Genomic DNA, 281,277 nt, shown 5'->3' with positions numbered 1-281,277 from the left:
CTTGCCTCATAAAATGGCGTTAGTTATGCTAACCCCATTACCAGGGGTCGGGAGCAGGGGGTACTGGTCACAAATGCTGAAATGACCGAACATGCCAAAGCTAGTGTAAAACATGTTGGATGTTACGTTGGCATTTCCTGAAAAGTTGTGGGGAGGAGAGATACGAGCTCCCAGCTAGCACTGTGGTGTCTTTCTCCCTCCCCTGCTGCCTCAAAACCCTGTGTGCCCAGCTTCTGTAGTTCTTTCTCCATATGTAGCCCTTCCCTCCCCACACCCCATTTGAGAACCTACCCACAGCCTGAAGTTCCTACTGGAACCACCAAGAATGGTTGTGGATGGGTGTAAACCTCCATCTGAGTCCTTAAAGCCTTCATTTTCTTCCCAGTGACTTCGTTTCTTACCCCAGGTAAGCAACCTGGTTTGCTGTACTGTTTGTACTTACTGTGTCTGGAAAGTCCTACCTGTTTGTTGCCTGTGACAAGCTAAGTTGCTAGGATCTGCTCAAAGTCTGCACTGTTTAGTTTGGCTGCAATGTCTTGAATTTCCTTTCCCTTAGCCAGCTTCCACTAGCAACTCTGATGGAAACTAGGAAACGAAGGTTTAGCTGTTAACAAGAATAAGAGGGCAAAAGCCTGCATGGGAGAAGAGAAGGAGGCAGCAGAAGGAGGCAGTCTGGCCCCACCGTGGGACAGGAGAAGTTCTGCCACTCCTGGTTCTGGAAGTGTAATTACCTGTCCAAGGTTTGCAAGACAAAAGTCTAATATGGAGGACGTTGGTGGAAACGGAGAAAGGTTAAGAACCAATTCAAGCAAGCTGTTAAGGTTGAACCGAAAGTGTCTTTGAAAAACACTTTACTGAAATTATTAGTCAAGAAATACATCAAAAGAAATACAATTTTTGGTCATGTCTTTGTTAAAGAGGTAAAGAGCATTAGGATGCTAAGAAACACCAATGGGTGATCAGCCTATTAGGGAAAAATATTGCCCTTTCTAAAATGCTATGTTGTGAGGAAGTGGAAATCTTTTTGCACCTGCAGCTGGGATCTTAGCCTGACTGTGAGTCCAGTGCCAGCCTTCCCTCTTTTAGTCTCTGATCACTCATATAAAACTTCATTGTTACAAATGTGGTATTCAGGTAAACTGTCCTGCTATCTTCAGAAAAATAGGTTCAACCCCAAGCTTGATTTTTGTACCCTGTGGTTACCTAAACCAGTCTGATTTTGTTCTGTGGTCAGTTATAGATGGGGAGGAAAGTTTGTTCCTTTTGCTACCTCTCATCTGTAACCATTTCCTTTGATTCTTTCTGTCTTTATTTCTTTTTTTGGCCTGATTTATAAACCCTAAAATTGGTAAAGCCCTGACCTACAAAGCTTTGTGATTATACAAATAGCCTAAAATGGGCTTGCAAAGTAGGCAGAGCAGAACAGGCCCTTATGGCTGAGGGGAAGGTAGAAGAAGCAGAAGTTACAAAGATTTACTGTTGATAAATTAGCAGCTGGGAAACTCCATAGCTTGCAAAAAATAGGCATAAAATAGTCACCAGAGAATCACTCTGAAGTTGTCCTTCCCAGTTCTGACAGGGAGCAGAGAAGCTCCAACCTACACTACAGGCCACAATTCCCACTCATCCTCTCACCTCTATCCTTCAGCCATCCAACATTGTGCACAACACACAAAGTTAAGAAGACTCTGGTCTGGAAACGGGTCGGATTCAAGCCTGGCAGAGGTAGTGTAGAGAGCTGCCCACTCACGTAATGAGTTGGTTGTGGATTGCCTGGAGCACCTGAAATAAGAAGGTGGGAGGAAGGCACATGAGATGCTGGGTGAAGCTGGTGGTTTGGTAACTGGAGCCAGGTCATGAATGCAACTCATTGTAGAACCATCCAAAACCCCAAATTCGGTTATGCTTGTTTGCAGCTTTTGTGAATATGCAGCTTCCATTAATGATACCTGCACCACTGCAGCACTTTCATGGATATATCCTAAAAGCACCACATAGCACTAAAAAGAAACTCACTATAGGCATAAACACACAGCATATAATGACAGCTTTCCTTTCTTGCAGATTCTTCTGCCTCTTGCGCTATTCCAACTCTTAAGTTTTATTCATCAATAAATTAATTCAAAGAAGAAAGTGGGTAATTGCATTGCTGCAGAAAAAAACTTCAACAGATTTTCATAGCCATAAAGGGGGCAATGTAGATTATAAACTAGCTATCAGAAATTATGTGTGATGTTTCTGTGGCAACTACATTGAAGTTAGAGGGGAAGACTATCCATGAATTGACTTTTTAAGAAGACATGAACTGTGGGCTCTATTTCCAGTCTAGTCTTCTGGGGGCTGGATTCAAAGGGTTTCTTTTTCCTGCTTATCTCCAAATCTATGAGAATTTTGTTTTCATTTATTTTTATTACCAAACAAAATGAGCTATGCATAAATAACTGATGGAACCGAGTTGTCTGGAAGATTTCCAATAAAGATTAGTTTGTCATTAAATAAACCAAATGTTAAGGATTTTTTACTGGTGCTCCAACAGAGGACAGCTTGGATGGAAGAACTACACATCAGCTGCTATATGAACATGTTCATTTTTACCAAACTGAAGTTCTTCACACTTCCAGAATGGATTATTGGTTCACCTATTGCAGTTCCTCTGCAATAATAACTGAACACTTGACAGGAAGATGTAAAATACGCAGAATACTTAAAAAATATACCAAAGGAAGCATAATCATGGCAAGGCCTGTACAGTTGGATTAGTCCCCTTGAGTTCAATGAAGCTACCTATTTGTATACAGTTAAGTACCCTGCTGCCTATCAAAGTTTCAGTGAAATTCTAGATCCACTAAAATTCTTGGGAATTTTGCTATGGACTGGGATAAAGTGTTTTTTCCTTTAGACCAGACAGAGAAATAATTTGAGAATGTTGTAGAAGAAAAAGCAGTATTATTTGATCATGATCTGTGGCTACAGAGAGAAAAAAATGTAAAATGGAGCAAATTTCAGCCCTGAGACACTGAGAAGTGAGTAGAGCTCCAAAAGCAACAGTAAAGAGTAAAGAGAGCTGCTATAGAAGGGAAGAAAAAGATACCAGTACTGACTGTGTTAATTTCTTTTCAGTCAATAGCAATTCATGATTTCCAGCTTTGCCGTCGTGCACTTGGAAAACAGTAGGCACAGTACCAGTACGGGCCTAAGAGTTCAGGTGAAGTCCTGCTTTGCACTTGCAGCACAAGAAGCAGAAAAAAATGGCTACGGTGGCTTGCTTGCCTGGTACTCTTCCCCTGCATATGCTCTTCCTGGACCCTAATGCAAGGGTACTCCCTTGAAATATACTGCCTCTGTGATCTGGTTAACTCCAGCAAGCCCTACTCATGTTTAAATTATAGCAGTTACCAGCCTGGCTCTTAAAAATTGTGGCTATTTGTGCTGCATGAATAAAAATGCTATGTCTCATTTTATATCTCCTACCTCACAAGTCCATTGATTATCTCCTAATTCTTATGTTTGAGTAAAACATAATAATGATTCCCTAATCGGGGTTCACAATTCCCATAGGTTTTAGAGGAAGTTAGGGTTTCTATTGTAGAGTCAGACCCCACAATTATCTGAATTAGTGAATCATGTTACAAAACCTAGAACCTGTTGGTCTGTCTAATTTATCTTTTCAGAGCACATGCGTTTTACTTCTGGGATACTTTGATTTATTTGTTATCAGCTCCATTCATACAAATATTTGTACCAAAATACTAAATATTGATAGATCAAAGGACATATTCATGGCCAGTGGGTTAAATTTTGAAGAAACTTTGCATATTAACCAAGAATTGCATGAGTAAATATTTAGAACTTGGCTTGATCTTGACCTTGTGTTTTCCTATGAAATCAGTAAGTCCTTCAGTTGTACAGCTGGATTGCCAAAATATTCAAAGCAATATCTGCATGTAGGGAACACGGAATCTCCTGAGTTCAAAAGAAGACCCTTAGGTGTCGTCACTTACAAGCACATGGCTTGCTTTGTTGTATGACATTGCCATTTTAGTGTCTGAATGTTATAGAGACACAATTAACCAAAGTTCTGTGGAGTACGGTATGATATGTACTTCATTGCCTAATTTTCTTGTAAGGAAATTATGATAAATTACTTGAACAAGACAGAAAGATTCACCAACTTGGAAAAGAATTTACAGCTTGGGTTTGGCTCATTGCAAACTCAGGTGCTTTAATGTGGAAAATAGTGGCAAAACATGTAATTCTGACATGTAAGAGTGACTGGGAAGTGCTAGTTCTGCCAACTAGGATAAAGAATTAGCATGTCCTCCCTGGAGAGAGAGATCGAGAGCAGACAGGGGAGACAGCAGAAAAAGTCTTAGACATTATCAAACTTCAGAAGAAAAGTTAAAATGCAGATCACAGGATATGTTGTTGATAAGTAGCCAACCAAATCACATCCAAAGCAGATAGCAGTTTGAACAGTACATGTGTGTACTTTGCTCAAACCAACCTAAGACCTTTCCTAACTTACATTGACACTCTGTTAATGTAATTCTGATATATATGGTTGCAATTCTGTCATACTGGCATTGTTTAAGAGATATGAGTTGAAGCCTAACTCTGTAACTCTCACATCTGAAGTAGCATTTATTCACACTAGTGCTTGCACAGAAGACGATGTGTTAAATGCTGTTCCAAGTAATGGTTCAAGAGATGAGCTTTCTATGCAAGTCAATTAAATAAACATAGTATGCTTAATTTAAATTCATGAGAATTCATTTAATTAAAAATGCAAGCTACAGTTTTTCTATTATGGGCCATGCATTCAATTATTCTCAGCAATTTAGTGAGAATCTGCAAGATTACCTTAGTCGACTCTTGATGAATTTAAGTCCAACTTAAGCTTAGCTGTAAAGCTGAGTTTAAGATTAAATTTGTTTTGACTGGAGTGCAAGAACGGAGGATCAATTGTTGATAGTTCACCAATTCTTGAAAAGCAGGATTAAAAGATAGGAGTTTGATTTGAATCAATTCTGTCAGCTTATTTTCAAATGTCTGGATTTTTATTTTTTTTTCTCACTACAATGAAAGTAATTACATTCAATCGAGGAAATTTCATTCTAGATTAAGTACAAAAACAATCAGGTTCACCACTGCCAATCATGCTGACAGTTTCCATGATCTGGGCACACTGCATTACAACACCACCACTGTGATTATATTAGAAAACAATTAAATATCCCTGAAATTTCTGCACCCAGACCTGGAAAGCGGGGTCTGTAAAAGTAATCATAAAGGGAACACAGTTTGGATCAGACACAAACATAAATATTTGTTATTGGGGAATATATAAAGGGAAAAAAATCAGCCAATGTACCCAATTGTACCTAGGGAATAAGTGAAATTGCTACAGCTCAAGGACCCCTTAATGCTGTATTACAGGCCATAACATTTCCTTTAGAGTGTTTCAGGACTTGTATCAAGAAAATGTGAAGCTGTGGAAGTGATGGGTATGGAATTAATTACATTTTTTTGGCTAGCTTCGTAGGCTTAAAAACAAAAATTAAATTTTCCCTTTAACCATAATGAGTCATAACTTTCTCACTACAGAAAGAGATGGTCAGAAGTTGATTGCCTCACAATTCCCCTTTTTTCATTTTTTTCAAAGCATTGCACTATGCTTTCTATCACAAACTGTATCATCATTTACTTTTTTCCTCTTTCAAATGCCTGCAGGGTATATCTGGAGCTTTACTTAAAGCCATACTGTTTTACTCTGCAGGAAAGAGTCAGGACTCTGTTCACCAACAACACATCTCCCATTCATTTTGAAGAGAGTAAGCCTCAGTCCATTGTCCTTCATCTAATAGTTCTCTCTTTTTCCTAGTATTTCTCATAATAGTGACCAAAGAACCAGGCAGTAAAAGATTAAAGTTGGAAGAAGAATTTAAATTCGTGAACAGAGCTGCTTCCTTAAAGATACTTGTGTGTGTCTGTGTCTGTGAGTGTGTGTGTATGTTCACAGAACACAGTCTTTCTATTTTGCCACTTTGATGAAGCCTGGGATTCAGCAATCCCAGCATGTCATAAAAAGAAATTATGCATTTTTAACAACAAGAAAAAAAATCCTAATGACAAAATCCTTCCTAGATATACCAGATGAGTTCAGTTATGCCGTATTTCACACTGATTTTACAATGAAAATCCAATTCCGGCCCTGCAGAGGTAATTACCACACCTGGCATCTGCCAAATATCCTATGTAGAATATCAGACATGCTTTTCTTGTACATGTGTTGTCTTCCCTACACACCTGCTTTGCCACTGTCAGAGACAGTGCTGGGTTAAACAGACTTTTGATCGGAGACCGAAAGACTGCAATCACTCTTTCATTCTTACGTTATAACATAGCCATAAAAATACAATATGCTGCTTCCTTCAATCTACTGGCTTATTTTTAACTGTGTAATATTTTTATCGAGAATAATCGTGGTTAGTTCTTCTTAAAACTAGCTCTTCCTCCTCTTGAACAGCTGCAACTGAAGTATTTAAACCATGTGCAGGAGATGGAGGACTGGGGACAGAAGGTCATTGTATGCCTAGGCAGCTGCATGTTACAATCCAGGGTGTAGTTACCTCTGCAGATGGCAATAGTTACTTGCTATGAATAAGTCAACAATGATTTCAGGTGGCTTTTGGTGGAAGCTTTCTTGGTTTGTATCTGGTATTGCTTAAAAAGAGCTTTGTTCATGATCATCCTTTTGGTGTTGTCTTTTTTTAACTCAGCAAGTGTACTCTGACATTATATAAAGCTGTTCTAGAAGCAAATCTAAACTCTGATGAGTTCTCTAAGCTTATTATTTACCACTGTCAAAAAAATTACACAGCTGAGGGGAATTTCCACCTTAAAAAAAACCAAAACACCTTTATGAGAAAGTATAGCGTGGAAATGCAAGAGAACAGGCTCAGAACTGTGGAATAATATTTGACAAGCTGTAGGAAAGATTCAAGTTAAATGTTGGATGTTAATGTTGTTAAATTTCCTCCTTCGGCCCCATCAATCATTCATACATAGCATGTCTGACAAGTGTTCTTTGTGAACACTCCATGATCACATCACGCAATTTGCACCATTTGCAAAAATGTATACTCTCAGAGCAGAACCCTCTCCAGCAGCAATAGTGAAGGGTTCCAGAATTTTAAAGTTATTCTGAGTGTTATTTTTATGAATAACTAATAAGAAACACATTTGAAAACTATAAGCCCTTTAAGAAAACAACTTCAAAAATATTAGACCTTCTCCCAAATGAAAAACATACTTCCTTTCAAAGTCCTAAATCTCAAAAACATCTTGTCAAATTAATTTCCAACCTTTCTTGGGGAAATGCATGTTGGGTCAGAGACTGCACATGAGAAACAAGAACAAGGGAGTTTTTAAAAGGTTGTGTAGTCAACATCAGGCTTGTCATGAAAAATAATTACTAATCTCCACTAGGAGGTTGACTACAGAATTTTCAGTCCAGCTGTGGATGCCATGAAGCTGTGCTTCCCTTCAGTTCTATGGCTTTGTAAGTGGCTAATTTTAATCATAATTTATTTTTTAAAAAACAAAGGCAGAGCCATAGAGACGCAAACTGGCAATGAAGACTGGAAGTTTTTTGTCGTGGATTTTCCTGTGGTGTCCAAAGGCTCTTTCTGATTCCTGTGCTGCTGCCGAAGGGGACACTCGCAGCACACAGGGACTTGTAGCAGTGGAGAATTGCCGGAGGCAATGTGCATGCCTGCCACCAGCTTCTCCCTGAAGGACTGTGCAGAGCAGGACAAGCTCCTCTGCTAAGAGGCCTACATGGGAACAGCTGATTAGACTGAAAAGCAATTTTCTCAAGCCAAGTGACCAGTGGAGACTACAATGGGAGGGTCTGAAGTTACACGCCTACAAAGTGACTTGATTTGTAAAGGCAATGAACACATACCATCCTTCTTCACTTCATTAAAAACTATGTTTTTTTCTGTCTTTGAAAACTGGTGCACATCTTGACCCAGTTGTGCCTGATGAAGGATTTAAGATCCTGATTCTGATTAACAATTGGGCTCTTCATGTATTTCTAAAGCAGATTTGACTGACACTTACTTCAAGGTCTATTTACACTGCCAGAGAGGAAAACTGTTATCTTGCATATGGTTACTTGATATAGTTTTTTGACTGATACTACAAGTTTGGCTGATAAAGCCAATAAAGTTGATGCCATGACTTCTGTTTGGCATTTGACTTGGCACTCATAATGTTTTGATTAAAAAGTGAGAGAAATTCAAAATCCCCATGGCCTGGATGAAGCCCCAGCTAACTGCTAGCAATCAAAATGTAATTGTGCATGAATAAATGGGTATGTACTGAAAGGTGATGTGGCTGTGGCCTTTCACTGCTTAACATAGATCAGAGATTTCCTATCTAGAACTAGAAGAGCTATTAAAATTTGCAGGGAATGGTACATAATGCAGGGGAAGCATCAGCCAAGCAGAGTGATTAGTGCTGCACCTCCTCATTCCCCAGTGTTATATCTCTAGCTGACAAAGAGGTACAGGATTAAGCCACTTTGATGACAGTTACTGCTCTGTCTAAACCTTTGTCAGGAGAGTCTCAAGGAAGATGCTGGCATCCAAGCAGCTGGAGGGTATTCGTTTTAAATATTAGTGTGGGTTCATGTAAGACACTTCACCTCAGAGGACTCAGCTACCAACAGACCTAGGTTACACAGACAAGGTCACCATCCACTCTTACAATGCCTGTTGGAAGCAGAAAACTCGCAGGACAGCTGACCAAGGTGGTGTTGGTGGGATTGCCAAATTTACCATGCCTACCAGAACACAGCAAGTGCTGAAGGAAAGAGAAGGCAGCTTTCCACTAGGCTGTCCTGTCACGTGGATGAGAGGAAATGCAAGGAAACCTGGAGGAGTGGGGGAAGAAGCACTGCTTACCTCTCCTTATGCGACTGGTAAGGCCACTCTCCCTTACAGCAGAACGGCTAACCAAACCCAGTCCCAGCATCTGATGTGCAAGTTGCTATAGTACAGGAGTCTAGTTATGGATGTAAATGTGGCACTAATTCAGTCAAGTCCTATAACCTGTGTAATATAAGGGGTTCAGATGGTTGATCATTATAGTTTTCTTTCTGCTGCTATTATATTTCTGTCTTTTAAACCAATCTTTGTATCATTTTTCTTTTGTCCCTAGGGCACCAACTGATGCTGCATTAGGAGGAGTGTTGCCGGCAGGTCAAGGGAGGTGATCCTTCCCCTCTACTCAGCACTGCTGAGGCCACACCTGGAGTGCTGGGTCCAGTGCTGGGCTCCCCAGTACAAGAAAGACATGGACATACTGGAGAGAGTCCAGCCAAGGGCCACCAAGGGGATGAAGGGACTGGAGCACCTCTCCTAGGAGGAAAGGCTGAGTGAGCTGGGACTGTTCAGCCTGGAGAAGAGAAGGCTCAGGGGGATCTCATTGATGTATATAAATACCTGCAGGGAGGGTGCAAAAAGGACAGAGCCAGGGTCTTTTCGGTGGTGCCCAGTGACAGGACCAGAGCCAATGGGACAGGACCAGAGGAGGTTCCCTCTGAACATCAGGAAACACTCTTTCACTGTGAGGGTGACTGAGCCCTGGCACAGGTTGCCCAAAGAGGTTGTGGGGTCTCCATCCTTGGAGATATTCCTCTGTGATTCTGTGATATATTGCACTAAGACAAGATAAAAGATGATAATGAAGAGCTCCTACTGAATGTTGTGAGTTATTTCAGTACCTTTTATATGATTAAAGTGTTCTATGTTAATTTAATTGGATATTTTTCTATCTCACCTGAAAACTGGTGTAGATACTGACTGCATTTATCTACGTGATATCTGGCACTTTTGTTTTGCTACACATCTGCAAATCAGTATAGATTAATAAGAATGTACAAGTCTCCCTTTGCTTGACCTATGAGAAGTCAACTGTTCATCTGCATTTGGTCATGTTTGTATCTAAGGCTAAAGTGTCACATTTTAAAGGAAATTTTGCGCTCCTGGGAGAAAAGAGGAAATCCGAAAGGCAAGGAGGGTGAAGAGAGAAAAGGAAGAAAAAATCAACCGAGCAGTGAAGTCCAGTATTTAACCATATGGAGGTCTTCAGTAGATTACTCTTCTTGAATCTAGCCAGACTGTCATCTGATACTGGGTTAACAATTGTGTGTGAAAGACTTGGTGTATCAGCTTAGTTCCTAATTGATATTGTTTCACTCAATCCTCGCAATCAGGAATAACTGACATTCTCATTTCCTGACACAGTAGGAAGGTGGTGGACTAAAAAACAATGCAGACAAATTGAGAAAGTCCCTTCAGGTCAGTGCTGTGACACTCTGTCAGCAGTATGGAGGGACACGTAACCACGTGCCTTTTTGTCTTGTCTTTCATAGTGGATCCTGACTGTCTCATTGTCCTCTTCTGTTACTCCATTATGTATCATGAAATGTTGTGTTATCACAACAAAGACATTGTTTCCAAACTTTGAATTAAACAGAGTATACATACTGTTGTATATTTTCCTTTCACTTCACAAAATATTTGTTTTTAAATATGTGGTTTCCATCACTGTTCAGATTCTGCTGCTTGATCCTATGGTGAAGTCATGATCCTGAATTTACATCATCGCAGTCTGTTGCCCTGGAAATGGCTAATGGCGAAGTTCAGACTTTGTACTCCCACACAACAGCAATTTAAAGACAGATTGTATAGATTAAAATCTCATTTTGTGTTTTTAACAACTATGCTTTCTCTGCTAAACACCTTTAGGATGACCAAGAAAAATAGTGTGTTAAGTCAGATGTATAAGGAGTATTCAGACTTCAAGCCTATCACAATTTTAAGATTATCATTGAATTACTTTAGATCCTAAGTTAAAAGTGAGTTGCAATTTTTCTAAGGTCAGCTTGAAAGTAGTAACACTATAGTTACATTTTTTTGAGAGTCAGGTTCTTTCCAGGATTGCTTACAGGTTCTGGGTAATATTTTTCAAAGTTGCTTGGGAAAAATGTATTTGAAAAAAAAAAAAACATCCATTTTGATTTGAAACATTCTGCACCTAAGGAAATAAAGTGTGAAAAAAGAAATAGTAAAGAATATCTTAATACTTTTATTTTTAAACAAACTGAACTCTTAGCTTTTCCATCTGATTTTTCTCCTTACAGGTTGTAACCGTATGAGGTAACACCTCGCAAGAGCATGTTTTTTCCAAAATACATCACAGTTCCTACTGATTAAGTACAGGCTGATTTGTCACAGATGCTCCCCTCATATTCCTCATTTAATCTGGATTTAAATATATGGCTGGGGGAAAACTACTGGGTGGTTTGGCCTACAGTACTTTCAGTATGGTGACACTCTTGTCTGGCAGCTTGATTCAGCATCAGCTGAACTCAGTGGGGCTTTCAGTCAAGCCCTTAGTCTCCTCTTCAGCAAAACAACTCAAGGTGTCTGGTTTCCAACTGCCTGAGAATGACAGCTGCTCAGCTGCAAGCTGCTTAGCTCAAATTCACCCCATATAAAATGGAAGTCATGCAACCTGATCGGTAGAGTGATGTGTATCTGCCCAACTAATGAAGGGCTCATTATTCTTATCTCAGAGCGGTTTGCAGACCCAGGATTTTACTGGAGTAATAACTATAGCTTGAATTTGAAGGTAACCATGGTGACTTTAAATGCTTCACTGTATTTATGAGCAAGAGACTGCCTTATCCAGAAATGGTCACCTTAGTGCACTTCTGCAGCTCTGTCTCATTGGACCGCAATGTATTTTGCCATTAATTAGGTTTTGAAAAGAACTGAAGGCTTCAGACAGTGTTTACCCCAGCAGCTCTCCTCTTGCCTGGAGTGGACTTCTGGGTTTCTCTACTTCTTAGATTCAGTGGCCTGTATTTCCTCCTCCACGTTATAATTCACAAGTCTGAATTTCTGCAAGATCTCAATTTCTACAAGTTTTGATTCCTTCAGAAACTTTTCCTTACCTATGTGCTTCTTGCCTGTAGAATGATGACCGATATGTGTTTGCTCTTTTCTCCTAGAAGAGAGACTGTATGCATGTTCACAACAGAATGATCATGCCATGCAAACTGCTTTACTTCATATCTGGACAGCACTTCCATAATGTGTCCATCAGGGCACTAATTAAACACTTATCTTACCAGCCTGGCAGAGAGAGGGTATCTGTTTGCTGGTAGCAGGTGATTCTTTCATAGCTGTGAAATTGTGGCAACCTCTGTGGTTATCACATAATTGCAAAATAATTCAGGTTGGAAGGAACCTCACGAGGTCTCTAGTCCATCTTCCTGCTCAAAGCAGGATCAGCATCTGAGGTCAGACAGGGTCGCTCAGGGCTTGAAACTCTCCAAGGACAGGCACTGCACAACCTCTCTGGGCAAGCTCTGCCACTGCTTGGCTGTCCTGATGGGGAAAAAGTTTTTTCTTAAATCCAGTGTGAACCACTCATTTCAACTCATGCCCATTGTCTCTCCTTTTCCCATGCACCACTGGGAAGTACCTGGCTCCACCTTCTTATCTGATTGTTTACTCAGCCCTAAGACTTCATATATATTTTACAAGGCATGAAGGAAACCAGCGGTGTCAGAATCATAATTCCAGTGTGGCAGCAGCAGGAGAACTCACTCTTCTATCAGCTGATAAATGAAAAAATATTTTGTCAAGCGATATTACAGCACATGCCACAAATTTTACTACTGAGCTCATACTAATGCGTTTATTGCATACCATTGCTGGCAGTAGTATTGATGTTGGGATAAACCAGCCACTACCATAGGAATACTCAGGAACTACGGGGCCTTCCTCAGGTGTACACATAAAGGTAGTCAGTAAAACTGTGGACTTCTCCAGTTAGTGAATCATTTATGTTTCATCTTGGACCTAATCTGAAACTCATTTAAGCTGGCCAGATTCTTGTTGACTTCAATAACTTGGGATGAGACTTTTAGCAATCATTACATTTTACATACCTGAGAGACCTCTTCTTTTCTCTTAGAGAACTGCAGGCAAAATAAACTAATTTCCAAAATAGGTTATCCAAGCGGATGCAAAACCTACCTGAAAATAGTGTAGGTTGGGGAAAATAATGATTCCTTTATCAATAATATTATTGAAGAAAGACTTCGTAGGAACGTTGTAGAAATTATGTAGAAACTTTTGTAATTGTATTATGAAAGTCTAATCAAAATGTATTGCTTCTATTTTCACTTCTGCTGAGGAAAGACTCAAATCAATTTAGAAAATTTAGGCTGTAATAAATTAGAATCTGAATCCTAGAAGCCAAGGAAGGATCATTTAAAAGACTATAAATTCTAGTGAACGTAAGTCAAACACACTGACAAATCAGAAGCACTTTGGTAAATGCATGTATACTGAGAAATATACATATAAATATATTGACCAACCAAAGTGTGCCTAAAATACTACTGTGTCAAAAATTGTTCAAATTTAGTAACATTCTGAAATCAGGGGCATGCATAAGGACCTAGTAATTTTTGAGTTTGGAAAATTGTTAGCCCAGGTAAAAATTGAGGACTTTACATAGATGTTGTTTCTCATTTTGCATAAAATCAGCTTATGAGCAGCTTCAAAAATCATGGAGTCTTTGGGGCCTTGAAAATAAGGTTTTGATATATACTGTAAATACATAATCCAGAAGTTGTCGTGTCCCCCCCGCCTCCCGGTTCACTATCCATAATGATGGAGCTAATCCTTGAACAGGGGTATTTATTGGAAATAATAGTGGTAGATACTGCAGTGTTTAAGAAGCAGAGTATTCTTGCAGAATAGATGGATACATCCTCAGTAACAGCAAAATGCCCACATACGTTATGAAGTTACTCACCTGAGTATTTATAGTTCAGTAGGAACACTGACAAAAATTTATTTAACATACTCCTGAGGAAAACGTCCTTAACTTCCCAGTTTGCCTAACCTTGTAGCAGAGTATCTGAGGAGGAGTGCCAAGTCTCAGTTCTCTCTGGTATATGTCCATTTTTGAGATGCGGGCCACACCAGCAAGTTTTAGCCACGTAACTATGTTGGCAAGGAGCCAGGAAAGCATACATACCTCATCCACAGTGCTGTAAAAGATTTTACCGATTCAGTTACCCTGTCACAAAAGTTTTTTCAGTGATACAAGTTGTATCACTTAGGGACCTGGTTTAGGGTATACTGGCAAAAATACTACCTTTGCTGCATTCAGCTATAGTACTTTGTACACTTCTCACTCTACCTACAAGCATTCTTAAATGTACACCAAAAATAGCAAACTTTTGACCCTGGTCAAAAGTTAACATGAGAAATGGGTGGAAACAGTAATCTCTAAGAGTACGCATTTTATCCCAGTCAGCAAACAAACATTAATAAAATTAGATTTGTGGTTGGGAAAACATTGTTATTTTATCCATATGTACTAATAAGCATCTTCACTACTTTTGCTAATTTTTAGTTATAAAACATTTGTAAATATAATTACGACTGAATGGTCTAGCCCAATCTATCTAAATTGTCAGTCTGTTCCCTGGAATTTTCAGGTGATTTATAACCCTTATGGTTCCTCTTTTGAAGTGAAACTTCCAGAAACGGTCAGCTTATTCACCTCTCTTTGAAGTAAACAAGCAGCATTGAGGTCAAGCATACATGTCAGTAAGAGGAGTTTAAGACATCTGGGCTTCTATGTGTATTTTTGCTCCTGAAATCTGTGAGCCCACATCTGCCGTCTCTGAAACAGAGAAAAGTTCCACTTTATATATGAAAAATTTGGGACTAAGACTAAATATGGTAATTTAATATTTGTTTCAACTTGCTCTAGTAGGAGAATATTTTCTCCATGTCTTACAGCTCACAGGCTGATGTGCATTAACATAGACATTAAAATATCCTGCAGAGCTACATCTAACAGTCTGATATAAAAATTATGCATAAGGGATAAAGAGAAAAGGAACTCATAAACATGCCATAATATCATCTGAAATGCTACTTCCTGCTTTATTACGTCCGAGCACAATTATGTTGTAATGTTTTTCTCTTCAATGAAGCATATTTCAGGAATTTCAGCTGAAAATAAAAACAATTTGTATAGGAAACATGCCATGTGAACGTCATGCTTGGCTTCCTTTACAACCAAAAAGGGTTTATAACGGACCCCATGCCACCATGTGTGGGGCAAGAGGCGGGTGTGAGCCATGGAGGGGCTGCAGGGGTGCCGTGTCCCAGGCACCAGCGCGGCGGGGGCAGCTGGGGAGCGAGAGCTGGCGTGACGTGCTGCTGCTTCAAGGCTGCTTTCCCTTCCCCTTGGCAGCCCGCAAACGGATTGCTGTAGCTTAACTTCTTCCATAAGAAATGAGAGGTGTTTTTGTCTTTGTATTACGCAATATAGTGAAACGGAGAAAGATTTTTCACTTGAATCTTTGTTGCAGTGAGAAAAATCTCGTGGTTTCTCTTGGAGCCTAACCCAGCAATTCCCTGGCACTGCTGTTTCAGTCAGAAATGGCGTGAAAATTGGAAAGGGCTTTCTAGGCCCCTCTAACAGTGAAAAACTACCACCTGTTAAGCCAAAACTTCAGCATAAGCTTCAAATCTTAAAGTAAAAGCAGCATATGATATAAGGTTATGCTTTATACCAAACAGAAACTGAAATACTGCAAACTTCGTCGTCATCTTTGCATTCAGGAGCAGTTTTGAGGTTGTTATTTCAAAACTCAGGTTTTTCACCTTCGTTGTGAAATAGAAAGGTCTAGTCCTTAACCAACTATATCACTTTCTATTTATGGCTCTTCTGCTAATAATTAACACAGAGTTGCTGTTTCTCATACTGTAAATTCACTCTGACATCGCCATTGTATTGTGAAGAAAGTATGAATCTCCTGCTACCTCGTTTTCAGCTGCAAGACCTTATTTGTTCATCACTATGGCAACTGCTGCCCCAGCCCAGCTTAATAGGGTGCTTGTCTAGACAGCATTAAACATATCTGCACTTATGTGTGTCTGGTTTTAACAGCCAGGTGTGCAACAGAAAAGGAACGAGTAAAAGAAGAGTGAAAGCATTTCAGAAGTCACCACACTTTACATGAGACTTTTTAATTCTAGAGGCCTTTCCTGGGATGCAGTGTTAAAATGTGCTCCTCACTCAGGACACACAGATTTATAGATGTGCATGGAAGAATGCCAAATGGATTTCTAATAGACCTGGGTAAGGGCCACCACTGTCTGTGGACTCCTCTGGAAGCAGAAGTATCTCTCAGGGGCAGAAGTCCATTTCACGGTTCCTGTGGAGAAGCGTGATGTGTCTGGGACTGATCAAAGTCAGCAGGTCCTAGCAAGGACCCGAGGAAGGTCTTAGTCCTGATTCAGATCTGCTGGTTGGATCTTGGGGAAAACAGAATAAAGCACCCCAGCACTGTTCACCTCCCTGTCATGGGAGGCCCCTGTGGAAGGGGACGGTGTCCTCGCAGGCAGTGGAGCAACTGAGCCTATGTAGACCAAGAGAGCTCCACAACTTCAGCTGGGTGCAGTCCATGTAAGCAGAGTTTATTCACCAAAATATGGCACCTCAGTCACCCTGAAACTTCTCTGAATATGTGCCCATCTCAGAAAGTACTTTCCACGCAATAAAAGAAACCCATATTTTCAGCGTTGACATCACAGTGAAAGAGGGTACAGCCTGATGGTAAGTTAGGATATGGGAGACACAGATTTGATTTTCTGGTCTTCCCCCTCCCAGAAAATGTCTCAAACAGCTATACCATGCTTGGGGATGCTGAACTGTCAGTGTGTATTTTTTGGAACTGTCCTTGCTTCAGTAAGTAAACACAGACTAGAGCAGGTCCAGCTGACATCGAGACATTGACCAACCTAAGCCTCCCCCCAACCAACATCTAAGCAGGCATCTTTCCACCTCTCCTGTTCCCACTGTGCATGATACAAGAAAATACTCACTGAGCCATAACAAATGAATATTGAGATGTTCTTCTGGAAGACAGAGGGTAAAATACCCCTGACAGAAGTCAGACTTGAAGTAGGTTTCCCACTACTGAAAGTGGGAAGCTACAGTATGAATCTAACCCTTCATTCCTATGTATTATTTTCTGTAAGAGGCTGAAAAACATAACACTTATTTCCAATCTAAACCAGGCAAATGTATTAGGCGGCAAGAATAGTGAGAAGGCAGGGGAGAAGAGCAATAAAAATTAAGTGGGAGGAGTCAGTCTGAATTTTTGCTGAACTAAAAAGCATCTAATTATTCATACTGCTTAGCCAATGACCCTTGTACTCCTAGGTGGACAAGATATAATTTTGTTGCTGACATATGATAAATACCATGCATGCATACCTATGATGAATACCCAAAAAATGAAAGGTGTATGGCACCAGGAGTTGCGTGTAACACTTAGCATCATCCTTGGAAATACTCTGTGAAGTGAAGCACAGTTTCCAGGTAGAGGTGTCTGCGGGACTAAACACCTGGATAGGTTCATTATCTGTTAACTAGGGATTTTTTTTAATATTTAACCCCTAATTATGCCCTTATTGTAAGTTAAAGATAGCAGGAAAGTACATACAAACCAGGCCAACACATAAAGTCTGGATTGCAGCCACAGTTAATGAGCATACCAGCAGATAAAAACTGCTATCTCTGATACTTACATTTTCTTTTTTTTTTACTAAGAGAAAAGTCGTTGTGTTGTATGTTGGCAGGCATCAACCTTCCAGCTGGCACTAGGTGACAGAGAAATACAGAAGTGTCCAGAATCAATTCAGTGATGATACCTGCTGGCAACAGGCTCATCACAGGAAAAGCCCAGAGATGGGTGTTGCAGCTACCTGTGATACCAACATATTCCTTGTGTATTGTGGGGCTGATTGGTTTCCAGAACTGTTCAAAAAGCGAGCATCTCCCTTTGAAGAGAAGACTGTTAAGATTGTTGGTAGAGATACATATTCAGCACATTCCCAATGCCACCTCGTCTAGACAGACTGTTACTGAATCCGTGAGAAAATACTCTCCTAGTGGAAACACTAGGCACTAGCTCCCGCCACTGAGTCCTCCTTATTTGACACACTCTCTGTACAGGACAAGGAGATGCAGTTTGCACTTTCTGAAACACATTGGGTAGGTTGACAGCAAAGATGAAAGGGCCAGTTTTTAACAAAAACAGCATTAGGCGATCATGTGTCCAGTTATCTGGCTAGGTCCACTGCAACATAGCCATTCACTCCTTTTACAGCTATCCCAAACTAATGCTTACAAGATCATATCGTGTTCACATGTTGCATGCCAGTATCCCATCCTAACATCTGCAGAGTTATGCTATACCCTTCCATGTGCTTGGCTCAGCATCATTCACATTGAAGCATTTGATCATTCCAAAAAGGGATATTCTTGTAACACGTTCGCTTCTTCCATAAATATGAGGAAATTGTAAGCAAAACACCTACACATTATATTTTATAGTTCAAAAGTATCACTACAGTCTCTCTTGCTAAATATGCTATCATCTTGAACAACAAGTCCTTTTCATGTGAATTCACTACACTACGGCGTGCAACATGGCATGATTTTTACTGATGTGTATAATTACGTTATATTGACCTCTCCTACCCAAAAGATCCCCATTATTTTTACATCGCAACAGCACTATGCCAGCCTAGGTGTCACTGTGGGGTGGGCATTGACCATCTGTTTATCGTACAATACTAATAAATCTAATGGCTTGGTGTTAGGAAAATCTCTTATCTACTTAATGCTCTACCAAAGCCTTAAAATAAGAGTGTCCACCTGGTATAAGTCACTCTAATGCAGCCAAATTAATTACCTGTAGCTGTTTGAAAATGCTTGAATTCTCTGAAACCCAATGTTATTTTGCTTTGGGGTTGCAATTAAGCCCATGACAAGCTTAATGAGAGCAGTAGCATATACGGGGGTACTGTTGCTAGGCATCTGTGTGCAAGGTCCTATCAACTTCGTCCCAGCAGTTACCACAGAGAATTGGCACAATATATTCTGCTTAAACTTCTTGAGTTTCCTTTGTTTAAACACTCTTGGGAGAACAAAATAGCTTCCCGAGACGTCAAGTGCCTAAGCTGAAGCATTACTTGTAAGAGCTTAATATTCTCTGTCAGGAAGCCAGACTGCCAATGAATGCCAATAATTGATATAATGTAGAAGGGATTGTATATGAGTAAGGATTTAATCCCAGTGCCCCTAGGAAAATTGCCATCTGTGTTTAATAAAGGGTGTAACTCACTGATGGAATATGATTTTTGTGTGAATGAAGCCTCATGTTTAATGCTCAGCATCACTTCCATTTCTGAGGCAAACTGAACTATCAAGATACTTCCCACTCTTTGGCAAAAGTGCATATGAAGAGGCATAGTTCAAATACCAGAAGAATGATGTCTATTATACGTACAGATGCTCCAGAAAGTTTATTGTTTTTCTAACCAGAAATGATGTCCAGATGTCAAAAGGTGACTTTTGGCCTACTGTCAGCTACTTCTCTCATGGGGCTGCCAGACATGCAGAAGAGCTGCCTGTGGGTGATGGTGCCTATACTCTGACACCAATGCCTCTATGCACTGTAAGTACTGGATTCATACTGGATTTAAGCATTTGCTTTAGAATATTAGGGGCACGTAATGCTGAACTGGACTGATAAAGGAGTGTTTGTATTTAATACATAATAATATTTGTATTTAATATTAATAAATTTAATATTTAATTAATAAATATCTTTTTGTTTCATATAATGTGAAATGTAAATTTAAATAGCTGCTGTTCTTCATGAGGCTTAATACAGCTACCACTGTATTATGCATTTGATTGCATAGTAAGGTAAATGCAATTACAATTACTGCACTCTTTAAAAAGGACATTACATTTGCTGAAAAGATATAAGCAGGCAAATAATTTACAGATTATAACAGGAAAAACAAACTCCTGTTAAAAATTTCTTATTAGAAATCATGGAAATCAAACACATCGCAAAAGTTCTACAGCAAGCAGAACTTTTTTTCCTTGATTCACTGTTGTAATTGCCAAAAAAGTCAATGTCCTCAAAACTTTACAACTTACCAACATTAAAAAAACATTAAAAAAAAAAACCCAAACCACTCTACTTTAACTCTTCTGTCTATAAAAAGGTGATAATTTCTAATTTTGCAGTAATCATTTCCATTTTGTGGTCCTCGCTTGAGTGGACACAGTTTTGTAATACTTGCAAAGAATTTTCAAGCTAGCATCTTATTTGGCTTTGCAGCTTTTCTGGTATACTCTTGTATACATTTGCTATTTTTATTCTTCTTGGTGCACTTATTTCTGCTTTCATCTTGCCAAACCCTATCTAGGAAGAATCACTAAAATGGCAGCTAGGCTAAGTTGCCTAATGGAAGGAAGAAGGGAGTTCTGGATGCCTTGAAAATTTCTCTGGTGTATAGTTTTATCAAGTAAATATTGATAAAGCTGTCCTGATAAAAGTCACAGGCAACACTACTTTTTACCAGCATAATGGGAGTTTATTTCAGTGGGACAAGGATTTGGCCCATCTGTATGTTTTTACTGACAATCTTGAGCATATGCACAAAGCATTTAAAGTAGTTTTTGGAGACTGACATCTTATTTCTGTAAACTTTTTACAGTTGCTCATCCATGCTTCTGTTGTGCTTAGCTTGAAAAAACAATTCTCAATTGGAAACTGGTCAGACAAACTGCAAAAACATAAAATGTCATGCATTTGCCAGCCAAAATAGTAAAACAGTACTTGGTATAGATGCTACTTGATTATAACTAAGAAATAACAGAAATATTATCTATTTCTGCTCTAACATAGAGAGCTGCAAATCTTCCACAGTGCAGATCTTGGAATCAGATTCTTGTTCCACCTGTAGCCTGACAAATCCTGGGAAAGAGAAGAAGTGCTGTGCAAGTGTAATTGAAAGCAGAAACCAGGTTTTGCTCATTATTTAGCTACAGCTGTCACTGTAGTACGTTATGGATTTGCATGGTGAACTTTATCTTAACACATACGCAACAACACAGGGCTGTAGCTGTCTATACGTAGTCTGAGGGCTGCCAAGGGCTGTGACAAACACACTTCCAGGCTGTGTTACAATGCCAAAGACATCGCATGCCGGAATTGGAATGCATGGTGTTTTTACCTGTGAGCCAAATTCTGATTCAGTCTTAATTGTACTAAATAAAATACATGAAACATACATACAGAAGAAAATCTGCTCCATGTAGGCCAACGGCCACATAAGCCATCTGCAGTCTTCAACCTCCACGGACACTGTGGTCTGTGGGAAAGCCAAAATAGGCCTTCCCATTCTGCTATCTTCTCACGGTTCTAGTGCAATCTCCTCTGGAGAAGAAGGTGCTGAAGTTTAAATATTCCTCCAGCAGCAGAACATATAGGCTGAACAACCCTTCTAGCGTGTTGCTTGCCAGGGTAGGCTGAGGACACAGGGTAGAATCTGGCTTTTATACTTCGGTTTTAGTTTCAGCAGCAACATTAATAAAGCATGGCAGCTTGCCCTCATTCCAGTTCAGTGGCAGTCTTATACAATGTACTTTGATGTACAGTAGTCTTTATTTGCTATCAGGTTGGGAGACAAAATCATATTGTAACACAGAATCTGATCATTTATCTCACTCTGACTTAGAAGCATGAAGGTTGCTGCTAAAATGTGGAATTTGGTCATTACATACTGGACTTTTTACAGTAAAAACTTGGGGTTTTTTAACTGGTATTTGAAATCTGGTGTGATAGGTCTCTTTGTAATTGTGCGGGTTTGTCTCTGCAGCGTCAGTAGCAATTTGGCCTTTCAGCACAGTATTTATGGAAAGAAGGGGAAAGTGCCAGAGGGAAGAAACACTGAACCCTGAGTACAGATGGAGTAAAACATTGAGTAATGGCTGCTGGATTTGACTGGCTTTCAGAAATGGAATCATAAGCATTCCCAGTTTCTCCTGGGTCAGTGCCGTTACAGAGTAGCATTTTATTTTCTGTTTTAACTGAGAAATTCAAGACATTGCCTGAGAAAGATGAAGATTGAGGTCCTGGTTCACTGAGCTAACTTTCCTTGGGGGAAAATTAAGTATCTTTAAAAACAAAACCGATGAAAATATGTTCCTGAGGAGTAAGATCTAATCAATAGAGTTATTGAAGACCATCAAGTAATTAACCCCAAACTGGCTTTACTTTTAATATAGAAATATCTTACTCTTTAGCCTTTCTGTCTAGGAAGGGATTTGAGTATCTTTGTCAAATTAGATCCTTAATAAGTGACCACAAAACATTGTATATCAAAATTCAGACAGATTTATAATTTCAAGAACATCTAAAACCATTGTAATCGGAAGAAATTAAGATAGCAGAGACCTCCTTTCTCTACTGTATTAGCAGAACCAGTCAGAGATGCAACCAACAGGATCTCAGTGTTCCCAAAAGGATTAATACCAATAGAATGAAACCACCTTCAGATTTGCATGAAAAAGAATTGTGCAAAGTAAATGCCTTGCCCAAGTATGATTCAGAGAGAGTTCTAAGAATTAAAATGCACTTTTCCTTATTAAGCTGCCCTGAGGGCGCAGACAATGTGGTTTATCCATTAGGTTCGTTCATGTGCTCTTGTCACAGAATCACAGAATTGTTTGGGTTGGAAGGGACCTTTAGAGATCATCTAGTCCAACCACCCTGCTATGGGCATGGACTTCACTAGATCAGGTTGCTCAAAGCCCCGTCCAACCTGGCCTTGGACACCTCCAGGGATGGGGCATCCACAACTTCTCTGGGCAACCTGTTCCACTGCCTCACCACCCTCATTGTAAAACATTTCTTCCTTATTTCTAACCTAAGTCTACCCTCTTTCAGTTTAAAACTGTCATCGCTTGTCCTATCATTACAGACCCTGGTAAAATGTCTCTTTCCATCTTTCTTATAAGCCCCCTTAAAGTATTCAAAGGACACAATAAAGTGTCCCCAGAGCCTACTCTTCTCCGGGCTGAACAACCCCAACTCCCTCAGCCTTCTGATCATCTTAGTGGCCCTCCTCTGGAACCGCTCCAACAGGTCCATGTCTTTCTTGTACTGGGGACCCCAGAGCTGGATGCAGTACTCCAGGTGGGGTCTCACAAGAGTGGAGTAGCGGGGGAGAAATGTTACTAAGAGAAATGCTGCTCCATAGCACACCACCACGCCGCACCCCTAATAACACCACTTCATCAGCATTTAGGCCTGATTGATTGCAGATTTTTGTATATTAGTGAAAGCCCCTGGTGCAAAGGTTGCAGTTAAACACATGGGGAATCCTGAATATGTGACTGTAGGGAGTGGGGGAGAACAGACGAGCTGGGAAAGGAGGGTCCCCATGCAAGGCTGGGCAGGCAGTATCCCACTTTCCTAGCCCATTCTCCCTCTGCTGCAAAAGGCTTCTGTGCATTTGATTTCCAGAAAGGGCATATGCCAAATTTCACTGACCTTTTGGTAAGGAGGAAACAGCGGATGAAATGAATACAACACAACAGTGCATGCTGACGAGTGTTTGCACCTTATTTGCTCATGTAAAAGAAACAACTGGATTCATGAATCAAATCAAACAAACGCTCAAAGAGCTAGGCTACCATAAGCAGGCAGCCATGTTGGCAGCTGTGATGGCAGCTGAGATCTCCGTCTCTGCCCTGGAAGCAGCAGTCTCTTTCACCTCCCCAGCAAGAAATGTTAGTCCTGAAACTCCACAGACAGATTTGCACAGCCTGAGGGAAGTGTGCCTATAGATGAGGTCCTGCATGCCTTTTTCAAAAGAGCAATTGCAGGGCTTCATGCAGCCAAAATTGCTATTGGAACAGTTTTGCTCACCTGAAACCTTAGCTGAGTGTTAATTCACTCATTGGAAGTCTGCCCTCTGAAGTCTAGCAGACAGGGGATCAGATTGTCTGTGGCGTCTAGCTCCCACTGTCTTTTGGCAGAGTGGGGTGGCTGACAGGGAGTTAATAACAGCACCTTCAATCTCCTTCTAGTTGAGGGCCCAAATGTGGGTTAGACCACAGGAGACACCTGCCAGCTGCTGCATTGGGAAGTAAATCTCACTTTGTCTGCTCCTCTCCCTGCACTTTTTGTTTGGGAGGGAAAAATCATACTAGATCTATGACCTCTGGACGTGCTGGGACTCTTTCCAACACAGAAATGTATCCAGGTAGAGTCCCCATCTTTACTGAAATACTTGGATGTCTAAGAAAATATACAAAGATTACTTCCACCCGGTCAGAAGACTTCTAGGTGTCTTCAGGGACACTTTGCTGACACATCCAATACTGTGAAACCACCTGCAAATTTCGGGCAGTGGGTTTTAACTGGAAAACTATATTCTGGTGATAGATGGCAATGAAAAGTCCTAAAAATGAACAATATGACACAGAGGAAAATGCTTTTGATCTTGTTAGACCTAGGCTAGACCCTCACACAAGACCTGAGTGTGAGGCTTATACATAGCACGATCAAGACCTACGTTACACCAGTCTGTTCAAATCTTCTCTGTGGTGCAGAGATTATTTCTTTGAATAAGGGTCAAATAAACACACTTTTTCCATTGATTTGTCTTCCAGCAGATACAAATACATCATTTACTATTCTGTATGCAGCAGTTGTGCTGGGGATTTGTCTCATTGTGCTTTACCAACACTTGCTGCAAGTAAGAGCTTAGCAGAGTGGTTCCCTGCCGCCAGGACCCTTGTTCCTCTCCTTATTTCATTACTATACATGACTCCCCTGAAATAGCAGAAGGTGACAAGAGGTCATCTAACTTTCAAAGACCATTGTTTGTCCAAGAGCTGTTGTCAAATACCTACTTATACACATGGCACCATACATTAAGCTGTATAAGTAGTCAGACTGAGGAGTGCAACACCAATTATTTGCTTGAACTATCCTAGTGAAGTTGGTAGGGGTTTTTTTCTCACAGTTCATAAAAGGTATCAGAGGAGAAAGGGAGCAGTGGTCTGTAAAATGTATTGCCAGTTCATGCTCTTATCTGCAATACTAACATGGTATTGCCTGATCCAGTATTGAGTGGAAAACAATCTCTCTGCAGAGAGTGTTAGATTGCAGTGGGATTGCTGCCAGAGCGGAATGTCAGCTTAGGCAACAGAGCCTTGAATCCAGTGTGGCTGTCATGAATCCTTCCGGGAGGATGCCCCATTAGACTTTAAATTTTGAGGCACTGCAGAACTGCCAACTCTTTCTTACTCACCTTCAGTGAGATTCAATCATTCATTATTTTGTATGTCGCGCTTCTTTGATCATGGATCTCAGTAAAAAATTTATGAGCAACTCCACACATCCATAGGAAAGTCCCTCACATTCTCCTCTTGAAGCTAATTTTATAACCCTGCGTAAAAGAAGCTGGCAATGAGACCTTCTATAAAGGAGTTCTGGATCATTTCATTATTACTGGAAATATAGTCAAGGGAAGAAGAGCCCATCTGGAGTATAGTTTTGCCAACCTTCCATCGTATGGTGACACACAATTGCCGACATCTACATTCTTGCTTAAATTCTGATATTTCTTTACTTCTTTCCCTCCATTAAATTACATCCCAAGCAAGAATTGATGTCTGAACTTCTGTGGAACAGTTATATTTAACATCAGCTTGTGATTCCATAACAATTGGGGTTTTTTTTCCCTTTGGATCTTAAGAAACAATGTAGCTTTGAGGAGCACAAGACTGGTGAGAAGTGGTGAAGGTAGGAACGCTTACCACTGGTTTTGCTAAACAAAAACCAGCCTTCACTCTCTCAGACCAGGTCAGAAAGCTAGACTTATTAGAAGCCATGCATTTTGAAGACAGCTTTTTATCAAAAGCTTGTCCTAATAAAGTTATCTGTAGAGGGAACTTTGTGTCTTGGTTAGTTGGCAAAGAGAGGTCAGAACCTGTCAGTTCAGCCGGTGGTTCAGATACAGCCTAGGTAATCAAAAGTGCATGTTGGTCAAGAAAAAGAAGTGACTGGAGCGTGGTGGTCTCAGCTTGGTTTAAATTTAACAGAAATGGGGCCTAGCTAGCCCAAATATTTTTAAACAGGTAAATGTAGGGAATATGAAACATACTGGCTTTTAGCTACCTCCTCATAAAGGGCGGTGTACCTCTCATTCCCCAGGGAGAAACACAAATCAGCAGCTTCCACATCAATAGACTTTAGCTCTGATTTAGCAAAACCATTCCCAGGTGTTCAGTTTTCATTATATTACTACTGATACTGTCAACAAGACTCTCAGTTACTGCCAAATCTTTGTTTAGTGTCAACCAGACTTGCTTGGTCCAAGGGGAGTCCAGGGTTCCTAAGGGAATCCTAGGTGTGACAGGATACAGCCTTAGGGAACAATTTTGATTAATCTTTAAAAGGAAAATAATTGCATTCAGGGAATTCAGATGCTGTTAGGAAGTCCTGTGTTGAGTCCTGCCCAAACACAGATGTCCAAGAACACAACAGCTGCAGATAATGAATCACAGTCATCTCCAGTGATACCCGTATGATTTTTTTTCCTCTCAGATTTGTTATGTGAAGCTCAGGATCAAAGTTGGGAAACTTACAAAGAAAGTGTTGAGGATTTGAGGCGAATATGAAGAAAAAGCCCTTTCTAAAAGTCCAGCAACTCAAAGGCAATTATGGAAGATTGCAGTACCATGTGAATCGTTGCAGCTGTTCACTGGGAGTAAAGCAGATGTACAGAATGTAAGTACGGGCATCGCGTTTCTGTGCTTTCATCTCTGAGATAATCTTCACATTCCCAAATTAATATATACTGTGATCACTGTGCTCTATCATACTGATTCCCCAGACATGCTTAAGAGATGGGAGTGTCAGATAAAGATAGTGTCTTAGTAAATGTTAATGGTTCAAATAGGATCAAAGCTAGAAATTTCTCAAGGACACTTCAGACAGAAAACATGAACTCTAAGTGTATACTGTAAAAAGGACTCCCTTGATAAAGCAGTCATACAGTCCAGGCAAAGGTCACTTCAGTTTCTCCCAGGAGATCCAGGTAAGAGTATGAAGAAAAAGGAGAGTACATGTAAAAGCAGCAAAGTGGGCTAATGGAGCAGTCCCTAGTTCCAGGAATTTTTGTAACTTTTCACCCTAAAGATAATGCTCTGTGATGCCAACGAGTCAGAGTATAGCAGCCTATAAATGTTTTGCTTTTCTCAGTTCCTCACAGAATTATTATCAGCAGAACAAGCAGTAATAGTGTTTAGTCTTGCTCCGTTCCTTTTCACCAGAGAAGATAGTGCAGAGAGAGCCTTGAAAGTATCTTGCTGCAAGGAAAACCAACGGTATTTCTGGAAATCATGCTTTCTGTCTTGCATATGGACATGCATTCCCCTGGGAGGCAGTTCCAAACGATGACGAGATCCTTAACATGATGAACCAGTGTGTTGGGCTCCCTGTCTTCTTGTGGGTCTTGTTGTGGCCATAACTGCGTTAATGCCCACAGCTGAAGTACACAATTGAAACAACTCTTGGTTATCTTCTGTTCTTCTTTGTTTTGTAAAATTTATATAAGCTTCTGCTATAACACCATTGATTGAAACAAAAATGCCGTTGCAAAGTATAAAGCTTTTGCTTTTATGAAGCTTCATGCTATTGTCCATAAAATAAAGGACTCATCAAGACAAGTTTACATGCAATCTTAACTCTTCCATTGTGTATATCTATTATAAAAAGCCAAGCTTTCCAGGAGAGATAGCATCGTTTATTAGCTAGCTGATACAGTTTTTAAAAAGTCAGATAAGCTCACACAGTCCCTTCATCAAGCCAGACAGAAGCACCAAGCTCCATGCCAAACAGATGTTGGAAATGATACGTGCCTACATCACTCTTTCTATTGCCACATGGGCAGTAATATGTCCTGCACTGGATTGTAACTTGCTCCAAATAAAAAGTGATGTTTTATCCCACCATAACTTTTTGGAATAAAGCAGTAAAGTGAAGTGCATTAAGCATTCTCTTCTATATTGTTGGTATCTGCTTCCAAATGTGAAATACCTAAATCACAGACCACATATCAGTCCATGGTTCAGTTTTTCAATACACATACCAAAGAAAAGGTACTATTTAAATGAGAAAAGAACAACCTCTTCAGACTAGCAGGACACAATCTATCCTAGTAGCCACAGAGAGAAGAAGATACTCAGCACTTTGCAGGTAGGATATTAAAAATATTACACTGTGATTTTTCTGGGAAAGGAAGAAAGAGCCTTTCTCAAACTGGAATTAAAACTGTACATAAGTGTGTACTAGATTAAAATATTCTTAAACCCTGTATTAAAAAAAAACTCATGAAAACATGGAGGTATATTCTAGGAATGAAACTGTCTTCCACCCCTCGTAACAGGCAGTATAAAACTATGCAAGAGAAAATCTCCTACTCAGTCTATCATTTCTAAAAGAGTTTTTCAGTATGGATCACATCTCAGCCCCACCAACAGGTTTAACAGATAAAGTGCCTATGCTCCCCTCCTATCCTTACTGAGGAGGCAAGCAGGCAGGCAGGGAATATTGAGGGAGACATGAAAGAAAAGGGGCAATGTTCTACCTAGCATAACCTTGCCCTCGACATGCAGAATCTCCTCTAGCTGGGGAGAGGCTTTGGGAGTGGTTCTTCACCACAAACCATCTGTAAGCAGCTGTTGTGTGCCTAAAGCAGGCGGTTGTTCCTCCAGCTCCTGTTGCAACTTGTGTGAGCTCTCCTGCAGAGCTCATTAAGACACCTGGTTGAGGTGGTAAATTGAAAGAAACTTCCATCGTTTATTGGAAGCCATAATTGTAAACCTGAAATTAAGGGCTTGGAGGGATTATAGAAAATCTTCCAGCTGCTTGAAAAAATCTATTAGTCCATTAGGAAGGGCTGCAAAGATTGCTATTTCAGCTAGTTTTCCTGTATAACTCATAAACATTGCCTGTCAAATCCCAAACTCTTCACCCAGACAAACTCCTGCTGAGCAAATGGAATTTTGCCCGAGGAAGGACTGAATAAGGTCTTCTGCAGTTAACCCTGTGAGCCTGGCACTGAAGGACTTGTTGTTATGATAATGCTACCTATTCCCATTGAATCTGACAAGGTGGAGAGAGCCACAGAGGTTATGCATTTTTACAGGTTGGTCCATGAGCATTTGTTTAGCCTGAGAATTCACTGGTCACCAAATATTTACAATATATACAGTACACTGGCCAAATTTGTGTTTGCCCTCCAGACAGCTATAATTTGTGCATCGTTATTTTCCATCAGTTGTGTGCTAGGTAAGGATAGAAATACAGATGTGGTTTTTTTTCGTAACTGTCAACCTTTTATCAATTTGTGGTTCTCCTAAAAAGAGAACACTATTGACAATAACTTTGTTTTCTTTAACGGCCTTTTATGGATCCCTTAGAGGCATCCCTTAAGAGTTTCTGGATCAGAAAGCTGAAAACCATTGCTAACTTAAATTATTTCCTTTTAAGTACTGAAGTTGTTGACACACGTAGTCCACAGGCTAAGTCATTCTTTAAAATCTGACAACCAAAGGCAGGATTCTGATGTTCTCACTTGCTCTCTGACAGAAAGCTTTTCTGTGGGTCTAGTCCTGCAGTGAAGTACTATAAGATAAATAAGAGTATTATCATGCAACTTCAAATTACTGGTCTTCCTTATCAACACTGTGTGCACAAGACGAGTATCAGCTGTATTGTCTTGGAGCAGTGCAGGACCTTGAAAGTGTCCTGACCTGGATTTTACTGGTACTGGGTAAATTCCCATTATTATTCCTCACAAATGAATCACACAGATTGTGTTTACCCTCTGTCGGAGGCACAGCACTGTGTGTTATTGTTATGTCTAATGCCACCATTTGCTCAGGGCAGAACCAGGCAAAAATAAATTGGCTGAAATTAACCTAGCACACTTCAACTTCACAGGCCCACGTGAGTGCCAGAAGTGGTAAATGATGAAAGAAAGTATATCTAAGAGTTTTGGATGTAGAAAATTCAGCTTAAGTGCTCTGAGAGAACTCAGTTCCCATTTCACCCATATAAGAGGTGTCTTGGTCAGATTCCAATTCAGTTAACTGCATGAAGTCCAATTCTTCCTTAAGACATGAACGAGCAGATACAACTTGGATGATCTAATATCATTGCTATGGGCATAATGTAAAATCCTGAACAGAGTGACCTCTCTGATACCTGAAACCATGCATTGAATCATGACCATGAGGTCTACTTACCTTTTCTGTGCATTTTGAAGGAGTCAGGCTAATTTCTTCACTGATCTAGTGCCACTGAGGACAGCAGTAACACTGCTATGTGTCAGTTAAAACATAGTCACACCATTCTCTTTCAGTGGCACTTAAAAAGAAGTGTGAATATTTCAAAATAGAAGGCCTAAAATTATACTTAGCAACCCGAATGAGTGGTTTGATTTTCAAATGACTTGGACATTTGAAAGTTCTCATTCAGCTGTTGCTATTAAGCATCCTAGAAAAGCTGACAACTGGCATACAACTACACATGCAATATACAGATGAACATTTGTGTATGCATATACCCATCATTCTCTGTTCTTCCTGTTTTCACTCAGCAAAAATGATGTGTCAGAGAAAATGCAAGAGAAAGCATGAACTCAATAAATGGCAGGATGGGAAGGATCAGAATTTATAGCTCCACATAACACAGATGACAGTCTGGATCCCTGGGTACCCCATACTTTATTAGGCTCATGGACAGTAAACAACTAAGTGTATTCTAGTGCAAGCAAATTCCCATTTGCTCATTCCCATGGATCTTGCATATATTGCCTATTCTCTCTCTTTGCAGTGTACATGACAATGAGTCTGAAAAATTCCTCTAGAAGTTGATTTTATAACAGGATCTTCTTACATACATAGCACATACACAAGAGATAACCAGAGTGGGATTCATGTCCCTATTTTTAAATTGATGCACTCATCTGTGAGCTAGGTGTCTATGTACCCATGCCAGTCAATGAAGTCCTGGTCATTCAGTCAGTAGACTGTAGCAAGCAATCAGGCTGACCAAAGACAGGTGTGTGCTTTAAGATCAGATGAATCAATTTCTGGTCTCCATTGACTAGGCAGACACACACAACATGAATATCTAAAATGAAACAAGACATGCATCACCTCCAAGGTTTCCCTACTTGAGTTTAGTCCCGTCTTCATTCAGTTGTCAGAATTCTTTGTGAAAAGTCAACCATCTTCTTCTTCTTGAAATCTTGTTTTCTCTTGACTTTTGTGGCTCTTTCCTCTCCTGTTTCTCTTTGTGAGTCTCTGACATTCTTGCAGTCTGATCCTCTTGCCTGACCTTCCACATTACTCACGAGGCACTGTTGCAGGTCCCAGTCTATTTTCCTTACTACTGTATTTCTCAGTTGTCTTGCTTGCAAATGCAAGCCTAAGAATCATCTGAGCTGTAGACAAATCATAATTTTACCCCCTTAGCTTAAAACCGTCTCATTCTAGCCAAACCAAACGTTCAGCAAGTTTTTCCCAGTGAACATCATCTTCAGTTCAAGCTATCTCTGGGCCCTCACATTCAAGTCCTGATAAATGTCAGGGTTATTCTTTTCTATAGCATACCGTATAACTAGACCCTGACCCGTGATACATATACCTATATAAATAACAGCACTTTTCACTACATATAGCAGCAAGCAGTAAGAACTCAGCCCTGATCCCCTTTTTTTTCAATCTAAAGGACAGGCCAATAAAAATAATAGAAGGGCCAAATTTTCTTATCACGTCTTTGCCAAGATTGAACTTTGTAGGGAGAAATGTTACATTTCCAAATTATTACTGGCTACTCCACAGAAAAATTAGGTAGCCTGCAGAAAAATGCAGAGCATGTAAAAAGACTGCTGCACCCAGCAATGTGCTTTTTGTAAAGCAACAGGTTTTGGATATAGATAACAGAATTCACCCTCATTTTAATATGGTATGCCTCTGGTTTTCTTGTCTCAAGAAGCACTAGGAAGATACCATTTTTCACATTCTTTCTTGGGGGCTTTAGAAAAACTGAATTCATCTCCCACCAGATCTGAATATATTCTTCTCACACTGAGCTCTCCTCTTGAGTCCAGCATGTTTTGAAGGGCTCTTTAACAAAACCAGATTGTTTTACATCTACAACTGAGGGGAAAAAAAGGTGTTAAAATACTTCATTTGGAATGTCCTGTGTCCCTAGCTCTTAATTCTGCTTTCTCTTTAATATTCTCCTTCTAAAGCCTGTTCTCATCAATAATGCTGCTGTGAAATGGCTATGAGCCAAAACTGGGAAACGGTATGTATTTCTCCAAGTCTTTTCCATTTCCTGGCTGCCATTACACTCATGTTCCTGGTATAACTGCTCAGGCCAATGGTGGATGGGGAGGAGAAATGATAAGGTATGTTAGCCTCCTGTTAAAAGTACTCATGCTAATACAGTAGCAGTAACAGCAGCTGTAATTAGGTTATTATACAGGAGGACATACTGGCAAAACCATGTGATCTTTCTTCTCTGGTGTCATATAATGCTTTAAATGTGTACTTTCCATAAGTCTTGCTGCAAGGGTCAAGTTTCTGTACTATTCTTTATAAAATTCCCCTCCAAACAATACCACTCCTCATTTGAAGTTTTACTGGAATCCTCCCAAACACTCTTACAAATGCACCAAATTAAAATATGGCAACTTCAATATGACATGGCAACTTCACTGTGCAACCCACAGATTCTGCAGGGCTTCCCTTTGCTACCACTAGGACTTTGCATCTTTATTACTTAATGTTTCTCAGCCACTTCATTGTCCTTGATGAAAAATGAAAAGCAAAGAACTATTGACCAAGAAGCTTTCCAATGAAGGTTGTTGGAAGAAGGTTTTATTCTATTATCTCTCTGCTAATGATATCCCACATTTTCCATATACCTTGATTACTCATTTGATATATACACGGCCCTAATCATTGCTTTAGTAATTTACTTTATATCTGTATTACAAGTAAAGTAAATTATGTTTGTAGGAATATTGTAAACATACTTATTTTCACTCATGCCTATTTTCACTTCTACTTATTTTCACTTCAGAAATGTTAAACAAGACTGAGTAGTCAATGAGTCTATTTTAAATATCAAAGAAGGTTAATATGTGTAAATCAATTTCTTCGTGCTGGGGACAATGTTTTCCTACAAAAATATTAGTTAATTTAAAAGCAGGGGCAAAATTAATTTCTGATTTAGCTACTTCTGAGGAAAACGACTTAAAACAGCCTCAAAAGCAGTGAAATTCAATGGACATGGAAGTGGAAGGCCTTCAGTGACATGCAGTGATTAACCAATGCTGTGGATCAAACCGTGTCCTTGCTCCAGTCTTGACTACCAGGAAAGGGCAAATGCTGGCAACAGTGCCCAGCGATACAATCAGGCCATCTGCTTACCCACGTCAGGTGCAGGAGGACTGCTGCAAGGCATCTCATTTGCTAGGCAGTGAGGTAACATATGGCGCCCTCACATCAACACCTGTCCAATATGGACCTGCAGCCACACCTCCTGCACCGCCGGGCACGTTTCCTACCCTTTGTTCAGAAGGTGCCGGTGTAGGCATGGGTTTGGGATGTACTAAAGCAGGTGCTTCTCAGGGTTCGCTCCTCCCTGCATCAGTGCCTGCTTTGCCAGGCCAAGCACCACTCCATGAGGTAGCACACAGCTGGGCATCCTCTCCCAGTCCTTAACCAGAGGTGTTAGGAAATACTACAGGCGTAGTGGGATCAGTTGCACGCTATGTTGGGATTATCCAGCAGTCTCTGTTCTTGGTCATATAGAAATATCATGAGCTGAGCTGCAGAGAAAATGGCTAACAGCAATGGGTGGGGACAGCACTTTTTCAGACTCTCCAGATCTCCTGCTTCAGCCACTGGCCCCTTCATACCAGGGGGAAACACAGGAGCGTCATGAGAGCACAAGGAGAGACAGGCAGCACAGAGATTAACGTGCAAAAAAATCTGCAAGTGAGGAGAGTGGAATATCAACTGAAAGAAAATATTGACTTAATGCCTATATAGACATACATCTCTCCCTTCTTTTCAAAACCCTAGGGGAGAGACAAGCAAGTTTGAAACAAATCTCCCTAGCAGCGCGGCTGAGGCCACTGCCCTGGTGTCATTCAAACCCCATCATTGTTAATCATTAGCAGAGATGAAAAGGTTAGCAGGGGAGAGACAGAGAAACAGAGCTCAACCCATAAATAGCACCTGCTTCCAAGAACCACCTAATGACTGCATCTTAGAAATCAGGGAGAGGCTGTCCAAATCCATTAAGGCACTTAGCATACATATGTATAACAGTCCTGTCATTTTGGGTTAGGGAGAAAAGAGAACAAGTCTCCCAACATACTGGGAAAATATATAAAGTTACAGACAGTTTCAGTCAGACTGTGCAGTTCGTGGCCTGTCAGCTTCTCCATTTAACCCCCATTTTCAAGCTGTTATTATTATTCAACGGATAAATTTGCTCTGGGTTAAGTCTTATCACAGAAGATTTTGGAAAAGAGCAAGCAAGCGATCTTTCTTTCATTATTCCTTCCTTCACAAGCATTTGAAAACAATTCTGAAGCCATTTTAAATTTCAGTAGTGCAAGGGGCTACCTATTTTACCGTAATAGGGTAAGGATTAACAAAATTAGGACGTGGACAGCAATATGAAGACCTAAAGAAATGAAGCAGTATGAAATGCAAGTATACATTTAGACTGGAGACTGCAGTTTAACAGCCACAATAGATTTCTGTATATTAACAAGGGTAATGGTGAAGACAATAAAAAAGTGAGCATAGATTAAAAATACCATGCATAAACAGGGAAGTTGGGTTTGATTTTTTTTTCCTGCTTTTTAACACATAAAATAAATTCACTTTTTGTGTAGCTCTTCAGAAAATGCTGGAGCTTCTTCAGAAATTAATTTGGCCATTATGCTGCTAAGCTCGCTCAGATAAACTGTTGTACCTGTGGGCCTATCCTGGGAAGTAATGGAAACTTGAAAAGAGGTCAGTGATTTTTGCTGCACAACTCTGAAACAACTTACAAGTACTTTTTTCAGATTGGTGTGCTAGGAATGGGGAATATCACATCCTGAATGTGATCAAAAATAAGTAGTAACCCCTTTGCATGTGCTACTGAAAATGTGCTCCTTAACTCACAAAATTACTATGGGTATTTTACGATACTACAAGTTTCACTCTCACCTCGGTCGGTAGTGACCAAAGGTTGCTAATATATGGTCACCAGTTAGCAGCCAGTGTAATACACACTACCAGGCTTGGAAAGCAGACCAAAATGAAGTTGCTGTGAAAATGAATTTTCCTTGAAGAACTGCTGGTGCATGTCTATGCTTTTTGAGTGTTATGCCTGCAGGACCCATAGCTCCTCTGGGCAGAAACTAGGGATACTTGATCCTAAATGCATTCCCTTTGTGGATCCTGACTTTACACCCAAGGCTCTCACCTCGCCTGGTTCCACAGACCCATTTTAAAGGATTGTTTAGGTTGATGGGGATTGTAACACAGAGGTTGTCCATGGCTCTCCCCCAGGGGCTGTAGCTCAATGCTGCTCCTGGTGCTGTTTCCAAGAGCAACATAAAACCACAGATACCTCATAAAAGATCATACAAAGGGGTAGGCCCTGTCAAAGAGCAGTGACACATAAATAGTGCTTCTATTCCTATCACCAGTCTTTGGAAAAAAGGGGTGAAACAAACATACTGTGTGACAGCTTCGCTGACGCTGCTCAACTTGAAAAGAAAAGTAACTGCAATTTTTACGTAAGGACACAAAAAACTCTTAGTTTAAGGCATGTATGGTATAAAGCAAGGTTCAGAGAACATTTTTCTCTGCATAATGCTTGGTAGGAAAGACTCAGATTTGGCAAAGTTTGCCTAATGGAAATTTAATGTTGTGCTTGAATGTAAACTGTTACAGCTATTAGTAGAAAACCACTACCACTAACCGTTCCCTAGGGTATACTTTCAGTTTCCTTTTTAGGGTTTGTTGGGGTTCCTCTGCTTTCTGTGTTGTTACTCATTTTTCAAAAGCTACCTATCCCAGCATAATTTTTTCAGTCTTCCTCTATGTTTCTTCAACAAGGTCCCTGGCCAGCCTAGTGTTTGGATCCTTTCATTCTCTCATCTGCTGAGTCTCTCCTTCCCCCTGCTCTCTTTTCCATCCCTTTTCTCTCCACCTAACACATTACATGGAGCTAGAACTGGGCCATCCCTAATGTACCCTGACAGTAGGCAGCCACTGGGTCTCTGAATGGGATGTTATGCATTTTTCATTCCTGGATGATTTTCTTTGCATTGATTTGAAGCCGTTGGTGATCCACAAAAGAGGGCCAGCAGGGTGAAGGTGACTGCAGTTTCTCAGGGACCGCAGTCATTCGTACGGTAGATTAAGTGCTGTACTTTAGCTGCAGCGTGACGGTGAGGATCAAAGGTGCTGGGAGATAGCGATGGAGGTTGACTTCCTGTGTTGTCAAAAGCTTTGTTAGAGACCTGCTATCAAATAATTCCACAAATGTCAAATGGCCTGCACTTACATTTGCTTACCTTTGTGCTCTGTGAGCTCTGTGAAAGCCGAGAGCTCTTTCCTGCAAAGGAAAATTATCATTCTCCACCACAATGTCCTGGTACTGAGAAGTGTCAACAAATGAAACAGAAGTGAGGTGGTCCAGAAACTATTCCACAAATGGTCTGTGTTGACTCTGCTATTTTATGCTGCCAAAAGAAAAGTTGTTTACTCAGCACTTTCTTCCCATGTGCATCTTACAGCTCTCAAGCATCGCTTCTCTGTGTGTCTGTCTGTGATGTAAGAGTGATAAAAGGCAATGTCATCCAAATCTTCTTCCTTAATTTTTTTTTCTGTGATATGCCATCCAGGAATCATACTGTGAGCGAAGTAAATGGGAACAAGTGCATCAAATCAGAGAGCATCTGTAGTATTAATGATCTCTTTTCCTCATAGAGTTCTTGGCTGGTGTGAGTTTGCTAGAAGCAACTCTTGAATTGCAGCAGCAACCAAAGTTTATGATAGCAGATCATACTAATACTGTCTTTTTTCCCAAGGATAAGAATAACTCTTATTTCTGCCTAAAGTCGGCAGTGTTTCTAAACTCTTCAGAAAGCTTGCACTAAAATATTTACAGCAGGTAACAATTACAAGACAAAAGCCCATCGTGCTATGACATATTATAAGAGATTGTGATTTCATGTAGACAGAAACAAATTCCTTAAATCTGTAAAATCACAAGCAGCACTCTTTTAACTGCTATACTGGGTAAAATTACAGCACATCATTTTTCTTTCCAACTGTTAAGTTCAGTTCCCAGAACTCTTCATATCCAGCAGTCTCTGGGTGGGAGCTCAGTCTATAATCTAGCAATTCCACATTTTCAGTCAAGAAAAGAGTGAGATCTCTCTTGCACTGAAAAAATGTAAATAATTTGTGATACATGTTTACTCAGACTGAAGGACTTAGTTCACATCCATAAGTTACATCAAAGCATCATCCACTGGGCACTTCATAACATGGTGCACTCTACCAGGAATTCAGCATTAGACTGGAACAGCATCAGTAATAATAACAACTTCTTCACAGTGGACCCAGAATCATCACCACAGTGCTAGACTGACTGCATGTGCATATCAAGCAGCTGCCTCAAGCTTGACTCAAACAGGCCAGAACTGGTGCTGGCATGAAGAGAAGAAATGTCAGGGAGCTATCCAGGAAACTGAACTGGCCCTTTATCTAGTTTATGTGCCAATAGGAAGCATGTGTATGTTAGGCTAGATACTGCACATGAACACACCAATAGCCACAGTGGTAAGAAATGCCTCCTTCCATCTTTAAGCCAAAAAAACTGTGTCATTTCCTCTTGGACCAGAGCCTTGCTACCATGATTCATGCTCAGCTATGCTTGGTTACTACAACTCACTGCACCTTGAGCTACACAGATACAGAATAAGAAGCTAAAGAACCAGACACATTCATGAGAATCCTGACTGAGGAATGCCTTCCTCTACAAGACCAGAGTGAGACTCATCCTGGTACACTGAGTGTCATTTCAAACAAAGTCTTGGCAATAGCCCAGCCAATTTTTTTTGAGCAGATCATAATGGAACCATGGAAATACTCAGGGGAAAGTCTTTTATGTCAGCGACCAACTCATTCACAGAAGGGGTGAACATATTTAATATTACTCTCATGTTTACATCCATTGTCTAGATATTCCAGTGAGAATAGTGCAGACAGATGAAAGACAGAAGTCTCTTCATCTTATATAGAGAGTTTGCATTGCTTACATAGCCTCTAGAGCTTAAGGTGCACTTTTTTCCCATAAGCAATAAATTCAGTTAAGAAATAGCATTTTGGATTCCGCTCTCTTTGAGTCATCTAGTGGATCTGAGTCGAGTCGACTCTCTCTCCAGACTGGAGAAATCTGAATTTTATCAGCTCCATGAATCACTAGCAGTTTTCCTCACTTGATTCCAGAGTCATCCAATTTCAATTCTTTGGACATGAACCAATTCAGCAACAATGTGAAATAAAGGGTGGAGGGTTTTTCTGATGCAGTGCCTGGCTGTGGAGCAGGGTTAGTCATCTAGAACCTGACAAAAGACTTAACAAGAACGCTGAAGTAATGTCCAATTATTCAAAGGAGAACACTGAGTACAGCCTATTCCAAAACAAGCAATGTCTTCCAGGCAAACTGATCACACTTCCTGTCATTTTCTTGTAGTATCAATGATGTCCATAATTTTAATGAATTGAAATTATGAATCTAGTAACAAAAAGCATTCTTTATAGCATGGGTTTCTAGGATGCATCATTTGGCACAGATGTTTTTTACCTCTAACATTTTTTTATAAATCAGGAGCGTACTCATCTCCAGCTATTGAGATCAGCCACTGGTACACAGTCAATGGAGAGATGTAAGCAAATCTCCCTGCAGAAGTGCACATGGCTTTTCCGTGAGTATACAGAAGATCTAGGCAGGCAGCTTTTCTGACTTAGGCACAGAGTAGAGGCAGGTAATTGTCATAGGTATGTGGGATTGCTCTAGATCCAATTTCTCAACTTGCTAATAAACATTTAAAAGTTTATTTTATTTTCTTTAGTGCCATATCCTCTATAAGAACAGAAAAAGTTCCATTTATAATATGTGATGGAAAACTTGTTTGTATTTTCTGGTAGAGCATCTTTCAAAGATATGGTAACCTGAGGAGGACCTCTGCTTATCAGGCAGAGCCACCCAGTCAAGAACACATCTGAGGCACAGCCATGACCCTTAATGGAAGTTTTCTGGCATTTCCAGGGAAGCCTAGAAAAATGTCCCACCACATTGCCTCGCAAAACTTATCGTGGCTTGAAGCTGCACAAACCAGTATAAATGGACAAATTACCATGGCACCTGCAGCAGTAGCTGATGATGTAAAGTGGATGTATTTCTATGTACATAAGAGATTCAATATCATATCTTTTAAATACATGTTTGCATTCTAATAGGATCTTGCCTAATGTTCTCATGCTAATATCATGCCATGCAGAACCATGCTGTTTGAATGCTGCTCATCAGTGTCAGCCAAATCAGACATAATCAGAATTTAGAATTGCCTTAAAAATATATTTTGCTTTTACTAAGGTCATGCCTAATCAAATAGAATGAAAGAGTAATCCCCATCCAGTACCAGTTCAGATTTATGTGAGACTTAACAAAGGATAGCCATTAAAATGAAGCAATTGGCTTTAATTGCTTCCAGTCATTCAGCACGGAAAGTCTTATCAAAACATCTGACAGTGACTACCTTGACTTAATTTATTTCCTGAAATTAAATATGATTCACACTACTGAAAAATCTGGTGATTTACAAGCAAGGTTGATTTTGTACTAAATCAACTGTTCTACACTGTTCTTAAAAAAAAAAAAAAAAGCCAGCCAAGAAATCTGTATTTAATCAGCTAAGTAGGTTCACATCAAATTGACAAGTTGTACTACTGGCAGACCTAGGGTAAAATCTTCAGGAGTGTTGAGTCCAGATATAGGTTCCCAAATGTCTAGACATTTGAAAAAAGGGGATGTAGGCTCCTAGCTCACTGCACTGATTGTCTAACACCTAATTTGTATGTACTTTCTTTCCCACTCCCCCTTTCCCCTGACCCCAGGGTAAACACCTTGAGATAAATTTACAAAAGGATCAAGCACCTGATCTCAAGCCTCTAATCACCACTTTCTAATTTTAAGCAAAACAGGGTGTATCTTCCAAAGTGCTGCCTCCCTACTACTTATGCAGAAAGATACCTAAATAATAACAGATCTGTGTTGTAAAGTGCCTTTGGTGAGTCTTAAGGAAGAAGCAGCTTCAGCTGTACTGGTGCAACTCAGGGCCAAGACCTAACACAAGGTTTTTCATTCTTCTGACTTCACCATGCCCATTCTTTCCCCCATTCCTGTATCTGCAGCACTCTCGCCCAACGTCCCATTTTCAAACAGCTAATCCTGAGACAAACTTCAGGTCACAAGCTCCAGCACTGCTCTCTGACAGCCCACAGGCTGTACCTGTGGATCAAGGCCAACTGTATTGCTGTTGTAATAACCTTTATGAAGAAAATCAATCTTAATTAAACAGAGAAGCACCATGCCTCCTATACCTTCAGCTCTTGCATTATTTCTTCTTGTCTATCTTTTGGCTAACCTGAATCCTGGGCTTCATTGTATTATCTACCCTGCTCATATTGGCAACCAAGTAGGGGGAACATCAACCATAAAGAACAGAAGTAGTCAAGAGACTCTATGGTCATGGCAAATCCTGGTGCAACTTCACTGTTGCTATGGTGAATCTCTCATTTTTGAAGATGAGTGTGCTGTAGTGACTATGAGCAAGCCACACATAGTGGGTGTAAGATGACCATCCGGGCTATGTACAATAAGAACCTTTGCTTGCATACATTGAGCAATGGTTACTAAACAAGTTAGTTTATTAGCTGGTTAATGTCCTGATACTGAGGCGTCCTTCAGCCTGAGTAGTTTTCAAGCTGTAATTGTTGCTGACCAAAAAAAAAGCTTGTTTTGGCACTTTCTTGCCTTTCCAAGGAACTGTCCAGGCAGCAATATTAAAGCAAGGTATCCACTAGGACATCCTTAATGAGTTTTTTGGGGCAATTGCTATTCCATTCTTCACCTTGGCAAACAAGCTTTTCCTGGGTATTCAGTTATGATCTGTCTGACTCCAGACTCAGTGGCGCCTTCATTGGTGTGTAACACCGTGACTGAAACATAGGGTGTCCATCCTCTATTGCTTCACCACTAGTCAGCTGGTGCACCGGGCACACAGCGCTGCTTTTTCTGCCTGATGGAGGCACCATCTGGACAAAGTCTAAATTTCTCCCCCCTGAAGCAGGCTGGGAAGCAGAGAGCAATGCACATCTTTGATTGGAATTTACACTACTGATGGTGGAAAAAAATCCTATCAATCTAAATATAAAATTAATATTTAGAGACACTCTTAGGATAGGTAAGGAGAGGTAATTAGCTCTTGGCAGACTGTACAGCTGTATGCATGGTAGATTTTTCCCAGAGACTGATCTCTAAAAGAGGAGGCATTCCAGCAAAGTTCCTAAAAAATGTAAGTATTAAAGCTTCTTTACCTTTATTAGTATTCTTACTCCAAAATCCAACATTTAGAGAACTTTCAGATTTTTATTTTGTGGAGAAGACATATATCTCCCACAGACAGGCTTTAGTGTCCTACTGAAAGCAAATGTGTGCCCTAAGAATATCTTTGTTCTGAGTCCCTGGTGCCTAAGGCTTATTTTGCCTTTTCTCTGCAGCTGGAGAAAATAGGAGCTAAAGTTTTACATAAAATGAATATAAAAGAAGGTTTACAAATTACAGTATATGACTACTATGTATCTGGAAAGAATGCTTATATTCCTTCCTTTTTTTCTTTTCCCCTTCTCTTTGCTCAAAAAGCTCCTCAAAAGCAGAGCTAGTCAATAGCATCCATCAAATGATGGGAGCAGGGTGGGTGTTGAGAGAATAGATTGTGCAAATGTTTTAATTTAGTCAACATTTCCTGGAGTTTTTTTATTCCAATTAAACCATAGAAAATGAAAAATTTTGCTCAGGTTTTGTGTGTTGCAAACTGGATTTGGTTTTTTGGCTTTTTGTACTTGAGTTTTAAAACAGAAACATTTCAGCAGAAAATATCTTGCCAACACTAAAATCTTTCAGCTTAACTTTTTGTGGAAAGTCAATTTCTGAGAAAGAATGATGATTTTTTGAGTGGCCATTCTTAGCATTGATCTTCCCCTGACAGTGTAGAACATGTTGTCAGTGAATTATCACACAGAAGAAAATTACTTTCTTTCCTCACTGTTGGTAGTCACTAGGCCAGCTTGTCTCAAGCAATATGAAGGACACCATTTATTTTAGACCCAAATTGATTTAGCCCACAGCAAGGCTGATGAATATACTGTTGACAATAGAAACACTGAAACTGAGCTAAAAAAAGTAGTCTTACACATACTGAAGAAAATAAAGTCTACTGCTGCGTGAAATACGTTCTTTACTTTGAGGTTATGCCATGTGCAACACTGGAAATGTTGGACATTCAAGCCTGAGCAGGTTGAATGAACTGACTTATGGTCACCCATTTAAAATCTGGTTTATGGCTCATAATGAAAAGGAATTACTGCAACTCTGCTCATTTAGTTTCCATCAGTAAAACTGTCATTTTACCATTTCATGGCTCTGTCAGGTCATGTCACAGCCCTCTCACTTCAGTTCTTCCCAGTCAAATTAATATTTTACTGCAGCCCAGCCACTAGCAGTGTTATTGCCCCACCAATCTTATGCACCTAAGCACTAGCCAGCCATTATGTATAATTAAGTAATTAGATACAACTGGACTATTTGCCAACAGAAACAAGAATCGTATTTAAAGCCCTGAATTACTACAGGCTGGGTTAAGGGATCTGAAAAGAAATGTGCACTGTATGCTTATCACTTGTTTCCCCACAAAAGCAGTTGTGTAAGGTCAGGGTAAAACCTTGGCTCTGCCTCCTCAACACACTGAGCAATGCAGCTGAACAGGCACAGTTGGTGTTTTTCTGCTGATTTGTTGCAAAATCAGATGGATCCTGCCGGATAGCAGCATGGAGGGATTTGATTCAGCTTCATAAAGCTCCTAAGGTGCTCTGGGGTCAAGGGAGTAATATGGCACTGTTTACTTCAAACATTCAAGACAGGTAAAAGAAAAACACGTATACCATAGTAACATATTTGTGGCCTTATTCTACAGCATGCTACAGCCATGCAAATAGATTGGAAAAAAAAAAAACACCAAACCACCAAAAACATGGCCATGCATTATTTAGGTAAGAGACAGTAAAGATCTAACCTTCACCGGTGACTGCCTATGATGGGTGATGGGCTCAGACGTGCACACATCTGCCTTTACTGCCAGTAAAATATGCCTGATTGGACATTAGCTGCTACCTTCAGCAGTTTATTTAGAAGTACACTCTAGGCCTGGAAGAGTGGAAGATATTAATAAATGAGAAGCATTAATAAATTGTTGCAATGGGGAGATTCATGTATACATTTTAGCATGAGCTGAAGTTTCTACTCTGAACAGAACTTCTAAGTTCTTCTGGGCCTCCTAATGCCTCTTCTAATGCTGGAGAAGGAAAACAGAAGTTATCTGTACTGGACAGCCAGCATGCTGGTGTGAATACTTCATCCCAACAATAGTCACACAGTAACACAGGAGGAGTTAGCCAAGAGAGGAGCTAAACTACCTTTATCCAATTGCAGTGTTCCAAATATCATGGTCAGCTCCTGCAGAGAGGGTACAGACTCTCACTCCTCTTATAGACCAAAATACCAGTCACAAAGCTTTAACGCAGAGGGCTGGAAATGTCACCTCCTCATGCGTTCCATATTCTGCTCACCCACAGCCCCAACCCTCAGGCCTGGTACGGGTGAAGCTGATTTCCCCTTTACAAAGGAAGGTGGCTTCAACCCTTAGCCAAAGACTGAATGGATACTCTGCAGTGATCCTTCCCTTTTGGTGTTACTGAACCATCTTGGGCTTTGTGTGCTATTTGGACAAAAAAAACCTCACCCAGAGATATGTCTAACATGAGCAAATGTGCCTAAGCTTGAAATAAGGTAAAGTAAGTGCCTTGTGATAATCATTTAATTGATTAATTATTCTAAGCTTTGTTTTTGCTGGCTTGGTGTGGCAGGCAAAATAGTAAAAATGCATGTTTGACTTCTATTAGTCCTCTAATAATCTGCAGCTTAATTATACCATTTGGTTGTTAGCACCCTCTAATAAAAGTTAAATTCAAGAGGAGAGGATACAACAGAGCTAGATGAAGAAGATACAGCTGTGAAAGTTCATAGTACAGGAAGCCATGGAAAGTGAATGGATGCATTTCTGATGGCAGAAGTAGCCTAAACCTCTCCCAGGAAAACATAGTAAGTCAGGCTTAATGCATAACATTTATACTGGAAAGAAAAAATGCAAGAGATTATTAAATAAAAACAGGCAGTGCAGCTTGACAAGAAATAGTTTGAAGTTTAAAGCATGTCTTTGAGATAAGCAAAGTGGTAGGAGCTAATGGACAGAAAGAGACTCACTGACCGCCTGGCCCCATCTCAGAAGACAGTCAAGGCTTGCTTTTTTTCTGGACGTGCTGCAGCAGTTTGAATTCCTGACCCACTTGGATAGAATGATTTGCCAAGAAGACTCTGTCGCACAAGCCATCATCTGTATCCTGTGATTTAGCCAAACAAACCTTCTGTTTTGCCAGAAGCAAGACTCATCCAAGCTGTAGCAGGGGAGTTAGCACAAGCAGTCTGGGGTGGTGCTCTCATTCATCTGCAACGTAGACTAGGACAGAGGGACTTTTCGTCAGCTTACTGCCTGCTTGAAACAGGACAAGGAATGAGCTTACTTAGTCCTGGCCACCATCCTAGGAGGCAAGGTGCTGCAGAGCCATAAAAGTCATACAAATCCAGAAAAATAGGTCTATAGGAGGCACCTCAAGAGATTATCCAATTCACATACTACCCCTAGCACTGCACTGCTTGCTGCCACCAGAGGTGTGGTTCTGAGGAAGCATTCACAGAAGAAAAAAATGTGAACCCAAGTGAGTACATACCCGCTCACGGCAATGGTGAAGGAATGGGAGACTGAATCTCATTTGCTACATATTTATTTTTGCCTTAGACTGTGTAGCTTTTGTAACTCCAGTCTAAAAATAAAATCAGAATGTTGGCTGATATTACAAAGAACTTGATGAAAGGACTACAGAGCACTGTTAAAGAAAGATTGATAAAATGATCCTTTTTTTCCCACTGAGATTTTCACTCTATTCTTAAGTCTGTTTATTTTCCTCTTCTGAAATGTTTTAATTACTTGAGAAGCAGAGCACACTTTTGAGGGAGAAGCTGAAAAATTCCATGTGTTTCCAAAAATTTCAAATTGTACTTCTGTTTTCTGGGCAGTCTGCTTTATATCTGGGTATGGAAACAGCACAGCCTCAGGACAAAGATCCCTCAGAAAATTAATACCTAGGTTTGGTCTTGTTTGTTTCTTTCTTTTTTGCCTGTTTTCTCAAAAGTACTTGTTCCAAATGCAATGTTGTAAACTCTCAATAGTATTTTTATTCAATATTGCAGTATTTTCACAAATGTCTTCAGTTTGAAAAACAAAAAGAATTGTTAGGAAGCAAAGACACAGTGTATCAGAGTATTAAAGCATGCAGACTTCTAAACAAAAGAAAAAGAAACTAGAAATTAATCACTGGTTTCCTAAGAGCTTTAAAGTGACTAAAGAAAGTTTTGTGCATTTGCATCATTTTTCTGGTGTGCGGTTCAAAGCTATGACTGCATTTGTACTTTTGAAGAGGGTTCTTAATGTCTGCATCTGTCGTAATGTGCTAGAGTAGCTGAGGGGGGTGGTTCAAACATATTTGTTTTATTTATGAATTAAACACCCGCTGTTTACTTTTGTTTTCTCTGGAAGCCTCTGTAACACAGGGGCTCATGTCATACATCTTTCAGATGTTTTCTTGTCTGTGCAGAACTGGGCTACTTGAAATGAAAACTTTTTTGTTTGTGAGGAGTTTGCTGCTAGATCTCTTTCAGTTTTTCTCTAAAAATAGATCTTCAAGAGCTGAGTCATGGGTCATACTCTGATGTAAACAGGGACCAAAAGCACAGACTAGCACACAGCATTGCAACAAAAGAAAACGTTTCAGCAACACAGCTTGGAAAAGATGCTCACACTACAGCTTCCATGAGTAGCAAAACTTTCAGGATTACTCCTTTTTGTGCCTTCCAGCACAACAGTCACAATACTGCCACATTCAGTCACTCCTTGCGAGAGCTCTAGGCTGACACCTTTATCAGCTCGGAGCTATTATGCACTAACAAGTCATGGATTTTCCTGCAGCCTGAGCAAAGGGACATTGTTTTGAAACAAGTGGGAAACTATTAGTCTCTTCATCAATGACCTCAAGATGCCTACTATGATCAATATCAGTCAAGAAAACTTTGTGGGAAGGTGTTTTTTTCATCTTAACCCCTGACACAAGAAACATGGATGACTTACTTTTATAGCTGCCGCCCAACCCATCTCAGTTTGGAATCCAACGCCAGTTGCATTAGTCATTGATTAAGTCACTCAACCTTTTCTTTAAAAGGGCAAACTATCATCATTGTCTGACCATATGACTATAGTGCAGAGGGGACCTGATCTGGATTCCCACGAATGATCTGGCCACCCACTGCCCACTCAGACACAGTGGCTGCCAACATGATATGGCAGCTGTGTGCTGTGGTATAGCTTGTAAGGTTGGTCCCCAGGTGTACAGCACAGCCACACCTTCATTTCAGAATGATATAGGTTAATATAATGAATATAACTAGTTCTTTGGAGGCAGAGTGGGAAGAAAATGATACTCTCTAAAGACCTGAGTCTGTGAACAATAGCTGAAAAACGTACATATGAAAAGCTCACTCTGGTCCTTCAGTGCCAAGATGAGCAAATGAGAGAAGTAACAATCTTCCAGATGCCTTTTGTTACCTCTTTCCAAAGCTGGGCAACCCAAATAAGTACATGCTCCCAGCTCGTCACTTTGCGGTTGGAAAGTCAACTGCTAGTGCTAGCAGTGGTGGAGGTCTACCAGGCGGTCAGTTGTGAGGTTTACTCAATAATGGTGAGCATTAGTAACATGGTTGAGATGAAAATTGGTTCAAGAGAATGAGCTTTCTCAGCTGCTGTGGACCACCAGGTGCATTAGGGTGACCAAGAAGGCCAACAGCATCCTGGCCTGTATCAGAAATAGTGTGGCCAGCAGAAGTAGGGAGGTGATCGTGTCCCTGTACTCAGCACTGGTGAGGCCGCACCTCGAATCCTGTGTTCAGTTTTGGGCCCCTCACTTCAAGGACATGGAGGTGCTGGAGCGCATCCAGACGAGGGCAACAAAGCTGGTGAAGGGTCTAGAGCACAAGTCTTATGAGGAGCAGCTGAGGGAACTGGGGTTGTTTAGTCTGGAGAAGAGGAGGCTCAGGGGAGACCTTATCGCTCTCTACAGCTACCTGAAAGGAGGTTGTAGCGAGGTGGGTGTTGGTCTCTTCTCCCAAGTAACTAGCGATAGGACGAGAGGAAATGGCCTCAAGTTTCGCCAGGGGAGGCTTAGATTAGATATTAGGAAAAATTTCTTCACCGAAAGGGTGAAGAACAAATGTGTGTCAAACTTTGCCTTGGACCGAACAGCAAGTTAAAGAATCAGCTATAGCTATGCAGCTGTGCCTGAGAGCAGGAAGTTTTGACAAGCCCATGTTCTTTCAAAATAACTTTTGTCCTAGATCTAGAACACATTAATTACTAGCATTCTCATCAGCCACTTGACCCAGTCCATCAAGGTACTTAATAACATTAAGCCCCTTTTATTCAACACTGTCACCAAGGAAATGTAAATGCACTGGCTAAGTGGCACATTCTGTGTTCACGTGTTAGCCATCCTAATGCAAACTTGTCAAGTGATGGATGAATTGGAATGATTAAACTATTGGGTAAGACTGGTTAAATGGTTAATTTACATTCTGAACTGTTGATTTCAAAATTATATTCTACATTTTTGATGGGACACAGAAAATATGGCTCAATATACAAGGTAGACTTTTTTCCCACCATGAATAATTTTTTGCTGAATTTACATCAAAGCATGTGTACGGTGGTCTCCAATGAATCTTGAAAGCCAGCAGTTGCAAATATACTATTAGAATATAGAAAATGGATTCACAGAGAGATTTTCATAAGGTTGTCTTGAAGTTATAAGAAGAAAAAATACCATACCAAACTTAACTTCTGCTGATTTGTGGTTATGAGTGCTTAGTCATGTACACATGTATAGTTCCAACAACATGTGGCTATGAGTGCATAAAATGGCATTTGCATTGATATCACCAGTTAAGAAAATCAAGTCAACAATTAGGACAAAAATAGATTTTAATTACAAATGAAGGTTATATAAGTGTAAGTGCAGATGGAATAATTAGAACCTTTTTAGTGAAATCCTGAATGCTTATTCATGAAGCCGTAGAGAGTTATAACAACATCTGGTTCAATAAGAGAATAGAATATTCTTTTCATTTATTAAGTACCTGCTAATGTGAAAAGGAAACATGGCTCTGAACTGAATCACATATGAAGTGTACACATTGCAGTGTTCATTTCTGAAAATCATACTAGCATATTGCTTACTGATGCATGAAAGTTTTAAAGTAAGGCACTGATAAGCAGTGCATAAAGTAGTAAATGAATTAATTTAATCTCTTAAACTGTGTCTCATGTTGTCCAGGTGATGCTGTGGCAAAAAAGTGACATCTTGCTGAAAAACAGCAGACAGCACAAACATAGAGATCACCTTTTTACAAGCACTGCACTAAAGAGTGTCCTTTAGAAAAACTGTTCACTTTTTTTTGCTGTCTTTGATATCATTGCAACAAGACATACTGTAATTCCTTTTTAGCCTCTACTTATGACCACAGCAATCTGCCAACAATTTTTTTTTATAAAAAAGGACACTTCAGCTCACAGTTACTGTGATGTTTTAATTACAAGGCAAAATTCTAATGTTACACAGTCTGTAACAAACACATTTATGTGATTTTTGCTGTTAAAGGAAGAAAATGCCTCTAATCAGAAAAATTGTAACACTTGGGGTGTCATTGCACTGACCTGTGCTGCAGAAGTACTTGCTAAATATCTCATAGAAGGAACAAGGAAATATAAACTGCTCTATATTTTTCAATGGTAAAATTAATTTGATGTGTGATTGTTCTTCCTGTGTGAATGAAATACACACAGGAGGTCTAGGAAGAAAAGCTGTCTTTGGAGCTTAGTTTGGTCAAGAGAACTCAAAGAGTTTTCCATTATTCTCTCTAGTTGGTGCTTTCTAAGTCGCTCCCTAAACACAGATAGCAAAGTTTCATTTTGAAACAATAAAAAAAAATGCTGTAGCTCAGTTTTGACTTCTAAATGAAGACTTGGATTCCCTGAGAAAACAAAATTCTATTCCACAGAGTGATCTTTTTCAGGCTGTAAAAACAGACAATTTCTAAACCTCATGTATACACTTCATTTATGCACCCTTCATATCTACTTCCTTAAATGATGCCTTATGAAAAAAATTGACCGCAGCCAGTGGAACCGTAAGGAAAATTCAAAGTATTGTGAGACTAATCTTAAAAATCACAAAAGCTAGCAGGAAAAAACACTCTTTTTCTGGAATACTACTATTCCAAACAGTTTTTTTCATAATCATTTTACGTTCTTTCCCTTCCTTTTTCAGTCTCACTTTTTTTACTTACAAAGTTACTTGAGAGCTATTATTTAATATCTAAATATACTTCTTGCTGCTTTTTTTCTGTAACTCAGAGACCCCAAGAGTTTCTGCAGGTGAAAGTGATGCCACCTAAAGACAGCTAAAGATAATTAGTTTCACACTACTTCATTCTAACTCAGCTTAGTTAAGGAGAGCAGATAGATCCTCCTAAACCTCTGTGCTCCAGGGTTAAATTAAGGCAAAGCCATCACAAGACTTCTCAGCAGTGTAGGTAAAAATGAATGTTTCCAACTGACTGTGGGGCAGAGCAGGACTCCGTCCAGGACACAGGTTGGGAATGGGAGAGCCAAGTACTGTCCCATTGCCTTGGCTTGCCAGGGCAGGGCTGGTGGTCATCACAGGGGCCACAGCATCGCTCCTGCGGGTCAGCAGTGGGCAGCCAACCCTTCCAGAGCCCTGGCACAAACAATGCAGCAGGGACTGGGCATTCAGCTTTCCCATGCAAATTATCTCCTTTTTTGCATATGCCTATCGCTGGCTCTGAAACAGCACTTTCCATGTAAACACAGCGTACCCATCCGCACAGCAGCTTGTTGGATTGATCTGGATAGATGTAAATCCAGAACCAGTTCTAAGTCACAGACAAAATTCGTTCCAGATAGAATTATCTCAGTGCCACTGTAAAAAGATGATGAGGAAGTTGTGAATGGGAGAGATTTTGGGATACGCTTGTCAGACAGAAGAGTTTTGTTTATTTTACTGTTCTGGGACATCGGGTATCATTTCCTTCTGAGCAGCAGGTTACCTGCATTTGGGGACCCATTTGGAAAGATCAAGCTAGAGAAAAGCATCCACATTTTCTTCACGCTGGAGCTCTATTGACTAAAAATGTTTCATGAGTTGCATGCTTCGATTGAAGAGATCAATCTTAGTAAAGGCGTAAAAGTAGCATAACGGCAAGGAAGAGCAAACTGAGATATGATGAGATTAGTCTGATGCTTGGTAACCTTGTTTCAGTGAAGAAAAGAGGCCCCGAGTTTGAATCTGGGATTCTTTGTTCCCTTTATGGGCAGCAATTATTATATTTTATATAGACATAGGTTGACTGCACACACACATACACAAAAATCCAACCAAAAAAAAAAAAAAAAGCAAGCAACAGAAAGAAGACTGAAAAGTTTTTGCAGAAGTGACTCGGGAATTCTCCAAATTTCTATCTAACTGAGTGTAATTGAAGTAGCTGCATTCTCTGGCGTACCTGTTCTGAATGGTTCTAGTTCACTTTAATGACTAACAATGTATTTATTTTTTGCATTACATAAGAACAGATTGACAGTGAAAGGTCCCCTATTACCAATTTCCAGAGCAGAAGAGCTCTTCAAGTGTATCTATTTTTTCTACCTTCTGCCAAATAACAATAGCTGTTTTTATCATCCAGACAATCTAATGTATTTCATTAGATACCTGTTTGTACACCTCCAAAGTACTAAAAATATAAATGACCATAAGAGTCTCTTTCTCAGTCTCTCTCCGGTTTTTCTCAGAATGAGTAAGGATTAGCTCGATTATTTCACTCTGTGCTTACTGTGTTGTCTATGTTTGTCTGAGTTGAGGTTTTGAATCTGAACCATCATTTTAGCGGACAGTTAAATACTTTTACATTTATTTGTATGAGAAAATCTGAGGCATTTTTATTTCAGAAATGAGTAAGGTAGTACACATTCAGCTGCTATAGAAGTTCTGCCTTCATCACTTTTAAGCCTACCCCTATTTTATTGATCAAGCATACTGCAGTTGTTGCAAAGCATCTCTGTCAAGGGCTATTTCTGATTACAAATCCCATGAAACAACTGGAAACACTACCCTACACAACCATTATTTTCAAAAGGAAGTGAATAGAAAATATCAAACAGAAAATAAAAAACCAGCATAAATTAATCACAGTGATTTTTGCTGCGAAGAAAACAGGCTGTTGCATTTCATACTTGCTGGAGCTTTATCAAAGTCCATAACTTTATTACTGGATATAATGGCCAACTGTCTTATCTCTTCCACCAGTTTTGCATTTCTTGCATTATGTTCACTGGAATATACTTCAAATATATTATGGTCTGGGATGACAGCCAGGGTCAATGAGAAGCCATAACTAATTCCCTAGAGATCATAAATATATCTTGTGATAACAGGAGCCAGGTCTGCCACCAAATGAATAGAAGTTGGGCATTGTTTTCATTTTGTATTATTTTTGTTAAGTCATCAGAAGGTAGGTATGACTAATAATGTGAGAAATTATTGGTGCCAGAAATTTAAAAGCACTTTTGATGTTGCTGACACCACTGCCTTTGTTTGGACTGAATTGAATGGAGAGAGTATATTTTATCCTTGCTAGAGCTGCATATTATTTATATTACTATTTTCTTACCTTACCACAGTAGCTCTCCCAGCATATCTGTAGTGACCATGATCTCTGCGACAGAGAAGACTGCATGACTGAGGACTCGGCATTCGGAGTTGAAAGGAAATACCACAGTTTTGCATGTCTATTTACTCTTGCCCCCACTTGAGTGCAAAGACCTATGCTATTCTAGCACTTTCACTGTGTCCCACAGTCTTCTGGAAATGGAGAAGGACTGAGGAACAGGTTTGTCATATGTAAGGGAGACCCAACACAAAGAATGAATACGCTTTCTTTCTTCTATAGAAAGACAAAAATCATCTAAAAGACCTGTTTCTGTGCCTTTGTCTCATTTGAACTCTGGCTGCCAGGGACCCCAGAGATAAGCAGCTATGCAGTAGTGGCAGACGGCTTTTCTTAGCTTCTTGTTAGCTTGCTTACAAAACTCAAAGTGTCATTGCATAGCTTGTATCCATAGTGTTGTTTTAAGTGAGAAGGTGGATTCCCTTAATGACAATGGATTTTTAGTTCCTACAGGGATATTAGATGCTGACTGCTTTTCCTAATAATCTGGAAAGGAAAGTATTTGGGAGTGAAAATATTTGCTATCAGAGCTTTTGTTGTGTCTAGGCCTGCTTCTTGGAAGATGTTTGTTTCACTTCTGGACTCATAGTTAGCTGATTTTACCAGAGGTGCACAATGTTATTTTCCAGTTGAAAACAATTCCTCACAGATTCTTAAGACGGGTTTAGGTTTACAGAAAAATTTCTTGTTTAGAAAAGTTTAAAAGGAAGGTGGAACAACATTACTGAAGTTATAACCACAGCTCACTTCAGACAGCCTTTCCCAGTGCTATGCTAAAATACAGATTAGACTTGTTTGCTGACAAGCCTCTTATCTGTTGCTCAAAGACTTTTATAACAAACTAAATGGTAAGTAATATTTTAATTTATTGTGATCACTTATAGGGTCTCCAATCTTGATAACACTGATAATGAACACACTACATATCTCAATGTTTCATAAAGTTTTGACACCGTTGTGCCATTCTTCTTTAGAAAGATTATTGCGGTTTTGTTCAAAACACAAGGCTGCCAGTTTGAGTTGATATGAGTTTAAATTTATATACGCTATAAAAATCTAAAAATACCTCATGTTACTGATATTAAGAAAAACTCATTCTGGAGCTGTAGCAAGGCAATCTTCTGTTCATGCACTTCATTGATGGTGAATTCTCAGGAAAAAGGAAAGTGTCATTTGTACCTGAGGTTTCAAAAGGCTTCTGAAGTCCCCAAACTGTATTGAACCTTCCACAATTCACATGGCAGGGATGATACAGACATCTATGTGCTGTATTTCATCCCAAAGAATAAGCATGGAAGTTCTGAACGTTGGCTTCACAAACCAACACTGCAATATTCTTTCTTCCAGAACCATGAAAGGCTTTTCCATAATCACAGATAAGTGGAACAGAAAGGAAAAAAATGAAAAGCAATGCAGTTAGAGAGAACGAATTGCTCTGGCTTCCTGTCACATGCCAAGCTTTGCTGTTTGCTTTGATGTAACCATAATACCCCTTTTATCCTCCTCTGACAGTAGTAGAATGATGAAACTTCTTGGAACTTTGTGGAAAATCCTTTTTCTGTGTGTAAGTTACTCTTTTTTCACCTATGGCTGGTTAAAAAGCAGGCTGTCATAAGAAAGTAACGGAAAGCAAATTGTTCTTGTCTTTCATAGAGCAACCTTAGATGTATTTGCCTTCACTACCTTGTTTAAAAGTTTTAGTCTTTCCAGCAGAAGCCGTTTCAGCATCCAGATCTTCTAAGCCATGCTTTCTCTTCTTTTTCTTTTCCCTTCGTGCTTATGCAACTGCTACAGCTTTCTGGCTCAGAGCTATCAGATTTTCAGCACTAAGTGTTACATTCCCCTCTAGCTGACACCAAACTACAAGTTTATCTACACTCAACATCTGTGAACTCTCATTGTCCTGTCACCACTGGTGTCTTAGACGATGGCAGTCACATAAATATAACTACTTCTAAACTGTAATAGCGCACTTTATGCCAGAAGTCATCAGAAATATAATGTGAATGCAAATGAAGGAGCATAGTTACCAATGCAAGTGTTGCCCACACCGATGGTGAAGCTCTTGTCATGAGATAAAATCAGTGTCTCCTGAAATTCTGATGTTGCCTCCAAGACATGCCCAAGAACCCATCTAGTCTGAGTGTTTCGGCTAAGCACTTGTAATAGAAAAAACAAGCTAATTCATATTTTTTGTCAGGTGAGTAAGTGAACTTTGGCACTTTTTCAAGCCACTTAGCTGGAGTTCCTGGAAACCAAGAGCATTCGTATACCAAAGCTTTTTTTTGTTTTTGCCTTTTTTCTTTAAATTAAAAATGTTGCGACAGAAGCAAAGAAACAAACAAAAAAAAGGTAGTTTAGAACATTTTTCATAATCCTCATAGCCAAAAATGATGATGCCTTTCCCCCACTGGATAAGCAGGAAACCCATGGGAATTTTTTTGAAGATGATGAGGAAAAGAAGCTGAAAACAGAACTGGGAGCTTAAACGTATCATTGCTGTAATATCACTGGCACTGCTTCAGCACTATAGTCAAGGAAAAGCCTGAATTCAACAGAAGGAAAATTAATGCACTCCAATACAAGCTTTGTTGAATTATCTTAACAGTGCTGTAATTTATGAGCTGAAAAAAACAGTAACAACCCAACTAAGGAAGCATCATATGCAGCTTGGTCTGAAGACATTAGAAGATACAAATATAAGCAGGAAAGAATTGAATTGAGTTTTGCTTAAGGAATTAATGGATAGTTAGAGCAGGTACAAAAGGGAGGTTTCATTGATCAAAAAGAATGCAACTCTGTGCAGCAAGAACTAAGAAATTAAATACAAGTTTTAAAGGGACAAGTTGATGGTCTTGAGCACAGTTTTCAGGCCAGACCTCCTCACTCAAGGAAATTGGTTGGCAAAATCAAAAGAATGCTGGATACATTTGTAAGACAACTAATCCTTGGAGAAATGAGGCTTGATCAACAGAAACTAAAATAGAAGATTTAATGAAAATGCCACTATAGCAAAATAACTCTTCCGGCAGCTATGAGATACTCATGAAAGCTGTAATGAGTTTGATGAGTAACTTGCTTTTAATCAGCCAGCTTTTGCATGATGACTTTTTAAAATATGCAATTTGGTAATAACAGAAGCAAAATTTTTTAAGTAGCAGCTGGAGAATATGGCAGGAAACCTGAGGTAACAGTGACTTCAAAAATACTACTTTTTTGCATATTAGTCAGTTACTAGGTGGTTTGGTTTATCCATATCTTGATTACATATTAACTGATGTGTTAAATGCCACATTTGTTCAGATCGCCAAAAGAAGCTGATTAGCATTGTGCCAATAATTTAGCACTTTTAACAGAAAGCCTAAGACTCTGCTAGGATGTAGTTCCTCCTGGGTCCAGAGGCACAGTACTCATGACACCAAATGCCTTCTCAGTCTGTTCTTCCTTTGCTGTTAGAGATATCAAGCTCAAAATGAATGTTCTTATGCAGTCACTCGAATTTTAGGCATTTCCAAACAATTTCTCATCAGTGAATGTAACATCTCAATCAAGAAGTGTCCATTTTTGTCTCTGTTCACATTGAATTTTGGGGCAGCTGTGGTTAGAAACTACAGCAGGGCAGCTCTCCTGTACGTTGCTGTCTCCATCTAAGATAATCATGTTTCGGCACTGGTCTGTGCAGGAGAAGTGTGTTCTTAGGCATCCTTGGGAGCAGGATTTCAGGAGGCTTAGGCAGACTGATTCATTCAAAAATCCAAAACCATTGTAGGTACAAGCTGGGCACCATGTTCCTCTGCCCTGACAAATCTGAGGTTCCTGTGGACCTGCAGAGAGGCAAACTGTTAGGAGGGGGAGAACTCCAAGGTGGTAGACTACAGTAGCTACAGCAGCTAGAGACCAACAGAGGAGGGCTTATAGAAGTGCAGTTTTGAACTTGAGTGCCTACATTTTTCCCTAGCTGCCCTACAGTCACCTTATCTTTTGCAGGATTTTTGGACTGAAGAATCATTATTAAAGATTCATTGTAAGTTCTGATGAAAAAAATGAACTGAATAGTCTTGTTACTGTTCCATCTGGTCTTCCCACCAAGCATATCTATCAAGTAACTTTTCTGGTCCCAAGTCTTGGGACCCGAGCAGCTTTCAAGCTTCCTGAGTCTGAACAGATCCTGCGCTGACCTCTCTTGCCTCTCCTGTGAATGCCTCTTAATGATCTTCCAGGGTCTTCTGCTTCCTTTTCTCCAGTCTTGGCTTCTAGACCGACTGTCTTATCCAGGTGATATGACAGGTGATAACTAAACAAGATGTCTTCTCTTAGACCGCACTCCGGAAACCCAGATTTGAAAACTTCTTCCCTTGCATTACAGCCAGCTGAAGGTTCTGTTGCCCTTCCACAGGAATGAGAGATCACCAGGGCTGAAAAGGCATGATGCTATCCCTGCTTAACCCTTAGATGAAACAAGTACTTTTCCTGATGGTTTCTCCTTCCTGTTCAAGAAGAAAGGTGTAGTGACAAAAAGAATTTATTCTGGACAGTCTTAAAGTTTTAGAAGCAAGGGAATACTCACAAAATATAAAGGTATATACAAATCATCAGAGAAGTATGCAGATGTATATTAATCCCTCATTAGTTTGTTAGCGAAATCATATTTTCCAACATAGCAGTTTATAATTCGACCGGTCTCACAGCACATACCCTGCAATCTAATGCATGTTGGAAGCAGCATATTCGTTTGCTAGACTTCTTACATGGAAATTCCTTCCTTTATAATCAATATTCTCTCTTTAGTTTACCGGTAGTATCCCAGTGCTGACCTGCACCCTGAATCAAGACTGAACCATATTGCACTAGATAATGAAATAGTGCAGAGCAGCCAGCAGTCTTTGTCCGAAGGTACTTGTCATGTACTTCAGGCAAGTCACAGGCAGAGAGAACTGGGAGGCAAGACACGAAAGGTGTGGGTAGGATTGTGTGGTTGCAGTGACTCAGCCTATGTAATTAGGATTAGATGGTGGCTTTCATGTCATTACTCTATGTTAAGGGGGAGCGCACAGGAGGAGCAAGGAAAGTTTGCTGCAAGAAGCTGTAGTCTTTCATGGGAATCTTTGTGCCCACAGGAATGAGTAATTCACTCATGCACTCTGCCCAGTTTATTCCTCAGGACAGAGCTTTCAGCACCCTTCCCACAGTACTGACTCAAAGCAAGAAGGGCTGGCACTCCTATGCTACAGAGATTGCTGGGAATTACCAGTCTAAATTCTGGCTCCAAGTAGAAGTCTCTCTTTTATTTATACATACACTCGAATATTAGATTGCTTCAGTAAATGAAAGAGTACAATGTGTGTTGGTGTGCATGTTATAGAGATGAAAATTAACTGCAATATTTCGATGCAGTCAAGGGCAACTACAGGTGAAAAGAATTTATCTGCTTCTAATTTCAGCAAGATCAAGTTTATCTAGTTCTCATATATATAATACAATTAATTAATTCCTTTTTTATTTATTTACTTCTTCAACACTAATATAATGGTATCTAAATAATCTATTGCAATAGCAAAAGAAACTCACAAAGATAGCTGATTGTATAGTAAGGTTTTTGCAAATGTGGTTTTGAAAGTTTAATTTAAAAAATTTTCTGCTTTCAAATAGACACTGAAAAGAAACTATTATTTTGGTGATAATAGTTTTCTTAATATTTTCTTACTAATGAATACATCTTGAACAGAATAATCTCTGATATTGTAAAGGATTCAAGTTATTCCTTAACATCAAATCACTATGCACTTTTTTTAAATGCGAAATTTGTATCTGATGCAATCCCAATTAGCTTAGTGATAGGTCATAATAAATCCTGGCACATTAAATCCTGAAACACAGCTGGTTAAATACAATACTTGCTGCAAAGGAGAGGTCTTCTATTCATTCATTAAAAAGACTTAAAACCCAGGATTGTGTTCAGAAAACAAAAATAAGTCATACCCAAGGAAATATAATAGCTTGGATTTGGGAACTGGGTAACCAGTAGCAACTGGTTTTTCTTTTCTTTTCTTTCAGTGGTGATGTAGCACTTTTGTAGATTTGTTCCTTGAAATGACTACTTGAAATGAATCAAAGAATACAAGTATTGCAAAAGAAATCAAACATAGTAGAATAAAATCTAGGAACTAGATGATAAATCATTAAGAAATCGAAAAACATCAAGTGGATTTCCCTACAAGCCATTCCTACTGCAGTAGCATAAACATCCCCAGTTCAACAATAAAAGGTTTCTTTACAACACAACAGCTGAATGTACAGTGATCTCAGTTCTCAAGTCATGATCTTAAAAAGCAGCTTTAAAACTGACAGCAAAGAGATGAATAAATACAACTTTATATTGTTTTATGACTGGCATTGTAATGTTAAAGGCAGTGAAAGATATTCCAGTATTGTAATTCATAACTTTATCCTTGATACCTGGCAGCCTTTAGCCTCCAAGGAAAATCCCTGGAGACAAAACACCAACATGCTTACCTTCTTTACAAATAGGGCACTACTACAGCAAATTGTATTTTCATTTAAAGCATAATAGCAATGTTCATTTTTGCTTCATCTTACCTAGGTCAAGAGAATTATTTGTTTATATATTTTGATAAAATCTTGATTTTATCAAAACCAGAACTACTATTAAATGTCATACTGAAATGGTCATTGAAATGAGAAGTGTTAGACAATATTTTTTGTTGAGAGATTCTTCATGCTATGTTGATAGTTCTTCAAACAATAGTAGCATGATTCCTATCACTACGTACAAATCAGTCATTCTGGACCTTTCACAGTACCTAATAAAAGAATACAGCCCTAAATTTGTTGACATACACAATTTGTTGCCGTGGAAAGGAAAAGGAATACAAGCTGGGGTGGAGGTAACATAAATGTACAGGTTACAGAGACAGACTGGGAACTAGAAGGGGGAAACAGGGAGTTGCCTTTGGGTGGAAAGATGTTTGGGAGAATATGGGACAGGAGGTGAGAGGTGGGAATGGAGCTACCTAGAAGACAGGCAAATAAAGTCTGAAACTAAAAACTAGGTCTGTAAAACTAGGACTGCAAAATACAGGTGCCCATCTCCATAGCATGCAGAAGAACATGACTTTCTAATGGTTATCGTATGCCAGGTTCTGGAGGGGCCGTATAACATGGAGTTTTGTACTCCTTCCTATGCCTAGCCTACACGGTTTTCCTTGACTGCTCTTATCTCTTCTCCTTCCCAGCTCAGACCTCTCTTTCTCTTCTGGATTATTATTCTTTCTGTCAGTGCATTCCTTCTCCCTGCTTTTGATCACCTTCCCCTGGCCTTTATTCTCCCTTCGCTCCATCGCCCATTTCTTCTTCCTTTCCTCTCCTGCTTTCCTGGTGCCTGCTTCGTGCCAGTGTCAGGCAAGCTCCCCTGTGTCCGCAGGAGGGGTGGGTGCCTGCCTGCCGGAGGGGCTCCGCGGCACACCGCCCGGGCAGACGGCTGGAGCAGCCACTCTCCGCTCGCCACACAGCAGCCCTGGCTGGACGGAGCGTCTTGCATCCCGGAAAGCCAATAGCCAGACTCTGACAAGTCCCCACTGCGCTCCTGACTTCTGTTTTAGATTTATCATTTGTCTAAAATGCATTTTGCAGAGATGGCAAAAGGCACATTTTGGTTGTAAGCACCCACCCTTCCTGCCAAATTTCACAGCCTTGCTTCAAAGCATGGGCGTGCAGAGCTTCCACTGAATGACTGTATTGCTTATATTAACATGGAGGGGAACATGAGTATTTTTGCCTCATACAGTTCTCAGATATGGCTGAACTTTCCAAAATGTTTAAGTCTGAATATAAAAAAAAGATTAAATGATACACTAATGAACACGGGGTTTTATAAGGCAATGTGCCGGGCAAAAATAAAGATAGGCTTCAAGAACTTGCCCTGTTTAAAATACCATGATCTGATAGGAGCAAAGATACAGCTGAAAAGCTTAAATACAAAAGCTGAGAGGAAGTGCTTAAAAGAGATAAGCAAGTCTAATGAAATAAAATTAAGAAATGGAAAATCTATAGCAGGAAAAAATCTTCCCAGCATTGAAATTTGATTAGCCGTAGAATATTGTTCCTTTGGGGATGGTGTAAGCCCCATGACTCATCACCTAGCCTATAAAAATAGGTTAGACAAAATATTAGAAACATATGTCGTGCTGAATAACCCTGTGCTCCCAGAAGGCTGAACCAGATGATCGAATATGACTTTTCCATCTGTAACATCCATGAACCCAAGAGAATTTCTGTAGTACTGTGCTATGGAGTTTAAGACACTGTGGCTAAACAAACCAGACACCTCACTGAAAGACCTGATTCTGTGATCAGTGCTCATGCCAATTAGCACCTTGCTCCACAGCAGCCCTTTCTCCTCTGAATTCCCCTCAAGACTGAATTCCAAGGAAAGAATCTCATGGAAGAGAAGAAAATAAATGTGAAACTCCTTGTGTAGCAATCCAGAAAACGTCTGAATTTCTTCCCTGGACAAAGGGGATGGAAATGTAGAAAAGGGAAGGAAGGAGCAAGCACATGATCTGCTGGAAACCTGGTCTGAAAATTATGGCTAGTCACCCAGGTCAGCACCTCATCCTTCAACACCGCATCTCCTTCCCATGAGCAGTGCTGCTGGCTCAGTGTATATTACTCACTAGCAAATATACACCTCCTCTCTCATCAGTGGAGGAATCTTTGTAAGATGCTTTAACAATGATTCAAGAAGCAGAATTAATTTACAGTTTAAATGGCCACACAAAGTGCCGTCCTTAGAAGCACTCCTAATTGGCATGAGTAACCTGCACTATGAGAAAGGTCAAATACAAAGTTGTTGCAGAGATCTCCCTGCAGCAGCGACAGCAGATTGCTCAGTAAGAAAAAAGGCAAAAGTAAGACAAAACAGAGCGTGATAAGAATTTTCATATTCAGTCATAAAAGTGCAAATGCTATACTTCCTACAAAGTCTCACTGCAATAGAATTGAAACGAGAGAATTTTCAAGGCAATAAACCGCACGGGGTTCAATAAATGGAGTGCAAAAATTTGTGTTGGTTGGTGGGCAGAATGAGGTTTAACAAATGGATCTGTTGCACATGCTGCTTTTATTAAGCATTTGTAGAGCTGGTTATTTGAAACAAATCATGCAGGTGAATTCTAATACTTAACAGGAAAAAATAGATACTTCAGTTGCCTTCTAAGAGTGATCATTTTGGATCATCTGGTTTAAAATTTAGAACCAGCATTATGAGGATTGACTCTTGAAATTACCATTTTAAGGTTACTTTCAAATCACAGGGACTATATGAAAGTCTGGACCTTTGGTCTTCACCAAATCAGGCATAGATACACAAGCCTGTGGTGAAAACATCGTTTCTGGAACACCAATTTCTGTCCGGCCTGATACGCAATCTCCATCATTCAGATTCAGAAGGGACTAAGCAGTGTCTTGTGACTGGGAGCTATGACTGGCTGTTGGATGCTGAGTATGGATGTGCCTCCCAAAAATCTAAACTTTATTTGGTGCTTAAATGGCAGAAGCTGGAACTTCTTGAAAATTGTAGACTATCCAGGTCTTCTAAGTCTCATTGATTTAATGGATACAGGTGTTTGCATTTGACAATATTCAGATATTGCTGATGACCAAAACTGCTGTTTCTCAAAAAATCTTTCCAATTCTATTGGCAATGTCCTGAGTAGAGGAAAATTTCCCTAGCAATGGAGTTGTATTGGTTGGTACTAGCTAGCTGAGGTTCTTCCTGAATCCATAGTTCTCCTTTCGTTCCCCTACAATATAATATTGAATCAGATGCCAGTAACTGACATTTGCATACAATCCTATACATTTGCTTTTAATTTTGCAGAAGTTGCCAACTAATTTTACAGCTTGAGTTTCCACAGTTAATATAGAGTCGAATTTTGCATTTAAAGCAGAAATTCAGCCACTTTTGTTATGCATGAGGAAAGAAGCATAACTGTCATAATTACGACATTCATTCTCTATTTTATGAAATGTAACTAGTAAAGCAACGAACATAAAAGAAAGGTTGGGGAATTTTGTCCTTTCTTTTTTAAGACCAATGAAAAGGAAGAAGTCAGCAGTGGCAAAACACAGACAGAGAGAAGTGGAGATGACCTGAGGATTGGCATGACAAAAATGAGAGGGTGCAGAGGCAGAGGGATATCCACTGTCTCTGTTGGGGTATCTGGCACAAACCGTTATTGTGAGCAGCTTGCCCTGACTAACGTAACAACAAATGATGAGACCCAAGACTTAAATGCAGCTGGAGAGAATAACAGAGTTCAATAGAGATTTGTCATCATGATGGAGCAGAGAATGGGTAGGTAACCCAAGACTGAGAGGTAACTCTTAGAGAAGAGGAGCAGAAGAATCCCTGGCTTAGACGAATTACCTCTGGAAGAATGTAAGGACAGAAAAAAGAGAGGAAGAAAGCTACCAGAGGAAAGATATCATTGAGGAGGAGATTGGCTGCACTAAGGAGGAATAGAAAATAAGAACTATAAAGCAGCTCTTCCCAAAAGAGGGTGGAGAAGAAGAAATTACGAAAATAGGCAAGGGATGAAACAGAAGGTAGCATAAGGATGATAGACAGAAAATCACGAGAAAGAGGGCCACATGCAGAATGATATGCAAACAGAAGGAAGAACATGCAGGGGAGGAATTTCATACTAACAGCAGAAGAAGAAGAAATTGAGAAATTGATGGGCCGTCCCCAAAGCAGATTCAGAGAACGGGAGAGTGGGCTGTCTGCCAGGATCAAAAATGTGGGCATGTTTCTGAGAGGGATCATCACACAAGTAGAAGAGAAGGCAATGGGATGCATGACACTGCCAGACTCCTACTAGAATGACTCGAAGACACTTATACACAACTGGAGAGGACTGGGAAAGAGATAGGGGGACTAAGTCTCCAGTGCAATTCTTCCAGTCCCAGAAGAGACAAAAAGGTGGACAAACTGTCAAAAAAAAGTACACAAAAGTATTCAGAGAGAGGAAAAAAAACACAAACCGCTAAGAATGAATGCTACTTCATGGAAGAAATTTTCCGACTTCTTTCTGTTTCTCCTGTATTCAGAGACACAGAACTTGAATACCTTGTTCTAATAAATAATAATAATAATAAAATAAGTCTCAAAGTATGTAACTTACTGAGGGCATCTTTCTCGCTACTGGCAATCCTCAGGATTCCACCCTCCAACTAAACACCTGGGTTGAAACGGGAACAGCAAGCTAACACGAGCTATGGGAACTACTCAAAAATAGCTTACTCCACTTAGGTAGTTCTCACTGATGAATGCTGCCATGAGTGCAGATAAGATAAAGGTCTACACCTGTTCTTCAGGCCTCTGTCTGAAGTTAACTCTCCCAAGCCTCAGTTTTAAGACAGTCATTCTTCTCAAGTACGATAAATTTTGGTAATGTTTAAAGTAAATAATAAAACTGCCATATTTAAAATATTTATTTTGCCAAAAAAAAAAGCAATCCATGTGTATTTCTATGTTATGTTTTCCAGGTTCTTTCTCCATCTTTAGAAAACACGCGATCTGTTCTCAATGTCCAGAATAGATTGAGAAAATTAAGAACATGGGTCTGATTAATGTTTCTGATTAATTTCTAAATCAGCAAATGAGAAACTTCCTCTTGTGATAAGTTTAATCACTTACCATTTTTAATCACTACTAAATGCCAGTACCAGGCACTAGCATTAAAATATCCACTCTAAACTTACCTTACCTGAGAGGAGTAGAAACTTTTTTTGGAAACTCAGAGAATTTTTATCTGATCCTACACAAAACATGTTAGATTTGGCAGAGGGAGAAAGGGATTGTTTTCAATGCCGATGATAAATGAAGACAACTCATTTATAAAAGAAATGGTTTGTGTGTTGTTGAAATAGAAGTCATCTTCTCAAATAATCTAACAACCAATGCCTTTTGAACCTTTGAAAGCTCTTTGCGAAAATACCATCTCTGCAACAGACCTCAAGTTGAAATCCTAATTATTTTAATGTATATATCTTCCAGCATTCACTTCTCCTGCTCCTGGACAGCCTGCATGGCCCACATTTTAGGAAGCCTAGGTTTTCATGCAGAAATGAAAAGCTTTTGTCCAAAAGATAAGTCATGATCCTCTACATCCCCCTAATTTTAAAAAGTAATTAATATAGATAGCAAAACAAAAAGATAAAGAATTATTCTTTTGACTATCTGACATATTCATAGGCCCTTAGTATTTACTCCACTCAAGCACAAGAGGATTATTAACACTGTTAATACTATTAACTTTCCTCTAAATAAGCCAGCAATTCACTGTAGGTGAAAACATTTCTCAGAATGACAAGATATGTTTGTGTGTTGTTAATATTTCACATGCAGAGAGAGAAACACACACACAGAGATTTCCATTCTGAAATGTTTAGCCTCAGAGACGGACATCTGCTACCATAATGTTTTAGATCTTACTAATTTAAAACAGAAGAGTGACTTACATCTACGTGTAAAGAACACTTCAGACATTCCCTCTTCAGCTGTTCCAGCTCATCTGCAGTTGCTGGTTACCAACATCCAAGGCAGTATCTTGTCAAAGCACAGAACCACCGGGGAAGAATTGTAATATCCTACTAATCCAAGTATATACTTCTCCTTGGACACTGCATTTTGAAATCGTATTATTTGCTGTTTATAAATGTCAGTCATGCTCTTAGACAATTTGAGTTTCCTGTGGTAAAGAATTAAGGATTTGTAGAAGAATTCATAGAGTGTAAACCAAGTCCAAATGTTCATTTCAACTTTCAAACATTATCAGGATCATAAATGTAATTTAAGCAGAAGATTAATTATTTCGGTGCTTCTCCCTTCAATCCTTTGTGACCTCCATCTACAGCAATACATATCAATAAATGAAAATGTCATCTTTCTGAGCTACATTTCATGATTTTACTTTTTTTAAAAAAATATTTGATTTACAAAATGGAATGTATTTACATGGAAGTTTTCGTTATTACATTCAAACTCTACAGCAATTCCTTTCTCATGAAAAAGTACTGAAAACTCCTAGAATATTAGAAAAGGCTGCAATGTTGAGGTACAGTCTCCTAATCCCAATAAAAGCAGCAGGTGCTGGAGATCACTGAAGTCTGCTAGGAGTACCATTAGGAACTAAAATGTGCAAAAGAGTGGAGTGTGTCACGTATAGTCAAAATTTCTTCTCAGCATCACTATTTACCTATCATTACTGAAGGTTTCTGTAGGATGGTTACATGGCTAACAAATCCCACGCCATTAAACAAGACGGAACATCCTTTGCTTTGCTCTCAATAGAATCCAGTGGAAAGGCAGCAGTGTTGCCAATGGACTAGTAATTTCACTTGGTAGGAGCACTCACTCCCTTTTTCTCCCTCTCGTTTCTCCCCTCCCCTTCCATCTTTCTCCCAGCGAGAAGACTAAAATGACCTTTACAATAACGTAAGTCTGTGTCATAACCTCCCACAGTAAACAGTGGATAAAGGAGATAATAGCCCCAGGACACGACAAACAGCCTCTCCTTTCTGATGCTTTTCTTTTGAAGAGTTACTATGGAGCTATGTGAGGAAACCAAACTCCCAAATTCTTTGCATTCTAGAGGTTCGACACAAGGCATTCTGCAATCTGTTCAATTTCTCCTTTCCAGCCATGTTTTCTATAGGGAAAGGAGACAACATAACATGTAATAAGCAGCTTTGCAGACGTACTGTATTGGCTTCCACTAGGTTTTGCAAGGAAAATGCTGAACAAAGCAGCTAGTTCTCAGACCTGCCCCCTTCCTGACAAGACATACACGTGAGATCATAACTGAGACCCATCAGCATGGAGGATGGAACTGGAAAGAGGACAAAGGCACATGGGTGCTGAACTAGTAACTTTTCTACAGTGCAGTATCAGCTTAAAATAATAATTAATCTCTTCAAATAGGTGACCTTACTACTGGAGCAATGAAAGGGTATTTACCTTACAGAAATATTCACGACATGTCATTAGAGTGACTTAAGATCAGGCTGTACATGCTGGGGACAGCATAAACTAAGTTGCATTCTATTGAGCTCTGATTTTGCCATCCATTCAATTGCAAAAGCTGTAGAAAAACAACAGCCACAGTGGGCAAATGTGCCGTTGGAGCTTCATAACTGATAACCTGCATCCTGGGAACAACTAGACTAAACCAGCGTAGTCATGTACAGAGAATTTTCATCATTAAAATAGAAGGGATTATAGAAAATATGAAGACAGGATCATCTCAGATGCGCATTGAGGAGATGAGAGGCAACTGTCACAGCTTGCAGCAAAAGAAATTCTAACTGGATATAAGGAGAAAATGTTCACAGTGGGAGTGATTAAGCACCAGCGCAGGTACCCCAAGAAGATATAGAATCTCCATCCTTGGAAGTGTCATCTTCTCAGCTGGGCCAAGCCCTGAGCCACCTGATCCAACTTGGGTATCCAGTTGGACTAGATGATCTCCAGAGGACCTGCCTAAACTGATTTTTTTTTTATGAAGTTAGCATTTCTTCACAAGGGCTCTCTAATCAAGTTTAAACTCACTTGTCTATGTCACTTTAACATCTATCTCGCGTGTGAGTTGGCCGGGCTCATCGAGAGGGCTTTAAACTAGATTCGAAGGGGGACGGGGATAAAACCAGGCTCTCTAGAGAAGAGCCTAGGGACCGCACGCCATTGTCGGGGGAGAAATCGGCAGCCCAGCTCAAGTGCATCTATACCAATGCACGCAGCATGGGCGGCAAACAGGAGGAGCTGGAAGCCATTGCGCGGCGGGGTAGCTATGACTTAGTCGCCATCACGGAAACCTGGTGGGATGAGTTGCACGATTGGAGTGCTGCAATGGACGGCTATAAGCTCTTCAGAAGGGACAGGCGAGGAAGGAGAGGCGGTGGGGTAGCCCTGTATGTTAGGGAATGCTTTGACTGTCTAGAGCTCGATGGTAGTGATGACGAGGTCGAGTGCTTGTGGGTAAGGATGAGGGGGAAGGCCAACAAGGCAGATATCCTGCTGGGGGTCTGTTATAGACCACCTAGCCAGGAAGAGGAGGCAGACGAAATATTCTACCAGAGGCTGGCAGAAGTCTCCCAGTCGCTAGCCCTTGTTCTCGTGGGGGACTTCAACTTCCCGGATGTCTGCTGGAAATACCACACGGCAGAGAGGAAACAGTCGAGGAGGTTCCTGGAGTGTGTGGAGGATAACTTCCTGACGCAGCTGGTAAGCGAGCCCACCAGGGGAGGTGCCTCGCTTGACCTGCTGCTCACAAACAGAGAAGGACTGGTGGGAGATGTGGTGGTCGGAGGCCGGCTTGGGCTTAGCGACCATGAAATGGTAGAATTTTCGATACTTGGTGAAGTAAGGAGGGGGGCCAGCAAAACCGCTACCATGGACTCCCGGCGGGCGGACTTTGGCCTGCTCAGAACACTGGTCGAGAGGGTCCCTTGGGAGACAGTCCTGAAGGGCAAAGGGGTCCAGGAAGGCTGGACGTTCTTCAAGAAGGAAGTCTTAAAGGCGCAGGAGCGGGCTGTCCCCATGTGCCGCAAGAAGAACGGGCGGGGAAGGCGACCGGCCTGGCTGAACGGGGAGCTCTGGCTGGGACTCAGGGAAAAAAGGAGAGTTTATCACTTGTGGAGGAAGGGTCAGGCAACTCAGGAAGAGTACAGGGATCGCGTTAGGTCGTGCAGAGAGGAAATCAGAAAGGCAAAAGCCCGGCTAGAACTCAACCTGGCCACTGTCGTGAGAGACAACAAAAAATGCTTTTATAAGTATGTTAATGACAAAAGGAGAGCCAAGGAGAATCTCCATCCTCTGTTGGATGCGGGGGGGAACGTTGCCACCAAGGACGAGGAAAAGGCTGAGGTACTCAACGCCTTCTTTGCCTCAGTCTTTAGTCAGAGTGGTTATCCTCAGGGTACTCAGCCCCCTGAGCTGGAAGACAGGGACGACGAGCAGGATAAACCCCCCATAATCCAAGAGGATGAAGTTCATGACCTGCTATGCCACCTGAACGTTCACAAGTCTATGGGGCCGGATGGGATCCACCCGAGGGTACTGAGGGAGCTGGCGGAGGAGCTTGCCGAGCCGCTCTCCATCATTTACCAGCAGTCCTGGTTAACTGGGGAGGTCCCGGACGACTGGAGGCTCACCAATGTGACTCCCATCTACAAGAAGGGCCGGAGGGAGGATCCGGGGAACTACAGACCGGTCAGTCTGACCTCGGTGCCGGGGAAGATCATGGAGCGGTTGGTTTTGAGGGTGCTCACGAGCCATGTCCGGGACAACCAGGGGATCAGGCCCAGCCAGCACGGGTTCATGGAAGGCAGGTCCTGCTTGACCAACCTGATCTCCTTCTATGACCAGGTGACCCGCCTAGTGGATGAGGGAAAGGCAGTGGATGTGGTCTACTTGGACTTCAGTAAGGCCTTTGACACTGTCTCCCACAGCATTCTCCTAGAGAAGCTGGCGGCTCATGGCCTAGACAGGTACACTCTTCACTGGGTAAAAAACTGGCTGGACGGCCGAGCCCAGAGAGTTGTGGTGAACGGAGTTAAATCCAGTTGGTGGCCGGTCACGAGCGGTGTTCCCCAGGGCTCAGTACTGGGGCCGGTCCTGTTCAATATCTTCATCAATGATCTGGACGAGGGGATCGAGTGCTCCCTCAGTAAGTTTGCAGATGACACGAAGTTGGGCAGGAGTGTTGATCTGCTGGAGGGTAGGAAGGCTCTGCAGAGGGACCTGGACAGGCTGGATCGATGGGCCGAGGCCAACTGTATGAGGTTCAACAAGGCCAAGTGCCAGGTCCTGCACTTCGGCCCCAACAACCCCAGGCAACGCTACAGGCTTGGGGAAGAGTGGCTGGAAAGCTGCCCAGAGGAAAAGGACCTGGGGGTGCTGGTCGACAGCCGGCTGAACATGAGCCAGCAGTGTGCCCAGGTGGCCAAGAAGGCCAACAACATCCCCGCCTGTATCAGAAATAGTGTGGCCAGCAGGAGTAGGGAGGTGATCGTGCCCCTGTGCTCGGCACTGGTGAGGCCGCACCTCGAATACTGTGTTCAGTTTTGGGCCCCTCACTACAAGAAGGACATGGAGGTGCTGGAGCGTGTCCAGAGGAGGGCAACGAAGCTGGTGAAGGGTCTGGAGCACAAGCCTTATGAGGAGCGGCTGAGGGAACTGGGGTTGTTTAGCCTGGAGAAGAGGAGGCTGAGGGGAGACCTCATCGCGCTCTACAACTACCTGAAAGGAGGTTGTAGCGAGGTGGGTGTTGGTCTCTTCTCCCAAGTAACTAGCGATAGGACGAGAGGAAATGGCCTCAAGTTGCACCAAGGGAGGTTTAGATTGGACATTAGGAGAAATTTCTTTACTGAAAGAGTGGTCAGGCCTTGGAACAGGCTGCCCAGGGAAGTGGTGGAGTCACCATCCCTGGAGGTATTTAAAAGACGTGTAGATGAGGCCCTTAGGGACATGGTGTAGTGGGCATGGTGGTGTTGGGTTGACGGTTGGACTCGATGATCTTAGAGGTCTTTTCCAACCTGTATGATTCTATGATTCTATGATTCTATGATTCCTCAGGTGAAGCACTGTCTGATCTCCTCAGGAGAGGTGAAACATTACTAGCAAACAGAGTCCTTTAGGCAATAGAAGGTCTTTGCTCCTATCTTCCCTAGGCAAACCTGGTACTGACTACCTCTATACTGCAAATAAATTGGTGCAGAGCTCTTCCTCTCCCTTTGTCCTCCTCCTCTCTTTTAAAAAGGCTGGTCGCAGCCATACTGTGCCCTTGGAACAGTTCCTGGACTGCTCCCAGAAGTTGTCAAGGAAAGCCAACATTTACCGAAGTGAAAGTTGTGTCAAGGAGTCTCCTAACAGTTAGGCAGTCCAGCACTTCGGTCAATGACTTGGGCCTGTTTGCTAGTATAAAAAGAGCTAGCTTGCCTTGGATATATCATTTACCAGAGCCTGGAGTATGATGTGCTCTGCAGAAATCTCCACCTCTCACTTCTACTGTACTTCAGAGGTTTGCCAAAGAGCTCCCAATCTAGTTTCTCCTCACCTGTACCATTCGTGGTGCAGAACTCAGCACACAGGTAAAATTTCACATGTGATGAGATAGACTACTGGAAACAGTTAGCAAAGGATTCATTCTAGCAGGCAATTGTATAGCAACCAATGCAATAGCAAACAAATGATGAATCATATCATATCATGAAATATTGTAGGCAGCTCCTCTTCACAATATGATCTAATCTGTGGCAGGAATCTTCTAGAAAATTTGGAATTAACTAGATGAAAGTACTAAGATGAATCAGCTTAAATGGAGCACTTCAGAAGGCAATCTGAGCCAAAAGGTCATACCCAAGGATCAGACCTTTTATTTGCTAGGAAACTAGGAGGAAGTGCATCCCAGGGAGGTGTGACACAAGCAAATGACCTCCAAGTGCAGATATTGCAAGTAAATATCCAATACTCATCTAGGTTTACACTACAAGGAATTTGCTTCTGAAGAGTATGAAGGTATGAAGAATATGAAGCCCTATCCAACACAGCTATACTGACAAAAGACCTTACAGGAAAAACAACGTTTTTTCTAATGAATAGCTTGTTTCCCCTGGGTGCAGGTGAGTGGGAGACCACAGTGGCTTTGCTATATATATAAATTGCAAATCTTTCCCTTTATAGCCCTAGTGCTAATACACAACACCTATGTCTTTTCATTTCAGTAAAGCACTCCTTATGCAAACACAGGTTAAAGGTTAACATTCTCTTGTAAAATTTTCTAGACTTCCGTGTTTTAAAAAGCACCTTTCAGTGTGCATTTCTCAAGCTGTCATCCAAGCAAAATTCTTTTGGCATGGCCAAGGCATGACCTCTTGAAGGAGGTATTATAGAATAAGTATAATCTCTTTCATTCTCCTTCAAATGCAAGTAGGATATATATTATTTACTGCATAGGAAACACTAACATTAAGCAACCTGACCACGTTGCTTGTTCAGATTGTAAGCTTTGCAGTAAAAATTATAAGAAACCAATCAACCATGTTCTCTGATAGTCAACAAGACTGAGTCACATCTCTTGGTAGAGTTTGATAGTTGCCATATATGTGCATACAAAAATAGCCCCCGTGCTGGCATACCCCTCTACTGGCGGTGTCTGTAACTGCTGCTCCAGCATTTTCCTCTTCTGGTAAGCATTCTAGCCTACCTGCACAGGCCTGCCATTTGAGCTAAAACAAATTAATTTCTTGGGTTCTTGGTCAGGGTACTTTAAGCATGTTATTTAAAATGCAAAAAAAAAATATTTTTTTTGGCTGACTTATTGAAAATGTTCCATATAAAAGATTAGGCTTAACTGGAACAAGATTTATTCTGGCAAAGTTTTTGGCTTGGCATCATGTGGGAGTCTGGGTGACTATTGTCTTATAGGCCCCCTAAATGGTGACCAAGTTTTTCTAACAATTGCCTTCAATCATCTGCCAAATATGAAGCCAGGCAGGAATGTCTTCACAATCTTGAAACAAAACTGGAGGTGAAAGGGTTGAAAGAGGACTGCAATGAGGTAGCAATTAGGCAGAACTGCAAAGGTTGTGCATTTCAGCCAGGCATGTGTTCTTTTATTTATCTGGGTTTATAAGTGAAGATTATAAGAGGAGCCAAATTGTAAAGAACAAATTGTGCATCTTTAGTACTTAAGTTCCACAAATGTAATTCTGGATGTACTAGAAACACTGATCCTGGGCCAAGATAGAGTCAGTTAAGAACACTACAACAAAAAAGGAGAAAAACAAAAAGGAAGTATAAATAATATATTTCCATACCACAAAAGAACTATAGATCATCTTAACCAATTGTGATCACATGGGCTTTTCATATTAGATTCTGATTTCTTCCACTGTATTTCTTAAGGGACAGAAAAAACCTCTACAGGATTTTAAATATCCTTCATGAAGGATATGCTAGTTTCAAATTAAATCCTACCTATATTTATACATCTACATAAAATGCAGCTGTGCAAAAAGCAGACGTGTTTTTCTGTAGCAAAGACCCTTCCCTTCCATCTACAAGCATAAAGGATACATCTGTCTTGCATTTGTGAAGGATGCCCCAAGGCAAGGTTTAAGACCAAATGCACAGTTCATACAGACAGAAGGTACAGCCCCAGCTGCAGCCAGAGGCCACTTTATGAAGCATACCACATGCCCAGGCATGTCCAATACCTTAGTGAGCTACTGGACATCTTAATGTGCACCTTATAGGAGACAGGCTCCCCATGGGCTGCCTGTAGGCAGCCGGTGCAGCAGTTGTGTGGATTAGGAAAAGAAGTCAATCCTAAGAGTGGTGTTCACAGTTTTTTCTGACACCACTTGCAAAGCATGACATAGATAAAGCCATAGGATTCAATTTCCATGTGACTGCAATTCCACTGAGCAAGGAAGAGCAAGTTGTAGAAAGTTCCATCTGTTTCCTTTCACTTTGGCTCCTTTTACCCAAAGCACAAACTAGTTCAGGCAATGGTCTACACAAAGAGTGGGTCTGGCAAATGAATCCAAGCGAGGGAACCCATAAAGATGAAAGGGAGCTACTAGCTAGTGCTCACAGGCATTACCACAGACAGAATACACTACACTGCGATGGGCGTATGAGATAGTGGAAAAAGGAGTCCCTTTCTTTCTGACCAGCCCAGAAGGGCTTTGTGAACATCCTGTCTTGTACAGACTGTGGAAAGTTTGGATATAAGTTTTTTTTCTGTTTTTCCTGTGTCATTCCATCACATGTTTTTTCTAAAATAAGGCACATGCTATAGCCTGATCTGCAGCCCACTGGCTAGGTCTTTGATGTTACACAGCAATTCCAAAATAGTAATGTTCTATGATCTGTGTTTCTCCATGTATATCTTTTACCTATTTGCTTAATTAGGTTCTGCATTACCATTTTCCCTATTAGCACTTGTTCAAAGACAAGTTGAACCATCTCATTGGCTAGTCTGTTTTCTTACCTGAAGATAGGTGTCAAGAAGCATTAGGTTTTCATTCCTAATACTACATTAAGATCAATGACTCATGAATGACATGTTTCCATTTGTGTAAACTTCTGAGTAAACATCACCTCCTAAACAACAACAAAAAAGCCAGCAGAATATGAAGTGGATCAGAAATCTCTGACTAATTTCTCCTTATTCCTTGTTTTAAATGTATAAAATTCTTACCCTTTTTATTATTATTTATTTGATTTGTACTCATGACATTTGATTCATCCTCAGATTCACTAGAAATAGCCTTCTTTCCTTGTTTAACACAGAAGAGACGTTGGTCTTCGCTCACATTTGAAAATGAGTAATGCCACTGCTCAATATCTCAGTCTTGTGAGTTCCCACTTGCTGTGGGTGAAATTCATCTTCATGGGTGGGGAGGAGGGGAGAGGAGGATCTGCCCTGGACCTATGTATCACTTTAGTCCACAGAATAGGGTCTATCGGGAACTAGCATGAAGCCTTCCCATCAGAGACTGACAAGTCATCTACTAGTTTAAAACCATGAATCTAATGATGGCTGTCATCCCAGGCCCTCGTCCCCATAAAGATGCAGCAGTCCGCTCACAGCCTTCATGTTACAGATCCAAGCCTATGACTCAGACCCATAAAAGGATTTAGATTTCTGAAGTAAGGCAGAACCAGAGCTTCAGGCAAAACATGCAAGCCTCATGACCTCTATATAAACAACCTGCTAAGTAAAACTTAGAGACACCTAAGATTTGAGGCAGGCAGTTTAAGCAGTGCTTCTGGTTCAGTTCAGCATCTTTGCAGGCATGACTCAGAAACATCACTGCGGAATTCAGTGCCTGGGCTCCTCCAGTGAGGTCCGTCAAGGCCCTCAGATGCTCCCTACCTCAGTCTCAAGGTGCTGAGTTTAGTAGGCAGGCTCAAATCATGCCCAACACACCCCAAGAGCATCAGGCTCCATAGCAAGCACAAGAGCAACAGTTATGACTGTGTTCAAAACTATGGTCAGCCAAGAGAAACCTAGTGACGGCATGTGTATCTGACAACAGCATACTCATTAGGTGTCTACTGGTGTATTTTGATGGCACTTGCCAAGATTAGGATACACAGCTCCTAAAATGAGTAGTTCACAACACTCTCTTACAATAAACAGAATTATTTTGGTTGGTGCCAGAAGGGGTAAAATGTGCATGGATGCCTTGAGGACTGAGCAGAAGTTTTGTCTTTCAAAATTAAATTCTGAAAGAAATCACAGATCTGGTTCTCCAAAAATTTGGTTTTCTCACCTGTACACTGCCTATTACAACTTCTCACCAGCTGAATCTTTGTTCCTGTCTCTCAAATTTCCATCAGCCATCACAGCTTTTCATGGAAAAGTGTTGTCTTCCCCATAACCCCACGTACAAATTACACATATAAATCAGTGAATTAAAGAGTGAGATGAGGAATATTCACTGATAATCAAGGACAGATTTACAGACAAATATCTCAAAGACACTGGTATAAAGAGCATCAGAAAAAAAGAATCCCATATATGTAGTGATACACTCAACACCTGCTTCAAGGCTAGTAAAGCCTGAAATGTTATTATGTAGAGAATTGTAAAAATTAATTTTATAGGTATTTTACACTGCTTACAATTTAATTTTTACATTAATTTTTACATTAATTACAGTTTTCTTCTAACGATCTCTTGCACATGATAATAATGCTGCCTGACTGATGCAAAAAATAAATGAAATTATTATTTTTAAAAATCTTCAACAAATTTTAAATTGTCTCTCAGTTAAGTATGTGGCATATACAAAATAAATAATGATGGGGTGTATATTACTGGCTGGAGTGACATACTCATGGTGTGATCTTGTTAACTTAGTCTTGAAGCCATCCTAGACAAGTTTACAAGCTAATACAAGTTTACATCATATAGCACGCAATACCATCATACAGCCTGTACGTGAAGTTATCCACATTTCATAGCAACAACAAAGTGATCAGCATTTCAAATATCACAGGAATCATCAATGTAATTAGTCACTAAGGAATGACTAGTACACATAACAGAATGTACTGAATAACTAATGTTCTATGGTGCTAATGAAAAGCAATCTATACCTTATCTCATGATTAATACAACAATTAGTTCAGACCCTGAGCCTTCACTCATACTAAAACCAGGACTGTTAAATCAGAAACTACAGGTCAGTTCTGTTCTCCATCACATCAGCTAATCTGAGGAGCTGTATAATTATAATCAGGAACCACATAATTATAACTCATAATATAATTTCATCCAATGAATCAAAATATTTTTTGTATTCAATTAATTTGTATGGTCCCAAGAAAAGCAGAAAACATGAGATCATCTGCCTGTTACTATTAATCCTTTCCACGAACTCTTGTATCTTTATGTATCAACCTGAGGTCCCCTACTTAGTCACCAATTTCTTACACTACAAGATACGTCTTTTTGCAACAGGATTTCCTTTCTTAACTTCAGTAGCATCCTATATCACATTTGCATTTTAATGGCTATGTATCCTGTGGATTGTAGATTTCATATAAGTAAATTAGTAGTATAATTTAGAATTATTTTTCTCTTTAATGAAATTTGTCCACATTATTTTAATGTTTTGTCATTTCATGAGCATCTTGTGTATTGCTCCACTAAATGAAGTGATTCTCAAATTCAACTACACTTTTAGTGCATCAAGTTTAGATGCATTAAGAATGCCTCAATCTCTAAAAAAATCTCGTTAACTTAACTCCTTATCTAAGGGTGGGCACCCAAAGTTTGAATCCACAACTCAGACTCACGAGTCGCTTTTGGAGAATCAAGTTCTCTTCTTCTTATAACCACGTCTGTTATTTTATTTGATGTTCAATATAATTTAAAATCAATTTCTCTTTCACCGATTTCCCTTGGATGAAAACTGGATGATCTACTAGCATTACCTATCCAGTTCTGTATTTCCAATAGCCAGTAATACCCTCCCCAAGATTTTGCTTTCATGCCAGTCACTAAAGTTGGAGCTTTCAGCTTCTAAGCCCTGTCCCAGTGAAGGTTTCACCAGAATCTTGAAGCTGATCATTCCCTGATACAGAAGAAGTCAGATCACCTTTTTCAACAGAATATTACTGTTCTTTCTTGCAACAAAGAAATGTATACATTTATTGAAAAAAGGCTATTAAACTCAGTTTAAACTAGCATACAGGAGTAGGCACATCCACAACTATCAATTGTTTATATGGATATTTCTGATGTAGCAGTGCAAAATAGATGTCCAAGAGCCTGTCTGATGTTGATTCAAACCAAGCATTCGGGTGCAAAGCACCCTCGCAGGCAGAAAAAAAGACAGTACACCTTATAACTCTTCCAACTCAAAAGTAAAAGTCATCCCATATCTGAACTGTGCAATGTGACCTATCAGGAAACCTTTCCAAAGCTTACAGTTCTAGCGGGAGGTTCTTCCACGTTCACGAGGCTTGATTGGCAGGTCAGGCAAGAGTTCTTCAATTTCTCTGTGTATTGTTAAGAAGATCCATAACCCTCTCATAATTTCATGTTCAATTATGAGCCAAGTTTAAGAATTAAAATAAGGGACAGATATTCAAAACTTCTAAGCTCCCATAATTAGGGCCAGATTTTCAGAAAAAACATGTGTATACCAAGCACAAAGTCCTTGGGAGTCCAGTCATTGGTGTCACAATGGGAACTGCTAAGCAATGAGCATTTAAAAAAAAGAAAAAAGATGGTCTAAACTGGTTATTGCAATAGAAATTGAATGCACTTACATACTTTTCACTTCCTTCAAAAGATGAGGCACACAATAGTCAGGAGTCAACATTTTCTCTTGCTTTAGCAAGGCTTATGATCCTTTGACTCACAATCCTTCAGGTTATAAATCACGAATGGGGTGGAAATGAATTTGTATCAAATTTCGAGATGCAGGATGATGTCTGAATCACTTCCCCAAATCTGTAGAGTTTAGAAGATGGATAGTGTGGAGGAAGAGTATATTTCTGATCAATCCTTTTAAACATTTGCTTGATGTCAATATTCCATTTATTCCAGATTTATTCTACTTAAACAAATCCACAGATGCAGTTACATTCTAAATTATTAGTTGGCTTAAAAATTGTACTTAAAAATGTTATTTTAAAACTGTTTTTCCTCTATAACTTCCAAGTGATCTCTGGGAACTGCTATATACAGTTCTGGCAAGCACTGGCTTCACAGCTGCTATGAGTTATTTATTTATTTATGCACCATCCTACTTGGCACAATGGGTTTGATTTTGTTAAAGGCACAGCGAGTGGGCACAAATCAGGATTTTCAAATGAATTCGTTACTATCAACTGTTAATGTTAGTGGCTGAAAGCCATTGCTCAGACCCAGAAGGGCAAAAGCCACAGAGGTTGCTCATCCTTCCTCTCTCAAATGTAACTTGGTCCTTAAGCTGGAAGGACCATCTCTAGCATCTCAGGCTCTGCGCCAACACATGCCTGACCAGAAAAACCTCACAGAAATGACCTCAGTGGGAATATTTGGATCAGGAAGCATTTTCAGGACCAGAGCCTTAACTTTTGATCTCACATCTATCATTTCCAAGCAGGCAGCTGACAAAGCACTACGGGTGGATCTCACAGCATGAAACACTTCTCACTGGGAAGGGGCTAAACTCAGCTTTCTTCAGATTACCCAGTAGCTGTCAGATTCCATGGGGCTTTCTGTCACTGGTGACTTCAACTGTATTTGAAGCTGTAATGTCAACCCAGTGAAGTAATCTCACAACACGTGTTGGGGCAGATGTGGTATTGTTCAGTGGTCAGCGATGAGGAACTGCGTAAAGCCTCTTGCTGATGCCGTGCAAGGGGGGCACCTCAACAGTGCCTGACGGAGCACATTATGATACCAGCCTCTACTTCGCACTGGTCAGCTGTTTGGCACTTAAGGTCTGTATCAGAAAAAAATTACCCAGCGGATGCCATAACTTTGCAGCCCATCCTGATGGCAAATACTGACTCTGCTTCCGAGGATTCTTGGGAGAAGTGCCTGGAAGGTGAGGCAGGACATTTTCTGCTGGAACTGGCATTTGCTGTGAAAAGCAGGATCAAGTATCCTTCTCTGCATGCTGTAATCAAGCTGGCATGTTGTCCAACACTGATCATCACTACAGTTACAGAGCCTGATCTATTTTGGGTCTAAAATTATAAAGAAACATAGAATTTCATCAATTTGTAGGCTGGCCAGATACAACAGTCATACAAGCATTAAAAATGTGTATGGTAAATCAAGTAACTAAACAGAGGCAGGCACATAGATATGTGGATTTTGAAATGAAACACATTACGCCTATCTGTTTTGGTTGAATGACACATCCTTCAGCACAGGATCTGGCACGCTTATCTGTAAAGCATCATGTGCATTTATGGTCCTGAGTAAGTAATACACTTCAGGCAATAACCACTAACTAACTGAAACAAAGAAAAATCACACAAAAATTATGGCACAAGTACTGTTCTATTTCTTAAAAAAATATTAAAACCTAGGAAATAAAACTTTCTGTATAAACTGTGGAATAACACCTCTCTATATTACTTTGTTATTGTTGTTGTTTGCAGTACTGTTCTATAGTGTACTGACTGGAATTCTTAACAAGTGCAATCAGTCTGGTCACATTAAATGGGAAGGTTCCCGTAAAAACTGTCTTGCCTATGAAACGGAAAGCTATGCTGTTAATAATTTAAATATCATCTACAAATACTGCAGTGTCCCACTGAATAATTCAGAAGGATATTAGGTTCATGTTATGAGATTTCAAAATTAATATTTGCATTTTGCAGCCACCCTTTCTAATCAAGTTTCCATAAACATCCTGATGAAGGTAAATGAATCCCTAATTTGATGTTTTGTGCTGATAAGTAAGTGCAACTAGTTTGCAGGCTTATTTAAAGTCGGGGTTATGTCTAAATAACCACTGCTTCAGTCAAATCTTCTTTTGAATCAGTTGCTCATGTCACACTGCTACTGCAAGCTAAACCATTTTTGAGATCAGAAATGTGGGATCTCTACACAAGCAAAATACTAAGAAAGCTGCCCTAAGCAAGATGATAACGACTGTCATTCCTTAGAGAATCACACTGGTACCCACTTTGGGCTCTTAATTTCCAACAGAGGGACCTGGCAAAGGGGAACAAGCGAGCACAGCTGAAGATTGCTGTCTTCTAGTGATTTTGGATAACAGAATAGTCCTCAAGCAGCCTACCCACCTCACACACCTTCCAGCAGTAGGGACTCAGAAACAGCTGAAAAGACAGTTATCCCTTTTCCCTCCTTGATTTTCCCCACAGCGTCAGACAGGCCAGGATTCTGGTCCACACATCACTCATTCCTAATATCAAAATCAGATCAGTTTAGCCCACATCCTCAAAAGTATTTGCACAAAGCCACACTGTCTTGTTCATAGAAGCACTGCTGAGAGGCTTGCTGATACTCCACTTTTTGGCTGACACCTGTCAGACTCCCAGGGACAGCTACAGACAAGGCAACGCGGATGTCCCTCTGCTCTATCTTGCTCATGAACCTGATGCTCTGCACCTCAGTGACTCACTCATGAGCTACATGCCCAGGCTTCCTACAGGCAGACTGTTTACTGCCTGTTTTCAGTGATTACTCCCCTGTGCTATTGATTCTTCCCCCAGTGATTCAGTGCTTGTTTGGCGTCACTTCTCCACTGTCTCACCATATTTGTGCCACTTTGCCTCCTACTTCTTCCTTCTAATGGCTTGCACTTTTGTCTTCTACCTTTTCCCTCATTCCTCCTCACCTCATGCCTGTTCTAATCCCTTGTTCTCTTTCTCACAGCATTGTGTTTCCACCACCTCTCCTGCTCTCCCTTCCTATTCAAAGCAAGTTTTTCTTGCTTCCTCCTTGCCATTTATCTTGCTTAACCTTGGCATTGCTTCCTACCACATTATCATCTCTGTTCTTCCACGATTTCCCACTGAAGCCTCACATCTATATTCCTTCTTGTCTCCCTCCTGCTCCATCTAACATTTCACCCATTTTCAGAAGTCACCTTTCTAGGTATCTCCTTTGGCCCTAGATCCCTGCAATTAATACAACCACATTTTTATGTTGGCCTTTCCTCTTCCCCTTCACTTGGCCCATTAGTAACAAAAAGCAGCTGGAGCATCGTTCCTCTTTTCCTGTTCACATCACTTCTAGCTGTCCCTTCATGCTCTTATATGTCATATGCAAGTAATGACCTCCTCAAATCTGGCTCTTGTAAGTCAAAAACCTTGTGCTATGCATCTCTCAAACAGTTATTAAAACATTCCTTCTATTAAGACTTTTTCCCGATTCTCTCCCCTGCCCTTTTTACCTCCCATTGGATACATTCAGTGTGAGAAGATTTAATTTGATTGTAAAGTCCTGAGGGTTGTTCCTGACATGCTCTGCTTTTATTTACTGTCTTATGGACTTAGGTGTCCATACTGCTTGGCACTTACATGTACTTCTAAATGACAAAGAATAAATACAAGTAATAAGATTTAGTTCCACTGCAGTCTGCTAGTTTATCTAATGATAATTAGAAATTAAAAGACAAGCTTAACTGTGAATAGTCTGTTCTACTGTTTTTCTTGTTACGACTACCTTTTCCAGTAGCAAGTTTGAGAAATGACAAAAACAGAATGATAGGGAGAATACAAAGACAGAGCTGGGGAATGCCAAATAGGAAGAAATCAATAAATTAAAAAAAAATAAACGCAGGAAGGAAAGCATCTGGTGCACTTGCCAGTTGGGGGCCATATCCAAGATCTTCTGTGATCAAAGACTCATGGTTATTGCATTCATTGAAAAAGTGTTTTGCATATTGCTGAAGCTCAAAGCAAAGCCCTGGGCCCATTACAGTGACTTAAGCTGAGGTGTTGAAACATTAACTGATTTCTGAAAATTCGTCCTCACTGTCAAAAAGACAACATTTGACTCAGTGAGACTGGTGGAAGCCTCTTTTCTAGTTAAACTACAGAACACCTCACAAAAGTTTAAGTCCCCCTGATGGCAATTCACTTCCTGCCCATCTCCTGAGGACTTGAGACAAATGAAAGAAAACTTAAGGACCATTTCTGACTAGCTCTTCATGAATTACAGAAAATGTATCTTATTTTTTCCCCATTATGTGTTAACTGATCTAAGAGAAGGAGTATCTCCCTCCAAAGACATTTTATTTGGTATGAAGGAAAGCAACATATTTGAAAAAATGCTCTAGAAAATTAATGAAGTACCTGGAACTTTCCTTTGACAGGATTTCCTAAAACTTGTGGTCTCCTTACCCCTTTACTGGGCCATAGCAAACAACAATACATCTCCTCTTGGTCTACCTTTTTCTGATTTGCAGTTCACCATTGTACCGGGACTAGAGCATGAGATGCTGTTACGACGTACACTGGCTGTTCTTGAACCTTATTGCATGTAGCTGTGTAAGATGACCTTGCTCGGGGATCATCATTTAGGTAATCAGAATAGCAGAGGACAAAATTTAATCTAGGATGGAAATTAATGTTGTGGAGAGAATACAGGAAGATTTCTCCTATTACTTACCACTGCAGCCAATATAAAATCAGTGGTTTCTACCCTGTCATTTGTGGTTTTGTTGATGCAGCCTAGATTGTCACAGATTATTGCTTCAACAAAGTCTCTAATCTACACCTACATTACTCATTTGTTCTCGCTGGCTGTACAGAGTTTATTTCATGCACTCTTAAAGATGTGGCCAAATGTGCCCCTGCATTACCACTGTAATATCGATCAGAAGGCATTTTGAGCACCACTCAGCATGTACTCCACTAAGTTGGCAGCAGCAATCTGTGCACAAAGTACATCTCACAGCCTACTTTCAACAACCCACTCTTGCCAACAGCTTTCCAAGTGGAGAGTAAACATCTGCAGGCATATTTGTGTACCTATACAACTGTAACCACTGGCACAGATAGGATCTGTCTCTGTCCCCCTCACAAATATAGCTCAAGTTAGTGGAGCTTGGAAACATTGCTGCTCTTAAATTTTTTTTTTTGTTTATGCATCTATTGCCTTGAGACCCTCTACAATCTTTGCTGCAGTCCAGGTGTGGGAACAGGAGTAAGACCATGTTCATGTTTGCGGGCCACTGAAGTATGAGAACAGCCCACACCCTGGCCCCAGGACGATCATACCTGCAACTTTCTATAATGTGCAAAGAATTTTACTAAGGAAAAATGAGTTAATCATTTTGCATTTTTTTCCTCTTCATTGCATCTCAGTTGTTCTTTCAATCTACATTTTATCTGCGGTACCTGCAACACCATTTTGAAAGAGGAAAGGTATTTACCACCAGGGAATGAAATAATTACAGGTTTGGGGCATACTGAAGTATGCAAGGGAGATATGCATGCTTCAGTGTTGCTTGAGATGGAAGCAGTAAGAATTACAGAAACTACAGGTCAAAAAGGCTAGTGTGACCTTTTGAGAACCATGCATAACGTTACACTATCAGGCAGGAATATAATGTTTATAAACAAACAGAAGAAGAATCCTTCCATGGCCTGTTGCTGAGACAGTTGCCAAACAGGCTGAGTAAAGTCTACCCGCAGAAAAGCATGAGATAATGCAGCCATAGCTTAGCCTGAATGACTGTATCACAATTAAATCATCGTTATATGAGGGGCATTACAGCAAAAGCAATATACTAAGAACTGCCTCGGTATAGCACAAGTTTGTTGCTAATACAGATCACATTCCAAATCCACTTCAGTATGTGGCACACAGCCAAGTGGAAGAGTATCTGCCATGAGCTCATCGTCCGGGGGGAACGGGAGTGGGCTGCAGGAAGCAAGCTACACTGAACAGCCAGTGCTGACCGGGTGAGCCGCCTTCTCACTCCACTGGTGGCTCCCAGCGGTTTAAGATCTGCTGCCACCTCCAGTGATTTCTACAGAGAGGTGTTCATGAAAGTGTTTGCAACCACATTCTGCCTCTAGCCTTCTTTCACTCACCTCTTTTTTTCTTTCTGGAATTAACTCTTCTGAGGCTACTCAGTGCTTTCATCGTCCTTCATACTACTGTCTTGCAGCGGCCATGATCATGGGTTGTTTATCAATCTCAGAATATCTGGAATTGATTCTGGGGCACCTAATTCTTAATTGCCCAAGGCTTTTCTCTTTCCACCCTTCTCAGTGCCTTCTAAACTCAAGAAACGTACACCTTTCTGCGCTTCAGCACATACACTCCACTGAGACAAATGAGAGACCTGTTTGTTTGTACTAGTCAGCTGCAAAGGCATCTGTGTACAGCTTCAGTTTTCCATTTGTACAGTTGTGACCTCTTTTCTTCCACCTTTTTCAACTCATCTGTCACTGACTACTTAGGTAATCTCAAACATAACTAATTTCTTTCAGCTTAAACTGAAATCCACTTCACTTTAAAGTCTTTTTTTTTTTTTTTTTGTGATGTGCTGCAGAATATTGCACCACTGCTTACTGCAGTGTTAATCATTCTTGTCCCAAGGCAGCATATCCTGAAAGATCTGTCTCACACCACATGGTTGCTGAGGCAATTGCAGTTATTTCAATGTGCAAAGTTTGGCATCTAGGTTTAGGAGCCTATCCAGAGGGTTAGCTCCCACTGAATCCCCTGGGAGTCCTAAGTAGAACTTTTAAGAGTTGAGACTATGCTGTAAGGGAGGTGATACCTTGTGCTTGAGCTGAAAAGTCTCACACTGTTCCTGTGGGTTTGCATTTTGTGGCTCTCACTAAAACTTTGGGTTTACGCAAGTTCTTATTTTGTCTGCTTTTATGAAAGTAACCATGCCTTCAGCTACTGTCTGAATTTATGTGAATAACACCCTGTTTTATCAACCGGTAAAATTTCTCCTTTGCTTTATCTGCCATTTTTGCTGTTGAGTCCTTATGAGAGACACCTATATGTGTCATCCTGCTTTTCCCACACATGCACAGACCTGGGATAAGAAGAGGAGCTAGTAACACCATGGCCTTAAATTTCTGGGCTAGGGCATAAAAGTTGGACTCAGCGCTAGATACTGGAAATAAATATCTACATTCTCAAGCAGCCACTGTTATCTCTGGATCCTTGGGTTTACTCGCGCTCTGTATGTCACAGACTTGAGTTAGAGGGAGGCCACCTAACCCTGGAGCCATACTAGTTCTTGCCCAAAACAAATTAGCACTACTGCTGACCGTAAATTATACCCAGTTTCAATGGCTGCTGCACAGCTTTCCAACAACATTACAACTGCTATAATGCTGCAGCCATGTGCATTTCCCAAGTGTGCCTTCCATGCTGAAGCAGTCAGGAGATAGGACCCAGGGGAAACTATGTGCTACCAGCCAAGCAGAAAACTGAGTAGTCAGGGACAGAAAAGGTATCTAAAATTTAATTTGTATTGGACCACCTACAAAAATTTCTGGTCTATTAAGCTATATCAATCCCTGTGCTTTGCCACCATTACTCACAAGTGACCTCACTGACCATTTAGAAAGAGTTCAGATGCAATACTGCTCTGTTACTACATTTTATGCATCATTACTTTCTCTGGTTTTTGTAATTTTTTTTTCAACATGAATCCCCATGAGAAGCAGTAAAGAGAAAGACAATATCAAACTGTGCTAGGTTAGATCCTGTCAACCTCGTAATCCATCCCTGAGAAGTGCAACACCAGCCTGCAGTACAGCACAGAAATACTTTGTTTTCATTATAGCTGACTGTGTTTGTTCAATTAAATTAAGGCACACAATAGTTCTGTCTAAATCAGAGCTTTCAGCTTTGTTTGCACAGGCAAAGGGAAACCTCAACCCTTTCAACACAACCAAGAACTCCCTACTCAAGCAGAATGTCCCGAAAGCAAACATTCCCAAAAGGGAAACCAGAATTTAAAACTTGTTAAAACCTTCAAGATTCAATGCAATCTGTTTTGTGGTCCCATTGTTTCTGCAGAATTTTCTTCAATACACAGTCTAGACGGTAGCCTTCACAGGCTTATCTTTTATTCATGGAAGACGGAGGGAGAGCAGGAAAGAGAGATGATCTGGCTGTTGAAGATTTCATTGTACACCCACTCACTTCTTCTTGTTTCTGTTTTGCTGACATCAGTGTGTTTTGTCCTTTTGCATCTATATCCATCACCATATGTCCTCTGTTCACACATATGATCCTCAAGGAATCAAATAGCAAAGTATTCCAAATATCAGATATTCAGATTTCCAAATGGTCTGTTTCTTGCACCATACACACACTCAGTAGGTGCATGTCCCCACAACAGAACAGAAACAGGTTTTCATTCAAGTTTTAGACCTCTTTTCCACAAACCATGGCAACATGGGGCTTTTGGGTCAGTCTGTGTTTAATTGGAGCTTATGTTGTCAGTCCCGCACAGTGCTGACACAGGCAGTGTCCAGTCTGCACAATTCAGAAGCTAAAAGACTTCCACTGCCCTCTCCTGATTGCTGGGGAGGGAGGAGGAAAAGGGCAGCATTTTTATGCCCTGCAAACAACTTTACTTTTTCTGCCATAGGAGCAAGTTGAGGCCAAGCCATCTCCCCATATCCTTCTGTCCTCCCCCTCACTCCTCCACTGACCAAGGACTAACTCCTCCACAGCGCAAATCTGAGGAGCAGCAAGAACAGGGCAGGAGGAACATGGCTTGGCAACACACCAGCAACCGGCACTTGTCCGAATGCCATGTCCTCTGGTCTACCTCAAGCCACCCTTGCACTGAGCACAAGGAAACGGAGGAGAAGCAGATAGGTGCATTATTCTATGACTGCAGGCATGCTTCCTACCTTAACGGGGGTCTCGAGCCCCCGCTTGGGAACTATTTCAAGTCTCCATTGCTTTAATGAAACACAAGCTGGATGCATCATGCACCCGGAATCTTCTCATCAGTCTGGTTCCTAGGCTTAAAAAAACCCCAGCTCTGCTGGGAGCCATGACTTCTAGCAGAGAAGTGATATTTTTGAAATAGAAGGCAAGGAGATTCCAAGGGAAAAACAGGATGCCTGATTGTGCACCTCATGGAGAGACTGAGTAATGCCCGGTGGCAGTAAACCTCCGCTCACTGCTGAGAGGGACAACTGTGGACACGGGTGGAAGGTGGTGAAATGGCTGGAAACACCAGAGAGAAGGGAATATAAATAATTTTGTATTCTTCCAGTGTATGCCACACTAGAAATTATTTTCCAATTGCCACATTCTCAGGCATCAGAGAATCGGGAAATTCAACCTTCTCTCCCTTTTAACATGTTAGACTTTGGCAGCTCACAGCAGTTCATTTGGCAGGCGTGTGTACCAAATGTTCCTTTCAGTCTTGTAACAGATGGAGTACATTACACACAGGACTGCATGCCTCACGTACAATATCTAATACTTGAACTAGGGAAGGACATCCAGCAGATCCCACTGACCACAAAACTGCTTCCATATCGCTGGGAGGGAAGAAGTCTATAAATGAGTTAGAAGTAAATATTTTCTCCGCATGGTAAATAAATGTATATGCCTGACTTCACAGCCTTTGTTTTCAGAGAAGCACGCAATTTATTCTTGCATTCATATTTTACTTCAGATATGTCCCACCTGACATCTAAACCTAAATAATTAAATATCTTATGATCTACCTAGAGTTATGGTATAATTCTTGCAGGAAGAATGAGTACCAGATCATTTTACTAGCTGTTTGATTTTAGTGGCTTTCTTGTTATATTGTTATGTATCCCAAAATAAAATATTAGCCACACAAAATTGTCAGGGATCATAGTCTTTTGATTGAATTAAAAAGTTCTACTTTGATTCATAGATCAAATCTAAAGTTACTGGCAGTTTCAAGTAAAACTTAGAAAAGATTTTCAGAAATGGTCCTAGCAGACTGCTGGTTTCTGAGTCCCCACAACAGATTAGTTGACAGAGCTAAAGAAAGCACCTCTCAAAAGATGGTAGCTACCAGGTGCATATCTACCGTCAACCAGGAAGGAACATCAAGAGGTTAGAATGAGAAAAAAGAACAGAAGGACAAAATATGAAAATATAAACACTCATGGGGTTATTATTTATATATTCAGAAACTGAAGGAAGGATTCACACAGCTGTGAATCACACAGCAAGTTAGAAACTACCCATGACTGTTTATTATATAATATCCTGGATTATTTAACATATGTATTTAATATATGTATTAAACACTCATGGATAGTTTCTAACTTGCTGTGTGATTTGAGGTAAGCTATTCATTCCCTCCTTCAGTTTTAGGATCTGTTAGTTGAGGATAAAAATATTTGTTGATATCACTGATCCTGGTATTTGAACAGCAGCCATTCATGTCGACAGTGTTACACTTTTTATCACTTAATTACAGATAGTGCTGTGAGTACTTCAGCTACTCAAATACCCATATAAGCCATGGACAGAAAATCCTGTCTTATTCACTGTGGAGCGGTATTTAAGAAACAGACTATGGGTCCATTTTCCGCTCTGTGATCAACATTGCCTCATCTAGAGCAGGGTGGACTGCAGTGACAAAGAAATTCACTGTAACATGTATGCTGCTGTGTTAGCTGCTGCTCAACATGGCTTACCAGAGATCGTGGGAGACTTCCTCCCCTCCCCAATATATCTGGGCAAGAGATGCATGCCTGCATTTTTTTATACATGTATATATGATTAGCTGCATATTGATATACATCCTGGTATGAAATGTCTGGTATATAGCAAAAGATAACACTTCATTTATGAACATAACAATGCATTGCTTGACCTCTCTGACCCCAATTATCTGGTGGACAACTGCATATCTAATTAGTAAATATACATACATGAACAGGCTTACAGTATACAGAAAGGTTCAACAAAGTAGTTGACTCTATTTGTTTTCCTCTTATTGAAGATAACAATATTAGATCTACAAGAAAACCTCCAGAGCCAAATACTTTCCTTCAAAAAATTCATTTCCTGCTGCCATAGAAACAGTCTTGAACTGAGCAAAGCAGAGGTACAGAGTTAGTGTTCCCTGATTTCTTACATTCCAACAACTTATCCAGGCCATGGAGACAAGATAATAGGCAAGGGCAAATAGCAACTCTTAATTCCTGGAAAGAGTGTAAGAATTTACAAAGAGGAATACTTCTGTGTTCAGCGAAGCCTTATCTCTTCACTCCAAGTGCAGATGGATTTTATTGTAGGAAAAACAAGTCCCAATAAAGCAAGTAAGTTCACACATTTCTGTAAGATACAAAAAATGCTGTTTACAACAACATTAATATGTAAATGTATTATTTCAGTATAACAATTCATTTCAGGCATGCAACTTCAGTCCTGCTTGAGAACTCAGCTACACCTATAAAACAAGTTAAAACAGCACTGGCAAAAAAAGAGGAGTAAAAAGCAGAGCAGACTGGCTGTGGCCAGTCCAAGTCTTCTCCTCTTACACACACAGACACATGTGAATCTCTTCGGTTCTGCCGTGCAGTTGAAGCTAGACAGGGGACGAACTGTAACCCACAGCCAGACCATTCTTCAGGACAGGGCTCTTGACTGTAGAGTGGCATTGCTAGAGTGCTGAGGACTGTGGAGCCCTAAGCCAAGGGCCTCAAGGGGCTTTTATAATGTTAATAATAAAGATGATATGGAAAAAGGTGTTGATGACAACGCACCTCTAGCAGACAGACACAGAGCTGTGCTACTAACAAAAATGTTGCAACAGATAAATTACCAAGCCTGGGTTGCCTGAGCACTTTGCTTTCGCTAGGGCATTTTCGTGCATGCAGTCATTTATCTAGCCTTCTTCACTATTTATGTGCAAGACATCAGTCGGTCTAAGCAATGCCATGCTGTTGTGCTTTGAGGTGAGCTAAGCATATTGATTTCCTTATGCATTAGGTCTAACTCCAGAAATAAAAGAATAAACATGTGCAATATATATAGAAATTGTAGGACTTATCTGCACAGTTCAGTGACGGACTTGCTCTGCCCACAACCATGACTTGGCAAGTCGTAAGGCAGGTCCTCTCCAGAAGCCATAGGAACACACTGATGCTGCGCTGTGCCTGTGCCCTGCTGAATACTCTGACTCATGGTTATTGTCAAAGTTAGAGGACATATGTCACAGAGTCATCACTCTCAGCTTACCTATCGCCTACCAAGCAGTAGTGGCAAGAAAGACAGTGTGTCCCCCTTCAGCGGCAGCAGTTCACAGCCAGACCATTGACTTGACCTGATGTGAATATGAGGGAGCCAGCAGCTGGGGTACAGCACAGTCTCTTACAAGACTTCTGGTGGAAGCCACTGCATCTAGCCAGCTAAGACCAAAAGGGAACTTGAATAAGAGCTCAGATAGACATATTCCTATTGTTTGACCCATCCTAGAGCATTACAGCATCTGGTTTGCAGGCAGACGTGTAGGTATGCCCTTAAAACACCTGGAAGAAATGTACACATAATTAAGCACATCTTTCCAATATGTATGCTCATCTTCTGTTTCCAGTACACTGAACACAAACCTACAGTCTGGATTTGCTGTGGGATTATTACTGTACACAGACTGAAATCTGACTGTTGAAACAGCAAGCATCTTAAAAAAAAAACAAACAAACCAAAAACAACAGCAACAACAACAACAAAAAACCCCACAGAACAAAAAAAACCAAAACAAAACAAATCCAAACACAACATCAACAAAACAGCAGTGATTTTAGCCAGTTTTCACTCACAGTTACGAAAGATGTGCAAAAATAATGATTAGATACCTGTACTTATGCCCACAGGCATGAACACACTGTAAACATTTTTGTTTATATATGCTGAGGGTCTCAACCATCATTTAGAGAGATTATTAAGACAATAAAAATATGTCTGTCTTTGGGTTGGTATTAGTCCTGAAGGCCTTTGCTAAAACTGGGAACAGAGGTGAAGCAACTACAAGTTTGAACTAGATCATATCAGATGCCATCTGCTTTCTTTACAGTCTGTATTTCACTCTTTTTGCTCTCCCTTCCATTTGATTTAAAACACATTTTTAATCCTGGTCCCATCAGTGCAGCATTTTCAAAGAACATTTCTCATGATATAGAAGGTTTCCATATGGGTGAAAGTAATGAAAAAGTCATTTATTTCCAGCTTTGGGGCAATTCACAGAAACCTGCCTAGTGACTATGCAGGTTTGTAAAAACAAATAATTTGAGTTCTCCAGGCCTTAGGCTTCTTGACAGGTTATGTCTTGGCAGGCATCTATTTCATCTTTCCAAATATTTGATAGAATTTGCATGGCTTTTTGACAGCTAAACTCAGTGTTGCTGGGAGCTATTATTCCACTGCAACCCTGCTTCATCGTCCTCTATCTGCTCAGCCATCCTCCGTTTGATGTGGGTAAGGATTTTAAGACCAAATGCAGCTGCTTCAACAGGAATTCTGCACTGTCTCCAAATCTGATACCATTCTCTTCAGCCCACAGAATGAACAGTTTTGGCATTAACTTTGTGGTGTTGACTCTTGAAGACAGGATGATGCTGTTAGGTGGCTACAGCAGTTTTGGTTTCCAATTGTATGCCTTACTCTCCTGGAAGTTACCAACATGCAACAGTGACATCTGAACTCTAGGTGAAACAGCTCCCAGCTCAGCTCAGTTCACGAATTGGAATACTAGTTGAACCTGGACCAAGTTTTATACTGCTGCTACAATGGGCTGGAAACAGCAGTGGCCCCAGTGGCTTCACTGGTCATCATCCAGATGTTCTTTGCCATAAGGTGGTGATCTCCAGGAGGAGGCTGGGAAACAGCACTGGGACTTAAACCCACTGCTTCAGCCCCCTATGAAAAACTATGATTGTCCAAAAAAGTCAACTGTTCATTTGACCTCTACTCCCACTTAGTAATAATACCTTATCACATATTAACAAATTATTTTTATGCTTCTTTATCTTGTTTACAAAGCCTTTGCTAGATTTCAAGTTGGTTAAGATAATCTTATTACTTCAGTGGCCAAGACAGCTCCTTCTCATTAATGTCTGGTCCTAGGCATAGAAGAAAGATCCGAGTTTAGACCTGTCTTGTTATCCACACCTTACTCTTACTTACCTTATTGTGCTGCAGTGTGGTTTGATGTTTCCTCTTCCAAACTTGAAAAAGTGACAATGGATTTGCTTTTTAATCACTATCACTTCCTGAGAATGCATGGGACTGGCATTATGTGACTGTTGGATTATCATCTGTTGGATTCTAGGTGACATTTAACAGCATAATCTCTGACCTGAATAGCGTGAGAGCTGCCTATCTGGAAAAATTACTCTTTTCTCATGAGATACTGTTACTGCTTCTGCCAAAGGTGCTGCTCCACCTGGAGCCCTGAAAAATAAAAGAAAGGGAATGATGACAGATGTTTTCTTCTAGGGTCTAAGCTCCAGGACATCTTCATCTTTCGACTAAAACTGCAATGGGTATTGTTTGACTCTGAATTAAATCTTGTTGAACCTGGAAAGTTCAACAATTTCACTTCACTGAAGATAGGTGTAGCAAACATTAAGTACATTTTCCCGCTGAAAACAAAGGCAAAGGAGTCCTGTTGCTATAGGTAAAAGGGACTTGATATGTTTTTATTCGAAGTGTGAATAGATGCTGGGAAGTTCAGGTAGAAAAGGAGAGAGATAATAATAGAAGACAAAAGAAAATTAGATTTGCTTAGGGCCCAGAAAGAAGTACAAAGACAGGCTTGGTCCCAAACTAAAAGACTGTCAAGACGAAATGATTGGATTTCTCTTCTACTCAAATTTTCTGTGTCATTGCAAATAAACAAACCAACATAAACTAACCCAGCTCTACGTACGCTCTCTCCTCCTCACTGGAATATTCTAAAAAGCCCCAAATGTTTTCTAGGTACTTGGACCAAAAGGAAGGCAATTATCTGTGTTATGTCTTTTAGGAAGAAGGAGAATTTGTGTGGGTAGATCTATTCTCTGCTGTTCTACATTTGTTCGTGTTTCTGATGGGTGTATTTGGTTAATTAAGCTTTACATAATTTGTTATTTAAATAATTGCTAAATTATATAATTGTTAAGTAATTGTAGGGTCTAGATCTGGAAACAGGTGAAAAAAAGAAATACCATAGTTGCCTATGGAACATTTTCAGTGAGATATTTTTCTTTTCTCCCATTCTCTGCCTCTTTTTTCCCCATCCCTCACAAGGATGGGGGCTATTCCGTAACTTGACCCCAATTATACCTTTGCTCCAGTTATCTGACTTTTCCTTCTCTGTTACTATAACCAACATGTAATCATTACTTGGAGACAGCTGGAAACTTTTCCTAAAAGAAAAGCAGGGAAAAAATGAGCAAGAAAGACCATGTTTTATAGTCCACTCAAAAGACCAAAAGCTTTCTCTTTTCAATACAACTCCCCATGAGCCTGTGTAAATAAAGCCAGGGTCCAGACTCAAAGGAAAAATAAATCAAGCATAATTAAGAGAGTTTTACAGAAAAAAACTTGGAAGTTGTCTTAGCTTTCTAAACTGTCCATTACTGACTCGTATATGATCTATATCAAAATAAACATCTTTGTTTAAAACTAAATATAATTCTCATTATCAAAATGATCCTTTGATTCCTCTCTATCCGTCATTCTTTTCTCCACCCACAGTGGCTTGGCCACATGTTTAGAGCTCACTGAAGTGGGATGCTTACAGAAGAGAAGAGAGCTTTTCTACCAAATAAGTGACAGCAAAACCACGTGTTAAAGAGCCTCTTCCTTTCTTACAGAAGGGGAGAGCCAAGGATATAATTACTATGGATGATGCATGGAGCACACTAGTCTTACACTTTATGGTTTTTATTTTTCATGATAGACTTCCTGTATTTTATTCTTCTGGGTAATTTCAGGGTTTGTGCATTTAAAGGGGGAATTGGAACTCGGGTTTCATCACAGGTGTTATTGACTGATAAAGATAGAGAATAAAGTCTATTTTTAGAGCTAGCTAGCTAATAAGTTTAATTGTTTATCACTAATGTTCCAAGACTCAGATGTTGTGCTAATTGCAATCGATGGTCTGAAGTGCAAGAAACAGATGCCATAAATAACAAGACATGAAAATGTTACACCAATGTATTTAAAGTTCTACTTCAATATATCCTATCATCTACTTTAAAAAAAAAAAAAGAAAAAGAAAAAAAGACTTAAAATCTCAAAATGCAAAGCTTTTCTTCAAAAAGATCTATTACAGCTGTAATTAAGCTTCATCCAAAATACCACTTACATTACTTGAGTTTCACCACTTAATAAATGCAAGAAAAAGATTTTGAAAAAACAAAGCCCATAGAAAGTATGTAGTGCTTATGGAAATTTCACAGGGAATTTTTGGATTTGTCTGTCTCCTCGCCTTGTTCACATTTACTCTTTATTCAAGTCGAATCACTTTAAGTTGTCCCTGGATGTCATCTTGTCCAAACTTTATCCAAAGCAGGGCTAGCCTCCAAGTTGGATTAGGTTGGTCAGGACAGAGAATCTCCAGGGACGAACATTGCACATCTTCCTGGGCCACCTGTGCCAGTGTTTAATCACTCCCATGGTGGACAGGTCTTTTCCCTTAGAAATCCAGTTAGAATCTCTTTTGCTGCAAATTGGGACTGTTGTCTTTTGTCCTTCAAGCACACACCCCTGAGAGGAGTATAGTTTCATCTTCTCAACAGCCCTCATTTTGCAGCTGAAGACTGCAATAAGATCCCCCCTTAGTTTTCTGAAAACTAAGCCAAACAAACCCATCTCCCTCAGTCATGGAATATGTTATGTGCTCCAGGTGTCTTAGTGACCTCCTGCTGACTTCTCTTGAACTTGGCAGTATCTCTCCTGTACTGGGTCCCAAAATTGGATACAGTACTCCAGATGTGGCCTCACAAGTGCATGAACAGAGACAGGAGTAATCACTTGCTAATGCAGCCCATCTTTCATATACAGTGCCCATCTTACTCACAGTGCTGCTAGTACTTAATATTTGTCTCTACAGGCACTCAGGATCTAAACAGGCCAGAAAATTATATTTGTGTAAAGCCCAGTTGAAATAAAATCTATGATATCACTTCTTTAAGGAATTATTAAACAAGTGTTTAATGTAACATAGCTGTAGAGAGTGTCTGAAGAGGGGAATAAATATAGGTGTCCGAATCTAAGATCATAAACCCTTAAACCATGTAACATGGAAGTCCTGTTATTTCAAAAGCTCTTCCAACCTTAAGTCTCCAGCCACTAACACAGTATGCAGAAAGCGATGTTTAGTACAGTTCCAAAATAGTCTGGGGTTAGAAACTAAACCAAGCATCGGACCTTAAACTGGTTTGATGACGACATTGTTGTCACTACTGTTGTTCTAAAATGTTCATTTACTCTGAACAATTGCTAGTAATTGGGGACTGATTTTTGCTAGCAATTTGAAAGGTGTAACGCATCATGGAACATTTCTTCTATTCTGCTCAGATAATTGTACATATTGGTCAATATGGAAATTTCTTTTCTTTATAAGAAGAACTGGTGACACGCTGAGTACTCCTTTGTACACAAACTTGAAGTATTTATTTCAAGCTATTTCCTTAAGTTATTCACTTGTTTTCACAAATAGGTTCTACAAGTAACTGAGAAGCAGTGGAGAATGAAGTCTTCGTTTCCTCTCTTACATATGCACTGGATTCTCCTTACTAAACAGAGCTTCCCAGAATGTTGTACGTACACTCTATTTAAACATATAAATATTATGTAGTTACTAGCCTTCTAAATAAGAGATGGCCTTAGATAATTTTCTTTAACTGGCTTTACACTAACTCTTCCTAATTATAAACTACTTGTCTGCTAAGCAAAGTCTGTCAAACATAAGGTATAAAAAAAGGAAGATGATTTATTTTGTTTGCTATGACAGTTTTCAGGAAGGATCTAAAATGCTGTCTGAATGAGATCTTTTTCATGCAATGTTTTTTCAAAGTCTATCTAGGCACAAGCAGTGATTTTGATAAAGCTTACAATAATGTAGGGATTGAACTAATAGTTTCTCAGGTCATCTATCAAATAGAGAGAACCAATAAGCAATTACCTATACGATTCTGAAGCCAAAACTGATCTCGCTGTTGTGAGAAAGCACAACCATAAAATGAAGGACAGACAAGATTTTTACATAAGAAGGCAAATTCAATTCATGTTGATATCACTGAAACTACAGAATTAATTGTCTCAATCTTGGGGTAGAAAAAAGTGAACAAACAGCTGTTCACCTATGCGGATAAAGCCTGTATCACTGAAAGGCACATCTGGGAGAGCAAAGACAGTCTCCACCGTTTACCACTTTTGTTTATTAATCAGCATCTCCATTTCCATCTCTCGAAGTTTAACTCTTCAAGTCCTGTGTGCTATAGCACACTGCAGCCACACGTCTAGAAATGTTGGGTCAGTGTCATGGTGTCAAAAAATGTTAAAGACATGCTTCATCCAGAAAAAAGAAAAAAGGGAAAAAAAAGAAGGCTTTTGCTGGTATACATTTGTAAATTTGCATATAAATTACAGCTCTGTTAGGAAAATCTGTTTGTTCAGCTAAACTCATCAACACTATACTGGCAAAATCTTTCTATTGGACATGAGTCCTTTTTCCAGGATACCTTATACAGGAATGGAAACTACTAAAGCCAACTCATCTCCCAGGAGTTTGAAACTGCTGACAGGGCAGTCAGGCTACTGGTGGCCAAAAGCCACCCAGCTACTGTGCCAGCCAGACTTCTTCAGAGCAGAACTAAATTACACCATGCTTAACACCAGTGGCTGGGTACACTTAGTGTCAACACTCAGGGAACAACCCTGGTGGAAAAACATTTTAAAAATTCATGTAGACACCTCCTACATAAAGGAGAACTTAGAACAGCAGATATGGGGGAAGAAAAAGGAGTATGACTGGGGGAAAAAAAGAGCACAAAGTTACATAAAAAGTCAGTACACAGAAGCGTCTGCAGAGCCCTATGGAGCAGAAACAGGCTGAATCCACTCTGAAATGTAACTTGCCCATGAGAACAACTCAGTTACAAAAAATTCACTTGGAGTAACTGTACAGCCTAGATTAAAACTGTGAATTCACAGAGGAATTTAGCTTCCATGGCTGTCAGTCCAGTATATTTAATGCTCACTAACTATCAGAAAAAAACCTAGAATTTTTAAATATAATATTAAGCAAAAGACTATGGTCATCATGAAGAAGATGGATATTTAAGAGAAACTGAAATACAAAGCCAGCAGCCTGAATCATCCACATTTAATTCACAGAAGAATATCCAGCTGTATTTCAGTTTCAGCCTTTATAAAAACAGCTACTTATTCATCTACCAGAACAACTTTTGCACCCACCTGACAAGAAATTGATCAACAAAATATGCTGTAAAAATTGTTTATGATTCCTAAATATACTATGGAAAAAAACAAATCCTAACTTAATGACTCTTCCCGAATTTTCAGTATTCCACTCATGACAGAAATGCATTTCACTGAATAGATCCTCTTTGAAACACTAAGGTCATATATTGTGAAATAAATTGCTTCCTAATTAATCAGCCTGGGAAAAAAATCCTCCAAGAATTCCTATTACAGTATGCTCAGGTAACAAATTTAATTCCTTTTGTCTTCTTATATTCAACAAATATTATAATAAATGAGTGTGCAGATGGGAATGTCCCCCGAACAGGACCTGTTAAGTGAATATGCAAAAATTAGAAATATTCACATCAAAAACATGAACTTAAGAAAGAAAGTAATTTCTTAAGGGAAGAGAAACATACCTGATGTACTGCTCTTTTCAATCAAAACTAATACGCCTTTCCAATGTCATATATTAAATACGTGCAAAGAAGTACTCAGAAATTATATTAATAGAAATTGCTTAGCAACTTATTTCAAATAACAGACAAATAGAAGGAAACCACAAATCCTTCACAATTATTTAATAGAAAGAGAACATATCATTGAATAAATGATTTGAATCAAATTATTGTCTTGCATCTCCCAATTCAAGTTTCCATGACAACTTTTTTTTTGTTCATGAATAGCAGGTAGTACCAAAGCATGATTCAAATGTACTCTAGATTTTATTTGAGTTTATAAAGTAAGAGCCTTAGTAAAGAGAATAGAAAATACATGCTTATGATGTTCATTTTAGAAAGTACATCAGCGTGCATTACAAAAGACACCACAACTGTGATGTAATAGTAATTATCTCAGTTTCAGCTCCTGACTGCTGGCAATACTGGCAAATACTGAAAAAGCAAAATTTTGGATTAGTTGAGTTTCATCATTCCAAATCAAGCCTATGTTTACAAAATATTTAATTGCTATAAATAAGGCTACTCAAATTTATTTCAAATCTGAACAAGTTTTGCTTGCAACTGAAATATTTCCATTTGTAGTAGGTCTAATCTTGAAAACTTCAAAGAAACTAAAACTCCTGTTATCTTTAAAGTATCAGTATATGAATGACCAGCAGTAGAAAGTGGACATTCACAAGGCTATTCCGTTCTCATTATGTGAGCTGAGTGTTAAATGAAAAGCAAAAGGTTTATGGTGAAAGTAGCTTTTTTGTCTTTTCACTGACTGTGGTGTCATCAAACGGAAAATATTTTAAATAAGTGTATGATTTTGGGGCCTTTGTATCCAAAAATACCCAAACTTTGGAGGATGATAGGATTAAAAGAGATGAAGTTGATACAGCATGAGGCAAGGAGCTTTGCAATATAAATAAATGAGCTGGACTTCATTTTCCAGGATAAATTCTTCTTACACAAGCTCGATTCTCTACCTGAGTTCATCAATTTGAAAACCTCTGAGAATTAATAGGGTAGATTTAAAAGGAAGCATTTGCAATTATCACAAAGGAAGTGTTCAGCTTTCCCCAAAGGACACATCTTTATTTCTGTCTCCTGAAGTAGCTCTGGAGACAGGTGCAGAGACACATGAGCTTGCTCAGCACAGCTTATTAACTCAGGCTCAGAGCCTGCTAATGAAGCTATATGATCTGCAGGACAAAGCTGGCCCACTTCCAGGCAACTTTAAGTGCAGTCAGAGCAAACGTATTCAGTTTTTCTACCTGTCCATAAAAATGTACTCACAGCCAACATTTCAGATTCAGGTATTCATTCTGGTTGTCTCCATGTTTAGAAGCTCAGCATGAGATACACCAGGAGTGAGTTTTAGAGATGTTAAGCACTGTGCACATTTAGGCATCAGCTAGGTTAACCCCCAGGAACAGAGCTGTTCATCTGAGTTTACTGGCCACATTTGAAAAGACTGGCCATGGTATGAGGACTCATACATTATTTCTAACTATGAAAACCAAACTTACTCTCAACAGGTTAAGGTCGAGAATAAAAGGCACATCTACCAGAGTGCTTTTTAGAGAATCTGCAAGGTGAAAAACACCAGCAGCTCTACCCAGGAAGGAATTCTGTTCACTGCCATGGAGCATCACTCCCCATCTCCCACTTGACTGTAATGAGACTTCTCATCGCACTGAGTCACGGAAAACACAGATCACGTGCAGAATTTTTTCTGCCCTCTATTTGTCAGTAACGTTTTCCTTTATGACTAAAGCCTGTGCATGGCATTGTTACTTAGCTTTCTGTATCTGCACAGGGCATCTGTTTTCTGTCACCTTGTGCGAATGAATATTTACTCACAAAAGATTGTCACCAAGCACTACTTCAATCTGTTGCAGAGAAATGCTGATTTCAGGTGTTTCCGAGTATTTGAGGCATTCATTTGACCAATGCCTTTCACTTATGAAAGAACGCATTTTTGGGCACTTAATCACCTTCTGTTGCTATCATTTGTCCTTCTCCCAGAGATGTTAAGAATCAAATTCTGTAAATAAAAAGGTAGATTTATCACATCACATTTGTATCACATAAACCCTTTCCCCAGTAGTCTGCACACAGGCTTTCTCAGGTGGTATTTAGAAGGGCTGATTTACTAACACGAGCCAAAATCACAAGTTAAGACATAGATAACATCCCAATTCAGAACTGTGTTGATTGATCTCAACAAAAGAAAACAACAGGAAGAAATCATGGAACACGGTTGAGTTCCAAATAGCCAATCCTAGTATTTTAAAGGCAAGCTCAGTTATTATTCTATCACATATATGGTTATATTATCAGTAATTTCTGTCAAAAAAAAAGCATTAAGAATACTACCAAATATTAATAAAACCACTGAACGAGATGTTATGCAATTTCTCTATACCATGTCATCTCACTTCTATACACTACACACACTATAGCTAGAAAAATAAAATTCATGAACACTAAAATATAACAATTTGTATAGGATCTGCAGTATTTTTCACTGCTTACAGCATTTTTTCTTACATATGATGTATCCAAATTATTGTGCTACAGAGGAATCATAAAGCCATCAATAAATTGTATAAGCTAGCTTTTCTAAAAAAAAAAAAATATGGATTTGGGGTTTTAAGTCTTTTAAAACATTACGGTTCTCAAACATACTAAACATTGCAGTTTTAAAGCATATTTCTCCATAAAATTCCAAGACTAGAACAAATACTGGATTAAATTACATTAATAATGGCTCATGAATATAGATTATTTTGGAGAAAAAACCTACATAACTATGTATTTTGAAAAGAGAAGGAAACATTTGTTTGTCATGCTCTTTTTTCCCCCCAATCACCTATTGTATTTGGAGGTTCAAAAGTTGGAATAAATCTCATAGATGATAAATTAGTGGAAACTGTGCATTACCATGATCAAAGTCACCAGATAAATTGTAAGGAGTTGGCCTATTTATCAGATGAATAATCCCACATTCATATAAATTTATAGGTAGGCCAGATGGAATGCAGTATGGGTAAGTCTCTCCACTGAGGTTTTACCTGGAAAATACCTCAGTATTGCAGTACCATACAAAGCATGACAGATAAAGAAAGATACTCTCTTTTGCACAATGTAACGGCCAGTTTATATTTTGTGACATTACACATCTTTATAAAAAAAAACAAGGGTGTGATTACAAATATTTAAAATCCAGAGAATATTCCAACAACCTGTATGTGCCATCTTTTGGAGCTAAACCTACTTCCTACCAGGGACCTTTTCTATTAAGACCATAATGAGATAAACACATGGTGACTATCTTTCTTTAAACAAAGGCTTGATTTCAGTGTATGGGGTTATCTGTACAGCAAAGCACACAAATGACTAAACTTCAGTAGAAAGTCGTAAGTGCTCCATTAGCTCCATTTTGTGAAAACAGTTCGGTGAACCATAGTGAATTGCAGTAATGAAGCGGCAAATATTTTCAGCACAACGCATAATGAGTGCCTTGATTTGGAAGTTAATTCAAAGAATGTATCAAAAAATATTACCTATATTCACTCCACAATGAATTTCTGTGTGCGTATATGTCTGCAAAAGGGGGTTAGCAAAACTCTATGGAAACAAAGAGTTTATGTTTTCATGGCAGCCACGTGAAATACAATTCTGATTGCTGAACAGATCAAGGGCCTTGCATAATGAACTATCATTCTCTACAAGACCACACGTACTAGAACATCTTACTTCTGCCAGGAGGAAAAATCTGCTCACTCTCCATCTGCTTCCAGTCTCCCAGGGCCACAATGAGGACACACAGGGACCCTCTTCACAGAGCCCCTATTCACACTGCACACCACCTCAGGCACAGCAGCTGACGCAGAGCTTTGTGCTACACACTTCAGCTTTATGTGCTGAGCTGCATAAGCTGCACAAGCTGCGTGAGCCATGGGTCCTGATCTTTGGAAGGTAGCTGCGTTAGCTGTCTAGGGATGAGAAGGGCTTAGTCTGTGCAGAGCATGTTCTCTTAGGCTGAGGTAATGCACTTCTCTCTGACTTAGAGGGAAGTCACTCTTGAAGGTGTTCAGCAACTCCCAGCATCAAGCCCAAAATTTAGAAAAATAAGGATTGGTTCTGCAGTGGTGGAACCAGTGGGAGCTTTCTCATACTCTCAGAAGAAGATACAGCATTTAAACTAGTCAGAAATGGCTGACTTAATATGGCTGCAAATTATAGCCAACAAGCCTTGGCATCATGACTGCTTGGAAATTCCACCTAAATATCGGCTATCTTCAGCATGAGAGTGACAAGACCCTGCTTTGCACATCTTAAATTTATTTTCTTCCACTCTAGACACAATAAGTCTTATATTAAAAAACAAAACAAAACCCTTCACAAGCTACTTTAAAAATATATTCAAAGCTTTTGGTATTTTGCATAGAGCTAAAAACAAAAAAAAAGGGGTAGAATCGTAATTACTAAGGATTCCACCACTTATGGAAAAAACTCCATCACTCCTCCACAAAAAAGGGGTAGAATCGTAATTACTACGAACTCCACCACTTATGGAAGAAACTCCATCACTCCTCCACACTCCTAACTTGCCCAAAGTTGTATCAAGCCCTCCACATGCTCTTCAGCATCTCCATTACCTGTTACCATATATGACCAAGAAGGTCTTTGTCCTCTAAAATTAAGGTCATGGAGTTGTGTCTTTTTCTTCTTCTTAGAACAAGTTTCCATTTATAAAGTTGTGTAGTGCTTCACTTAAATCACAACACAACATGATGGAATGACTTTGCATAAAAAAGCACATGCAAGGACACATGATTTGTCATGCAAAAATACAATTTGGTTTATGATGCAATATAGCAAACTGTGCTGACCTTCTCCCAGATCATTTCAAAGCAAGCATAAAGGTATGGCCAAATTTTCAATTCAGTTGAACCTATGCACCTAAGTCCTCTTCGTTACTTGATGGTATATATGAACTTCTGTTTAGTATTTTAGCACTGGAATCAAGATGATTTTCCTTTCTAGTGTAGTATGTTGCTGCCAGAATGAGTCATCTTAATCACATGGCTTTTTAAGTGGCTAGTACTGGCTTTTTGAGTTTAATAAATTAAGCTTTCTGCAATCCTGACCTGCTGTGGCCTCTTTTTAACGTAACTGTTTATCTTTCTAAGATCAGATAATGATAATATACAAATGCCTAGTTTCTGAGCTCACTTACATTTGTGTAAATCTGCAGCTTTGCATCTGAGTTCAGTGGAGTTATTCCAGGGGCAAAGTGACATAAGTTTGTGAGTATCTCTTGACTACAAACAGTGCTTTCTCTGAAAGTTTTTTAACCTAGGCTTAAAACATAGCTATCCCTCTAAAATCCTCTAAGTTATGGCTTCCATGCTAGCTCAGATACACAGCATGTATAGTGCCCTACAAAAAAAAAGAGAGGGAAGACACCCAAGCACTAACAAAACGATGTTTTGGTCCAATCTGCTTTCGAGTGCATTTTTCTAGAGATGGTCAGAAAGCAGCTTGGTTATGTGATGCATAATGCAATCACTCTCGCAGTAAATTGTGTTATATTGCTTCTTTAGAAGCTAATGTACTTCTTACTTAAAATAAAAAAATCCACATATCAGTATTTGATTTTTCCCTCAGCAACTAACTTATCTTTTATCTAAATACTTTTCATACTTAAGCAAACTGGTATCTGCTTTTACTTTCAATTTTTAAACAACTATATAATAGCAATGTAAAGAATGTAAAAGTATGTGGACATGTTTTCAGATTACCTTTAACATTCAGATTTAATTGTACCACTCTTCTCCTTATTTTCAAATCACTTACTTTCTTAGGCCCAGATCTTAAATTTATGCACATTTAACCTTAAGCACATGACTAATAGCACTGTTACCCTGCAGGCATGCAGGTAGTCTAATGAAACTGTTTTCACCAGTTCTTCACTACAGATCACGCCTTCAGATAACAAGTTCCTGAGGCTGGAAATGGCATTTTTAAGGATTTTATTCACATCTAGGACAGCAGGGCTCCATTCTTATTTGAGTCATCTGAGCACTACTGGAAAAGGAAGGTAATGGGCAGAGATATCTGAGAAATCAGCCTAGATTTAACAAGTTATTTCAGTTTGAACCCTGCATGGTTCTTGGTTTATCTGTAAAGAACAAAAAAGGAGAATAGCTCCAAAAATAAGACAGTGTGTCCATGAGCAACTTAGGATTTGGAGAAGCATCCAGAATGAGCATCAGGCTGTGCTAGAGTACACGTCTGGCTAGGCTTCAGCACCAATGCTTATCAATTACTGGGGCTCCCGCACATACTCTCTGATTCCCCCATTTCAGGGGCAAGGATCTGATAACTCACCTTTGGGGCTGTGTGCAGTGGGCAATGAGATATCTACCCTGCAGTCAGACGTCTTCCTGGAGATGATCCAAGCAGGCTTTATACAGGTAACTGCAATTACAGCAGTATGGGGTTCTGTACAATCTGTCCCCAAAAATAAACACTTGTGCATCTACCTTCTGCAATGCTGCACACTGCTAAGGCTACATTACTGTTAATGCCTGAATGGCCGATTTAACCTTGCAGGTGTCTGCATAAGTGAAAGTCATACACACCTCTACATGTGCAGGAAAAGAAATCAAGACTTAGACCCAACCTCCTATCCCCCTACAAAACTAAAGAATGTTCTTTTTTGTTCTGACAATATTATTAATCGTTCTGTTTTAATATTCTCTAATGTTCCTCATGTAGATCTGGCCAGCCCAATACATCAGCAGTCTTGAAGGAAGATCTTACTCTACATTTTGCATTGGATCAATTTCTGGTTTGAAAATATTGATTTTCTCATCATCTAAAAGTGTATTACAGGGTATTCTGCGAGTAGCAGAACTAACAAGAGAGCTTCCTATGGGCTTGTATCCTTTATTCTCTGCACCCTTAGACAACACCCTCACAAGACAAGAAATAGAACATGCAGCTGCTAATATGCAACTGTATGTGTGACTGTCGGCTGCCTAATAGGCTGCCAAACAGAACAACTAACAGTTGAGTTGTGTCTTTTTTTCTCAGTGAGGGCTTCTGCTTCTACAAAGCCACTAGTTTTTCCTTAGATCTGTAGGAGTATACTTCATTCTAAGATTTTTTTTCTCCCCCTTGCAATCAGTTGATGTCCAAATGGGTTTAATAACTATGAGAAGGCCTGGAAGCCAGAAAGTCTGATCACAAAGGTTTAGTTTCCTTAGGAAAACAGGCTAACAAAAAAAACTGTAATGGTAATAAAGAAGGAACTTATAATGTGTTCTTCCTTCTAAAAAACCCTTCTGGACAAAAACTGAAGTGATTAGATCTTTCACTTAAGCAAAGGTATACACTGTAGGCTTTTTTACACTCTACTTCCATTGAGTGGAAGAGCTGTGAGGCTTAAAGAATGTCTGGCAAGGGAAAAATTCTAAAAAATTATTTGATATGCAAAATTTCTAATACTTGCCATGTTTAAAGAAAACATATTATTATATACATTTGTGATAGCCAGTCTCTATGTTAACTGTGCCTGTGTTCCAGCTGCTTGGTTGCTCCAGCATCAGTTATCTATTGTCTACTTCTGGGTTGTGAACACTCCATGGGGTACGGGACTATCAATTATGATTTTCCACATATAGCACACTGAACAGAGCTTTCAAGCCTTGTTGGTCCTTAGAAGTACTACTAGCTTTAAATATTAAACAAAAAAGAAAAAGCAGTGCTGATAAAGTAAATCTATCATTCTTTTAAGCTACTCAGCTGCAATTCAGGCATGGCACTACCCATCTTTAGCTTTTCATGGTAGTCTTTCCTTCATATATACACACAAAATCAAAGATTTTTGGAAACTCCAGACATTCTGCCTCCTATTCATTAGAGTGAAAAACCCAGCAACTTTACTGCACGCTACTTTTGATAGCTTGGTTTTTGGAATTAGTTGAGTGATAATACACTATATCCCTTATAGCCATATGCCAAGGAAGTTCCCTATGAAGAACTACAGTGATAGCTCTTTCTGGGAATCAGACCATCACACATTTGAGACGTATACAGATCTATTCTGTTGGCTACTTATGTTCCTGCCCATCTGCTGGAGTGGCAAGGTGCCTGCTTGCAGACTGACGTGTCAGTTTCAATAAAGCAAAAATAACAATTAAAGGGGAAAAAAAAAAGCTTCTAGCTGACGTAATACTTCCAGCACTCATACTTCCACAAGGAATCCCTCCTCAGTCACAGCGATACCATATGCTTCTTTCACACAACACCTAGTCACACTTGTGCCAAACTTCAGTGGTAGGAGAAAAGACGACCATGAGTTCACAACTGCCAGGATGACAGACTGTATATAGCCGTGGAAACCTGAGAAGAACACTAAGGCAACATGTAGTGTCCAAACGTGTCACAAAGAAGCACAACTGGTATCTGTGGCTGGTAAAAGCATTCATCTCTGAAGTGTATCAGTTGCAACTGAAATATTCCAATTTGTCTCAGCTAACTCCATAATAAGAAAATAATGTAAAATAATTTTTTTAACTTGTGTCTCTTAGGCAGGTGTTTTGGGCATTCTCTGTTTATTATTCTCCTGGAACCTTCATATCAGTCTGTCCACATTAAAATGAAGTAATTTCTGACAAGCCCAAATTTAGCATGGGATTTGAAAGGCAAGCTGAGTTAATTCCTGTTTGCATATGATCATGATAACAAACATTCAGCAAGAGAGATTTTGCCTTTGTGCAGGAACAGGGAAACCCATTGTTTTCAAAGGACTATACAAGTTGGCATTCAGTAAGCAACTCCACGAAGAATGTACAAAAAGAAGATTCAATGCATTCCTTTTAGACGAGCTGACTCTAAGGTTAACAGGAGGAAAAGCTGGTTAATGATTGTTTAGCCTACCCTCCCTGAATCCAGTGAACAGATCTGCTGAGAAACAAAAGTCTTCCCTGTAGTCACTTCCTGGGACAGAGCAGAGTTTTTAAGTTTGAAGTAAATGCAATTTTGGGCAAAATACTGTCTCAAAAGGCCATATCTGGTTGCCAGTTTAGAGGCAAACTTCCAGAGTAGCTGCATTTATTCTAGATTTTAACCAGTTGAGATGGCTAATATAACAACACTAGGGAATTACATGTCAAGTTTGGAAATCTGTATTTATTCCAAACATTTAAATGACAAATTTGAACCTGACTTTCTGTTAAGCAGAGTCCTCCATTGAAAAGTCTGAGTGAAACAGCAAGTACACATTGGTAAGCACAGCCAGTGCTAAACAGTGATAAATAGCCAAAAACCATAGTGAAATAGTGACATCTATGTTTGAAAACTGTTTTCATATGGATATCCGGATGCTCTGAAAGGCTTCCAACTTCCTTCCCCTCTTGAGACATATGCACAGGTCTTACTGCATCCCAGTGCAGAATCAGGACTTGACTGACCAGGGGTCAGATCCACAGAGGAATATCGGCTTCACAACGCTCAGTGTACTACAGCGATACCACATAGCCCTTGGCTTTGAAGCCTCTCTCTCTCTCTACCCTGCAAAGGACGAGTTAAATATTTCAGAATGAGCACCAGAAAAACCCCAGTATTTTGAGCAAGTACCATTTATAATGGTCAATAGAAAGGCTGTGACAAAAGTCTTATGCTTCCCTTTCAAGAGTTTTGGCATTGTATTTACCCCAGCGAGAAGGCATATCTGCAAGGAGGCATGGGTATTTGAGGGATCTAGACCTTCAGTTGGCTCAGCCTGGTATGCAACCAATGTGCATGCCTGCATTGCAGCTGGGTATGTCCTTAACGGCTCCTGAACACAAACATCTTCTATTGAATGGACACTTGTGACCAGTGGCTGTTCTAGTCTAAGTTAAAGCCAACAGCTCTCGAGAACAAGTGAAAACTTATATCTCATTTTCCTGGTGAATAAAGCTATGGTGGTTTTCATATACACAGGACAAGAATTGAAAACCTATTTGTGTTGCAGTACAGATGAATACCACAGTGTATAATTTATCATTTATAATTCATAGCTCATAATTGCTCTTAGTGAATGGGACAAAATATTGTAGATTAATACTGACATTTTTCTTATTGCAGCCTGAAAGGATCTTCTAGTCTGCAATTTCCTAATTAAACAGGATGTGCAATCACAGAATGAAAGAAAAGCTCTGATTATCTTAGCCTATGTCAGGCCAACACATTTTTCCAGTGAAACTACAATGGTGAGGGTTAATGAGCAGCATTAGTGTAAAATAATGTTAATGCTGCATTTTACCACCAGCAGATAACATTATTTCTCAGCTATTGCATGGTCTCAGAACTGAATATTTCATTCTCTGAATCACACAGTGCTGCCATTTAAAAAGAAAAATCTCCTGGGATTTTACATCTTACTCAGAAAAAATATATTAAAATAGACTGAAACATCCAAAAAATCAATGGTCATCAAAGAATATTATAGAGGTGCATGGCAGAAAAAGGGAAGAGAGAAAGAAGGAAGAAAAATGCATGGATTAAACTGATTTCCAGTCCGGTGGGCTATTTGCAGCAAGCCAAGGCAATTTCTCCAGCCTGTGGTTTCCTTCTAGCTGCCCTCTTTCCTGAGGGCTCAGTGGAAGCAGGTCACAAAATGCATGAATTGTTATGGCAGCTGCAGCCTGCACCTAGCTGCCTCCTTTTGAAGGATCCCTCAGGAATTATCACTGATTTATTCCAGATTTCTAGGAAGCATCAGATCTACCATATAAGCAGAAGAGAACTGTACTATATCATAACTGCTTTTTCTGAGCAGGGGCTGAGAAGTAGGTCTCACTGCTACCATTAGGAAAAACAACACTGCTCACTGACTAGAAAAATTGGCTATCAGGCAAACGTAGGTATGTGAAAAAATTTTCTGGATTTAAAAGATTCTTTCCTTGTTTATCCAAATTAGGCAATTCCTAACCAGATCAGGACTAGGAACTTCTAGCAGGGACACATGAGGACCAGAAATGGAAATGTCAGAACACTACAGAAAAGGCAAGATGCAAGACTTAAAGTGTCATTTGTTAACTTTTTTGAAGTGGCCATTTTTAAATACTCCTCTCACCAGAAACTTTGCCTGTCTGTTCCGCACATCCCTGTGCTTCCATTTCCCCTGCTTCCCAGCGACCCAGAGACACAGTGACTTACAAGCTAAGTCATTTGTATATAAACAGCAGCTCTTACAGTAATGATATGCTAGCATCCTTTTCAGGGTGAGAAATGCTGGCTGTGCAGTGAGTGCAGAAGGAATTGTGACAACCTCTTAAACCTATACAGAACCAAAAGGCAGAACAATGATGCATCACTCTGCAACACAACTGTGGGCTCCATTCTAACAAAGCCAGAGAAGCCGCGATTATGGAACACATTTGCCAAGAAAACCTACGGTAATTTGAGTACCCAGATGCCCTCTCCTGATTATCTGGACAAGAATAAACAAGCCCCTTTCTGTGTAACAAACCTGGGATCTCTTCCACCCCTTTTCACTAGACAGTGAAGAACCGGGAAGAAACAAGTAGGTAGCCCTGGACCTGTCCAAGGGACTCTGTAAACAGAACGCACCCTGAAAAAAAATCAAGATATTGTAATCTTTCTCGCTGTTGATCTGGCCATTTCCACAGGGCAAGAAGAAGAACCTTATTCCAAAAAAACAGAAAAAATGAGTCAAGCAAAACCTAGAAGCCATACTTCAAATGTGCCCAGTGCCAAATGAACTGAACACCCTACTCCTGGCTAGCATGCAAAGTGCCGTAATAAGACTGAACTTCTGTGGGAAGAAGAAAACTACTTTCACAAACCACCCTAAAAAGCTACCAGCACTACCACTACTACACAGTGGTAATTTAGAGAAACAAATAGTTACTCAGTTTACAATGTTTACTCAGTGCCCACCTTGACTGAGCTTTTCAACAACAAATAAACAGTTCAAAGCCATAACAACGCTGGCAAGGATGAGTGGGTGTATGTTTATGTTAACTAATGTTTTGAAAATAAAAGCTATTTCTAGAATGTGTGAATGTATCAGGAATTAGAGTTAACTTTTCCAAAACAAGTGTAGTGTATATACCATATACAGAGCAAGAGAGTGCCAATATACACACAAAACGTCTTGCTCTGATATGAATCAGTCCTCCTACACAAAAATTAACAATCCTTTGTCTTCACAAAGGCTGCATTCTCACAAGCAGAAGCTGGGGCAGGTTCATCTATCAGCTCCACAGAGCAGCTGAGCAGTTCACACCAGGCTGCCGAGCAGAATTGTGGACACTCCACACATCATCTTCCTGCACCAGTTTCAAGTTTTCTTCTTAACTCAACAGTAAATAGATATATGCTGCTGTGGAGATCTCTGCAGCATATTCCCATATATGACTTCCTGTGCTTTTTCAATAAGCGTAAGAATTATTTATATCTACCTGTGGAAACACGTTAGCCTAAAAGTGTATTTAAGGCAGCAGTGTGTGATTTGGCACAGCACCCAGATTCACACATTAGTAAATGAGTCCTCTTTAGGGGATGCTCAGAGTGTCTGAAAATCTGGTTTACTAACTGATCTGCCTGAGCAATTCGGGTTAGATACTTCTTGTGCTTGTTTCTACCAAACTTTCAGTCCTAGAAGTACCATAAAAGAAAGAGACAATTGGTGGATTCACATCACAGAGGGAAAAGATACTTGCTCAAAATCTTTTTTTCTCCAGAATAACCTAGTCTATTGCCTTGTTCATAGAAAAGATATCATAGAACAGGAAGGAAAAACCCTTCACGCTGAGGAAACAAACTCCAGATGCAATCCCCAGATGAAGACTTGTGATACAGAGTGACTACAGAAATTTCTGAAAGAAAATTATCACACATTTAACAGAATTTTTAAAGCACCAGCATTTTACTGGGTTTTGTAATTAAACATAGTTATTCAGGCTACCAATAGAAGCCGAGAGGAACTTCAGAAGAGCCTGCACAAGTCAGCTGAATAGGCAAATACAATGGCAAACAAATTCAGCAACAACAAATAAAAAGTAAAGTACATCGGAGAAAAAACTTTAGGGCCAGGAGTCCTAAAATGTTTCTAATTAATATTATCAGTTCTGAAGGAAATTGACATGTCAGTGTAGCCCAGCGGAGACCTTTATTCAATGAACAGGTGCTGTTAGGAAAAGGAATGAATCTCATGCATAATGAATGGGAAATGTGACAATAATAAAAATAATACAGTGCTTCTGTAGAAACCAGTAGTGCAGACTCAGCTGGAATATTGTATGCCATTACCAGGCATTTTACCTTAAAACAGGTGGGATTATTTCCTAATAAGCTCAGGAAAACATAATAAGAATAATGAAAAAGAGCGCCTGAAAGACAGGAGTGCCTCTCTCCCACGGGAAACTGGTAAAACTGGTAATAACATGTAAAATAATGAAGGCACAAATCCTGGGAACTTGTTCATCCTGCCTCACAATACAAGAACACCGAACTGAATAAAAGGTGAGAAACTGAATATCAAACAAACAATTTGCTCATTCAGACTGCAAATTCGCTGTGACCTGTGTTAGCACAAGGAGCCACTGAGACAAGAGCTTAGCAAGACTTGGCCATTTCTTTGGCTCTCCAGAACATCTGGAATGCTGCTAACTGATGTTAACACCCTTTGAAAGATACAGCAAGCTTCATGCTTCTGGAGTTCAGTCAACCTCTAACGCTTCACCATCTACAGGTGACTTCGCATTGACCTATTGCCAGCTTCATACCCTTCCTCTGATTCAACTGGTACTGACAAAAGACAAGGTACGCTGCTAGACAGATTACCGCTGCGCTCAAGTAATTCCTATTATTCTAGCAACTCGCAGAAAGTTGGCATTATTGTCCTGTCCCTATTCCTCGGCATTCTTGGCATTACACTGACCTCTGGTGGGTTGCAGGAAAAAAATCGTAGAGAAATGCAGCGGACAAAAAGCCAAGGAAATCACACCCTGCAACTATGGTGGCAATCCAGCGGGGGCATGCAGAAAGCCTGGCGTTGAAAGTGCTCCAAATCACTCAAGACAACAGGGCAGGAGCAGTATCACACTAATGACTCACTGCTTAGGAAGTACTTTAGAGATATTCCAGTTTCTACTCACAATGCTCCCTCGAGATACTCTTTATCAGCTTGTGTTAGGATTTCCTATAACATCAATAAATATTGTGTACACAATAGCCCCTTATTCTATATGAGGAAAAGGAAGAAAAGAATAGGTGGATCTGCAAGCTTTCTGTGCAACACACATCCCAAACTAAAGTGCATATGTTAAGTTCCAACCTTTCTTGGCTCTACTAAGGTTATATTTAACTATTTTTGTTTATTTTATTTTCTTCTACTGCACATTTTAATTAGGCCTGAAGCCAAATCACTTGTTTTTAGGAATCCTGATAGTTTCAGTGACCTGTTTTGTGGCATGCTGCCACAAATACTGGCACTGACAAAACTCATGGAGCAGTTAATTGATGCTGGGAACAGGAACAAGAGGCCACAATCCAGGAAGGGCAGGAACTGGTTTTCTTGCTAAAGAAAGCACAACGGGGAATTATACCCTTACAGGGTAGTGTTGGAATTCACTCAGGAAAACCAAGGACACACCCAGACAGAGTGGAACAAAACAAGACGTTTAGTACAGATTCAGATTTTGATTGCTTATTAGTGTCCCTGGAAATCAATGACTACTGAAAGGGATAAGGAGCCAGAACTGTTTCTACTGCATTACCTTTGCAGAGTGAGACTGAATATTGAATTGGGTCAGATTATTAACTTCACTCTACCTTGCATGTAGTGGTAAATTTATAAGAAACTAATGTAATTTGACATGACATTTCCAGGGGGGAAGAGGGGGGAAAGCCCTCATCTGAGGATGTCAGTTACCAGCTGTTGAATTATACTTTGAAAATAGGAAATAAGAGTGAAATAAGAGTGAAATAAGATCATTGGTGCTGTGTAGTACTTTCCAGACCTAAAGTCAATGCCATCAAAAGCCTAATTAGGCTCTTTCAGTGCTAACTTGTCAGAAATATTCTAAGGTCTGATAAGATACTTCAGTGATAAGAAGAGGCGTGCTTAGGAAGTGCTCAACATATTTAAACAGAAAGGGAAAACCTCAGTTTAGGTAGCTGCTAAGACTCACTTCAGTGCTGGGTTCTAAGCAGCTCAGTGGAGCTGGGAAACACTAACTCCTATCCACCCCTACTTAAAGACACAGGCACCTCACCACTGGAAGACTGCAGTGCCACTCACAAGCTGGCTTTATGGATTTAAAAGAAAATTGTGGAGAAGTATACATCAGTGAGTGTAGACATTACCACCACTCCCTCTCAGGCTTTCTCCATGTGGCGGGATGACAAGTAGTGCATGCAACACTTAGCGGGTCTTTTGGCTAGCCAGATGATGATTTTTCACAAAACCTTGAAGAACTTAATATTCCTGTAGCCATTTGACAAATTTGGCTGAAACCAGCTTAAAAAATATCACCAACGGACACAAACCAAAATCATTTCAGTGATTAAATCATTAACCACATCTTTAGGAAACCAAACAGAAAATAGTATCTCACTATTAACTTCAAAACCAAAAAGGCTGAGTGTCTCAAGTCTCAAGTCTTTCACTAGGTAGGTAAGCTTTCCTGTCTTAATCACTGCAGGGTCAACTTCTCCCCTTGTGCCCTGTGGCTAAGTTGACAGACTGGAATACCTCAGCCACTGCATGCCGCAGGTCAGTGGTTTAGCTCAGATTCCCCACAAGAGGCCACGAAAGCTACAACAACGCTTTGTATCAGAGCAGCTAATTCACTTCTGCTAACCATGCAACATGGACAGTAATCTGTGGCAGAACAACAAGGCAGACTGCTGGGACAGAAATGTCTTAACCTGCCAAAGCACGATTCACGAGCACCTTCTGTTAAAGCTCCTAGATTCTTAAATGTGATAGCAAGGTATCTGTTTCCACCTCAAGAGGATATTTTTATCCACTAGATAACTAAGAATTATTGTTAATTATACCCTCAATTTAGCATGTCCTGGTTTCATGAGGACAGTTATAACAAATAAAATGTTCTCAGATTCAGAGATTAGGAACTGAGATTCACTGTGATCATCTAGAATAGAGGCCACCGAAGTGCCTGACATGAAGTCATTCCTTTTTGAACTATATTGCCACTTTCAGAAAAATCCTACCCCTCATTGGACTAAATGAGATCAGATTAAAAAAAAAAAATCCAGCAATGCAGAATTACTTCCTATCCTTTGTAAATTGTTCCACTGATTATTTTTACTGTCTTGCAAGTTGTTCAGTAAGTTGAGGAACCACAGGATTTGTGACCAATGTCCTTAACCCACATCTATCATATGAAAATCGCTTTGGTTTTCTTACGGTATCTGATTGTTTCAGCAAGTTTGTGGATGACACCAAGCTGATAGGCTTGAGCTAAGGGATGCCATTCAGAGGGACTTTGACAGGCTTGAGGGGTAGGCCCATGCAAACCTCATGAAGTTCAACAAGGCCAAGTACAAGGTCCTGCAGCTGGGTCTGGGCAATCCCCAGTATCAATAAAGACTGGGGGATGAATGGATTGAGACTAGCGCTGCTGAGAAGGACTTGGCAATCCTGGTGGATGAAAAATTGGACAGGAGCTGGCAATGTGCGCTTGTAGCCCAGAAAGCCAGTCATATCCTGGGCTGCATAAAAAGAAGCGTGGCCAGCAGGTCACGGGAGGTGATTCTCCCCCTCTACTCCGCTCCTGGGGAACCCCACCTGGAGTACTGCGTCCAGCTCTGGGGTCCCTAGCAAAAGAAAGACATCGACCTGTTGGAGCAGGTCCAGAGGAGGGCCACAAAATGGTCAGAGGGCTGGAACACCTCCCCTCACAAGAAAGGCTAAGACTTGGGGTTGGTTCAGCCTGGAGAAGGCTCCGGGGAGACCTTATTGCAGCCTTTCGATACTTAAAGGGGGCTTATAAGAAAGACATAGAGAGGCTTTTTACCAGGGCCTGTAGTGACAAGACAAGGGGTAATGGTTTTAAACTAAAAGAGGGGCGATTTAGATTGGACATGAGGAAGAAATTCTTTACTAGGAGGGTGGTCAGACCCTGGAACAGGTTGCCCAGGGAAGCTGTGGATGTCTCATCCCTGGAAGTGTTCAAGGCCAGGTTGGACAGGGCTCTGAGCAACCTGAATTAGTGAAAGACATCCCTGCCCATGGCAGGGGGGTTGGACTAGGTGGTCCCTTCCAACCGAAACCATTCTGTGATGCTGTGATTCAGTAACAACTTCTGGGGACACCTAAATGACCAAGTTTTTCATATAATCAGTTAGTGTTTCATAGATGAATGTTTTCTCATGTAGCTATTTGAGCTCTCCTGTATCCCCCGGCACAAATGTCACACACACTAAAGGTTTTTTCTTCACTATACTATTCACTTATGTAATCAAAATCTGGACTAGTTGCATTTGACTTAAACTTCTGTCCAGGCAGCTGTCCCTGAGCTGCAAATCAACACCTGACTGTATCAGCCACACAGAGTAACAGATCTCCACCGATTTACTAGTTTAACTGTCAGCAACAATCTGATCAATGTCTTCTGCAAGACCAACTAACTTCTATATTTTAGGTATCACTTTACTCAAAGTGCTGACCTTTATGCATGCATAAGTTAGGCTTGAGGCAATGCTTGAGACAATCTTCTTCAACGTGGAAAATAGAATTTTGAATGACAAGCCAAAGCTACTGAAGGTGAACCTGCTTAAAATTAATGTTAACAATATTTGTTAGTTTTGCTATAAACATAAACAGAACACTAATACACTGTTTTAGATATGCCTAAGCATAATGACACAAAAACTAATTTCTGTAAAGCAAACTGAGCCTAAATTACCAAAGGAGAATCCTGCAAGTCTGTACACTTCTCCAGAAGCTGTGAGTGGTGACATTTTCTTGTCCCTTAGTTTTTTCTTATTTTTTTCCCCCAACGATCAAGGCTGCAATGAATCGTGCCTCTTCTGTAACACTTGGTCGTTTGGCAGCCGTTTTATGACCTCTTGTAATTTAGCTATGATGTCACAGATCAGGCTGTCCTAGAGAAGTGACTTTGCAACTGTGCCTTCTGGACACCAGATGTAACCACTCCCTCTGCTTTTCCCAGGTAAGGACAAGCTGGAAGCAGCAAGCAGGCCACAGTAGCCATAAGAAGCAGAGCAACAAAGGCAGGGAAGAGAGCTGTACAGGACTCAGGTTTCTCTACAGCTGGTACTAGCCTCATTCTGCTTTATCTCCAGCCATGGTCCCAGTTTATCCTCCTGGTGTACGTAACTGCTCTATTCCCCCCTTCTCATTCTTTCAGACATGGTATGTACAGCCTCCGCTTACAGGGTCTTACAGGATCAGCAAATCTGGAAATTGTGCACTCAGAACTGAGCCTCTGCCAGCACTCCAAGCGTTAAATGTCCAGGGCTATTGCACACTTTGTTTACCTGAATTGAGGTTGGTTATTTTGCACGTGCTCCTCCAGCTAGGGAGCAAACAGCAGGCCACTACCTGATGATGACAAGCGAGTAATACACAAGATCAGGATGTTTATGTGCAGTCATCTCACACTGAACTTCATCACCTTGCACAAGAGAGATACTGCAAAAACGCAGACCCCGCGTGCTCGAAAGGGAAACCTAATGCGGCCTGTGAGCGCGAGGATCATCTCCCACCACGCAAGTCCTCCAGAGACTGCCGCCCTGGAGGACCCCCACCTGCAGCAGGGAAGGTTAATGCAGCGAGACCTTCAGGCACGAGAGACGCGTTCTTTGGCAGCATAACCGCACCGTTAGGGGGCCAGCTCGGACAAGTCATGCTGGTGAAGGCCCCACAGCGCGCCCAGCTCGCTGCGGAAATAGGCCGCAGACAATCAGCACCCAAGCGGGAGCAGCCCCGGAGCAGCGAGCACCCCCCCCGGCGGCACCGCCCCCACCGGCGGCGCCGAGTGGATGGCCGCCCTCATCCAGCACCGCCCTCGCTCAGCGGCCGGGCTGTGGCACTGCGCATGCGCAGTTGGCGGGGGGACGCCCCGCCCCTTCTCCCCGGGGTGCCTCCATCGCCCTGTTCCTGCAGGTGGCCAGGACGGTGTTGCCTCAGACCTCGCCGCCTTGCTCCCGGCGGATTCGCCTGCTCCGGACTCCGCCTGCTGAAGAGAAGGAGGCTGTATCCTCGCGTCTGTGGCAGACCCGCTACGCGGCCTCCGCGGTGCGGGAGGAGCTGGCGCACGGCGTGTGCCCCCCTCCCCTCCGGGAATATTGGTTCACCCCTGTTGAGGCACGCTGGGAGCAGCAGGGGCCGCTGGTCTCTTCCTCGGCGCGCGCGGAGGCCGTTGGGTGGTGGTTGGGGCGCGGGGTGGGTACGCGGCCGCGATGGGGACGGGGCGAGCGGGCGAGCCAGCCCCGCCGTTGCCGGGCGGGGGGTTGCCCACCGGGGCGCGCGGAAGGAACCGAGACGCCTTAAGGGTCCTGAGCCTGACCGGTCTCTGCTAGCGGTGGCCGACCGGGTCAAGGTGCTCGCTGAAGAGGTAGGCCTGGCTGCCAGCGGGCGGGGCGGGGGTCCGGGGCGGGCTGAGCCGGCCACGGGAGGGGGGCGGCGGCGGGCCAAAGCCTTGTGCTGCTCTCCTCGCTGTGGACGGTGGTGGCAGGCCTTGGGGCCGGGAGGGCTGGAGTGCCGGTTTGTGAGGGGAACAGCCGTGCCGCTTTAGCACACCAACGGCCTTTCATAGATTCATAGAATCATTAAGGTTGCAAAAGACCTCTAAGATCATCGAGTCCAACCATCAACTCAACACCACCATGCCCACTAAACCACGTCCCTAAGCGCCTCATCTACACGTCTTTTAAATACTTCCAGGGATGGTGACTCAACCACTTCCCTGGGCAGCCTGTTCCAAGGCCTGACCACTCTTGGTGAAGAAGTTTCTCCTAATGTCCAATCTAAACCTCCCTTGGCGCAACTTGAGGCCATTTCCTCTTGTCCTATTGCTAGTTACTTGGGAGAAGAGACCAACACCCACCTCGCTACAACCTCCTTTCAGGTAGTTGTAGAGCGCGATGAGGTCTCCCCTCAGCCTCCTCTAGACTAAACAACCCCAGTTCCCTCAGCCGCTCTTCATAAGACTTGTTCTGCGGACCCTTCACCAGTTTCGTTGCCCTTCTCTGGACATGCTCCAGCACCTCCATGTCCTTCTTGTAGTGAGGGGCCCAAAACTGAACACAGTATTCGAGGTGCAGCCTCACCATGCCGAGTACAGGGGCACAATCGCGTCCTTCCTCTGCTGTTAATCTTGTCTCCATGAAACAAATGGAGTGAATCGGTGGCCCTTCATGCCCTGGAGTTTCTAGTTTTGACAGTTTCTATCTAGGCTTCTCACTGCTGCTTTTGGAAGTGCGAGTTTTCTAGTTTCTTTGTATAGTTGGTTTATGTTGAACTCTTTTGGGCAGGCTTTGCCATGCGGCCAGTACTGCACAGTCTTAAATGCACCATATCCCCCAATAGAAGGACTACTCATTTTAAAGGAATACTTTTTCAGTAATGTGGAAAAGATGAGTGGGGCTGTCATACAGTCACCTGCGCCTGGCTTTCAGAGATGTTGATGTAATAGAGTAGCCCTTAATCTTGAGGTGTGCTGATAGGGATGATAGGGACTTTTTTTTTTGCGGCAGGGTGGGGGTGTAGAGTCTGCTGTCTGTTCTTTGAAATCGGGCAATTATTTCAAGTATTTTTTGTTAGGTTCCTTGTACTGTTCGTGTATTTCAGTCACTCTTCCAAGTGAAAGTTTGTTCTCACTTTTCTTTCAGATCAAAGCAATGGAAGTCTGTCGATGGTCTAAGCAACCACCAGCATGACCACAAGATGTCCCAAGAGCATGGTGTGCTTTGTTTTTCTTATTAAATGCTTACTCTGTATAAAACATTATTTACTTGTCAGTTTTTAAGTATCTGCCTGTTGATGAATTGATCTTTTTCATATGCTGTTAATTTAATTTTGCAGAGTTGATCAGTTCTAATACTTAAATTTTTGCCTTTGTGTTGCCTGTTCATTCCTGTCCAGAATGAATGTGGTGTCAAAAAAGGCAAACAGGAATTCTTGCTCAAACTGTTTAAGGAACTGGTTATTTACCTTTCTCCTCCCTGTTTTTGCAAGGACAAAAAAAATCTGTAGAAATTGTACGGTTGAGCAGTTACATAGTACATTTTATGCTTCAGTGAAGAATCTGACAGTTATTAAAAGAGGAAAAACTAAAATTATAATGGCCACTTTTAGCATCGTTTAGCTGTCTATCGTGATAACTTCTTACATCTGTGCTGCAAGTAATTAGTACATAACATTTCAGACTCCTGCGGTGGTCTCCAGTTTTTCTATTGCAAAAAGATATCTACAGCTTCAGAATACTTAGCTACAGAAAAGATGAAAATCTTCTTTAATGGGGAAAAAATGTTTGCCTTTGTGCATTTGCCTGTTATTTTTGTCAGGTGTTAGAAAGGTATAAACAGAATCCCTCTGTAGGACTATTCAGTATTGGATAATAATGTATTCTACTCCCTTGCTATACATAGTGCTTTCCTTGATGCACTTTTCAAAGTGTAAAGTATACTTTAATATTGCTAGCAATCTCCTCTTACCTTGGGGATTGCGGGGTCTGTTCCTACCAGAATGCTTAACGCTATGAATGCTTCTTACAGCGTCTAATGTGTTTTGCTGGAAGTTCAGAGATAGCCCTATGTGGTGAAAGCCTCTGAGCATGAGAAGGGCGTGTAGGAAAAAGGCCCAGCTGTCCTGCAACCTCCTTCATGAGGTGAGTGACAATAATTTCGTGTGCAGCTGTGTCCTTCAGCCTTGTCTTACAATGAAGCAGACTTTTTGGTGAAAAAGAAGTTCAGCAGAGCTGTCAGTAGAAAATGAATAGTGAAATGCATCCCAGACCTTTAGCACCATAGGCACTGGGGCTTTTTGCAAGGCTGAAGAATAAGATGGGTACTCTTTTTATATGAACCTGTCGGACACCGGGAAGAGAAATGTATGTGTAATCCACTATGAGTAATGTATCTAATAACAGGGCTGCTACTTGTTTTTCAACATAAAATTACTAAATCTCGTCTTTCTATTGTTGGCTTACTATTCTCTTAAACTGTCGTATAATGCACAGACAGACGTGTGCATGAGTTACTGCTACAAAACCTTCTATTGATTCCCACCAGCTAGAAAAGTGTTAGTACTGCCACCAACTTGTAGTTAGGATCTGAAATCTTGCTTAGATGGGCAAAGAGCCTCTCTCTGCATGTAGGCTCTCTAAAAATTACATTTGCAGATTTTAGCTGTTGACTTTTTTCCAAAGGGATGAGGGGGAAGCTGATCCTTGTAGCTTTGTGCCAGTCTCAGGGATCTACAGGATGTTACTGAGAACAGCTGTATGCTACATGTGTCCAACTCACATTGTGTTTACTTTTTTCCCTAGGAAGAATTGTTAGAACCAGCCTGAGGCCAGTGGCGGTCTATGCACGACTACGCCATAAGAAACAAAAAACTGTTAAAAAGATGGAATATTAAGCCTGCATGTAGTAACACAAGGTGCTTTTAACTGTATTGGTGCAGTGTCTGGTAATGTTTATGTAGACAAAAAATAAAGATTTACGTTTCTGTTTCAGAATTTCTATCCTTTCCAAGCTATAATAGTAGTTGCCTCTGTTTGACAGTTCTGACTTCTTCTACGTTGTTTTTGGGATAGCAATCCACCCCTTTGGACTAAATAAAACCTAGGAGCTATTAAGTGGATAGAAGGTGATCACTGAAACCATGGTCTTCTGTAGTACTCGGAGGTTGGGTTAGCTGAAATCTGTATTGTGGTGAGGAAAAGTAGAAATTTAAATTCAGCAAACCTGGATTTAAAAATAGCAGGAAAGGTATTTCTCCAACATGGAAAACTGCAAGCTTGGTTTGTTATTACCTTGAATCAAGTATAATATGGTACTTTGTCTAAACCTGAAGTAGAGTGAAATACTCTAGGGATAACAACAGGAATTCCTGCTTGTTTCTTCAGAAAGACTTATGATAAATTAATTTTATCAGAAGAGCAAATGCTGAAATTGCGTATCTTGCAATGTCTGTTTTTTCAGTACTGAATGTAAGCTAATTACTAATGCAAAGTCTAAGCATAAGTTAGTTTTTGGTTTGTCAAGAGAGAAGGAGGTTTAGACAAGAGTAATTAATTTTTAGTGATCCAACATGTAATTATTGGATGCATTTGAAAGCTTAGGGTTTCTGTTGGGGATTATATTCCCTGAAGATACCATCTGTTCAGGAGTTTTGCTCATGGGTCTTTGTTCTTAAAGTGCAAGACTGGCAGGAGTAGCTTTTAAGACTTTTTTTTTTAAAACTCTTGAGAGCAACAGCTAATGCCAAGTTTTAATGATGGCTGTCTAAAAAGTTAATTCCCTTTCAACAAGAAAAACTGTAGAATCTTAAGCTTCAGTGTGTAATACCCATTTCACAGTGTGGTGGAACAAAGAAAAAGTGAGGTAAAGGGAGGAATAGGTGGTTTTAAGGGGCACCGATTACTAAAATAGTAATGCTGGTAAACATTAAGTATGGTGTAAGCATTAGGACTGCCTTTTAGTTTTTATGAGTGGCTAACTGGACTGTATCCTTGGAAAAAACCTCAAGCTCCTTAATTTTTTTTTTTTTCCCCTTCCTCTGTTTTACACGAACACAATATCTGACAGACTGTTGAAGTTGATAGTATTAACAAGTAGAAGGGAGGACAGATTCCGAGGTGGTCTTGGGGAGCAAGTGAACAAAAATCTGTGCACGAGGTTGGTGTTGCACCAACCCTCTTTCCTGTTACTCGCCTCCAGTGCTCTGTGGAAGAGGGCTCTCAGGATTAAAGGCTGCAAATCAGAACTCTTGAGAGATGTGCACAGAAAGAAAACTGGCTTGTTGCAAATTCTTTAACTTTTTAGCACCCTGCATCCGAGTTGACTAAGGCTAGCTCTGTTAAATGAAAACAGCCTGTATCAGTGGGTGACCTGTGGGGGCATTCTTGAATGTCAATCTGTTACCTCTTTTGCCTAGCAAAGGGGTTCATTTGTAGTAAATTTAATGGTAGTATTTTATGAAGAGTGTCAAGTACATTCTGATTTCCTTATTGAGGAAATAACTGCATAGTCCTAGCTATTTTTGAGATCTTAACATAACAGCAAGTAAGGTGTATCATTTAAATTGTGACCAGCTGCAAGGGCAGTGGTTTTCTTCACTCGTATATGGAGTCTGTCTGAGATGGAGTTAACTTTCACCATAGCAGCCCTCAGAGTGCTGTGCTTTGTGTTGGTAGGTAGAAAGGTGTTGATAACACACCAGTGTTTTGGCTACTGCATCAGGGCTGTCTCCAACATTCCCCCCTCACCCAGTGGGCTGGGGGTGGGCGAGATCCTGGAAGGGGACATAGCCAGGACAGCTGATCCAAACTGACCGAAGGATATTCCATACCAGATGGCATTGTGCTCAGCAATAAAAGCTAAGAGAAAGGAGTGGGGGTGGGGGACTTGTCGTTACGACGTTTGTTTTCCAGAGCAACTGCTATGTGTACTTCCTGGGAAGTGGCTGGATGTTGCCTGCTGATGGGAAGTAGAGAATAAATCTTGTTTTCCTTTGCTTCCACATGTGGCCTTTGCTTTTGCTTCATTAAACTGCCTTTATCTTGACCCATGAGGGTTTTTTCCCATCTTATTTTCCCTCCCCTCCCTGTCCTGCTGAGGAGGAGAGTGATAGAGCAGCTTGGTGGGCATCTGGCACCCAGCCAAGGTCAACCCACCACAACTCTTACCTCGGAGAGAAATACAGGAGATGATAAATTAAAACAGGCACGTTAAGGAGAGAGCACCTGCCACACTGGTTCTGCATCTGTGTGGTTGGTTTGACAGCTTATGCAGCCTGCTGTTGCTTTCTGGTGATTTTTAGGTAAGAAAGGAAACTGTAGTATGGATATGTACTGGAAGTATAAAACTTATGCTGACAACTTTCTGCTACCAGGAAAAATGTTGAATCTGGAGAAGCTGTATCCTCAAGTGGATTTTAATTGATACTACACCTGTTTTTACCAGATGGTATTGTCAAATGAAGCTGTGTTTCTGAAGGCTTTGCTCCTTTATGTAATGTAAATAAGACACACAGGCAACCATGGAATTCCCTAAAATTCAAGTTTTACTTGACTTTTAAATAACCTGGACACAAGTATTGACACAGCCATCTATCAAACTCAATTTAAGATAAAGCACACAGTTGCTTCATGAATACTTAGTGTACATGGAACATACACATCACATCATTGATATGTTTATGTATGTTGGTTTCAAACATCTTTCTAGGGAGCTTTGAATTAAACTGGCTTTCCCAAAAGAAAATGTGCTATCTATTCAGTTCCGTATTCACCTGTATAAAGGTGACTGATTTGGCAACTTAAATGGTAGTGATTTTTTTTTCCCCTTCATTATATCTTCAATATAATGAGCTCAATTAGAATACAAGTTGCAAGGTTATGGATTTCAGTAAGAAGTGCAGTGTAGAAAACAGCAGGTCAAGGCTAGCTCCTAATAAAAGAAACCAGCTAACAAGCAAGGGGACCAACATAGGATATACAAAAATGCTTTTGTGGTGTGGTTAGCAAGTCCTCTTTATTGTATAAAACACACGTTTTGCAAAGAGGTATATATCTATGTGGTAGGTGTTGCTAATTCGTAAGTGAGAGAGTTCCATAACTTACCTATTCTTAGCACTTACAGAAGTCTCAGAAGAGCTAAATGCGGAGGCACAAAGTTAAAATTGTTGGCCTGAGATCAATTCAGCAGACTAGAAGCAGAATTAGGATGAAAATGTCTCAAATATCAGTCCTTTGTCCATGTGAGGACAGGTCTGTATGGCATCCAACCCCAGGGTGAACTTTGCCTGACGCATTATACATCTCCTGTCTTTTGCCTGACTCATCAGGAGATACAAGCATTTTGGACTGACATCCAAACTCCAGGTCTGAAAACACAACTGCCTCCAGGCAGTGAAAGCCCCAGGAAAGCTGGGGAAGGGTAGCAACAGTGGAAAGGGCAAGGTATAGCTCAGGGTTGTGAGAGGCCAGCCACTTACAAATGTTGTAGGGCTGGTTTAGGGCTACAGAGCACAGCTGTGGCACGGTAAGTGCTTTCAGTGATTGATCACGTGTAGGTATCTCTCACACAAAAATAACAAGATCACAAGAAAAGGTGCCTTTCCTCAAATGACTGAGGAAAAGAAACTTGAAGGGAAAGGAGGCTCACGTATGTGGAGGAAGTTTCTTTTTCTGAACTATTAGCTGACAGTGACATCCTTGTCCTAGTTTTACCTTGGTTCTGGCACTGACACTCAACATGTAATGCAGACATTAAGCTTAAGTCTTTCTTTTGCGGATATAAACTATTGTAGTGCCCCAGACTAAGCATGCGACTTGCTAAAACCTGCTTCCTACATAGTCTCATTGGAGGTAAGACCACTAACTCAAATCCAGGACACTTTCTGTAAATTTCTCATTTAAATGCAAAAAATGTTGGCTTGATTACGAAACACCTCTCCTGTGACTTGAGAATTGAAACCTATCACCATTAGACTAGAAAGAAGCCTATTTTCTGATGTAGTGGGACAAGTAAAATACCACACACTTGGCTGATGAGATCCAGCAATAATACACAAAAGCCCACAGACAGATGACAACATACAGGAAAACATGAAGTTGGATATAGACCTTACAAGTAATTTTCTTCTTGATCAATATTTGAGGATTGGCAAGATACAGACACAATGAACAGATAATTCTCAAATAACAACAACACAAATCCTCCTAAAGTAATAGATACGTTCTACTTGCCTGTGCCTGAGTAAGGAATGCAGAATAATGAAAACAACAAACTACAAGCAAGTGCATAATGCTTCAGCTTGGAACACCTTCTTGAAGAAATAGGGAGTGGCTTTCATTGCAGACACTGTAACCAGTTCTTGTGTGGTGTGTCATATCTCAGTAGTCTTCCAGAAGATTGAGATGCTTTAGATTAATCTGTATCACCAAAATCTTTGCCACCGGGGTTTTTTTGTGTGTTTTTTTTTTTTTTGCTTTTTTTTTGTTTGGTTTGTTTTTTTAACTGGTGCTTGTGAGACTACTACACAAGGTCATAAATAGATCCTAAAGGATCACTTTAAACTGGAGCAATGAAAGCACTTAGCAGACTTACAAAACAGTATGAGCAAATATTTTAAGCCAAGCCCAACAATGTCCTAGGACAAAATCCATAGTAAATTCAGAAAATGCTGAAGAACGTCCACGAAAATAGCATTTTTAGCACAGAGGGGTTCTAAGTTCTTTCCTTCCCTTAGATTTGTTCAGTGAGACCGAAGAAGCAGAACTGTCCAAAATAAGTGATCAAAGAAAAATATTTATGAAGTGAATCTGCCTTCCCTGGCATGATGCAGCATCTCCCAACCTGCAGACCAATCCGTACTGTGATAGGCATATACAAACTGTACGGCTACCACCCTGGCTAGTAGCATCCACCTGACCACCTCAGATCATGAAACAATAAAGAATCAAAAAATGAAGTGGAAAATAAAACACATCATACAAGGTTTCACTTCTCAGTTTTGTTAGTTAAAATGTGTGTTGGTAATCCCATGCCTCTTGTAAAGCACAACTTAGATGTCTTATGCTCACTCCAGTTCTCCAACAGTATTGCTTTTCTGTCAGGGCTGCCGTTCCCTGGTATGGTGTTGCTAGGGGTAGAAGACACAGGATCACTGCCAGTCACCGAAGGCGGTGGGGGTTGAATTTAAGGAGGACAGATGTAAAAAGGCACATGAACTACCACAGCCATTTCCAATGCTGTTTGACAAATTCAATATTTAGTTTGGGGATTACACTTAGCAAGAGTTACTTTCACAACACAAAGATTTTACTAAGCTTCTTAATAAGTCAGCAATGCCAGAAGGCTCATTCATGTACTGACTGTGGACAAACGGGAAGCAGAGGAATGACTTCAGCTATTTGTACAAAGTGATAGGACAGGAGAAGAGCTAGGCATCACTTCAGATACATAGTAGAAGATAACCTACTCGATGTGCAGCATCATTAAAACTTACTATTCCTACCGTGACAATAGAAAAAAATTGCAATTATCATACCTGAAATACTGCCTTTGTCAGTTGATCATAGTAGAAATGGCTCAGAGAAAAGTATCAGAAGGTACTAGGATTGATTATTTCATATGAAAAGAGATTAAGGCAGATTTTGCTAATCTAGTTTAAAAAAAAAAAAGGCTATTTGCTAGCTGTCTTAAATCCTACTCTACAAGTTTCATTTAACCAGTACTTAAGTGTCTTGCTAAGCAGTCTTAATACAGTGGGTCAGTACGTATTCTCCAGTTTTTTTCCAGTGTGGTTTACAATAAGGTGATAGATGTATTTCTATGGCATGGAATGTTCAATTAAATAGTCCCTCTACGTAAAAGGGCATTCAAAGTTGAGAACACTTAAAACTGCCAAGGGAAATTAAGTCTGTATCACCTCTGGAACTCTCTGCTACAGGGTGTTACTGAGTCTATTATTTTTGAGCTACAACAGGTTGAGTCAACATTTGTATTAACAACAGGAGCATCTGTTGTTGTGCTAGGCTAAAATAAACCTTGTAAGAGCTATCAGTACTTGTGTCTCAGGACACAAGTTGATCCCCATATAAAATCGTGAAGATAATTCTCCCCATATCACACTGTATTGCACAATTGGCCAAAAATATGACTATTTTGCTTCTCTTGAAGCATCTGGTCCTGATCATGTCAGTTAACAGTCACTTTTTGGAAAAAGGCTATTCAGTTACAGAGCAGACCATAAAGCCTGTTTTGTTGCAGCAATTTTTTTGTTCATTTTTTGGAAATGTAACTGCTGATCATTCAGTTTTACTATGACTTTTCTTTTTGGTTGTCTAATTAGGCAGCTTCTCCTCAATCAGTCACACCATTAGAACGGTGTCGGTGATAAAAGCATTGCTTGGCCTTCCCAGCAAGCAGGCTGCGCTTCTCAGTGTCCTGAAGAAATTGCTACCGTCTCAATTTCCGTTCCTTCCCTTGCACACACACACACAAATTCTCAGTTTCCAAAGAATAAAATCCATTCACCATCTTCAGTTATGGCAGTCAAGTCTCCACCTTGAAGCGTGACACCTGTACAGTTTTTATGATCTTAGTGGTGGATTTTCCGTCGATGCTGTTAGTGGATAGCTGAGATGTTTCTTCTATTAGGCTGTCTTTAGATCCGTTCTGTCTCTGAAGGGAACAAATTAAAACGTGGTTGAAAAAGTATAGCAGAATTTAAATAATGTATTTTGATAACTGCTGCTGTGACAGCCTTAGGCTAAGGATATAGTGATTTTTATATATATACACACCAGGAATATTAAATTCTCTACATTTATTTGATCAGACAGAACTTTTTCCCCCTCTTGCCTCCTCTCTCCCCTGCCAGCTGCTGCCCCTCTGCGCTATTTGGATTCATATTCCCTATTCAGGAAATGCCACAACTAATTATTTGATATTTAGCAAAACACTGCAAGCAGGCGCTCACAAGGAATTAATGGCCACTGTTGTGAGGGGGTCTGGGGCAGAGGGAAAAGAGAGGTGTTTGTGGACACTGAACACTGAAACATTAATTCCTTCCAGGACATGAATTTAATCCACATTATGTTGGATAAGAATGGAAATAAGACTGAATTTTGAACAGGACTCAATCACACAAGTTACCTATTTCTACAAAGCACGTAAATGTGCTTAGCCTTAAGTATACCAACTTCCCCTCACTGCTGGAGCAAGTCCTTACAGAAACATCATGGACAGCTCATCTTTTTCAATTTCCATCATATGCAGGAATACAAATATCCTTGAATTTAATTCCTATCAAAGAACAGGTAGTCTGTTAGCTAGCCTTAAAATGAAAAATATCTGTTTATTGTTTTAAAATTGTTCAAGCTTAAGTTATTCTAACTGCTTGTAAGATAAAATACTACATGTTCTGCTGGTTGTATTCTGTGCACCCTACATACATTTCCACCCTACATACAGTATCAGCATGCGGTTTTGGTATATCCAGATGCCAGATAAACAGACATGATGACTGGTGTTCCTTCCACGTTTTGGTTTTACTTTTGTGTGTTTGTACAACAGACCTGCTCGTGCTTTTTGGATATCATTTGCTTCTCACATTTTGAGCTTAATAAAACTATCAAAGCTGAGAGAGATGGTATCATAATTTATGATGAAAGCCAGTGATTACATTTAAAAATACAAGTTCTATCCTTTTTAGATTTGAATAATGTAAAAAACTATTCAGCATTTGGGGAAAAAAAAAGAGAAAAAAGAAAAAAAAGTAATGCTTCAAGCCTAAGTAACAAACTGCTAAGAAAAGCTCTAAGAAGAGGTGAATAAATGATAGTAGGATGTGATTACAACTGCATCCTAAGCACACTTGCATATTTTAAGAGATTATGAAAGTTAATTCTCCTCCTGTGGAGAACAGAATATCATCTTAAGGAAGCATCAAACTCAAACTGGGAAAGAGTCCTCCAGCAGAAGAAGCAGGTGTTCGCAGGGGCATATGCTACAGAACTACATATATTTGGAAATATAAACAAAGTAGTCAGACTGCAAATTGTAAAATTTCAAGACATACTCTGCTGAAAAAATCTCAGCCAGCTTTAATTTTCACTGAAAAACAAAGATCTAATTTAAATAAAGCACTAGTCCCACCCCTCCCTCCAAAGAAGGAAAATTGCAAAGGATATGCAATTACTAACCTGTTGAGTCAACTGGATGCTGGGACCTCTAGCATCTGAAGATCGTGTAATAGGCAATGGAGGCACCAGATCAGTTTTCGCACTGGAATTACAATATTACAGAACGGATATTGCTATAATGAAGTAAACTATAACTGTGCACAGGAAGAATAATGGAACTGACCCAGAGAGCTACATAGATCTGAAAGGTTTATCACCTGACTTTAGACATCTGAAAGCTATCGTGCTGATCCTCAGTAGTCAGTGGACACCTTCAGGGCATAAGTCATCCCATCCCTTCTCAAGGGGCCTGTCTCCTCCTGGTCTACAGAGGCAGCCCAGCTTCATGCGAGATGAGTCTCACCTGAAATGATGGGTGTGCCACACCTCCTTCAGGGTGCCATCCAGCTAAAACTAGCCTCCCACGTGGGGGATATCATCAGGGGACTGCTTTTGATATCTAAGGTCTTAATAAAACTGGGCTGTCACTTTTCCATTTGCAAGTACACCCTTTACAAATCAGTCTCCTAGAAAAGACTGATCCACCCACTGCTGATGAGGGTTGTAGTAGAGTTCCCATGAAACAAATTAGAGAGTTAATACAGATGACATCTTAACTCTGTTAAGGATGAAGGTATCTCGAAAGCAACTCATGAGTTCTCATCCCTTAGGCAACTTCATGACCTACCAATGAAGAGCAATACAGGTTTATTTTGGCTTTTTCAGTTTCCCCCCCATCCGAGTAGATCAAGCAAGCCTCTCTCGCCCAAAACAGACCAGAAATGTTTTTGTACTTGTTTGAGTCATTTAGCTCTGAAGACCTGCTATTTAGAGGGTTGCCTAAATCCTAGGCAAACAACCACGTTTATGCCATTTCTCACCTAACCATGACCTTTGGACAACTTTTGGGCCACGCTAAACCAGTGCATCGCTAATAACCACATTCACGTACTTCACTTCAGACAGAACAGATCTTTCACCATCAGAGCACTGAGACCTCCGATACTGACGGTAGCTTCGAGGGGAATGTGAATGCCTAATGCGGATCGGGTCGCCTTGAGTCCTAAGAAAGACACAGAATTCACAACGGTAGGTTAGTATACCAGATCTTCAGCACAAAAACATAAATTCAGCTGCAGACTGAGAGATCCTCCCATTTCGTATTGAAGTACAACAGACAGCTTCTTGCACTGGCTGAATCTAAAAGGCTGATACTTTTCTTGTGAGTCTGTATTTGGAATTTAATGCTTTAAAAGTGCAAAGGTCATGAACTGGCATGCCCATATTTGAGAATGAAACTATTTAATAAAGAATGCATTAACATATACAGCTTTAACATCAGTCTTTTGTGTTTAGTAGTGTTGTGGAAGCATATTATAATGCAAACTGGGATCCCATTTCTGCCACATGCAGCTGCTTGCACTGACACATGGCATCCCAAATGGGCAATTATCACAGTGAAATAGATGTCCGTTCTGAAGGAAATAGCTATGCCCTGGCAGCTGCCCATGACAAGTAAGGAAAGGGGTTGAACAGGTCAAACAGTGCCTTAGATGATCGGAATGAAAATTTAAAAGGAAGCAGAAGTTTAGGAAATAAATGGATTTGCTTCTTTGCATTCAGTTCTCTGATTCTGTAGTGTATAACATAAAACAGATTGATGGATGGCATAGGGAGACATACAGAACATACAGACATCTGGCAGGTTCATGAGTGTGTGGGAGAGATAGGGAGAGATGAAGATTTATTTTTTTATATTTTGGAAAGAGAAAATACTAGGTTTTAAAATTATTAATTATCCTCACCCAACCCATCCTAGATGAGCATTTGGAATAGATAAAAGCTTAGAGTGTAAACCCACTCCTATTTCAGTATCGCAGAGTTCACAGTAAAATAAGAAAAGTGGGTTTTTATATTCACAAAGAAAAATCATGACATAAACTCACTCTATTTTAGTGTACGGAATTTCTTTCAATTGCTCCTCAGACAGGCCAGACGGATCCACAAGCTCCTTCCTAGAACGGATTAAGCAAAGTAAAAAATGTAACAGTAGCTACCGACTGCAAAACCGTTCTTATTTTTATTATATTAGGCTGAAAAGATTTACTGAAACAAGCTGTTGTCAGCCCTGAAGCTATCTTGACATCAAAATAGGAAACCTATTAAGAAATGTCTAACTTCACCTTGATTGCTTCAACTGCGTGTCACATCCTGTTCCACCTTCCTTTCACCTCCCTGCAAATCTGATCTTGTTGCTTCGCAATGTATGTGAACATTGTGTATACTGAACATTGAATAAGCCTTGGAATAGCTAACTATCTTCCTAACTGGCAGTTCTATAGCATGTGGGGTCTCATCCTGAAAGTATTGGTATTACAAACAAGGACGTTTTGGAAGCCTCAGAGGAATAAATCTCCAAAATGCTATATTCTTTAATAATTCATCTACGTACAATGGCCATTTGTATTCAGTGCATTCAGTGATCTGCAGTATCTCCTACACACAGCAGGTCATTAACACCTGCATAATTTACTGTGGCACATAACTAAATGAGACGTAATGCCTTATAGCCACAGCGCAGGGGATGTGAATAACTACATTAGAGGCAAACCAAGCAGTCACTTGGACCCTACAAGCACTGTACTTACTGAATATGTTTCCACAGTTCTTCTTTAGCTTGTACATCTGGGCTTCTCCTATAAATACCAACAAAGACAACAAAGGCAGAACTGTGAAAACCATCGTCTGATGTGTTGCTGTTCAAATAATTTTTAACAGCACAGACCCCGCACAGAAATCATGGCAAATGTAATCCACCAGTGACTTCAGTTTTAAGGTTTGTTACCTCAGAAAATGCATTAAACTTCATCGCTTTATTTCAACTGAAAAGTTGTTTCTTGAACGGCAGACTCTCAATCATAATTGCCGTTCCACTAGCCTTCAGCAAGAATATGCATAAAATATAAACAACAGCAGAACTTCCCAAGACAAATCAGTGCCCAGCTACTGCCCTTATCCAGCTGAGGACAATGTGTTTTGAAACAACACTTTTGTAAAAGGCCCTCAGAAAGGTCCTGTGGCCCACAGAGCTCTTTGTGGGCAGGAGGAGGGACAAGCCACACCAGGCTGACACACCAGCAATCCCTGGCCATTCCCACTAAGCACCAGTAAAGGGGACTCAGCTGTGATCACAGTACAGCCTTTCGCTTTCTGGTCGTTTCCAAGAAGAGTTTCTGCTCACTTCATTTACCGTTGTGATGTCCAGGACAAAAAAAACAACAACGAGCAAACCAAACCAGCAACCATGCATACTCATGCACACAAATATTTCAGCAAGTATTTCATTCACAGAGAAAGCACCTAGCCAAAATTGTAATCTCCCTGTTGCACACACAGAGGTGTAGTAAAGCAAGCCTGAATGGCATGCCTCACATTTTCCACTGAATTACACAAGAGACCATCTCCAAACTGGATCCCCTTTATTTTTGTTTTTCTTATCCTATTTTATTGCAGGGCTAGTGCAAAACCACCGCTGTTGCTGAAGTTGCACCCAGAATTCACCAAAACTCATGCAGCATAATAGACTAAATATGCATTTTACACAGTGGCAGAAACTATATTTGTATGGAGAGATCAGACAACTCTTTTCATTGGGATTATATAAACTCAGTGTCGACAGCTAGCCTGTTCCACACCATCTGAGATGTGAGGGGTGCAACTTTCAGACAGATTTAGCATGCATAAATGCTCCCACTGAAGTCACAGTTTCTCAAATATTAAGTCTTACATCATCAGATCATACAGCTTGCTTTTTTTTCCTTAAACAAAAGGGCCTATCGTATTCAAAGATGCTTTTGGAGTGATATAATCCAAATTTAAATGAAGATCAAGGAGGACAACAGAGTTCTGCGTTTTAGCATCTGTTAAATCGGCTCTTCCTTGCCCACTCACAGAGCTGTATCAGAAATAATTCCAAACTGCTCTCTAGCACTAACAGTTTCACTGTTTTCTTGTTTCGCTGTTACTGTGTTTGGCTCATTTCCAACTTCAGCCTAGGAATAATGTTCAGAGACATCTATATGGCAGTAAATGTTTTACAGTTGGTGTAAAGGCAGATTACTTAGAGACAGTAATGCTTTTGGGGTTTTATTTTAGATTTTACAGGTGCAGAAGTACTGGGAATACCAGTTTAGCCCACTTTATAAATACCAGAGAGAGACAGAAGGGCAAGAAACAACCTTAAATTTGTGATTCCCTAGAGGGACTAATATGAAATAATCCATAACCTTCTCAGGCTCCAAGGTGGCAATGGCTTTCCAGGCAGCGTGATGCAGCTGCCCCAGACGACTGCTGTCCTTGACGGACTGCTCTGCTGTCCGTTCCGACTGCTCAGGTCCTCGTGATGGCAACAGCTACAGCCACAAGTAGCTTGCAGTCCGATTTTTCTCAGCATTCAGAGCTTTTTGCAGCTTTATGTGTTTGTGTTTATTATAATGCATTTAATTTTCTCTGATTTTCACTTCTCTTATCTCTCCTTCTCCCTTCTTGCATTTACTTCTCCTTCTCTTCTCCTTACATCTGTCCATGCTGTTTATAACTCTCTGATGCAGTAGCTTGGTATGCAGTGGCATTTAACAGCCTCTTTCGCCCCTCAGTTTTGAATTGATTTCTCCTTCCATGCAAACCCCTGCTCACAAAATAGCAGCTGCAAACCCTGCGTTCACCCTGGGGCTGGGAAGACAGACATCCTCTTTTGAGGCTGAATAATCAGGCAGTGGGGAATATGAAAGCTCCCTGAAAAATGCCAGCTTCTCCAGGGAGGCTTTGTAATGCTTACAAGCCCTAGTTTGCCTGAGGAAGCAAAACCTCAAGGTCGCTCCCAAACCCAGGATCCCCACAAAGCAAGGTATTGTGCACACCACTGACCCATCTGACCAGCTCATGGCTTTCACTTATTCATGGAAATACAACAGTTCAGGATGTGGCCTTAAGTCTCGCGTATCACCAAACATCATGTAAGCCTCACCTACAGTAAGAAATATTAATCTGTGGGGCAGTGTGGAAAGAGAGTGGTTAAATAAGAAGTCATTTTCGTTCCTCCATTTTCTAGGAACTGTGCCTCCTGCTTTCTGCAGCCAACTCCAGGCATTTAATTCTGTGATCTTTGCCATTCTCCCTCCTTCCACCCCTGCAACTACACTAGCAAGGAAGCCACTGCTGTAAAATACCGGTTTAGCAATATGGCATCCCATGGGGCGGGAGGGGGGAAGGAAAAGGGCTAAATACAATGATTCCTCAGAGAAAACTGGTTTTATGAATTCCCATCTTGACATTCTTTATTTTCCATCTGTTTAAGAAGTGTTACCATACCGGGATAACCTCACAGCATTTATTCAAGTTAACTCTCCACAAAAGAATATCCAGAAATATGATACACATGATAAAGAATCTTAATAAAAGCATTTTCTTTCCAAAGGCCTGTTCCTGGTTCCTTTGAAGGCAAAATGAAGAAAAGCTTATAAAAGGAAAGGTCTTGTTAAGGTGAAATGTAGGTATCGCATATACTGCATAGGAAATACACAAATTCATGTTTGTATAGTTCTTAACAGCCCACAACAAAGCAATCCTTCTATTAAATCTTTAAAGCCAGATCACAATCCCTATTTCACTTTAGTTTCATCTTTTTACTGTGAATTGTTATAGAACTCACAGTTTTGACATATAATGTATACTCAGATTGTCCTATTGCAATGTCTGAATCAATAGCTGCTGGACAATTTGTACGCTAATCAGATTCTTTAATGCACACGAAACCTAATGGGAATTCCCAGTAAGTGATGAGTCTCCAGGGCCTTTTTTGTTTATTTTTATTTCATTTTCACAAGCTTGAACAACTCTACACATTAATAAGGTCTACATTATTTTTTGTGTCTGCATCTGCACCCTTATTAATATTTCAGTTTGAGTCACAAATGGTAAATTTAAATACCCATGGAATTTTAATGGCCATTCTTAATTAAAAAAAGCCCTTTGGCTACACAGATGTTTTACATGAACTCTTGAAAATAAACCCTGTAGAACTAGAATTGGGAGCTCTCTCTATTTGCTGAAAGGTCAAATTCTTGTCAAATATTTTTATTCCTGAGACCAAGGAGACACTACCACCAATGATTGATATTACTCATTATCAAACAAAGGAAATGCACTATGCCAGGCACAGTAACAAATATTTCAGCCATTACTTCACGCTTCCAAAGCGAACCTCTAGTTAAGCTGACTGCAATAAGGAACTTAATGTGAAAGCCTTATCTGTACTACTAAAATGAAGGTTTTATATCAATTGTTAAATGTGCAAATCGAAATGACCATATGACCAGATTTAAAAACAAAAACAACCATGCCCTACACCCTAGGGAATCACGTTTCCCTTCCCTCTGACCCGCATCCATTCATGTAAGCAAACAGCTGAGCCAAACTAAATTAAATAAATGCTCTTATAACCTATTGCAGGTTAACAGTTGAGTGCCTTTTACTCAATTTTTTTTAAAAGCACTTTGAAAAGAATTCCCATTCTACTTTTTTTAGTTCCTACTTGCATATATTAAGGATCTCTGCCATACTTGGGAGGCTTGGGCTTACTTCATTGTTTGCTTTGGTTTTTTTAAACTGAAGAGTGAGACAAAAAGGAGGAATATATTCATCACTAACACAATAGGGAAAAGAAATGAGAAGCCATCCAAAATCTTCAAGATTTCCTCATTTCTTTGCTTCCTCTAGGACCTTTTCTTGTTAAGTAAGATGCTACACATTTACGGTTTTTGCTAATAGTAGTTTAAATAAAATGTAACTTAGAATGTCACTGTGCTGGAAAATAAAAGCCATTTCATAAGTTAAGTTAGCCACAAGAGGGAGCCCGTGCTGTCCAAGCAATGAAATTTACTTGGCCTATGGGAAAAAAGAAAAGTTGGCTATAAATTTAATCTAACCATTATTAACTGAGTACATTTCCTAGTTTACAGCATTTTCTGTATATAGTAAAAAAAAGCAAATCAAACTTAATCAGCTATATTTTGTGGATTCCATACAAGTGAGCTTTAAAATTCCTGATTTTTAGTAATATGTCATTGTATAATTACACCTAATAACATTTGACTTTTGTGCAGCTGAAAGTGAACAAGTCTGTACAAGGCCAGTTAAAGTAGAAATTCCAACATTTGGAATTTTAATGGCAAATTCTATTTCTCATAGAAGAATGAAAACTGTACACTATGAAACTGGAGACAGAAATAGTTCTAGCAACATGGGCAACTGAAACCAGAGTTAAAGCGGATTTTAATACTGGAAACTTCAGTGCGGATTACAGTTTCAGTCGGTATGAATGAAATAATCATTTAAGGCACTATACAGTTTCTCCTGGTAAGTTTTTCTTAACATGAAAGGTAAATTTAAGAAAAGACATTAACGGGAGGTATCCATGTCAGTGTGCTACAGAGGTCACACGTTGCACCATCAGCATCGGGGCCGAACAGCTCACCCCCTTGAGCCAGGCGGTGAGGGTGGGATGCAGTTTGAAAGACTGCCCTCTCTTGCCTTCCCTCCCGGTGCCTCACAGCTCCTCTCCGGCACCCTTCAACTCCCCCGGCCCGGCCCTGCCGGCCAGGCACGCTGATGCTGGCGCTGCTTTGGGTGGTTGCTTGGATGGCAGATTAGGCTGGACACAAACACAATACGAAACAGTGCGTCTATACCCCAAAAACATGCCATTGAAAGAAAATAGAAATTAAAAGAAATCAGCATTTTCATTAGTTTGAGAAAATTAATTTCAGAAGCTCACAAGTTCACCATGTCAAAACCTGCTGCCGGCAGGAACAGCACTGCCTGGCAGCACGGCTCCGTGATGGAAATCCTGACATCAGGATGCAATAAATCACTGACTGCTGCGTGCCAGTGGTAATTTGACATGGAGGCATCAGTAGCTGGTCTCATCTGGAAAAATACCACATTATATGATCAAACAAGTGTGCACGCATTTCACAAAAATGCCGGCACCTATCACACAAAATCCGAATGTCATGCTGCCCAGAAGAGGGGAATCACTGTCCTCATTACAGAACTAATGTTCAATGAGCCACAAAACCATTCAGGACTCCATCCAAGGCGATGGAGAGAGTTCCTGACAAGCCCTATTGCAAAGCCATTCCTGTGTTATTTGTACCCTGAAATTCAAATCACCACATGAAGGGAGTTTGACCACAAAGACCAATCTGCTAATGTGAGAACACGCCACGTGAAAGTCTCTGTTCCTCAGCAGCTGAGAACCATCACCATGCTGGAGATATTCCTCCTGCTTTTTAACATGATACAGCAGCCTGAATTTTCCCGTGAAAGAGGGCAAGGGTTACATACGATCGTGATCTGTGCCTGGATCGCCGGTAGTTTGGATCTGCCTGGTTTTTCTCTTTTTGTCGCCGCAGTACGGCTTCCCACTGAGGAGCCGAGTCAACCATGTCATTCTCTTGCCGTAATCTGCAAAAGAAGTACCGGGAGTTTAGTCTGAGGTCTCTGACACAGGATGCTCTGAGAAGCAATGGGTATTTTTTCCCCCACAAACATCCAGCTCCTGCAATGCAAAACTTTAACTTTTTATCTTGCTAAATTTTAAGTAATGTTGCCAAACTACATTAAAATGTAAGAATCTGTATCAAAGAAAACTCACTGATTTGCTATTTAGAAACAGCATAAGCCAAAAATGAGATGACCCTTTAAAAACCAGACTACAACTTGAATTCCATTTGTCTTCCCAGCCCAAGCCAAACAGCTAGAATTTCTTCCTGCTTAAGTATTCAAGTCCACCTCACTAAGCCCAACATCATGATACAAGGCTCCACTACTACAACTTCTCCAAATACTTTGTTGCAGCACGCACTTCCAGGGTGCATGCAGATCCAGGGAAGTCCCCCAGGGATGCCCTTGGTGAGTTCCTGCTGAGAGGAAGTGATCCTTTCAGCCTGACCTGCAACAAAGCCCAGGGTGCATGCAGATCACCCCAGACACATATAATCCCACCATTGTCACCCCTTCTGGATGGTCCCCTGTGGCTTCGGCCCCTGTCTCTGCTTGTGTGCTTCTAAACGACATCATATGCCTTTTATTTCACCTTCTTTTTTTTTTTTTTTTTTAATCCATGAACCCATTACTGGAATGTGGTACAGATTAAACCAAATGTCAAAATCCTGTAAATTCACCATGTTTGTTAGCACGCTGAAGTAACTCTATGATGACACAACCAGCCAGGGCAACCAGCGTGCCAGTGTTTGGCCATTCAAAGCTCTGCAGATACTTCACAGTTTTGGGGTTGCAGATATGAGTGGTGTGACAAAATGCTAAGGTGGAACAAATGGATATGCTTCGTCACAGCAGTGAGTTGAAAATTCAGCAGGGATTTAGGAAGAACCCTGGAAAATATCACTCCAAGAGTGGTTCTCCGATAGGACAGTACAACTGGCATACTGAAGAAACCAGAGGAGCTTGAAAAAAAAACGGGAAGACTGACAGGTAAAACAAACAAACAAGCCAACAGAGATAAAGGGATTACACTGGAGACATGACTGATAGGAAATGCAAAGCACGCTGTTGTTGTTGCTCTTCACTACAGATGTACCTTTCTCCTTGAGTTTTGAATTATATCAGACTAAACTGGCTATGCAGGCTGCTGCTTTTCCTTTAATCAGATCCTCTCTCACATGCACAATGAATTTTGAGCTGGATCCCCAACTACTGTAAACAGCCACAGCTCTACCAAATGGCACTAAGCATCTGCACAAGACCACAACATCATGTTTTGATTTCTAAGCAAGTCTTTTTAAACCTGTAATCTGGTGACAGGGATTAACATAAACTTCTATCTAAGGATTTCATAGAAGAACTCACACAGCAACAAGTAATGAATTGTGATTTTCATCCTGAATAATCCACTTTGTGGAGACAGCAATCATCCCACATGTTATAAACACTATCAACTGCCTCGCACACACGGCAGTCACTTGCACAAAGAGAAGACACGCTGCTGCCAGACCAGCGCTGCTGCCGTGTGTGGTGGGTCTGCCCGCTTGCCAGTACCTAGCTCCATCTCTCCCAAACAACAACTCCTAACAGGCCAAGTGCTGTGCTCTGAAGGAGGTATTCAGATGCTTGCCGTAAAATAACCGAGAGCTGCTCGTTCTTCTCAAGAAACCCACACAGTGCAGCCAAGCACGAGGTCCGTACTCCAGCACAGAGCATGAGATCCTGGACCTCTGTGTTTGAAGCCACACTTCCACACTGACCACAAATGACCCCTCATTAAGGGAGCAAGAACATAATTTCTGCTCTGGTCTATTCTACTAATCTAGAAGATTAGCATCTACTGCTGTGTGGCAAGCACAGTCCTTAGCAATGCATTCATTTATCTCCAAGTACTTCATATTTCTACTCTGCCTCCTTTCTTCTACTTGTTGTAACATAAAACAGTGTTCATCATTGTTATTTATCTCTTTAATTTGAGAAAAATACCAAAAATCTAAATATATAAAGTAGCATGGCAGCTATTAAAATAAGCAGTGTCAGCACACTCAAAGTACGACAGTACCACAGCAGAACTTTACCAGATGGAGATATGAAGCAATAAAGCATTAATTTTGCAGCTACTGTGCTCACATTCAACAACGTAAAGGATGACCAAGGTAACACAATCTCTACACAAAATACATTATTTAGATGCAATGATCAACTCATAACAATTCTGGGGCAAAATCTTTAGCTCTTCAGCGACAGACATGACAAAAAAAAGAAAAAAAAAGTGGAAAGAAATTTAACTCAAAACCCAAATTTCTATTTAAAAATACTTCAGACAAAAAAGTGTTGCCCTTGTACTCCAAGACCATTACAGCTTTCCTTTAATTCTTTTCACTTTTTGCTCCCACAAGGGAACAAGTTGATTTACGTCTTATAGGAAAAAAACCCTTCTTACTGGCATGTGAAATAAATCCAGCTGAGATTAATATCTATCACAGTGACAAATGAGGCACTGTTTGCAGGAAGACTTGATGGTAAAATGGAAAGTCATAGGACTATCATCACTCATCTATTGACTTAGAGATGTTTTTTCCCCATTTCAGGCGATATAATAGCAAGCCATGTTTATGTAATGATAAATTCTCTTAAGCAACTCTGAAGACTTGATTCTTGAAACCTCGTTCAAAATATCTGAGCGTAAAGTTACCGTTTAAGTACAATGTACAACAACGAGGGGCTCGTTGGGGCGGTGAAGGTCAAAAGCAGCCTCGGCTGCAGTGACCATGAGATGGTGGAATTCAGGAACCTGAGAGGAGGGCAAAAAACACGATCAAAACCCTGGACTTCAGGAGAGCGGGCTCTGGCCTCTTCAAAAATCTCCTTGGAAAAGTCCAATGGCATATGGCCCCGGAGGAAAAAGGGACCCAAGAAAGGCGGTTAATATTCAAGGATCACCTCCTCCAAGCTCAAGACAAGTCCATCCCAGTGAGTAGTAAGTCAGGCAAAAATGCCAGGAGGCCTGCATGGATGAACAAGGAGCTCCTGGCAACTCAAACACAGAAAGGAAGCATGCAGAAGGTAGAAGCAGGGACAGGTAACTTGGGAGAAATATAGAGACATTACTCAAGAATGTAGGGATGAGGTTAAGAAAACCAAAGCCCAAATGGAATTGAATCTGGCCAGAGATGTCCAAGACAACAAGAAGGGCTTCTGTAAGTAGAAAGATGACAAAAGGAAGGATAGGGCCCCTGCTGAATGAGGCAGGGGATCTGGTGCCATAGGACATGGAAAAGGCTGAGGTACTGAATGCCTTCTTCACCTCAGTCTTTACTAGCAAGACCAGCCTTCAGGAATCCCAGGTCCCAGAGACCAGGGGGAAAGGCTGGAGCAAGGAAGACATAACCTTGGTGGAAGAGGATCAGGTCAGGGAAGACTTAAGCAAACTGGGCATACACAAGTCCAGACGCCCCACGGGTGCAGAGGGAGCTGGTTGATATCATTGCAAGCCTTCTCTCAATGATCTTTTAATGACCATGGAGATTGGCAGAAGTGCCCAAAGACTAGAAGAAAGGAAATGTCTTCAAGAAGGGCAAGAAGGAGCACCCAGGGATCTACAGGCTGTTCAGTCTCATCTCGATCTCCAGAAAGGTGATGGAGCTGCTAATCCTGGAAACCATTTCCAGGCACATGAAGGACAAGAAAGTAGCCAGGAGTAGTCAGCACAGATTCGCCAAGGGGAAGTCATGCTTTACCAACTTGAGAAACTTCTACAACAAAATGACTGGCTTGGTAGATGAGGGGAGATCACTGGATATTGTCTACCTGCGCTTCAGAAAGGCTCTCGATGCTGTCTCCCCACAAGATCCTCACAGAGGAGCTGTTGAAGTATGGGCTGGCTGAGCAAACAGTGAGGTGCACTGAAAACTGGCTGCACAGCCAGACCCAGACAGTTGTTATCAGTGGAACAAAGTCTAGGTGGAGACCAGTAAGTAGTGGTGTGCCCCAGAGGTCAATACTGGATCCAATCCATTGATGACCTGGATGATGGGGCAGAGTGCACCCTCAGCAAGTTTGCTGATGACACCAAACTGGGAGGAGTGGCTGATACACCAGACAGTTGTGCTGCCATCCAGAGAGATCACAACAGGCTGACAGGAACCTCATGCAATTTGTAGTGGTTTAACCCCAGTCGGCAACTAAGTACCACACAGCCGCATGCTCACCTTCCCCAACCTCTCTCATGGGGGAGAGAATCAGAAGAGCAAAAGTAAGAAAATCCATGGGTTGAGATAAGGACAGTTTAATACTTGAAATAAAATAAAATAAAATAATAATAATAATTTTAAAAAATTGTAATGAAAAGTACAACAACGAGAGAGAGAGAGAGAGAGAGAGAGAGAGAGGAACAAAACCGAGGGGGAAAAAAAACAAGTGATGCAACTGCTCACCACCCGCCAATCGATGCCCAGCCAGTCCCCGAGCAGCAACCGCTGACCCGAGCCAAATCCCCCCCAGTTTATATACTGAGCATGACATCATATGGTACGGAAAATCCCTTTGGCCAGTTTGGGTCAGCTGTCCTGGCTGTGCCCCCTCCCAGCTTCTGGTGCACCTGGCAGAGCACGGGAAGCTGAAAAGTCCTTGACTACTGTAAGCACTACTTAGCAACAACTAAAACACCAGTGTGTTGTCAACATTATTCCCATCCTAAATCCAAAACACAGCACTATACCAGCTACTAGGAAGAAAATTAACTCTGTCCCAGCCGAAACCAGGACACAGTTCAACAAGGAGAAGTGCAAAGTCCTGACCTGGGGAGGAAAAACCCCAGGCACCAGTACATGCTGTGGGCCGCCCAGCTGGAAAGAAGCTTTGCGGAAAAGGACCTGGGCATTCCAGTGGACACCAAGTTGAACATGAGCCAACAACATGTTCTTGCAGCAAAGAAGCTGAATGGCATACTAAGCTGCATTAGGCAAATTATTGCCAGCAGGTTGAGGGAGGTGATCCTTCCCCTCTTCTTAGCACTGGTGAGGCCACACCTGGAGTACTGTGTCCAGTTCTGGGCTTCTCAGTACAAGACAGACATGAGCATACTGGATAGAGTACAGCAAAAGGCCACCAAGATGATGAAGGGACTGGAGCAGCTCTCACATGAGGAAAGGCTGAGAGAACTGGGACTGTTCAGTCTGGAGAAAAGAAGGCTCAGGAGGATCTTATCAATGTATATAAATACCTGCAGGGAGGGTGCAAAGAGGACGGAGCCAGGCTCTCTTCAGTGGTGCCCAGTGACAGGACCAGAGGCCACGGGCACAGACTGAAACACAGAAGGTTCCCTCTGAACATCAGGAAACACTCTTTCACTGTGAGGGTGACCAAGCACAGGTTGCCCAAGGAGGTGGTGGAGTCTCCATCCTTGGAGATACTCAAGAGCCATCTGCGAACGGTCCTGGGCACCTGGCTCTAGGTGGCCTTGCTTGAGCAGGGGGCTGGACCAGATGATCTCCAGAGGATCCTGCCAAACTCAACCATTCTGTCGTTCTGTGATTCTAATCAGATGGATCTTCTAAGTACAGTGAAGTAGAAGATTACTCCAGTACACGTTGTCTACTAGTTTAATATATTTTTATCTACACAATAAATTTTGACCACAGCAAATATGTTTCTTCTATGACTGAAATATGCTCATCATACGTTCTTCCTTAATTTTGTTTGAACATCTGCTTAGGATAAAACATTCATATGATGGAGTGAAACCTCAAAGACTGACTGAGATCAAGGGAAGAGTTTCTCCCTAACCTTTTTCCAGTGTTTTACTTTCAGAAGTTCTCATCTGCATTTCTGTTTTTCTCTAATAATTTGTTTTCATCTGATAAAGTGATCTATTCTCATGTGAACAATAAATTCTACTCTTCTATGATCAGAAGCAGATTCTTTTGGGAAACATGAGTATTCAGTCATTTTATTCCAATAAAACAATACAACTTTGTGTCTGCTTGTGCCAGGGACTTGATTATCGTACTGGGAAATAAATCTATGCAGCAGGTAAAACTTGAGTAACAGCGGTTGCAAGCCTCATTATATTGCCCCATTTAACCCTGTTAGGGCTGGCTCACCCCTGCTAATGGGAAAGCTACTGAGTGCCTGTGCCCCTTCAGCTTTCTATATTCCTGCTGTGGTTGCTAACAAAATGCAGAAATTCATTATGACTGGTGGTTTTCCTGCACCTGATGACAAGGAACAAGTCTCAGACCTCCAACTCATTTAGTACTTGTTTATTTTAAAAATGATAATGACTTTTGATCTGGTCTGACCACCTAAGAGCAAGAGATGCTGCGACATTAACATTTTTTATGTATCTTACATTTCTAAAAATGTGAAAAACATAAAAACAATCCACACAATTTTTTTTTCCTTTTTAATTTTAAGCACTTTTCCATGAGGTGAACTAGGGTTGGTAAAGGCCCAGAAAATGTATTCTTCAGAACATGATAAGCAGTACTTAATCCTTCTTACAATTCAATCTTTAAATTGCAAGAAGCTCTTAAAAACATTCTTGTGGTCAGTCTCTAATTTCCTTCACTTGCTTGTGGAGCTCCCTGAACAAGAAGTTTCACAGGAGAAAAACCTGGCAAGATTGTTCTAAGAGAAAGGGATACAAAATACCATTTACCTACTGATCACTGAAACTATACTCGCAGCATTTCATTCAAACTTCAGAGCTCACCTGGAAAACAAGTCTTCCATGAACACTAGGTTATTGTTAGCCAAGTACCTCACAAGACTGTGCTCTGATTTAAATAAACTCCAAAGAAATCTCATGGTTCAGCTATGCTTATACCAGTCCACTTGAATGTCACAATGATTTTTTAGCATCTCTTTAACTACTGCAAGTCATGCTTAAAGTATTACTATACTGCATACTTCTGCAGCACTATCTAGCATATAATTATTTCTAAGAGCTTCCAAATATCTGAAAATCATTTACCACTCATAGTACTGCATGTGAGAGAACAGGAAACTATGGCACCTTGTGCAGACAGCTTCTTAGAAAATTTGCCTTAAACAATTCCTCTTTTGTCCAGTGAATGTTCTCATGCTCTGTTTATGCAATATGAAGAAATTCTATGGGCTTTTTAAAAATAAATAACTCTCAAATGCTGTTATCTCAAGTGCAAGATAAAAGTTACAGTTCTAAAGGAATTTTTTTACTACAATAAATCAGTCGTTATGCTAACTTTTTCATATTAGCAACACGAAAAATAGAATATAAAACCCAAAACTTGCTAGCATCACTTAATATCAACTACTGTTGTCCTATTAAAAGGTGATGCTGCACACATTTTGGGTTTAAGCCTGCACTTTACCTTTTGGAAAATAAAAATATTTATACAATTAAATGCATGCATTTAAAAACAACACCGAGTTTCAGATCCATTAAAATATTTTGACTGTTCTCCTCAAAAGCTTATTTTCTGCTAAAATTCTGCACTTGAAATTTTTGAGGTATTGAAGTACATGCTGTGAGTATCTTGTCATCACCATTATCCACTTTATTCGCATCAATATTGCAAGTCTTTTGTAAATGTGCCCCATGCTTGATTTTGCAGTTTATTAATGAGTTCTTCTCAAGCAACAGGAGGGTATGCATTCATTGCATATACCTGTCATGTATATGTATTTTGGCAATTATCTCTCTTCTTATTCAAAAAGGACCTTAAGCTGCCTCAGGAGGACTATATACATATAAAACATGTTAGATTCCTTCTTACTAGATTTATGTCAGAAAAGCCCATCTTCATTTGTTTGTGTTTCATGTCTCTCTGTCTAAAATATATAAAGGTCACCTGTTTCTCTTCTTCCGATGCTCTCTGTTGGAATTTTCTGATTCACTGCCGCTGCTGGTGTTACAGCGAGACCGTGATCTGGAGAGGAGAAAAGCAACATCTCAAGGTGAATTTATCTACTAACATCTGAAGTACTTATGTTCTAAACAAGGAATAAACAACACTGCAAAGACATTACTAGAAAAATTAGAATTAAAAGACTCTAGAGGGCTTGTCTACACCTGAAAGTCATATTATCTTTTTCTTATTAATTGATTGGGAATAACGGCTTTGAAGGTAGTGCACTCAGAGTGCAGTGTCAGGTGAGTGCTATTTTCCTTTTGAATCATTGCACTGCATTTTTGTTTGTTTGTTTTATTTTATTTTTATCTCTCAGCATTCTTTGTGTATACGCCACAGTGAAATGATTCTTCGAGGTGTGAAATGTTTTGTCTTTAAACTGCATGCATTCTGGCTCTTTTCTTCTTGCATATTATGGGACACCCAACACCACACTAATTCTGGTTTTGCAGGCAAAACAAAATGCTCACCAGATCTGCCTTCTTCTATTCACCTCAACTTCCACCTGGCTCCTAGTAAGTTCCTATCATTTTTCAAGTGTCAGGCAGTATGGAGGAAACACCACTAACACTGGCAAGTGTGTGTGTATCAGCACAACTTTGGGATGACCCAATGCACAGCTACAAAGATGGTGCATCATGTGAGGAAAAAAGAAATAAAGCAGTTACCTCTGTATCACCTCTGACTGTGAAGCTTCAAATGGTAAGGTGACATTTATGGCTCTGATTATTTATTACTGAAAAAGACTGGTGGAACAGGCTGATGCTGAACTTCAAGAAGAAAATGGGTATATGCCTACCTATAGGCAAACTCCTCTCAGTAGAGAGAAGTGCTTGGCCACTACTATCTGAGACCCTTAAATCCTTGATTGCCACCAATCAACATTTTGGAGCAGACAGACCAGCTGTCAGGGCTCTGGTCCTAGAAACCAGAACTCTGTTAGTGCTGGGCTAGGTCCTAAAAAATGGCACTCTCATCAAAACCTGGTCTGGACCATTCTTTAGTGTGGTGATGACCTCTGAATGCCTTCAAAGAAAGACACGTTTCTCTGCAGCACTGACGGCCCAATTGATTAATGGACCAATATTAACATGAGCCGGCCTAGAAGGATTTAGGATATCAGGAGTTAGAATCGGTGATGATTTTGCTGCACTGGAAAACAGAAATTTTCTTCTGAGGTCTCTGGGCATGAAATAGGAGATATAAGGGGATGACTCCTGATGCTGCTGGCAGAGACGCATACTTTCCTGTGCCTCCTGGCTTTTCTTTTGCTCTTTGATGAGACACTTTTGCAAGAGAACAGATTCGTTAAACTACACCTTAAATAAGCTGAGTGAAGGCAGTTCACTAGGTGTAGGTAACAGGTAAGGGGAAGCATTGCATGACAAGGTTGGAGGCTACTGACAAGCACCTGCTCACTGCATGTTCTGACAGTTTAGGGGGAAGAGCCCAAACAAGATAACAGCAGATGAGAGAGACTTTCTAGGGAACAGAATAGCTGCAGCATGGACCTCCCTGAGTGTCCTACCTGGTCAGGGACACATCACTCTACCCTTTGTCTCTGAAACTAGGACACTGTTGTAGATGTCTTTCTGACACAGCTGAGAGTCTCATGAATTTGCCCATAACACCAGTGAATTATAGTTGGTTTTATCAAATTGCTGTGTCATTGCTCAGAGTCTATGGAGTCTGGTCTCCCCCCTCTCCCAAACTAGGAAATCATTAACTCAAATAGCTCCCATGCAAACGGAAATGTTTTAGAATAATAGGACAAGCAAAGCCTAGGAAAATCAGTTCAACCCAGTTTGTCTGTAGGGAATAGGTTTGGAAAAGTGGAATTTCCCCAGAGGAGAAGCTGAAATCTCTCCCCATCCCCAAATTTCATGGCTTATAATTTAAAGCCATTGAAAGGCTCAGGATAGCCAGTTTCCCAGGTAAAAATATTTCTGGGTGAAGCTGAAAGCTGGGTAAGAAAGATGTATGTTACTACAAAAAAAGGTAACCCCAAAGGAAGAAGGAAGATTAAAAGATGGTGTCCAAAAGATACTGGCTCAAGCACATTCAGAAAGTTCAGAGCAATAAATGCCCCAGAACTGCAGCAGACCTTACATGCCCAAAAGTATACCTTTTTTCCCCCAAATCTTATCAGATGTTTAATAAATATTCCACTAATCTTGAATCTCAACATTACTAGGTCATCCAAGCAACATTGTTCTTTCACACTTCCAGGTCATCAGAGCGACTCTGCACCTTAAGTATTTTCTTAGTCTGACTTAAGCAATTTATGTCATAAGGTACCAAGGCAGCAAAAATCACACCATGGCAGGAGAAATGCAAGATAAAACATTCTATTTGCTCAAATTCAAGATAAGCCTTTCTCTAGCTTCTCAGGAATAGAAACCTGATCCACCTTTTGGATACTAGACATCAAATTACCTTGTGTTCCCTGTCAGGAAAGCACTTGCGGGGAGACAGCAGGGCTGCTGAGCTGTCAGCTGAGTGGCAGCTGCTCATGCTGGCTGTCAGAATATTATCTTGCACTGAATATTAAACATCAGCTTTTACTGAACTGAATAAAATACCAAAAATGGAAACAAAAGTGGTTTCCTAAGTCAGGTGCAAGAACAATGCGATCATCCTCATCTCCGACAACTACAAAGCACCTTTCATCCTTTTCTCATGTTTTCTTGGTCATGCAATATATTTGATATTTCACAGGTGGTATACCTATACGGTCTGACACAAGGAGCAAGAAAGAAGGCACAGTCAGTTTGGCAAGAGAGACAGAACAAATACAGCCCAGGAGAGGGTGTGGAGGTTATGGCGGGTTGCAGGATTTGATATTTCAGAGAAACAGTTGACAGAGAAGGCTCATATTCTGTGCAGTCCTTTTCTGATTAAAATGAGAGAAATGTAGCAAAATTGTGAGAAGTGGAGTAGGTCTATTCCAACATACAATAACAAACCTGTACATTTGTAATGTAATACAGCAGGCACAGCCTTCGGGCACTGTCCCCGCTTCTGAGTGCTGGTGTTTTCCACCTGAGATGCCTAACTAAATCCTCTGAGTTTTATGTGCTGGACATCCACCGTGGGACTATCACTGGGAGCTTGTAACGGCAACTTCCTTCAGAAAAATAATTCGTTATCTCATAATAGGTGCAAAATACGTGAGCACTTTCCCTGACTTCCTGTGATTGTCCCTGACAATCTCTGCCAGAGCTCCTTCCCCGCGCTGCAGCAGTGAACCAGATCCTGGGAGTGCCTCCTCTCCTTCGCAAGCTTCGAGTGACTCTGACATCGAAACGCACTGCACTGTCTCCTTTTGCCAGCAGCCAGGGCAGGAGCACAGGAGTGAGGAGAAGCACAGCACAGAGTCATGGCAGGCAGATGTGGCACTAGAGAACTCCAGACGCAAAAATCTGTCAAAAGCTGAAGTTGTTGAAGGGCACACCCGAATTCACACCAGCACGTTTTTTGGAAATGTGACAACTAGTCAAGACTGCACAGGATAAAAAAAGAAGCTTAAGAAAAAATCCAGCAAAAAATGTGCAAGACAGTGAGAAGACCGTAAGAAGTTGCATATGCCTCTGCACCTACCTTTTGCAGAACAATTCACCTCAAATGATAGTACATGTGCTTTCAAAACAGGTTAATTAAAAGTGGATTGGGAGGCTGGAGAACTCGCAACAATATCTGCAGATGCAAAATCCAAAAGCTAAAACTTCTGGAACTGACTTTCAAGTTGCAGACAAGCCTTCCACAAACTGCTTCTAGCATGGTGTAGAAACAATGTGCAAGGCAGCTTGTAGGAATCTGTGCTGTGATGAGGTTATGCTACAGAGCGTTTTAGCAAAAGTAAGATAGGAAAGAAAAAATTAAATGGGCAGAACACAACAAGCCTTTTAAACAATTAAGATGGGGGAGAAGGAAGGAAGGGAGGGGATGCAGGGAACTAAAATATGATCAGTACCTTCACTATCATTTCATGGCTGCTTTAGATTATATATTTACCTTCTCCTTTGCTTTAAATCTGAGTCTTCACCACTGTTTTGATTTCTCCTGTGACATTAAGGAAGTTTTAATGAAGTATCATTGAGTCACTTAACACAAATACACAAAAACTCCCATCTTTAAAAAAAAAATTTACAGAGGTTTTTTTCAATATGATTTAAGGCAGAGAAAAAAGGGCACGTGCTTGTTTTAAACTTTTCAGGACACCTCTACAGTAAGTTGCAAAGGCATGATCCCATTCAAGCTCTCATTGCAAACTCCTGACTTGCAAAGTTAAGCATGGTATGCTAGCCGTTAGAGTTTTCTACTCTTTCCAGCATAGCAAAGCCTGATGTTTTCCTCTTAATTCCAGTAAAGAGTACATAAACAACACGGCTATTGTTATTAAACAGTTGGAAAAGGAAAGTACATGAATAAAACCAAGATTCAGGAAGACATAATTAGATTAGAATCTACCTACTATTGTCAGTCTTCACAGTCTCACATATGAGATAAGACTTTTAAAAACATTTTGTTGGTGTGGTGGCCCAAGAGAAAACTTGCTATTGGCATGCCCACCTGTCCACCGAGTAAATCAGCCAAATGCAAATCCCAGATGATAAACACTTTGCATCTCAAAAAATTCTCTACTGCATAGTGCACAAACACTCTTCTTTTCTTGGTACAAGACAGTTTTGCACTGCACATCTCCATTGCTTTGCTCTTTAGAGAGTCCAACAAGTCCTTCTGACAACTAAGCTAGCAATGACTCAAAAACCCATTCAGGAAACACATTGCTATTAACACTTACAAGGGCTCTATCCAACAGGGTAAATCAACATAACTCTATTGACATAGAGAGAGCTACGTTGATTTACTTTAACTCAGGCACAAGGTCACTAAGCATACACCATGGGCAAGTTTCTTCACTCCTGTTCCAGACAGCTAATAGCAGATAAAAGGTCTAGAGCAGCTCAGAAACCTGACAAACATAAAAGCTCCACATCTAACTACATTTCCTCATAGACATAGCTGCATCTTCAGAGATTCCTTTGCAAACCCTGGCTTTGAAAGCCTAAGAGGTAGTCACTTCAGAGATGTCAGGAGATGTAACTCCAAAGTGCTGGCTCGTAAGGCAGTCTTAGAAGACTGCAATGAATATGGTACAGTAGCTATGCTTGCCCATACTTCACAGCAGATCACAGCACCAGGGTACCTGAGCGATGAAAGCAGCTTCTCAGCAGGACAAATCATGCCAGGTAACATGTAGTGTCTCAAAACTGTACCACTTCAGAACTGTCCCTGTAATTTGCATTTTGGACATACTCCAGGACACACTGCACAGAATCTCCATCCATTTAATTTTACTTCTCTAAGTTACTCAATTCAGCATGTACACTTTAAAAATACATTAAGTATCTCATAGTTGTATTTTTGCTGGCATCCTCTCTAACGTAAAGTAATTCACACGTGGGATTGTTGAAGACAGCTTTATGGCCCATTTGTTTAATCTTTGTTGCTCTTAAGCAAAGCAACGTATTGAAACAAAATACTGCTCTGTATTAGAAGCTCACTGTCAAGCAAGCAACATCCACCAATCTTTTCCTTCACAAGTGAAAAACAGCTGCAGCAACTGAAAGGATCTTGCACATGCCAATAATGCAACTTCTCATATTTTTAATATCATTTTCCTAGTACCCAGAACAGCACACAAGCAAAAAGTCTGTCCAAAGTTTCCTTTCCAAAAGCAGATCTGGTATTCTTGCTCAGGTTTTTTTTGGACTAACAGCTGGCCCCCAGAGTACGCCTTTTCCCAGGCCCCAGCTGTGTCTCCAAGAGCCTCTACTGAACACAGAGCATGCAGGACCTCAAGCTTGCTACTGTGAGAAGCTAACAGTAATTAATCCTGGGGCTCTTACCTCCTCCGGACTGGCTGCCCAGACTCATTCTCACTGCCACCTGATGGGTTCCGTCGCCGAGAGTAAGGAAACTTCGGTGATTTATTGCGGTCGCTGGGAGAATTATACAGCCCACTAGGGTTAGAAAGGAAGAGCAAACACTCAGCTTTAAAACTTCCAGGAGGGTTAGGCCAGCTAACTGAGATTCAGCCTACAAAAATGAGAAGGCTCACACACACACTTACAGTCACATTCAGCTATATGTGTGTGTGTGTGTGTGCATGCTGCGTAAATACAGACGGTACTGCTTTCCAGCAATAAATATTTTACACTGAACTTGAAAATGTAGGAGAGAGACCTCTTAGCATTGCCAAGCCAACAAGCTTACAAAATGTAGAACCAAGAACATATTCTTTTAGCATAATAAAATTTCTGTGCTTTAGTGTGAGTTATCCAACCCAGAGCTAGGCATTCAAATGCACCTCTATTCTTTGTTTTGCATGGCTATAAGTATGGAAACAGTGTTCCTGTCACGACATGCATCTTCAGACAGAGCTAATGCTTGGGACAGTGAAACAATTTTAGCTCCAGCTCTCTGCTGTTCATCCAAACAACCCTCTGCCAATGGTCTGGAGGTGTTTCAAACTTCAGGTTATGTACTTAAGCCTGGGTGGGACCCAATGGATTGGGTTGTTACCGAATTAGATGTAGACTATCACAGGTTTTCCTGTGATACCTTCCTACAGAAGTGTAAGGAGCTCTTCCAACAGTGTAACAGAGACTATGATGGAGTACGTATCACTCTAAGGTGGTCTACTGATGTTCCACGCCTTTTTGGAAGCAGGATGCTAAACTAAAACCAGACGTCTTTATCTAACATTACTTAGCCCTCTTCACAACAACTATGTGGTAAACATGATATTCTCACCAAATCCCAGTTAGGGTATTTCTTTCTGCTTTCCTAAAACCCTCTGGCCTTCAAATTGGATACATTCTTCTTCCCCTGCTTCTGCAGACTGCTGATTACAGCACTGCTCTGCATGGTTGAAAAGTTGCCACAGTTCATCTCAAAATTATTATTAGAAGCTATGAAAGCCTCTGTGCAGCATACAGTCTGCTTATGTGTCTAAAATTGCATAGTCCTTCAGAACAGAGGGACTTGCAAAAACTCAAATCCTACCCTTCTTTGGCTCCTGGGAGATCAAACTTCCTGCTATTCTGAGAGCAATTTTAACACTGGAGCCATAATGTGACGGGCTGACACCACTTCTTTAAAATTCACAAACATCTATTGTAGCAAGAGAGTATTTGCACACTGCCTTGTTCTTACTCTGAAAACTCTTGATGTTTGCAGAAGGAGCACACAGGAGGGTAAATCATCGTGGTGGCCCAAAAGACACACCATGTATAGATCTGAATCATCACACAAAACCAGGACCATACCGGATCACACTTAATGCGCTTTCTAGTTCAATGGCCTGTTTCCAACAGTGGCCGTAAGCAACCACCTACAGGAAGCAAGAAGTTGAATACGACAGCTCCCCAGTGCTCTCTTAGTCCCCCACTATTCCCAGTCCAGGGGCCAGCTGCTGTACCTGTCTTCAAAAGCCCTTGGGGATTTCTCTTCTGTGACTCACCCAGCTTCCCCCAGGAATCCACTAACTTCCAGCATCCCTTCTAAAGGAGGACCACAGGTCTATTCACGGTGACTCACTACTCGCTGCCTTTCTCAAATGCTTTTAAACCACCTCTAAAATCTTGATCCGAAGATCCCAAGTTCTTATGCTTGAAAAACACAATCCTGATCTCTTTCTCCTTCCTCTGTACTACTCAATGATTTTCTAGACCACATCCCCTGAAATTATCTTTTTCCCAGACTGAAGAAAGAGTCCTGCCTGGCCTATGCTCTTTGTACAGATCTCCTGCACAGCCATTTGCACCTTGGATTACCCTTGCTGCCCATCTCAAAGCCTTTACTTTTCCTGAGATAAGGACATCAGAACTGCACTCAGAATTCATGGAGCAAATACGTGATCCACAAAATTATGTAATGGCATAATGCTGTTCTCTTGCTTTCCTAATAATTGCTAGTTGTTTTTCTGACTACTACATAGCTGATGTTTTCATGAAGGTATCCATCGTAACTCCATAGTACCTCATTTTACTGAGACGTCTAGGTTTATTTTTTTGCCCCCATGTGCCTCTCTTCACACTTACTGACTCAACATCATCTACCATCTAGTGACACGTCACTCATACTTCAGGGGTCTTTCTGCCACTCTTCACAGACAACTTTCACTCTCACTATCCTAAACAATTCTGTGCCATCACCAAATTTTCAAACACCTTTTCCAGGTGTTTGACAAATATACTCAATAGCAGAGGTCTATGAACAGATCTCTGTGGAAAGCCACTAGTGACTCTCATCCACTGACCACTTCCTCCTACACCTACTTTCCTAATTTTTAACTGATTATTCATCTGTGACAGGACCTATTTTCTTATATGCAATACAGATATACTGTGACCCTGTTAATACATTAATATATTGTATCATTATTCTTCAACCTATTGCCATGGCATGGTATTTACCATTGCACAATACCTAGCACATCATGCCTCGCCTTACCTCTGTGGGCCATTTTCCTCCCACGGTGCGCTTGTTTTACTTCTTTGGGTTTCTGGACTGTTTTCATTTTTCATCTTTTTAAAGCTAAATAAAAGTACAGATACATTTTTTTAAAAAACCCATAGCGTACAGATCACATGTTCTCTCCCCCTGACCTCTTAAAAATTAATCATAAAGCCATACAGTCATTACAGGGACCCACCCCGGCATATAGCTATTCACTGCTATGTTGAAGAATCTCTCCTAGAAAGAGAAATTGGAAAGAAAAAAAAACAAGACTTGAAAATCTACAAGCTCATAATTATGGCTGCACTGACTCAGAAAAAAGGTCAATTTTACCTTTTATCTCAGAATAAATGAAAACAGATGCTTAGGCAAAAAGTCTAACAACGGGGCAAATATACAATATGCTCTGACAGTCTTCCACAATATGCAGTTAACAGATTATTGAACCAGAGGCTTCATCTGCTTTTCATTCTACATATCTCTTGATGGAACATTCTTCCATGGATTTACTTAAACACCTCTTGAACATTTTTGAATTTTTGGCATAAATAGTGCCTGGTAGCAGTGTGCTCCAGTATTTTACAATGGCACAAACGATTATTTCATTTTGTTCCACCTGGTTCAAAACTTTCATGCTGTGTTCCTCGCTAGTTCTGTACTTAGAGAAAGAAAATAAGCCCTATGAATGATGGTTCCCTAATCACAAACTCCACCCCATAATTTTTTTAATACATTTTTAACAAATGTCTCATCTCTTTTCCAAGTGAAAGAATTACAATTTAACCTCTCCCAGTATAGGAGTCACCACATACCTCTGATTACCCTCATCATAGTTCTCTATCATTTTTCCAGGTCTACAGTACCTTCTTTAAGATGGGAGCCACAAAGGCAGGGATGATAACTATTCAAAACATGACAGATCACAGGTTCATAGAGTAGCATATTCTTCTCATTCCTTCCCCAGTAACTCCTTAAGTTTTCTTTTGCTAGACACTGAGCATAGACCTGACAACATGAAAGAGCTGCCTTCACTGACTGCTGCAAGGTGAAGAAGCAGGACAGTCAAGATAGTCACCTGGCTTAAGAGATATATCAGTGTTTGTAACCAGTCTCCCACTCTACCTATGGGAGACGGGGGGAAAAACAGCAGGATGCTCCATTTCTTTCTATTCCATTCTCACAGTGTCAGGTTTTACAACTTCCAACCCATTAACGCTCCTAGATAGCCTGCTCACTGCCACTCCAAGTACTGCAAGGTGGCTTCCAGCTGGAGCATGCTTTGCAACCATCTTCTTGCCAATGACTAGTCATGCTTTTCCTGCATCAGCATCTCTAGAGCTCTCTTTCTGCATGAACAAGCAGTTCACCTGATACAGAACTAGACAGCCACACTGATTTCCACTAAGCTCTTCAAGAAATACTACTGACAGCAACCCACTACAAGCATTAATACCACGTATCTTTCCAAAGTGCAACTTAAGCAGCAAAAAAAAAAAAGCTTTACAGATGCTTACAGAGAGGAGGACATATGCCGGCGTTCTTTGCCCAGAGCAGGAGGTGATAGACTCGGCTTTATGAAGGAATCGTGGCTACTTAGCTCACTAATCCACTTTTAACCTCAGCCTTTGGTTACTACAGGTCACTGAGTTAATCATTTAATTTTCACACAGTGAACAAAATGCAAAGCTACAGTAAGGCAGCAGGAAAAGAAATTAAATTACACTTTATCAGGTAAATCATTTTCTTAATACTGCTCCCATTAATTATTGACTCATATGTCTATACAATCTATTCCCAGGCTTAAAAATATGTCCTTACTACAGACTAAGCAAGTAACTCAGGTAAATACGTTGCACTCCTGTATTGCAAAATACAATTGTTTTTGCACAGCATAAACTGCTGAACAATACTTAGATTGAAGTTGGGCTTAAAGAAATTTAAATAGTGTTCTCAAATCTTAAAAAAGAGAAAGAGAGAAATGATCTTGGGAGGTAAATTCACTGCATTAGATTCCTAAGTCATTATTCATTCAGAGCAGACACACACTTTGCAGCTAGAGAGCTACAGCATGGCAGCTCTTCAGATACTGGTATTATCTCCAAGAACACAGTTGCAAAGGGGACTGAGTTCATTCACAGTATTTGAAAAGCTTAGGATCTGAATTTCATGTGAGATTACTGTTGTTGGGGGGTTTTATGGTTTACCTTGAATTTATACCACCTATGCAGAAGTGACCAACTACGTATCTCAACAGTGAATGAGATGTTAAACTACAAAAACTCAGCTTGTAAGAGCTGCTGAAAGATGCTTTGCAAGCATGACTAACAATTAATGCGAGAATTACATAGGATGGAGTAAACTACCAAACTGCAAATGCTTCACAAAGTATGTGTGCTGCCTGTCACGCATACCAAGCCTGGCAGATCTGAAAGGTGTTTTACATGTGCAGACAGAGACACAGAGAAAAACAAATCAATTTCTAAACAGAAAGCATGCAAGAAAAACAACTTCCAACACTTTTTTGCTGGAAGTGACTAACACTATTTAAAACCGTGACTCAGTCAGAGTCTGCCTGTGAATAGCTTTTAAATTTCAAGGTAAGAAACTAAACTCAGAAATGTTGAAGCTGCCATGTTGAGAGCCCCTTATTTTGGTTCTTGCTCTACAACCTGCCTATCTGTTTCTTTTTAACAGTTCATTGCTAAAAATTTCTACACAGCATTTGGACTACAAGCTGTAGTGAAAGGCTCCTATCCCTTCCCAATACGATCATCTCTGCAGTGTGGAATAAGGGTACCTCTTGCTTTGTACCTTTCTCTCTCCTAACAAATCACAGAACGACAGAATGGTTGAGTTTGGCAGGGTCCTCTGGAGGTCATCTGGTCCAACCCCCTGCTCAAGCAAGGCCACCTAGAGCCAGGTGCCCAGGACCATTCGCAGATGGCTCTTGAGTATCTCCAAGGATGGAGACTCCACCACCTCCTTGGGCAACCTGTGCCAGTGCTCGGTCACCCTCACAGTGAAAAAGTGTTTCTTCGTGTTCAGAGGGAACCTCGTGTTTCAGTCTGTGCCCGTGGCCTCTGGTCCTGTCCCTGGGCACCACTGAAGAGAGCCTGGCTCCGTCCTCTTTGCACCCTCCCTGCAGGTATTTATATACCTTTGTATTATTTCCTGCTCAATGGCCTAACTTCAGCATGACCGAGTGGCAAAATTATAAACTTTCTTTTAACCCATGATTAGTATGATTTTCTAAGGGCTAGAATATTTGATTCAATTTCCCTCAAACTGAGGAAGCAATTAAACTCAGCTCTTCTTTTTTGGGGCAACTGTTACAAATATTAGGCAATAGGAAACACTGTTGTCCTGGTTTTGGCTGGGACAGAGTTAGTTTTCTTCCTAGTAGCTGGTATAGTGCTGTGTTTTGGATTTAGGATGGGAATAATGTTGACAACACACTGGTGTTTTAGTTGTTGCTAAGTAGTGCTTACAGTAGTCAAGGACTTTTCAGCTTCCCATGCTCTGCCAGGTGCACCAGAAGCTGGGAGGGGGCATAGCCAGGACAGCTGACCCAAACTGGCCATATGACATCATACTCAGTATATAAACTGGGGGGAGGAGCGAGTGAGTGGCTGTGGTGTTTGGCCGCCTGCCGGGTTAAACCACAACAACTATCCACCAAGTATTTGCAGCAAATCTTTCAGACCGTTCTTCAGAGATCAGTCCAGATACCTAGGATGTGAAGCCCACAGCTTCAATGGAGATATAAGGCCAGAGGTGCTCAGCTCAAAAAACCCTGTCAGGGTTACTGGGCACGCAGAGACAGACATTCAGGCAACTAAGCAAAAAAGTTAGGTGCCTAGTTTTTGACTCATTACTTTGTCAGATCACTCTTTTTTGATTCAGGCACCCAAACTCCACCTAAAATTAAGGGTGGGGATATAAACTCCTTTCTGAATCTGAGCCTCTTCTCTCAAATAACCAGAGGTGCGCACTTCAGCACTGATAATAAACACGGAGATCATGCAAGTATAGAGGAGCCCTGGCAATTCACTGCTCCTACGGATCAGGCACAAACACTCATGATTTTTGTTCTGGATTTACCGGTGTAACCGGTAATGGACTGCAAGATTAACAGCACTGCTGGAAGAGAGGCCATGCCCAGCTCTTCCCTGCCCACACATCCCAAGCAGAGCTTGCCCTGTGCAGAGGCTGAAGAGCCGTGCCCTGAGGGCCCTGCCAGCCAGCCGACAGCTCCCAGGGAGAGACACATAGGACTTCACAAGACTATCCTGACCCATGCCACTTGGGTCATTATCTGGTTATTTCATATTTAAAACTGAGACTGTTTGCCTTCCCATTAACTTGTCCTGATTTGTGGGTTTCCAAACTCTGTGTCACCTGGAACCCCTGTTCCAGGTTCCTCAGAAGATCAGAGTTTGCTAAAATTAATTACTGAGCAACACTCTCTGACCTTTGTCAACAGAAGATCAGACAGTCCTAAACTTAAGGGCAGGATAAACTGTTACTAATGATTTCTAAATGTGTTCCTCTAACCAACGCAAAACACAATCTCTTAGAAGCTGGAAGGGAACTGCTGGTCTACGTACCTTTTCACAGGGGAAGGTGCAATAATTTTGGTAGTTCCTTCATTTTCCCCATTTGTTGTAATCTGGCTTATGTTCTTAGATCCTGAAAAAAAAACCACAAACAGAACAATCCTGTAGCACATATGCTTGCACACCTATTCAGCATAATCACCTACTGAACACAGTGCAGCATGAGAGATAAAATGATACACAAGACATCTGGTGCATGGTCTACTTGCTAAGATTATATAAGGATCAACTTTTGTGTCTTATCCTTATTTCTAATTATACCACATCACAAGAAAGTTTAACTTGGGGGACATTCATTACTCCACTTGAGACAGAGGAGTTTGAAGCTGTTGTTCTTACAGGGATACTATGCTATTGCCACCAGAAGGGAATTCCCTGCTCAGTCACCAATGAGAAGAAAGGTGTGAAGAGAATACAGGGTATGAAAAAGCTTAGAAATCTCCAATGTAATAACTATGGCCTCTAAAACAATCATTAGATTCAATGGTAAAGCAAGATGAGTATGTTTGTTCTAAGGAACCATTTTAAATTGATTTAGCAACAGAGTGCAACACAACACTAATATATCCTAAGTTATGACCAGGAAAATAATAACTGTAAATCAATGGATTAGAAATAATGTATGTAATAATGTAAATAGAGAGAGACAATAAAGGGTAATACTCTGACAGAGACCACTAAGGATCAGTTTCAATGACTCAGAAACTTTTGGCCAACATTTGAAAGTTATCTGCCTAGTTTCCAATTTTGTGCCCAATATTCTTTCCATTTTAATCCTGCATTTTTCACGCTGTTGGCACTTAAGTCCCCACCTGAGCCACGAAAAGGAACCTGAAGAAGCAGAAGGAACGTGCACTTTCCCCTCTTTTGGAGCCCAGATATAATAGGCTTCAAAGAAACAAATTTGTGTATTCATGATTTAGGAGCACTGAGGGCCAAGGGAATCTGGGTATTTCATACTGGGTTAACGTCAAAGTGGCATGATAAGATTATGCTCTACAGATGTACACAGCTCAGTACCATGAACAAAAAAAGAACTGTTCTGTTCAGCTTGGAATGTAGTAATATATTAATCATCAAGACAGGTTTGTTCCTACTGGTGCTATAATTTTCGTTTCCATGCTGTGCTATTAATATTAATCTGTAATTTTTCTTCAGTTCACACATTCTCTTTCTATCTAACTGGCAATTTCAGTCATTTCTTACAAAACTGTTACCACCTCCAGAAACAGGTGTTAAGTAAAACGACAAAGCAACATCACTGATGATGGACATCAGCTTTGGACAGGATTCTGAGCATGTTCATTGAAGATAATGAAACAGATTGACTGAAGCCTGTAAGACTGCTAACAAGAAAATGCTATGTCTTCTGGGCACAAGTAACAGCATCATAGTGTTGTTAATATAGTGGTACAAACTCAAAACCTTTTTGTTTGCTAAAACTAAAATGTAATATCTTAAATTAAGCTGTGCCAAGATTTTGCATTATCAGCTTTCTCCACAATCTCAGAGAAAGAATTTCTCCACAGTCTCCCTCAACTCAATACCACCCCTTTGACATACAAAGTCTCTGGACTCTCCTCTACTTCAACACAAATACTTGAGATATGCTAAGGCATCTTGTCTGGCCACCAGTTGCCTCTCCTACAGGTTACATCTGCTAGTCTTCTGCAGATGCCTCATATGCTGCAGGAGGTCTCAAGTGGCATTAGTCGCCTTCACTTAAGCAACTTGGTCAAGCCCTTTACGTGTTTGACTTTACCACCTTTAATGATGTAGTTCACTCCTTTCCCTACTTAGTTTTTCAGACTAATGCCTGGCAGGGCAGGGGAGCAGCCTGGGTCCTGTCTCGTACTGCATTTGCTCCTTCAAGGCAGTTTTTGTTGTTTATGCAAGCATAAGCACTAGGAAGAATTTGGAATATTCTGAAGAAGGAAAGGCAGAATGGGCACAGATTCACAGACAGAAAGGAAAGGAAAGTTTGGCATTCTGAATGAATCCTCTATTTTATATAATAAGAGACAACCAACTCTTCAGACACTGCACATCTGCCCATTTTCTGTTTTCAAGAATGAAGCAATAGCTACACTGCCACTATGACCTACTTCGTAAAAAGACAGAATTACTGAACGAAAAGCTTTCTTAAATTAATGTGGATGTGAAAATGATCAGAAAAAGAATCCCCAATCTTCAGTAAGGCCATAAAAGACTGCTACAAAAATTCTTCCTCTGACCTCTAAAAAGAGAACGATGCCTACAGTCAAAAATCACAAATAAATAAAGATGACAGCACATAAGAACAGGAAGCAGAAATTTCCCACCTTTAAGGAAAGTACTGGTAATGAAATGAAAATGGAGTAGGTCAAAGTGTTAAACTACAAGGATATCTCAGGGCTTCTGACCAGATTTTTTCCATGCAGATACATTTAGCTTGCCTTTCCTAGGCCATCAAATACATAAGATAAAATAACCCACTATAGTAATTTGGCCCACAGAAGTATTGAGATCAACAAATATATGACTTTTTCAAACAAAGGAAATAATTTCAGTACATATTACTGTGTAAGTAAGGTAGATTCAATTGAGCCCCTCAGAGTGCTCTTAACTTGGTGGAGCAATAAGAACTCATGCTCCAAAACATGTCATAGCTATGAAACAACTGCCAAAAAAAGAGCCAAGGGTCAAGTGCTATAAAAGTAATAGCAACCTCCAGAACTGATCTTTCGCTATGTTTGGCAATAGTCTTACCATTCTGCTGACACCCAGTTGTCTCCGGGTGTCAGGCGATGGGGGGTTATGGCATGCAGAGTCAGTCCACCCGAGCGCAGAAAGTCTGCGATGCCTTTGCAACTCCTTCAGCGTCCTGCACGGAGGCTGGTGCTGCAGAGCCTACATGGGGCATTTCAGCTTTTGGAGCAGCCAGTACTAGTAAATCCTTACAAAAGCAGCAGCTCCTTCTCACTGTTGAGTTCCCTGCTTACCACTCTATTATTTTAACAAGTACTTAGTTGAAGGAAAACCAAAGAAAAGACAACATACCAGTGACTATCATTCAGAGGCAGAATCCACCCAGAAATACAAAATAGGTTTTTACTGAGACAAGACTTCATATTAGCTGTATTTGACTCCACCGCTGCCCACAACAAGGACCTTTGCTTTGCTTTTTAAAAAAAAAGCTCTTGCTGTGCAATTCTTTTGTATAAATTAGCTTAATTAGGAGCTTTCTATCCACACTTACAGAAGCTGTAATAATTGTCTTTAAGTATGTTCCACCTCACATATCTTTTACTAACTGCAGTACTGTTCTACCAACATACACTCTGTATGTTGTATATTAGGGATACAGTATCCCTAATATAAAACAACAGACTCCAGAAAAACTGTCCGAACACTAACCCCATTGCCATAACTTATCTATACCACTGTTTCTTGCATACCAAGATAATAGGCCTCTTAAAAATACCTTAGATAGCCAGGAATCTTGAACATCTCACTTGTAGCAGGTTTTCCTGGTTGTTTACCTTTTGTCAGATAAGTTACTGTCAGCATTCATTGCACTGAACTTTTCCAATAAGGTGAATGCACACACTTTTATTCCCTTTTACAGCCATCTTGATGCTGATTTGTGCATTCAATTTAAATAGACTATTACACTTTTAAAAACAAAACTGTCCAAAACCTCAGGAGCCTGGCAAGCTAATTTGGTTGTCATGCCTGTTTCTTACCAAGTAAAGCCATTTCACTGACGTTATCTGGAAGTAATGTTTGTACTTAAATCTATTAATGAGAGCAGAAGATAGTGTGATCAAAACGAAAACACGCAGTAAGACCTCATGCTTTGCACTGTGCGTTACTAAGAACCTATAAAAATGAATGGACTTCCCTATGTCTACGCCAGCGTAGCCTACTCTGTGATAATGTTTAGCTTCCAAACTAGTTTCCAAATCTGTAGCCTCAAGAGTTTGTGCATCTCACACCACATGCATGAAATGCAGAAGTGGTCACAGCTGTCCTTTTACAAAACCTAGGACTTAAAATAAACTTTAAAGTGTAAAGCTCAAGGTAAATAAATAAGTAAATAGATAAAATTACCCCAAGATTCATTTTCTAAAATTTAATTTTCAAACCCAATCTCACAACTTTCTGGGAAAAGATTCATGACTTCGAATGCGCCAGACCAACAGTTCTAGCTACCATGACTGAGGTTGGCAAAGCAGGGTAATGATAGGAGTCTGTGGTAATATGTAAGTTAGTCAGGGCACGGACTGTGACTGCCTGTGATTGCTTAGGGACTATTATAATACAGACAGTACTGTAATTTTAATACCCACTCCTGATTCTCCACCTGGCTTTTAAATCAAAGTGGCAGCACTTATTTTACACTCGTTTATACAACTACTGATCGTGCAAGGCAGGGACAAATCAAGTCCTCAGTTACCAAACAACAACAAACCCTAAGCAATGTGTCTTCCACCACTCAATAAACTCAGACCCACAGCGACAGGTCTGGTCACATCAATGTTTGTCCAGAGAGGACGTTCCCAAGGAGCTTTTCGCATGCAGCGTTCAGCCAAAAGAATAATGAACGCTTTCACCCTACGCACTGTTGCGAAAGCTGAACATTATCAGTCTTGCCCTAAGAGGGTAAGACAGAATAATGAGAGATCCTGTTCCATGTTTGAGTTTATGATGTGCAACCAGAACAAAATGCAACTGTAACTCTCTCTCAGCTGAAATGAAATGGGGAGAATAAGCAAATGAAATAAGCCGCACATATCTCATATATAAGACTTTAGAGAACAAAACAAAAAAACTCTTCTCCAACTGAACACCAACTTGAATGTCAACCTAAACACACACACAAAAAAACCCGCACTAATTTAAAAACATTGATGGCATAGCCATTGAAGTTTCCTGGTCTGATTTTTCCACTAACCCTAAGCCAACTGAGATATTAAACGTATTAAGCAAGTGACAAAAGGCAGGTTACTGCACTTTAAACCACTGTAATCTGGATTCTAGGAAAATAATCTGCCAAGCTAAAGCTAAACTGTCTACACTGTCTATCCTATCAGGGGAATCAGTCAATGGCAGTGGCTTTTATAGAAGAAAGCTAGTTTCTCTCTGTTCACAATATCATATCCTTCAATCCCTCTCTTAAAGCACAAATATTTTTAATGAAAACATAAAAGTAAGTATTTTCTATCATTGTCTTGGCATCTACTCCAACTCTTAACCCAGAGTTCACCAACTGGCTGCAGTCCTAATGACTTTAGTATACTTTAATGGACCAATGAGACAAAGAAACATTATTAGTTGCCCAGCACTGCGCAAGATAGCTAACCTCTACCTTCAGGTGACAGAAAAAAAAATAAAAAACACATACTATGTAACTGTGACAAAAGTATGTGTACAAAAAGAAGGAACAAGGGAAAACATTTTAATGAGATGCCAGAGGTTAGAGGCTTTAGCACTTCACACACACCTCCGCAATGGAGGCAATGCATACTGCACATGCTACAGCCGTGCATTTGTAGCTATGGGTTCACCTAATTGCCCCCAAACCCACTGCTGTGGCTGGTCTCATTACTGGCAGCAATAGATAAAAAAAAAACCCCAAAACCAGAATGGCCAATTGAACTGGCTGCAGAAAGGAAGCTTTTCATGCACTTAACTTTGCAATCTTAAGACAAGGAAAAAAAGTAAAGAAGCAGGTGAGGAAAGATCCTGAACTTGGAGAAGGTGGAAGGAAGATACTGCATAAGGACTATTTATGAGTTTTTACTGGCTTTTGGGTTTTGGGAGAATAAATGGAACTCTGCTTTTCATTCCAAAAAGGTAAATTATAAGCCATGTCCAACTGGATCCTAATTTAAGTGGCATTTGGCAGAAAACACCTTAAGAAATATGTAATACATGCAAACTAAAATCACCCTGTTTAAAACGTTGAACAAGGCATACTTAATCATCTTACACCATACCAGAAACTCAAAATTAAGAACAAAGCACTAGCCATCAATGACAACCATCGGCATAATCTCATTATGCAAAAGGAATAGTTATTTTAAAAAAAAAAGTCATATTATTCTCTCAAACATTTCAGTAAGGGAAAGTTTAAGTAACTCATAAGACTGTTTACACCACCAGGCTCATTTCTGAGATAAAAATTATTCTGTAAAAGTAAAATCTACATTGGATTAGTATTTTTAAATAAGTAATGCTTAAAATACATCAAACAGACTTATTTATTGTGTGAAATGGACTTTGCTATATCCAAGAACCAGTGTAGGTGAAAAGGGGTGGATTTCTCCTAGTGACATGCAACAGACTGTCACTGGTGCCTGACACATGGAGGAGAAGTAGCGTTAGTCTGCCTTCAGCATCTAAAAGCCCATTCAAATGGAGAAAGAGTACTAGATGTTTATCATTGTGAATACCCAAATATAAAGTCAAAAAAATAAAGAATAAAAAATATGCTCATTTATAGTGAAAGATGGAATTTGAATAACATAGCTCTCTTCCTTTAATCCATATTTTAAGTGGGAAACAAAACAAATTCATTTAATTTGAAAATCATTTGAGGTAATACGCCTACCCCAGTGGAAAAAGACTGCACACTTGGAACACATGGGTAATCAATTAGGTTGCATTAAAAGCAAAACAATCCAGATGGGGGATACAGATTACACAAATACATATGAGTAAGATGGTGAAAAAGCAGCCTTTTTACTTTAAAGCAAAACAAAGTATTTAAATCCACCAAAAAAACAAATACGTGTTGCGCAGAGAATTCTGCATCACGTTACATCAGCAGAACAGGCCATGGGATGGTTTCAGTTTTCCTCACAATTCCAGTCAAAGAGACTCAAAACAATCAACAAGCACACCCTTGCAGCAATATAGACTGACTTTCACTGCGTGCGCTAAGGCTAACATTATTTCCAACTAAGGGCTGAGTTTCAGCTGACAAGTTTACCTCTGAATAGTCCCACAACTTTCTGCACAACGGAACTGGGGACTAATGAGGTGGGAAATGCTGTTCATCTTGAACTACCACCCTAAGACTGGGAAAGTCCAGCTGAACGAAAGTCTTAAGCCACTACTAGGTTCAAGAGTGAACAGCTTCTTGTCCTCTTAGGCACTCACTGACAACTGCAGACACAACAAAATGATACTATAATCAGAAAGCAAAGCAATCCTTCTCCTCTTATACTTAACTAAATAAAATAAATAAAAAAAAAATCTGTTGTAAACTGCTTGTATTTTCCAAGGGTAATACTTTTAATTACACTACACTTCAAGACCCACTGCAGCTAAAAGGCAGAACACATCAGCTTTGTTTCTGAGTCAAAAGACAGCATCCAGAATAAACATGGGAGGTTTCCAGATGTATATACCTGCTCTCTTTTTAAAAATGGGGACTCTGAAAAGTTTGTAATACTGTACCAACCCATGATAAACAGAAATCTTGCTTACATTTTGAAGGCCAGACAAGCTTTTTCTCGAACTGCTAACACACATACATATATATACTTAACTCCATGCACGAGTTCGACTGAAATCTGCATGACTGCTGTCATAGATGAAGCTAAGCGTATGCATGTCATCACATGTAGAACTGGAGCTTGACATTAGAAAAGCTTCTTGCCTCTATTACTAAATGTCAGGAAACATCCGTTATTCTGGGCATGACTCCTGTAATCCGTGCTTAATCTTGTATGTTTCCTCTAACACCTGTAAAAACTTCCAGCTTCCCCTGACATCTTCAGCATGCAGAATAGGTTTCCAGCTCACAGTGAAGCATGTTAAATTGCAGAGGGCATGGCACTAGCTTCTGTTCTGCTTAATATCAAAATAAAGGGATACTGCCCTTGAACTGGGAGGAGGATGTGCAAGAGAGACACCTTGGGTCAAGCAGCTGGAATTATGGGATACCAACCAAGACACACAAGTATAAAATTCTTTAGCAAGAGACAGGACTCCTGAAAAAACACGTTGTCACTGCTTGTTTTCAAACTTCTCTTTCATACTTTACATTAGATCTACAAACATGGGGTTTTATCATGTTTGATCCACACCACCTCTTTTACTTTTATCCACCAAAGGTGGAGTTTTTAGATCCAGTTAAGGTTAGGTATAAATACTGACCAAAGGCAAAAGAGAGAATCCATTCTGAGAGATCCTTGAGGACACTGCAACAGTTCTGAGTTGCCTCTTGAAAAAGAAATGAAGCAAAGACCAAAGAAGACATCTCTCCACAGGCCAGCAGAGGACTTACCGGTCTGTTGTGTTCTTTTGGGGTAAGTCTTGCTGCGGCTTCTTTCAATGCACTGGTCAGGCCGCGGGAGCTGCACAGAAGGGTCTCTGGCCATTTGCAAAGGTGTCCTGCCACTTGAAAACACAACAAAATCATGGGAAAACACTTGGAAAAATGATCAAAGAAACAGGGATCTTTAGACTGAAAAAAATGCATGGTGTTTGGGCAGCATGTTTTGTTAGCTATTCACTTTTCATCCCAGCTCTGGTTCTCCTGCAGAGTAGCGCTACCCTGACTTTTGTTTTGAATCAGTCATTGGCAGAATCATGAACAGATTGTGCCAATCTCTTCTATATTGGGTATTTTCAGGAGGAGGTAAGCAACTAAAACAAAATGCTCGTTTATTAGGAAGAGGCTAAGATAGTCTGACCTTTTGTATATTCGAATATTCTAACATAAGATTTTCTTAAATAATTTGATTACTTCCACAATTCTTTCTGTAAGTTTTTATCTCAGGAAAACACATATTTAACATTGTTCAGTTCCAGTTAGTAAGGGCCTGCTTCTCTGCCATGTGGAATGACAGCCTAAAGGACATGGAAAACCCCACGCAAAGCAAACTGTAATAAAGTACTCTCACTAGCACAGGCCCAAATGGTCATAAATTGAGTAGAAGTCCTGATTCCCGTTTACAGTAAGGCTTTTCTTCATTGCATAATTTAAATAAGTTATTAAGTTTAAATAAATTCTTTTATGCTCATTTTAATGTTCTTCTCACTGTAACTAAGCTGAATAAAGTGTTGATAACAAAAATGGAAAACAGGCCTCATATTCCTCCCCAAAACTCCATGTTTGCTTCTGGAAACTTACTACACAAGAGAAGTTAACTCCCAGTTGCTTAAACACCTGCAGTTCGATGACTTAGAAGTAAACAGATACCATACTAACAAGTGCCAAGCAACTATACAGGCATTACATACGTAGATTTTCTGAGTTATGCGAATAGACTCCACTAGGATGACTGTATTTTCATCAACAGCTCCACAAGGGTAGTCAGCACTGCAGAATTTTTATCTCCTCAAAATTTGTAACAGACTTAAATGACAAAAAAAAAAAAAATTCTAAAATTACATCACAGTAATGCTGTTTTTTGATATTCAGTTTAATGGGTTTTTTGCTCCCAAGTTACCCAGAAAACAATTCTACTCAACTTTTAAGTTCGGCAACCATGCCAGGCTTGCAAATTCCAGGAGCAGTTTTAACAAAACATCTGGGGATAAGACCTTCCACTCACACGAACACCTACACATATTAACCAAAGCATCTGATCTTAAGACAAGGAAATTGCTTTCCTGAAAACTGTCTCCCACCTAATGAGAAGTACCTAGAAGTTTTTAAAAAAAAACAAAGGAAAAAAAGCCAAAAGATAATATTATGGTCCCCTTACATCCTTTACATACACAGTCAAACAGTGGGATTATGGTTTCTGCTTTGAGCTAATGATGTATACAGATACACAACACTGTCACTGCTTTTGGTGCTACAACAGGGACCAAAGGCAAAGAGGGAAGACAATCAAACCTGATGGATAAGCAAAGAGAAGATTCTTGAAACACATGAAAATGCTGCTCTGAATTCCAAGATGAGAGTTAACATGTCAAACACCAATTGATTATCACTATTTATCATTAACACTGTATAATCAATATGGTGCAACTAGATGTCACAACCCCCGTTTACTATAACATCCACTCAGGTCAGGGGCAGTCCTCAAGAATTGCTGCAGCAAAACAGGGAACACTTCAAACTGGAAGGGAAATATATACTTTAATCTAGCGTTCTAGGCAAAACTAACATTATAAACATAGCTGTCAGCAATGACTATCATCCCAACATGGCAATCCATATCACAGATCACCTTCGAAACTTCTTAAAAAAGGAGACAAACTTAAATGCATCACCAGCAGGAATAACTCAAATGTAGTTAACTGCTTCGTCGTATTTTTTTAGAATTGATTGGAAGGTCCTGGTAAGTACAAAGCTTTCTCCTTCCCAGCACCAGTGCCCTGCTCCAATCTGCTGAAATGGTCCAACAGAGGAAACTCTCATCTGCCAGTACTCTGGCAGGAATCCACTGAACTCCTATCCAGTTTCACAGATGAGGTTATATGGGTCAGGGTCCAGCTAGAAACCCCAAAGGCGGTACAATCATTCCCCTATTATTTACAGTAAGAAGAACCTGGATCATGCCAGATAACGTGATAACCCAAATAACCTGGATTATTATGAAATAGGTTGAAGAAGATGGGACAGAAACACACCAGTGATCCTGGCTGGAGACAGTCGAGATTTAGTCACATGAGCTCACGCTCAGCATAGTCATCTCCATCAGTAACACCTTCCTTGCCAGCAAGATCTTACATCCAAGGGCAACAGACAGTTGACTATGAATTCTGATTGACTGACAGTAAGTGTAATAGAGCTACTATTACACACTGCTATTGGTACCTACCACAGATACTAACTCCAATCCAGCAGCTGCTAGAGAAATTGGAGGTTATGGTTTTCTTGGTTTTAGAGAAGTCTTCCTAAGAGGCAGTGACAAAGAACTACCTAACCAATGATTGTCAGCCTTACCCATTATGATCCATGTATTTCTTGAGTGATGGTGGAAATACAGACAGGAAGGAGAGACAGACAAACAAGCCAAAAATAAACCTAAACAAACCTGTTCTATTTGCCATTACAGTAAATAGGGCCTTTTCACCCAGCAGCTTCAAAATAACTACAAAAGATTTAAAACCATTTTCATCCCCACTTGACCACTAGGGAAAATGAAAATGGAAAAAGAAAGGGGCCTGGATTTCAGACGTGGTTTTCATTTGCTGCTTTCCGCCCTCCCTTTCAAGTTCACTGAATATGCAACTCTAAAGCAATTCTAAAAATCAGACTGTACGTTATTGGGCTCAAAATTGCTCAGCCTATGGGACAGAATTGGATTTAAAACAGTGGTCACCAATTGCCAAATCAAGTGCCTTACTCACTAGACAAAGACCCTGTCATTTCAACAGACTTAAAAACATAAAGTCTCAATAAAACTCAGTAAAAACTATATGGTTTCTGACATTTTACAATTTTAACTACATCTTATATTCTACTAGTCCTTTTGTGGCAGAGCAACTAGAGGATTTTAAGCCCACTCTCCCTGCCACATCTCCCTCTGTATGACAGTATTAATTGCCCTTTATGTCACACTGTCTGCTTGGTTAACTCAGGCCAAAACTGAGACCAAGTGCCCCCTACACACCCTTAGTCTGAAGTTTACTGCATCTTTCAAGGCTTGCGGCCTTGAATGCTTACCCAATTTTGCCAGCTATTCCAGTTAGAAAAGATACCCCCATCTCCCTTGAGATCTGCCCTCATTTTTATTCTTAAATCAACAGTACTGCACCAGCAGTACTGCTACAGGATTAGACATAACCATTTGCATCAAGAGCCCTTGCCATAGCTCAACTGCAGCTGTAAAGAAAGGCATCACAGTTACAGACTTCATACACTTCTTCGCACCAACCCTTTGCTAATTCCCAGAAGAAAGGCGGCAGCCAACACACCTCCTCGTTTTGGTATTCCCCAGTTGTCAGGAAAAACCCTTTAGGACATGAACATAATTTCAGGACTTAGAAGGAGATTTTGACTTAAAGCATTGCCAAGGCTGCTCTCACAGGGCTACAGCAGGCCCTAGCAAACTCTGGGGATCTGGAGAATGAGAGGTAACTCACGTTTGTCCCAAAACTGCCAGACTCCCAAAGGGAGTCTGTTAAAATGGCCCTGATTCATGCTTCGTCAGCAGAACGGCTCTGAGTCATAGTCTGGGTGGGGTTTTTCTTTCATTGGAAGAAAAGAGGAGAAAAGAAGGAATGGAGAAGGAATTAATTGAAGTTTAAACAATGAAATAAATTCACCTGTACCGATGTTTATAACCTATGGATCCAAACTTGCTGAATTTTCTTGACAGAGAGTTTGATTCATTCTCTGGCACTCTACGTAGTTTGAAAAATAAAACAACAGAGTAAGTTACATAGATAGGTCTCAATTACAGCCCTCTTCCCAAGAAAAGTGAAATACAAACTTCAGGTTCCAAAAAAATAATTTTCTGCTAGTTCCTCTTCATCCCTACCTCCAGGCAGACTCTTATGGGGTTGAGAGCTCCACAAAGCCGTATTTTTATGCCCTCCTCTTTTGACTACACGCCTCTTTATTTCAAGGTCTACTGTAAACTGCTGGCCACAGCAGCCTTTCGCTTAATATTTCACAGGAGCAGGCAAAAACATCATGCCACAGTAATGAGACTGCAGGAGGGATTCTGAGCTTACTCATTTACAGCACTGCTAAAGCCAGCCCCAAGCATCCCATCGACCAGTTCCTAGCTAGACACCCTTGCACATTTCTGTTAGTGTTTTTGCAACAGTAAAAGAAAGTGTTTTGAGATGTGTAATATTGGAAACACTTTATACACTTCAATAAGTAAGCAAAACATTATGGAAATTCAATGAGTCTTTCTATGAAAACACAAAATTTCTGGGCATTGTAGGAAATAGTAATATCTGAAATCCAAAGACCTCACTCAAGTCAATGCTGCTACAGAAAATTTGATGGTTAAATACATAAAAATGTATATGGCAGCTTAAATCCTTAAATACATTTGTGGATACTTCTGTTAAAGCCTACTTTATGCAACCTGAGATACTGTTTCAAAAAGAATTCTAAGACAAAAGAAACCACCGAACTACTGAAAATTAACAGTAATTTTAAAATTACTGTTTCACATCATTGCAAGAAAAGGGAAGGCGTCAGCTTTTAAGAGCGTTCTGTAACCAAGAGCAAAAATGTGTTTCCAGGCAGCCAGCCTGTGTTATACCACTCTGTAGGTATAACAAGCTTCTCACTCAATATAGTCTCCCTCCTTTTGGTAACGAAACCGTAACTTCTGCATCACTCACCTGAAAAATGTATGATATTCTACACAGCATTTCCAGAGATGTTTGCATGTGATCTTGTTACGTGCTTCAAAAAAGAAGGAAGTTTCATTGCACTGAAAACAAAACAAAACAAATCAATATTGTTAGGGAGGAATTCTGCCAATGAAGTGAATCTTCATTTACTGAACACAAGAACATCTCATATCAATGCACATAAGAAAAGACATCAGTATGAAGAAAAGCAGGTTCTATAATTCTATAGAATTCTTCATTTAAAAGCAGTTTTCTTTTTTGTTTCTCATTGCTTCAAAACAATTAATTAAAGAATCAATTCCTTAGATACAGAAATACAGAAGAGACAGGAGATTATTGATACACTTCTGTTCCTTCATTCTTGTTCGTAGATATCAGCTTTTTTCCTAATTAAAAAGCACAAGGTTTTTTTCAAATAGCATGTTTCTGATGTTTTCTGAAACTGCACCTCAGATGTCAAGTAAAAATATATTCCCAAGGCTCTTTTCAACAGTATACAAAAAGGCAAAAATAAGTGAAAGAAAGAAACTCAAGATTTGTGATAAACTAATATGAAGCAACACCACAGAGAGAAAATGCACAAAACAATAATGTAGAGAAGAATCAAGGTAAAACTGGAAATAAAAAAGATGAGAGGAAGGAAAGATTTTTAAAAAAAAAAAAAATTAGCTAACTTCAGAATAATTCAAAATACTAGGAAAAAGGTCAAAGGTAAAAGCCATAAAATCCTCCTTAAAATCTCTTACGGAAGACACAAAGAAGAATATTCAAAGCTTAAAACCTAATCACTGGAAACTGGCAGTCAGTACAGTAGACATGAGAAAAAGGCAGAGAGAGATTAAAGAGAAGTCAGACACATACAAACTACAAAATACTTCCAACAGACAAGAAGAAGCAACAGACACATGACACTGCTTGTTTACAACAAGCTAAACATTCAAATATGTTCACATAAAATACACTTCCATATATCTGTCACTCAGTAAAATGAAGCGCTCAGTTTTATATCTGTGATTTGCACAAAGAACGAGCAGTCCCACTAACTTCAGTGTGAATCCTCAGCGTGGTACGATACCGTCTGCTACAAAACTGAGTCCTAAAACCATTTCCCCGATACGTGAATTACAAAGGGGGTATGATTCATACCACTTTCGGCAGCTGATTTTAGGAAATTGATGCCCTTGCGTTAGTTATACTTCTGCAGTGCCATGCATAGTAGGTAAAGAGTTCTGGCAAGTTTCTCATACTCTTCATTTAATGAGGTATGGTGACCTGCAAGCACCTCGCAAACTGTGAACTGTGAACAGTATGTTCTCTAGAACTCAAAATTCCACCTCTAACAAAAACCAATTATATCTCTCTTAATGGCTGTCAGGCAGCCTCACAAAATCACAAATTACCTGCTCAAGCAGCCTTTCCTCTACCTTGAAGTAAATAATAGTAACAATGACAGAACTTTCCACTTGTGGCTAGAACAATTAGATTTCATTCCCTGACAAAAAAAAAAAAAAAAAAAACACACATAAAAAATGAATTGGAGATATACACATGAGCTTATTTTCTCCCATGGATTATTTTAGTGAGTTTAATGGCTGGCTGGAACAGTCCCATGGAATATCCAAGGAATGAAAATCATCCTCTAGTCTTCTCTCAAAAGCACCTTTTCCTCTCTAGGGCATCACAGCAAGAAAAGAGTACAGTAAGACCTATGGCCACTGAGAATACTGAAAATTAGGATTTATCTGAGATTGCTGTGCGTAGCATAAAATGGTTATATAGTAGATTAGTCCCATAAATATATTCCTACATTTCCTTAAAATACAATTTCAGGCTTGACAGGGATCTTCATCTCTCTCCAGGAATCACAAGCGTTTAACTTGGAGCAAAAACAAGTTTAATTTATAAAAAGTAAAACCAGAAACTTAAAAACTGAAGCTCTTCTAAAACAGAAAAAAAATCTAAGTAACTGGGGAAAAAAGAAGAAAAAACCTTCCTGGAGAATCTTGAAGATTGTCAAGGAGAAAAATCTATTTGTATTAGAATTTTCAAGAGTAACCATATTGTTTTTGCTCCTTTGGCAACCAGAAACAAGAGTCTACCCACTGTAAGATCATACTGCATTTTACATTTTTAAAGTTTTAAAGAAGACATGTCAAGGGGTACTTTTCGTTTGCTTATTTTACACATAACAGAAACATAGCTTCAGATTCGATGATTTAATTTATATTACAATTTCTAGATCAGACTGTCATCTGATGTGATTTCATATAAACCCACACAACTACAGTCACCAATGCACTTTTAAAGAATAATATCAGATCAGGCCTGTGGTATTGCAAACTTTATGCCATATGATGAGTCAATTTAACTTCTGTTAGGAAAGAACTCAGTGACTCACTTTTAATATGCAGGATCTTGCTCCTTCTTTGCCCACTCCTAAATCTTACTTTTAGGCAAAGAATCTTCTGCTGCACTTAAATTTATTTAACTACATAACCTCAGAGGAGAGAGTTTGTGGGTTGGGGGAAGGGAGGGGCGAAGAGAAGCCAGGGGTGTTTGGGTTTTTTTTAGAGACTTTTTAAAATAAGGTGTTTCTGCCGTATCTTACTATTGGCCCAGTTCAAATGCCACTGAAAATCAGCAAAAGATTCCCATCAGGGAAAAGGTTCTATTTGTCCATTTTTTCTTCTTTTTTTAAGTTAAAGTTTTAGAATTTTCCCATATATAGAACAAATGGCACATTACACATGAAAATCAGTAAGTGACTAAAAGAGGGACAGTATAGCTACATTGCCATATGATTGAAAGATCTGACCAGCAAACATTACTGATTCCATCATTGGAAGGCATTATTTTCTAAGGTGGAAGAAAGCTCATCTCAGCTGGTAAGAAAAAGATTTTTATGATTAACCACGTGCTGAAACATCCATACTTAGAATGCAGTGATCAAAGGCACTTGGGAAAAAACAGCATAGCCCTATAGATCCAATTTATCAACAAGTCAGGGAATTCAGATTTGGAAAATGAAACAACTGCCTAAAAATCAGGGGACAGACCAACAAGCCTTCTGATAACACACTGAGGTTTATTTATTTGAATAAGAAGAAGTAGCACATGTCTGAAAACTATTGCCTCAGAATGGATGCTTGTAATAAGTCAAATAGCACAGTTAAATTTTACTAAAGAGAGAGAAAGCAAGCCTAAAACATTCATCTCCAAGGTCTTTCACCAACACAGAGGAGACAATTCACAGGTTTTTTACCGTTTTTTACCTTTTCTGTGAAAGGATTCAGTAACTTACTGCAACTAAGTCCAATATGACATGCATACAGCATATCTAGGTTTAGCACTTCCTTCATTTACTTTTTAAGACTTTTTAAGGCTTGCAAGAGTATTGTGATTACCCTCACGATTTATAAACGCATATGTAAAAATTAAGCAGTATTGAAGGCAGTAATATCCTCCAGGTTTAATCTTTCTCCCCTAAGGGAATAAATTGATTTGTATAGGTAAAGCAAGGATGACTTTACCTGTTAACACCATGAACTTTTGTTTCTAATAAAGGCAACATTTTTAGCATCTTGAACAATCGTAATTTCTTACAAGTAGTGAGAGTTAGCTGGGTTTTTTTCCTTATTATTCTCATATATTTGAACCAAAAGAAACAAAGACCCATTGTACTTTTACTAATGATTTATAGGAAATGACAATTCCAAACTCATTCAGTGTTGTTTGGTGCCTCACAAGCTACTCCCTGCTACTCATCCTGTTGCTTTCGGAGTGCCCAGTGTACTAAAGGTGAGGCATCGTAAACCGTGATGGCTCACTGCGTCCAGAGCGGTCCTGGTCGTCTGCACACTCTGAAGATCTCCCCTCTCCTTTGAACCAGCTTTGGTGTTTGTCTATTTCTTTCAGGAAGCCAGTTGTGCTTACCAAACAAGCAGAAAACCACTTATTTTTGTACGGTGATTTTTGATCACATCTGTGCCTTGCACCAGCAAGGGAGGGGGCGGGACCACGTGGCCAGAGGCTGCAGAAGGACAGGCAGCAGCACCTAGCTCTTTGGCTACCTTCTCCTAATCCTGAAAAAGGCAAGACACTAAAAAACTGTGAGCACAAACATAAAATATTCCTCTCCTTCTAAATGCTTTAAAAGCTTGTCCTGCAGTCTCCAAAACATGCTAAAGCTCACACTGCCATAGTCTCACCGCCATTTTACCCATGGGAGGAGAGAGAGACTAGCACAGGGGATGCAGATAGCTTAACTATACTACAAGATTACAAATAGACGGGCACTCAAACGTGCAGCTGCCCTTAGCTGTTTTATGCTGCTTCTCAAATCAGCCAGAAGACTGATCTGGCAGGGCCTTTGAGATCTCCGCTAAAGAGCTGGTAATTGGTATGGAGCTCCACCATAACCCCCACCACTTAACTGGAAGACTGAAAGCATGTTACTAATGCCTTCAAAGGAGACAAGTCAGAGGGGTCACTGCTCTACCTAACCACAAAATGCCTCTGGAACTGCTAGAGCTGACATACTCGTTCAGGAGTGCCCACACTGCCCTTTGCAAACAGCTCCCAGCTCGCTCTGCCACGCCAGCGTGACTACACAGCCTTCAAGCTCAGAGCTGCTTTGCACCCAGCTAGCTCAAGGCAAGCTCAAGTCCGCCTGGAAGAGAAGATACACACTTAAAATGACAGTTCTTCCCTCTGGGGGCCAGAAGATCCCTTGTTTGTGAAGTTTCATGGACGAGGGGCACTGTCAGTAGAGTTACACCCATTGCGTGGAGCACTGCACCCATCCACAGATCAAAACCGTCTTGAAAACCTGTGATTCAGAGCAGGCTTTAGCTGCTGTAATTTATGACAAGATATATATTGGTTCCCACCAATCCAGGCTCAGAAAATGAAGAAGAAGAAAAACCCAAACCCAAAACCACAGTAGGATCCCTGCCAGCACACACCACTCTTCCTAGTCACACTAAATATTAATATAGTATAAGGAGAGACTATATGCCATTACAGAGCACACTGCATGTACATGTAAGACACGTGCATGTACATGTAACAGAAATACTAACACTAGCTCTGAAGCTACTGCTTCCCAACATTATTCTTTGCCAGGTTAGGCACATACCTGGACACTATCAATTGTTAACTCCAACAGGAAATATTCTGTCTTTATATATTTACATAATGCATACCAATCTTAGCTTATGTAACAGACAATGTATTATTACTGGTTACACAAGGTCAATCTTTAAGAACATTATACAAGTCGGGAATTAAAATTAATAATGCTGTGCCAGTTTGCATAAAGCATGTCAAGATTGAAACAAACATATCTCAGTCTCGTATTAGACTCATTAAAAAAAAGACTAAAGAAGAACTTACAAAAAAAAACTTCCAGTGACACCTTAGTGGCAATGAATTTAAGTTTATGCAGGACTTTTAATCCTAGTTCTCCTTCAAAAATGTTCATTACTGAAGATTTTGCTATCAAGCCTTGAACCAATCTTACAATCCTCCTACGATGGCTCAGAAAGTGGTTAAGAAAAGTCAAGGACACCCCCAACCAACCAAAACAAGCCAAAACCGTTCTATACGATGTATTAACACCACTGTGCTTGCTCACCTCCACCCTCCACTACCACTTTGGCTTACGTGGGTGCAAATGCAAATGATACAAAAGTCATTTGTAATTCTTGAACCATAAAAAAGATCAAAATCCTATTTTTGTCTGGAATTGAAATCTGAGCTAAATTGTACTTTAGAATGGGAGGAACATCTCTTCAAAACCTGTTCAATCTTCCCAAGAAATTGCAACAGGAATAAATCAAATTAAAAGTTCCTGCCTAGAACTTCCAACTCAAGACGGAATATAGCTTCTGACAGGGCAAGAAGGGGTACAGCTGAACCACCTTATTAATGTAATTATTTTTTAGACTTCTGACACTTATAAAGAGCAGATTAAAAAAATAAAGGATATTTCCAAGGTTTTCTGAGACTATTTGAAAGAACACAAAAATCTTGTATTTAGACAAGTTTCAGCCACCAGAAAGGGAAGCATTATGTGCTTTGAAATTGCCCTGAAGTTCCTCTAGCATGCATCAGTGGTTGTTGTTGCTCCTGAGAACAGTTTTTACCAACTTCACCTTATGAATTCAGCTGAGCTGGGCCTCTTCATCTGACTAAGCAAGACTGCAGAGAAAGGCATGTCTTGAAAATGTGTAAATCATTTTTAATTGCACAGTTTGAGGGTTTGTTCTGACTTGAAAGAACCCAAATTTCAAAATCCCTCAAAACAAAAATTTCAGACTTCCAAAAGACTCTTCTCTTACAACAGAAAATAATGAAAGCAAGTGTTTTGCACATTCAACACTTTCTGGCTTGGTGAAAGAGAAACATGAAAAGTAACAAGTACAGAAGCTTCGCATACACTCTGCGAAGGAGTGAAATCATTCACGTGCATGTTCAGACACAGCGCAACCAAAGTAAAAGGCGCTGTTACAGAAAACACTATGAGGTTGAGGGGAACAGTACAGAAGTACTTGGTACCTACAGGCAAAAAAGCTCCACATCTCTCAATCCTGCATATTGCTACATTTACGTTTCCAGCCTACACAATCTATCAAAGCATGTTTTTCTCTATTTTGTTTCACGTCCTTAGTTGAGAGAGAAATCTAGGAAGCACGCCGTGTTCCTGACACGGGGAAAGCAGGGGAGGTGTGCTGTGCACCCCTTTGATTACCCGCTTCCACACAGTGCCGCCCATTGTGATTAGGCGCCGTTCTGCTGCCCCGGGGAGGGGGGGCCCTTGGCAGCCACCTGTATTGCTGGATCGTTTCCAGCAAGGTTGCTCAACAGACATCTATGCTACCAGGAATTGTGCACAGGCATCAGACGGATCTCTCGGTTTTCTTAAAGGAAACTGCACGAAAATACACTTTTCTCATCTTCAACAACTCTTTGCGATTGTTTGTCGTGCTGAGGGAATCCTTCTGTGCAGTCCTCGCAGAGGAAGGGTTCCTCATTTCACGCTGATACCTAGTGCTTTCACGGAAAGCCTAACATGTTTCTAGCTCAGAATACACAGTATGGGTCCACTCGGGGGACAATGAAATACCGATTCAATGATTGAAAAACAGCTTCTGTCAGCTGGTCCAGGTCATTAGTCTCACATGTGAGGACAAGTCACGGATGGCCAAATATTAAGGGCAGTATTTTGTTTATGAAGGGGCAATAGCAACAGCCCTAGGGAGAAAACTTATAATACAAGCAAAGCAGTGAAAGATAAAACGAAAATACCAATGGTCATGCTTGCACACAATAGCAACAGGTATGCAAGAAAAATATAAAGAAGTTAAATATACAGGAAATGTTCTCATGGAAGAGATACAAAGAAGTACAAGAGATTACACTACAAAACAGGAAAGGTGAAGCACCTTTATTATAAGACAGTAAGCATAAGTATCTTCTGCTCAGTAAACCATCAGGTTTGTGAAAAGTGAAACAATCTAAACAACAAACTCAGCAGCCATAAACATGGCTGACACAGACCCCCCACAGTGTGTTTTTTAGGTAGCCTATGGACACGGACCCGTACGTTTAGACTGCCGTGCCTGCCATCTGCCAAGGAGATCAGGATGTCCACTTCCACCCCGTTAGTGGGAACTACACATTCACGTTCTTTTGGTAGGTTTGAAAAAATCTCAGACAAATTTATTGAAAGGGAGAACAAAGATGCTACCACAAGTAACCTCGTGCAGGGGAAGAGCAACACTTCATCGGTACTAAAAGCACCAACACCTTCCTCTTGATGAGCAGGTCTACCCATGAAAGGTGCGAATAAAGGTACCCAGCGTGTGGAGACACAAAACCAAAATCCAGCCTGCACAGAGTTTTCACTACAATATGGAAGGATTCAGACAAAGCACTCGATATATTCACAAACAATCTGCTCTTCTCATTACATGATGTTAACTCCTTCACTACATGACATAAAGCTCCATCTATGACACGGGAAAGTCTCCACTACTACTTCTTTTCCTGAATCTTTTCTGGCATTCTCTCCAACTAACTGGAAACAGGTAACACGTTCCAGACGTGGTATACCCCATCTGAAGCAAGGAAAGTATTAATTCCCTGGGCCGTAAAGTGACATCCCCGGAGGCAGGATGAAGTAAAAATGACATGTTTACTGTGCTATCGCATACTGCAAACTCATGTCCTACACGGAAGGACAAAGTGATAACATTATTCCGAAAAATGGAGGAATTTGAAAGAAATTTGTGAATTAAGTTTTCAAGAAGTATTGGAACATACAGTCGTATAAATACACTGATGAGCTTTTCCCCCTGTAGGTGCAGAACAGCATAGATTGTTATGACAGCTTTAATCCAGAGACTAAGGCTACTGTTTACTTATTCCAATGCATAATTTTGTTCAAAGTAACACCACCAGAATGTTTAAAAAAAGGGAAAGGAGAATTTTTCTGGGCCATTTTGGCCTTTCCTTATCTTACTAGGATACAAAACATGGTAGAAACACTTCAAATGAGTATTAGTTGCAAAGGAGATTTTAATGGTGGTACACACCCTTGTACTTACTGTTCTCTTTAACAATTTCCTAAAAGTACCTGTTGAGACTTGAAATTACCAAGTGCTGTCAAAGTGTTTGCCTTATGATCACAATAGTAAGTGTTCACCAGCCATCAACATTCACAGTCTCAACTTAAGCACGTTTTCCAAAGCTTCTAGGTTTTCTGCTCAGCATGTTAAACCTTTGCAATTCCACATGGTTCAGACAAAAACTTTATATATGTGGCATCAAATAGAAACTACAGCATCACTTCAATGCAATTCACTCTAAGTCAAACTCGGACTTGTTTATACATGAACAGGCATTCACCTTTCACATGAAACATTGAGAAAAGTTTTCCCAACCTTCCCCCAGCCTTCAAACAACTCTCCGATTTCAACAAACACACCATCAGAAATAAAATTTCCATAGATCCATAGGTCACCACACCAAACAGAAACAAACCACTTGGGGGTAACAAAAGCAAAACTTGCCAATACATCTACAGAGGCACAAGAAATGCTGTCCACGACAGAACCAAAACAACCATTCAGGGGTACACTTAAATTTCCCAGAACATACCGAACATACCAAACGGCCTCATGGAAAAACCTCGGACGAGACTAACAACCACTACATAGAGGAATGAGCAAAGGGGAATGCTGCCAGCAGGTTAATACTTCTTCAAAACTATAAACTTTCAGTCCTGATATTCCAAAGAGACCTACAAAGTATTTTCAAAAAATAACTCAGCAAACTAAACTTATAACTCAACCAGATACCAAAAATCACAGACAGACTGCAACTACTTGTTTTACGGCACTTGATACATTTTCCCTACATCCTCAACACTCTCCTCCTCCCTCCCTACCCCACATACTTCATAGGTGACTCTATCTTAAAACCTCTTCTCTTGCTATCAACCTGCTGTCCTTGCTCCACTGGAACCAACATTGTTTTCTCTCAAATGGTCTAATGAAAAACTGCGACAAATGCGTTTCAAGCTATATTATGTGGCTGCTTCTGTTTCCAAGCTACAAAATTACTTGTGCCTTACAGCTTTGTGAGTTTTCGTCCATCCATATTTTGGTTAATAGTAGCTTTCCCTGTAGATTTAGCGTAGTTTAAAAGCACTATGTAACACCATAAACAAGGCATTGCAGAAGTAGCCTACTCTAATTTACAGAGCACGACATAAAATGATAAAAGTTTGTTATAAAATTCTTACTTCAGTACTGTTCTGCTGAATTTCTCTCCCCTTGATTGCAAAACATGGACTGAAAATCTTTCTTCCTCCTCTTTCTTTAATAAAACTGCAAGCACCATCAGGAATATACTACACTTGAGGATAAGGTAATTTTCTTGCAGTAACTATCAATAAAATTAATTTCATTTTGATGGTTTCTTGCAGTAAATTTCAATAAAATAAATTAGACTTTGATGGACACAAAAAATTTCCCACTTCATTAGACCTGAGATTACTTTTTTTTTCCCCAGGCTTAAACAAAAACTTACATCTTTTCCCAGGACTCTAAGTTCAAACTGTGTTTCCTTGAAGTGAACTTTTGTAATTCTAGGCCTGTAATATTGGGAAAAAAGACAGACAGAACTTAATGAGACTTTAATTTCATGCATAATAAAATATAAAGTTGTATACATTTATATACAAAGACAAAAAGGAATTCACAAGTAGATTTTTTTTTTCAGGTATGCACAAGATATCAACAGAAAATTAGCAGTAGTTAAATATTTCAGCATGAGTATGGTAAAGGTGAACTATTTTTTTCAATACTTGGATCATAAAAGAATTAAAAATCTGTATAATCCAGACAAAGATTAGGAATTCCAACTATACTTCTTTTTTTTATTGATACAATTAACCTTTCAAGTAGATACTGCAAATCATACATTTCCATACAACAACATTGTTACTGTTTTAGCACAGACTGCACATTTAAATCTTACATACCAGAAATATTTTCCTACTTGTTTTTTATTCTTGTAGACAACAACTCCTATGGGTGTTAATCCTAAAAAATATTCAGATTTGTTTTCACCCTAGAAAATAAAAATGTATGTCATTCATACAGTTGCAAGTTGTATCACTGTAGCAGCAAGGTCTAGTGAGGAAGTCAGCCTGATGACCAGCTTGAAGATACTGTTTCACTCTCTGTGCAAATGGGAAAATAGTAATTGATCTGCTGACAAAAACTCCTATACGAAAACTTGCAGGCATAGAGGCAGAGAGGCAAGAAAGAATGGCAGTGAGGAAAAGAATGGGAGATTTCACATGCCATGGTGAAAAAGAAAAATATCTTTTTTTTTTTTAAGAAATTACTTTCAGCTATTTGGCAAACGGTCAAAACTCAGAAACGAAACTCTTTATTCAGACATGAATGCAACAGACATCCGAACTTTCAGCTGAAGGTAAATAGCAATTTTCTGACCTATTCTACTATAATATAACCTCACAGCTGCCTTCTCCCTCCTAAAATAGCATGACCTGCGTACTGCTACCAAGTGAAGTAGCTCCTATGAGAGATTCAGAGCATTTTTTTGTTCAGAATGGGTAGCGACATGCAAGGAATAGCCACGTGCATCATCTCCTCCAAAGGAAACCGTTCCTGAGGTCAGTATCCAAATCGCAAACCACGTCGGGAGAGAACAGGGTGAAAACCTTGGTGCCGAGTGGCAGAAGGCTCCCACCTCCCCCATGTACCGTCAGTGACCAAACTCAGATGCACTCTACACTTGAAATCGAGTGCAAACCTTAGTGCATGAGGTTAAAAAAAAGTCAGCTGCAAAAGCTCGTTCATCTCCCTACCTGTGGCAACGAGGAAGAGCCCTGCAAGTTCTAAACTAGCAGAGCACGAACCACAAAAAATATCAACTGTGAGACGGAGTAACTGTGGAAAGTGCCCTTCTGTGTGGCTACTGATGTGAGAAAGCTCAAGCGAGCTCTGCCTGTGCTCCTCAGTGAACTAACTGCTACAGGCAACTTTACTTTTAATATGTCCAAGTGGGGAAAAGAACTAAATCTCTTCACGTGTGCAGCTTCAGTCTCAAATGAGGGCTTCTGTTGCTGTTGTAATATAAATAGAAACGATGACATTCATGGGTCAGACTTGGGCACTTACAACTCACCCCTCATTACCCAGGCAGGGATTTCACTGCACAGCAAAAGCAAGGTAAGAGAAAAAAAAAAAATTCCAGGCTCTGCTAATTTAATATGATTTTGTTGGATCATGTTGAATCTTGTTCCAGTAACTCCCCCAGCTTTCTACGAGTGGGAGGGGCACAGAGCATGGGATATGAATACAATTAAGCCACAGGGTGCATTAAAAAATACTTCATATTGCAGGCTACACAATTTTCAGCAGGAAATACATACTTAATCTTCTGGTAGTATCTTGATTTCTTTATTTTCTTTCAAGTAATTTTACAAAGTACTGACATCTAACTCAGTATCTATCTACATTACAACTCCCCATTTGAACTTCTGATTTTCTTTTATTCAAAAAAAACTGCCAGAAGCGCAATTATTCAAACAAGATAGAATGATGTTTCCACCAGGAGCACATAGCCTCCAGGTGATAACTTGGATCCAATCCCAACATACACGCTGTTTTACAAAAGAAGTAGAGAGTTTTGCTGAGGCAATACAGACAACTTGCAATGCTGCATGATACAGCAGAGGAAAAGCTGGAAACGTACTCTGGCAAAACCTTCATAACGAATATTAAAAAAAGTCAGACATGCTGCTGCTACCCCACCCTAGTTTTTGCAATGGTATTGAAAAGGTTTCAGGCCACACTTGGTGTTATTTGTACAAGAATAATGTGCAAATTCTTGTGTCAAAGACAGAGGTTATAACCCTCTCTCATCTCTCCTGACACTTGCACTAATTACTTCTTATTTATCTGAATTGTTTTTTCCAGAATATAACTGATTGTCATTTATAGGTGTAATACAATCACAGCCCTTCATCTGAAAACCATTAAGCTTCCGTATGCATGAACGACTGAATCCCCTCAGTCTGTAAACATGTCTTCCTTTCCATTTCTTCAGTACAGCGTTTCCTTTCAAGTTATTCTGTGGCAACTAAACTATATAAATACAAGAAAATGTTTTTCATTGTTACCAAGTTTAAAATATTTAAACAATACTTACATAAACAGGATGGAGATCCACTCCATACATTTCCAGAGATTTGGCCACCCCTAAGTAGTTCACTTCTGCCTCAGCAGGAACTTGACCCCTGTACACAAAATTCTGTGTTAAGAACTTCGCACTTCCAGTCAACATACTAAAATAGATCTTATTAATAAATACACTTTGCTGGACAGGTGTGCAACCCTTCCTACCATTTGTTTAGACTGCCATTATCCTTTCAGCACTGTACTTCTGCTCGCTCCAAGTGAGACTGGACAGTAGGCACAAACTTCTATTAAACTCTCTGCTGTAAGATTCTACCACAGATACATGCTACCATATATACAAGGTATGCCTACTACAGTGGCTAATCTTTTCCCTGGTGTCACAAACACACTTCAGACACTCCACTTTTAGGCTTGAATATGCAAAATAACTTTTTTCCCAATAATTACATGATTATTAATACAGCAGGAATGGAATCATTGACTGGGGTACTATTTCCCCATAGCAGTGCTGAAGCTACAATGGATTTCTGAAAGCAGGGTTCATGACTTCAGATAAAATATTTCTTTCTTCATAAAATCTTGCCTACAGGAAGCCACACCAACTAGTAATACCCAAGTCTGCTACTGTGAAAACAAAGTTTGGAGTCTGTCTCCAGATTATCAGTTTCAAAGATCCAGCTTGCCTTCCTATCTGCAAATTATCAATTCATCAGTTAAAAACTACCATCAGCTGCAGGCTGGTAGGAAACAATAGGGGAAAACTGGAGGGGAAAAAAAACTGGCTACTAGGAACACATTTGACATCACTGATGAAGGGTTTATTTTCAAAAAGAACAAAATGACTAAATAATTCAAAGCCTTCAACAGACTTATCCTCAGAATTTCATCTGTTCTTCCCTTAATAACTGCCATTGATACAAAAGCACGACACTCTGTTGCAAGCTTGAAATAATTGAAGCTGCATTTTCATCTTCACCCCCTTTTAATACTTCTGTGAAAGCTACTGGACTGTTATGGGGAAAGTACAGCACATCTTGTGAAAACGTCAACTTAGAAAGATGCATCTCCTGCTTCACCCTGTGATTGTTCTCTTGGGGAAATACTTCACTGCATTTGCTACCTTTCAAATTCAAGGTGTGAAGCAAAGCTCAACATTTTGACTCAAGACCTGGAAAAGTCCTGCAACATGCACATTCTCGCTTCTTGTCTCCCTATTCTCTCCAGCCTAGCAGCTACTTTCCAGGTTTTCCCAACTTTGTGTTATGCCTGACGAGGTAAAAAACACATCCAATGTGAAAGACGTGAAACAGCAGTGCTAGCGTGAATGCAATACTACAGGTATTTAAAATGCCTTCTTTGTACCTGGGAGATGGGCTGCTTCAGCCCATCTTATCCACGTAGCAGCACTGATACTGTTTCAGGTGTTAGCCCCTCTTTCCAAGGACTCCTGGAAAAGCAGCAGACCTGAAGCTTGTAAGAGAAATCGCTTTCTTCAAGAGCTGAATTTCCCAGTAGATCTGTGATTCATCTCTGTATTCAGAATATGCAGAACACTGGATATTCAACACGTCAGCGTTGTCACATCTGACATGTCTTCTATTCACTTCTGCTACAAAAATTTACTCCACGCTTGATTTTTTTTTTAAATCTTGTTAGTAGCTCTCAGAACTGTAAGCAAATGTTCACTGGAGCAGTATTGTCTTACTGAGTTCCCAGGCAGGCTAAATATCAGTCCTGAGCAAAGTGCATTACCCCATTACTGAATTAGTGCTAGAATGCAGTACCAATTTAAATACCGCTGTTAAGTGTTTCCTTACTAACCATACTTAGAAAAATGGTGATGTGCTCAACCCACTGTTCTCACCTGTCTCTGAAAGTACCAAAAGGCTCAAATGTCAAATAAGTGTGTGCGCGTGTATAAATATTTTCACAATAATACATAATTTATAAGAAAGTGTATTTGCAAAAATATTAAAGGAAGTAAAGATGTGAGCTGAAGCTTCTGAAGGAAGCAGACAGAAGCCAGAGGAAGAAGTCCTCCCAAATGCGGATGTAGAAGACAGAACGTGAAGGGGAGAGGAGAATGTCAGGGACTGAAACAATTCCCGCCATTATAAAGGGTACGTGTTTCATTTTTACCATGTATGAAAACACAAACTCTCCTCAGCATCATACAACCTGACAATACACCCCAAAACTGAAACAGTCCTTGCAGAGCAGGCAATGTAACAGCTGTGCAGCTGACATGCACCGCTCATTTAGATGGACAAAGAGCACCTGAGTGCCACTGATGGCCCTAAACAATATTGAAAGCTACTCTCAAGGCTAACTATGAGCGGCATTTTAGCTTTCCTTACGCCCCACTGACAGCATCTAATATCAATTCAAAATACACCAACAGCTGATGTGCCAAGTATCAGTTAGTCCCAGATCTGCTGCAGTCTGGAAAAGGCAATATCAGAGGGCCAATACAAGCTCTCGCATTTGCACTGAGGGATCACATCCCTCACTCCAGCACCATGAGTGTCTCGTTCCTCACGTGCAAGCTCTGAAGCCCCTGCTTGCTTCTCCAGATGTGCACGACAACATAAGGTCACCTCACCCTGCTATCTGACCTTGGGATTGTCATGCTGGTTTATAGATGGGACAACGATTGCAGTAGGCAGGCCACAGAGACTTGATGCAGTCAGAAACCACCCCACCTCTGACTTCCCTCACCTTACTTGATTTAGAAACTTGCTCAAAAAACTGCATCCTGAATGAATCCCTGAATAGCTATTGTGCCCTGTAAAAAACTCAGTTTATCTGGACATAACTAGCAGAAGCAAGATACATGCAGTGCCACAGCTGTCTTGCAAAAAAAAACCACGTTTCCATGCTGGGCTCCAGAAAGGATAAAGAAGTTTTTCCAAACCATATCAGAAACCTGTTCCTAAAACGTCTCTGGTAGGGGAGATAATTTGGGATATGCCCTCCACCATTCTAGCTTCAAACTTCTTAACTAAAGAGACCACTGTCACCTGTGCAGCAGCCAATGCTGGCAGTGCTGATGATGACAGTCAGGCTGAACTAGCAACGGGTACACGTTAGTTTCACTCTCTTTTCTGATGCTGCTAAATCCCTGACACCTAACTGCAGCCAAGCAGCAAGAGTCTCAGAGCTCTAGATCAGTAAGCGTATAAAAACACTAAGGACAGTGTTAAGACTGTTATCTCTCCTCTTCACAACCACTGTTCCCCCGGCTTTTGAATTTCACCTTCAAGGTTATAAAGTTTTTGAGGCAAATGAGTCTTAATCTGATTTACTACACTAATGACTACACAAACTTGAGAGAGAGGAATGAAGGTTGCTTAGTATCAGTGGCCTGGTACATAGCAATTCATCTCATGTTTCATTTCTCAAACACAACCTCCGTGATGTTGAACCAAACAAACTCTCTGTGTCTCAGTCTCCAACCTCTGGAACAGAAAAAACAGTACTTTTTTACTTCACAAAAGGACCTGTAGTAAGGTTCTCCGTAATGCATCAATTATTATAAGGCAGTCAGGCAACCACACAGAAATAATTACTGAACAACAGACTCTCTTCCCTGAAAGAGAAAGCTCAGGTCAATGTGGCAACTGGCACAGACTCCAATTACAGGAGAACTTTTCAAAGAGAACAGCTGCGTCTCCGAGTTAATACCTATTCTCATTAATCAAGGCACAAATAACACTAACATGCAAAACTACAGGCAAGAAATTATTTAACCTTCATCCAGACTGTAGCTTCATTATAGCAAGAGAATCAAGAAATCTAGATCTACATACAAGATGGCTAGGTCTGATTATCTCTACATTACTTTGATAAAGGGTATGATGAACATACTCATAAAATGTTTCTTACTGCTCTCATCTTAATAAATGGTTATATCACAATTGCAATTGCACCTAACTTGGATTTGTTAGAACAAGCTTCTTTACACTTACCAGGAACATGAACTTGGAGATAAGCAAGTAAATGTTTATTTTGGCTTTATGTACGGTTGAACTCCTGGCATATGTTTTATTTTCAAAACCAATTTCACGTTTTGCATTTTTGAAGGCACTGTGGTCTAATATTTGGAACAGCAGGTTGGGACGCCAAATCTCCCTGACGTCCAGTGCTTTCACACAGTGACTGGTGGTTCAGCCTCTGTTACTCATAACCAAGAGTACTTCAGTCTAAAACTAATCTCACTGAAACTATTTCGTATGTAGAAGGCCATTTCTAAAAATGAGTAAGAGGGACAAAAAGTGGATCTGAATTGCTGGGGATTTTTTAATATTTTTTGTACGCCTAGAAACAGCATAGAGTTAAACCTCCTCTTTAAGAAGACTACTTACACAGCTGCTGCAAATGCATCTTGTATTTAAACTATATTGACACAGGATGACTTTCTGGCTCTGCCTTCTTTACTGGAAATTATGTTCTTTGCTCCAACTTCCCTACAAGATTGCTGTGTTTTTCCTCTCTACGTTGCTGCTATTGTTCCTCTCTCAAGCACTGACAGAACCGATGGGGCCAGAGGTTATGCATTCTTATTTTGCTCTGCTTATCTGTTGGGCACTCCAGCCCATCTCCTGGTTGTCCTTATTGCAGTTTTGCTTCCCACTCTGTTGAAAAGTAATCAAGGGAAGGCGTTGTATGCACAAATTGCAGCCTGACAGAAAATCAGCTGACTTCCAAAGCAGCATCTTGGGATCCACCATCAGGCAGAGATTATCCAGAATGTCAATGATAGTACAACTCACATGTTTTGTGTCCAAGGTGATTATTACTCCAATAACTGGAAGACAGAGAATTGAAGTTTTGCAGTCTCTATTATAAAAATGAATTTGTCTCTTCCAGCTTTTGCGAAGGTTAAGTTGGGATGCATCAGTCTCCCAGGTCTGCTGACACACGTTTCAGATCTCCGCAGTTCTCGCTTGTCCTGTCTGCAGTGCGCCCAATATTCTCTTCCTGCAATCTCTTCAACACTTGCCCCTGCCAAGTACCATAACCCTAGCTTATACTCGCCTTCTCAGCTCCTTCTCATACATAAGAAATGTTATCAGGTACGGTTTCAATGCCTGTGAACTTCTGTTAGTGCCTTGTTCAGTTTAAACCAAAATTACTTTGAGGCCTACCAGACATCCTGTGTTCCCACTGCTTTAAGGTCACACGCAAAGTTTTAGAATTTGTTTGCTTTTTGTCCAAAAACCAGCACTTTGAACGCATCAGCTGCCTGATGACTCTGCTTCTAGGTGCTGCTTTTTTTCTTACAAACTGTATGTTCTTCCGTACAGTGGAATCCATTATATTGACCACTGCCAATATGTTTTATGTAAGATATGTTGGTTAATAAAATGAAAGGACTTTATGCTTGTAAGACCAAACCATCTCTTTAATTCAGCAGATGTTGCAACTGAGATTATCACTTAAACCATGGGCATACAAACTGTCTTCCTGGTACCTCCTGCAATGTGAGCTGCTCCCACAAAGATTCATGCAGGTTGCTACAAGCACTCCTTCATTACCCCAGCTAAGGATCTGGCAAGAAAATAGAGGCTTCATCGTACCAAGTGCTGTACATTATTAGATTAAAAGTGGTTTTGTCCTAACAGTTCATTTGAATACACAGGGCAGTACAAAGAAAAGAAATGTTATTAGCCCCATTTTACAGAGAGTAGACTGAGGCATGGGCATAATAAGCAATTTGTCCAAAATTATGCAGGAAATTTGTCCTGGAACAGGGAACTGAACTCACAGATTTTTATTTCGTTCTTTTTAACTAGAAAACTAAGAGGAAACAGGAGCACTACTAAATCTGCACGGTTCTGAAACACCCACACCTAGGTCTGACAGACATCGTATTTCCAGTTATTGTCCTACTGGCTTCCTAAAAGAACAATCCCAATTACGTAAAATGCTTTCTGTTTCTGAGGGACATAACGGGATGCCCTGCGTTCTTTCCTTTGGTCTAGAGACCTCCACTCTGCACCACAAGCTGCTCCCCTCCCCACCTACCAAGCACCTCCGAATCTGATGTTACCTGCCAAGTTCTCAACAGTACTGAATTCTTACATCAGAGTTTTGTGTATCCGCTCTATGGCATCCTCCAGCTCTTCCTTCTGGTCTGGAACAAAGCGGTACTCCGAGACGTAACCTGCAGTGTGCTTATACGGGTCATAGTCCCCCAGCTCAGCTAGAGGACACAAGAAGAAAAGAAAGGTCACCTACTTTCAATGCTTTATGTTAACCAAAATACGTTATATAATCCACCTATTCGTTGCCAAGCCACCTCTTCCCAACTGACTGTCAATTTACCATGCAGTCAGTTAAAAAACCCAAAGACAGTACAGAACTGTTCATATTAGCGCACATAAAACCGAGAAAAATGTCTTCAATCATTTTAAAAGAGAAATGGAAGGTTCTACAGGAATAGATATAGTTTTGTCCAAGCCAGCAAAGTTGAAATTTGATGACATACATTATTTGGCAGCATATGTAAAACAAATGTAGAAGCAAAGTCTAGTTTTTGGAATACCTATGCCCTCATGGTAAGCTGTAATATTACAGATAAAACTGATCCATATTCTTGCTGGGACTCCTAACATAAATGTCAGTGTGGGAATGCGAATGGAGACAAATATCCTGAGACACCTAGAGGTACGCCTTTCTAAGGGTAAGCGTCCTTTCTTGTGAGGAAACGCAAGACTTCATTTTTCAATAAAATATCGATATATTTCCTGAACATTAAATTCACTTTCAAAATCAAAATAATTTTTAAAAGAATTTTCTTAAAGAAAAGAACCTAACAAATAGCCAACATAATTTTCTTTGAAACAACCTTGGATTTGCATACATTAGTTATATCAGTTTACATGTTGCCATGCAATTATAAAATAAATATGCGTCTTGGTCAGAACTACTCCTACTGCAATTCTAATTGCATCTCTCTGAGAAACTCAATTCGTTAGTATTTCGATTTTTTAATAACCCTGAGTAAAATCTGCGTAGACTGGGCTTCTCTGAGAAAAGCTGCATGGAAGGTTTCTATCCAATGCCCACTAAGCCAAAAACATAGCCAAAAGGAGGCTTCAAGAGCCAAGAAGAAAAACACTCATCTAATAACTCATGTTTCTTTACAGAATTTAATGATGTTTCCTGAAGGAGACAACCATCTGCTCAGTAGTGATGTTGAGAAGTTTCTCTAGAAAACCTCTGTAAAAACGATGTGGTCCTTGCCCGTAGCAGGAACAAGAACAGGATTGACTACAACAGCAACAACTCCAGCATTCCAACAGGAAAACTGGTATATTCTGCAAACTGCGCCACGGGTACTGATTTTTCCACCACCACCGCTATAATAGTCTGCAGTCTTTGACCACAAAAAGAGGAAATGATTCATGTGCTAAGGACAGGATCTGCCCGGAGACCAAAGATGAGGTGCAGGCACAACCTGCATGGTGAAAGCAGGGCCCATGGCTGGAGGAGGACATGGGCAGAGGACTCCGCGAGAACACGTGGCCCTGGCTCCTCCTCCAAATCTTGGCAGCTGCTAGCTCCACTGGGGAAGACACCACTGATACCATTACAGAAGCAGAGCTTCTCAGCTATTACTGAATTCCCAAAACGCACTTCATCTCAGTTTGGATAAGGAAAAAGCACCGTCTGGCACATCATCCTTGTAAAGGCTGTTGACCTCAGTGCTGATGCTTTGGGTTCATATTTTCACTATCTGACACAGACGTTTCTCGACTTTGAACAACGACAGGCCTAAATAAAAGGCTTCATACTTGCAGTATTTTTTCAGGGAAGGCATGTATGCCAGTAAAGTGAAATGTGCATTTGTCCCTGTTTTGGCTGGGATAGGGTTAAATTTCTTCCTAGTGCTGTGTTTTGGATTTAGTATGAGGAGAATGTTGATAACACACTGATGTTTTCAGTTGTTGCTAAGTGCCCTCCTAGTCCAAGGACAGCTCCCGTGCCTACTGACTGAGCTAGGTACACAAGATGGGAGGGAACATAATCGGGACAGCCAGCCCAGCTGGCTAATGGGGTATTCCATACCATGTGACGTCATGCTCAGTATATGAATGGTAGGCGTGATCCAGGAAGTACCGATCGCTACTTGGTTATCGGTCAGCGCGGGTGGTGAGCAATTGCATTGTGCATCACTCATTTTGTATATTCTATCATTATTTATTATCATTATTTTCCCTTTTCTGTTCTATTAAACTGTCTTTATCTCAACCCACGAGTTTTTCTCACTCCTACCTTTCCGATTCTCTCCCTGTCCCACTGGGGGGGCAGGGGGAGTGAGTGAGCGGCTGCGTGGTATTTGGCTGCCTGCCAGGTTAAACCACGACAGCATTGCAAACAGTTTTTCAGAGTATGACATGTCACATTTCTTAGAGGGCAAAATGAAGTTAAGAATAATTGTACAAAAACAAAAACTGCCTGAAATTTTAGCTTTTCGGAAACACATATAACACACCGTGAAATTCTGTATAACGCCCATTCCCATTTCATACACAAGTTATTCTGCCTTGTTATTCTAAAATGGAAATGAAAGGACTATTTTTTATGTTGTATTAAGTGTTGTTGAGTCACACTTGGAACACCAATAATACAAATAATCTTTGCTTAATACATATCACTCATGAGAAATCCAAATTCAACATAGAACAAATTACAGATACAGGTCCCAGCATGGCTCATCATATGATTTTTGGTTACTGTCGTGTGTTTGAATACACAGCTTGAGCTGTAATGTGAAAGGAATAACTAACTGGTAGACAGACAGCTCCTTTCTAATTGATTGCTAGTTCTATCAAGTATGCAGGATATAACATCCACTTCTGAAAAGCTAACTACTGATGGGTGAATGCAGATAAATGACAGATAGAATTAAAATTCTTCACTTCAGGTCAAAACACATCCTCCCTTCAAGCATAGGCGCATTCATACTGACATAATGTAATTTTTTAAAGAATCTTTTATTTGACAGACTTTGTTGGCTGGAGGCTGCCAATAGCCCATCAAATCTGTAAACCTCCTGATGAAGGTTTTGTCATACTCTATATGCAATCCAGAGCAAGTCATAAAGTCTTAAGTACATGATAAGGTATTCCTCAGCAAGGAAAAGAGTGTTTGGCAGACTATTCAGACTAACTTTTCAGTTTCTTCATTACATTAACTTCTATATTGCTTCTATATTATCTGTTCAGAATGGTCATCTATTTACAGTTCTTTAGCTGAAATTACTCATACTAGTTTTGTTCTGCTTTGAAATGAATGCATAGAGTGTTAGTGAAATCTTCAGTCACCACTTAAAATTAATCATAATAAAGGATTAAAAGAAATAACCTCCCAGTTGGCCAGAAGAACTTACACTGAATTACATATGCTCCCAGCTGTGCTGCAGTGTTGACTGGACAAGGCAAGCGACCCTGTAAAACATCTTGCTTGACCTGCAAGAAAAACTGATACCTAAAACACAGAGAGAAAACAAAGCTATTATTTCAATATTGTGCCTGATGCTCCAAGTAATGTTTCATCACCTTCCAGTTTACTGAAGACATACCACGTACCACAACTATGTGACAGTCAAACACTGTATTCCTCTCTGAATGACTTTTCCCCTATTGACCTTGAAGGAGCAACTAAGATTAATCTAGTGAAAGAACCTAGGTAGGGGAGCACTCTGCAGTTTTCCCATCTGCTTATATTGTGCAGATACAATTCATTTTACTCCTAAAAATGTACTTTCTCTTTTGACTTTCATAGAGCAGTCAGGAAGTGGGGAAGAGGGCTAGGAATCAGAAAAACTGAACAAGAAACCTATCAAAGGGCTGAAGTTTAACCTGATCAGTGGCTCAACGTAAGGGAGAACTGGGTATTGGATACTTCTTAATTCAAATTCCACACACCAGAGTATCAACTCTAGAGCAGCAAGCAGATTGGATGGAGTCCATACTTCCATGAAAAAAATGGATGGGCAGCTAACTGTATCTGTCATAGCATAAGGTACTCTCCTTCTTGGAATAGAGATAGCAGGGGTAAAAATGTAATTTTCAAAGTCATAACCTTCTTCTACACTTGATGAAGCACGTACTGAGACCAGTTACAGTGAAACAATATGCACAAAACAGATGGAAAAACAAGAAAACAAGCCATCACACAAAGGATCTGCTTCGTTTTGCTACTCCCCATACTAATTTATAGGGTATCTTTTAAACACTGGTTTTTGTCTGGTTTTATTGCAACAGATTTACACAGTGTTTCACATCATCCTAAGCGAATTTCTTGCACCAAGTTAATATAAAAGGTAACAATACTGAGAAGTAACCTTTTAAAGAAAAAAATGGTCATCCATACAAGCATGTAACTTTTTCACTATTCATTAATTCAGCTTTATCTATGTAGAGCCATTCAGCTACACTGCAAATAATTCATTCTGTGTTAGTACAAGTTACTCATGAAAACACCTTGGAATGATCTGTAAGTTCGAAGTGCATCTACGCTGATTTCACGGAAGTTCACAAACTGCAGGTTACATGACAGCTGATCCACAAATCATTTAAGATCCAATCAAATTTACTAGATTTCATCAGCCCAGATGAGCCTCTGAATAAGGATACTAGTGTCTTTCTGGTTAATGATCCCGCAGAATTTGTGCTGTGACAGATATTACAGTAGGAACGTCCACCCTTAAAAAAACAGCTAATATTCTCTGCCTTAAAGGACCAGGGCACTGCACAAGAATTTTCTGGGAATGTCATTTGGCAACACAAGGCCTCAGTGTTTCTTCACTCTAAGCAATACCTCAGTACCGCTTCTAGCTTATGCTTGCCAGTCCTACCTAGACAAATCTTCTCTGTATGAATGATGATAATAACAAAGATGATTTTACATCTACTGCAGAGTACACAGCATCTTCTTTTTAACATGAAATGCATTTCTGATATGCACCTGTCTTTCTGTTAGCACTTCTGCATCTCTACAGTGCAGAGCTTCATACCAAATGCTGCTACAAATCTCTTTTCCATGTAGCAGGTATCTATATTTCTGCATTCTCATAGTGTAGTCTCAAAATAAAGCAGGATAGGAAACTGCAAAAAACACCACCTCCCTGCAAAAAACAGTCAGAGCCAACTGTTATGTGCTTAAGTGACTCCCATACAGTGAACGATCTCAATTCCCAGTGAAGCTCCTAAGCTCCTCACAAAACCAGGCCTTTTGTCCAAACTTGTAGCTAAAGCACTCTCACCTTGTGTGCTGTCAAGTTTGTCATGCATATATAACAGTGCCTAAGTGCTAGTTTGCTCTAGCAAACACATCCAGCAAATGTTAGTATGAATCACCACAGTGTTACCTTTTGCCTACAAGCCAGACAGATTTTGCTGTGAAGCAATTACAAATTTGACAGGTTTTCATTATTTGCAAATAGTAATCATGTAACACCACAGATCATCTAATAGCAACAGACTCTGCTCTCATATCCATTAAAATAACAAACACATGCTCCAAAGAAACACATCGCTTAGCACAGAACAGTTAACACATCACTGGAATTACACACTTAGGCAGGAAAGTATTATTATAAAGAAAAATAGGGCCTTTAATCGTTCCTAAGCAGGAGGTTGTTTTATTATTATATTTTTTTCTGAAAAGGTATACCTTCCTTCCAAGGTTTCACAGCCTATACGAATAAATGCTCAGAAATGTTGAGGGCATTTGACTCTTCAATGTGTTCTGTTGAAGTGTCAATACAAGCTTCCTTATGTCCTCCCTCTGTACCTTCTAAGGTGCAAATTCTGCATGACCAAACACTGTGCAGACATGAACAGAGGCTTACTAAAATGCTTCTCAACTAGATTTGCACACTTGGTCATCAGTGCAAATCACTGACTGACCTTATCACACGGCAAAGAGAAACAGTTTTTGAAAATTTAGCCCGTCATTTCACAGACAGAAATCCACCCTGCCTCTGAGGTAGCCATCACAGCAGGTTTGGTGGCCAAAGCTCCCTTCCCAGGGCCATCTGTGTTCCCCTGTGAGCAAGGCTGAAAGTACTTCTGGAAAAGTACAGGAAAACTGCATCGAACTTTCACGGTACAGGGGCATCGCATTGTGGCCAGCTTACGCTCTCTTATCTGCAAAGTCACGGTGTTTTTTATTTTTACCAGGCCAGCCTCAATCTTGTTACATTGGAGACTCCCATTCCTGCTGTGCCAATACGGAAACAAAAGGATTTTCTCACTCTGGTACAAGAAAAATATTCTGCCTGTGCTGCAACAACTGCTACCTTTGATTAAGGAAAATTAAAAACCCTGCGTGCATTCTAATGAATTCTCATGTGTCATACTCCTAGGACATCAAAAGAAATATTTTGGCATTTATTAATGCAAGCCAGCACACTAATTTTGTCCATCTACCTATCCAAATTCTCAAATTTCCTTTTGAACCTAAAACTAATTGTTTCATACCTTTCATAAATAGAGCAAACAGAAAACCCTGTGAGAGTTCAGGCAAGCATGTGTGTGCATGTGTCTGCGTGCACACGTGTGCATGTGTTAGTGTGTGCATCCTCGTATTTTGTAGAGGCCAAGCTTAGTTAAAAGAATCAAAAGCATGCAACTCTTCAATTTCCTTCGCATATTTTTAGAAAGACCAAAAGAAACCCTCTTGAAAAACAGTTCTGGAATTTAAGCTATGGCCAATAAAGAAGAAAATTCCATGTATTTATATTTGATATCCAAGTAAAGTCTAAACTTGATTAGAGCACAATATAAATGCAGATGTGACAACGCATTCCTTAAAAAAAAACCCACAAATACACATCAAGTCCCTTTGATTTTTGATGCACCAGAGGGCACCTCTTTATCTTGAGCTTCCAAATAGTTGTCCATACCGACCACTGTGAAGCCAGTCACAATTCTCTTCCTACACATACATGTTCAGGCAAAAACGTTCAGATGTTCAAGCAAAAAAAAACCCACCCCAGCCACACCATAACAATATGCACATGGCTGGAACAGATTACTACCCTGAAATCAACAAACTACACTCTTATTAAATACCGTACCTTGTTATTTCTTCTTTAAGTTTACAGGGATCCTCTGCATAGAATTTAATGCCAAAATACAGAGTGTATGGTGGTCCAGCTGAGGGAAAAAAATATTCAATGCAAAAGTTAGTTGTTATGAACTGTTAATTGTTATGAATTGCTAGTAGTTGACTACAAAACAGCTACTAAAAAGCCTATCTTAATATTTTATGAAACTTGAAAGTTTCAGAAAAAATCTTACATCCACATAGCAAATCCGTACATCTATACTCATTCCACATGAGGAAAAAAAAGTAAGAAAAGGATTTTTATTATTATTTTTCTAGTCTCGTGTTTGTTTATTCGCAGCTTGTCTGTCTACTTGGAGTCTTTGCTTATTTTGAAGATCTGACTTCAGATTTCATTGCTGACTTACTATTTCTCCAAGATTTTTTTTTAACTGTTTGATTTTGACCTTTAGATACATTTTCCACTGAAACCTTTTGAAAAATATAATTGTGCATGAAATGTGATTCCCTGTCATAACTGGTACCACTGAATACTAATCCACACTTTCAAATATCTTATGGAGCAAGTTTAATTATGTGCCACTTTTAATTAAGAAATATTTGGAAAAGCTTTTCTAATTCACCTTTTAAAAGTGGTGATTAATTATTAATTAATTAATTATTCTCCCAAAAGATTCCGTTAACTCAGTATTGAAATTCTTAACAGCTACATTTATTCCATGCATGCTCCACTTCTACATCTTTTTATAGAAGGTCTCCAAATTCTTAAATAAAATAATCTTATCATGTTCTTTAATTGTAATAAAAATAACAGATCTTGCATCTGTGATATCCGAAGAGTGACAGTAAAAGCAGACACTCTATTATCAGTATAGGCACTACTTTACTTTCAGAAGAAAAAAGGAATCTATGTTAGTTATGGTATGGTACAATATGGTAGAGGTATCACAGCTACTACAAAATTAATTATACAAGTTAAGAATAGCACCATTTATTATTCTAAAGTAAAATTTAAACACAAAAATCTTTGGACAATAATCACACAAATTTTTGGAAAATGATGGTATGTTCAATCTATGCGTGAAATTTTGATACAGCTATGAACTGCAGTAATAAACTTGCTCAAGAACTATCAATCTGTTGTGACTAGAATATAAATGTTGTACAGGCTGTATATATGGAATATTGCCTCTGTTACTTCCTGTTCAGATCAATTCTTTAAGTTCAAATTAAATACATACTGTTTATCAATTCTTTATGTTCAGCAAGGGTCTTTGCAGGATCCAGCCAGTACTGTGAGACAGATAATTACAGTAATTAGTCACTTAACATGGAAAATTGATACAGAACAATTGCAATTCTATATTTATTCACATATTGATACTTATTAGCGGACTGACACACTTCAGTCTGCTAACGACAAACTTGTGCCAGCTTCTGATCAGAGAAACACCGTCTGTTCAAGTCTAATGTTGCGTATCTTCTCTGGGGGTAGGGGTCTTCCTAAGAGGAATCTGCTTGGTAAGAGCCACCACATCTCAGGCTCGTGACAAGCTGGCCCTACAGAAGTATCATACTAAGTACCCGTTGGTGTCTGCCTGACCTGCTATAGCTAGTACATGGGTGTGCAACCTTGCTATTTTCTTCCTGGGACATTAACCTAAGCAGGATAACTCTAAATTTAAACAGCAACAACAAGCATGTAAGACAGGACCTACAAGGAAAGAATGAAGGGGCTTCACTTGTTTTCTGAAAAACAACAGATTGTAGGGGGAATAGGCATAACAGCACCCTTCCAACACCTGAGAAACTGCTGTCAGAACGTAGTGATCAATTTTTCTTCATGTCCACTAAGTATGAAGAAATTGGCTTAACTAGAAGCAAAAATTAGTTTTGATTTTCAGAAACGCTTTCTAGTAGCAAGCAGAGTGGATGTCTGGAAATTGGCACAAGGCAGGGAGGGCACAGACTCTTCCACCGGATGGTGTACAGGACTAGCTGGACAAATGTGTCAGAGATGATCGAGGTATGCTTAGTACACTGCAGAGGGATGAACTGTTATCAAGGGTTCCCATACCATTTGACCAAAAAATTTAGTGTAGTGTAATTTCTCACGAACTACTCTGCCCCGCCTTTATCAAACTTCTAATACAAGTTTTTCTGATATTGCTGATGACCACAGACCAGCTGTGTACTTCTCGTTATCACTACACAGGTCACCAGCATCCTGCCCTTGTAATCCCCTCAGCAACTTATTTCTTCCTTAGCTTGACATTTCTATGACTCAGTTTTGGAAGAAAGTGCAGAGGCAGCTGCCAAGATCATTCTTGTCTTCCTTTTTTTCAATCCTCTTCCCTCAGACACAAACTTTTTGGACCAGCTGAGATTGGCATCCATTCTTAGAACACTGGAAACAAAAAGGCTGCAGAACACAACTGCTATAAAGAGCAAATTGAGGTGGATTGAATCTACTCTCTTTTTTAACTGAGGAACTACAGAGATCAATGAACAAAGAAACTCCTTACCTGCACCCCTGAACTAACCCTACAGAGAATAAGAATAAAATCATTAATAAAAAAATCTCCCCCCCTCTATCCAGAGAACTTGTCTGGAGTAAAGACTTTCACTATTAGAATGAGTAGCATAAAGAAGGGAGGGAAAAACACTGCAAAGCATTTGAGTGGAAAATTTCACGCAACTGATTTCATAAGTGGTTGTAAACAACTATCATAATTTTGACAAAACATGAAAACAAACTACTTCCATTAGCTGCTGATCCACCTGCAATAGAAACAGCTGTATGCCTTGATCTTGGCCATTGCTATTTCAAATCCAGGAATGTTTGTTGAGAAAATTTCCTAAATTTTGAAGGAAAAAAAATATTCAGTACATGCTTGTATCGAATACATCCAATAACTATTTAAATATAAACCCTCTTAACCTCGACAGAAGGTGTGAAGGGAAGAAAAACTTGTCACACTTGTTCGAACATCCTACTAGAACTCCCTATCAGCAATAATTTGAGCTAGCACAACAGGCTCATAAAGAAACTTTACAGTCAACAGGCAGAAAAAAGGCAAAATGACTCTGCAGTGCACATTCTGGCTACGCAATGCGGTCAGAATGTGGTCTGACCTCTTCCCAAAAGTGGCATCACAGTATGAACAACACATTGTCAAGCTAGCTTGCTTATCACTGACAGCTTTGTGTTAGATTGCGAGAGTTTCAAGATCAGATCAAAATCTATCATAGAACTCCTTCATTAAGTTCTCCTGAAGTGAACTGAAATCATATTCATATTCCTGGGAGATTAACCAGGGAGGTTAATCATATTCAAGATATATTGTCTTACAGTCCTCTTTGCAGTTTAGCTTTACGTGCATGGGTAGATTGATTTTTGTAAAAAAAAAAAAATTATATCGTGGATCATCATTCAAGTTTGCAAGTCAAGCACAGAACAGTTACAGATTTCTGGTTGTCTCTGCAACCTGAATTACACTGCCTCTTGATTCCAGGTGATTCACTGGCTGTCATGAGACAACCCAGAATTGGGCCAGGTCATTAAAGACTGTATGGGCACTTGCAGACAACACAATCCAAACAGAGTTGCATTAGAAGTCTTAATTCTCACTGGGCTGTACTTGACTTGCAAGTCAAATTATATTCTTTGTACGGTCTTCTCTTCTCAAGGCAATTTCTAAGGTTGGGGGGGGGAGGGGCAAAATTCAGAGGGAAAACTGCAAGTTCGGATTCAGAGGGAATCTGAAAAGAGGAGAGGGAACAAATCTGGTTATTGCTGTCGCTAAGCATTTCCTTTCCATCCCCCAAACTGAGCCGGCAGGAGGAACTGCCCTCTCAGTCCTCATCCCTGTGCGACAGATCGCTGCTACTCGTGCTAGTGAAAATCAGCATCCGCTGGCACGAGGAAATGCGCTCCTCTGAGGGTACCACGGGCCTCGAGATCCGCGCACTGCATTAGGTGAAGTTAAACACTTCGGCTCAGATCGGTTTACTGCTGGGACAGAGGGTGGTGGGGAAGATGCAAGAATCCCGCCTGCCTTCCCATCTCTCCTGTAAGTATTTAGCATTGCGGCACTGCCACAAGCCCACGCTTAAAATCACTGTGTAACTATTTATTATTTCAAAGGCTGCCAAAATTTTCTTGAAGAATGCAAAGGGTGGAGGGGAGGAGAGGGAGATTTCTAACATTTTATTTGCAAGCCAAAGATGAATGGAATTTCATGGATAATGAAAAGGCATTTTTCAAGCCAACATTAGATAATAAAGATGAGAACATTTACAAAACCAAGAACCCTGACAACAGAGCCCTCTAAGCATACATATGCACGCATACATAATAATGTGTATTAGATACCTGTCAAATGTTTGCATATACATATAAATAGTCTTGGGTATAGTTACAGTTTTGAGCTCACATGTTAAAGTGCCAAGAGAAATGGAACAAAAAGGCAGAGTGTCTTACTAATCCAATACACTTGCACAGCAGGTGCTGACAACAAACCCTGCATTCGTGAATGCCAAAGCAGCTCCAACACGCAGCCTCACTCTTTTTATCTGTTTGGCAGCCAGCGCGCCGCTTCTCAGTGATTTCCCACCGGTATCTCTCCTGCACAGACAGCAAGGGTTATCCGACTTACAAACAGCTCACCACTACTGCAAAGAGGTGGAGGGCCCAGCATATACCCATCCAACTGCAGGGGATAAATTTTATGAATCTGAAAGGGGAATTTAACATTTACAAAAGAAATAGGAAAAAACTGATGATTTTTAAATAGCCCTAATCAATGCAACTATCTAATTACTGAAGTGATGGCTACTAGTTTACTAATTGTTATTTACAGAGACCATATAGTATTAGTTTAATTTAATAATTTTTTATTTACTAAGACTGATTATAAATGTACAATATTTCTTATTAAAGAAAATAATTCCCTTTTAATTTTTAGGTAGAACATATAAAAAAAGATGTTTTAAAGTACAGCTTATCTAAGAATAGACGGGCTCTATTGTCCTTCGTACTTTTACAAATCTGGCTCCCATACGAGCCAGATGTGTAAGCAGTATGTATCCAAGCCCCATGCAGTCTTTCATATTTAGTCTTTTAAATGACTGCAAACATTTTTACGCAAATCTGGAATCTTCATTCCTTGTATCTGCATGGGGTTAAACCTGGGTCAAATTCCATTAACCTGTTTGAAACAAAATATTAACTATGTTGAAATGTTTGCTGTGGTATCAATCAATGAAGTGTCTGGTGGAAAAAAATCTATCAACTTCAAACTAAATCCTGGGCTGTCTTAATTAGATTCCTACGAAGCTGTACCCAGCATGCCACACATGCCAGTTTTTGTTCACATTTACAACAGGAAAAACGACAACTTTCAAGAGAAAACCCAGTATTCCTCAATTATAATATGAAATTATCAAGATTTTTTCACGATCTAAGGCAACACTAACAATTAGAATTATTTTGTCAGTTTTTTCTGCAAGTGTTCAGTGCAAAGAATCTAAATCTGCTAAGCTCAAGACATCCTTACTATATAAGAAACCTATAAATCATCAGGCAATTCCTACACACAAATAGGTACTTAATACTTCTGTCTTTTCTTTATTAGAATCTGAAGTTATATTGATTATATTTAGTATTAGATCATTAGTGTGAGTATCCTGTTGTTCCTGCTACACTCTAAAAGCTTATTCTTACTGCCGGTAACTCACCTGACCATCAGCTTTGCCTAGCTTGCTTTAATCCATTAACAATCTTGTAAAATTTCTAGCTTCTAATCAATATTATTAGTCTCCGTTTTCTTTCCACTGGCTATGCCATCTATTTTAACAAGCACAACAAGTCGTCTTCTTTCTAAATAATTTAGTATACCATGCTTGTGGGCAAATGTCAAATCCATACAAAACCAAAATACAAGCTAAATACAATTCATCTGTTTTCTAAGATCCTGAGATCAAAATATACACTACATTATATGACAGTAATTCCCTAGAGAACAGACATTTTTGATTGTAAACAAAACTTTTGTTAAAATCATGCCCTTCTTTCTATAGTTAAGTTACATACAGCTTGTTCAATCTCTTACCCTATCCAATTTGGCATAGTAACCCGGCAATCTGAGCACGCTGAGTTACTTTATTAATCATGCTTGGATGGATCAAGAAGCATCTTTCCGATATATGAGTTTTCACTGCAGGGATATGCAGTTCATGGCACAGGCTTCCGTGCTCAGCTTTGCCACAGCTGACCCGACCTATCACTGTAGCACAGCGACTCACAGTATGAAGTTCAGCTTCACAAGAAACTGAGACTTGCATCTCCCCTCTGTCTCTACGTGCCCTCTGGGCTACGCAGCTGCGAAATATATTGCCATGGACTACCTTCTGCCTGCTGTGCTCTCCGGTCTGCATGCTCAGAACAGCTTGCTCATAGCAGGAGAGAAAAAACACAGCTACGCTACCGGGTGGGTGCACGGTACAGAGACAGAGGGCTGCCCATCTCATGTCAGCTCCAGATCTTGGAGCAGTACACGTATGTTCGCACAGCACTACACCTGAGCTAACCAGGACTGGGGAAATGAGCTTGGCTGCGATACTGGATTAACACGGTGATACGGCTTTCTGTATTTGTATTTCTCCCCTCAGAGCCCTAAAAGAGTATCAGTATGCTGTACATTGTGAATGTAATAGCTCAGATTAGCATTATATCGGATAAGAAGGGAAGGATATTTGCATCACAGCCTGCTGTACAATGCAGACATGCCTCCTGCAGCTTTAGGTTAAGCAGGTTTAGCATAGGAGTTTGGTTAGGGGTGGTGAGGGGGCAGCCTGACCAATGTGAGATTCTGAAGTGCAGCCAGGTTTCTGGAAGTAAAAAAAAAAGGTTTTATTATCAACAAAGCTTTAAAATGCTTTTGGTTATCTAGTTTTCTGCAGTAAGAGAGTTTCAAAAACTTTTTTGTAAGAGAAGCTCTAATAGCATGACTCTTTTCATCATGCTTTTGTGATTTAACAAGGGAATGCCTTTGGGCTTCAAAAGTACCCTTCCCTTCATCGAATTCTGCTCAGCTCTTCCTGAGATATTATGCGTTAAAATTGCCATTTCCATTCTCTCTTTTGTGTGCCTCAAGAAAATACTGGCCTCCTGCCAGAACAGTAATTAGCATGACTATCCTAAGGCACACAGGAGATGCCACAAAGGCAGCAGCAAAGGGACTCTGTGGGGAGCACCGGGGAGCTGCAGCACGGTGGGAACCAGACGTGAGAGGGGCAGGGGACCTGCATGGCCCTCCCAACACCGGCTTACCCAGCATTTGGCCACTCCTCCACTAAAGTACTGGTACATCGCTGGGCTGCTGTTTTCCGCAAACACTAAAGCAATGAGAGGCTAAAAGGCACGACAGAGTTTCCTAAGCCACCTTCAGCTTCTGCAAGACAGATTCTGGTGGTCGTGTCTTGCCTGCAAATACCAGATGGGGCACAATGTTCCGCATTTCTGGCAGATGAGGCAGAAGACAAAAATGCCCTGTCAGTCAGGACCCAGCTGACCATCCACATTAACAAGCATAAAGACTGTATCTGGTCTCAGCTTAGCCTAACTTGAGTGTCAGCAGTCTCTGCAGCAACGAAAAAGACTCAGGTGAAGGGCTGATGATGATCACTGAGAGATTGAGTGGCACTCAAAGAAAACTGGTCTTCCTTTTAAAGCATTTGCACCAAAAAAGGTACTCATGTACTACATTAAAAAGCACCATGTAGTTTGTCAACCAAAGCACTCAGAGGTTAGGAAACACCACTGACAACCTACAGCATTAGTTCAACCCACGTGCTCATTCGGGTGTAGTTTTATATTACAAGATTTTTAATTAATTATTAAATGTTATATTTTAATTTATTATTACAAGACACTTTTTGTTTTTCCTTAGGAGTCCTGCTTTGTTCAGAGTACAAGATAGCTTAGTTGTACACAGAGCACAACAGCTTACGCTGTGCTGGCAACTTGTAATCTTCCAGTGCTTGATTTTGCAGATTAAATACCGTCCTTTTACCATGGAGAGTTTGAGGGAACCTGGAATGTCAATAAAGTGAAATTTGTGTAATATGACCAAATTACTACTCCAGAGACAGTGTCATCCAATTTATGCTTTATCCTACTGTTCATAGTCTTCCCAGTGCCACTGAGTTCTGTCAATCTGTTTGCTGCATCCAGCTGTTCTCTCTCATGTGCTAATCAGTTTGTTAGCTGTTCAGGAAGAGACCACTTTAATGTTATGCATTCATATGCTACACAGCACAGTGAAACCTTGTTCACTGATTAGAGCCTTACTGGCACTACTAAAATAATTATGATACCACCCACATCAGAGGTAGCACACCAACACAGCAGTTAAAAGACCACCTGGAAGTGCTGAGGCATGCAAAAGTAATGGGCAAAATAACAAAACAAGTTCTTTCAAACCCTTAAAAAAAAAAGTTTCTTTTGTGACTGGGTTGCATTCTTTAAAATACATAGTTTTGTCCACCCTGCTTAATTCATTATTCAGTTAAATATATAGTGTGACAAAAAAACTGACAGAGCAAATAATAAAGTATTCCTCACCATGAGCAATGTATTAATAGGTAGCCAAACCTCCAAACACATTTCTCTGTCTGAGACTAACTCAGGAGCATGGTTTTAAAACTAATTAGCAAGGTAACCTTTTTCCCCTTCCCTTAGGAAATCTACTGTGGCCGATCCAAAATATATCCAATCCAAAATTCAAATCTAGGTTTCTTGCCAGCCATTACAGGACTAATTCCCACAACAGCCCAGAGAGTTTTAGCCGTATTCAGTGCGCCACTGAATATATGTTTACAGCTAAAGCACAAGGTGTTGTTTGTTGCATGGAAGCTTTACACTGCCCGTTTTTAAGAGCGTACAAGATTTCCCAAAAAATAGCAAGCTAGCAACAACTGTCATTAAACACGTAAAACTAAACGCAGTAGCACAGGTTTACTCATTTATGAACTTCCCAGATAAAACAGCATCAGCTTTTAATTACCCATGCACAGACAAACAACAGGAGCAGGCACTTCCACAGCGCAGCCCAGGTGCAAAGCCTGCAGCACAAACTCAGTCGGTCACTGTGGCAGCACCCACATGGCAGGGCAGGCGCACTCCGAAACGTGGCCCACCGTTGTGGTCCCTGGTTGTACCTCCTGGCTGCTTCCCTGCTGCGTGTCAGGACAGAGCTGATGTGTGCACGGCTCTCCCACACACCTGGGATTTCCCTGCAAAGACAACCCGCGGCGGGGGGAGACGGGAGACGGCTCCCGGCAGGGGAGCAGAGACGCCTGCCCACCAGTGCAGAAGCCAGGCAAAACACGGGCTGCTAGACTTCCACGCAGGGAGAGGTTGGAGCTCCACGTCCGTGCTGGCGCAAACTGTGACCCCTCGACATGACCGGTGTCGGTGCAAGAGCAGGCAAACGAGGGGCGTGGGATGAACGCCTTCCTAGTCCGTGGGAAAATCCAGAAGCACGGTGGCTTCCTGGCCTTGGGCTGGCCAGAGAATAAAGACAAAGGCTAACATTAAATTTACACCGCGAGAACATCATGCGAGAGAAAAAGGCAAAAAGGCTGTATTTGTATTTGGAGAGACTGAGTTAATGGGGTTATGGCCTGCAGCTCATGCACACTACCGTAATACAAAATGCACTGGTACCATACAATCAAATCATCTAGTCTGTTAGCAGGATGCGTCCTAAAATGTGCCTTTACGTGTTAAGCCTTTCACAGAAGAGATTTGTAATCTTCTCTTATTTTCATAATGCCATACACGCCATTAAATACACAGTGTGTATGCCTCTGGAAACATTCCCAGTAACAGCCATTTCTATTTTATTTGCCTCTACAGGAAAAAGGGAAACACTTTTGAGAGCAAAAAATACCTACCTGCTCATCATTCACACCTCAATTTCCTCAGGAAATCAAAAATACTGTTTTTAACAGTCTACCTTTAGTTCACCACTGAATCTGACTTTCATCTCCACGGAATGAAACTTGGTTAGAAGCTTATCAAGGAACTGAATTCATAAATGTCTAGACTGACTGGCACAGAAATAAAGATACACTGAGTAGGGCAGTAGCTCTCAGCAGCAATCAATAATCTTCTGCTAATGCTGTTCTGACTTCAGTCTCTACATGTTCAACTTCTGCTAAACAGAAGAAACTGGCAAATATTTAGCCAATTCAGTAACTTATTTTTAGATGAAACCTTTTAGATGAGGTCAGGGCCTTGTGCAGTACTCTCAACACGGAACAGTGACTTTAAAAGCATAACTGCTTGACCTAATTTAACCACAGGCCAGGCATTACTCCCTTTATAAATTTAAGGTAATATGAAGACGACCCTACGAACACAGCGCTGGTCCCACCTGCTGAGCATCCTTTGCTCCTCACCTCCCACTGTGGTAACCCTGCACAGGCCATTTTGCAGGGGGGGGAACTCCACACAGCGCTGCCCCAAGCCATTCCCTGCTTTGGCTGAAACATCGCAGCCTGGTTTCCATTTTCTTGCCTATTTAGGACTGTAACCTCCCGGTGGAAAAAGCTCTCAGACATCTGTGAGTCCTTGTCAAGAAGGCTGAAGAGAGCATGGGCTCAAGGACACAGAGATGGTTCAGGCGGAGTAATAATGTCATTGCCAACACCCTGACTCCTGGGGCTCTACCAGTGAACAGCCAGCCACCACACCAACCATACGGTACAGCCTGAAACAGGCGTCCAGCAAGTGGTGCGAGTCAAGCAGCCTGCGACATGCTCAGGGATGTTGCTTCCCAGACGCCACAGGGCCAAGCGAAGCCGGACAGCGTAGTGCACCACGCACTGGCTTCAGAGCACAGTATTAAAAGGGAAAAAATATTAATCCTGCTTTCATATCATAAATTTGTACTATTTATTCTTTCTTCATTTAGTTTTCAACAACGTTTAGCATTTGATTCTGTTCCTATCCAAGATATTAACAGCTATTCCAAAACTTTAATGCAAACAAACACAAAGAAAGTATTACTGGAAACCTGAGCCAGGAAATAGTGAAAGTTAGTGAAAATATGACAATGTAATGCTCTACAGGCAAATGGCACAAACAGGGTAAATTTTACATATGGAAAATCCAATCTGCTGTGTCTTTTACTCACCGTTTGATGACTCCGGTCACAGTAGCGCAGTCCAAAGTAATCTATCTCCACTAGGTTTAAGTGACGAAATACGTAGCCCAGGACAACCGACCCTTTCGTTGACTTCTGTGGGAAAGAATTTACAGAGCCTTTTCACAAAGATGCTCTGCCTTTGTCAGCTATGTGCAGTGGCATTCATGCATTCAGTTAGCTTTGTCTAAAAAAAAAAGGGAGGCAGTTCCCAGTACCTTTAACAAAAATTTCAGCTGTACAGAAGAAAATATTTTGTCCTCATACATATTTAATCAATCATTCTGTAAATACTATTAGGTAGCTGGCAGGTCAATAGTTACAAAATACAAAACAAACAAAAAAACCCTACTCAAAAGTACTTGCATAAGCACGACGCTGGTGAACCTTGCATTCTTCTAGAAAACTTCTGTTCTCTGATCAAAATTCTAATCCCCATGACGTACTGTAATTCTAAAATCATACTCTTCCTTCCAGTACAGGCCTGTCACTCAAACTCTGACAACGAAGATCAGGAGGCAAAACTTTGCCCTTAAGATCTAAATTATACATCATTAGCTGCTCTGTTACTACTCTTTGTAAAGAAGGTTAAGTTTTCTTTTAAAGTATTTTTGATAGTAGAAGTGGGAGCAATCCAACACCCTGAATTGAAATAATCTCATTGTTTTCTTGAATAGTACTTCATTAAGGGTCTACGCCAGTATTTGCAAACAATGCTGGGGACAGTATTGCAAACAACATTGTACTGTTGAGAATGCGTGATAAAAAGCTCACTTCCGCCTGAATGCCTCTTATTTGTTGGTTCACCTGGCAGCCAACAGCAAACAGACTAGGAAGACTGATTACACAGAATGATCCCCGTCAGAATCAATTAGAGCCTTTGTCTATTACAGCCCTAAGTTCCACAAGAAAATATGGACATAACTCATAATTAGGTTTTGGTTAACTGCTTCATAATGTATAAACTGATAGGTTGTAGTAAAATCACCGGAGAGAAAAGAAAGAGGAAGAGGAAGCTGTTTCTGCTGTTTCATTTTTTAGCCAACGCACAAATAATTTCAAAATTTAAATGGCAAATAAAAATCATCTAATAAAAAATCATCTAATTTAGCTTTGCTGGTCAAGTATCAATCACATAACGACAATGAAGATGCATCCACCTTTTTTCAGCAGGTGCACTTGGTCAGGATTTGTACCTCGTCACACGGGCAGGGCCAATACAACAATTTCAGATGGCCACTCATGCTCTAAGCAAGCCATGACAAGGTAAACATCTCTGGTAGGCTGGGAATTGTGTATCCATGCTATTCACCAGATTTACTACATATTTGCTTAAACCAGGACATGTTCTTGAAAAGTTCTCAGTGTGTAAGAGTCTAAAGCCATCATACAGGTTGTTTACGCTAAGCAACTGTAATTACATATTCCCTCAGTATTTACAGTGAGACTTAATGATCAGCCACAAAACAGAAAACAATTTGGGGGAAAACATGACTAAGGTAAGCTGAAATTCACTAAATCTCATTTTAGCATTTTGGATAAAGCAGAGCAATACTGTGATTTTATCATCAGATTCCTCAACAAGAAACTGAACTTAGGTTGTAAGAACAACGCGAGACAAGAATCAGCCCCTCTTAGCTACAGAGTGACTATCAGGAGCACTACAGCAAAAAGACAGAAACAAAACAAAACACACCTTAAAAAAAGTTTTAAAAAATACAGGTTAAATTATTAGACAGCAGGGATTCACAACTGAAGCAGTAATTGTCCTGCCTCATTTTATCTTTAAGTCAGTTGTTATTCAAAGAAGCAGGGGAGATGTCCCACTAAAAAGCACATAGCTATCTCATCATTCATACGTCATATAAGGCAAATTGGAACCATTGGAACCATTTCCGTTACCATTTAAACAGTACAACAATGTCTTGGGAACCTAGGATTGGACAGGCGTCTCTAGAAACAGACACAGGAAAAGCTCAAAATAAACAAGCAGCCCTGACTCCAAACGACACGCACAGATAAATGATGGCGACACTTCCAACCGGGTACTAAACATCAGAAGAGTATTGTAGACAGAAGGAGCTCCCCCACCAGCTGCTCAGAGCCACAGGGGCTTGACACGGTTGGCCAAAGTGTGGTTAGTAAACCCCTGCAGAAGGCATAGAAAGGGCTGCCTGCACCCTGGCTTACAGGGGACAGGGAGTGGTGCCCACCAAAGCCATGCTGAGCTCCTGAGACCGTGAAGCTCAAACCTGCTTGCTTTCAATGAGCTTTCCACTCTTTGGCTGACCAGTAATGTTATTCATAGCGTCAGTTAGTTTTATCAGCAGAATTAAGAAATAGTAATCCAGCAGCAAAGATGAAGCTGTCAATTTTCCATTCAGGCACCTTACAATAATAATACACACTCCTGGTAGTAATCAGAGACACTAACATAACAAAGAAGCTTAAGTGTTACAGGAGTTTAACTCTGCACCAGTTTAGGATTCAGCTAGCCCTCTTAGCTGGAAGTCTTCTTCAGTCAGCTGAGGACTGCAATGGGCTCTACATAAAGAGTCTTTGGGACAGCTTTCCTCCTGTGGAGGCTAAAGCTAGCGTGTTATCCCCAAGAAAGACACACGTTTCACACCTGGTTTGGCTGACATTAAAGACTCCCTTCTTTCCTTTCAGAGATAAATGGTAACAATGTGTAAAAAGCTTTTTAACTGCTTTTTACTTATATTGCTAGGCTGAGAGAAAACATAAATGCCTCTTTATTTATTCTCTTGACACAGCTCAGTTAACACTTCCATCGTTGCAGGTCCTGCAGAAACAGGTGGTCCAGCTGTGGGGAAATGCTGAGCAAAACCATCCAACTTACAATGGCTGGGGGTGCTCCACCTCTACAGCAGCAAGATGCTCAACACTTTGGTTATCCTCAGCCAAAACAGACTGTGTGCAATAGTCTCTGTAGCCCTCCTCGCCAACCCCTTTCACATCCTTCAGCAATGCCTGCCTGTACACCAGGCAGTGCTTCCCAAGGGAACTGCCAGGATGAGAGCCAGCAGGTATCCCCACACCCCTCTAACCTCACCTTCCTCAACCTCGTATTTTCCCAGCACCAAGGAGCACTCTTTAGGTAAAACACTGACCCTTGCTGAAACCACTGCAACTTCATTTTCAATTAAAGTTCTCATTTTAAGCCACATGATTTCAGGATTCCACGCAAGTAAATTGCCTCTTCAAACAGTGTTAAGAAAGCAATTTTGCTGATGAATCTGTAAGTGGATTCATCTACTTCTCAGTCCTGAAATACATTTTTACTGCAGTTGAAGAAAGTTTTGCTTTCTCAGAAAACTCAGAAAAGCCATCTTATTTCCCCTGATAAAATTACAGCAAAATTCAGCAAACTGCAAACTAAAACTATCAAAGATGTTAACAGGATTACATTCACATCATATGGCACTGCAAAAATTACATAATCTGCCTTGCATTAAGCTCAGACTTGCTAGAGGCTTGCATTCTTAGGGGTAAACCCAAGAATATTTGAAAGTATCATCAGCAATGCTTTCAAGAGAGAACAAAGAATTGTTCAAATGAGTCATAACATCTTGCTTTACATGTTAGCACCATGGCTTCATAAACCAGAAAGGCAGGTTTCTACTGGCTAAAGAAAATGACAGCCAGAACATTCAGGAGGGATCTCATTTAATTGTTTTTTTTTTAATCAAAAAGAAATCGTTCTTTTAATAATGGTACATACAGTACTATATTTTAACACATAACATATGTATATTTAGTCACCAGGAATTCTTACCTTCCACACTGCTTGTTGCTTTTTAGCTCCAGTGACGTTTTTCTAGGTTGAAATTTTTTGATTTTCTCTTTTGTGTTGTACACAGCAGTGCAGGCCAAATCAGATCCATGATCCATGTTAACTGAATTTAAAGACAAGGCAAGACGTGCAGCAATGTCTGCCTCAGCAGGATGCTAGTCCCTCTCTTGAAAGAAAAGTGCTGGGTCATGAAGCCTCTTTTTATTAAAGACAAAATAAAAAACACATCGATTCTTTTAGTTCAAGCACCCATCATGAAACCTTTCTCCTGAAAGTAATTCAATCGACAGACTAACTCTTACAACTTCATAAATGCTAAGGTAGATGCAGATGAATTCATGAGCCTTCGCTCAAAAAAAAGGCTTAAAACTTTGGTTGAACATAACCATTGTCTTTTGAGATGCCTCCCTCCACCGCAACCATTGCTAGAGTCTATTGGGAAGTCACACCTGATGCAGAATTAGTTATTCTGGCAAGAGATAACAATACAGAACAAGAGCAGCAGGTTTCTAATGCTGAACAAGGGAGTTTATATTAGAGTATGGAAAAACAAGGAGGATGCTCTGGGGAATGACACACAATCATGCTGAGATATTCAGAAACACCTGTGTAAGATCCCCACATCTCCCTGTCAAGTAGAGGACTGCGTGGGTCGTGCTGCTCACAAGCCCTCCGAGAGGGAAGCGCATTTGATCTGCTACCTATGTGCTAGACAGCAGCTCCTGCCCACGCAGTACACGAGGTGCTCTGTACGCGCTGGCGATGGAGCCTGGGCACCGGCACTTTCCCCGCCGGTGCGCCGGGAAGGGCAGAGAGCAAGCACAGCTCTTGACATGCGTGTCAGCACCGCCCCACCTGCGTCGACCAGCCAGACAGATTCAGTATACTGAGGCAGACATACTCCAGACAGTAAACTTTACATAGCGTTTTCAGAGACCAAACACCAATATTTTGCCCTAAGTAAAGGCCCTCTCCTAAGGAGAGATGGAAGTTATGCACAAAAGCAGCATACAGTCATGCAATTGAGGGTGAGCAGAGCCACCAGTTCATCCTATTCCTGGTAGATACGTAACAGAAACAGGTGTCTCCAAACAGCACCCTCTCACTGTTCTTTTTTGTCTATTTTTCCCTCTCAGAAGCTCAGAAAAGACCAGACACCACCACAGTTTCTATCACCTTCCATCTATAAAAGCAGCAAGGCACAAGGCTCTAAAATCAAAGTTCTTGGTGGTCTTTAACGACACAGAGTAAGCACCCCTTTTCCCCAAGGCAGTCAACCAGCCAGGCCTCAATTTGCACGCTGCGTGTTCAAGCAGAGAAAAATCTTCAAATTAACAATGCTAAATATTTACAAATACTCACCTAGATAAAACAGCTTGACCTTAATTTGCAGAATGCATGTCCAAACAGAGAAGAATTTACATTAGTGTTATTTTTATACGTGCAGACATTCCCCAACACAATCACATAACAGAAGGAAATACTTTGAGAAACTGAGGATTTAACACATGCAAATGTAATACCACAGTCTGCCCTAAGTATACATCATACAAATGCACCCTACAAACTGTACTAATCCATCCCTCCCTCTCTCCTCGTCTTTCAATGACAGCAGACAGAGCAACCTGTTTTCAGAGTTTTTTTCTGAGAACTCCTCACAAATTTACGGACACGTGTACAGACCTCCCCATCTCTGTTCCCAAGAACTCGACACAGCGCCTGATCTGTCTGCTGGGTGTAACCTACGGCACTGACTTTTCAGTGCTGTATGTTAAGATGCCTGTAGACTCGTTTTGTTTTTACTAATGGTCAATCTAACACATTCCAGTTAGAAAATGCTATTCTAGAAAAATGCCCAAAGGTTCATCTTATTTGTCTGGTTTTGCAATTAGTGTATCTGTCCCGAATTTATAAATACCTTCAAAAATCCACTTAGGGGCCAACTCCTTAGGAGAGGGGAAGGTTCCTGGGAGCAGAGTCTCCAGCTAGTTAAACCTCTCCCCCTGTAACTGCTGGCTAGAGTGGACTTTGAGGCTTTGTCATAGATAGATGTAAACTGATCTACTTGATTCTGAGAAAAGATACATAGAAGAAAAAACTTAAAAACAAATATTTAACAAAATATTTCACTTATGGGAAACTACTTCAGCCCAGTGGGCTCCTTTATTAAGGGTAGATATAAGCAACTATATTTACTTGGTATAGTAATGCAATTTGTACATGCACACACATTATAAGAAATGCTCCAAGCAGGAATCAAAGTCCAGAAAAGAAAACAATGGGCAATTAGAGCAAGCAAATAAGTAATGGAAAGGCAACTAAATTTTGGAAATGTAATTAAATACTTACTAATGCTTTAAAATTGAACTCTCATCAGCCATGAATGGTATTTTGTAAAATGGCAGCAACTAGTTCTGTGTGGAGGGATTCTGGCCATAACAATTTTATTTAAAAATCGGTTGACTAATATTAACATTATCCAGTTCACTAACATCTACATTTACCTATGACAGGTGAGTTAACGTACCAACAATAATGCATTTCAACTTTTCACAGAAAAGAGCGCTTATGAAGAACTGAGTACCAATGATCATTTCCATCATTCCCATGCACTTTGAATAATTCCTACATCAAAAAAAAACCCCATTATAATCATAATGAAATTCGAAAATACAGCATACAACCACTCATTTGAAATGGTTAAGCTGTTGGCTACTATTATTTTTCTACTTTTCTGAAAATACTCTTCACACATAGCTCTGTGACCTGGTGTACCTTCTTGTCAGGCAGGGGCTCTGCGCATCCTGATTAGGGATGCTCCAGAAATAGACCACAAGCACCTGGCGAGGCAGAAGAGAAGTACACGCGAATTTATCATGCATGCACTCTTCATGCACTCTCAGAGACTTGCTTTAAATAATTGCCATGAATATGGAAGACGCGACCCTCTGGACCCGCCAAAGGCTGCGAAGCCGCAAGACAGGAGGAGGCCCTTTTCTCCCGGAACGGCGAGCGGCTCCGTGGTGGAGCGCCTGGTGGAGGACGAGAGCCCGCGCCCCAGCCCTGGGCCGCCCGGCAGCGGGCGGCGGGCGCCCGGCAGGGGGGGCAGGGGGGCCCAACCCGCCGGCGGCTCTGCAGGAAGCCCCGCGGCGGGCAGGCTGCCCGCAGGCGCGCGCTGCCCTGGGGCTCGGGGGAGCAGGGGTCGCGCTGCCCACCCGGAACAGCGCCCGCACGGGGAGCCCGCGGAGCCGGCTTCACCCTAACCTCACCCGCCGGCACCGCGCCACCGCCCCCGCGGGCAAACCCCACCAGCAGGAAAAGCAGCGGGGCTCTGCGACTCTTCCCCAAAGGAGAGCGCACAAAAACGCTCCTGCTCCCAACCCAGGGAAGCCCTCTGCAAGTGCAGAGGCGGCGGGCCTTCGTCCTTTCCACAGGGCAACGCCCAGGGCTCCCGAGCCCCTTCGTCCTGACCTGCACCACCTCCAGAGGACGGCTCTGCTTCGCACCCAGCCCCAGCTGCCTCCCGAAGTGCCTCAGCAGAGCTCACGCTACAGAAGGAGCAGCTCTACATCATCGGGGTGTGCATGTCGCGGAGGGGAAGATGCAAAAGATCCACAGAAATGTTGTGCTCTGAAGGGCTTGTTTAATGGAGAGGGCTACTCTTTTTTTCTTGTATTTCCCCCTCTCTTCTTTCCCTGCGTCACCGATGTCAGAGCCAGAAAGAAAAGGAGCCTCTGTCCTTTCAAGAAATGAATTCTCTCTTTGTCTCTTCCATTAATTTTGCATCTGAGAAGGATTCCACTGTTTTTCTAGTAACTTTTTCTCTTCAGCTTCCTTAATGTTTCTTGATTGAATGACAATGAGACAGTTCAGTTAACTGAATCAAATGATAAACAAAGCTGAGTCTGATACTAACACCTTTGCTTTTGAAGAAGGAAAATACGAGAAATCTTTCAAAAATGTTTTTTGAACTAAGCTTGGTAGAGGGCTCCAAGATGTGAGTTAACACAGATTTAAAGCTCTGCATTATTCCATCATTGGCCTTAAGGGGAGTGGAAAAAAGTTAAAGAACAAATTGAGGATTTATTTGGGAATTACCATTATAAGTTGCTAACTCCATGACCAGAGCTTTGAAAAGACTTAGAGAAAGTAAGTGGAGGCTAGACTGAAAACAAAAAAAAAAAAGTGGGATGACACAGGTAAAAGTCAGGGAGTAGCAGAAGTAAGTATCGTAAGAAACAGAAGAAGAGGCTATTTACACTCAGGAGTTATACTGAAGGAAAGTATGGTCAAGAGGTTAACAGTGTCACCAGGGCCGAGAGCAAGTGCTAAGCAGGACATCAAGCTTGGGCTTTGCTTGGGGTGAGGGGGTGTGAGGTGGTGGTTTGCTCTTTGGTCAGAGCGCCTTGTGGTGCTCTGTACAAACAAGCTTTTGCAGGTATGCTCCGCTCTGACAGTACAGCTATTCATTCTGAATGAATGAAATGGCAAATTAAAGTATTAATGAGATGTATACTGATCTTTTCTCCCTCCCATTCTTCTTGCTCCTAAAAAATCCCCAAACAATCCAACATAAAAAACCCCCACCATTCTGCTAACAGCTTGAGCCAACTTCTTATAACAAGACTGTAACCGTATTACTACTCTGCTTAACAGCTGAAGTGGTAGTAAAATCCTGAAACATTTCGACAGAATGACTGTCTCCTCTTTAATTTCTAACATTTTCTCTTTCTGAAAGCCTTTTAGTATTTAGCTCTTTACTGACATTCTCCCTTGACAGTCTTGCACTTAAAGCAGTTAATCAAAGCACGTGACATATTTAAATTGTAAGTTCTTGTACTCTAAAACTGCTGTGCATAATGAGCTTAAAGTGCTCCATAAAAATGCATACAACACCTAATTTAAAAGAAGTCTTCAGACCTATGACCAAAGGAAAAGTTAGGAATGTTAGAAGTGAGGCATTAGTACTTAAAGAGCCTCCCTTTTGCACATAGGCAGAAATCATGAAGTCTATCAAAGAGGTGGAATAGAACCAAACATACCAGAACTAGACGATTAAAACAAAAACATTGTACTTTTGTATTTATGCTGCAATTTGTATTTTGTATGTACATCGACGGAACCAACCCAAGAAATACTGCTCCAGTACAATATGAAGAAATAAAGGAAACAGGGCAAAAGAAGTAAGAAAAATAAGGCAAAAAACTGAAAAGGTGACAAAATTGTATTTGAAAATGCTTTGGAACAGATTTATTTCAATACAACACAAAATAAGCAAGATCAAAAAAAGATTTTTAAAATTGCAAGGAATTTATATGAGAAAGGTTTCAAGGAAGGCTTCAATGAATGGAAAAGGGTTTTGCAGAAACCACGTCAAGAAAATTAACTAGAAAACGTGGGACACTTCCTTTATTTGGAATGAACGTGCCAAAAGTCAGCACATCATCTTTTCTCTGCCAGGAGAAGACTCTGCTGAGGCACTTCGGGAGGCAGCTGGGGCTGGGTGCGAAGCAGAGCCGTCCTCTGGAGGTGGTGCAGGTCAGGACGAAGGGGCTCGGGAGCCCTGGGCGTTGCCCTGTGGAAAGGACGAAGGCCCGCCGCCTCTGCACTTGCAGAGGGCTTCCCTGGGTTGGGAGCAGGAGCGTTTTTGTGCGCTCTCCTTTGGGGAAGAGTCGCAGAGCCCCGCTGCTTTTCCTGCTGGTGGGGTTTGCCCGCGGGGGCGGTGGCGCGGTGCCGGCGGGTGAGGTTAGGGTGAAGCCGGCTCCGCGGGCTCCCCGTGCGGGCGCTGTTCCGGGTGGGCAGCGCGACCCCTGCTCCCCCGAGCCCCAGGGCAGCGCGCGCCTGCGGGCAGCCTGCCCGCCGCGGGGCTTCCTGCAGAGCCGCCGGCGGGTTGGGCCCCCCTGCCCCCCCTGCCGGGCGCCCGCCGCCCGCTGCCGGGCGGCCCAGGGCTGGGGCGCGGGCTCTCGTCCTCCACCAGGCGCTCCACCACGGAGCCGCTCGCCGTTCCGGGAGAAAAGGGCCTCCTCCTGTCTTGCGGCTTCGCAGCCTTTGGCGGGTCCAGAGGGTCGCGTCTTCCATATTCATGGCAATTATTTAAAGCAAGTCTCTGAGAGTGCATGAAGAGTGCATGCATGATAAATTCGCGTGTACTTCTCTTCTGCCTCGCCAGGTGCTTGTGGTCTATTTCTGGAGCATCCCTAATCAGGATGCGCAGAGCCCCTGCCTGACAAGAAAACATCATGGTATTTTAATTTGCTGCTCTCCTACGGGCTAGTCAAGCTATTTCTTTCACCTGTCAATTGCAAAGTGCATATTTTGCTACTGAATTCCATGGAGTCTACACTGCAACCAATCAACAACAACTTTTTAATATATGAACTTGCAGTTCATATATGAGTGCTTATTTTCAGTTTAAGATTCACTTGTGTTTGAACATATTTTCATTGAAACACATACTGTCCTTTTACAGTATATGTAATGATGATTTGCCACATCCCGAAAAAGCTTTTCCAAAGATTATATAATTTTAATTATGTAAAAGTTTTATTTCAAGTTTGATAGAGTTTAACTTCTCATTTTGACAGACACTAGAAAATTACTTACTCCTGCAATGTTGACAGAAGGCAAAAGGATACATTTGTTATCCTAAAAAATGTACGTACTTTTTCTATACAGCTTTGATAACTTGATTTCTTCCCATAAAACTGATTTGATTCTACTGGAAACTTCATTCTCATTAAAATTTCTCATAATAAGCATCTGGAATTTTGTTCGCAAAAATTAAAGATTGAAATTTTTTAAAATGCACCTTTTTTTTTTTTTTAACCAGACATTCCTCATGAAAGCAATGGAAGATACACTGCAGGTGGTTTTGTTCTAAAAGTAGTTTTCTAGACATGCTCATTAGCAAACCCCCGCACACAAAAAACAGTCACCGTGTTTGCACCAGGACAGGAATAAGTTATCCATTAGCGGGCTGTAATGGCTGCTAATGGGGAACTCTATACACCTGCATTCTCTCCTGCCCCTTCTAGAGTTTCTGGCTGTCCTGAAGAGCTGCTACCCAGTGCCACACGCTGCACAGGGTCATATTACCATTTTACTGGTACTGGGCTGCATTCAACTTTAACAACCTTAACCGAATAAAAAACAAACAAAGAAGCCCCTCCATGGGAAAGGAAGGACTCTAACAGACCCGCAGCAGCAGAGAGGGACGAAAAGGACGTATCTGTCACAGCTACTAGCTGCTCTTCACCCTCTGACTAGTGCTGCCTGCCCCCTCACCCCCACGCTCACAGGAAGGATGCCTCATTCAGCTGTCAATCAATTCCTGAATCATTCGGCTGACAATCAATTCCTGAATCACTGCAGACTTCAGCCCTGCATATTCAGATAAGCCAGAATCCAAGCCAGGTTTTTTTTGAAGAATGATATCCCTGCACATAAACAAACACACAAAGCAACTGTCAAGTTCAAATAACGACACACAAAATAAAAAATGAAAGCATTAAAGCAACCTGCAAACTGCTAATTCAGCCGCTTGCATGTTCCCCCCCCACCCAACTCACACAGGACTTTCATTGTCTTCTCCTCGGGATCATTGCTCATCCCTGGCTGCCAGTCCTGAGCTCCTTAATTAGATCTACCGACCATGCCAGGGTTTTTTTTCCTGTTTTCCCTAACCACTTCCCAGTTCCTTGTCCTTTCCTACCACCTGCCTCTTTCCAGATAGCATCCTCCATACTCACACTCCCCTGTCACATTCATCGCTGCTTCCCTCAGCCCGCATATTCCTTGAATTCCCTGTGCACGGAATCACAGACCCCTCACCCCCACTCTGCTTTGACCCTTCTCCAGTCTACTTCCTCACTCCCTCCCGCCCATTTGGCCCTTGTCCCCACAAGAATCCAGCCAGGAAATTTCTCCAGTGTTGTGGGACAAGTAACGCAGAAACACATCTGACAGCTCCAGATGCTAGAAAATTGTTTTAAGTTCTGGTGCCCAAACTCATGCAGTGGCCCACCAGGACCTGATAGCGATGGTAGGAGACAGCATCCTTACAGGATTTAACTGATAAAGTTTGAGGAAATCTTCCGAGAGAGTTATTTCAGCACCACAAACGGGCTTATTGTGGGCATATCTTTAAAAGAAAGAGAACACCACATCTCTGGCATGGTGACCATACTGATAGCAATTATCTAGTCTTTGCTTCAAGAGTTTCTCAGACAAAAGTTGTCTGGGTTTCTTTTTGACAGCCAACTTTCTCCCTTGCTTCACTCTTGGAAATAACTAAACTGTTTTGAACAAAACTTTGTGAAATAACATTACTCATCACAGAGTTCAAAACTTGATGACTGGCAAACTTACAAACAGACCAAGCAACTTTAGCAGTGGTAACCAGCTTCTTCTCCCTACCATCTTCCCTTCAGGAAGATCCCACAAGCTTTTCAGACTGAATTTATAGCTATTTCCTCAGAGATTTTATTAAAAAGTCAGTATTATTCTGAACTAGTTCTTGGCATAGAGCTGTAGCGATAACCCAGCTTCTTTTGAAAAAGTAATGCACAAAATATTCTGTGTGGTTTTAAGGGAAACTGTGGCCTATTTTAGCCAGTTCTTTTTTTCCCTGTGACCTCCATTCCTTCCACCTCTTAGCAATTAAATCTTTCAAGTGGTAACTTGATGTTAATCCCAGTGATTCAGACAAGCACACTACTCTCTCACTTAGTATTCATTTGTTCCCTAAAATGGTTGATATATTTTGAAGTGCCTTTATATGCTATGGGAAAACTGCGTATACATAAGAGCACAATTTTGCATGTTCACGTACAAGGAAACGGTAAGTCACTGTTCAACCAGTCAACACTCAGTAGCTACTTGACTATCAACACTAAACCTGTGTTGAAAGTTTATAGCACATAACATTATAGCCAGCCTTCTGAAAAATGTCTTTATTGACCTGTAAAGATTTTATACACTGCAGTTTTGATTATGCATAGGAAATAAGATTTCATATGCACTGTATATCTTTAAAGATCATCCACAATGATTTTTCGAAAACTGCATGTACAACCTGTCATGATTAACTCGTAAACTCATCAATAAAAATAAAATTACCACAATCTGTTTATTTTTAATAAATGTTTAACATATAGAGGTTGTTGGGGAAAGGTGTTTTTAACATGAGAATAAAAACCAAAGAACTGCTATACCTTGGCTTTGAAATCTCTTCCTACAGAAGGAAGGTTTTTGTTCTTTGATATGGAACCTACAAGAAACTGAATATTTTATACATGGTATAATATGATATGTATGATATACATATATATATGGTATATAGAGATATACGGTGGCTGCCTACCTGTGCTAATGAAAATATTCCACATACTGAAGAAACAAAAATAAAACAAAAACCTTACTTAATCACCACTTCTGTAATACATCTCCATGAAGGAGAATATAAAGAGATTATATACATGTGCAACACTGGATGAATTTTTTCACTCCCAGCTGATAGGCAGATTAGTGATAAGCATAGCATAAAGATCTATACACAAATATAGCACACAGAATTTTGCAGAACTAGACCCTTTCCTCTCTACATTTAGTACAAAACTAATGAATATGTCTGTTCATTAACAAAAGTGTTCACAGAGGTGTGAACAGTTAACCCCTCAATGCTCATAGTCTAAATACTGTGACTGTAATGAAAAATGCATCCTTGCAGCATCTTCAGTATCAGACTGAAGAGGTTAATTAATTAATTAATTAATTAATGCCTCAGGCATGCTATCCTTTGCTAGTGGGGGTGGCTATCTGCTGTACTCCATGAGTCTGCTCACACATCTCATGCAAGAAGGAAAACAGTTTTTAAAATAGCTTTCTGAATAAAGACATGAAATCACAAACATATCTCACATTCGAAAAAAATGTCGATTAATACCAGAAGGCAAAAAAACTCTGTTTAGAAGCCACCGGTGATGTGAAAATAACTCATTCAGCTTTTTCACTCAGAGGTAATTTTGATAATTAGAGTGAAAACCTGATCCTGTTTAAATCAATATGAATTTTATTACTGACTTTTGAAGCAGAGGATTTTAGATTAATGTTAGAAGTAAGATTTATGAAGTCTTCAGTCTAACCTCTGCGTAAGGCCAACAATTGCTCACAGTGGACCTACTAGAGCCATGAGCTTAATCACCTTTGTTTGGACCTAAGCCGTAAAGAGCTCCCAGCTCCCTCTCAGTCATCTAATAGAGTAAAAACTGATGATTGTAATCAAAGCAAAATAAACTATGAAACTGATATTAAAAACTTTTCTGTTTAAATCACAAGCCTGCAGGTAAGCCACTAGTTTATTGCCAGAAGTCTCCATCACAGCATCTCCAGTTCTGTTGCAGTTGTACTCTGCCACAGAGCACTAGATAAACCTCAGACGACCATACTTTAAAGTGAATTAATTTAAAGTACTGGATATGCCCAGTGCACTTTTTTCACTGCAGGCAAATCATAACATGTTCTGCAGACTAGACAGTTAAATTTCAAATAGAAAATCACTACTTTCATTTTTAGCTTGCTTGAAATGTATTTGGTTATATCCATTTTTTGAAGCCAAAATGATTCACCTTTGATCTGTGTTGAATACAAGACTTTTGGCAACATCGCTTTTGTTTACATTAAATATAGCTTACTGTGTGATTTGGACATGATCCTATTCACACTGAAATCCAAAGGCAAAAAACAACTTTCATTTGAAGACAAGAGGCTCACATCCTTCAGTTTTGATCTGATTGGTTGAGGAGAAAATAATACGGTTTACTCAGAGTAAAACAGCAGCGTATTGAGCAGGACTGAATAAAGAAATAGCCCCTAGGTTCTCCCTTGCATTTTAGTTAAGAGGCACCATTTCTGTAAGTTTTTAAGGCGTGCCACTTCACGTGGACCTCAACCATGCCTATACTCATCACTTCGGCATCAGGCTGATAAATGAGATATGCCCAGGTAGTGCTTCTTGAAGTGCTATTACAAAGTCAGTGACACTCATATTCCAGAGTGAAATATTACTAAGCACCCTTCCTTGTAAAATGAAGATTTTTAATTTTTGCATAATTTTTTTCTGGTGATATAAAATCTTACTCACAAAACTTACCTGCTGACAATAACCACATCAGGATTGCTACATGAGACAACACCCAAAATCAGAACTTTAGAATATATATGTCTCTCAATGTATATGTCTCTCAATGTACACAGTTACAATGTATACCTAAAATTACTGTTAAATAACTGTATTTGTTTAAAAGCTGAGGAGGCTGTTTTATTATTTAAAGCAGCCCCCAAAATACAGATGCTTTCCAGCCGGGGTGAGATCTGAAACTTCACCCCATGTAACTAATAAAAGGAGGAGAGGTCGTAAGACTGCAAGCAGACTGTCCTCCCGCTGAAAGCTGCAGTTCTACATGCGTCAAAACCCCCCAGGCAGGTTTCAGTAAAATCCTTCCACCATAGAAGTCTAAACCAAACATTTTATTTCCTAACAGGTCTTAGCCCAGCATCCACCTACCCCACAGTAAAGATTCATCCCAGCACTATTTCTCCCAGGCTCTGCTCCCAAGCCACCATGATGTACCACACACAATGCCTCAGCCATAAAAAAGGACCAAGGCACTCATTTATCTGCCCTGTAAACTCTATCTTACAATTTCGCGCAATACAAATACCCATCACACAAATGTCCTCAAGGACAGTCTCACTCCATCTCCCCGCTGTAAGGAATCTAGCAGCTGCTCACTCAGACGCCGAAGGTGCCACACGACTCCTTCCCTGTGCTGAAGACTTGACCGACGCCAGCCTACGCAGCTGCTCCTACTCCGCCGAGCTGCTCTTGGGAGGTAACTCACCTGGTTTTACTGGAAACGAACCAGTCTAGCACAGAACTCTCAGTTACATGTAAAAATCTAATGGATTTTGACGTACCGTAGCTTGCCGATGTCTCTGTCAGAAACCCGCTGGGAATTTTAGGCTATAGGTTTCTAATCAGCACTAAAATGAACAAGTCCCCCAAACCATACGAGTTACACCGGGGTAGTGATCCGTCATCCCAGCCACCGCACAGGCCTCCAAGGCACTTGGTACATCCAGTTATGCGAAACGCATCAGATTTTAACAGAAAGTTGGCCAACTCCTGGACATAGTTTGGCTGTTAAAAAATGACACTCACATCTAGCTTGGGACTGGAAAGAATACAACAGTAGGCCAGTGATATACATCTCATTCATCCGGTTATTAAGGAGGAGTTTATTACCTAATGTCAGTGGCTTCGACACTTCTAAGGCCAAGCCTGGACCTGCTGCCATGCAACACCCCACAAAAGGCAGTGATGGCTCTCTTTCATGAAGGAGTGGACAACACTATCCCAGTATCTTCCCTGTATTCTAATCTAAATTTCAAAAAAATTCCAAAACACCTCATTAATAGAAGGGTGATCAAAGATCTAATAAAATATGGAAAATACACAAATTGGAGTCTGAAGGTTTGCCTTGTCCTAGGCACACTCAGACATTCTCCCAGAATGAAGAAGTTCTCACTTTTTTACATTCAAACTGTTCACATCTATGCACTTTAGAGTTGTCTGAAGGCTTTTATGAACTCAGCTATTACCTGGCTGTCACTCCCTGCCATGAGAGCAAAAGCTTCTCTTGGGAACACTGTAAAGAAAGGCGGCACTGACACCATGCTTTGAAGACGTTATCAAAGCCTGAAACAAGCTGCTGACATTTCCTCAAGAAAGGAAATTGATGGATTTGGGAATGTCACATTTTGGCACCGAAGCAGCACAGTATGACAACCAGTGCAGACAACGGAAAGCCAGTAAAATAAGAGGAAGCATCACCTCCACTTGCACAGCTACACTGAGAATGGTCCATCCAGGCTGCTGTACTCAGAAATGAAGATACACATTTTGCTCAATTCAGAGTTGCTGGGTTTGACACAGAAATAGTGTTTGACTCTACTGTCTTGCTAAACAAAGGGAATTCATCTGTTGTCCTGTTCAGAGCTGCAATAACCCAAACACCACCAGAGCTTTCAGCTTAAGTAGGGCGACAATTATCACTTAGGCCAAATGATTTGATTAACAACACTGTTAGGAGGTGAGAGAGGCAGTTTCTCATCACTATTATTCCTGAGGTAATGCTTTAACGTATGCCCTCTATATCAATCTACTCTAGTCTGTCACTACAGGATTAAATCTTAGTTTAAAAAAAGACAACAATGAGCAAGAACAAAAACATTGCATGTTCTTACTGAAACTAAAGTACACCTAACACTAAAGGTAAGAAGGCAAGAGTATGGTAATATTCAAAGACTGAGATGTTTGCACATTTGTATTGACTTCCTTTTGTCCACATGTATTTTTAGTATAATTATTAACGCTCTTCCTGATCTGGTAGGAAAGCCTTCTCTGGCCTTCTTCCCTCAGTACCTCAGTAAGAATCAAAATTTTTCCATTTTTCACCTCCACATTTACAAGCATGATCATTCATCCTTTCCGTAATAAGAAACAAAATGCTACTCACCAAAATGCTTATTTGTGTATTCACTGGCCCCTTTTTATTTTTTGGCATAAATCCACTTAAGTCAGTAGAACTGAGCTATGTCAGAGCAGAATTCAGTCTCTTCTTCCTAGACATAATATCATCACAGCATACCAAGATCCAAGTAGCTAAAATAGGTTAATTACCCAAATTATATTAAGGAAGTCTACATTTCAAATATATACCAGTGAATCTTACGTTCATTATGCAACTGCTTCTTTCAGGTTAGAAGAAAAAAAAAATTATACTCGTCATGAAACCCAATTTCAAGTTCATTCCCTAAAGATCATAAATGCATTGTCATGCATTAACTGAACAATGGCAAAAGAAAAATCCCCATCTGTTTAATTTTATTAGTGCAACAAGTCCTTAGAGAGTTAAGACTTTCCAGTGTCCTCAGCTGATAGAGATTAGAATAGCTTCAGCTAGGTCCACAGGGCAATTCACAACACCTGAAAACACCCCATGTTCAAACAACTGTTACAAAGCAGTTCGCTGTACTGTTCCAGGTGACAAATCTAAAGGAAATGTTTGCATAGTTTAAATGCACAGCTGTTGCAAAGTCAAAAACATTGTTGGTATACCAAACAGCAGAATATTGTAAGCCTTACTGTGTTCTTCTATACAATGTTTGCTCTCAAATCTGTCATAAAGGAAAAGGGTATATAACTCCACTGTCAAAACCAATTGGCGTAACTAGGCTTCAAAATATTTCACTCTTTGACAAGCCAGCTGGTGACATAGCTCTTTTGACAGCAGACACTCAACTCATTGTGTCCTAATGCTGCACTCACTGCACAAACAAGATACTACTCAAAAAAACTGTATTTCACAGAAGTATTTAAACAGATAACATTTACCAAATTAAGCACTAATTTAAGACCTAACGAACTTGGACTGGAAAGCCTCAGATTTCTGTTTGGAAAAGGAAAAAGATTCCTGTTGGGAAATGGAAAAGGCTATTTTGCTGCCAAATCCTTCTGGTAATTTTCTTGAGAAACAGATGCCTCATTAAAAATAACAAGCAGAGTAGATCGCCACTAGAAGTATGAAGAGGACAAATACTTCCCTCCAAGTCATTTTATAGATATTATAACACCTGTTTTTGCTTGCCTTCATAAACCAGACCTGAAATAGCTAAGATTGGTTGCAGTCAATCTGGCATATTCACACCTCTACCATTCTGGGAGAGTTCTAGGCTCATTAGGATCAGAAGTTACATAGCAAAAGTCTTGGAAATATTATCATCATAATCTAGGCAGGCCTGAGAAAATTCATGTCTATTCCTCGCTCTGTACCGTCTACCTGAGTTGTATCGCTTTGATTAAGCCTCCTCTTCTGTAAAAATGGGTTGTGAGTCTGGCCTCCCTACCATACAAAACTTAGAATAATTTTGAAGAAAACAATGATTAAAGCCACACAGGTAAACAGGATGCAACAAGACACATTTTCACTGGTTGTAGGCTGTTCTGATATACAAAGGAACCACCCTTCATTGCTGAGAAGTGACTTTCAAGAAGAAAAAACACAGTACATCTCACCAGTCTGAGCTTCAGTAAAATATCTGGCTTGGTATCACATGAGACGTTATTAATTAAATTGGATAAAGTACAGTTTAGTAGAACTGTAAAACAGACAGGCTGGCTAAAGAAAAATGACAGCAGATTTTTTCATTTTTTAAAGGAATATTACCAAAACAAGTTCCTCTAAGGTTGAAGGTGGAGCATACATCACTTAGCATTTTTTGCATTTCTGCAGTTATGCCAGTCTGAAATTAAGAGGTACAAAGGAAGAGGATAGATACACCTTACAGAATGAAAACTACCTGGAGGAGAGGATCAATAGCAATGAGATTAAATTCAACTAGACAAAATTGCAAGGATATGTTCTCACAGACCAAAACCATACATTTCTGTTACAGCTGGAACGTCACTAAGCGGAAATAAATGGGGTACGGAGGACAAAGGTGTATTAATTAAACACAGCACCACTAGCACTTGTCATGAACACCCCAAGTTAGCGGTTTACAAGATGGTCCGATGCAGTTTCAGCAAAGACGCAATTCACCACCTTTTTGATATTTAGCTGAAAGGCAGAGTGCTGTAAAGTGTTTTGGTACCCCAGGCACACAGATTTCCACACCAATGGGAACCCAGCACGCCTTCTGAGTTTTCCACTTAACTTCAGGTTTCTTTTATATTACACTGGTTTTAATGTAAAAGCAAGGAATGCTTGCAGTCTTACAGTTATAAATTAAACAAAGATCCCTGATAGGTTAGAGACAAAAGGAAACGACAGTAAGGTCACCCAAGTCCTGTACAAAGATAAACTGGGGTGAATTTCTGCAGACGGCCAAAAAGGTGGCTAGAGGGCTGCAGCACGTGAACATACAAGTGTCTAGGAGAACTTGTTTGTCTGCATTGCAGAGAAGAAGTCAAGGGAGGATGTAGCTGCAGTAAGAAACAACAGAGCCAGACTCTCACCAAAGACGCACAGTAAGAACAGGAAATGATCACACGATGCAGTAAGGGAAATTCCTTACTGGAAAGTGAGTAAGTGCAGGAACAGGCTGCCCACAGGTTAGGGAGCCTCTGCCACTAGAGATAATCAAAGGTCATCTGAGAAAGGTCCTGAGCAATCTGCTCTAACTTGGAAGGCAGCTAGACTACACAACCTCTAGAGGTTCCTTCCAACGTAAATGATCCTATCACAGAACTTAACAGCCATACATTACACAATCTACAGAAGAGAGTAATGCTGCATCACTTTACTTGCATTTGGCTGAAATTAAGACTTGAGCATGAACTTCACGGAAATATTAGTTTGGGGTAAGGATGCCCCTACGCCTGGCTTTAAGGGATGTTGTAAGAAACCTCTTTCTCACACAGAAAATATTAGAAGAAATGTATATAACTAGTATCACTATAAACACTGGAAAAAAAATTGGAAAGTGATCTGCAAAACTCCCATCTCCTAACAGAGCCTGCATAGACATGTAGTCAACAGCATTATCAGTACTTTTTTATAGAAAGTTTAAAAACAGTACATTTACCATTCCAAGACAATAAAAAATTGTTTAGCCAAGTGCTATTCACTTTAACTTTGAAAACATATTTTGAAGGTATAAATAGAAACTGAAAAATATTTTTATTAAAGTGTGATAGCATATGATTAATTTACAATGCACACGCTCATAAAGACTACCCACTCAAAAATATTTTATGTTCATTTTTATATTGCTTATGTTTATATAAAAGGAAAGCAGGAGTCCAAAAAAGTTATCCAAAGCTCTTAGATATTAACTACAACTCTTAACTACAGTGAAATATTCTAGTGTTAACCAGCAAGTCTGCTTAACTTTGAAAGCAAACACACCAGAAGATAGGTTATACATAAAGTCAATCGTACCATTAATCTTTGTTTACCTTTAGCACAATTTCCAGAAACGCTACCTCTGAGGAGTTTCTAAAGAGAATTGTTAGAAAACTCTAGGCCAGCAATATTTGTCATGAGTTCCTTTAAATAATTATTAACAGAAGTCTCTTAGTTCAAGCAGCCTCCCTTCAATAAATTACCGTGCTACTAACAGGTCCACTTTGAAACAATGGCACAAGCATCTCAGTGACCCACACAGAAGCCATTTCAAGCACAGTATGATCCGATAGCTTAGCATTAATTATAACATAGATGACTGACTTTGCAATTCTTACATTTACTTTTGTCTTTCATGTTTTTATTCAACCAGTTTAGCTATACATACTACTATGAACTATTACTGTTGAAAACAGAAAACTGTTTGGACAGCTTAAACAGGGCTAGCTTTAATCACCTCTATTGTAACAGAACAATGCTTTGACTTTCCTCTGGGAACCGCAATGCAACATTGAATTTGCTTACACTAACTAACTTGATGAGGAAAGCAAACCAGTCCCAACAGAAACTGGAAATCAATCTTTCACTCTTCAGTAATTACGGCTCGTGAACTGGCAAAAATTAAAAAAGAGCCATGCCATTATATACAGCAGATATGTCAGAACTTAGCACTGAACTGTAGCTGTTAATGGTGTAATTTCTGCCATCTATGTCACAGAGCCAAATTTGCTATGTTTTGGAAACATTCTCTTGATAAAGAAAAACATCTCTCTTACATGTAACTTTTGTTAAAAGACATAGACAGTTTTCTTACTATAGCTTTATCGCTCAAGCATTTCACAGCCAAATCTGTGGATACATCAATTTTTCTTCTTAAAGCTAAGATTACTTTTCATCCCTCACTTATATATGGAAATGAGAAAGACAGTATCTGAAAAATACTAAGTTGAATACCAAATTCCAAGTATCTTCATCTCAATTTTTTCTTTTACATTTTTTTTTCCCCTAAGGGTGAAACAAGTGCTATCTGCCTGCAAAATTTAGACAGACCATATAGCATCCTCACACTTCAAAAGTCATCTCCAAAACAACACTTGTGAGTAATTTAATTATTTTAAAAATTTTTAAGCCCAAATTTGTTAACCGATTGTTCTAAAGGCAAAACATGCTTCTTGGTTGTAACAAGCAAAGTGATTTTGAAGTCCTGGCTCAGCTAATAATGTGCTAGGTACGATCACAACTGTGTAAGTTTAACATTTAAATGGGAAGTTTCTTTCAAGCCAGTGTACCCCTTAAAACTTTATACTTAGGTGACTCTCAGGGAACATTTCTAATACTTCTTCATTTACTATTTTACACAGAATAATGTAAGAAAACATTCCAAGCTTATGTAATTTCATGACCTAAAACATCAAGCTAATCTCCCAGGGTGAAATACTATTTCATAACCTCTTTCATAACTTCTGCTATAGAGGCAGCTAGCTAACTGATGCCTTCATCAGGTTACAGCTGTACACTGGTTTAAATAGGTGCAATCAATTAGCATGTAAGACATTTATGTTAATAATGCACAAGAAAAGATATTTATCTTACTGGTCCTTCGTTTTCTTATCTTTATAAAGCTGTTAGAAGGAAAATAAATTAAGCCAAAAATTTCAGCCCAAATCTGTGGTACTGCAGCCCCAGGCACTGTTTTGGAAAGGAGTATTGAGATAATTGGACCCCACACAGATATGCCAGCAAATCTTGATTTAAAGCTGTTGCACTAGGCATTGGTCCAATTCCTCTATAAAACAGGAGAACTGAATCAGGTCTCAATCCACAAATTATGCTGTGGATGAGAAGGTCGTCTGTTAGTTGAAATCACACCATTTTCCATGGGCAGGTTCCACAAAGGGAACACATTTTAAACACGAGAACTTATTTCCAAATGTTTCAAATGACCCAGTTTAAGAATACAGAAAACTGGCATTAACAAGAACTATTAACGTTGTTGGCTCATTCATTCGTATGGTAACACACCTAAGTAGTCAGGTGCTATTGTCTCCTTCAGACCTCCCGAATTCTTTGAAATCCAGCCCACAAGATCTACGAGGCAGACACATCTCGGTGGCATCTCAGGATGCACGAGTCCTCCATGTCCTCCATCCAGATCATACGAGACTGGCAGGCCACAGAGATACCTTGGGGCTGCAGAATATGCAGCAAACCTGTTGCAAGCTTGAGAAGGCCGTGGCCAGGCACCAGTGCCTGCCAGTTGCCTCTGCCATGGGAAGCTGTGGAGCTGTTAACGTGTGGGATACCAGCGTCCCAGCAAAGGAGTTTGTCACAAGCAGGGAAAGAGCAATTCTCACGATTAGCATGGAAAATTTGGCAAGTTTGTCTTCAGCCAGTGCTTGCATCATCCATCCAGAAGGACAGGTGAACTAATCCTAGGCCATTTTATCTCTTTGAAATAAAAAGACACATCAGGAGGTTCCAGGACCCAGTTAACATGTATTTCAATTAGAAACTTTCAGCTTCTTTGAGAAAAAGATAAACATTACGTAAACTCCAATCCAATTTCATTCCTAATTTGCTGGCCTTTAACCAGCACAACAATACTTTAAACAGAAACAAAATCTTGACTGTGTATGAAACCAAAGCCACAATACTAGGTCTCATTCTGCTAACTCAGTCTCTAGGAGTGCATTTGAAAATACAGTCTCCACTCTGAGATATGATACACATGGTATAGCTAAAGAAGATACAAAAAGAAAACATATTGCTCTGTGGAGCATGAAACAAGTGAGTTTCATCAGTGCATGCATCACAAACCTCATGGAAAGACCTGGAGATGTCTTCATGCCTGCTACTCTCTATCCATACAGTAATAATAAAAGTAGTCTTTTTCACTATGAATTATTAGTACACTTTGGTAGCAGAACAGATTTCAACATATGCACTTTATTTTTAAGCCCTCTGAAAAATTTGATTGTACTAGGAAGAAGCTTCAACAGAAGACAATAACCTGAATGGGTGACTTCTGTGTTCCCACAACTACTATGACATTAAGTATTGAAAAAAACCCTACATGCTTCTACGGACAGACTAATGAAGCAGGCAGAGGACATACTCTTTACAGCCCGCATTGATACATCTGTGCTTGTTAATTTACATACAGTAAACAAAGTTATAGTGAAAAAGTAAGCCTATGTGGGGCACGGAATTAGAGAAGAAGAAAGCAAAAACTCAAAAAGCAAGTCCCCCTTAGTAAAGCAGATATGTCAACGTTCAAGATGTTAGTAGATAAATACAAAAACACCTCACAAATTACTGCATTTTCTCCATACATTAATTCACCACCCTCCGCTATTCAGAGCTTTAAAGCTTTTGTCTTGGTCACATTCCAAAATAAACTATCAGTAATTCATTATCAGCATTAATTTCTCATATGCTGTTCCAAAATCCACTGACTGGAGCTTGCAGTAAGAAACTATTACAAAGATCTTCCATGAATAATAAATGTTGGCATTTTTTTCTCCTTTCTTCAATTTTTTTTTATTTTCATTAAGGGAATAATAGTATTATAATGCACCAATACTAAAAAACATAAAAGAGTAGTTATTTTACACCTAGTCTATAATGCCATATAAAACCCTAAAAAATGAAATTATCAAAAGCGTCAAAAAGCCATTCCTTCTGCAGCCAGACTAAGGTGATTTGTATTTGAAAATGCATTAAAAGCAACAAAATAAAATTAAAGATTACTAAAACAAGCATAAATAGCTCTTACAATTAGTTCATTTTTAAAAGACGGCAAAGTATTTTTGAGCTGCATAGAGTAGTAGAAAAAAACAAAATGTGTCAACTCAGTGCTACAACTGGGGAGGGAGAGCAGTCATCCACCGTGACTATTGCCAAGCATGTGTATGACTTAATTTTTTATATTTCCATTTATCCAATACTGTTATTCATGAATATGAGCAGCATTATCATAACCCTTTACAATAACATATTATTGTTCTAATTCAAGGAAACAAGACTGCTAACATCTTTTGTCAAAAGTCTTTATTATTATGGTGGGCTGACCTGGCTGGCTGCCAGATGCCCACCCAGCTGCTCTCTCACTCCCTCTCTCCTCAACTGGACAGAGGCAGAAAATAAGATTAAATGCTCATGGGTCAGAGAGAACACTCATCAGTTCCTGTCATAGGCAAAACACACTCAACTTGGGGAAAAGGGATTTAATTTATTGCAAATTAAAAATAAGAGCAGGATGGTGAGAAACAAAGACAAGACTTAAAACATCTTCCCCCTCTTCTTCCCAGGCTCAACTTCACTTCATTTCCAACTCCTCTACCTCCTCCCCTCCCCAAGCAGTGAAAGAGATGGGGAATAGGGGTTGTGATCAGTCCACAACAGCTCCTCTCTGCCGCTCCTTCCTTTCCACGTTTCCCCTCCTCCCCTCACAGAGGCCACCCCTGCAGACCCCTGCAGACAAAAACCTTGCCATGTAAACCCAATAGAATTGTGTAAATGATAACAGAATAAGCCTTTGGGAGTCTGATGATAACGTTCAATAATGATGTGATTCTGGAGGATGGGAGGGGGGAAGGCTTTGTTTAGAGGTTTCATAACATTTCAGCTCTAGCACCAGAAATTTCATATGTAACATTTCCTTCCCCAACATAATTAACCACAGTCAGGGGAAAAAAATAAAAATCAGCAATTTCCTTTGTATAAAATAAATGGGCATTATGATAGGGATCTGTTTTTCCCACACACACACTCAACATGAGGAGCCTGTTACAACTGCAACACTGTACTGGAGAGCTCTAGCAGTTGTAAGAAGAAAATCTACCCTAGCCAATGTTAAAAAGTAACACTATAAAAAAAATACTAGTAATTAAATTAAATAAAAATGGGGTGAATTATAAATCCCAAAATATAGTTTTTAGTAGAGAACTATCTTCCAGTTTCAGGCAGGGTTTTGCAACAGTTTATCTACAACCTGTAAGGTAAGATAAAACCACCCTACTAAAATTTGTAGACCTCCCAAAAACTACTAAAGTGACAAATAACGAGGCAAGCCAGTTATTTGCAAAAATAACCTGAGTCACTTGGCAAGACAGGCTCTTCTGAAAGCATGCATTCTAACAACTGCAAAGGGCAAGATCATCTATAACAAAAAAATGATACCAATTTTATGAAGTAAGGTTTGTGCCCTGAAAAGCTGCAGCTCTGAATGGGACTTGGGCATCACCATGAATAAGCAAGTGAGTGAGAGATCACAGAGATGCAGTTATTAAGTGGGGGCAGGGGGAGAATACAACAGCCCTATGAACAGAAAAGTATCTGGGTAGGAAGGTGACAATACTTCCAGACAGCTGAAGAAACATAGCTAGTTCTTTGCATCGATACTTCAAGAAATTAAAAATCTTTCAGACTGGGGTTTAAAAAAAACAGAGAGACTCTGGAAAGCTTGTCATTTGGAAAGGGGCAAAAGAAATTTGAACTATTCAGTCTATTCGAAAGAGACTAAAGGGATGACTTGGTTAGTGCCTCCCAGTATGAACACAAGGAAGATATCTGACAGATGGCTTTTTAACAACAAAAGTCAGAGTAAGGGCAAATGGGTGAAAGATATCTACACAAATTTAAATTAAACATTAAAAAAAAAATTAACAGTGATGATAATAAACATGTCGAACAACCTAACAGGTGACACAGTAATTCTTAATTTGAAACCTTACATTCTCATGACTGCCTTTTTAAAAATTTAGCACAAATTACTGTAGAGGCAGTACTGCATATATTTAAATTATCACTAATGAAGACAGAATGGTTTCTGGGTCAGGATTGCTAACAGGATGTCACCCTAAAATGAAGAATGTACTTACTGTAGTTACTGATCGCAGCTCCAGTGAAGGACATGTGGCTGTCTACAAATACACCAGAAGGACGTATATTCCAAAGCCTGGACACTTGATTCACGCGTTCTCTTTCCAGTTTCCTCAGAGCATTGCCAGCTGCGTTCATCTGCCTAACCAGTTGCCAGCACCAGTAACAATAAACCTCCTGACTTCTTGTTCTGCTAAAGGACATCAAATACACCGAGCTGCAAAACATTCTTTGTTTGAGGGCATTTGCCAGGGTACCTTTTCTATCAGCAGGTATCATGCTCCACACAAACCAAGATAAATGGCTTTCACCATGCACTAGGTATTATTCCCCTTCACCTATTTCCTACCACTCCCCTTGCACACAAGGTGCTCCTCCTTTACCCTTGCCCGCATCCTCTCCCACCTCTTCTCTACTGACAGCAGAAGCCAGCAGACCCTCCTGAACCCCCTGCTCCCACCCAGCGCTGTACTGCAACCCGCGCCCGCTTCCCCCCTGCCACGCTCAGCTTACAAATGTTTACGTGAAGCCTTATTTGCTCATGGTAGGGGAAGACGTGGGTATCAAATGAGTTTATGTGGGTGCGGGTACATTGAAGAACTGGTGTAGAACGGGGAAAGGACAGAGGGAAGGGGAGAAACAACTGATACACACGTGCTCTGTCGAACACATCATTAGCCAAAGCAGACCTCAACAGTTCTGTTTCTTCTAGATTAAGCCCCATTTCTCTCACATGACCATGGGCATCCTACATCACTACTCATTCCTGATGCCCCCTTCCTGGGGGGAGCAGAAGGGCTCACTGCCCGTCACACTCTCCATAACTCTCCTGAACAGCAATGCTAAGGATCCACAGGCACATTACCGTGAAAGCGAATGAAAAAATTATGTACCATGAGGGGTGGCGAGGTACAACCCTGCAGCTAAAGACTTCTATGGTGGAGGAGTTAATTTCTTTTTTCTGTCCAGAAGGGGTGAAAAGAGACTACTGCCTGGGAAAACTCTGCTTCCCCTAGATGAAAGCATTGGCTTTGGTGGTGCTCAGATTTTCTCACTGCATCAGGCAGCAGTGGAACCTACAGAAACTTCTGTGGGTCTCTTCCTGAGAAAGGTTAAGCTAAATTTTACATGAAACATATACTACCCATTGTGCTTTATGTCATAGCTATATTACACAGTATCATACAAAGAATATAGAAGATTACTGAGTACATACACTAGGTCACTTCATCCCCGTCTCCCACTTCGATACCAGATAGCATTCTCTATTTCCAACAGACTACATCCCTTCACTAGTCTTTGGGATTTATTCACAGAAAAGTCACTTTGTTTATAGCAAGAAAGCAGTACTACATTCAAATGCTGATGGATAAAAGGTCTACCATGCTCTCAAACAAGCAGGAACAATGTGAAAGGGCTGGAAAAATAACTTCTATATTCCACTGCAATTGCGATGTCAGTAGATATCCTGAGGCTCTGGGTTTCATTATATGAAAGGCAAAATAATCGAAGCAACATGACAGCAGCTCAAGAAAACAATAATTTCATTTCAGGTAAAAAGGAATATTCTAATGCATTTTGTCTGAAAGAAGATGAATGCCAATTTTTAAGCACTTAGCTTTCTTGGGCTTCTTTTACCAGACAGGCTGTTCTGTCAGGCTTATGGAACTATATAAGCCAGCAAAAATGAGCTATAAGATAGGTAGTTTTATATAATAATTGCTCCAAATTTGAAGCTGCATTGAAATTAGCACTTAAAGCAGAAAAAAAATCATTTTCCTTCACAGGATGGGGGTTTTTAGCTTCAATTTGACACAATCTGCCATCACAAAATGCACAGTATTTTCTTCTTCTGGATGCTGCTTTTTTAAGAATGTAAAGAATTACTGAATTCTTTAGATGAAATAAATATAAGCAATTTCTGAGCAGACCTTTTCAGACTTCACCCTGTCAGTTTCTGTATCTGTATTTCACTCCTAATTTATCTATATATGTAATACCAGACCCCACAAACTCCATGTTCACAGTTATCTTCGTAAGTTGGACATAAAGTACTTTGCACTTTTAAAATGTCACACTTTGACTTACATATGCAAGACACACATGCAACTTAACTTGTCATGACTGATTTGATCTACACCAAAAATGGATAATGGATACTTAAAAACTGACCTTCAGTTCCCCTCCTCAAAAATAAGTGAATAAACAGGAGGAGAATGGATTTTGTTTTAAAAAATGATGGAAACTAACTGTAAAAATGCTAATTGGATTTATTAAAGGGGATGGCTTTGTTAATTACCATCAGCTCTAAGCTCCTTCCAAACGATTCTGACCACTGCTATGCAACAAACCAACCCTCCCTCTTCCACCCTGCAGATACAGGCACGGGTACACGACTCGGGCGCACACGCCTAGCAGGTAAGCCACACTCAGCAGCAACGCACCCAGTATTAGCTGTTTTCAACCAACCCTGTTATACTGATGACTGAGGTGAAGTTTAATAACAGACGCGGATGCATTCTGAAAAGGCTAAAATGAAGAGTTCCCTTTTGTGGGACCTCTCTGGCGGAGTGAATGAGAAAATGACCTTACAAAATTTGCCTCTTGCTTGAAGCCACGTGCCTGAGACCAAAAGATCTCAAGCTGTACTGAAAGCAGTCATGCATTAGGTTTCATGTGCTGATAAGCAACGTAACACATAGTAGCTGAGGTCTACTTTCAACACTGTTGGGCAAGAGAATAAAGATTTCAATCCCGCAGTCTGTTTTCTTAAAGTAAGTCTTTCTTATTCCTGCTACAAAGAACATAGGTAGCAACTGGAAGGATAGGTGTCCCTGGAGCTGCAATCAGGAGGGAGAAAGCCACAGATGCATTAAATGAAGGCAGAGCAAAAGAGCAGAAAGAGGCAGAGGGAGGGATAGCACAGCTCCTTCTTTCTTCCCACTGCAAACACCGCGCCGTGTGAGAAATAACAAGCACCTTGTTCAGCTGCTTCTCCTGCCCGACAGAGGGGACAGCACAAACGCCTGCCTTCAGGAAGCAGCACGTGAGCTCTGCACATCCCCTGTGCCCGTCCTCCCGCTCTCACACTGCTGTGGGATTCCACTTGTGAAATTGTTGGCTCTGCAGAACCATCATCTGATCATACACAACACGGTGAGAAAGACCTTGCGCATGCAAGCAAGCAAAGAGACAGAAAGAAAAAACCCATACGCTCACAACGCCTAATAAAAACAAAATAAAAGACAAAAGGCAAGAAGAGGGCGGGGTGAAATAGGAACCAAGCAGCAACCAAAGTGCACTGCACAAGGAAAAGCACAGAAAAGAGCCTATCGGGCATCAATTTATTGTGCAGTTTATCCATAACTGCTTTCAAAACCATAATTTTTACCTACTCTTGGGTACTGGGTATAAGTATAATTACAGAACACTCCCGTTCAGGTGAAGTACACAGCACACAGCCTGGATTGGCTTTATATTCCCATCACAGTATTCACCATCTACGCGGCAAAAATCCCATGCCTTCTCCAATCCCTACCTTTGCCACAGCTTGCTGCTATTACACAGGTGAAAGGAGAAGCTGGTTTAGTATTTCACAAACAGAATACAGGACAGAGTAATTTGTGAGAAGTGATCTAGAAACAGAGGCTTTTTGGCTGCCCCTGTTTGCCCAAGTAGGGATGAAGGAAAAAATATAATTGCTGTGCCAGAAAGTTACTAACGTGTTGGTAACCACAAGCTTTGTATAACCTACAAAATTCTCTGAAATAGACCCAGATGTGCTGTTGAGATTTGTTGTTTATTCACTTTTAAAACTGGCCAAGACCATGTTCGTCCGTGACACCGTCAGAAGCACACCTGACTTTACCAAGCCAAGACTGGCACCCTGCAGTCATGTCAAGACAGATTACTTCCACGGTGACGCTCCACAAAACCTGTCACGAACCAGGAACTGTAATGCTGCTATTTTCCTCACGAGCCCCCAAAGTATTTAAAATCCAGAAAACAGCTATAAACCCACTTGTAAACATTATAGTAACAGAAACTTTGGGAATATCCAGATCATATCCACAAGCTTCCCAATCTGGCCCTGCTTCCACTCAGAACACGCTGCCACGCACAGGTGAAGCACAAGAACATACCTGGCCTGCTCCAGCAATGCACTGTAAACACCTTTCAGAAAACCAAAACCAAATGACCTCTTTGCTTCCAGGGAGATTTCATGCTCCCTGACATTGTGAAGGTTTTGCCACTGGGGCAAGCAATTCTGCCTCCACGGACCTGATTTCCCTGATAACTTGTTTTTCCATGTCATAGGCAGAAATACCTGGAAATGCATCTCAATGTTAACACTACACAGCTAGAAGCATCTCTAGTATCCAATGCAAGTAATGAGAAGAGACCGATTAATGACATTTTAAAACAGTCAGTAGCTGAACTGGAAAAGAAAGGCAAAGAAAAAACACTGGAGAAGAAACTGATTAAAAAAAAATCCTAGATAAAACACATACAAATAACATAAACTGTGCAAAAGATCTATTCTGGAATATTTACAAATGCCATAGCTTACAAGTTTAATGCAGAGTCCCTGGAAATCTACAAAGCTATGTAAGATACCAAATATGCCACTAACACTTGAAAACCATACCTGAAAATCCTGGCCTTATGTTTTCTGAAAGAGACACTGCAAAATGTGAAACAATACACTACTTCTGGGATTTAAATGGATAAAAATGTGAGTTCATGGAGTCACATAATATTATATTAAATCATGCTTTTTTAAGTAAATATTGGTTTTACATGCTAAATTAGTCTCCTAATAAAGATGTCTCTTAGTCTCTTAACAAACAGCATTGGTGACAGCATACCATCAGTGGAGATGCCTTTTTTTACCATCAGTGGAGATGCCTTTTTTTTTCCTTTAAAGAAACAATAGCTCTAGAAAAAACATAGACAAGAAATCAATTCCTACGCTTCAGCACAAACATTTTTAATAATGACTCCCAAAACATGACCTCATATAATAAGGGAGTGAAGGAAAAGAGTAGATTTAACAGCATTTATTAAAGTATTTCTGATTCAGAGGAGCGGGGGGAAAAAAACACATGAAGCAATCTTTACAGTATGCATGTGTGCACAATTGCATCTAAAATTAAAAGACCTCAGTGAATACTAATGTTTTGAAGCTTTTTCCACCAATTCTAGTTCTGCTAGAACAACATTTATGTAATACAGAGTTTTTTAAATTTCTTTTGAGAAAATTGCACACACACCCCCATTTTTTCCAGGCCCCTGTCAAGGTTATCAGAAGTCTTCTTCAACAAAGAAGAAACTGACAAAGTCCAACCCTCAGCCTTTTGAAATCAGTGGAAAAATTTCCATTGACACAACAGTTGTGCCGCTAAACTACATCACTAAATACACGAGGGAAAAAAATGCAAAGAGCTATTCACAAACACGCTCTCAAGCACACAATAGAGAAGTGGGGAATAAAGCCAGAAGTTGTGGAGGGTGGGGTTTTTTTTTGCTAACTCACTTGGTTGTCACAACGCTGTAATGCCACATTTAACTAAGCTAGGTATATAAAGATACAATTCCAATTCTTCAAATTTGCAACGTCCTAGTCAGCGAAGATTACTAATACCGCACATCACACAGACAACACATCTGTCAACTAACTCACACGAAAATACTAAGAGCACCCTCTGCTCCTTTATAAGGGGTTCAAAAACCTTTTCCAGGCTTTTAGGAATGGCACGTGAGCTACAGCAGTTCTGCAGTTCTTCAGCACGCTGCCCTCTTCAGCCACTCGTCTCCTGGAAAAGACCTCTGGCCTTTTCAATTACTTTTTTAGATAGATAGATAGATACATAGAGATATATAAGTGTATAATATATTTATAATTTTTTATATATGTGTTATACACACCCACACGTATGTATAATCTAGGCGCACACGCAGACACACGCTCCGCTTGTTTACCTACCCAGAACCGCTACTGCTAACACATCTGACTTGGGAATGTGTTAGGGAATATTGGGAATAACACTATGAACAACTAGCACTGGGCTTGCAGGGTACTAACTCCTCAAAATGTAAAGTGAGGAAAAAATGATCTAACGGAACTGAACCGCCACCATTAAGCCCAAGCTTAATTACAAACTGCCAACACTTTATTGTAACTCCACTCTAAACTGCCCACCAAGCAAACTACTGAACTTGCCAGATCGAAGAAAGCGACACTGAAGAAACACGGACACACAATTCAACAATTTTATGCATGACGGTAAAATGTTTGAGTCTGTTTTGTATGAAAGCTCAGTCCTTTCATAAATTCAGAAAATGTATATTTTATACTTTTGTCACCAAATACTGCACAGTCAAGCATGGAGCTCCAATATAATAGCAATTAAAACAATTACATCACTTTACCAAAAATACATCAGCATAATTTCTCCATTTTGACATTATACTATTAATCCATAGCAAGTTTACTGATGAAAAGTAAAGTTCTGGAGAAAGAATGAAAAATAACTTTGTGAACAAGCTGACACTACAGCTTAAAATCAAGATGCTGTCAAAACTCTTACGTAATAGGTTTGTTTGATTACTATAATTAGTAAACTTTTTGAGATTATGGATTTTCCCCTCCCCCACATGTTTTCACCACATCCCCCATCACACAAAAGGCATGAAGAGGTTTTGAAAGGCATTTTTACACTGTGTAATTTTTTATTCAATTTCAGGGTAATATTTTCAATAACTACTCAGTAAAACCAAACCAATTATAAAACTCTGCAGGTAGTTTGCACAGAACACATCCAGATGCTCGAAAATCCAGAAAACTAATTTTTACAATCAATATTTACGCAAAGTTTCAGATTTCCAGTTACACAGCTTAAAATACTGTAGTTCACTATAATCTTAAACCAGCCCAGGTTCTGTAAACCAGACAGATAATGAATTTTTTTCACCATTAATTAATCTGCTGAACTGTAAAGTGAAACTTTTTCTTGCTGACGACAGGCTACTGCAACATGAAGTTGAAGTAAAAGGAAAAGGTTAAGATGGGAAAAAGAAGAAACCATACTTTGTTCTGCTTTTGTGATAACTTTATGGCAAAATGATATTACACATTTTAAGATGTATCTTCAGAATGATGAGCCTATTGAGAAGGCTGTGGAGAACAATTCCCCATGTATTGAAAACCACTTTTCTTAGAACTGGTGCAATGCATTGGAGCAACACTTTATTTTTGTAAACTCTTGTAATGACATCCCAATTCCTAATATATTACAAGTATGGTTGCATTAATTCCAGCATCAACAAAGACGGAAGTCAATATACCGGGCCTACACACAAATCATGGAAGTTTAATAAATACATAAAGCAGGAAAGTAACATTAGAAACAGCACTGGTGACAGCATATCATCAGTGGAGGTGCCTTTTTTTTTTAATTTAAAGAAACAATAGCTCTAGAAAAACCATAGACAAGAAATCTATTCCTACACTTCAGCACAAGCATTTTTAATAATGACTCCCAAAACATGACCTCATATAAAGGGCTGAAGGAAAAGGGTAGATTTAACAGCATTTATTAAAGTATTTCTGATCCAGAGGAGCTGGGAGGGAAAAACAGTTTACAGGTTGAATGAAGTATGCCCTTTTGATATGATTTTACTGTGTAACACTGTATTCTGTAATTATTTATTGCACTTCTATTCATATGCACTCAGTTAAGTGAAACAGCATGATAAAACTCTTTTCAGCAAGATGAACAACAAACTCATCTTTTGTAAATTAACTAAGGCAACTAACTTCTCTTTGGAATATTCCTATTTCGCTTGTGCAAATAATATTTTTGCAAAGGCTTCAGAGACAAAATGTTAGCACCTTTGACTTACAAACTACACTGTTGTTTAAAGAAGTGTTTTAAGTAGAGAAGGTCCTGACAAAACACATTGACTTCCGTGCAGAGGTCCTACAGGGCTTACAGTTAGTTACAGGGCTTTGGATAGTAGCATTGGAACTTTTCATTGTGGGGATAGGGGAGCATTTGAAGGAGGCCCTTCTCTGCGCCGCGGACAGCTCGACGTGGAAACTCTCGGCAAGTTCCCTGTTGGGGGCTCCCCACTTCGGGGCAACCTGGCGTTCTGCGATCCAGGAGATCCAGCTCCCACACACTCCTGCCCACAGCGCCTTCTCAGGGTGGGGAAAGGGCGCGGCTGGGACAAGCCCTGTTCTAGCCATAGCCAGGTGGCATACGACTCCTCGGGAATCACAGCCAACTGGAGTAAATTAAAGTAGTCCTCAGGCTACCTTAGACAGGGCTGGGCCAAGTCAGGAGAGGAGAAACATGCAGCTATAATTAGGATAGAGTTCAAGGAACACATTCTCTCTTAACCAAAAACATTTTTCCTCTTAATTTGGTCGAGCATTAATAGTTTTACAAAGGTCTTTGTAGTGTACCTCCTGTCCTTCCCATCTCTGCAGCCACAGATACAAATACTAGCAAGTCTAGGCGGGAAGAAGCATGAATGGAAGGGACTATTACCTCTGCCATGTCATTGGTATTTCTACTGCACTCAGGACTTTTGGATCCTAAAAGAAGGGGCCAGATGACAAAAATTCAACTGCAAAGCCAGTGCTGAGAATACAGGTGGTACCCCTGCCCAGGAGATTCATCAGGCAGGTAACTCAAAACAGGCTGGCCCTGAAGACAAGCATCTCAGCAAGCCAAGAGCCAAATTGGAGACAAACACAAACTGTTGTTCTTAAGTTCTACAGAACTTCAGTAAAACTGAACCCAAATAGGAACACCACTGGAAAATATTGGTTCAATGCCCTTTTTCCGCTTCTGTAATTTTGCTGCCTGGATAGCAGTTGGCAAGAAAGGTAGTTAATACTATTTACAGATTTAGCCTAATGTTACACTGTCAGAAGAACAACATGGCCACAAAGACACTGCAGAACTTTTCAGAAAATATGAAAGATGAGAACTGCCTAATAAGAAGCCATTACACACTGAGGCCCTTCGAAGCCTGAGCCCAAACTTCAAGTAGCTTTGCCTGTGGAAGGCATGAATTCACTTCTAGGAACTTCCTGAAAACAGAGGGCTCTTCTAGAAATCACGAGTTTTCCAAGGTCTTTCTAAAACCATGAGGTTTACCTTTGGGAAGTGAATTCATACAAACTTTTAAAACTGGGAAGGGATGCTGGTTGCAACAGTGTCACAGAGATGTCAAAAATCAGATGCATAAAACCAAGCCAACAAACTTAAAAATTAAGTCTGCAGAGAGAAATAAATCTGTCTATGGCTGCAGGCATTTTTTTTTAAGGGGAGAGGGGTCAGGAAGTTGGCAGAGCTGGTGGTAAGGTTCGTTTGCATGTATTTTTGCTCTGCTTCTGTTTTGTGGGTTTGTTTTAAGTCAACCCCTGTTCTTTGAGGTTAAATAAAACCCCAGATTTTTGCCTGAACACATTTCCAGTCTTCAAGGTCCTCTCAGATCTTCCAACAAAGAACTATATGAGAAGTTGTATCTGGTAGAAGGACTTACATCTGATAAGATCGATTTTAATTAGAATATAAAGTAGCTGTTTCACATCACAGTGCTCATTTCCCCTCACATCACTTGCCCCTTCTGCTGCATTACCATCATTGCCATTTACAGAGATGAGAGACAAAGAGACTGCCAAAATACTGTAGTTCCCTGTGGCAGGGATTGTAAAAAACACATCTACTAGTCCCTAACTCCCAAAACTTAGTCAAAATAATGAAACAAAACAGGAAAACAAAAAAAGGAAGTGTAATTTGCCTCTTTCTTAAGTGCAAAGACTTGAAGTCCAGACCCTCCCAAGGGAGTTAGACTGGTAGAAGCAAGAACTGCGCTCTGCTCAAGGCTTTGGCCAGTAGACCAATCTTACCAGTTTTCAGTCTCCTCTCATCTTCTTCAGAAGACTGTTTCATATCACATCTTCTGGATTTCTGCTGGATCCCAGCCTGGCTCAGTTTAAAGCTGCCTTGGAACCAGCAACATTCTGCCAAGCAAATAGCTCCAGGGACAGCCAACATGAAGCACAGAGATAATGATACACATTCGGAAAGCGTGTTGTGGTTTGGAGCAGGGGAGGGAGAAGCTGCCAAAGCTTTTGCAGAGTCACAAGGTTAAGTCCTCTCTGCATGGAGACTCTCAGAAAAACACAGCAGAACAATAATCCTCAGAGGCAGCAGCCTAAGGACCACTGCTGCTCAACCTCTCAAATAAGAGTATCCATACAGTGTGATAACAGTATATGCTATCTAAAATGTGTCAACATCATTAGTTGCACACAGCGAGAAAGGAATCTATGCACAACCTTGGACTCATGGATTAAATTGCTGCTCAAAGTTTTTTGCTTTTGTATCATTGACAGTGCAAGGTATATGCTGTCCTCTACTTGCCTCTGTCTCCCTCCCACCACAGTAGGAAAAAACAAACCAAAGAAGGTGGGGGGAGACTAAGAAGGTTGTTTAGATTAATTTAGTCCATTCTGCTCATCGTCCAGGAAGGAAGTAATAGAATAAGAAGAACTATTCAAGAAAGACAAAAGGGAACTGCAAAGCAGGATTTCAGTGAGGACACACTGCAGAACCAAAGATGAAGTTTCATCGGGGTACAGAAAAACATCGCGCAGAAGAGAAACAGCTAAGGTAAAGCAAAGCAGTCCTGATATTTTCCCTAGGTACGTGTATATGAGACGGTAGTGGAAAACATCTGCATACAATCTAATGCCCCATATATGCATACCCTCCCTCATCTTGCGTGCCAGGCAACTGCCTGAGTGCCCGTCCCTACCCAAAGTCAAAGCTGTCCAGCATTTCCTAGCATCAAGTCTTCTAACGTAATATAAGAAAGGTTAAGGATCAAATGTACGCTATGCAAAGACCCACTGAAGTTACGAAAAAATGAAAGTAGCTTAACTGAAAACAAAAGTGACCCTGGCTAGACGTCAGGGAAAGCTTTCTAACTAGAAGAGTAACAAAGGACTGCAGCTGAGCTCCTGGGAGGCTCCTTTAGTCAAAGTTTTCAAAAACAGGTCAGACCAAAAAACCTGTAAAGAATGAACCACATATTTGTGACCATGCCCTCATGTAATGTAATTCACTATAAGTTGACTATATATACTATTCATCTAACTCCCTTCTACCCCTGTTGCTTTACAGAAGCCATCCTAGCCATTGAGAAATGAGAACTTTACCTTCAAGAAAAAAAGAAAAAATAATAATAACATTTGCTTTAATTCTGACCTTCCTCACAGAAATATGCAGGCTTACTGGTTTTAGGAGTCAGCTTTAGGGTTCATGCTTTTGAGTTCCTCTCTGCAACCATGACAACAGAAAGTTTAAATTATTTTAAATGAGAGCAAGAAAGAAATCCCGAGCCTTTGCATTGAAGAAAACACCAACATGAAATCCACTATAAGAATCAGACTGTAACACTGCAGATTTGAAGACTTCTAGAGAAATAGAAGACCCTTGAAGATACCTATGTAAGCTGAACTACCACTACCACAACCTGTGCAGGCTCTTAGCCAACAGCAAATGAAAGGTAACGCAACTAAATCCTCTTATAGTAATCTAAACTAAACTGAATTAGTAAATATTTGTTATTCATGCATGTGGGTAGCTACCACAGCCGGCACTTACCAGCTTGATCGTGTGCCCAAACCTTTCGACAGAAATTTGTAAGAATCAGCAGAGCCCACAAATACAGCATGCAAGTAAAAGATTTAGATACTGTAGTCCCACTGGAAAACTTAATTTTAGATACGGTAACACACCTACCTGAATCACAGAACTTTCAACTCCATGTCACTACATAAATGACTCTGTGACAGTCAAACCTGCCTTTTGAAATACAGTTTTAATATGTTCCTGTGTGAAGAATTTCAGTATTGCTTAGAGGCAAACATTTCTTTGTGTCAGGAGCAGCTGTTCCTTAAAACTGTTAAATCCACATTTAATTATCTGGCTTTTTTTTTTTATTAAAAATACAGACTCAACAGCATAAAATCCTCTGTTTCTAGCATTGAGTAAGAAAAGTGCCAACTCATAATGCTAAGATGCTGCTTCCCACTTTCAGCTCGTAAGTCTAGCTTTCATACACCAGGCACCATGAAGGCACCTCAATGTAAGTGATACTGTTGTACTGATATTTACTCTGTAACTGGTAATTCAGGCATTGAGACACTTTTTTGGAATTACCTGAGTGCCAAGCACGATCTTTAGAAAAGACTTTTGAAAGACTCTTATGCAAGCACCTGAATACTTTTGAAAATAAGTATCATGCCTGTGTCCTTTGTGCACAATTCCAGTCCTGCCCATGATTACATGATACAAGATAATCCCCATTGACATCGACAGGATCTTCCTCACCAACATCAGATCCTTCCAATTTCTCCTTTTTCATAGGCATAACTTTTTCTGTTTTGATTTGAATTTTGTTTGCTTTGATATATTATTGCTCAAATGACATTTGAGATAATCCAACAAAGGATAGTATTATTTTTTCTCCTGTAGCAGAACGTGTATGAGCTGACTAAATCATAACCATTGACTTAACTTATTTTGGCTTAATCAAGCTAGATAAAGATTCGCAGTGTCACTGGAGGATATAACTCTGAGTTGAAGCAACAGCCCAAAACCAGAACAAACCTTTGTTCAAAATAAAATATCCTTTTAAGCAGATCTAGCCTTTTATCTAAATGAAGTAGCTTAAGAAAAAAAAAATTACAAAAATCATCTGTTCCACCAGGGTTCAAACAAGTCTGCTATTTCACCAAAATATTTTTTCTGCTCTAATCCTTAGCATAAATAGATATAGGTGTTTCAAGGTGCTTTAACCTTGTCCAACATATTCCTTTTCCCACAAGTGAGCCTACATAACATAAGCACTACCATAACGTGTAGCCAAACAGACTACAGGGGGATTGTATTTCCGCCCCCCCCCCCCCCCCCATGAAAGCACATCCAGTTAGTCAGAAAGACAATTTTTGCAGGCAAAGAAAATCTTGAAGTTTAAGGGTTTGATGGGCTGGCAGGCTGATGGGTTGATCAAACGGGTTTGGATAGATTGTGGGTTCTGTGTTTTGATAAGGTCAGTACGGACTGTGGAATTACCTGCTAGGCCTTTGGCAGACCTTTGCAGCTTTGTGTCAGAGACGCTTAAAATCTTCAGGCTTGCCTAGAAACCGTCTTCAATTCACCCTGCTCCTGGAACCACCGTGTACCTCCCTCCCAGCCTGCCCCAGGCAAGGGCAGTCGAGCTGCTAATGCTAACCTACTGTCTTTCTCAGTTAAGGAAAGGTTAAGCTAGGCAAGTACAAAATTATTTCTATCGGTATAAACTGTTTCCACGTTGTTTTTACCTTTATAATTTTTTTGCAATAAAAACAGAACACCCTTAACCAAAATCGTGACAGCCGTGCAAGAACTGGATACACATCAGTCCAGAGCTACCCATAATACGCACTTATAATTTGGGGCAGACGCCTGGTGCAATTTACTCACAGCAGAATTCTACAAATTTATACTACCAGAGCAACAACCGCGGACTAATCAGCTGTTCTACTGCCTAGAGACAATATTCCCTGACCTGACGACTCGGCCTCTTTTCTCCTCCATCCTAACCTGCTCCCCTCCCACACTTGTCAGTTTGCTCACTTGTGTACTGCTGCAGCCCTAGGCTGAGATCTCTCTGGGGCAGGACCTGCCTTTGCGTTGGCTGTTTGTGGAGTACTTTGATGTTTTATCAGTGTGCTCAAGTGCTACGACGACTAAAACAATATATCACTTTACAAAAACTCCAGCCCTAACTTTGTGCAGGAGGAAACAGCTGCACACTTGAAAAATAACCTAAATCTACATGTATCATGAATGCTGGAGCATAAACTAATAGAGTCAAAGGCATTGTTTAATTAAATGTTCAGTCCCTTCTTCCAGATTGAAAATGGCTAGTGCTCCTGACAGAGTGCAAGGCTTCCTTTGTGTACACTTAAAACAATCACTACTGCAATTTCCTTTAATTTGCTCTTCTGGTTCCCCCCTTCTGCTTCAGACTTAAATAGCTAAGAAGAATCATGCTTTTCCCTGCATTATGATTTTTTTTTTCCTTTTTGCAAGCCTGTAGTGAATAGAAAAAGCCTGTATCAGGCCGGTCAGGTTTCCTGTTCCCCCATAACTGTTCCTAACTGCCTTCAAAATGCAAGCACATTTGTATGCACAGTGAACTTCACGGCAAACACCTGCTTCTTAAAGGCACTGTACGCTCTGCTAGCTCCTGTAATTCACTGCTCGAGTACATTCTTTCGCTTCATTTTTTGTACACTCAGAAATCAATGTTCAAAATTCAATTATACTACTTTTCTACAGTTCAAGTTATTCTTCTTATCCCATATTCCTTCTGTATGCAAGAAAAGGAATATGAATCAGAGCAAGCTTGAGAAACTAGGTAATAAGCAGATTCTTACAGATAGTAATACTAAATCCATCTGCTCTATGTGGTGAGATTTACGTAAGAAAAAATGCATATTAAGATGAAGAACCTTAATCCACTGTAGGCAAAGGCAGAAGAAACTCCCTCAATTTCAGCAGAATTACATCAATCCACTGGTGAATTAGATACAAACACATACACAGTATGATCACCGCAAGTTGAGCATGGAAATGGGCATAGCATACATTTACATAACTTCGAAAGACAGGCAAATGCAGTAATGAACACTGGCTTCTATTTTTGTGACTTTTAAAGTGCATGCTTAAACTTCAGTACAGGAGGCGTATAAAAATACAGCTGTTTTGAATCAAGACAAGACACATAGTAGGATTAAATAGTACCAAAGAAAATTTCACTTACCCTTTTGGTTTTGGAGTTTCTTTGGGTGCATTATTTGCTTATGAAAAGTTCTGGATTAATATTCTTGGAGGGAGGGTTCTATAAGCACACTACATGTATGTCACACACAGCAACAAAACTATTTCTGTATGCTGCCCTACTGCAAAGCTTCAACTCTGACCTATGTAATACTCACGGACAAAAAAATAAATTTTTAAAAAAAAGAAATTTTAAAAATCAGGAAAATAGAAAATGTCATGGGCTCAGATACAGACTATGTAACAGGAAAAAAACCACAACTATAACAAAAAGCTGGGTTTGATTCATTTTCAGTGAACTCAATGCAGGTGGTTTAATTCCCTCCCAGTCAAACCTTCCTCTCTACAAAGTATGCCAAGCCAGAAGCATGCTTTCCTGCAGGACTTCTGCCTTCTTCTGGAGTTTCTGCACGCTACAGTAAAAATTTTCAGCTCTTACAAAAACACGAACAGGACAAATCACTGCAAAGAAAGATTTACAACAAAAGAAGGGAAATGCTGAGGGAAGAACTTTCCTTTTGACATTTTATAGATTCCTCTCCCCAAACATCTTAATTTCACCAAGACCCCTCCAATTTTTGTAGAGACACGCACGCAATATCAAAAATAAACCTATTTTTCTGACCATCCATGCTGACTTTTGTTCACCTGTTCACAAAGCAGCAGACACCATAAACAAACATGGTTTGCATTGCAGTTTGTCTTTAAACAAAAACCTCAGCAGACAGTTCGTGAAACCTGCTTCTACGGCAGAATTTTTTCAGGAAAGTGGGAAAAGAGAAAAAATAGATCTAAGATCACGGAATAAAGATTCAGTCATGAAAGTAACAAACACAGCTTTCATGCTGTAAACAGGCAGACTCAAGATCTGAACACTGATGAAAGGCCAAGGATGACTAAGAAAAAGTTTAACTTTTATTTAAAAGGTAGAAAGTTTATAAGTTTCTTTTATGTGAACAACATCTAACATCTCTCTACAAGATCTAACACATTTTATTTTCAGCGTCATCATTTACTAATTGAGCCTGCTCGCAGAAAAACTGGGTCCAATTTGGCTCCTCTTGAAGCTGCTGCCAAAGCACACCAAAACGCCTATTGTCTTCATTGGAATTGAAACCGGGTCCACAATTTCAAGTACTCCCAAATCAGGAAAGGCTTTGGTAACTCACTATTGCTTTCACAAGAAAAAGAAATGTTATTACCACATCACTGCCTGAGGAAGAGAATTGGCTTTTGTGGGAACAGGCCAGGGAGACTGGCAGAACAGCTGAAGGAATCACAAGGCCAAGAGTATTTTATTAGTAAATCTCATCCATACCTACCTGGAGCGTTGGGAGAGCAGAGAATACCCCCCATTTTCAAAGAAAGACGGTCTGTAGAGGTGATTTTAAAGGCAGTATAGTTTGTCAAGCCTTAAGACAAAAGAACAAGAGACTACTCAAAATAATCCAGAATAAATGTGGTTTGAAGGACACCAAGAGCTTTTGATTCCAAGCATGCTCCCATGGCTTTGGAGCTTGCTATGTTCCAGGTGAAGGAAGTACACGCTGAAAAGAAATCTGAAGTGTTCAGCCAACTTAAATGGTATACACAAAAAGAAAAGGCATATATGGGCACGTGTTTTGCAACATCTAGGTCCTGCTGAGGGACTTTTAGAGAGAAAAAAAGAATAGGGGGAAGAATATGGCTGAAGAATCTGACATCACTTCAAAACAGAGGCAAAATACTTGATCTTTTGAACTCAAGGGCTTTATTCCATCCTGAAAATATTAAAAAACACCTTTAAACCCACTCCCTCCTCCCCTACCCAAAGCAGGCAATGCAAATTAAACCTAAAAAGCTGAGGGCAAGTCAGGACATTCACACACCTCTTCAAAAGGTTCCACTACAAGGTCTTGTGGCTTTCTTCACTTCTTTCACAGAGGAAATAGCAGTAGGAGAAAAGTTTTTTGCAAGTGTAACCATGCTGTCAATTTGCATCTCTCCTTCCTTTGCCCAGGGCCTTTTTCTCCTGATCACCACTACTGAACTTAGGCTGCCTTTCTCCCAAGACCCCTTCTGAAGTGTCCCAATTTCCTCTGAAGGGAGATGCAGGCATAGTTGTCAGGATCATTTGCTGCACGGTCCCCAATATAAACAGCTTGCTTTCAGTCGTTCAAGCCAGCCTTCAACATCACCCAGCAATGCAACGCCTTCAAAGCACCCCAACACATATCACTCACCCCTTACAGTCAGGCTATGACAATCAGAATTATGATAGTCTGAGACTCAGCTTTCTTTTTATTCTGGCATATTGAATAAAGAAACCAACCATACAGACACAAGGTGGTCTCTCAGCATCCAGCAGACCCCAAAGGACCCCCGAAGGGGGAAGCCTGGCCTGCGTGCAGCACAGCGTAGATACGGCCAGCTGCACCACCTAGCCCAGGATCCAACGGGCTCCTCGCACTCCCTGACATTGTCTTCCCAGGTCGTACAGACACGGCCACAGAAAACCACAGGAAATGAGAATCTGACGGTTCCTCAGCATGAACGAAAACTGAAGAAGTAGTAGCAGTCATGGCTTTCCAGTCCCATTTGGTTCTGACAACAGGACTTCCTTTCCCTTCAACAGCCTTGATGAGAAGATTACACTACTTTATAAACAACAGCCATCTTCTAAACCATAGGCAAATAGCTAACACCACCGAAACACAATTAGAGCAGAGGCAAGGCCTAACGGAGTATTCGTCTGTCTCCGGTGTTGGCCAACACCAGCTAGCTTTCAGGACACTCTAAGACGTCCCCAGTAGGAAGATGTGGAGAGTCTGCTTTCATATTACGTGTCATACCAATATTCAGAGATTACCTCTTTTCAGAAGGGATATCTAACTACTTGCTTCAAGTTGTAAGTCAGTGCTGAACTCAGCCCTCATGACTCACCTAAGTGTTCTTCCTCATTTTTTTAATTCTGAGTAGCTAGTTTCACCAGTTTCCTGTGGTACTCACACATGGCATAAAAAAACATGGATTTTCCCTTATGGTTCTGAATGTAGCCCCTTATAAAGACGACTCTTGTTCTGGTATTCTGAGGGGAAAAAGAACTAAACCTCATTACATTCCTTCTAAGCCACCATTCATCCACTAAATAGGAAAGAAGTTTGTCACAATTTTTTTACACTGTGACACTAAGAATCGGAATAAAACTGATGAACCAAAACCAGAACTGTAATTTTTCCATATCTAATTTATTTAAAAGATTAATAATAAACTAGATCTTCAATATTTAATAAATAAGAAGTGGGAATTACTATAGATAGAAAGTATTTTTGGTGACACTACAAATAACCTATTCTCAGATATAAATGAGAACTTACAGTGAAATATATAGTATGTAGAAAACAAGAACCAGCTCCGGTGTTTTTTATCTGGATGGTCTTTCTTCTGGCTCAATCCTGCAAGATGCTCAACTGCCTTTAGTTCTGCAAAGTGTTAAAGCATGTGCTTACATACATTAGTAGCCATGCCAAATTTTACCACTAATTACATAGGGAAACTGCTATTTTCTGCCTTCCAAATACTTTTCATGCAATTGAGATATAAAAGATCCTCCTTTTCCATTACTAAAAGGCATTTTGTCTCACACAGCCAAAGAATTTATCCCTCTGCATTCAGTTCTCATTTTCCTGAGAACACAGGAAAGATAGTAAAGTGCTGAGCCACTTATTACCAAACTGGCTCACTCAACCACGTACAGATTTTACCCACAAACCCAAAACTTCAAGAACTAGGGGAAGACAAAGCGTCTTGTCTGGCTTTTAGAGAGCCATTTGTAAGCCTGCAAAGTTTAAAAGGTAAATACTGACAAACAAGTAAGTACATGAACCACACAAAATATAGTCTACTTTTTCCTCCATGTTAGTAACTATCCATGACTATAAAGACTTTATTATATATTTTAAATGTAAGCAGAAGGAGCAGTTGGATTTCACAGGATGTAAAGGATTCCCCTTATTAAACATAACTAATACAAATACCTGATAGGAGGGAGGGTTTGCCACGTGTATGCACTTCCCTCATATCACACCAAGACAGAATAAAAATATTCACCAGGGGCAATGAGAAAGAAGGGTTTGTTTAAAAGGAATCCTTACAAACCTCTGAGACTTCTAACAACCAAACTTTAACATAACACCCCTTGTGCTAGATGTTAATGATGCATCCAACTCACTAAAGATTCACATCAAGAATGATCAAAAAATCCCTACACTGGTATTTTAAATTTTACTTGTTATTTTCAATAATAAAGATTTGTACTGTCAAGTCAAAGAAACTACTGAGGTGTGATTTTTCCAGCTCTGGAAAGGTACTACTACAATTGCATTTCACAAAAGGTCTCTTCCCTTGTCACCACAGCATTTAGTTTCCTCTGTCACTCATATTCCCAACTGTTTCTCTGTCTCTCGATTTCTGACCTCCCCAATACTACTGTTTTTCTTTTCCTTCCCCTCAAATAAAGAATGCAAATCCACTGGCTGTGTGATTACTGCTGCCTGTGTTCCCCTACACACCTCAGGCTGGACCATCCTGACCCATTTTTCTTACAGGTAGGCACCTGCCTCCCAAAGAGTCACTAAGCACAGTCTACTTCTGACCAGTGGGACAACAGGCAAAACAAGGTGTGGTATGTTTATAGTGATATTTAAATCTCTTAATACGACTATGGAAATTTTAGCTTTAAACAAATAATATTTATGGTCACAAACCAAGCAATACAGCCTTCTATCAGAGATAAAAAAGCACATTTCCCACTTGGCAAAACAGACAGGCTCCCCTCTTAATGCTGCAGCAAAACGAAAGGAGCAGATATCTCATTTTGCAATGTTTCTGTTGGTTTTCCACTTCTAAATGATAGCATGGGTTGACCCCAGGCATGTCCCTTTGACCTTACTGCCTACAGTGTTCAACCATCCCCAACACAGGATGCAAAGGAAGAAGTGGGAACAAAAGCACAAACAATACTGAAACTACAATCTTCATTTTAAACTATGAAATTAAATTGGTATGCAGCAAGCAGAAGATCTGATCAAAAAGGCAGTATCTAAAATGTGTACTAAAAATGCAGTCTGCAAAATTCTACACAGATACTGAAATATGATTATTCACTTGCAAAGATCTCACTTTTGAATAAAAAGCAGCTAACATAGCTGCTGTATAATTACAAAAATGAAATCCTTTTGAGGAAAAGAAGAGTTTAAATAAAAAAAAAACATTGACAAGAATGAAGAAAGGAGAATGCATCAGTAACCTCTCATCTTTCTACCACAACCATGGATATTAGTAATGATGCAACATGACCAATACATAACTTCTCGGTTTTTCATACATGTTTCAATACCATCTTTGCAACAGATATTTTACAGTGTGAAGTGACATAAAACTATATCTTCTTAATGAAATTCTCTTTCTGAAGGACCTTTCAAATTACTCAGTCTCTTCAACAGTTCCCCTTATATCACGTGGTAAATTTTAGCAGTTTTCTTTCTTGAGGGGAAGGGTTGCAATTCTCCAGTTGAATTTTAGTTTAGAACTTCAATAAACTAAAATGAATAAAATATCAACAAATGGTATTTAACTATACTAAGTACTCTAATATAAGAAATGCTCAATCCAAGTTATAGAAATCCAAAAGCATTTAATAAGAAGGCCACCTCACACAGCTTATGTTTGCCCTGGTTATAGTAAGAAATTATTGCTCACTGAAACCAGCAAAACAGACCCCTCTGTTTTGATCAAACCTCAGGTTGACTAAGAGGTAACTTCATTTAAAAGTTAATGGATTTCCTTCTTGCTGTCATGCTGGTTTCATTAATTTAGTTAAGTGCACCTAGGGAAAATAAAGTGTCTCAGTGTTCATTTATTTTATGGTTATTCCCCGGAGTATTCAAAATTGCTGGTCTCATCTGTAAAGATACTGGTGAAATTAGTGATCTATTTCAAATATGTGACAGTAATTTTGAGAAGCAGTTAACAGCAAGGTTCATGAGCCCTTTTGTTCTTTTTATTCTTTTTTAACTAGAATTGTGCGCTATTTCAGTCCATTCTTAGAGGACTGAAATAGTGCACAATTCCACCTGCACCATCTTGTACTGAGTGCGCAATCAGATGACTATTTTATACCCATAATAGAAATTTAAGAAAGAATAGCATCTTTGTAATGTGGAAATGCTATGGAGTATCATTAATTTACATTTTTTGTTAAAACTCTTTTTTGTTGCTTTTGTTACAAACAATCCTTGGATGTATTGCATCTACGACATTAAAGAAGCAAACACATACTTATTTACACTTGGAGCTTGACAATATTATCTGTTTAGTTTCCCTGCTGCTGTACAAAATATATATGGAGTAAATAACAGAAAATTGCAGCTTTATAGAGAAAAGAAATTATGAGGTTGCCAACAAGACTTAGAATGGTATCGGTTTTTCTAAGTACTGTTTTCAGTGTTTAGCAAAAAAAAAAGCTGGATTTCAAGATTGTGTCCTTTTAACCCATTCACTTTTTGTTAACTATTCTTTTCAAAATATTATTCTAGATATCTAGAAGAATCTGCCTTGAAAGTATCTATTGATCAATACCAAACAGGGCAGAGGAAAGAATATGATTTAATATGCTTGAGCGTTGATATTACAGTTTCGTAACTACGGTAGGTGGTAAGTAAATTACTAAAGGTGGAAAGCAACTTCAATCTACCATTAAAGGGATTTTTAGGACTTCTGAAATAGTGTACCTGCATAATTAAGAAAATTCCTCACAGAAAGATGCTTTCCTTTTTAAAAAATGTAGAAGTATAAAACAGCAGAAATCACTATCACAATACGTTCCATATTCACACAGCAAATGATGACCAATTTGACTTTTAATGCCAACTCCCAATTAGAATAATGAACACAATGTAAGATCTTTCTCTTCATACGGCTCTATCTTCTGCTGACATGTGCATTCATTAAGCATTTTCACCAGCGGAAAAAAATAAGAATCTACCATTCCCATATTGACTCCTTGGAGTCCCTGGAGCTAAATTAGCTTGATCCAAAAGTACACCTCACGTTTTCTGTATATACTAAATTGTGGAGGTATGAAGCCGGGAACATTTTGAACTGCTCAGATTTAAAAAAAAAAAAACAAACAAAACTTCACTGGGGAGTGAAACAAGAAGAACAATGCCAGAGTAATCCCCAGAAAACTTTCTAAGAAATGGTATGTTTACCTATTTCTATATATTATACTAAATCATATTGTCAATTATTCCATGAGTTTCTTAACAACATCTATCATATTCTGATGAACCCACTCATGTTTTTTACATATCAAGTAATTTAACAAAGTTCCTAACCTCAGCCACTCACCATTTCAGGTATTTGTGTGTGTGTGGTTTTTTGTTTATTTTTTTAAACCACGTTGAGATGTTGAAGCCTGCTTTTAGATTGTTGGATCTCATTTTGTTAAATTCTCAGTACATCATCGTGAAGAAGAATCTGTCTGCTTATGTCCCAGATAAAAACCACACACTTTCTTTGGAGACTGGGTACCTTAAAGAGAGATACGACCTGTAAGTGTGGCTCACAAACTACACTCTGTAAAGGCAGAAATGCAACTCTGCATGGAGAGCCACACATGGAGGGCCAGATAGCGTTGTATGTCACAAAAGTACCAATTAACACCTTAACATACCAAGTAAGTGGTATACTGGCCAGAATATCACTATTAGATGGTACTACTTAATAAAATGTTACAGAACATACACTGCAAACGGAGTCTTCCAGGAAGAAGTAGTGTATCTATCCTGTTCATCACTTCTCTTATAATGAAACTTTGCTGTTGGCCCATTACACATGTCGAATTAAATAGGACTTAGCACAAAAATAGTGCTCAGAGTGGAATTTCAAGGAATACTTCAAAAGTGCAATGACCAGATGGCTTAAGACTAATTAGAGAGCTTGTTCACTGGAGAAGTAGCTAATATTTTTTGGCAAACTTTATTCCAACCAAAGAGATACAAACATAAAATAGAGGTGTCTCTTAACATTTTTTTAACTTCTTCAGGGAAAAAAACCCAATGTTTTCTTAAATAATGTTTTCAAGAAAAATAAGTAAAAGAGTTGTTAAATTCCTGTTACATACACATTACAGGATGACCATTCTTTCTGAAACAGCTAATCACAATAGGCTTCATAACAGTATTTTCTAAGGACCCACAGAGGTTTCCTTGACCTCCAGTAACAAGATTGTGCAACAAGGCACACCAATCTCCTTCTGCGAGGACAATCACTCCAATTCTTAACAGAGTCAAAATATGTAATGGCTACAACCCATCAGTCAGGTATCATGTCAAAACACTATTGACGTGTCTTGTGACATCAACAAATAAGCTATACCTACTTAGAAGGTATAGTACCGTACTGTAAAAATGCCTAAGTTATTGTTTAATCTATGTGAAGATGAGTCAAAGTTACAGTCCTGGAAAAGTGATTATTTTTCAGTTAACAGCTGATTCTTACCATATTTGTAGCAAAAGTCTGTTAAAAACCCAATTCTTAATTGGCATCTTGAACATCCTTTTTAGAGGAAAAGCTGCCCCAACCTAAGACCATATACCTTGATTAGACAAAATGCACCAGAACCAGGTGAATAGCCTGTTTTAATCCAAAATTTTTTGGACTAACAACTGCCATTGCCTTATTATCTCTAAAATATAACGCTCTCCAAAATCTCTCTCACTGTTAATGTACTATAGGGAAACATAAAAAATGAGATTATAAGATATTTGATGCCCTTTCCTGATTATCTAGCTATTGTCAGCCTGCTGTAAACCTGAAGGCTGGAGAGCCAGCTTCCACATTTTCACACAACAGTGCGCTGGCCTTAAACCCCAAAGACAGAAAGAGAGAACAGCAAGACAGCACTGCTAACACTGAGAAAAGAGAAACAAACTATGAGAAGCAAAAGTCAGTTTGAGCAACTACACGGAAGAGATCATCACAAACCCCTCCAGACAGCGTGGCCCACAGCAGAGTGGTCAGCTGCTACCACCCTAGAGAGCTGGGAACTTTATTCCTGGCTCTGATGTTGACCTGTTGCATGACCTCGGAAAAGTCACTTGACCTCTCTGCACCTCAGCTTCCCCACTTGGAACCAGAAAAAAACCCAATCCCTTCCTTTCCCTAACAACCTCTTCGAAATCCATACAGAAGAGACCAGTATCTCTAAATTGCACTCCAAGTCTTAGTCTTCTGCCACCTCTGCTCATTGTTTTAATCTGACGTACAATTTAAAGCCCACTGTAGTATCAAGAATGTGTTAATAAAAACGGTAATTCAAAAATGTCATATTTTGCTGCATACAGTTGCTGTCAAGCGTAGCATGTCAGAAATAACTACCATGCAAACTAAGCAACGCATCTTCAAAACTCTACATCCATTCAGAAACAAGCATCTACTTCATGCCTTTATTTCAGATTCACTGAACAAATGAAGTTGCCTAGGACTCCTACAGTCACAGAGCTCAGTCTTCCACCCTTGAAAGCCAAGAGGACTAAATCCACTAATATCAAGTAAGTACATAAACAGTAAATAGCTATTAAGTTGTGGGTTTTATTTGTAGCAGACATGCATCTGCTTGGGGTAAAAGAAGGGAATGAAGTTGCTTGTACAACCACTTAAAATCTCTGCTCTTATAATAGTTTAAGATTTGTAAAACAGTACCAAAAACACAAGTTTCCTGTGTAGCTGCGAACCCAATTAAAAGTATGAAGACAAAAGAAAGATTACATGCAGAATCTGAAGTTCTAAGGAATTTTTGTTTTAAAATAAAATACATAAGAACATTTCTAATCTGTATCTTGGTGCCAAAGCTGAAATTCTACAAAAAAAACCCACAAGACTGCATTTTCAGATCTGTACATGCTAACAAAAGAATTAAAACAAAACATTCATATTTCAAGGTTAAAGTGCCAAATGACAGAACATGACAAGGTTTAAATTCTGTTTTATTAAGAAATAATTATATAACTTCAGTGGAAACCTGTAGAATAAAAACAACACGAATGCTCCCTGAGCAGTTTAAAATGGCACAAGCCAGGACTCAGTTCTGCCCTCCTCCAGCGGTGAAGCAGATCAGGGCACCGACCCAGCCGAAGACTAACCCAGCAAAAGGAAAACCAGTGGTTACCCTTCAGCTGGACATGCGCCGCTCTTCACACACAGCTGCACAAACACTTGTGCGAGTACAAAGGGAAGGGAGAACACAATGGTGGAAACCATTGACTAGGGGAGAGCTATGCAGTTCCTCTCTGTAGGCTTTCAAGGGCTCACAGAGCTACGGCACTGGGGTGTGGTTTCATATTATACAAATATAATCTTAAAAAAAAAGAAAAAAAAACAGGCTGCTATAAAAAGGGAGATTCTCCTTTCCCTAAAGTTCCCTGCTGTGCAGTCTCAGCGGCTACCCCAAAACGTTAATAAACTACTACTTTTCTGTCAGAGCCGCACACTCTTCCAACTGACTCTATGACTGCTCCATGGTTAGGTTCAAGACAGAGAAGGAACAGGTGGAAGGGGTGAAATCTTCAGCATCATACCACGTTCAGATCGCAGTAAGAATGGCAGGAAACCACACCTTCATCTTAAACTAGACGCTTCCCAACACTGCAAGTCATGCGTTCTTAAACAGAAGTTACATCTTCAGATCCTTTCTTTCCCATGGAACATTAATTTTTATTAGACACTGCAAAAACCCATCACCTTTCAGGGTTTGGATTCATGAAGCTAGCCGTAGGACTATGTTTGCAGATTATTCTCTTAATATACTTCTGCGACTGCACATTTACAGGCAACAAAAGCATATATGCATACATAACATATATACCCACATCTGCACATATAAAGGTAAGCTTTTCAGAAATGCCTAAACTTATACTTCAAAGACCCTACGTAGGTACTGAATTCCAGCGTCACAGTGATTTGCTTACTCCTCTGTGCTAAGAGTGGATTTATGAGCCTATTTGCAGGCAGTTGATTCAGCAAAGCTTGACAATTCTCCATACATGCAGAGCTGGTAGTGCCACAGACTATAGTTAAAATTATATTGTTAATTTAGACTCCCTCTCCCCCTCTTTGGGTTTTCCTTTCCCCAGTTGCCTCACCAAATTTTAATCATTCAAGCTGAAACATACAGGCATACAAATTTTTGTTCCTTGAATGTCTTAGGTAAAATAGATCAGCCATTTCCAAGAAGAAATTTTAGAAGAACTGATTTCTGTCTTTTTTTCTGATCCAACACTGACACCACGTTCTTACGTTGCTAATAAATTCAAGTCTCCGGCTTTTCAAACAAGGGCTTCAAGTGTCTGAGATGCCATTTGCTGTCATCAGGCCGAACCAAACAGGACCAAGTAAAGGGCCTTTAGAAAAATCTCAGTTTTCACATGCTCTGTCAGGTCTCATTAGCGTTTGGCAGCCGACTACTTTGAAGAGTTCATCCGCGCCGAGCGTGCTGCAGCAGGGCAAGAGCTTTTCCCACCGACCAGGCTACCGGCCCCACAGGGGGGGGTACGAGGCTGGACCTTCACCCCTCCGCTCGGGAGCTGCTGCCCTGCCGGCCCCGGGGCCGGGGGGAGGCGCCCGGCTCTGCCCCGCCGCCGGCGGCCCTTGCCCCGCAGAGGCGAGCAGCTCCCGGGAGGGCACGGCAGGCAGCAGCGGCCGAGGGGAGTGACTCAACACGGGTGCGCAACAGCCCGTGTACACAGCCGCCTTTTTCTTTTTTTTTTCGCCAGCATGTACGGAAAGAGCCTCGTGCCAAGTGTCCCGAGTGCTCCGGGACGGTCGGCACCTGCTCATTTAAATGAGTATCTCCAAGTCAAGTCTCCAAAGCCACCTCTGCCCCACCGGCACGCGTCTTCCTGGTTCATCCGTCCCTCGCGCGACCGCAACGAAAGTTACGAAATTATTTTTTCGCCCCCCGCGGGATCCCGGAAACCCTTTTTCCTACCGCCGCTCCCTTCCCGGCTACCGAAACGCGGTGGGGAGCAGACGCCGCCGGGCAGCCGCACCGCACGGTGCGGAGCCCGGCCCCGGGGGCTCTCCCGCAGCGCGTCCCGCAGCCCCGCCGCCGCCCGTACCTTGATGCCCTGCTGCTGGGTGGTCAGGGTCAGCTTGGACTCGTCCAGGAGCAGAACTTCGCAGTAGAATTCCTCCGGGACCGCGCAGAAACAGCCCATGCCTGCTGCGATAGCCGGGGATGGGGCGGGGAGGCGGGAAAAGCCCCGAGCGGCGGCGGAGAGGGGCTGAGGCGCAGCCGGGGCTGGGCCGCGCCCGGCTCCGCGCCCGGCTCCGCGCCCGGCTCCGCGCCCGGCTCCGCGCCCGGCTCCGCGCCCCGCCGCAGCGGCTGGAAGCCGGCGGCTGCTAGGGCGCAGCGCCCAGCCCCAGGGGGCGGCCCTCCGCCGCCGCCGCCATCCCGCGGAAGAGCCTGGACGGGGGGTGCCGGGCGCTCCCTGTGGGAAAGGGGGAGGAAAAAGACCGGCGGCTTTTTAGTAAGGAGCCCAGGGCTCAGCCCTCGCCCGCGGCTGGCTGTCACGGCGGCTCCCCCGCCGCTGCCGCCCCGGGGAGGTACCGAGCCGCCCACCCGCCCCGTCCCCCGCCCCGTCCGCGCACGTTTCCGCGCCTCCTGCCTCCTCTTTGTGTGGAGGAGCGGGAGCCGGGGGAGCCCTCTCCGCCGCCGCGGCCAGGGGTGGGGGGAGGTCGGTGTCCCCGCCCGGCGGGCGCGTTACCTCCGGCTGCGGACCCTGCTAGCGGAGCGGGGCGGCGGCGGTGCCCAGCGAGCGCGGGGCTGGCGTCCCCCGCCTGCCCGCGGCCATGTAGGGAGGGCGCCGGCAGCCGCTCGCCTGCTCCCCCGGCGGGGGCGGAGGTATGGGGGGGCACCGCCGGGCGCCGGGACCGACCCAGCCGCCGGCCGACTCCTGCTGTCCGCCGCGCAGGGCTGCCCTCGGGCGGGCGGTGGCGGACCGGGGCGGCTTCGAGACGGAGGCCGGCAGACGGCACCTGCCCGGCCGAGAAGCCGCCGGCGCCGCCCACGGGCTGGCTGCTCCGCGCCCGCCCGCCCCGCCCCGCCCGCCCGGCACCGACACCGTGCACCGGCCCGCGGCACCGCGCCGCATCTCACGGTACGCCACCGGCATCCCAGGCCCGGAGCCGGACCCTCGCTGCCCTCTCCCGGGGCTCAGCTGTGCCGGTTGCCGGCGGTGGGGCGGGGGCGGTGTCCCCCGTGCTGGTGCCGGCCCGCCGGCCTCTGCCACCGCGGCCCCTCCCGGCGGCCGCGGCCCCGCACGCCGCGGCAGCACTGACCCCTGCTGGGCCGCGGGGGGCCGGGGCCGCGCTGCCCGTGGAGCGGCGGCGGGGGCGGGCTGGGCGGTGTGCCGCCAGGGTCGGCGGTGCTCCCCGAAGAGCGTCGGGTCGGGGAGCGGGTTTTGTACGTGGCAGGGAAGGGCGTCTGGAGACGCCGGTGAGAGGGCCGGGAGAGGCTGACTTTAAAAGTAGCCTTGGAGGAAATGTTTTTTCCAGCATGCTGTTAAATACTGAGCTTGCTACAGATACATTTAACTTAAAATCCAACAACCCTGTAGTATTAAAAAGAAAAAAGAAAAAACACCAAACAAAAAGAAAGAAAAGGTAGAACATCAAAGAACTTGCAACTGCCTTTGCAGTTGCTGTGTATAGTTTCTGGAGCACATACCAGTCCACCTTTGTATTTCAATTGCTGCACACATCTATATTCCATGATTTTCCCCCCTCAGGCAGAAAGTTAAGCCCTGATCCCACAAGTGCCTGTGCATTTGCTTAAGTTTGCATGCATAAGTCGTCCTATTGAAGATCATACAAAGTTTGCATGTGAAAATTTAAAAATATGCATAAATGTTTTCCTTATGATAGTTAACTTCCTCTTATTGCATAAGGGAAGGGCACAAGGAGGTTTCTCACTTGACAAACCCTACTAGGTATGCAGGTAAGTGACACAAAGAATGATACTTCTGCTTTTAAACACCCACCCTAAATAAAACCCTGCTACTCCCAGGAAATATCACTTCCATTTCCTTATTTGGTGCAGGTAGTGTTTAAACTTGGGCAGTGGGATCTCTGTATCCATCCAGTAGCTGCAAAAACAGTGTTCCATGAGCACTGTGAAGATCAGGACAAAAGACATGTATGTTCTTAAAAATACAGACTTTTGAACAAATTATGGAATATGAAGTCTTACAAAAGCTTAAAGATTCAAGTTCTTAACCTTGTTTGTTGGGCAACATACACCTGATGAGAATGTCATCCAGACAGCAAAAGGAATTTAGATAAATTTGTTCCTCGTTTTCTGAACACATTTTTCAAACACAGTTCTTGAATCCTCTGACAGCGGACAGTTTTCTAGAGAACAGATGGTTCCTTTTTCCCTCTCTTCAGTCTATTTAGATCCATATATCATGCACATCATGACATAAATTACCCCCTAAGTGAGTTAAAGTCATTATATATGTATAAATCACTGATTAATCAAGTGAGAGGGAGGGCTCAGTGAACTCAAAACCTGTTTTAAAACCTTTAATTATAATTTTAAAATGGCTCATATAGCTACATCACAATCCAACAGCTGAGCAGTTTAAATCAAGACTAGTCTTGGTTATAAGCAGTCCAAGTGAACTACTTCATGTCTTCTGTTTTTGAAGATCTGTTTGACGCTACTGCACATTAGCTGATTGGGCCACAGGGAATATATAAAACATGTGCTCATGTTCAGCTGATGCCAGTGTTTGGAGCACAGAGCCATTAACATATGAACTTGTCTCCTAACTAGCTACTGCCAATAGCTAGCCACTGATTCAGCAGCAGTACCAGAACCTACTATTTGAAGTAAAATCCTGGAAGGAGGTCCTGGACTGAAGAAGTGAGAAAATTGGGCAGGGGAGCAGAGGAAGAGGGGATGGGATCTATACTAGGAACTAGTATGAGCCCTGAGGAGCTCAGGAAAGCAGAACAACTATTACTTATAGGGGAAAAACGTAGGGCCCAAGCTTTGCTTGAGCTCCATACGACATAAGACCAGCCCTGCCTCAGCATTTCAAGTATCAGGCCAGCTCACAACTTGTGGGAAACATAAGACAGTCATCTGTTCTCCAAATCCATTAGGTAACTGAGCTCCTTTTTACTTCTCTCTACCAGGTCAAGCACCGCAAAGGAAAACTTGCTGACATAAGCTCTCATCACACAAACACTTAGGGACATGTTTAACTCAGGCATGTATGTACAGGACCAGGGCATAAAGGCATTTTTGTCCATTGCCTGTTTGATGAGGTACCCAGCGCAATTCACTGCAGCCACTATGATCCAGTACACCTTCATGAAAATTATCAGTTTTAGCTGTAATCGAGTATTTTCAATGTGATCATAAAAACAAGACACTGAGAACCACAAGGACTTCTATATATGAAGTGACCTACATCCATATTCTAATGTATCGGCAGTGAGACTAACTGTCCAAAAGAAACAGGTTAGCATATCTGTTTTCTTACTAATTTTTAGACAGTTTTGCTCACAAGTGTTTGCTGCCAGTAGTTGAACATGTGGTCAGAGGCATGATGACCTGTTTCAGCCAATATCACTATCATATATCTTATCCATGGGCTTCCAGGGGACAAGTGAAAACTTAAAGCAAGCCACAGCGCATCCTCATGTAAAGACAAGTCTCCTGGACTCAGCTCCGTGCTCACACAGTGAGCAGAGAAAATCGCCGAGGTCTAATGCAAGAAGTTTAAAATGAAAACAGAAAGCAACAGCACATACTCTCTGGGCTAAATGAACAATGCTGAATGCATCTTCCATTAAAGAGAAAATTCCTACCAAGGGTACTGTTCAACAGTTACTGTTGAATACGGTAGGATCTGGGGTGTTTACAGGAAAAATAAGGTACAACCCCTGCAGCAGCACTGCACTGCTCTGGTTTGACATGTGCCCACGTGCCCATACATCACTGCCCCCAGATGCAGTCCTTCCAGAGAGGTTCTCCAGCTGTTCAACACGCTATTGAGAGCTATACTTATTTCTGTCTTTTCCACACAAAAAGAAGACCAAAGCAGGCAATGGATCAAGAATAATTTCCACATAGCATTTTGCAGCATTCAGAGGCTGCAGTCTGAGTGTGTTAGAAAATGTGCATGAATTCACATTTCTCGCTTCACTAATGAAGATTTTACTTAAAACACACTCATGGATGCTATCATCTAATGATTTCTCTGGACTCTGCGTTACTACTACACATCACACACCGCACAGTAACAATCCGTGGTCAAAAACATTGTAAAAATAAATTTATTCATATATTGATCAGTTTTTTATTTCCTCCAAAAATGTAGTGACTTGACATTATACTATATACAATACCCTTAGAGAGCCCTTAAAGTAAGACATGCATTCAAGACCACTTGTATATGAGAAATGTTAAATTAAGGCCAATATTCAGATTTATAACGCAGTGATAATCAGGAAAAAAACCAACTTAAAAGGCCCCAAAGTACACTTGAACAGCCAATTAAATTTATTAGTACTTCTACAGAATAAACACCTTGAGGACCTCTGAATTGACATGGCAATGAGTAAAAATCCATTCTTCTTTTTGTTTGCTTGTTTAACAAGACCCTAGAAGATTGCAGCACTGCAAACACACACTGAATAATTAAGGAAATCATAAGCATCTCTCACTTTCTGATTTTTTAATAAAGAAAACACGATATTAAATATAATTCCTTCGCCCAAAGCAAAAAATAAAGCTTTCAGGATATTTATTGTAAACTATAGAGCTAAAATGAGAAACTGCAAAATCTGTATACTTCTATCAAAGCAAGAAAATTTTTGTCTTTAGCTACTGTTTATTGAACCTAATTTTGTGTGTGATGTGGTTTTACAGAGTCTCTGTCAAGATTTTGACAGGTTACCCCTATGCAAAGAAGAACCAGATGATCCTGTTTTATTTTGCTTATGCTCAGCTTCCTCGGCAGAACTTAAATATGTTTTAATAGTAAAGATAATTGGGTGGCAAGATGTAACAATCTAACTTACCAAGAGAAAAAAAAATACATTCTCTCCAGGACTTTAAGTCATGTTCTGACAATTTAGATTGGTACCTTGTGGCCCCAGTTGGCAGAAAAATAGAGGCTGTGAAGATCTGTGGATATTTAGGAGGTGAGCTTCCTGTGAAGAAAAGCATATCTTTTTCAAAAAAAATACTATCTAATGGACAAACTGTCACCTTTCTTAGTAAAATAGGACTGAGTAGACCCATGCTCAAGGACAGAAAAGAGAAGATTATTGTCTCCAAACTACTGCATTCTTTCCTACCACATTACACGAGCTCCAGAAGTGTATCTTTGGGGTAAGATAATGAGCAATGATGTGCCAAAAACTTCATGCCCAGGGAGCTGGTGCTATGCCTGTTCCAAGGCACTAGATATACTCTGATATTCTTGTAAAAGGCAGTTGTTTTGAATACACTTAGTGAAGCATCTGTTATCCCAAAGATAGGCTGGCCATGCTGACTGGCAAATTACAAGGGACTCAGGTAATTAGTCAGTCTGCTGTTGTTTGGGTCCCACGCTTTCAAACACAACAGAAACCATCTTTGTCTGTAACTATCATCTCTTCTTTTCCTCTCCCCCACTTTCTGAATGCAAGTTTTGAGGGACATCATTGCCAAGAGACCCTCAGTTCTGTTTCCCAGAGGGTCATTAGACCTCTACACGCCATGGAAATAAACCCAGGGACACAGTAAACCGAAGCAATGACTTAGGCAAGCCAAACATAGGCGGAGAGGATTCCCTCAGCCAGAACTCCAAGCCAGTTCAAGGAAGCAACCAGTCAAGACCTAGTTAAAGTGACACAAATGCCAATTAAGATGAACATTTTATCTGGAAGTGTCTCCCACCCGTAAAAGAAAGATAGTGTTTATGTAGACAAGCCATCAGTAGGAAGCTCTGAGAGAAAAAACTACTGACTACTGTTAAAAAGTTTATTAAATCCATCGCTGTGAACCTTAATTTTAAGAAAGTCAGGTCCAAATTTTTTTTTACAGGTATTAGATCTTTATTCTCTTTGTCTTTTGATGTCCATATATTACAGCCACATTCACGACTGAGATCTTCAATGCTAACCTTAAATATAGTTTCTAAATTAAAGCTATTGTTCTCATATAGCGATTTCTAATATTGTGAGATCTATACTAAAATAATATCAGCTGTAGTATGCAGCAAGATTTCAAGTTTTGGATAATCTGAAAATCTAGAGATTTTCTAATACAGTTTGTACGAAGGATTGCCCTTCCTGGAAAAGCAGTCCTCCTTAGCTGTAGCTTGAATGCAGAAAATGCAGTCGTCTGGAGGACAACACCTGCCATGAGCTATGATGAGATGGGGTGGTGATGGGATGCTGTAAGTAATCGGAAGAAATAAGTCTTTTCTTCAATGACTACACTTACCTATGTTGATTTCATACGCAAAAGGATTTCAGCAGCTCCCTGCAACTGATCAAGAAAATAACCAACTCGTCATATACCTTGTAGACTCAGATACTTGATAAGTGAAAATACAGACATACAGAAAATACATGTCACATGTAGCCTGCTGTCACTTGCTTTAAAGTTTCCTTTCTGTAGTCGGAGGATGGGAAGGATTCCCTCAAGCGTCTACAACAGTCACTGAATCTGAGTGATGCTGAGCCTGCAGTGGGATTGCTCCAGTGCAAAGTCAGACCGGACCACTAAACCACCTAACTGATTTCTTGTTTATCCCTTGAATATGGGGAACATTTCTTGCTGCGGAGCCCAGGAACTCGCTCTGATGAAGCGTATTTTCTGGAGTTATCAAGTCAGGCTGAACAACAGGAAGATCTGGAAAGTTTGCTCCTTTTCTGGGAGTTTGTTTGTAAGTGTGGTTACACCTGACTGACATGTTTGTGTGCACATCATTTGATAGCCTTTGATTCTTTCCTTAAAACATGTAAAAAATGTAAATGAGAACTGCATGGGACAGGAAGTCCCTTAATAAACCAAAGAAATTAAAGAACTCAGCTTGCCTTCATGTCCTGGTTTCAGCTGGGACAGAGTTAATTTTCTTCCTAGTAGCTGGTATAGTGCAGTGTTTTGGATTTAGGATGGGAATAATGTTGACAACACACTGATGTTTTAGTTGTTGCTAAGTAGTGCTTACAGTAGTCAAGGACTTTTCAGCTTCCCATGCTCTGCCAGGTGCACCAGAAGCTGGGAGGGGGCACAGCCAGGACAGCTGACCCAACTGGCCAAAGGGATATCCCACAACGTATGATGTCATGCTCAGCATATAAAGCTGGAGGAAGAAGAAGGAAGGGGGAGACGTTCAGAGTGATGGTGTTTGTCTTCCCAAGTAACCATTACACGTGATGGAGCTCTGCTTTCCTGGCAATGGCTGAACACCTGCCTGCCGATGGGAAGTAGTGAACGAATTCCTTGTTTTGCTTTCCTTATGTGCACAGCTTTTGCTTTACCTATTAAACTGTCTTTATCTCAACCCACAAGTTTTCTCACTTTTACTCTTCCGATCCTGTGCCCCATCCCACTGGGGGGGTGAGTGGGCGGCTGTGTGGTGCCTGGTTGCCGGCTGGAGTTAAACCACGACACTTGAGAAAAAAATTTCACCTAACATTATTTAAGATACTGGATGAAGTAAATAAGAGATTCCCAGCATTTTTAAAGTCCTGGTACTGCTGCATTTCATATTGTCATAGTGTAAGTCTGACATGGCCTTTAAGAGTATAGGAATACTTTCTGTTCCTCATCATTCTGTATAGCTAACAGTCTAACTTCTTGCTACCCGACTTTTGAGTTCAAATTACGGGTCATGCTAACATTCAGCTGGCTGTAAAGAAGCTCGATTTCCAGTATAGGGGAGGAGCGAGGAAAATACAAGGAAAGGGCAAGAGAGAGGGCAGGAGGAGAAACAAGCTGATCTGTTTATTGTTAGGATGACAAGAACTGCAAAGTAAGTATACTATACAGAGGTGAAAGCTAGGAAAACAAAAGAAACCATGCGAGCACATCAAAGAAGAGAGAAACAAAAGGAAGAAAAGTGGAGGAAAAAAGCATATAAACTGAAAAACAGAAAGAGGATTAAAGTACAGTAAAAATGCTATAAGCTGGGGATGCTTCTGTAGGAGCTGGGCCTGCCAAACAGGGACAGAAAGACAGGATCAGGCTGGGTCATGAAGATGTAAACAGCTTTGATGGAATTGAAGTGCAGATGCTGCTTGCACAGGTCTTATCCTCCAATGGAACATTTTGCCTTGAAGGCAACTGGAGTGTGGTCTAAGCGCCATGGGTGTTCCTCCCCATTATCTGCTTCCACAGCCCTCCTGTGCTCCTCACAGTCCCAAGCTGCCCTCCTCGCTTGGCTTCTTACTTTGCTACATGATGTAACACAATTTTTAAATGTGTGCTTTTGGTGTTTCAGGCAGGGAGCTAATGATGTGCCTCACTGTATCTCCTCCTAACCACATGGGTGAAAAAAGCAAGGCATATACTAGTTGCTCAGATAAAGCCTTTTTGGCATTTGCAAGGCTTTTTTTTTTTTTGCAGCTGTATGTACAAAATGAAGCAATTGCTGATGAAGCAAAATATGTTTCTATACTTTGGAAATAAAAACGGATTTTGTCACAGTCTTGGAGAACAATGTGTCCTATATTAGATGTTGGTAGATGACCCTGAGTATCTCCGTGTTAAAGTGTACACCTCTATGCATAGCACACTATATATATTAAGCACAAATTGACTACAGCATGGACATTCATATATTTTCTAGGACACAAAAGTAGGAATGTTCCTCCGCTAACACAACATGTAAAATGTATTACTATTCTAATATATGCATGGTTTCACAGATTGCCAGGGATTGATATAGCAGTGCTCCAAGGTTGTAAGAGCTCTGTACACAGCATCTGTGAAGAGAAGATTAGTGAGATTAAGCCATTCCTTCCCTACTAATACTTCTACAGAAAAGCTTATTCTTTACTACCTGATAGTCTTCCATATTCATAATACCAAGTTCAGTGATAATGTTTCCATTGCTGCCAGCACTGAATGATCACAATGAATTCTTAATTTGCTTGTGCGTGCATTTTATATCATATTCATGCTGTTTTCATAGGGTCTGGATTCCTAGCATCTTACTTCATTGCCAGAACAGCATACCTGAAATACCATTTTAAATGCTTGCTTGTTTATACCTTAAAGTCTGTTAACCCAACTGATGCTTATAGCCAAGTTCTACATCATTCCTTGCATATTTATAGACATGTGTTTGCACAGACTATAATGTTACTAAGTTTACCAATTAAAATTCAAGCCTAATTATGTTGTACTTCTGTTTGCTTCTGTCTGTACCATCAAAAATTAATTAATAGATCATTAAAAACTAAGTAAAAGTCTTCTATTTACACTGCTGTCTTTATAGAGGTGTAAAGAAAACCAAGAAGCCCATATTGACTGCATACCAATCATTACCAATGCTTCAGGTTTTTTCTAAAAGGTATAAGGAGTGGCAGAGAACTGGTTGAAACAATTTTGACCTTTTCAGAATAATAATTGGGTCTTCTAAAGTGATTGTTTCATCTGCTACCTCGAAGCTTTGAAAGAAAGTATGGCACTACTCAGCTTGATGTCAGCATGAAGTTTCAGGACCAGGATCCCATTTCAGGACAAATTTAAGAAGCTTTTTTTTTCTTCCTGTGTGATCTTTCTGGCCTTGGAGCAACGAAGCTTGGAATACTGTTGAGCAGAAACTTGTACTGGGTGCAGGTGCTGGCAGCGGGGGCTGCAGGGGTGGCCTCTGTGAGAAGAGGATGGGTCTGCCCCACACACAGACAGTTCCAGCCAGCTCCAGCAGACCCACCGCAGGGCACAGCTGAGCCCCTGAGCCAAGATGGTGGTGACTCCGTAATAACATATTTAAGAAAGGGCAGCTGTGAGGGAGGACTAAGAAAAATCTGAGAAACAGTCCTGCAGATACCAAGGTCAGTGGAGAAGGAGGGGGAGGAGGTGCTCCAGGTGCTGGAGCAGAGATTCTCCTGCAGCCCTTGGAGAAGACCATGGTGGAGCAGGTGGTCCCCCTGCAGCCCATGGAGGACCAAGTGGAGCAGATATCAACACTGTAGCCCATGGAGGACCCCACGCTGCAGGAGCTGGAAATGCTCTGAAGGAAGCTGCAGCCCATGGAGAGCCCACTCTGGAGGAGCTGTGGCCCATGGAGAAGGGCCCATGCAGGAGTAGTTTTTCTGGCAGGACCTGTAACCCTGGGGGGGACCCATGCTGGAGCAGTCAGTTCCTGAAGGACTGCACCCTGTGGAGAGAACTCAGTGCTGGAGCAGTTCGTGAACAACTGCAGCCCACAGGAAGGACCCACATGGGAGCAGTTTGTGAAGGACTGTATCCCGTGGGAGGGACCCCACACTGGAGCAGGGGAAAAGTGTGAGGAGGAAGGAGCAGCACGGAGGAACTGTTATGGACTGACCCCAGCCCCCCCCATTCCTCATACCCCTGCACTGCTGAGGGCTGGGGGGAGAAGGAGGTAGAAGATTTGGGAGTGAAGGAGAGGAGCTGAGCCTGGGAAGGAGGCGGGGAGGTCTTTTAGGCTTTGTCTTTTTTTCTCACCATCCTACTCTATTTTTAATTGGCAGTGAATTAAATCAATTTTCCCCAAGTCAAGTCTGTTTTGCCAATGACAATAACAGATCTCCCTGTCCTTATCGTGACCTACAAGCTTTTCATCTTATTTTCTGCCCCTGTCCAGTTGAGGAAGGGGAGTGACAGAGCAGCTGGGTGGGCATCTGGCACTCAGTCAAGGCTGACCTGCCACAAAAATTATGATAATTCAGCTGATGTCGAAGTGAAACCTTAGGATCATGGTATCAAAGGATAAGCTTGGAAGGGGTCTCAGGAGGTTTCTAGGTCAAACTCTTGCTCAAAGCACAATCAGCTATAAGGCCTCAGGATGTTATTCAGCTCAATTTTTAAAACCTCAAAGGATGGAGACTATCCAGCTTTATACTCCCACACAAGTAAATGACAGCCATCAACACAGAAAATTGTCTGCATCTGTATAAACATGCACAAGACAGCCACCAAATCAGGCACCATGTTAGTTTGCATGTGTGTTTGAACATACCAGGGTTCTCCAACCACAGAGCATTCACTTCATGAACTTCTTCAACACAGGTATGCCTGATGCCATTTAGACAAGCCTCATACAAGATTAGTAATTTGGCCATAATCACAAAGAAAACTCATTAACAGTGTGAGCTTTCGTTTTACCTCCTATGAAAGCGTGAGCTTTACGTTCATGGAGGAAATCTGAGCAACTGAACAGTTGCTGGGTTTTGAGATTATTCTAACACCCATAGAGTTAGCCACAATCTGCGCAGCATTTGTGGGATTATCCTGTATATTTCTTCATAGGCAGAGACATAGCTGGTGAAAGAATACTGAGAAGATATTAAGTTATAATTAAATTATTAACCTTGTCAAGAGTTTGATTGCTGGTCAGTCAGGATCTCCAGCTTTTTGTGAACAACACTTAGAAAAGTTCCACCACGCAAGTTTTTTCCAGGATGCCCCTCCATGGTATCAGCTTGCTCAGAACAGCTTGCTTTAATGAAGAATCATTTTGATTTTCCTCTTCATCAAGGGCTGGATGCATTGGCAGGACCACTGCCATCTAGAGGCAGCAATTACCTGAAAGGAGGTTGTAGCAAGGTGGGTGTTGGTCTCTTCTCCCAAGTAACTAGTGACAGGACAAGAGGAAATGGCCTCAAGTCGCGCTAAGGGAGGTTTGGATTGGACATTAGGAGAAATTTCTTTACTGAAAGAGTGGTCAGGCCTTGGAACAGGCTGCCCAGGGAAGTGGTGGAGTCCCCATCCCTAGAGGTATTTAAAAGACGTGTAGATGAGGCGCTTAGGGACATGGTTTAGTGGGCATGATGTGTTGGGTTGATGGTTGGACACGATGATCTTAGAGGTCTTTTCCAACCTTAATGATTCTATGATTCTATGATTCTATGATTTCTAAACAAGGATGTTCTTTCTTAGCAGTCTCCTGGGGCTATTCATTCAGCAGCAGCCTAGAAACAGAATCACGATGTTTCATTTTTCATATGCCATTTGGAAAAGAGACCCCTTTTTCCACTGTGTTGTTAATCAGCTGACAGAAAAGGTCCTAGGAGCAGCAAGGCGCCTATTGCTTTTCCTCCCTCTCCAGCAACTTGTGTGAATGGTTACAAGAATGATTAATTGATTGATTTACAGGGCAAAGTCTCTGAGCCCATAAAAACAGTTGTCTTCTTCACAGGACGAGTTTCCCGCCAGACCATTTTTTTCTGACATCTGGCATCAGTTACCACTGCCTCCAGAACCATCATCTGCTGCACACCAATTTGCCTTCAAGTTTCTTTTTCCTTAAATATCCATTATTTCCCATTACAATACTAAATCAAAGGAAATGAATTTCTGATCTTCTATGATAGGAAACTCTAACATCTACTTTTAACAATAACAATAACAAACATTGTTAAAAAAATCATTAAGAGAATATAAAACATAAAATTTAGTATTTCAAAGCACTGTGAAAACATAAAAATAACTGATTGATCCTCACAAAGATGAACAAGTGAGATGGACAAAGGTCACTATGCTTTTTCTATAGCCAAGAAAACTGAGGTATAGACACTAATTTCACCAGGGAGTTACTCTGAGTCAGTGGAAGAGTAGGAATTGCACCTCAAATGCCAATCTCTTATGTGTAAACAAGTTGGTTATCGCCTTTTGACATGCCATTTCTCCTCATCTCCTCCATAAAAAATGCCTATGATTAAAATATTAGCGAACATGGTTAACTCATGACTTCTGAAGAGAGTGTAAGTTAACAGGCCCAGAACATTAGAAGGATAAATATATTAAAACATGTTTTTAAAAAGGCAGATTTCAAATCTCAGATTATCAAAACCAGAAATAGTTAAAACTCAATATGCTGAAATTCATTCTTAATGTTTGTTGTTCCATTATTTTTAGTTTTACTTTGGTTTTCACGTAGTAAAAAAATCCTATGTGTGTCCTATGACAATATTTAGATTCCTAGGCCCACAGGGATAACATCAGTGGGATTTTTCCCTGAGGAGAGCATGTTTATAGATCTGGAATTCAGCTTTGAGTTTCGTTTCCTTCAACATGGAAGAAGTGGAAGGAAGATTGTGTGTGAACCAATCTGTGACTGTACAATAAAAATGAGAAATCAAACATTCTAATTTGTCATCGTACTCAAAGACAGAATAATATGTTCCTGCTTTGTTGTGTATAATCTAGGGTCTTGGGACCAACTAATTTTTCTCCTCCAGAGAAGCCAAAAGGACTGAAGACAATCAGCAGAGCACAAGTTGTATATAATTTATATATATTATATAACTTGTGCCCTAAGTGTCTGGAAATTATCTTCTATGACATTAATTAGACTACAGAGTGAGGGTAGGACATGTGAATTGAGTCAACCTAGCCAACAACAAAGCAGCATATTTAAGAGCTTTGCTGATGCTGCCGCGAGAAACCACTTGGGAGTAAGGACAGGCCTGTTCTTCTCATGGATCTCGGCCTTCTGCAAATACAACTCGTACCCATCTGTTTTGCTGTGCCCTAGGACCCACATTCTCAATTACATCTTTTTGCTTAAGAACTGGGCATTTTTTTTCATTTGCTCCTGGCAATGATGTTGGTTTGATAGGACCATGAGAAGAGGAAAGTCCACAGCAAAGCTGTGCATGCTCCCTGATGACAGAAGAACAGCCAGATGACTGTGGCTCCTGTCTCATCACTTCCAAATGGATCATTTAAAGACAGCCTTCAGATAACTGCTTTGTACTAGAGTGTATCAGGAGTGTGACCTTCATACAATGAATCACATCGTCCTAACTTCTTATACTGCTACTCCTCTTTGCAGAAGAACAGGTCATTTTTCACTTCAGAGTGGTTAAGCTATACATCCACAATGAAAACCAAAGTCTCATTTGTGGGTATGATAATGCTGAAGCGTTTTCCTATGCTTTTCTTTCTAGATAGTCCAAAATATGGGTGTGTAAAATTAACAAAAACAGAAAGAATGCAAGTGCTATGGGGTTATCAGGTGCATTGTGCCAACAAAAACCTATCATACAAATATTCATGAAGATACATGGTAATAAAATTTCTTGTGAAAAGCTTTTAAACACCTTGAAAGAAATCCAAAGACAACACCAAAATCAGAAGTGCAGAAGAAGACGACTGAATGTTAAATGCCAGTAAACTATATTAGTAATTCTGGAAACAGATTTCATAAAAATAGCTTTCTAATAGCACTTATAGCATGTCTAATGAAGCCTTCTGACACTCCACATCTTGTTCCCAATTCTTATATAGTACTCAACTATACCACTGTAATAAAAATAAAGAGTATGCCACCACACTTTATGCCATTAGAAAGGAAAATAACAAGGAATTATGTATTTTCCTCGTTTTCCATGAAAGATGGAATAGGTCTCCAAATAAATACACAAGCTGATATTTAATGCCTAGACTTACCAGACAACTGGGGGGGCGGTCACCTATTAAATTATGAGACCATGTCTATTAAGTTTTCCATGCACACCCAGCTCAACGAATTTTATTCAGTGCTTGCTGACAATCCTTACAAGCAAAACTAGTCAGACGAGTGATAGCTCCAACTGCTGGTGCTATTTGTTTTGTGGTAGACAAAGAGGCATTATTTTGAAGTTCATTAATATTGGTCATTGCAGCCAAACGTCAGGTTGAAGTCAAGATGATCTGTCACAGCTGAGTTACTTGCCAAAAGCAACTGAGAAGGAGCCGATGTTTCCCCCCACCCTCCCAGCTGAAGGGACATTACCAAGATAAAAATCTGATTTAGAAAGAGATTTTTCCTTTGCTTGTCATGTTAACACCACATTGTGTCACTGAAAATATGATTTTTTCTGGATTAAGTTTCCCTGTAATTTGTTCTGGTTTTGTATGTGCTCCTGACTAAGCTCAATCACTAAAACAAGTCTGCTGCCTTCAGCTTTCAATACTGAAGAAAAATAACTATTTGGGAAAAAGAACGATTTTTCAAAATTAAGTCAAATAACACACAATCACAGAAAGACAGAAGACTTGAGGTTGGCAGGGTCCTCTGGATGATCTGCTCAAGCAGGGCCACCTAGAGACGGCTGCACAGGATCATGCCCAGACAGCTTTTGCATATCTCCAAGGATGGAGACTCCACAACCTCTCTGGGCAACCTGTGCCAGTGCTCACCCTCACAGTGAAAGAGTGTTTCCTGATGTTCAGAGGGAACCTCCTGTGTTTCAGCCTGTGCCCACTGCCTCTGGTCCTGGCACTGGGCACCACTGAAAAGACCCTGGCTCCGTCCTCCTTGCACCCTCCCTTACATACATTGACAAGATACTGTCACAACCTAAAGTGTTACACAGCCTGTGGGTGTGTAGAAACCACAAACATGGGTTTGTAGGATTCCATAATACACAGGACACAGAGGCTTTTGTACTAAATTTCCCTGCTTTATTACAGATTACCACAAATTCCAAAAAAATCACCACTAGCAAATATACCTATGTTTATGAAGGAAAATATATATACATATCGAGCTATTACAAATTTCCATCAGCAATCAATAATATAGTATCAATGAATAGTATGGCAGCAGTTAATAATAGCAACAAACCAATTGTATAGCAACAACCAATAACAGCAACAGCCAAGTAGGTATATACTATTACGGGTTACTAGAAACTTACCGTTCGTGATACAACTTATCAACGATACAGCAGCAGATATAATTATGATAGATGACTTACATGTATATATAATAATGGTGTCAAGTGAATTGGACAGATTTCCATCCCAAAGGGGAGGACAAGAGGGCAACCCAACCATCCCAGAGGTGGGAGGACAAACCAAACCGACCCCAAAACTGGGCCCAAAGGAGGACGAATAAGATAAACAGGCAGAGTCCCACTTCAAAGCTGATCTGCGTCACAGAGTCTGGAGTCTGGAGTTTGTGAAGAATTCAACCTCTTTAGCAAAGGAAAAGTACATGCAGCACAGGAAGTTCTCACAGAGAGAAGCTCCATTCTGGATAAAAGTTAAGTCCTTTTTATATCATAGAGCCGTAAGATGGCATAGGACATCACCACTCCAAGTAGTCAATAGATGCTGTTAATTTTAATTTTTCACCTTAAACAGCCAATATATGATGCTGTTTTCTATTCTTTCAGACCGATTTTATTTTCCCAGACTGTTTCCACTTTTTAAGATGATGTGTTGCTGTTACAGTTTCTTTGGGTTTTTGCACTTATCGATGGTATCTCAAGATGTCTCCGGTTTCTAGGTACCCCAGCTGTACTTCAAAGATGCCAGCTGCACTTTTCAAGGATGTTTCTGTTTCCAAGGCCTAGTTCCCAGGCTCACAGCTCCAAGGCTGGCAGGCATTTTCTTTTGTTCAGTAATTTCCCCCCTCTCACCAGGCTGCCCTTATGGCTGCTCACATCAAATCCCCCTGAGCCTTCTCTTCTCCAGGCTGAACAGTCCCAACTCTCTCAGCTTTTCCTCATAGGAGAGATGCTCCAGTCCATTCATCATCTTGGTGACCCTTCACTGGACTCTCTCCATAAATAAAGGTAAGCAACTTTGAAATAGTTAGAATATATTTAATTTTTTCCATTGATTTGTGTTTTACACATGAGTTTGTGTGGTACACATGGATTTGTATGGTATACTTGAAATAAGGTAGCATTTTTGAACAGAGATATAAAGTTTGGATTAATTAGATTCTCCACCCCTACTGTAATCTCTGATTTTGATCTGGTAAGATTTTGGTAGATAGATCACAGACAGGAAAGGACGTTTAATTTCAGAAAAAAAGAAGTACTATCAAAGCAATTCACAGAATCATTTTTTTGGGAGGTGCTGTTGACTCTCTTGAGGGACAAGAGGCCTTGCAGAGGGATCTAGATAGACTGGAGCACTGGGCAATCGTTAATGACATGAAATTTAACAAGTCAAAATGCCAGATTCTGCACCTAGGACGGAGTAACACTGGACAAAAAGTGTAAGCTGGGAGAGGAGTGGCTGGAGAGCAGCCCTGCAGAAAGGGATCTGGGGGTGCTGGCTGACAGCAGGCTCAACATGAGTCTGCAGTGTGCCCTGGCAGCCCAGAGGGCAAACCCCATCCTGGGGTGCACCAAACACAGCACAGCCAGCCGGTCAAAAGAGGTGATTGTCCCGCTGTTCAGCGTTGGTGCGGCCTCACCTCGAGCACTGTGTGCAGTTCTGGCCCCAAAATTTAAGAAGGATGTGAAGGTCCTTGAATGTGTCCAGAGGAGGGCAACAAAGCTGGTGGAAGGGCTGGAAGGCAAGTCCTGTGAGGAGCAGCTGAGGGCTTTGAGTTTTTCTGGTTTGGATGAAGGAGGCTGAGGGGCGACCTCATTGCTCTCTACAGCTTCCTGGGGAGGAGAAGTGGAGAGGGAGGTGCTCAGCTCTTTTCCCTGGGATCCGGTGGTAGGATGCATGGGAATGGCTCAAAGCTGTGTCAGATATTAGGAAACATTTCTTTACCAAGAGCGTGGTCAAACACTGGAACAGGCTTCCTAGAGGGGTGGTCGATGCCCCATGCCTGTCAGCGTTTAAGAGGCATTTGGACAATGCCCTTCATAACATGCTTTAACTTTTGATCAGCCCTGAAGAGGTCAGGCAGTTGGACTAGATGATCGTTGTAAATTCCTTCCAAATGAAATAGTCTATTCTATTCTGTTCTATTCTATTCAGTTCTGTTCTATTCTATTTGAATCTGTCATTGAGAGACTTCTCTCACGAAGACAAAGCCTTGCTCAAAAACTGAATATCCATGGACTGTGAACTCATCCTTTATATTTGATCAGTCAAAATAAAGCTGGTTAAAATGTTCAAAGTAAAATCATGCCTTTTGCCCTGAAGTTTAGGTGCACACTAGTTTTCATTGTAATTCTCTTCCAGAAGTCCTAGAACATGACACAGAATTCCCAATCTATTTTAAGATATTACAAATTACTTCATAGAAGTACATAGTAAATGGCTAGTAGAGAAGGCAATCCTTATTCTTGGTTATATGTAGAAGGTAGAAGGAGAGGATAATTCAATATTAAAAGACAAAAGCTCAGAGAAGCACTAGGGAAGAACTGATGACCTCTGTCACAGTAGCTGTGTAATGATGCCATCATTTGTCACCCTCTGCACTTCCTCTGCAGCAGAAAAAACTGCTCGCATCACTACATCAGTGAACAAGCCAACAGATATAGCAAAGAAACCTCATGTTCAGGGCAGGCTGAGGCCAGAAGCACACCAGCCCCGGATCCAGCGTAGCACATTTTGGTACCTGGGCCAAGATCTGAGCAACGTTGAGCTGCCTAGTCAGTAGCAGCAAATGGGACAACAGGGGCAAGAAACAAGAGCAGGAACAAAAGCTTAGACCTGAGGTAAGGATCAGCATAGGAAGACAGGTCAGAGCAGAGCTCCAAGAGTGGCCAGAAATCTCTGTCCTGCTTGCTAGGTAGAAAGCTGTGCATGGCATGGAGTCTGTGCCCCACGAGTTCGGTAGCCTTTGCCAAAGTCAGGCAATCACTCTTTACAGGTGGGCAATTGCTCTTAGCCAGCGTAGATTGGAGCAGCTGAAGAGGGGTTAGGGCTCACTTTCTGCAGATTGAGTTTCCCTGATTAATAGCAGAGAAGCATCAAGGCAGCAAAGACTAGCAGTCCCAAAGATGCCATGCTCTGGTTTGTCCTGATACCCAATCTCGATAGCCAGTGCAAAAGATTAAGCGAAGAACAATCTGGCTTTTGCAGCTGTGCAAATCAAATGTACAGGTTTGCCCACTGTAAATAAAACCATGAAGAGGCTGCTGATTCGTTCCAATTTCTGTGAACTATTGCATTTTGCAGATTAGTAAGAAAGATGGATATCGTATGTGCACTGTAAAGTATAGGAAGAAGAGAAAATTGGCTGTGTAATGGTTTCCACAAACCATTGTGGCGAATTTAGTAACCATTAATATTCCTGCAGAGACGCTTGAATACTTCTAAGAAATGAATAAAGAACAGTCGGGCCAAGCGTTATTCCTAGGTGTCCCAGGGCCATTTCATCTTCTTCCACTAATGCTAACAATTCATCACACTGTATTTGTTTCAGTTCGTCACAGGTATCCCTGCCTCGTGGCTATGGATCGAGGGGTAGCAGCATGAGAAGCTCCCCGCTTCCCTTTTAGTACCGCTGGAGCTGCTCAAATC

The 281,277-nt window shown here is 40.6% G+C and overlaps 1 protein-coding gene, 1 long non-coding RNA gene and 1 other non-coding gene across 10 annotated transcripts; 2 read left to right on the top strand and 1 right to left on the bottom strand.

The window, feature by feature from the left end:
* Positions 1 to 116,850: 116,850 nt before the first annotated feature.
* Positions 116,851 to 144,936, top strand: LOC142075413 (uncharacterized). Of its 8 annotated transcripts, none has more exons than XR_012670873.1 (4): positions 116,851 to 117,040; positions 118,317 to 118,387; positions 119,975 to 124,021; positions 144,740 to 144,936. It is a non-coding gene; the product is annotated as an uncharacterized LOC142075413 (long non-coding RNA). The 8 variants fall into 8 exon arrangements; XR_012670871.1 differs by lacking the exon at positions 144,740 to 144,936 and adding an exon at positions 135,593 to 142,784; XR_012670870.1 differs by lacking the exon at positions 144,740 to 144,936 and adding an exon at positions 133,455 to 135,142.
* LOC142076108 (small nucleolar RNA SNORA13) lies at positions 118,538 to 118,669 on the top strand. Its single transcript, XR_012671113.1, has one exon. It is a non-coding gene; the product is annotated as a small nucleolar RNA SNORA13 (small nucleolar RNA).
* EPB41L4A (erythrocyte membrane protein band 4.1 like 4A) lies at positions 126,497 to 262,210 on the bottom strand. The gene is made up of 23 exons (XM_075136683.1): positions 261,986 to 262,210; positions 208,243 to 208,347; positions 198,280 to 198,331; positions 197,049 to 197,127; positions 193,353 to 193,450; positions 190,040 to 190,160; positions 183,966 to 184,053; positions 181,765 to 181,853; positions 181,311 to 181,374; positions 171,204 to 171,295; positions 170,166 to 170,243; positions 166,225 to 166,337; positions 157,938 to 158,019; positions 153,325 to 153,408; positions 150,717 to 150,830; positions 148,819 to 148,866; positions 144,745 to 144,822; positions 136,751 to 136,870; positions 130,993 to 131,040; positions 130,291 to 130,359; positions 129,297 to 129,407; positions 128,366 to 128,447; positions 126,497 to 126,842 (listed from the first exon to the last, which is right to left on the bottom strand). Exons 1-23 carry the CDS (start codon positions 262,082 to 262,084, stop codon positions 126,714 to 126,716), a joined length of 2,043 nt encoding a protein of 680 aa, XP_074992784.1. The 5' UTR covers positions 262,085 to 262,210; the 3' UTR covers positions 126,497 to 126,713.
* Between the last annotated feature and the right edge of the window lie 19,067 nt (positions 262,211 to 281,277).

The sequence above is a fragment of the Calonectris borealis genome, chromosome Z (genome assembly GCF_964195595.1).
Source record: "Calonectris borealis chromosome Z, bCalBor7.hap1.2, whole genome shotgun sequence".
NCBI classification, from domain to species: Eukaryota; Metazoa; Chordata; class Aves; order Procellariiformes; family Procellariidae; genus Calonectris; species Calonectris borealis.
Note: the sequence above shows the minus strand (reverse complement) of the source record. Positions and strands in the feature narration are given on the sequence as shown.

Coding starts and splice junctions, on each gene's coding strand:
- EPB41L4A (XM_075136683.1), bottom strand. CDS start 262,084: ATGGGCTGTTTCTGCGCGGTCCCGGAGGAATTCTACTGCGAAGTTCTG. Junction 193,451..197,048: donor CTTAAAGAAGAAATAACAAG/GTACGGTATTTA, acceptor TCTGTGTTTTAG/GTATCAGTTTTTCTTGCAGG. Junction 171,296..181,310: donor TTAGAGTCCTGGGAAAAGAT/GTAAGTTTTTGT, acceptor TTTTGTTTTCAG/TGCAATGAAACTTCCTTCTT.